Source organism: Nelumbo lutea, chromosome 3 (assembly GCF_056320005.1).
Source record: "Nelumbo lutea isolate HS-2025 chromosome 3, American lotus-T2T, whole genome shotgun sequence".
Taxonomy (NCBI): Eukaryota; Viridiplantae; Streptophyta; class Magnoliopsida; order Proteales; family Nelumbonaceae; genus Nelumbo; species Nelumbo lutea.
The window spans coordinates 13,058,276-13,346,633 of record NC_142686.1 but is presented as its reverse complement, the minus strand read 5'-3'; the positions used below and the strand labels follow the sequence as shown (position 1 = coordinate 13,346,633).

At 38.9% G+C, this 288,358-nt stretch overlaps 7 protein-coding genes, 3 long non-coding RNA genes and 1 other non-coding gene across 27 annotated transcripts; 5 read left to right on the top strand and 6 right to left on the bottom strand.

Moving 5' to 3' along the window:
* The first annotated feature begins 3,327 nt into the window (after positions 1 to 3,327).
* Positions 3,328 to 8,177, top strand: LOC148863041 (protein NRT1/ PTR FAMILY 2.9-like). The gene is made up of 4 exons (XM_088977088.1): positions 3,328 to 3,618; positions 3,746 to 3,963; positions 4,083 to 4,642; positions 7,150 to 8,177. Exons 1-4 carry the CDS (start codon positions 3,537 to 3,539, stop codon positions 8,063 to 8,065), a joined length of 1,776 nt encoding a protein of 591 aa, XP_088833214.1. The 5' UTR covers positions 3,328 to 3,536; the 3' UTR covers positions 8,066 to 8,177.
* A 6,925-nt stretch (positions 8,178 to 15,102) lies between these two features.
* On the top strand, positions 15,103 to 24,483 carry LOC148863040 (uncharacterized). Its single transcript, XM_088975902.1, has 4 exons — positions 15,103 to 16,009; positions 16,118 to 16,314; positions 23,707 to 23,784; positions 23,873 to 24,483. The coding sequence occupies exons 1-4, from the start codon at positions 15,322 to 15,324 to the stop codon at positions 24,245 to 24,247; spliced, it is 1,338 nt and encodes a 445-aa protein (XP_088832028.1). The 5' UTR covers positions 15,103 to 15,321; the 3' UTR covers positions 24,248 to 24,483.
* A 2,855-nt stretch (positions 24,484 to 27,338) lies between these two features.
* On the top strand, positions 27,339 to 28,807 carry LOC148863039 (thioredoxin H2-like). Its single transcript, XM_088975901.1, has 3 exons — positions 27,339 to 28,056; positions 28,186 to 28,311; positions 28,449 to 28,807. Exons 1-3 carry the CDS (start codon positions 27,904 to 27,906, stop codon positions 28,599 to 28,601), a joined length of 432 nt encoding a protein of 143 aa, XP_088832027.1. The 5' UTR covers positions 27,339 to 27,903; the 3' UTR covers positions 28,602 to 28,807.
* Positions 28,808 to 31,552: 2,745 nt separating this feature from the next.
* Positions 31,553 to 32,529, bottom strand: LOC148863038 (uncharacterized). Its single transcript, XR_016109452.1, has 2 exons — positions 32,416 to 32,529; positions 31,553 to 31,843 (listed from the first exon to the last, which is right to left on the bottom strand). It is a non-coding gene; the product is annotated as an uncharacterized LOC148863038 (long non-coding RNA).
* A 20,199-nt stretch (positions 32,530 to 52,728) lies between these two features.
* On the top strand, positions 52,729 to 54,167 carry LOC148863037 (thioredoxin H2-like). Its single transcript, XM_088975900.1, has 3 exons — positions 52,729 to 53,403; positions 53,538 to 53,663; positions 53,799 to 54,167. The coding sequence occupies exons 1-3, from the start codon at positions 53,266 to 53,268 to the stop codon at positions 53,940 to 53,942; spliced, it is 408 nt and encodes a 135-aa protein (XP_088832026.1). The 5' UTR covers positions 52,729 to 53,265; the 3' UTR covers positions 53,943 to 54,167.
* Positions 54,168 to 56,909: 2,742 nt separating this feature from the next.
* LOC148863036 (thioredoxin H2-like) lies at positions 56,910 to 58,149 on the top strand. Its single transcript, XM_088975899.1, has 3 exons — positions 56,910 to 57,468; positions 57,573 to 57,695; positions 57,791 to 58,149. The coding sequence occupies exons 1-3, from the start codon at positions 57,325 to 57,327 to the stop codon at positions 57,941 to 57,943; spliced, it is 420 nt and encodes a 139-aa protein (XP_088832025.1). The 5' UTR covers positions 56,910 to 57,324; the 3' UTR covers positions 57,944 to 58,149.
* Positions 58,150 to 64,072: 5,923 nt separating this feature from the next.
* LOC148863035 (uncharacterized) lies at positions 64,073 to 67,087 on the bottom strand. Its single transcript, XR_016109451.1, has 2 exons — positions 66,653 to 67,087; positions 64,073 to 64,460 (listed from the first exon to the last, which is right to left on the bottom strand). It is a non-coding gene; the product is annotated as an uncharacterized LOC148863035 (long non-coding RNA).
* Positions 67,088 to 68,005: 918 nt separating this feature from the next.
* Positions 68,006 to 75,606, bottom strand: LOC148863034 (ATPase 11, plasma membrane-type). Of its 2 annotated transcripts, XM_088975897.1 has the most exons (21): positions 75,371 to 75,606; positions 75,139 to 75,219; positions 74,921 to 75,040; positions 74,695 to 74,793; positions 74,462 to 74,599; positions 74,183 to 74,317; positions 73,914 to 74,093; positions 73,633 to 73,839; positions 73,416 to 73,535; positions 73,206 to 73,325; positions 72,978 to 73,100; positions 72,786 to 72,890; positions 72,536 to 72,680; positions 70,641 to 70,805; positions 70,309 to 70,547; positions 70,105 to 70,137; positions 69,811 to 69,993; positions 69,275 to 69,460; positions 69,010 to 69,192; positions 68,738 to 68,916; positions 68,006 to 68,552 (listed from the first exon to the last, which is right to left on the bottom strand). In XM_088975897.1, exons 2-21 carry the CDS (start codon positions 75,190 to 75,192, stop codon positions 68,456 to 68,458), a joined length of 2,811 nt encoding a protein of 936 aa, XP_088832023.1. In that variant the 5' UTR covers positions 75,193 to 75,219; positions 75,371 to 75,606; the 3' UTR covers positions 68,006 to 68,455. The 2 variants fall into 2 exon arrangements, with proteins under 2 accessions (XP_088832023.1, XP_088832024.1); XM_088975898.1 differs by lacking the exon at positions 75,371 to 75,606 and having other exon boundaries at positions 75,139 to 75,364.
* Positions 75,607 to 89,972: 14,366 nt separating this feature from the next.
* Positions 89,973 to 278,220, bottom strand: LOC148863031 (inositol hexakisphosphate and diphosphoinositol-pentakisphosphate kinase VIP2-like). Of its 16 annotated transcripts, none has more exons than XM_088975882.1 (31): positions 277,891 to 278,220; positions 277,608 to 277,797; positions 277,372 to 277,431; positions 276,996 to 277,042; positions 273,816 to 273,899; positions 259,338 to 259,401; positions 257,825 to 257,978; positions 251,519 to 251,589; positions 229,346 to 229,450; positions 217,109 to 217,201; positions 192,683 to 192,757; positions 185,933 to 186,018; positions 184,483 to 184,689; positions 184,299 to 184,398; positions 184,129 to 184,199; positions 177,850 to 177,931; positions 165,677 to 165,832; positions 151,888 to 151,930; positions 150,471 to 150,553; positions 149,458 to 149,520; positions 149,301 to 149,375; positions 143,920 to 144,045; positions 142,553 to 142,794; positions 142,353 to 142,397; positions 117,725 to 117,791; positions 117,391 to 117,462; positions 94,105 to 94,358; positions 93,969 to 94,026; positions 92,804 to 92,971; positions 91,222 to 91,296; positions 89,973 to 90,441 (listed from the first exon to the last, which is right to left on the bottom strand). In XM_088975882.1, exons 2-31 carry the CDS (start codon positions 277,674 to 277,676, stop codon positions 90,178 to 90,180), a joined length of 3,159 nt encoding a protein of 1,052 aa, XP_088832008.1. In that variant the 5' UTR covers positions 277,677 to 277,797; positions 277,891 to 278,220; the 3' UTR covers positions 89,973 to 90,177. The 16 variants fall into 16 exon arrangements, with proteins under 16 accessions (XP_088832008.1, XP_088832009.1, XP_088832007.1 ...); XM_088975883.1 differs by having other exon boundaries at positions 277,608 to 277,816; positions 277,891 to 278,197; XM_088975881.1 differs by having other exon boundaries at positions 277,590 to 277,797; positions 277,891 to 278,197.
* Positions 234,101 to 234,207, bottom strand: LOC148863033 (small nucleolar RNA R71). The gene has a single exon (XR_016112122.1). It is a non-coding gene; the product is annotated as a small nucleolar RNA R71 (small nucleolar RNA).
* On the bottom strand, positions 242,046 to 242,852 carry LOC148863032 (uncharacterized). Its single transcript, XR_016109450.1, has 3 exons — positions 242,721 to 242,852; positions 242,563 to 242,626; positions 242,046 to 242,181 (listed from the first exon to the last, which is right to left on the bottom strand). It is a non-coding gene; the product is annotated as an uncharacterized LOC148863032 (long non-coding RNA).
* Positions 278,221 to 288,358: the final 10,138 nt, after the last annotated feature.

Below are 288,358 nucleotides of genomic sequence, written 5' to 3'. Positions count from 1 at the left end.
AAGTTCGTTTAATAATCCAGCCAAGCTCGAGCCTAATATAGCTCGGCTCATGAGGCTCGCGAGATGAGCTCGAATATGCTATATATATACATACATATAATTATAATAACAACAACAACAATATAAAACTATTGAAAATAATATATATATAATAAAAATATTATATATATATATATATATAATATCTTTTATTTTTATATATAATAATAAATAGTTAGTATACTTCTTAAATTTTTTAAATATTAAATAAAAAAATATTATATATATGTAAAACATTTTTTCTCAAATCAAACTCGAACTGAGCCAAGCTCAGGTTTACGAGTTTTTGACTCGAGCTCAAGGTTTTAGTTCGAATTGAGCTCTAACTTCGTACTATTTGACTCAGATTGACTCGAATCCACTCCTAGATGTGAGCATATTTAAATAAAAGCAGAAATCAAGGGAACCAAAACCAGCTAAAGTGGCCTAACTAAGCAACCTGTTTTGTATCTAGATTTTTGGTAGTTAGTCGTTCCGTTACAAAGGTCTCGTTCATTTATTTGTATCCGGGTAATGTGCTTACCCGGGCAAAATTTGCCCGAATAACTTTTCAATATTAATGTTTGGTCTTCAACTTGAACTCGGATCTGCTACCCATGAACTATTGGATAGCAGATTCCAATTATTTCAACTTACCAAATAAAGACTGAGGCAGGAGAATAAATCAATAAGTGCGAGAACGGGGTAATTTACCAACTTACCCCCATAAGATCCTAGCAAATGAACAAGGCCCAAGGAACTTACAACTTAAATGACTTGAAAGAGATAAATCAATAAGTCATTTAATTCAGCTACCTCAGCCCTTATCGGATGACTCGTAAGTGGGATCTTTTGAATGAGTGTGACAGAAAGTGTAATCTTTTTCTTCTTCTCCTTTACGATTTGTCCCTTTTCTCAGGCTCATGTGCGGTGCAGTACGCCCATCCCCTTGTTCCACACCACAAGTCTTGTAAAAGCAGGGTGGATCCCACTCTTGAAGTCTTATCTGCATGCCCCTTTGGAAGGTAGTGCAATTTGCGTCTGGTCCGCAGAGTCCGGATCTGCGAAAAATAAGTTAGTAACAAGGGCAAGTAGCACCCATTTAGATTCAGAATTTCAAACACATAAGAGGTTCGTGTTTGGTTGGACATCTTCTAGCAGACCCGGATACAAAGTCTACAACCACACCAACTGGAGGACATCTCGAGATGCCCAAACAAGCGACCTCTGATACAATTCATTTATTACAATGTCTGTGCATATATGCGTGTGTGGACTTTGCTTCTAACAATAATTGATATCCACATGTATTTGCTCAGAAGGACACCATCTTAAATTCTTAATGACAAATGTGCAATGATATATGTCCCCATTTATGTATTACCAATGTTGCCCCTACTCTTTCATGTTTGCAAGATTTTAAAACTGTGTTGATTCGGACAATTGAACCGTTCAGCCTATAAACTGGTTAAGTACTGATTCTGTTTTAGTTTTGAACTGTTATTTTCTTAAAAAATGTTGCGTACAATTCAGAAATGCATATTCGAATGGCACTCATACATATATATATATATATATATATATATATATATATATATATATATATATATATATATATATATATATATGTGTGTGTGTTTCGGCTTATAACCTACAATCATGTATGAAATTTTGTTTTCAGGTTTTTTCAATTTAATTCGGAGGGATTCATAAAATGAATTGCAATAAAAAATTCAAGGCACAACTATAACAAAAACTATTGAATTAGTCAACTACCTATTGATTGGGTTGTTAAATTGTTGATTTGTTCGATCTGGACAATGGTTTTGGACCAGTTTTCATTTAAACTATTTTTTATTTTTTAAAATATCATAGGCTGATCCATTTGAACAGACGGTTGAATCATTGGTCCAAAAACCAGTGGCCCAATTGTTCCAATTCCAAGTCAGTTTTTAAAACATTGCAGGTATGCTATGATTTCATATTAATTTCATGTGATCACCAAAAAACAAAAGAATTATACCATTTTCATTCTACTCAGTTTTTTTTTTTGAAGGTCAATAGGTTATAAGGTAGAGTGCCTCATGACCATATTCATTAATTCAACAGCTCACAGTTACAATCTTGAAAGATAGCAGAATGCAAAAAGATGGGTACATACACCATATATGCATGTGGTTAACAATTAGGGCTAGGCCTGTTCATGGGCCGGGCCGGGTTAGGCTTTCACTCTGTATTAACAAATTTGTTTTAAGGCCTGAGCCCAAGCCCGGCCCGACCATCAGGCCTACAACTTGGGCCTGAGCTTGGCCTTCATAAAAAGCCCAAAGCTCGGGCCTAGGCCCGAGCTCGAAATTTAGCCCATGCATTATTATTGTTGAAGTGGCTGAATATATATATATATATATATATATATATATATATAGAGAGAGAGAGAGAGAGAGAGAGAGAGAGAGAGAGATTATAAAGAAAGAAATAAATAATGTATATATATATATATTAAATTATAAATATATATTTTAATAAATATTATATTATTTATATATTTTATATAATATATAAAATACATATTATGTATTTTATAAAATATATAATATTGAGTCGAGTCGGGCCGGGCTTTCTTGACAAATCCCAAGCCCGGCCAAAACACAGTCGGGCTTATTGTATTAGGCCTGAGGTCAGGCCCGCGGGCCTAATTATATGAACAAGCCCGATCGGGTGCGGGCCGGGCCGGGCTGGGCCATCAGGCTACCCGACCCATGAACAGGTATAGTTAGGGCATGTTTGGCCAACAAATGAGTGGCCACATTATTAATACGTGCAACCCAATTTACTAAGCAGTGAGAGAACTTTTTAATAAAAAATCTACAATCTGAGATCAATATGTGAATCCGCCAAAGAGCGCAAGAGCCAAACTCTAACAAACTTATAGTCACAATTGTAGAATCTCCCTCAAGAATGATCGAAGAGAGCCCTAATTCTAAAGCAAACAAAAGGGCCCCAATCTACTCAGTTTCAATGTTAACTAAATATGCAACTATCAATCCAAAGTCTCCAAACAATGTACGAGAAAAGGGTAGCTTGGTCCTTAAAAAAGGTTTTGAGGGCATTGTGTGATTAGCATGGTTAAAGGTCAAAGTTATCGAACGGTGCCCACTCGTTCAGTTAGTAGGGCCTCTCTCTCGCTGCTGCAGTGCAGACTTGGATCAAATCCCCCTCTTCATTAGGGTTGGGTCATTCATTGGGTGTCATTGGTAGGGGATGAATCCAAATTTGCTATAAAAAGAAAAACACTAATAGATTATAATTATTATCAAACAACTTAAGATGTGAGTGAGGAATAAATTTAAAATTCCTGAACGGTATTTTTTTATTGGAAATCCAGTAGGGTATTTATAATTTACCCACTAGTGAATCATTTAGCAGAAGTATCTCCATAAATTTAGTGAAGAGAGAGTAGAAGCAGCCAAAACCCAAGAGAAAGGGGAATAGGGAGTCCTCCCTCGCTCGGAACAGCCATGGAGGAGAGGGAGAATGTTGCTACCAGTGATGAGCCCAAGACCAAGTACAGAGGAATTAAAGCCATGCCCTTTATAATAGGTAAATGAAATAGATTGATAGATAGAATAATTTACAGGCTCATACTTTGACACTCCACCTTTCAATTTCATAGTTGATGCCATGGCAGAGCTAGCCATTGTGCTATTAATGGAAATATTTTATGCAGGGAACGAGACGTTTGAGAAGCTGGGAACCATCGGCACTTTATCCAACCTCATGGTCTATCTCACCACTGTTTTTCACCTCAAAAAAGTTTCAGCTGCAACGCTGATCAGTGTCTTCAATGGCACTACAAATTTGGCCACCTTAATTGGCGCTTTCCTCTCTGATTCCTACTTTGGTCGTTACAAGACCCTCGGATTTGCTTCCATTGCTTCCCTCCTGGTACTAATCTTCTTGCTCCATCAATCGAGTTGATCTCAGACTGGCTGAGCCAGCAGAACGCACACGATTCATAATTAATATAAATATATATCTATATATCCATTTATTTTCTTTTGTAGGGGTTGCTTGTTATAGTGCTAACAGCGGCAATTTCCAAACTGCACCCTCCACACTGCCGGGCAGAAGAGACCGGAAACTGCACCGGGCCGACGGGAGGGCAGATGGTGTTCCTGCTAAGTGGGTTTGGACTGCTAGTGATAGGGGCAGGAGGTATCCGGCCATGTAACCTAGCATTCGGAGCTGACCAGTTCAATCCGAATACTGAATCTGGGAAGAGGGGCATCAACAGCTTCTTCAATTGGTACTACTTCACCTTCACCTTCGCCGTGATGGTGTCGTTAACGTTCATTGTCTATGTGCAGTCCAACGTGAGCTGGAGTATTGGGTTTGGAATTCCTACAGTTCTAATGTTCTTGTCTTGCGCGCTCTTCTTCCTGGGTTCGAGAATCTACGTCAAGGTGAATCCCGACGGCAACCCCTTCTCCAGCGTAGTGCAGGTCATAGTGGCTGCAACCAAGAAGCGACGGTTAAAGCTACCGGAAAATCCATCTATGTCCCTCTTCAACCATCTTCCGGCCAATTCTCTCACCTCCAACCTTCCTTATACAAAGCAATTCAGGTATGGGACCCGAAGCTGACTCTACTTTCTATTTAAAAAGGGATTGATATTTCCATCATTTAAAAGGTGTTTGGCGCAGCAAAGGAAATGACTTAATTAAAAAATGGATGAACGCTATAAATAAACTTTAGATGATTTAGAGGTTGATTGTCTGGTGATGAGTCATTTGATCTGATGCGAGCGAAGTAGAGTGGTAGCTGAAAATGTGTCATTGAGGCTGGCCCAGATATCCACCATTACCGGATCCAGCAAAAGCACTTTTGTTGGTTTGTATAATTGAGTGTTTTCCGTCCGGGGATGCACAAGAATCTCTTTTCATATCCTCCTTTTCAGCGCTAAAGCTGGGCTGTGGGGTACGGGATACAGAACCGGCCCTCTTAGTGGGTCACGGGCCCCAGACCCAGAGCTTGCTGCCCGTTCCATGTTTGGAGCATCCTGATCCGGATACCTTGTAAATCAATGGAGCAAGGAACAACAATAGGGTACAACTGTTTGATTCAATGTTTTCAAACCGCCATTGACCGGATGGTTAGAGTATTTGGCTCAGAAATTATTCATGTCGGAGAAAATTGAGTCACTGTAATTTTGGAGGAGAAGTTCTGGGGCGTGTCTGAAGATACTGTCTTTAGAACGTTATTTGTCCCCACTTAGTTTTACTGAGCTTACTGTTGGGTTATAGGCAAATTCGTTTTCAGGATACAACAGAGCCTTGGGCGAGAATCTGCAACCAGTAAAGTTGAAGAGTCTCCAAAGAAACCTTCTGTGAGACTGTAATAGACCGGACTGTGAGAGAGAGAGATAGTGAATTTCAAAATTGTGTGTTTTGGAGTCTGATTCATACTCCTTAAATAATTTGTGAAGAGGTATGAAGAAAAGGTAGGTGCTGGTTTAGAGAAGGCACCTTGAATAGTGTGACCGTTTAAAAATTAGTTAACAGTTAGTGACTGTTAACTTTGAATTGTGCCTCTTGATCACACACGATCAAATCATGACCATTGATCTCATCAACGGTGATCAACAGTCAGCAATGCACCAAAACCAAAGCCGTCCATTGCGAGCCACGCGAGTGCGAGCAAAGTGCACCTCTAAAGTGCCTCATTGTGCCGCACACACGCATGCGTGCACGTTGCGTGGTATCGAATCCCCATACTCTCCTCTACTAATTCTAAGGAGTGTAAATCAGCTCCTATTGAAATACTGAAAACAAAACTTATAATTTTCCAATGTGAGACAAGTTCAAAATTGGGTTTTGTAAGAAAAAAACTGATTTTTCAATCAAGTGTGCAGGTGCAATTTCTCATGTAGTTGACCAATCAAACCCATTAGATTTAATCTCTTATGAGATTAAAATCCAACAGTTCAGACAACTGGTGTCGTTTTACCCTAAACTTAGTCTCGAACAAAAACCATTGAATTGGTCAATGACTTATTGACCCGGGTGATAGAACCATCGAATTGTTCAACTGCTTTTGACCATTTTTATTTTTTATCTTTTTGTTAGAACGGGCTATCTGTTTGAATTGGACAATCAAATTATGGACTCAAAAACTGGTGACCATAACGATTCCGATTCCAAGTCAATTTTTAAAACATTGGTTTGATTCTTTGTGCTGATTTTCAGGGGTATAAGTCGGGCCGGGTTAAGCCAAATTGAGGTAAGCTGTAGCCCAACATGAGCTGTTGAACGAACCCTCAACCATAAGTGTTAACCCTAATATTAACCGAACACAAAAACTTCAGGTTGGGGTCAAGTTGACCTAATTTCTCTACTTTCTTTTGCCAAATGTTTTTAAATCTCAGATTTTAATATGTGCAAAAGAACATATTTGTCATGTTTTAGAAAAATAAATACCTTTAAACTTATAATTTTAACAATATTACATTTTTTTTGGGTTTTCCCTTGCCTCCTTAGCTTAGGAATGATGTTTCTTCGAACCATTGTACGATGCACCCCTTTAGTTGCTTTTAAATTTTAATAAGTTTCCTCTTCTTCTACCAAAAGAAATTACATTATATATAAATATAGATGAATGGATATACACATACATACATACATAAATTTATATATAAATATCTACGGTAAAAAGTGCATAAATGTATACATATATATATTTATGAATGCATATATATTTGTATATACATAAATTCCTAAATACATATATATTTAAATACTTATATAAATATATATTTATATAATATTTACACATATAAATATGAAATTAAGTTATTGGATGGGTTTGCACTTTTCAACCCTAACCCTAGCCAAAACATCAACCCAACCCAACTTTTTTGGTCTGGGTTCAGGCTAATCGGCTCAAGTTACAGTCCTATAGCCAATTCTTTATTCTTGTGTGTGAGAGATTTGGGACTTATTCTGGTTCAGTGAAAACCGACCAGTTTTGGAGTCTTTTGGTTGAACTGTCCGGATGAACTGGGAAAAGGATCTCAATCCATAGTTGATTTTAAGTTACTAAGATTCTATTGTAACGAAATGATATGTTGACCAGGTTCCTGGACAAGGCTGCGATCAAAACCGTGGATGATGAGGACAACCCAGATGGTTCAGCTGTTGATCCTTGGAGGCTTTGCAGAATGCAGCAAGTGGAGGAGGTGAAATGCCTTGTGAGAGTAATTCCCATCTGGGTCTCAGGCATTCTCTATTATGCTGCCATTGTCCAACAGCACACTTACGTAATCTTCCAAGCCCTTCAGTCCGATAGACGTCTTCCGGGCAGCAACTTCAGAGTCCCGGCGGCATCCTACATCGTCTTCGCCATGCTCAGCCTCACTCTCTGGCTGCCAATCTACGACCGCATCATAGTCCCCGTTCTGCGAAGATTCACAGGCAAAGAAGGTGGCATTACACTCCTCCAAAGAATGGGTATCGGAATGGCTCTCTCAGTTCTCACCATGGTGGTGTCTGCCTTGGTAGAAGAGAGGAGAAGGAGCGCCGCTCTTACCCGACCAACGCTGGGCACTGCACCAGGAGGAGGCGCCATCTCGTCCATGTCGGGGCTGTGGTTGGTTCCTCAGCTAACTCTCGCAGGCCTATCGGAGGCTTTTGACTCGATCGGCCAAATCGAATTCTATTACAAGCAGTTCCCGGAGAACATGAGAAGCATTGCTGGCTCGATGTTCTTCTGCGTCGTGGCAATGTCAAGTTACTTGAACGGTTTCTTGGTGTCCGTAGTTCACAAGACTACCGCCGGTGCTGCAACTGGCAATTGGTTGCCGGAGGATCTTAACAAGGGGAGGCTGGACTACTTTTATTACATGATTGCCGCCTTGGGGACCCTGAATTTTGGGTATTTTCTTTTATGCGCTAGGTGGTACAGATACAAGGGTACTGGTGAAAAGCCCCTTGAAGTTGTAGAAGTCGCCATGGAAACCCAAAAACCTGAAAAACCTCCTGTTAGTGTTTGAATTAACAAAAAGCACCAAAAATTGCGACTGCACTCTACACATGAACCTGATCTGATCAGGTATTGTTTTTCCTTTTTGTTATTAAAAAAAAAAAACGCGATTTCGTCAGAAAGCGGATCACCTCCGGACAGTGTACAGTGGATGGGGAGAAAATTTGCTGCTACTATGGTCGCAGCATACATGTGATCCCCAAAATGGGGGCCCTGCCCGGCTGCCCCTACAGTCGTCCTTTGTATAGTGATCAGGGTGTAATTTTGCTCTGTATGAATGTTGGAAGAGGTACAGATCATCCTAAGGAAAATAAAAGGAACCCAGAAAGAGAGAAGAAAATGATCAAAAAGGGATTTTGCAGTTCTGAAATGTACCTCATAAAAAATGTTTACTGTCACACGTCTTGGCAATATATGGAAATAGACTTGCAGCATGTCCCCTAGATGGATGCTTTTGGTCTTTGATGAGGATGGCACTGTTTGGCATAATAAAAAGAAAAAAAAAGAGGGAAAATAAATGGAGAAAAACTAAAATGAGTCTATCTCAAATGTGTTCACCTTTCTTGAATCTTGTCTATGAGATAATGCTATATGGGAGAAGATCAAATTCAAAGTTCTGTTTGAAAAACTTAGGCCATCTAATAATAGATCATTTATTGAAAATAAATTTTGTAATCATATTTTATCTTCCAAATTTATTATTCATGCACAAATCAATCTTTTTGGGAGGCATTGCTGATCTACTTCAATGCAACAGATGGAAAACTAAACAAATGAAGTATTCTCGGCTGTAGAGATGGGGTATAGCCGTATAGCTTTAGATGTGGAAGAAGTAATTTGATTGAAAATAAACAAAAGCCTCATTCATGAGCTCATGGATCAGATTGAACCCAAACCATCTCATTATAAGCAAATCAAAATTAGACCCTCAATATCCTTTCATCCATGAAACTAAGGTCTTGTAACACAGATCAATGGTTTCCCTAGAATTACGTAGAGGAGGATTGGTAGAAGCGAAGTGGTGTTATAATTGAAGAGTAGGCATTTTGGTTAATCGTGTGTATGGGAGACGTTTTGAAACTCAATAAAAAGCTAAAAAATGTTTAAGGAAAGAGCTTATTATAATTGGCGACTTCTGTGTGATAATGATGAATTAAGAAAGGAATCTAAAATTTAATACTAACTAGCAGGGAGCCTTATGTAAAGATGAGGGCTAATTCCGGCACTAATTTAGGGACCCTTCTTTAACTGCAGTTATTTAAAAGACTGAAATAACCCAGAATTACTTCTTGCACAGTCTTTTTATGTAAGGATAATAGTGTATTTTCAATAGTATTAAAATAAAGAAGAGTGGATAAAACTTAAAATATAATCATAATGATATTTTACATTTTTTTCTATATTAAAAATAATATAAACCACACGTGTAAGAAGGGAGGAGAAGGAGAGCTATGTGTAAGCTCTGTGGTGACAGACCCCTCACCTCCTCTCTTTCCTCTTTTATTATTATATAGATATAGATATGTTCTCTTCTTCTCTCGACCATGTCTGCTGCAGCAGTCCTTTTCATTTTAATTAAGTCCGACCTCACTTCTACGCTCCAGAGTAATGAGAAATGGATTTTTGCTCAATGCCGTTTCAACTTGTAGGGGCTATCCAATACCTTTTCTCAGTGAATTTTTCTTCAAAAACTCATATGAGGTCAAGAGAAATTAGATCTTCACTAGTAAAATCCTGTATTTTGTATTATTTTGTATCTATTTGCAATGTATATATTGTATTTATACTCTTTTCAAACTGAGCCTAAATATAAAGTCATAAGAAAGAATCTCTTTTAGCCGTTTTTTTTTTCTTAATTTGTTTCTTTGTTACAACTTCTCGATGGAACCAGAAACCATTATATAATGTTCCTTACACAGGTTATATAGATTCCAGTCTGACAATATACAGTGTTTCTTTCCCATCAATCCTTTCTTGGCAATCAAACGGACCATAAAGAAAGTACTAGGTGGTAAAACAAAGAGCAGAATTTTTCTATGCATTCTCTCAAAATTGGTAAGTCCAAAAGAAAAAAAAATTGACATCTCTACTTCATCGAATTGTGAGGTCAAAAGAGGGAATGAAAAACATAAGGTTCTTAACTTATGACATGGGAGACCAAATTTACAAGCTTTTCATTTTTTTTCAATTTTGTATACTAACTCTTCCAAAATCCACCTTGATTGGTTTCAGAAAATGAATATAAGATCACCACATAGTTCTCTTTGAAAAAATTCACCATGTTGTTCCTAAAATGGTTTATCCGCATGCTGTTGAGATACAGTCTTTATCAAACACAAAGCATATAAAAAAAAATTCTAGAGCAAAAAAGAGCTTCATTCCAATGCTTAGCAGTAGATTTCATGTCTGAAGCAATCTAAGGGCCATTCTTGTTTTCCTCCTATTGATCATGGGCATGTTTTTCCAAGCTACTTCTTTTCTCTAACCAGACCCAACGCTAATAAGGGCCTGTCTGATTGACGGTAATAGAGGTCTGGAATCGGACCATTCCAATTCCAACTGTTTGGTGGAATGGCATTCCCCCATTTGAGGGAATGGCCATTCCCTCCCCCTCCCTTGAGATCTCATTCCAGCTGATTTCAATTCACACTCCAATTCCTATCTGAACCAAACAGCTTATGGGAATAGATTATTCCAATTCCAATTCTGATTCTGACTGTGAACCTATCAGACCCTAAATTGTGCATGAGTTGGGCTTGAGTTGAGGCTAGGGGTGTTAACGAACTGGTTTTGGATTGGACTTCATCCAAATCAAAATCCATTTGGATGGATTGGATGGACCAATAAGACATATTGAATTTGGATGGACTGGACAGACCAATATGACATATTGGATTGGTCCTGGTTCGTCCATAATGAATTTATATTGGGTTGAGCCAATATCTGATCCATTGATAGAAAATAAGAACATAGGTGTCAATGGACCAGGTTTGAGTTGAAACCAATCTAAATTAATAGGAATTTGAACAGATTGGACAATCTCTGGACTGATCCAAAATGGTCCAAAATATTCATTGGAATGCATTAGACCAGATCCATTTGTAATAGATTCACATTGGACTGGACCGAATTGAACCAAATCCAGTCCAATTGACACCCCTAGTTGAGGCCTTTAAGTAACCACCAGGTTCAAACCTAATGATTTGTGTATGTCTTACCTAATGAAATTTATACATTCATTTATCTTTTATTTTGTATTTTATTTCATTTCTAAGTTCTAAGTTGGGTTATGAAATCAAAATGAAAGGTGGAAAATGCAAAACATAAACAAGAAGACCTTAAAAACTCGGCCATCTTGTCCAAGCGTAAATCCCAGAGGCACAGTACTGACAGTAGTGCAGCACTGCTATACTGCTGGGTTTAGCTTGGATTGGGTACTTGGGTTAGGGTCAACTTGAGCTTTTACGGCAGATTCAACTGGGCCTTGGCCCAAGGTCTAAGTCTTATGATTGGCCTTAAACCTAATTCAACCCACCTGAGTTATACTCTTCTGTAAGAGGGTATAAGTCTAAAATTTAACCCAAGCCTCCATATTCAATCCAATTACAAAAATGGATCAAATTCAGATCAGCCCTTCCAATTGGTCAAAAAGAGATTGGTGGTGTTTTCAGCAAGTTTCCATTCCATTATGTGATTAGGGTGGATGTGGACCCATATCCAATCCAAGACTGATTAGAGGGGAGTTCACCTTTAACTAAGTAAGGCTCGTTCGTTTTTCAATAAGTTATTTATCCAGGTAAATGTAGTTATCTGGATAAGTTTTTCTTAGGAAATACTTGCCCGGGTAAGTACATTTACCCATATTCTTTTATTTTTCATGTAAATAAAGCAATGACTATTTTAGCCATAAAAATACATTATTAAAAATGACATTTTTGTCTCATTCAAGTGTTGTCAACTTTCCCCCTAGGTGGGAAACTTATTTACCCACCTAAGAGATGGGTATCACTTAAAGAAAATAAACTTTCTTTAATCCCCACATAAATCTAAAAAGAGAACATAGGATTCTTAGTCAATAAAAATGAAAATCCCATTGACCAATTTCCCCCCTCTCAAAGTCCCAAAAAAGAACATCCCCCAAGCCTTTGGATGCTTAACCGAAGGCCTCTAAAAGACAAGATTTTTATAACTAAAATGCCAATCCAATGTTACTACCTGAATTGGATCGGTTTTGGACTTTGATTAGTTGTGTGGCATCTACTAAAAGAGTTGTTTTGGTCTATCATATCATCATTCATTGATTGGGATCATGATTATTTGGGTACAAGACACAAAAGTTCCACAAATCGTCTGACCTCAAACACGTTTTTTAATTTTAGTTTACATTGTGTTTGTTTTCGGTGTAAACTTCATCAATGTAAAAGTAAATTCATGGAATTCAACGCCAATGAATCTAAAATTTTAGTGATCCATTAGAGATTTTTAAATGTGATAATCAATGTAAAAATACATCAATAAAGTTGATGTATTATTTACATCTCGATACAGACCAAAAATAAAATTTTATATCGGTTTGTATTTACATTGAAAAAAAAATGCAAACAAACATAAAAATTGAACAATGATAAAATTTTATGTCAATTCACATTTACACCGAAAAACAAATACAACTTAAAAAGACCCAGACCCGACAAAGAGGAACTTCAATCTGATAAATGGATTTCGGATGAGACCTGCTCCATTCTAGACTAGAATTTCTTCAATATGGGTCCCGCATGTGGAACATTTTTGGACTTTGTTCGATTGAAGAGAACTAGCAGTTACCCGCTATTACAAAAGCACTTAAAAAATGAATAAATAATAATTCACTGAAATAGTTTTCTTTTCTTTCTTAATTATTGAGATTTGAGCTTCAAAATTCATATATTATGAGAAGTATATAAGTGCTTGACATGAAATTAATAACCAGATTTAAAATGGAAAAAGGAACAGTTTCAAATATGAATGGATCACTAAGAACCAAAGTCTCATATGTTCTTCTAACATTTTATAATTTATTATTATTATTATTATTATTATTATTATTATTATTATTATTATTATTATTATTATTATTATTATTATTATATAAAATTAACATTGACAATATGACCATATATATATATATATATAAATTGACTCAAAACAATAACAATCTGGACCTTAATGTTGCAATTCAAGAGTAGGCATTACCTGAAATAAATGTTGACAAAGAAAGCTGTAAAGTTTGATGCAATGACAATAACCATTTGATTTATAATATAGTTTAGGATGGAAAATTTTTATAGTGGCATAGACTAATTAAGAAAAGGGTACATGCACTAACTGGTACTATCATCTGAACTCTATGATGGGAAAAGTAAGAGAAAAATTATTTGAATATGGAGTGTATTTTCCATTAACCACATCTCTTAACAAAATCGAAGTGTGAAATAGAAAAGGAAAATACGAAAAAAAAAACAGCTGCAAAGGTGAATTGATATAGCTAGACATCACGACCTCAAACATAACCAACACTATCCCAACATGCTTCCAATATGATCTAGGTCCACACATCTCATGCATCCCAACATGCTTCCGATGTGCGGACACTGATCATGTTAGAACAGTTTTTTGTTGTTAGAAAGTGGATTTATCACCTTTCTTAAAGCTTGTCCATGAGATAATGTTATATCGGAGAAGATCAAATTCGAAGTTTTGTTTGAAAAATTTAGGCCATCTAATAAATTAAGCTTGTAATCATATTTTATGTTGAAAATAAATTAAGCTTGTAATCATATTTTATGTTCCGAATTTATTATTCTGCACAAAATCAATCTTTTGAGAGGCAGTGCTGATCTACTTCAAAGCAAGGGATGGAAAACTAACCAAATGAAGTATCCTCTGCTGCAGAGATGGGGTATAGCCGTATAGCTTTAGATGTGGAAGAAGTAATTTGATTGAAAAACGAACAAAAGCATCGTTCATGAGCTCATGGATCAGATTGAACCCAACCCATCTCATTATAAGCAAAACAAAATTAGACCCTCAATATCCTTTCATCCATGGAACTAAGGTCCTATAATCCAGATCAATGGTTTCCCCAAAATAGAATTACGTAGAGGAGGATTGGAAGAAGTGAAGTGGTGTTATAATGGAAGAGTCGGCATTTTGGTTAATCATGTGTATGGGAAGGAAAGAATTTATGGTTGAGTGATATTAGGAAATTATTAATTAAAAAATTATAAGGTGGAGAGATTTAATTGGTGACTTTTGTGTGATAATGACGAATTAAGAAAGGAATCTAGAATTTAATACTAACTAGAAGGGAGCATGATGTAAAGATAGGGGCTAATTCCGGCACTAATTTAGAGACCCTTCATTAACTGTAGTTATTTAAAAGACTGAAATAACCCAGAATTACTTTATTTTTTTTGTTGCAAAAGGATAAGATATTCTTCAATTAACCCAGAATTACTTATTGCACAATCCTTTTATGTAAGGTTAATACTGTATTTTCAATAGTATTGAAGTAAAGAGGAGTGGCCAAAACCTAAAATAGAATTACAATGATACTTTACATTTTTGCTATATTAAAAATGACATAAATCACATGTATAAGAAGGAAAGAGAAGGAGAATTATGTGTTAGCTCTCACTGCAGTGAGAGGACGCTCACCTCCCCTCTTTTCTCGTTTAGGTGGATTTGGGCCTCTTGAACTTCTTACCTGTGCGTGCCACATTTCGAGCACCTGGACCCATGATCAGATGCATCCTACATTCCTACTAGTATGCCAATTGAATTATTACCAAATGGCCCGAAAATAATCTGATCCTGAAATGTGGGAACTGGGAATTGTAGCAAGTTATGGGCCCTCGACCCATTTACGTGTCATATTTCCCCTGCTCAAGAAGCCTCCTGAAAAAAGGACTCTTGATAAGCCCATATCCCAAAGAATAGTTAATCTTAATCAAACGAAGTAATTATATTTATGGGCCTTAGTTTTTGGGCTCAAAAATCCTACCCGACCCGCTGCTTTGTTTCTTCCCTCCTTACACCCTTGGTCAGCTTTGCATATTTAGACTTTAGAGAGACTCGGAGCTCAGAACCTCTTCAAAACCCTTGGCAAGTTTCACAGCTCCTCCTCCTCCCATCGGTCGCCGGCGCCACCAACTACTACCGCCACCACTAACAGAGATAAACCGCCAGAATAAGCGAAGGGAGTGAACCAGGACGTCACCAACAGCAATGGCGGCCTCGGCGGCCTCAGAAGTTACAGATGGTCCCGTCCTGAGTCTCATCAACAAGCGTCTCCGAGCCCTCCGGAAGAAATACAACCGAATCCTTCAGATGGAGGACGGTATTTCTCAGGGAAAGCCCATCAACAAGGAGCAAGAGGAGGTCCTCCGCTCCAAGCCCGCCGTTGCCGCCCTTATCGATGAGTTCGAAAAGCTTCGTCAACCCCTCACCGCTGCCCTCCAGGAGGAGCTCAACCTTGCCGTCCAACGTCATCAAGTCTCCGCTACTCCCCCTGTCGTAGACGACAATGTTAAGGACAGTGAAGAGGAGGGTGGAGAGCCAGAGGAAACCAGGCCGGACTGGGACCGTAACGAAGCCGTTCTCGAGGATCTTCTGAATCTCCTATACTTTGGATCTCTGTTCGATGTCAAGCCCCAGAGCGATTTCACCTCTACGATGCTCACCAGGACTCATGAGCGTGGTTGCTGCTTGACCTATGATTACGTGACCGATGATGCCACCGATCTACTTGGGGAGAAGGATTTGGATATGATTTCTATGTTGGGCAGTCTCGTGATTTCCCGCCCCGTTTATTCTATCTTCTCGCACAAGAATGCTTTGCGTAGCTGCGTCCAGCATGCGAAGCTCTGGCTTTCCAACTCGGAGCAGCCCATTGAACCTGGAGCCACTGTTACATGTATTACGCGCTTACGCTACTCTTTGGTTCCGTTTGATCCTTTAATTTCTGAAATTGTGTGATTACCCCGTATACGTGCTTTTGGCGAATCATGGTTTTGATTGACAGATGCGGGGTTGAGAGAGCGACTCAACAAAATACTGTCTTCTGATTACTTTACCACCACTCCCGAGATGAAAGCTCCGGTTGAAGTGGCTGCAGCTGCAGGCAAGTATGCTCCTTGCCAGGTACCAGTTCAGAACTCCACAGTGCCATCGCCGGTGCCCATCCAGGCAGACTGTCCACTTGGGCATTGCCTTGATAAGGTGAAACTTGTTTTGCCTGCAATAAGGGTTTTTAGAATCTGGAAACCTTTTTATTCCCTTTTTACGAAATAATTCTTTTTTGAACATTCACATAAATAGCCTTTTGAGGAATAATCACTAACATAATAATTGGTTAATCACCAAACTCATAAACTTAAGTCTTAATGCATTTGCATTTTTCATTTATTTTATATGTATATACATATTTTTTGGTGGTACTGTAATTCCAGCATAGTGCTCGCTGGTTTCTTTTGAGGTTGTACTTAAGCTGATGCATCTTTAATTAGTGAACAAAGGCAAGATTAGACATGTATTGCCAATCTCAGGAATTACATTCTATTTATGAAAATTGAGGGTAATTTTAGAGTGACGCACTGAGAGGCTAAGAAGTGTGCTTTGGTGTTTCAAAATAACTTCTCAGGTTGTGGATCAGGCATGACTATTGTTATCAATAACATCATCATCACCACCATCATAGTTGTTGTTTGTTAAGGCAATGCCTAAGCAACTGAGTCCCCATGGGGTCACCTGCCCAAGCACCTAGTTGTGAATTTATAATATTTCCATAGACATTGTTACATTAGTCATATAAAAATATAGACATTGTTACATTAGATCATTCATTCATTTTGTGAGTTTATAATAATTTCATATTACCAGTTTGGCAGTATCTTTTTAGCATTTTCTTATTTTTAGGATTAACCTAGAAACAAGTTGATGGATGCCACCTTCAGTTCTTGAGGACTTTAAAACCTCAATCAATAAGGAAGAACTCAAGAAAGAATTTGAAGACTTCAACCGCCCCTTTCTTTGCTTCTTATTTTGAGATAAAAATAGGGACCCTGTCCCTTCTCCTTCTTATTTTCTGCCCCGTAGAAGTGCCACTCCTTATCCATATATATATATATATTACTTTTTTCTCTGGGTCAATCTTCTTGATGAAGATTGTACTTCCTTCTCATGAATATGCTGATTTTCTATGTTTTGATATATTGCACTTGTACTTGATGATGATGATTGCTAATTGTCAGTAACTGATCGTTTCTGGTTACAATGAAAACTAGGGAATTAGCCTAAGATTCAGGTTTTTTGTTTTAAAAGAAATACTTGTCCTAGGTAACACCTAATACAATGACTATACACCCAACGGACATCCTTCCGAACCAGCTAACCACCAGCTGTGGACCTTCCCTGTATCTCCACCTAGAATAGCCAAGTCCAAACATCAGTTGGTGAATCCTCAATAATGACAAGAACTTTGCTCCAGTATTGCATGGATGCAGAATTGGAATCTGAAACATGTTTGGAAATCTAACTTGATGGACCTGTGGACATATCTACAAAAAAAAACACTATTAATATAGTCCATTCTCTTTGAATTCTAATGTTATATATATATACCTATGGAAATGGTCCAAAACTTTATAGAGCAGCCACTTTGTGCAAAAGGGAAGAAAAATGCCAAAGGTTAGGTCTTTATCATGTCCACCCTTCCTCAGACTGTAGGTAGCTGGGACTGACATTGGTTAATGGCCTTTTTACTTGGTAATGTTCTACTGGAAAAATGGAGTTCAGAATCTGGCACATGTGTACTATACACATTATCTATTTATGAGTCCGTGCATTAGTATTCTACTCAAATAGAGGCATGCCATTCCATAAGTCCAGAATACATCTGTAGAATCTCCCTCGTACAGCTTGGAAATACACCTTCAATTTCTGGAGGGCTTGGATTGCCCAAGGAACACCCACCAAAGTGAGTTTAATTTCTAGGACGTACTTTCTCTATAGAACTTGCTTACACACCAACTGTGATGTCCTGCATCAGGTAGCATTAGAATGAATTGTGATTCTTTATGAATTGCTTGTTGCATGATGTGTTTTGTGATTTGTGATTTGTGATGGACAAGCCTTCTTAGGCTGTCAATATCTATCATATAATGTAAGTGTAATTGTTGCTAGTGTTGCATGGACACTCCTAATTCTTAAGTGGTCAATGTGACCATTATCAGACATGGATCGGAGTGAGACACTCCATTGATTCTTGACTTGTGGACACTTCTACGTAACATTTCCTTTCAAACTCCTAGTTTATTTGACACAAATGAGCAGATAATGTACAAGATTAATGCCATTTTTAATGTCAAACGTTACTTGGTAACAAAGGCAACATTTTTTGCATGTATATTATATGATGTTAGAATTCAAAAAATATGATTTAATAATAATATGTACTTTTCCATAGACATGTCCACAAGTCCTTGTTTTTTCATCTTGTCAAGTCAGTCTCTTGGACAGGAATCAGGTTCCAAATCCCGTGTCTGTATCCATGCAAAACCGGCTCTTCTCTATGATGACAAAAGAGGATCTTCTTTATATGCTTAGGATCTCTTTGGTTGCAATGCAAATCATAGTTGTCAATGCAACATCTAGGCAGGTGCCTACACGATGCCTAGGTGCCTAGTTGCTTTTTGGGGCTCGTCTCACCCAAACATTAAGTGGTTTATATACCACTTATACAAAGTTTTATAATATTTTCATATGTTTTTATATTTTTAGTATATAATATTAATATAGGCATGATACGCTGTATCATTCTATTATTTCTTTAACAAAATAATATCTTTTATTGCTAGTTTCTCATTTTGTTAGGGTTTTGAGTGATATATATTTGGAAGCTAAGAACTGAGGAAGACTAATAGGGTGAGTGATACAGACTTACAGAGTTTGAAGTCTTAAGCAAGGAACACCAACCAATCATAGAAGGTATGTTCTTCATCTCCTCTTCTTCTTCTTCTTCTTGGAGCAAAAAATAGGGGCTCTGCACCTTCTTCTTCCTTTTTCTGGAACAAAAACAGGGGCTCTGCGCCTCCATCCTATTTCTAGAACTAAAATAGATGTCTGCTCCTTCTCCACCATTTTTGAGCCTTATTTTTTGTTCTTTCATTTTTTAAAGACAAGAATAGGGGCTCTACCCCATATTTTCCATGTTACTTTTTGTCTTTTTACTTCTTTTCCTACACCAGAAACAGGGGATCAGCCCCTTGTTTTTCTATCCTTTTTTAGACACTAGGCAGGCGTGTAGGAGAGTAGGCGACTAAGCGCTCCCCTTGTCACCTAGGTTTGCCTTGGCGCCTTGAAAACTATGGTGCAAATCTGAACCGGGTACAAATTTTGCACCTGGTTCAGTTCTGCATCCTTTTGTTCGTAACTATGATTTGCACTCCTACCTGATATAAAGTTTGCACTTTTTGTCTCATTTGCAGTGCAAATTTTGTAATCCCAAAAACTGATGCAAAATTTGCACTACCTTCCTCCCACCTTTAATTCTCTCTGATATAAAGTGGAGACCACATTTTTCTTTCTAGGTTATTCCTCCAAAACAAATGACCTTCCTCTTTTCATGGTTCCCTTTCATATAAAGTGGAGACCACATCATTGAAGGGAGACAGTTGACGGATGGGGTTCTGGTAGCAAATGAAATAATAGACTCCTGGATTAGAAATGGAAGAGCTGGTTTGTTGTGTAAAATGGACTTGGAAAAAGCTTATGATCATTTCAACTAGGAGTTCTTGGATTATATGTTGAGGAGACTAGAAAGGTGCTGAAATAAAAAATCTGTAAAAGAAAAGAATATTTCTTGAAGAAGAGAAGAAAGGAGAAAAGGAAGAGAAGAGATTTGAGAGAGAAAAGAGAGCAATAATGCTGGCCGCCCTCTTCACTATTATTTATAGTATGAAATAATAAAGAGTACAAAGACAAATATGCCCTTATAGGGCGGCTAACACATAAAACAGCATAGACCAATTAAAATAACTGCTCAAAAATGACTCAACAAGAGTGTTGTGGTCCCTATTTCCTATTTAAACAATAGATAATAAAAAACTATCACCATAGATTACAATCTAAAACCTCAACACTCACCCTCAAGTTGGGAGTAAATGTCACACATTCCCAACTTGCGTAGATTGTATTCAAGCTTATTCTTTGCAATCTCTTTGGTGAAGACATCAGCCAATTGTTGTTCAGAGGAGACATAAGGCAAGCAGATTTCTCCAGTTGTCACCCTTTCTCTTATGAAGTGCCTATCGACCGCAATGTGTTTAGTCCTGTCATGCTGAATTGGATTGTGGGCAATATTGATTGCAGCTTGGTTGTCACAATATAACATCATGGGCTCCTCAACTTTTATTCCAATCTCACTCAGTAGAGATCTCACCCAAAGTAGCTCTGAAACACCATTAGCCATAGATCTATATTCAGCCTCTGCACTTGTTCTAGCCACAACTGACTGTTTTTTACTTTTCCACGAGACCAAGTTTCCTCTCACAAAGGTGCATACCCCCAGCTGCAATGGCAGCCTTGATTGAAAAAGAAAATGAGAGACTTGTGGAAAGGTTGGAAGGACATTAATAGGATTCATCTGGTGAATTGGGGAAGGGTCTGCAAGCACAAGAAAAATGGAGTGGCTTGGGAATCAGAAAACTGAGTGATCTAAAGACTGCTCTTCTCGGCAAATGGTTTTGGAGATTTGGTCAGCAAGAGAATAGCCTATGGAGGAGAGTTATTAAAGCAAAAAATGGTCTAAGAAATGGGGGTTGGGACCCAGGTGAAGCAAGTCAGCCATAGTGTGCTCGGTTTGGAAAGGGATAGAGAAAAGCTACAGTCATTTCAGCACGGAAATCAGGTTTGAAGTGGGAAAAGGCACCAAGGTCAGGTTCTGAAAGGATCTTTGGTGTGGTGGCAGTCTTTTGAAAGACGATTTCCCTAAGTTATTTGCAGTTGCAGTGGATAAGGAAGCTAAGGTAGCAGATTACCTGCAGTTCTCCTATAGAATTTGTCTGGAATCCCCTGTTCAGAAGATGTCTAAATGACTGGGAAATTGAACTCTTTGCTCTTTTATTGCAAAAGCTTTATATTGACCCCATCAGAGACAATAGAAGAGTGTGGCTGAATGGAAAACGGAAAGGGTAAGCAGTTTTCTGTTAGCTCCTTTTATAACAAGCTGGCTAGGGAAGTTCAGGAGTTTCCCTTGAGCCTAATTTGGAGCAAACACATTCCCTCAAAAGTTGCTTTTTTCATCTGGTGTGCCTATTCAGATAAAATATTAACTAAGGACAATCTCTTAAAGATGGTTGTGGGAATTGATTCTTTGGAATGTGTTCTCTGTAACAGGATGGATGAGTTAGCCGATCACCTGTTTATGCATTGTAATTTTTCTTACAGCATATGGGTGAAAGTTTTTAGCTTGTTTGCCCTCAGGGGTTGTTGCCTGGCATCAGTGGACAGCTTCTTGAAAGGATGACACTTTCAAGGTCTAAACAAAAGAGCAAAGGCAATATGGCAGATGATTCCTGGAGAAGTGTGGTGGTCTATATGGAAAGAAAGAAACTCTAGAATCTTCCAGAACAAAAGCTGTCAATTGGAGATTGTGTGGCAAAAGATTGTGGGCAAGCTGTTTTCTTGGTCATTAGCTCAGTTTAATCTAAACAGTTACTCAATTTAATTCTCTCTTTGGTTTATGTAAATCTTTCTGTAAAGGCTGATGAGATATTGTTTTAGTTTTTTGTATGACTCTCCCTGGTACAACCTCTAGCTGTTCAGGGTTTTTCATAATGAAATTCATACTTTACCTCTTCTCAAAAAAAAAAAAAATCATTTTACTTCTCACAAACAAACAAGACAAAGTTGGATATAAAAGTAAGCTAGAATTTACACACAGCCCATTGTACTACCATACATTCATAAATGTTCAAATGATATTCAAACTGCAAACAAACAGCTTATTGGGTTCCATGCGAGTAGTGACAATTTTTGTCCATGACATAAATTGAGTGTTTCTAGGTCCTTCCTGTGGTAGTCTTTTTTTTTTTGGTGAAATCCTGTGGTAGCCTGTCTATCATAGATGGAGTAATTGGTCCCCTCTCTGACTTTCCCTATATAGTTTATCATGTAATGAATCCGGGATTCCTTTACCTCTGTTCCTCTCTTAGGTGGAGTGCATCAAAGATTCAAAATTGTGGTGCATTTAATGTTTCATTTGGAGGAGGCTTACCAATTATGGCTAAGAAAACAATGCATATGTATTGGGTGAGGGAAAGCCCCTCAAGGTACTAAAATCTCTATTTTTTTTGGTGAATTATTGAGAGATACAGCTAGAAACATTCACTGCATATGTATTTCCTTCAAAATTGCATGTTTCATTTATCACGTGTTTCAGTGTTTGCATGCTGCGATGCGATGAATTAGCTTACAATCAAATTCTTTATCTTGTTAGTGGATAGAGACAATGTATATATTATCGGTCTTTCGTATTGTTATTTTTTTAATGATCTATCAAAAGTGTATTGACATGTTCATCGTTTACATATTGTCATGAAGTATTTCTTTTATGATTTTGGCCCAGATGGTAATTGTGTTTAAAATTCTAGACTTTTTTCTTTACTTTAGTTTCTTATTGTGACAACAAAGGTAATATTATTATACTGTTTTATTCATAAATACGTAAATGTCTAAGTATGTCTATATGTGTTGGGAAAAAGTGATATTGCCCTAATATTATTGTAAGCATATTGGTACCTTGGATTTATCTGAGACAACTGCTATCTGAACAGTTTTAGTAGATTCCATGTCAGTTTTAGCTTTTTAACAATATGTTAATATGTTAATGAATATTTTAATTAAAGTGTCCCAATGAGAAGAACACAAGCTTCAAGTTGCAGAGTCAAGGAAAGGAACCATGTTTGAGACTGTGTTTCAAAAGGTGCTAGAGTGGAGTTTGGAGATGCATAGGCATACTCTATTGTTCTGTATACAAGAGGTGTACACCTTACATTTAAGCCAGTTTTTATGGTAAAAGTGTTATAGATAAGCAGGGAAACCATTTTATCACGTTCCCTATTCAGAGAATGAAAACTGTCCAAATTTGTTTATTGTAATATTATAATAAAAATTTATCATTATGAAATTAAAAGAAATTCTTCTTCTCTTTCTTCCTCCTCTTCAGGTCGCATACACCTCTTGCGTTCTGAGCTACATGTCACACCTCCAGTTTGTGGAGTGCATCATGTCATGCCTCCATACTTAAAACATTGATTTGGGATGTTTTCCAATGTTAAAGAGGCAAAGTTTAAGCTTAAAATGCTGATAAAAAAACAAGTTTAAGCTTAGAATTTCAGATGAGATGAAGGGTATTTAAATGCTTTTTTTATCTATATTTGCATTTTTAGTGGAAGAAAGTTTTTTTCTTTTCCAAAAAGGTGTCTTGTTATGATTAATTAAATTACTTCTATTCTTTATGTTATTATTTGCTCATCAAGATAATTATGGCATTAGTTCTTATACAATATCATATCTTTTCAATGTTTTCCTACTGTTTAAATTTTCTGGCAGGAGGAAGACGGTCTGCATTTTCAAGGACAAGACACTGGTGCTGATCAATCACTTCCTGTTGATGAACCACCCAAGCCGGTAGTCCAATAACCAAAAGGGTTCTATTATCACCCAACTTATGCCACCTTTTAGGTGTAAAATGGATTTTTACTTTTGGTTTTGGCAGGATGAGCCAGAGCTGCTGATTCCGGATGAGGTCACTTCAGTTGAACAGGAACAGCAGAAGCCACAGTTGGAGGTTGAGGATGATGATGAGAGAGAGGTGGAGTCAAGGGAGCAACAGTACATTCCACGGAAGACATACATGAACCAGAGAGGCCGTGGTGGTGGTAGCAGGAGGGGTTATCCCAATGGCCGTGGAGGTCGAGGTGGCAAGGGAGGTGGGAGCTACCAGAATGGTCGCAACCAATATTATGACCAGCCAGGAAATTATTACCCCAGGAATTACTATAGCAGTAGAGGAAGGGGTGGTAGGGGTGGTGGAAATGCTTATAACAATCATGCACCAGCAGCTCATGGTGGTCATGAACGTGCTGCTTGACTCATTGACTATGATGTTGGATTGTAGAAGACTTATTTTAGGGTTAGGGTGTCTGATTTATAGCTCCTTTTCCTTTTTGTTGTCCCCTTCGTTTTTCTTTTCCATTTTTTCTGGAGGGAGCGGGGAGAAAATTTTAAACTGGAAGAAATTATGGTTGGAACAGAGATGATAAATCTGATGTAGCCGTTAGCCCTGAACATCTTTTAACTGAGGATTATATGCTCTTCTGTGCTTAATATTGCTTCACCCCCTTGCCTGGAACGTGTAGATTCTAGGTGTAATTGTGTAATTGTAAATAAAAAGTAGAAGAGTTCTGCAGCCAGGCGTGAAGATATAAAGATTGCCGACCTGGTTGTTGATCCAGGATAAAGCTAATTGGAATAGATGCCTAAAAGTCGTATCTCTGATGGATTTGTTTGTTGAAAACTGTAAGTTATTCCCATGGCCAATTTGGTCATTACAACTTATGTACTTCCTATGCCATTTTGATCTCATGGCATTTGGCCTGTCGGCAATGAAGTCCAACTACTATTTTGCAACGTTGGGACAAAATCTGTGATTACCTTTATTTTTTAATAAGTCGAATCATTTGATTTGCAAGGAACAGTTGCACATGTCCAAGATTTTCTCAAGAAAAGAAAGGAGAATCCAATCAAGTAAATTAATTATGTTGATATTATCTTCACCCAAGAAACAAAGGTTATTTTTCTTTGGAGAAGTAAAAATATATTTTATTTAAGGGAAAAGATGTTAAATCTCCCCATGGTTTCTCGACGATGTCTTTGTTAGTGGTGTAGGTCGGGTTCAAGGCTTAAAATATCAAAATGTTAGATTACTTAAATGGAAAAACCCAACGATCTGGAAATGAAACTGTTCTAGCCATCGGTTTTTGGGTTGACAGTTCAGATGAATGGTTCGTTTTGACAATAAAAATAAAAAATTAAAAAATGGCCAAAACCGTTGAATGGGTCGATGGATCGACAATTTGACCACTCGGGTCAATGGATCATTGATTGATTAAACGATTTTTGGCTAGAGACCCGGTTTGTGGTAAAACAGAACTACTTGCTTGAATGGTTCCCGGGCTGAACGGTCCAACTGTTCGGGTCAACGGTGGTTCGAAAACTATGGGAAAATGTATTATGTGGAAAAGATATGTTAGATTACTTAAATGGGTTTTTACCAATCAAAACCCACCCATGAATTTTGATAAATAACACCTTATTCGCTATCACATTTATGATTCCAGTTTATTGGTTTGTTGTTTTTTGAATATCATATCTTTTTCCATATCATAGTTGAACACTATTTAAATACCCTAACATAGGCATCAGTCCATGTCAATATGGTTGGTATTGATGTTTTCTTTTTAAATTTTTCAAAATGTTTGTAAATCGCTGTATCCCAATATATCTAGCTACATCGATATTAATATGATACATCCCATACTAAGTGTATATTTGTATCGATATTTTAATCCTTAATTAGATCTACAGATCTACCAAATACTGGTTATATTAGTTTTGGGGTTGAGAAAAAGCATGGTGCACCGTGCATACCATGGTTTTTGAACTGTCATCAATTTGGACGGTTGGACTGTTCAGTTCAGAAATTATCTAGGCAATCGATTCTATTTCACCCTTGAACCGTTCTTTTGCCAAAAACCAAGAACTTGATCAGTGACCTTCTGACTTGGATGGTAAAACCATCGATTCATTAGACAATGGTTTTTGACCATTTTAATTTAAATTTTTCTTTAAATTGCAACAAGCCATCCATCAGACCAAATGATTCACAACTGATGCAGAAACCGGTGGCCAAATCGTTTCAGTTCCGGATTGGCTTTTAAAACGGTGCGCGCAATATGCATTGATCATGCCTCCAATTTCAAAGAGATGATAGAATAATCATCTCATCTACTGCCTACTGCGTCATGGGTTTATTTTTATTAAGGTTATATATCATCAAAAACGAAATTCCAAATTGTTACATCTATAGATAATTATAGATGTCTAATTAGGTCAAGTCAAACCAAATTATCCCAATTAATAATCGGTTCGTTTCTAAGCCTCTATTTAGATCCATTGATAGTTCAGTCTTGAGTCTTGACTTTTGGGGGGTGCTGGTGTTCTTACCAATAGAGTGTTAATGGATTGGTTTTGAGTTGGTCACTGTTCAAATTAAAATTAATTTGGATGGATTGAATGGAGCAACAAGATATAATGAATTGGACCTAGTCTATTCGTAAATGAATTTATATTGGATTGCATTGGGTTGGGCTAATATTTGATTCATTGATATAAGATAAGAATATAGGTGTCAATTGACAATGTTTGGGTTGGAATCAATCTAAATTAAAATGAATTTGAATATATTAAACATTTGGAACATTAAATTGGACCAGTCCAAAATGATTCAAAATATTTATTAAATTGGATTGAACCTGATTCATTTATAATGAATTCACATTAGACTGGACTGAATTGGACCAAAACCATCGACTCATTCGACCTTTCCCTCTATTTATCACCAAAAATGTTTATGCAACTAAACTAATGGCTATTGGCATTTTTGTTTTGAAAGAAAGGAAGAAAAACTTGTATCTCAGGAATGGTTCAAGGAACAGAGACGCATGAATAAAAGACTTCAATATGGATGGATGAAGCCGCCTCTCCAATCCTTTTCGTAAACAAATCTGTCTCCTTTTTCACAAAGAACAAGAGAAACAACTGGCTGGCTTCACCATCAGAAATTCTGGAACTCTTCTAACGTCAGAATTGAACCCATTGAAAATGCAAGAATATTATTTAGTGGATAAGAGATTCTTTTTTACTTTGACATGGTTAGTTGGTCAGCTGGCTTGCCTCTTTACGCTTCAAGCTGTACTGCAAATAACCCAGCTCTGAAAGGGGCTTTAATCCCTTTTGTGTATCAAAAGAAAACACGGCAAACGACGATCGTGGACGTCGTCGTTGTGAGTTGTGACGTTCGCAGCTTTAATGTGACGGGAAGAATCAAAACTCAACTAAGCGTGTGACTGTGCCTGTGTGGGCTAGATACAAATGGCCAAAGGGCTGAGCAAACACGATTCTTTTCCTCTCTCGTTCATGGAACCCGGTTAATAGATTTATTATATTATTTGAAATTTCTATTCTGATTCTAATTAATATTGTGTTTGGGGAACAGATAACAAGAATGAAGAATAATTCAGCACTAAGCTTTGAATTTAATCCCACAGAGGAAGCATTTATGCTACCATAATCTCTCTCTCCACTCTCCCTTCTTCTCAAATTTAAAAATAGTTCATGGGACGAAAGCAAAATCCACATCAATTAAAGAAAAAGGTCCCCGGCTTGATTCTTATCCTCCAAGTTTTTCGTTGTAACTTTCATCAATTAAAGAAAAGGACATCGCTACTGGGGCACTGACATTCGCGCCTATAAAGGGATCATCCTGCCCAGACGAACTCCAGCAAGCTTTTCTTCTATCTTACTTGCGATCGTCCCTTCGGCGCTGAGCGCCTGACGACTTTGGAGTTTGAATTTAGGAGTCAGAGAAGAATCAGGGAGAAGGAAGGGAAGTGGGTCGACATTTTGTATTTTGTTGAAGAAAGGAAGAAAGAGAGATCGATTCATCTTCAAAAAAAGAAAAAACAGATGGGTTCATCTTTCTCTGACATGCAAGATGTGTTCCCTGCCGGCAATGGTGGCAATAGTCCACTTTCATCGAAGGCGTCTCGCATCGTCGCATTCCATTCCACAACCCGATGGAAAGCTCACTTCGACTCCTGCAAAAATTCCACTAAGCTGGTAATTAAATCACCTAAACAAAAAAACAGTAAAACACGGTGTTCTCCCAGCTATTTATTTGTGTATGAATTAAATTTAAGCCTAATAGTTAGGGATCATCTCATGTTTTCTTTTTCCTCCCAACCGAAGATGGTGATCTATTTCACGGCGTCGTGGTGCGGGCCTTGTCGATCCATGGAGCCAGCACTCGACGGGTTCGCTGCCAAATACACAGACGACATGGAGTTCGTCAAGATCGATGTCGATGAATTAATGGTATTCTCTCTCACTCTTTCCCCTCTCCATTTCTGTTTTATTGAATGTTTCGATGGTGCATCTGAGCGTTGAATGGATAGATCATGGATGATCTGATTCTGGGTTTTTTCTTGATTGTTTTAAATTCTGATCATCAGGGGGTGTCGGATGAATTTCGGGTGCACGCCATGCCAACCTTCATACTGATTAAACAGGGGAAAGAAGTTGACAAGGTTGTAGGTGCCAAGAAAGATGAACTGGAGAAGAAGATCCTCAAACACAGGGCCCAAGCCCATGTTCAGTCCTATTAAAGCCCATCTTATCTCACATGACCCAGCCCGTCACTCAACAAAGGAAATCAGTAGGACTGTAGGAGAAGAAGAGTTGCTTGTGTTTCGGCGTGTTTTGTTTTATTAATTTTTGGTTATTGATATAGAAATGTTACACGTACCCAAATAATATATATATAGAGAGAGAGAGAGAGAAAGAGAGAGAGAAATGTTATTTTTTTTACTCATTTTCGTCCAAGAAATTGTGGTTATAGTTTTTCTGTTTCTGCCCTGCATCACCCGCTGGTGAGTGAGCAGGATTACGTGATTTTAAGGCTCAGTTTAGAAAGATTACAAATACAAATTTGTACAGTATAAAACCTTATATTGTACGTATTTGTGTTTGTAATCTTTTCAAACTGAGCCAATGAGCACAAATATAAATATGTAGAGTGTAAAACTATGAATTAATTTTGTATGTATTTATACTGTATATTGATGCATTTGTACTCCTTCCAAACTGAGTACAAATGCAATGGCTTTAATTCTGGACTAAAAAGTAAAATCAATGTTCAGGATCAAATCGGGCATTGATGCAGAAAAGGGAGAGGTTTATGCATCACAGAGTTTGAGAGTTTGATAGATATTAAGCCGGTCAAACCGTTATGATGTAATATATATACAAAATATATAATTATATTTTGCTATAACATTTATTATTTTATTTTAGTTTTAATTTTTTTAATATAAAAATTTTGATTTGAGGTCAAAAAAGGCATTTTTCTTTGGAAAAAAATAGTAGTATATCACCTTATCATCACATAAATGGTGAAAAGTTATCCAAAAAAAATTACCCCAATTAGATAGCCATGCACAAAATTATGGCCTCCAAAAATTTATATTTCTATTTTAAAAATTTGAAAAAAAACAGCCAATTTTCTGAAACCAGGTCTGGTTCACTGGCTTTCCAGTTAGACCAGGCGGTTGACAATTTTGGCCACTTTTTAACACATTCTAGTTTTTAGGATCAGCCAGGGGTGGTCAGAATTCAACAAGTCTGATGAGCTGATCTGGCCCTGTTTCTTGCCTCAAACCATATTGTAATAAGTGGTTACTTCAATGTATTGTTGACTAATGCTGTGATTTCACAAACCACAACGTAGCAAAAATAGATTGATGATCGGGCCATGTGGCATACCAATAAAATATTCTCTATTGTGTGAAAATGGGCATAATTTTATCATTTTTTTTAATATATAACATATTTGCCTGTTTTTTTTTTTTTGTAAAAATATACTTGCCAGATTAGGCTTTATATACTCGTATTTTAAATTAAATAAATTTAATGTTTCCTCAATTCATTGTGATTCTTTAAAGGCTTAATCATACTTTGAGTTTTCATAAATTGTCTTAAAACATATCCTGCATCAATGAAAAGTTACATTTGAAGTCATTTAAAATTTTAAAAATTATATTTTACCCTTGTGAATAAAAAAAATAAAAAAAGGGAAGGTAAGAAGCGAAAAAAAAAGATGGATAATAGAAGGGAGAGAGAGAGTATAGAAGACTAAAAATAGCTATTGGATTGGTTCAATGACTGTTCGGTGGGTGTGAAAGTCTTTTACCCTTTTTTTCCATATAGAGGAACTAAGGCGGTGTTTGGCATCGTGTTCATCTTGTAGACGGGACCAAAATCGGTCTATGTTATATCTTGGACCAGTCTCATCCACACCCCAATTTCTCATCCACGGAAAAATCTCATGATTAGGGACCATCCACACTTGATTTTTGATCCCCTACTTCACACATTCCCTCATAGGCCGAAACCCTATTGTCTGTTTCACATTTTAATATTTTTGTTAATAAAATATTAATTATTTTACTTAATTTTTTTATTTTTTTAAATTATAATGTTTTATCAATAAAATAATATTTAAAATATATTTTTTAAATTTTTAATTATTTTACTATTGTTTTTATAAAAATTAATATTTAATGGTTAATATTAATTCATTGATGAAATTTTCAATATATTTATCATATAAAATGCAAAAAATTAGATAATTATGATTCAATGTGTAGATCAAGGTTTTCAAACAATCATTGACCCAGGTGGTCGGACTGTTCAGCTTGGGAATCGTCCAGGCAAGCGATTCCATTTTACCCCAAACCTAGTTTTTGGCCAAAAATCATTGAAAAAGTCAACAACCTGTTGACCCGAGCAATTGAACTGTCAACCCGTCAACCTGTTCAACCTGTTTAATGGTTTTTTACTATTTTTATTTTTAATTAGATTTTAATTTGTTTGTTAGAACGGGCCATCCATTCGAACCAGACAATTAGACCATCGACTCAGAAACCAGTGGCCAGAAATGTTCCACTTCCAGGTCATTTTTTTTAAATGTTGGTGTAGATCATTCATAAATGTATATGAGATACATGGAATCAAAAAGTGTGGTGTGGACTGGTGTGGGTGTGGACTACCCTCATCAATGAGGAGTCTTTATTATAGGTGTTACGACCTCAGTCGAGCTCTCCCCAACTCATTTATGGCAAGATAACACTCGACCACATAAGTCACACCTTAATTGCCTTTTGCTTTATGGCTCCCGATATGCAGAGCTCTTATGCAATCCATTATTCTCAATTGCTCTTATTTTTGAGACCTTGGCTTACTTGAGCCCTCGACTAACTTGATCATCAGAGTCCTCACCTGTGGGACTACATCCTAGGGACTCTAATGTCTTTTAACTATTCGCAGGTGGGACTCTCGGTCTCATCACCTCAGAAGTGATGAAGCTGCCCTCGCTAGGGTGAGCGTTATTCGGTTAAAACAAAAAAAACTGAACCGAAAATTTTGGTTTCAGTTTTTTGGTTCGGTTAAATTGTTTTTGGAAACTTCGGTTTTTGGTTTAAGTTTACAGGTTGGTTAACCAAAAAACGAAATTAACCAAAATTCATTATATAATATGTAATATATAACATATAATATATAATAGGATAAATCTCTTAAACTTCCTTTACTGTTCACGAAATTGACAAACTGTATCCTTACTATTTATATATTGTGTTAAACTACCCTTAAGTTTAATGTCAAATTTACCCTTCACTATTCATTAATTTTATCCGATTGATGAAAAACCCCTGATTTCCAATTTTTTCAAAACGTTCATCCTACACCTCGCCCAAGTATGCAGCTGCCACCAAACCCTCAGTCGTAATAGCGTTGAGTTCCGATACCTCCACCAGCTCCTCCGCCACCAAGTTTCAATACCTCCTAAAGCCTGAAATTTGAAAAAAAAAAAAAAAAAAAAGAAAGAAAACAACATAAGAACAAACTGTCAATGGATTAAAAAAACAGAAGAACAACAAAAGCCCCAAATTTGAAGCTCGCGAAGAAAAGCTCATATTCAGATGAGTTTTCAGATTTCAAAGCTCATATTCAGGAGAAAAGCTCAAAAAAAAAAAAAAAAGAAAAAGAAAAAACAGAAGAACAACGGAAAACCCCATATTCAGATTTCAAAGCTTTATAATTTCTAAGTCATTACATCATCAATCAATGGATTAAAAAAAATGAAGAAAAGCACAAAAAAAAACAGAAGAACAACGGAAACCCCATATTCAGATTTCAAAGCTTTCTAATTTCTAAGTCATTGCACCAATCAATGGATTAAATAAATAAATAAACAGAATAACAACGGATGATTAAGAAAAAAACAAAAAAGCTTTCTAATTTCAAAGCTTTCACTATCTTGATGATTAAAATTATAAAGCAAATCATAAAAATAAAACAATTTCTATAAAAATGAGTAGGACCGACAAAGGAAGAGAAATAGAAATTACAAATAGTACTCACTTTTCTGTAATCAACGATGACATACAAGCTTGCTTTTCTTTTCTTCTCTGTTTCATGTTCTTCTTCTGAGCTTGAAGTGGAAACAGGTATGGGGGCAGCTTTCATCAGTTGGGCGCATATGTGAGAGTTTTAATTTCTTTATAAAGTATTTGATGGAGGATGAATTGGTCCGACCTACGAAACGATGACATGTGGATTTAACTCAGCACGAGCAACAGTTCAGCATCATAGCCTGGTAACGGCTAAGTAATAGGCCTATAAAGCAGCTCGCTATATCATAGCTCGCTACAACACGAGCTCCGGGTTCCCCGAGCTACCCCAAAGGGGATTTTTCAAGGTTATATTAGTTTGCGAGCTGGGGAAACCAGCTCGCTGAAGCCCTTAAGAAGAAAAGTCATTAGAAGTGTGTAACCCTAAAGTATTCCTAAGCTCACTACAAAATAGCTCGCAAGTGAGCAGCACGAGCGTTTCTCAGGAAACTTCTATCTGACAGACTGTACCGATCAGACTATGCCATGTCCCTTGACTGACGGCGCAGTCCCTGTCCTTTCGACAGTCTACACCCACGTCTCTCAGTAGGTGGAGGCATAACTGCCCTTTGGAGACGTGTCACCCATCCGAGCAAGGGGTACGTCGCAACGGCCACCTGTACAGCCCTGGCAGGTAACGATCGTGGTAGGAGCCCAGTGGCAGTTACACCTGATCTGACAAGAACGCCCCTATAAAAGCCCTTGAGGCAGAAGGGAAAAGGCTCTTTGAGACTTTTGAAGATTTCCGCACCCTCGTACTTGTAGGCAGAATCTATATTTGCTCGCGAGCTAATCTCTCGAGCACAGTGAAAAAGCATGACCTACACTCTTAGCTTTCGCACTCTTCTTTTTCCTTCCCCAACGTTCTGACTTAAGCATCGGAGTATTCCCACGGGGTATATCCCCAGGAATCCTTCTCTTCCATCTCCTCAGGTACCGTCCGTCGCCAACAAGGAGCCAGTCAGCTCGGAGAACGCTGAGGTCGATGCTCTGTCCCGGTTAGCCAGCACCAGCGACATCACCATGAGGACCGTGTACATAGAGGACCTACCTCGGCCTAGCATTCTCGGGGGGGCAGAGGAGGTCACTCCCGTCATTCAAGTAGAGCCGAGCTGGATTGACCCTCTCGCGAGCTTCCTGCTACACGGGACCCTCCCTGCGGACCGCAATGCCGCTAGAAGGGTAAAGCGTCAGGCAGCCAAATGCGTCATAATAGAAGGACGATTGTACCAAAGATCCTATACGCTCCCCTACTTGTGCTGCCTGCGACCTTCCCGAGCTCGTACTCCACGGCACTCATGAAGGCCTGTGCGGCGGACACTTGGTGGGCAACGGCCCTTGCCCAAAAAGCACTGCGACAGGGGTACTACTGGCCAACGATGAAAGCGGACGCTATTGAGTTTGTCAGAAAGTGTGACAAATGCCAGAAGCACGCCAACATCCATCATTAGCCCATTGTCGACCTCAAATACCTCACCAGCCCGTGGCCTTTCGCACAATGGGGTATTGACATACTTGCGTCGTTCCCTGTAATGACAAGCCAAAGGAAGTTCTTAGTGGTAGCAGTAGATTATTTCACCCAGTGGGTAGAAGCTGAACCCCTTGTAACGATTACAGCCCGAAACGTCCAGAACTTCTTTTGGAAGAACAAAGTGTGCCGCTTTGGTCTACCTTGAGTGTTAATCTCTGACAACGGCAAGCAGTTCGAAGACATAAAATCCAGAACTGGTGTTAAGATGTGGGAATATGACAAAATTTCGCTTCGGTTGCACACCCTCAAGCGAACGGACAAGTAGAGGTTACAAACAGAGCTATCCTTCGTGGATTGAAAGCACGCCTAGATCGAGCTAAAGGACTGTGGGCAGATGAACTACCCAGCGTTTTATGGGCCTACCGAACTACAAAAAAGACTGCCATAGGAGAAACTCCCTTCAACCTCACCTATGGCACCGAAGCAGTCATCCCAGTCAAGATTGAGATTCCCTCGTTACGATTGGAAACATACGACGACAAGGCAAATGAAGATGAACTACGTACCAACCTCGACCTACTCGATGAAGTAAGGGACCTTGCATATATCAGGACTGCAGCTTACCAACAAAGAGTAGCCTGATACTATAATGCCAGGGTCAAGAAGTGAAACTTTCACGTTGGCGACATGGTCCTTCGAAAAGTTACGGTACCCGAACCTAGCATTGGCAAACTCAGACTGAATTGGGAAGGGCCTTACTGAGTGAAACAAGTTCTCGGGGAAGGAACATACGAGATCGAGACCCTCGAAGGGAAACAAGTACCTCGGGGATGGAATATTGTCAACTTAAGACAATATTACCTATAACGACTGAGTAGATCACGAGTCACTCTCAAAGCCTAAGGGCCAAAATGCCGAGCTAACATGATCTCGGTGCAATAAACACATAGCTCGGGCATGCATGGCACCATAGGGATGCCTTAAAACGTCAAAAGACAGCTCGGAACAACAATTGTCGAAGGGTCCTACTTTGAGTAAGTAGCTTTAAGTTACTTGAAACCATGAGGACATTGTGGCAAAAAGGAAAATTCATCATTGCTTCAATATATATATATATATATATATATATATATATATACACGAAAGAAAAATAGCAAATGACAAAGCAATAATCGAGCTAAATAGCTGGGAAAGTCTAACTGAAGGTAAAAAGGCACAACCGTCCAGCAAAAGATCATTTCAAGACCGGGTTTATGGCACATGGGAACCACCAGAAGTCCAGAAAAACGCTGCTGAATCCTCAGGGACTCGCCTCCTCGTCCTCATCCTCCGGAGAGTCAGTTTCTTCTTCCTTCGCCTGGTTCGCCGTTTCGGGAGATAGACCCTTCATAGTGATGCCGTTGAGGTTGAGCCCGGAGAATTTCTTTCGGACCAACCACCGGTAGAGCTTGAACCTGGAGTGGTACGAAATTGAACCGTACTCTACTTGGAGGTCATGATATTCATGGGAATCTTTGAAGTCCCAGACTGCCTTCTCTCGCTCGGCCTCCACCATGTTGTCAAAATTCCGAGTTCGATCCAATAGAGAGGACTCCAAATCCTGAACCTATTGGCAAAGGAGCTCCATCTCCCTGCCACCCTTGACGACTCCTTGTAACGCGCGCTCTCTTCAGAAAGCCTGGCAATTTGCGCCTCCTGGTCTCGGACGAGCAGCTCTTGGGACTCGCTCCCCTTGCGAGTGTGAAGAAGCTCGCCCCGAGTCCGGTTGAGCTCGCCTTGAAGCTTCTGAATGTTGACCTTCTGGTTATGGGTGTCCCAGGAGTGGAAGTGCATTTGGAGGGCCATGGCATGTATGGCAGTGTTTACCTGCCAATAAGAGACAAGTGTCAAAAGACAACAAAAAAAAAAAAAGAAAGGACAAAGGAAGATAGAAGGACCACTTACCAACATACATTGAAAAGCAATGAGCGCGGAAAGATCCCCAGGCTCCATCGCTCCCCACTTAGCGACCTCCTTATTGCAGATCGCTCTCCAACTCATCCTACGAGCCACGACGAAGTCGTTTACGCCCTCCCAGTTCCTCACTAGGAGCCACGAATAGGGAAATGATCGAGAGGGACCCGGGGGGACTACCTCTTGCTACAGGAGCTCACCCTCCTCGAGGCTGACCCTGCCGGCACCCCCTTCGGGTGGAGGCGGCGGAGAGGTGAAGCCCAGCTCGACAAACCCAAACTCAATACCCCCGAAGGGGGGAGTCTGGTTGGGGCGCGACCTCTTTACTTTGCGCCTCTGGTTGCTTGACAAAAGGCGGCGCGAATCAATGCCAAACATGAGGGCTGCCAAGAAGAAACCATAAAGTATCAGTTCGATAAGAACAAAGTACATGTATATACACAACATTGTGACAAGATACTATGCGACCTAAAGAGGCAACCTACCCGGGCTCAGGCCGGCCTGCACGAGCTTCTTCTCGATCAAGTAATCTGAATAGAGGAAGCCAACTGATGCCCAGGACATCATTGTTTTTTGAGTGTCGGGGTCTAGCTCAACCCCGGAGTCATGGATGGCACCCCTCCAAGAAGTAGGGAAGGGCCACCCCTCAGGGTTGCGGACCAAAAATTAATCCCATTTCTAGGCAGGAATTTTATTTGGAAGCTCATATAAGAGCTTGTAGCCACGACCAGGAGAGAAGTAGTAGAAACACCTCTCCGGAGGAGCCCCAGGAGTGGCATTCTTTATACAAAGGATAGCGGAAAAAATGTCGAGGTTCAAGGAAATACAATATTCACAACACAAGGATATAGTCCCAACCATGTTCCGAATGGCGTTGGGATGAAGCTGATCGATGGTGACGTTAAAGTGGTTTAGCACCTCCACTATCAAGGGGCTCAGGGGGAGACGTAGGCCAGCCTCGAGTGCTCCTGGTAGATAACTATCTCATTGGGATCATGCTCCCACGGAAAGTTACCGGTGGGAAGGCAGTAGAGGAGGTCCCTGAGAAGCTGGAAATAGCTAATCAAAGACCTAAGTCTCCCCTCTGTAATGGAGGAAGGACCGAAAGTGTCGGGCTCCCTTCCTCGGGAAGTGGAGGCTCCATCATCGGAGGTCTCCTGGGCCCCCGGGGCCCGTTCCCAAGCTCCCCCCGAGTTTGAGGGAGCATCATCATCCTGGTCACCGCCCCGATGACGAGATGAAGTGAACTGAGGAACTTGAGTAGACTTGACAGATGTGCGACCTCAGAATCCAAAGGCAGCAAGATGGCGTGAGGGAAAATGAGACCTAGAGGGCCCTTCTATTTATAGCCTCCACACCTTCGAATCAACGGCCCAAATTAAGGCAGATCCGACAGTTCTCAGGTGTACTGACCGCACACCTTCTGAAAACCGAAAGGCAATTGGCTGCACATCTCCCATGATTGAGGTAATGATGGCTACACGACATTCGGAGTTAAGAGCCACTTTAGCACATTTTCGGAATTTGAAAAGTCAGAAAATCTCCTGATTCCCGCAAACGCATTTAATGTGAGTAGTCAATCAAGTTTGAATTTCGGTCAAATCAGTCCCTCATACTCCATGAACTCCTTGCGCTAAGGCAGCGCTCTCAGCTCGAGGAGTGGGGAGCAATCGATGGAGGATGATTTGGCCCGACCTACGAAATGATGACACGTGGACTTGACTCAGCACGAACAACAACTCAGCATCATAGCCTGGTAACGGCTAAGTAACAAGCCTATAAAGCAACTCGCTATATCATAGCTCGCTGAAGAAGGAGCTCGCTACAACACAAGCTCCGGGTTCCCCGAGCTACCCCGAAGGGAATTTTCCGAGGCTACCTTAGCTCACGAGCTGGGAAACCAGCTCGCTCAAGCCCCTAAGCAGAAAAGTCATTAGAAGGGTAACCCTGAAGTATTCCTAAGCTCGCTACAAAATTGCTCGCAAGTGAGCAGCACGATCGTTTCTCAGGAAGCTTCTACTTGACAGACCGTACCGATTAGACTGCGCCATGTCCCTTGACTAATGGTGCAATCCCTATCCTTTCGACAGTCTGCGCCCACGTCTCTCAGCAGGCGGAGGCATGTCTGCCCTTTGGAGATGTGTCACCCATCCGAGCAAGGGGTACGTCGCAACGGCCACCTGCACAGCCCTGGTAGGTAACGGCTGTGGAAGGGGCCCAATGGCAGTTACGCCCGATCTGACAAGAATGCCCCTATAAAATCCCTTGAGGCAGAAGGGAAAAGGCTCTCTGAAACTTTTGAAGATTTCCGTACCCTCGTACTTGAAGGCGGAATCTATATTTTCTTGCGAGCTAATCTCTCGAGCACAGTGAAAAAACACGACCTACACTCTTAGCTTATGCTCTCTTCTTTTTCCTTCCCTAGCGTTCTGACTTAAGCATTGGAGTATTCCCACTGGGTATATCCCTGGGAATCCTTCTCTTCCATCTCTTCAGGTACCGTTCGTCGCCAACAAGGAGCCAGTCAGCAACCAGCTATGAGTGTTTGGATTGCGCACCATCAGTATCTATTCAGTCATTTGATCCAATCTCTTTATTCTCTCTGAATCTTGAAATGGGTGTTTGAGAGTTGTGTTGTAGGGGTCTCTGGGGCTTTTAGCGATCCCACCGGCATTGCTGGTTCTTAATAATACCAAAATCACTGCCATCGCTGCAACTTCCAACAATGGTGGTGAACAATAAGGATGTTTTAGAAATTTTAAAAAAATTACCATCCACGTGATGTCACATGTGAACGGAGTGTGACAAAAAATTTATGGCAAGGGAGGTTTTAGACAATTGTCAAAAAACTTAAGGGTTGCTTTAGACAATATCTAAATAGTAAGGGTACAGTTTGTCAATTTCATGAACATTAAGATAGTTTAAGAGATTTACCCTATATAATATGCTATATATTTATATATTAATATATTATATAGTATATTATAATGAAATTCAGTTTCATAATATTATATATATATATATATATATAATATTATATATATATATATATATATATGTGTGTGTGTGTGTGTGTGTGTGTTATAATATAGAATATTTTATGTATGTTAATGAAATTTGGTTTTAATTGAAATAATTGAAATTTTCGATTTCGATTGTTTTGATTTTCTTGTAATTTGGTCTTGGTTTGGTTTTTATTTATTTTTTATTTTGGTTTTTAAAATTTCAGTTTATATGGACACCCCTTACCCTCGCCCCCATCTTTGGCAGCATCATTAGAAAACAAGTAGTGTGAGACTCAAGAAGATGAAACTTTCCAATTGTCCATTCTAGAACGTTTCAGAGAGGTAGAATGGAGAAAGCAAAACAGATTGAAGCAAGGAAAAGAAAGTACCTGCAACTACAAATGCTTCTCATCTTTGCACTCTGCAACTTTTTAGACATTTTTTCCATTGAGAGTAGCATGGAAGTTAGGATGCATAGATGGTTGAAGCTTGAAGTAACTCTTACTAATGCTCTACTCTAGCTTCTAGGAGAATCGAGTGTATACCAAGTTAATAATATAAAATTATAAATAGAAAAAAAAAAGAAACAAATGAGAAAGAGAGTACTATGCTCACCACCCATATGCATTTGAAAATTCTTAGATATATTTTGAAATTTTGAAAGCAAATGAGAGATAAAAGAGTCACAAGGTATATTAAGTCTTTTTGAAAAACTTAAGGTACATTTAAATCAATTTATGAAAACTCAAAATATCTTTGTATTTTACCCTAAATTTAAAGATGGAGGGATAAATTAACTAGTACTCATTGTCAGGATGCACCCTCATGAATTGGGTTCAAGTTAATTAGTTATCTAACCACACCCATTTCATCATCATCATCATCATTACCATCATCATCCAACCATAACTATACTTAGAGTTGTAGAATGCGCTAACCCAGTCAAGTGATGCATGAACAATGCGTGAGGCCACCAGTAACCAAGAGAAACCCTTTGTTCTATACCTCCAAATCCTAGAGAGAGATGTTCATAGTTCTATTAACCGAAGCATGGGTCTATTTTCCAAACCAAACATCAATCGGAATTGAACCAAAACCAATTGGTTAATTGGCAATTTTTATATTGGCTTTTAACCAAAACCAAATCAATGGTTCGGTTAACCACAAATTTTGATTCAATTTCACAGATTCAGTTCAATTTTTTGTTTTAATTTGATAATCACACGGGGAACGAGCGAGCAAGAGAGAGAGATGGCAATAAACAATGAGATCATTAAGCACTCCCATGGAGAGAGAAGAATTTAGGTAATGTTTGGTTTGAAGGAAAAAGTAAGAAAAGGAAAGAAAAACTGAAAAGATAGGAAAATCTTTATAAATCTTGTATTGATTTCTCTGTCTTTCTCTTTCTTTCCCAATCTTTTACTTCAAATCAAACATAGTTTAAGGTGAGAGAGGAATGACAATAAACAACAAGATCATTTAAGCACTGATCCCATGGGTCCCATGGGTGCATTTGTAGCCATTGATTTTCCATACCGTACATGTAGGCCATAAGACGCTTTAGTCAATTTACCTCAGATTCTTAGGTGTAGAGGGAGAATTGTTTTAACAGCAATCCAACTCTCTAGTGAATTCAGTAGCTGCAGCACACCAAAATCCTACGATTGACTTAGACAAAAGTGTTTGTTTACGGTAGTCCATGATTCCATGTTTTTTCACCGTGTCAAGCTCGGCCATTCCACACATCATATTCGGGGAAAAATATGCGGCTGTTTGGCATCGTTGCCATTTTCTGGAGCAATGGTGCCACATCAGTACATCGAAAAAAATGGTGCTTTAGGAAACGGGTATTTGTTTGAAACCGTTTTTTCATAAAAAAATGATGTTTCAAGCCTCACCTTGGAAATTGAAAATCATGGCTTGGAGCAACGCTAAATTTGACGTCCTAGAGTTGCAGCTCATTGTTGCCAAAAGGGTAGTGATGTGGCAATGGATAATGGGTACCAGTGCTGAAAACATTTCCTGGAGCAATGGTACCAAACAGAAAAAGTTGTTGTTGCTCCACGAAATGTCCTACCTGGCAGAAACGATTCCAAACGAAAAAAAAAAAGACAAATGGTGCCCCAAGCCATACATCAGCAACACTATTTTCTCAGAAAACGTGTTGCAACTGTAGCATCAATGTATGAATAATTGTCGTGCGTGTGGGGTAGAACACTAATTGCTCTCAATATTTAAAAGAAAAAAAAAATCACAAGAGGGATTAATGGATTGACATATTATACCCAGATTCCAACCATGGTTTAGCGGAACCCGTGTGATCTATTGAATTTGTTAAGTGAAAGCTAAATAATAAAAACATATAAGAATATATAGTTATTTTATATTTTATATTTTTAAAATAATTATTAATTTTATATTTTATATATTATTTTCACTAATTTTTTACAATACAAAAAGGACAATAATTAATTTCAGCTAGGGTTGTTCATCAAACTAATGAAATCAGCCAACTCTACCCAAGTTGGTCACTTTCCTATTACTTCTAGTCGGCTTTGATTCAATAATTTCCCAACCTGACCAGGTTGGATTAGTTTCGTTTTGACCATTTGTAAATCGATCAAAATCAAACAACCAAACAAAAGATCTTTATTAATATTTTATATTTTTAATAATTTTTTTTAATACGAGAAAGGGAAAATTCCCATATTTCTTAGTCTAAAATATTTTATACCATAAATTTAATTTTTAAATGCCATTATATTTTTTTAATCTAAACTTAACTTTTAAGTTTAAATCTTTTGAACCGACCAACCAAACAAAAAATCGATCCAAAATGCTACAACCCGAGTTAGTTTTCACTAATGGTCAATCGATTTCGAGTGACCAACTCCCCAACTTGACCGGGTCGATTTGGTTGGCCAAACAACCTACAATTATTGAAAATATATTGATAATGAAAATACAATAAATAACTAATAAAAATACAATAAATAGTTTAATGTCTAATAAATATTAATCAATAAATTAAAACAAAAATAGAATAAGTACAATAAATTAAACTTAAGAAGTTAAATAATAGTAGTTTAAACTCTAATAAGTATTAAAAAATTTCTATTAAATGACAAAGCAAAAATAAATTTATACATAATTATTGAAAATATTTTTATCACAAAAAAATAATAATTACTGTAGATACAATTAATATTAATTTTAGTATAAATAAATATATAATAAATATATATTAAGAAATTAAAATTATTCTTAAAATATTAATTTTATAAAACTTATTTTCTGGAATTATTAATTTATATATTACATAATATTAAACATTTTGTTATATAATTATGTAGTTATTTTAATAATTTTTTATTTAAGACATTTAATTATTGAAATATTTAAATAATGTTTTACTTTTTAGTGTTAAATTTTATTGTTTGAATAACATTTAAATTAAATTATGCAGAAAATTCTAATTTATATTGTTAGTACATTCTTTCTTTTTATATTTTGTCAAAATATTAAATTATTGATAATATGGATATTATTAAATTATTGATAATATGGATATTATTAAATCTATTGTGATATTTTTTTGTATTCTTAATAATGTAACCATTTCTGGTCACGTACCATTTTTTGTGATGTATAAATTTTTTTGGCTAAGTACCTTGTAATTTGACCCGGTGGTGACGTGCCTTGGTGATGAGCTACTTGGTGGTGAACTCCCTAGTAGAGAACTGCCTGGTGACGAGCTTCTTGGTGGCGAGCTTCCTGGCGATGAACTGCCCGGTGGCGAACTGCTTAGTGGCAAACTGCCTGGTGGCGAACTGCCTAGTGGACTCGTCATTTGACTTGCTCCTAGGCGCCCTGCAACTCGGAGGGTGGTGGAGCTCCCTGGTGCAGCGCAACCCGACTACCCTCTGTAGGAGGTGATTTCCTCTCCTTTGTAGGCGGCGGGAGCTGAGGGACCTGCGAGAACTGAATCAGAGGACCCAGGGGTATTTTCCTGGTGGGGAGTCTCCGATGCCTAAGTTAGCATTTTGATTACAAAGAGCTTGGAGAGAAATGAGAGAGCTAGAGAGCAAGGGTTACCATCCTTTTTTCCCCATCCCCCCCCCCCTTTGGGGAGTGAGGTCTTTATATACCGGAGTCCTCGCAGGTTAGGTGGGTGAAAATCCTCCAAACGGTAAGACTCGTCACATCCCGTCAGAACTGGGGTACGGTGGTGAACTCCTCGAGGTTGTCAGGCCGGCGCTTGTGTCAGGCGGCCAGGTCGGCGCTTGGGCCAGGTTGTCAAGTCGCCTCCTATGTTAGTCGGCGGGTCGGTGTCTGGGCTAGGTTGTCAAGTCGACACCTGTGTTAGTCGGCGGGTTAGTGTCTGGGCCAGGTTGTCAGGCAGGAGATCTTCCTGCGATATTCCAAACTACTCTTTTGTACTGAGCTACCCTACAAGTGGCAAGCTGCCCTGGGGAGCTATGCTGAGCTCCTTGTGGCGAGCTTTGCCGAGCTGCCTGGCTCCTTGGAGAGCTACCTAGCTCCTTGGTGAGCTCTTTGGAGAGCTACCGAGCTCCTTGGAGAGCTGCCTAGCTCCTTGGCAAGCTCTTTGGTGAGCTACCGAGCTCGCGGAGTATGCCGTTATGGTTCATCGGTGGGCGTCTTATGGGTTGCCAGGTTGGCCAAATCGGATCATATGCCAGGCTGATCCGTGTAGGCCGCGCGTAGGCCGTGCCAGGCAGCGCCAAGTCGCGTGCAGGCCGCACGCAGGCTGCTTCAGGTTGCGCACAGGCCGCGCCAGGCCGCGTGCAGGTTACACCAGGCTGTGCCAAGCTAGCTAGACTGGCACCCGGGTGGGACACCAACTTGGTAAGTTGTTGCCTGGGTGTTTGCCTAGTTGTCACGAGGTGCCACGTGTCACAATTTCACTGGAGGGCCAAATCTGCCCTCATCAATTGCCCCCCACTCCCGAGCTGAGAGTAACTCAGCGAAGGGAGTAGATTTCTTTTGGCCCGTAAGTTGACGAGCTAGTAAGTGCTAATCCAATTTCTTAGGCTTCGGGAGCTGCCTGTATGTGGCAAGCTGCCAGTAAGGCGAGGGGTCTCCACTAGTTCAGTAGTGTAGCCCTTAGGCTCTGGGGCAACTTATAGTTCACTTTTGCTGATTTTGCTCCTGCCGAGGAAGCGACTAGATATTTAGCAATAGTGTGGCCCATAGGCTTTGGGAGTGACTCATAATCTACTCTTCTTTGACTTTGCCCGTGTCGGAGAAGCAACCGGGTCTTAAGAAGTAATGTGGCCCGTAGGCTTTGGGAGTGACTCGTAGTGTACTCTTTTTTTACTTTGACCGTGCTAGAGAGGCAACCGGGTCTTAAGCAGTAATGTGGCCCATAGGCTTTGGGAGTGACTCATAGTCTACTCTTTTTTTACTTTGCCCGTGCCGGAGAGGCGACCGGGTATTAAGCAGTAATGTGGCCCGTAGGCTTTGGGAGTGACTCGTAGTCTACTCTTTTTTTACTTTGCTCGTGCAGGAGAGGCGACCGGGTCTTAAGCAGTAATGTGGCCCGTAGGCTTTGCCTATGAGGTGTCGAGCTATGATTGTGCTGCATCAGCTTCATAATGCCGGTCACCCACTCCTACAAGAAGCTACTAGGTGCTCGACCTTCGGGGGCAGCACTACTAACTTTAGGTCGCCATATCACACGGGAGCCTTGGAAGGCTCGACCGATAAGGGTGCCTATGTAGTCTGTTGGCTGCCAACTCCCGTGGAAGCCACGAAGAGCTCATCTTTGTAGGGGGGACCTTGCGGAGAGGACTGATGAGGCATTATTTGAATTGAAAGTAAGGTTGGTAGAGCTACTTAGTCTGTTAGCTCCCTGCATAGTCTTTGAGTTCATAAAAAATGTAAACTATAAAGCGATAGCTTCAATTTCTAAAAAGTAAGGACTTAGCTTTGGTAAGATAAGAACTTAGCTTTTTGTAGGATGATAACTTAGCTTTTTGTAGCGTGTTCCCACAAACGGTGACAACTGATGTAACCGTTTCTGGTCACGTACCATTTTTTGTGATGTATAAATTTTTTTGGCTAAGTACCTCATTATTTGACCCGGTGGTGAAGTGCCTTGGTGATGAGCTACTTGGTGGCGAACTGCCTGGTGGTGAACTGCCTAGTAGCGAACTGCCTGGCGGCGAACTGCTTGGTGGCGAACTGCCTGGTGGCGAACTGCCTAGTGACGAACTGCCTGGTGGCGAGCTCCCTGGTGGACTCGTCATTTGACCTGCTCCTAGGCGGCCTGCAACTCGGAGGGTGGTGGAGCTCCCTGGTGCAGCACAACCCGACTACCCTCTACAGGAGGTGATTTCCACTCCTTTGTAGGCGGTGGGAGCTGAGGGACCTACGAGAACTGAATCAGAGGACCCGGGGGTATTTTCCTGGCGGGGACTCTCCGATGGAGAGCTGCCTAGCACCTTGGCGAGCTCTTTGGTGAGCTACCGAGCTCCTTGGCGAGCTCCTTGGTGAGCTACCGAGCTCACGGGGTATGCCGTTATGGTTCATCGGTGGGCGTCTTATGGGTTGCCAGGTCGCCCAGGCCGCGCTAGGTCACGCTCAGGTTGTGTGCAGGCCGCTTCAAGTCACGCGCAGGCCGCATGCAGGTCGCGCCAGGCTGCGCCAGGCCAGCCAGACCGGCGCCCGGGTGGGACACCAACTTGGTAAGTTGTTGCCTGGGTGTTTGCCTAGTTGTCACGAGGTGCCACATGTCATTTCACTGGAGGACCAAATCTGCCCTCATCACATAATAAATATTTTAAAGTTATTATATAATTTTATTTTAATTTTTAAATTATTTTTAAAATTTTCAATTCAAACTTTCTTTAGATAGATATAGATAAAAAGTCAAGGAGAGGATAAATAGGAATTAGAGATAATTTAGGAGAAAATGGGTGAGGTAGTTTTGGAGAAATTTTAGGAGATGATAATATTTAGGTTATTGAGAATGTGTGTGTGTGGGGGGGGGGAGAGAGAGAGAGATTTTAGGTAATTGTTCATAGGAAAGGTGAGCATATCATTGGTTGTTTAAAAATGATTTGGAATGAAAAAATTCAAAATTCAAAAAAAAATGAGAAAATTTCTAGAATGTTGTGTTTTAGTGTATATATAGAGGGGGTCATGCGATGTATGGGATGGGGCTCCCCTCCTTGTCCCTCACCCCCGTAAGTCAAGGCACTCTACTCCATCCCCACCCCAACCCTAATGGCGAGGCAAGTTCAAGGCGAGGCCCCATTCCCCACCCTAAGGCAACCACCTAAAAAAAATTTATTTATGGATATTTTACAAACAGGATTATGGAAATTTTGGGGTATTTTAGGAATTGGATTATGACAATTTGGGGGTATTTTATAAGTAAAGTTACGAGTTCATAGGATTATAAGAATATGAGGATAACTTAAAGATATTTTAAAAATCAATATTAAATCTCTGGATATTTTACTAGTTTACCATTGGGTTCGGAGAATTATATGCAAACCCCATCCCTAATTTGGGGCAAAGATATTTTCCCTCTCTCCACCCCATTTCTACCCCGTTTCCTTTTACAATTTGAGAAAACTTGCCTCGTTCGGTGTGGGGCAGGGTATGGCCCAGTTTTAAAAGAAAAAATTGCCATCTCTACAATTATAATAATATTATAGAACTAATTAACTAATAGTAAATTAAATAACTATAAATTATAATGATTTATGATAAATTCTAAAAAAATATTGAAATTGTTATTGATTAGTAGTAATGTATAGTAATTAATTATTTACAATAACTATAAATTAATATAAATTATTTACTTTTTACGGAGAAGTACGAACAGACCCAATGCAGATTTCTTATCTCCACTACAAAGCTATAAACATTCAAAATGTCAAAAACCCCCACTCTACACACCAATGCCCACCCGTGAATTGGCATCATTTCCGAGTTGGCGCCCACCCCAACTGTACTTTGGGTCTAAAGATTTTGACCCTGGGCTGAACCGTCATTCTCCCTACTTTTAAGCCTATTTTTTTACTATTAATCAAAGTAAATGTAATTATAGTAAATTAATGTGATTATGGTAAATTACATTATTTTTAATTAAAAGTCAACCGAGTGGTCTACATTGGTGTGGATAGACTTAATAATTTTCCTAAATTATTTATGATTATTTATTGAAATAATAATAATGGATAGTTATTTAAATAGTTATGAAACAATGTCTGATAGATTAATTTCCTAATTTAAATTTTCTAAATTTTTAATAATTATTTAGTTGAATAATAATGGATTATTATTTAGATAGTTTTGGAGAATATTTTTTTCATATATTAATTTCTTATTTTTTTAATTAGTTATTTAAAAAATAATTATGGATTATTAGTTAAAGATTTTCCCTAAATTATTTGAAAATTTTTATCTATAATTATTGATTTTATATAAATTTGTAAATTACATTAATTAATAATATCTTTTATCAATAAATTATCATTGTAAAAATTTAATTAAAATTTTTTAAACTACAATGATTAATGTAAATTACACTAAATGTTGAAATTTTGAACATTTATTAATAACCAAAATTTATTAAATAATGGATTTTTTATTAATTTTTGTTAGATTATTAGATTGTTTAATATTTGTTAAATAATATATTAGTTTTGGTAGAATATTTTCCAAAAAATTTTAATAATTTCCATAACTAAGGGATTATTTAATAATAGAATGTTATTTAAGAATAAATTATTTAACAATAATGGAAAATGTCATGAATATATATAGGAAACATTGAATTCCTCTTATTCCCCTATCGAAATCACATCTATAGATATAAATATTGTTTGATTTGGAAAACCAAGTCTTAATGAATTATGAACCTATTTTTATGGGAAATTGGAGAGAATAGAGAATTAGAGATAAAAGTGAAGGAGAGGATAAAACATATATTGAGCTAATTAAGGAGAGAGAGAGATGTCGGATCGGATTCAAATTCAAATCAAATCCTATCTGATCAGATTGGATTCGAATATACCCTGATTCAAATCCGATCCGATCCATTTTCGTCTCTATTTGTGTCTACACAGCCACTATATATGAGATGTGCATAGAAATGGCAACATCGCAAGTTCGGGGCAAGGACCATACTCCTATCCTGACCCCAACTTTTAAGTTAGTCCCTAGTCCCAAAGGGGAGAAAAGTTATCTTCCATTTTCAATTCCTGATGAAGACAAGTTTCCCAAGGACCTAAATTCCTGAGTTTTTTTTATTAGAAGTTTTTATGGGAAAAGATTTATTTTAAATAAGGAAAAATTTTAAAATATAAAGAAAGGTAATTTATGAAATTTCTTACTATTGCTAAACCCCCCTATTTTGGCAAATGCATTCACCTCCCTTGAACTTTCTAACATAGTTGCAAGTAGATCCTCTTTGTTATAATCCACCACCATGAGACATGAAAATGTCCAAAACATTCATGCAATTATCAGGCTAGTTTCTACTGAAAAAAATACAAACTTTATAAACAATAAAAAAAGAGAATCAAGTTATAGCTCTACATGATATGAAGAGAATATTTGGAAAATAAATTAATTTCATAAAAGAGATTGAAAAGGTTTAGGTTATATATTCATATAAAGAGAAAAATTGGTCAAAGTAATTGCATGAGTATTTTTAACATTTTCATGTGTCTTTTTAGAGGATTAGTAAGCATGCACATGGAAATTCTAGATGATGATAATGATAGTAACAATGTATTCAAAATTTTCTATAAAATTTATGTGTTTTTTATTTTTTGTTTTTATATTTTTATGTTTTATATTTTTATTGTTAATCAAACCAAATCAAAATCTAATTACATAAACATCTCATCCAAATATGTGATAATTGGATTGATTTGTGAAGTTTCAAGTATCATTGACAGGCCTACATACTTTGCTAGACTTTTCTTTTTGCAATGTTTTTTCTTTTTGGTGTAAGATTTAAATAGAGGGAATTGAATGAGGTGAAAAGTAGTAGTTCAATTTACAATTTAAACATTACAGTTAAATAGGAACTAAATTTAAAAATGAGTATTTTAGTCAAAAGAAATTTCCACAATTTTATTCATATTTTTAATATTAGTGAAAATATAGAATTATAGATGTACTCAAAATTTTCTACATTTTTTTTATTATTCTGTGTAAAAATAATTCTAATATATCACACTCACTTTTTATTTAATATGATAAATATATGATATTATACATGTGCTTGAATGTTTTTTTTTTTTGGCAAAATTTATGTATTTTTATATTTTATTAATTTTTATTATTTATTTATGACATTAAAAGGTTCACACATTTAAACCAAAAGTTAAACTATTTATTATTAATTTTTATATTTCATTGTTGGTTAGTCCTAAATTATGTATTTCATTTTCAATATCAATAAGAATAATTCTTGTTTATTATACTTATTTTTACTTTAATTAATAAAAATATCATAAATGTGTCTATTTTTTTTTGTAATATTCTATATTCTTTATATTTAAAAAAAAAATTATTACCTAACTATGACTTCGTAAGTTGATCAATCCGATTCAGATTGTTGAATTGCTTAGCCACCACTTGGATAAGAAATGGTTTTGTTTTTGAGTCAATTTTAAAATATTTGAGTTTATATTGTTAAAAGCATTGACATAGATCTAATTAGTAGCATTTATTAGTGGAAAATAACTTAAAAATATATGATTTAATAAGAGAAAACGGGATTTAATACCTTAAGTAATAATATAAATTACATTTTCAACCCTTACAATTAGAAATGGATTAAATACAAAAGTATAGACATTTTAGTAGCCATTAAATCTGGCATTAGAGCTATAATAAAATGACTTTTATACCCTTTCTCAAACAAAGAAGTAACTGATTTGCACATGTCAATTCTAGATGATGAAAATCATAGTAATAATATATCCAAAATTTCAATAAACTTTATGTATTTTTTTATTTTTTATTGTTACTTTTTTGTTTTTTATTATTAATCAGATATGCATTGCAAAATTCAAATATGATAACATAATAAATATTAATTTGGCCCATTTTCACTAATGGTAAGTTAGTTTTGGGTGACCAACTCCCCAACTTGACCAAGTCGATTTGGTTTGCCACACAGCCTACAACCAAACTGAACCAACTTGTGAACACTCCCAATTTTAGCTAAATTAATAGTCTAATTTCTAATAAATTACAATAAAAAATTTTTAATAATTATTGAAAATATATTTATCACAAAAAATAATAATAATTACTAAAAATATAATAAATATTAATTTCTAATAAATTACAATAAAATAATTTTTAATAATTATTGAAAATATATTTATCACAAAAAATAATAATAATTACTAAAAATATAATAAATATTAATTTTATTATATATAAATATAGATAAAGATTTTAAAATTATTATTAATATATATATATTAACTTTTTGACAATTATTTTCTAAAATTATTAATCGATATAAGTGAAATTATTTATTTACAATATTATTTAGTTATTTAAATAATATTATTTAAATTTTAAATTATTAATTATTTATTGAATTTAATAACCCATAAAGTTATAATTTGTACTTTTATAAAATAATTTCGTTATTAAGTTTGTAAAATATTAAATTATTTTTAATTTGAATATTATGTTATAATTAATTTTCTACTTTTAAGAAATTTTTAAAATTTATTGAATAATTTTGTTATTTTAAATATTTAAAATTTAGTTATGTTAAATATTTCATTATTTGAAATATTTATGTATTTTAAAATTTAAACAATATGTAAAATATTTAAATTTTTTGTTATTTTAATATTTAAATTTTTATTATCTGAATACCATTTAAATTGAATAATCCAGAAAATCATAATTTATGTTGTTAGTACATAATTTTACTATTATTAACAATTTCTTGATGAATTTTGTAAAAATATAAAATTATTAATAACTTTAATTTTATTAAATCTATTATAATTATTTTTTGTGCTTTTAATAAATATTTTAAGGTTATTATATTATTTTGTTAGAATATTTAAATAACTTTTACATTTTTTAATTAAAACTTTCTTTAGATAGATATAGATAAAATGTAAAAATATAAGATTATTAGTAATATGATAATTATGAAATCTATTATAATTATTTTTTGTGTTTTTAGTAAATATTTTAATGTTATTATATAATTTTGGTAGAATATTTAAATAATTTTTAAGTTTTTTAATTTAAACTTTCTTTAGATAGATATAGATAAAAAGTGGAGGAGAGGTAAATAGGAATTAGAGATAATTTAAGAGAAAGTAGAGTGTAGTGAAAGAGATAGTTTAAGAGAAATTTTAGAAGTTGATATTAATTAGATTATTGGGAACGAGAGAGAGAGAGAGAGAGAGAATTTTTATGGGAAGAAAGAGCATCGCATTAGTTGTTTCAAAAATGATAGATTAAAAAATAAAAAATTAAAAAAAAAAGAAATTTTTTCTTCAATACAATGTTTTAGTATATATATATATATATCAAACTTCAAAAGAGTTTTCAGCAATTTAACCCAACAAATAATTAGGGTACCCCTTTCACTATCCCCATCCCAGTCAAGGCAGTCTCCATCCAAGCCGGGTATCTAGTGGGGACAGAAAAAATTGTCATCCCTGATTGTGCGCATACAAACCATACCGTAACATTTGAAAATGCAAGAATATGACGCTTTTAAAAAAAACAATTGACATGGGTTGGTCGGTTGGTTTGCTTCTTTACCTTTCAAGTTCAAATAACCCAGCTAGAAAGGGGCTTTGATTGTACACGGCAAACTCCGCATATAGACGTTTCTGGACGTACGCACTTCTAACGTGACGGGAAGAATAAAAACTCAACCCAAGTGCGACAGTGACTGTGTGGGCGAGAGACAAAGGGCCAAAGCCAAAGGTCTGAGTGAGCAACTAAGATTCTTTTCTTCTTTTATGCATGGGATTCAATTAATAGAATTATTTATATTAATTAAAACGGAAATTTTCACTTTAATACCTTAAATTTTGAGGTAGTATTCAGTTATTATTTGAACTTTCAAATGTGTTATTTTATCATTGAAAATAAAACTGTTCATTATCTTTTACTTAAAACTGAACCATAATAACACTGAACTACAATTGGATTGACTTGATGAGAGAATAACTTACGTGAATTGATAAATTCAAACTCATGAACACCGGTGCGCGAACAATCGGACCCATCAACACTTGACCCACGAACACGTTTTTGTTGAAGGGAACCAGAGCAGCCATATCATTGCATGTTCTGTTTCTGTCATTTTTTTACCTTCATAAAGAAATCTATATCCAAGTCTGGTTTAATTGATTGTTTTTGGGTGATGGGAAAATAGATAAACCTGATCGGAGCTCTCTGGTTATTTTGAGTTTTTTTTTTTTTTTTTTTTTGTCTCTATTATCAGAACAATCATCTATAAAATAAAGAAAAGTAACAAACAAATAACAAAAAACAAATAGAATAGCTTTATTCTCTGCTTCTCTACCATTCTGTTGCGCATGCCTTCTTGGCTTTGATTTTTGTTGCCTAATCTTTATTTATTTATTTTTGTTCTCCCTCTCCTCAAATACGGAGGTGCCATCCGCGATGACGACCCAGGACTCAATAATTGTAATTATAGAATCGCTGAAATGGAGAGGATGGTCAGATATTTGATACGAATTATAAGAAAATTAGATGATAAGTAAAGAGTGTTTTTGTCCTTTTATATAATATTTAACATCGGTCAACGTTTTTGACTAATTTCACACTACCCCCAAAGTTTAGAATACAAAATGGGATTTTCCCTCATTAAAATTTACATTTTACAATTCTAATTCAGTGTTAATGAAGAATCCATTAAGCACTAAGCTTTAAATTTAATCGAACAAAGCAAACATTTATGCTACCAATCCAAAATCAATCTCCCTCTCCGCTCTCCCTTCTTCTCAAATTTAAAAAGAACAAAAAAAAAGAAAAGAAAAGCAGAGTCCACATCAAATGCTTGTCAGTCGGCCGGGGCCTGGTCCCCGGTTTGATTCTTTGTTCTTCAAGTTTTCTTTGAATTTTCATCAATCAATTAAAGGACATCTCCACTGGAGCACTCACATTCGCGCCTATAAAAAGGGTTCATCCCTCCCAATGAACACCAGCAAGCGTTCTTCAGTCGATCTCGGTAGTATCTTACTTGCGATCGTCTGCTTGGCGCTGAGCCTCTGACGACTTTGGAATTTGAATTTAGAGAAGAATCAGGGAGAAGGAAGGGAGGTGGGTCGACATTTTGTATTTTGTTGAAGAAAGGAAGAAAGAGAGATCGATTAATCAAAAGATGGGTTTATCTCAATTTGACGTGCAAGATGTGTTCTCTGCCGCCAATGGTCCATCGAAGGCGTCTCGCATCGTTGCATTCCATTCCACAATCCGATGGAAAGCTCACTTCGACTCCTGCAAAATTTCCACTAAACTGGTAATTAAATTACCTAAACAGAAAACAGTAAAACACGGTTCTCTCCCAGCTTTTTTTTTTTTTATGTATATAAATTAAATTTAAGCCTGATAATTAGGGATCATCTCATATTTTCTTTTTCCTCCCAACCGAAGATGGTGATCTATTTTACGGCATCGTGGTGCGGACCTTGTCGATCCATGGAGCCAGCACTCGACAAGTTCGCTGCCAAATACACAGGCAACGTGGAGTTTGTCAAGATCGATGTCGATGAATTAATGGTATTCTCTCACTATTTCCCCTCTCCTTTTCTACTTTATTGAATTTTTCGGTGGTGAATCTGAGCGTTGAATGGATGGATCATGGATGATCTGATTCTGGAGTTTTTCTTAATTGTTTTGAATTCTGATCATCAGGAGGTATCGGATGAATTTGGGGTGCACGCCATGCCAACCTTCATACTGATTAAACAGGGGAAAGAAGTTGACAAGGTTGTAGGTGCCAAGAAAGATGAACTGGAGAAGAAGATCCTCAAACAGAGGGCCCAAGCCCATGTTTAGGCCTGTTGAAGCCCATCCTATCTCACATGACCCAACCCATCACTCAACGCTATCAACAATGTATTAGCTAAATAAAATAATAAATAACTAGGAACCTAACAAAAAAAATAAGTAGGAGAGTTATTTCGGTTTAGGCATGTTTTATTTTCTTGAAATATTGATTATTTTTAATCAAAATAAAATGAATTTATGGTTATTAATATCGAAAGGTTACTTTTTTATTCATTTTTGTACAAGAAATTGTGGTTATTGTCTCTCTGTTTCTGCCACGGTTTTAGGTTTCTAGCTCCACGCTAAAACCGTGAATCAGGGCCTCTTCTTATATTCAAAGGTCGGGCCACAACAATACATCAGATTACTTTGCTCTGGCCCCACCTTAACGTCTCCTCTTTTAATTCAAGATGGGAGTTCGAATCTGAGCGGTGATCTGCTCTTCAAATCTGCTTCCCACAAAATACGTTTCAACCTGCTTCCAATATGATCTGATACCGTACATCTTACAGTGAGAATCCAACTTGACATGTATAGGATGTATGTGCAATATAAGATCCGTTTGGAAGCTAGTTGGAACATATTTTGTGGGGAACAAATCCTTACTCTTTAAATGATTTTAGGGAGTTGACATCAGCGCCCCACAATATCGCACAATTCGACTTTGTAATGGGAATGTCTTCCATTGATAGGCACTTCATTGTGGGGCACTGAGAGATGGGATTCAGTCACTGCAAGGCTGATGTGAACTCGATTTTAAGAACCATATTTGAACGGGCCTTGCAGTGACTGAAGCAAGACTGAAAAAGCTGAAGCCGATCTCAGGCGCTGATGTGAACTCGATTTTAAGAACCTTATCATAGCAAAAGTGGATTAATGATCAAGGGTTTGATGTGGCCAAATCCATGGTCATGTGGCACACCACTAAAATATTCCTTATTGGGTGAAAGACCGAAAGTGCACACACCAATGCACCAAAGTTTTGAATTTAAAAAGAAAAATGCAATATTCGTGTATTTAGCCACGGGGAGATAAAAACATTAACCTTGTTTGGTATTCATTTGGTGAGATCACTTATACATAAATCTTAATTTATCATTTAACAATGGCAATAGGATAAATTAGGTTGAATACCAACTCAACCACCTTAACTCGATTAACGGTTAGATGAAGGTAACATGAGGGCATTGGCTCTCTACAAAGTATGCTCTACAGTATACTCCATCCTGAAGAAATTCACATTTGTGCCCCACAAGCACCCCATAGCAAATACATCCCAGTCATGTATTAGAAACATTTCTCAATGACAATATAAAAGATGTTTCTAATACATCCTGAAATGTGCATGTGGGGGCATGGATGTAAATTCATGCTGAGATGTGCTATGAGACGTGTGTGGGCGTGTGGTTTGTGGGGAGTCGATCCAAACTAGGTATAACATATGTCAATCAATTATGATGCTTCGAATGTATCACCCAAAACTTTCACCAAATCTGGATAGATCGAACAATAAATGGTTACTATATTAGGGCCTAGTGGTGGATATAAATGAAATTATTCATGAGCCGTTCAAGTTCAGCTTGTAGTATGCTCTATTTGGTTTAATAAAAATCGAGTTTCAAGTCAAGCTTGAACTCAACATATAGGGTAAATTGCTAATTGAAGCAAAGTTGAAATGGTATGAAACTCAGCTCGTGGACCACCATTGATAAAGGTTAATGCACATACCAGTCACATATCTCGGATATATATGTAAGAAATTCTACTAATCAATTGTAATCAGATTTAAATATGGAAACAACAGCATGAACCAACAGTAGTCTGACACTATCTGAACCCTAGTCATATAGACAACAGCTGACCAAAAGATTATCAATGTACACATTGCTACTCTTATCCGAAAATCATGAAAAAGTGAAGATGTCTAAGGAACATACCAGAAGAAAAAAAACAGTGAAAATCAAAATAAACTTCATCTATCAACAAAACAAGAACGAAGAAGACAAAAAAACCATGGGATTTTTGTATGTCTAACGAATGGACAAAAAAAGACAGTCTGATCTGAAAAACACAATTTGGTGTTATCTATCGAATGAAAAAACAAAAAAAAAAAACATAACAAGTCAATGGGGCAAAATTTTTTGGTTAAAAAAACGAGTTTTTTTACCTTCTTCTCCGGTGACAGCAAGGGCTTATTGTCTTCTTCGGCGATGACAATTGTTTAGTATCTTCTCCAACAACGGTAAAGGACTAATATTACTTTCTTCCCGTTAAACAACTGCACTAGAGAAAACCTTGTAACCACAGACCGGAGAGAATGCTCAATTAATCGTCAACGATGACTTCAAACTATCGGAAAGTGGTCTCCGATGGTGTTTACTTGAACAATTACACCGGCAGCGATCATTGCAACTTTGGCTCAGTTTGGAACCTTATGTTTTGTATTATTTTGTATATATTTGCACTGTACATATTTTCGTTTGTACTCCTTCCAAACTGAGGCTTCAGAACATAGCCGGCATTTTGAGTGAATGGTGCATATTTCTGATGCATAAACCCATTTTTAGATGAGAGCAATACTGTCGTTTTCTAAAACTCTCTCTCTTACACATTCTGTGAAGGGCAATTTGATCATTCCACTTGGCCATTAACAGTCAACTAATGGTAAAGACCTGCTAAATACATATTGAAAATTATGGTACCGACTACACACGTTGGGGACTGACTAGACACAACTCCAAAGTTTAAGATTAAGCCATAATGTTAAGGAATTATTTTCCCTAACTCAGCATATAGTAGTTTGTGGACGTCCTTGCGACGTACACTAGTGTCAGGGGAAGAATACAAATTACAAAGAGTTCAGCAAGTGAGCATGAACAAAGATTCTTTTCTACTTTTATTCGTGGACTCGATTAACACGTTAATTAAATACTGTATTAGAAGAAACAGATAACAAGAATCCATTGAGCACTTAGCTTCAAATTTAATTCAACAGAAGCGTCGTTTATGCTCTCTCTCTCTCTCTCTCTCTCTCTCATCAAATTTTAAAAAAGAAAGAATGAAAAGAAAAAGCCTCTCCAGTGATGGAAAGAAAGCAGAGTCCACTGTCCACATAAAATGCTGTCAACAACCGGAGTTTGATTCTCCTGTGGTTCATGCTTTTCTTTGAATTTCCATTGATCATTTAATGTAAAAAGGACATTTCCACTCACATCCGCGCCTATAAAAAGGGTTCCTCCCGCCCAACCAACACCATCAAGCTTTCTTCGGTGGCTCATTTCTTACTTGCGATCGTCCATTTGTCGCCGAGTCTTTGACGAACGACGAGAGCTTGAATTTTTCAAAGAAAGAAAAAGAGATCGATCAATCATCAAAAAAAAAAAAAAAAGAGATGGGCACAGCTCACTCTGGAATGTATGGTGTGGTCTCTGCCACTCCCAGCAATGGTCCGTCTGAGGCGTCTCGCATTGTCGCATTCCACTCCACCGCCCGATGGAGAGCTCACTTCGACTCCTGCAAAAATTCCACTAAGCTGGTAAATTAAATTACCCTAAACAAAAACACGGTTCTCTCCCAGCTATTTATGTATGAAGTCTGATAAAGGATCTTACGTTTTCTTTCTCCCTCCCAACTCTGAAGATGGTGATCTATTTCACGGCGTCGTGGTGCGGGCCTTGTCGATCCATGGAGCCAGCACTCAACAGTTTCGCTGCCAAATACACAGACATGGAGTTTGTCAAGATCGATGTGGATGAATTGATGGTATTCTCTCTCACTCTTTCACTTTCACCTCTCCATCGCATCTGAGTATTGAATAGGTGCTGATTCTAGGGTTTTTCTTCTTTTAATTTGATCAGGAGGTATCAGCAGAATTTGGGGTGCAGACGATGCCAACTTTCATACTGATAAAACAAGGGAAAGAAGTTGACAAGGTTGTGGGTGCCAAGAAAGATGAACTGGAGAAGAAGATCCTCAAACAAAGGGCCCAAGCCCATGTTCAAGCCTACTAAAACCCATCCTATCTCACGTGCCTAGCCCATCAATCAATACCGTATTACCCAAATAAATAAGAGGTCGGCTGACTCAAACAAAGGGCCCATGCCCATTTTACGTGATGAGCTGCCTAGAGGCTAGAGATTTGCTTGTGATTTGTTTCTTTGATGCTCGTCTAACGTGACCAGCCCATCAATACAGATGTTTAAGCCTAAATAATTAACTGTCTTCGGGTTCGGTGTGTTTCGTTTTCTTGAGTATATATATCCTTTCAACATGCAAGAGATTCAGTTTCTCAGAGACGAGTTAGCATCCTCCGCATTTAGGGACTTATTTGGTAACGTTTCGTGAGAATGTTTCTATCGTTTTCGATGTTTTTGCAGAGCAGGAACACATTTGACATAGTATCTGTTTGGTTCCATGGACATTTATGGATAGGGAATGCTTTGACTTTTGTGCATGGGGCATTTGGAGAAATGTCAAATTCCTTTTTCTCCTAAAGCCCCAGTATTTCTTGAAACCAAATGCTGATGTGTCATCTTTAATGGGTATTAATCTATGGTGGAGAATAAAAAACGTTTAAAGTGAAGCTCAACCAAATAACAAAAACAATAATTGTTTAAAGTAAAAAAGTATAAATAAACGTTTAAAGTGAAAAAGCATAAATAAACGGCCACTCATAAATGTAAACGGAACCAAACACCCTCATAAAAAATGAAAGAAACGAGTTATTCTCGCATGAGAACAACACCCAAAGAACATATTCTTTGGGAGTGATAAATCAACACTCTCAAAGAACGTGCAGTTCTCACAAAGTTAATGCTTATTAATGAATATGTGACATCCATTCCCACGTGAAAGAAGGGGTATGTTTAGTATTTCATGCGAAATGATAGAAACAAGCCCTAAACAACCACTTTTCATTCATTTGACACTACCTCATTGCCGCCACACATCTTAGAGGAGGGAATTGAGGAACTCCCTTGGTTCCTGTCGCATCAACAACCGGATGGCAAGCGAACAGTACAAAGCTCCGGCGACATTTTCGGCTAGATTCATGTAAACAAGTAGGTGTGTTCCTTCTCATTGTACCTAATTTACTCGTCATTGCTCTAGCTAGATTCACCCAAACTAATCTCTGACAACAATCATCTCTAACAGATGTCGAGTTTCCATCATCTGAATTTGTTTGTTCATATTATTTTTTTACTTTGTTGGATATCTTGAGATGTGGGGTTTCTATTATGTCGATTGAGTGGGTTTCTTTTCATTTAAATTTGTTATCCCAAAGCCATTTCTATTTCTGTAGAATAAAAATACATCTCGTAAAACATTTTACCTAACGCCTCTACTACTCTTGATGAACAAGAAATAAAATTCTTGTTCTAACACAGAAATTTCTAAAAAAAATAAGAACAGGTGGGAACATTGCCAAACAGGGCCTAAGATGCAGCTACAAATAACAAATGGCCACGTCAGCAACTGTGATGGAAGTCTGGACTCAAAAGAAATTGAATCTTATTAACCCACCTTTCTCCTATATGTCTTTCTTTTCTCTTGCGCTTCTCTCCCTCTCTCTTCCCCTTGCTTCGTTATTCTCCAACCGAACAATCACCACCCAAAAGCCCCGAACCACTGCAACCGTCAGCAGCTGTTTTTCCACACATGTTTCTCCCTGCTATTTCTTTCTCCAGCAGCTCTCTCACAGAAATTTTTTGCAGCCTGAACCACTGAAACCACCATTCCCTTCATCTCTTTATCTATTCTTTTCTGATGCTTCATCCCTTCTTTTTGAACTCTGGAGCTGCAACTGATCCCATGAAAATGGGTCAATGAAGAAGAGGAGAGGAGAGAATCGATTCAAAAGAAAAATAAAAAAATTAATAACTAATTAAACATAATAGCAGAAAGATCACTTCCTTGGGCAACAATAACCCTATGGGCCTCACCAAATGTGAATGCCTCAATTGCCCAAGAAAGGTTCTCAATGAAATAAAGCAAACCATATGAATCCATATTATTAACAGTAATATCTGAAGACAAAGAAAAACAATCTTTAAATAGATCAACAAATTCAGCTGAATCAAATATCATTCAAATCTTCCATTCTAAGGCCATTTGTCAAAGGGGGATTCTTTTCCACTTGTTAAAAGTTTGGAGGGATGAAGTGTGAAGACTGCACATGGATGTTGGTCCCCAAAGACAAATATTTCCTATCCTTTGCTGACAGTTTCCACTCTAAAAGTAGCTCTGAAAATGATAAATAATCCCGAGAATCCTAGTCTAGACATATCAAATTGTGTTGAGAAAGACTCTCCTTCAGCTCCAGCCAAAAGTTGTTGAGCCTTGTGGATTCCGAGGTATCTCTCCATTGAATAAGGGCAAGTTTTGTGGTGCTATAAAACCTATTGCTTAGTTTGATCATATATTGTCAATAAACTAAGTGCCTTCTAATCGATTCATTGTGGCGTGAAAAGAGAGGAAAAAAAGAGGAGAGAGAGAGAGAGAGTTAATGTTGTGCCTGATTCAATTCAATGGCAACAACCGGTGGAAGAAGAAATAGTGGAAGAGGGAGAGAGAAGAACCGGAGAGCCAGGGGAGAGAAAATGATGAGGGGAGTGTGAAGAGCGGGTAATAAAATTCAAATGTTTATAGAGTCCAGACTCCCTTTAAGTATGGACTCCGTTAAGTTAGAATTTCAAAAGTTAACATGGCAATTTTCTATTTGTTATGCAGAAAATTTTCTGCATCCTGATTGCAGAGGATGCGAACTCCTCAGAGACGATATCATGATCAGCTCCACACTAAGTACCTCTCTCTCTCTCTCACTCTACCCTAACACATGCATCAATAAATGCAAAATATCATATCATCTTATTTACAAGACATCCGTTAAAACAAAAGTAACGATAACTGCCTTCCAATAGAAGTAATGATAACATTCCTTGTCTTCTCACTCTTTCATATTTGTAGCTAAACATCTATGTATAATAATGTTATTAATAAATATTTGTTAAAATCATCTTTATTAACTTCAGAAATTTTATTAGCACTCTCTCTCTCCCTCCCCGAGCCTGATATTTAGGTTTGTCAACGTGTCGGATTTGGGTTCTAGATAGCAATAGACCAGTCCTGTCTTAATAATAAATGAAATTTATTTATTTATTTTGTTAAATTAAATTATTTATTTATTTATTTATTTATTTATTTTAATAAATTAAATAAATTTTATTTATTTAATTCAACCCAAGCCCACTATTTAGGGTTGTCAATGTGTCAGACTTGATTCTAGATAGCTTGGACTAGTATAAAGGAACATTTATTATATTATATTATTCATTTATTTATTTTACAAAGCTAAGCAAATTATAATTCATTGGTTTTTATTTATTTAATTTACTAAATTATTTAATTAATTAATATTTTATTTATTTAAGGTTGTCAACAAGTTAGGTCTGGATTGGGATTAGAGCTGTTCATAAGCAATTCGTGCCAAGCTTTGCCTTTATACCAATAGAACATATTTAGGCCCAAGCTCGAGCCTGATCCTCATATAAAGCATAAAGCCCAGCTAGGAAATTAAGAAAAAAAAAAGAATTTTATTCTTTATTTAATAACAAAATTGATTTATTTATATTAAATTGACTTAAAATATAGTTTTGTTATATCAAATATATTTTTATTAAATAAAAATATTTTCTTTTCAAGCTCAGGCTTGGGCCGAGTTCTTTTGAGAAAGCCCGAGCCTATCCCAAAAAAAGCCGAGCTTGTGTTTTTGGCTCGATTCGAGCTCGTGGACCTAAATTGTTGTCCAAGCCTAACCAAGAGCGGATCAGGCCAGGTTGGGTCAGGTCGTCGGGCTACTCGACCAATGAACATGTCTTGTTGGGATATGCTATACCTATCCCATCCCAATAATAAATGAGCTTCTCTCTCTCTCTCTCTCAGCCCAATATTTAGGATTGTCATGGATTGGGTTTGGTTTGAGATAGACAATAACAATCCCATCCCAATAATAAATAAACTTTTATTTATTTATTTACTTATTTTACTAAATTATTTAACCAATGATTACCCATAAAAAAAATTCATTGGCATGATTTTTTCTTTTTTGGTAGTGGTTAGTTGATTACCGTTAATATGATGGGCTTCAAATTGGTTTAGTTTGTTATTTTTATGTTTAGTTTTATTTGTTTGGTTAAGCACACTTTTAAGTAAAAAAAAAAATTAATTTACCTTTTTGCAAGCCCCTGCAACACAGGTCTCCTCCGCTAGTTACTTATAAAGACAGAAATATTATTTTCTCCTCATCTACGTGCAAAAAATGGTGGTTATTGTTTATTTGTTTATCTCCCGCCGATGAGGGATCAGGGTTTTGACTTGGCCATGAAGAGGCAATTACTTTATGAATTCGGATTCACTTCTAACACCAACCTCATAATATGTTACAGCCGTGCATTGATAACATCTCCCCGTGAATGAAAACATATATATACAGCTTCTAACTGTATGGGAGATGTTCCCAAAGTGCAGTTGCAAGTGCTATGAGTTGGTGTGATGAGTGCATTCTGAGGAATAAATCTGAATTCTTCCTTTACCATGTTTCTCTATACCAAATAAATGGGATATTTGCGATTGATTATGTACAGTATATAAAAATTAGTTCAAATACCTTAATATTTATTCACATAGCACACGATCTCACATTAGTATGTTGTAAAGAGAAAATAAATTAAAGAATGAAAGGCGCAATGGCGCATAGTTGCAATTTGTATAATACAATAGAAAAACCTAAAATTTTATATTAATCATATATATAATGTATTATTAATAAATAATAATAAATAAAAGAACCAAGGGCCAAACCACTTAAAAATTTTTTAATCAATCGATGACAAAATCCAATATCATCAGAACCAGACTGAAAGTAAAGTAATAAACTCATTACTCATTGAATTATAATTACAATGGTTTTAAATAACCGGGACTTGGAACGAAATTCAGGATCAGTTTTTTTTTTTTATGAACTAATTCAGGGATCAGTTTGATTATGTTTGGAAGGAGTACAAATACAAATATGTAGTGTAAGATCTTATATTTTGTATTACTTTATTTGTGTTTATATTATACACATTTACATTTGTACTCTTTTCAAACTGAGCCTTGTAATTAAATTTTTCAATTGTGTGCTCACTGGGTAGCGTGGCTCCTTTCTTGAATTCTTTGAGTACAGTGTACAGGTTGAGTACCAACTCAATTCAAACCAAACCATTTTATGCAAACATGTAACTCGTCAATCCAAATTGGCTAATGGTCATGTTTGGTTTTGGTCAATTCACATCTCCGCCCCACAGTACATTCCTGCTATGTATTGGAAACATCTTACTGGTACTATCATCAGGAAATGTTTTCAATACATTGTGGGGCTGCCCCTTGTGAGGCGGAGATGTGATCTCGTTTAGGTCAGTTGCTGCTGCAAAACTTTGGCTGATTGTAAGTTTGGAAGCTTCCACATGTCATGCGCAGGAAGCTCCCAATATACCATGGTTTTTCCCAGTAACTGCCACTCCTATTTTCATTCACCAACCTCAAATGGTTAAATGAAGTGTACCATAGGTCAATCACTTCACCAAAAGAAACCTTGAAATGAGTCACCCAAGATTTTTTTCACCAAACTTTATTGGATAGACCCCTTGCCAACGGAGAGCAAAATCACAAAATGATCTATATTTTTCCTAGTTTTGCATTCAGTATTTATTTCCCAAGAAACAGACCAAAATTCATTTTCGTCTGTTCGTTTTTTGAGAAACACTGGATAAGAACTTTGGACTCTTTTTGCTGTATTTTTTATACAAGTAATGAAAATTAAATTGCTAATAAATCCTTCCCAAATTATTGAGTTTGACTTTATCTGAGAGAACTATCCATCTATATGCCTATCTCAAAATACAGGCACATAGGTTTGCATGGTTATTTTAATTCTTATTATTTTTTTTTTCCTACAAATCATCTTAGTTCAATAAATTAACGTAAAAAATTTAATAAGTCCAAAAAAAATGGAAATGGAATTGTTACATTGTGGTTTTACATAGCATTGAACTCACAAGTCACACCATCAATCATCACTTGAAATGTACTCAATACAGTTAAGAAAGAAGAAAATGGAAATGAATTTATTTCTTGAAATCAAGAATGACATCATTCATATTTCATTTAACAAATGGGAATGGATCAATACATGGTGACAACGATATAATTCTAATACAGATGGACTTCAAGCAGGCCATTAATAAATTCGTATTCTCTATTTCTCTCATTTAGATAAAATTAAAAGCCAAACCTTGTGGGTATCCAACAACAGTCATAGCTTCCTGTAAAAATGGAATATCTCCAAGCTCAAAGCAATTCATTCCCTCCCAAAATTCTTCACTTTGAACAACAAGAATAGCCAAATCACAGTCACGTCTAACCGCTTAAACTTCTGCTCTACACTTGGTCGGGGAGCCATGCTTTCTCACAATGAAATAAGTAAGCCTACAAAAACCCGGCCTTTAAAAATGTCGTTGATGAAGTTATTAGTAATAGAAGTAGGATAGAATGAACAAGCAATGGTAGTTGGAGTAGGGAAGAAGCGTAGAGGAAGAACTCTAGACAGAAGAGACTACTCAAGAGGGTTTGGATTGAGAGAGGTAGGGTGGCAAATGGGTAGGTTGGGTTGGGTGTGGGTTGACTATCATCGACCCACCCATATTGATGTTAGTGGGTCACAACCCACCCTGACCCACCCCATATGACCCATCTTGACCAACCCATATGACCCATTCACCTACAATGTGGCATATTTTCTAATTTTTTATTATTTTAAATACATTAAAACATAGAAATATCAACTAAAAAAACATAGAAATGATAAAAAGTTCAAAAATAATTTTCAAATAAAAACATACTTGCACAAAAACAATGAAAAAGTTATAAGACATCAAAATTATAGAAAAAATTAAATGAAAGTATCATTTCACATAAACATGGAAAATTGTAAAAAAAACATAGAAAAGTGCAAAAAAAAATACAAAAATGCAGAAATTTAGAAAAATATAAAACAAGAAAAATAGAAGTTGCAAAAAAACTAAAAGAAATTATAAAACATTTTAGAAAACACACAAAAATTGCAAATAAATAACAAAAAAATACAAAAAATGTATAAAGTGCAAAAAAAACATAAATTATGAAACATATAGAATGATGATAAAATGCAAAGAAAATATAAATTTACAAAAAACACTAAAAATGGAAAAATAAAAAATTACGGAAAAAACAACAAAAATTATAGTAAATCAATAAAATGCAAATAAATAACAAAAGTACAAGAAAACCAAACATAAAAAATGTAAGAAACTTACAAAAATTGATAGATATTTTTGTATTTTTTAATACAAGAAAATAAAATGTAAAAATGTTAGTAATTTTTTTTATAAAAGTTTCCATCATTTTCTAAAATTAATAAAAAATTTCAAAAAATTGTAATTTCCATAATTTTCTTTACAGGTGGCTGATTCCATCTCCTTTACACGTGGCAAACCCAAATCTGTCCTCAAATAGGGAGACGATCAAAACAAACTTGGATTTAATTAGATATACTGCAATCTCTGCGGTGGATCCGTTTGGCGAACTTCTAGCACGACCTCTGCCATGGATCTATTTTGTGAACCCAGATCTATCTTCATAGAGGATTGTGAACCCAGATCTATCTTCATAGAGGAAGACGATAAAGATTTGAATCAGACCTAATGCAACCTTTGCCCTGGATTTATGCGAACTCAAATCTGCCTTCACAAGGTTTGAACCAGATCTTCAATAGATTTGCGTTTGGGAACTCAGATCTAGTGCAATCTCTTCAAACAATGAACACAGATCTGGGTTTGAACCAGATCTAGTGAATCTTTGTCACATTCTCTATCGTGGCAGAAAGAGCAGACATACGAGGAGGAGAAGAAGAAAAAGAATAAAGAAAGAAAAATAGATGTCAGCACTGAGAAGGGAGAGAGAGAGAGAAGGGAGAAGAGAAAATCACTGGTCGCCAGCATTGAGAACATTCACAGAATACTCCACCCTAAGTCTTGACCCTCTCGACCCAACTGACCCAAACCTTTTCCAACCCAATGGGTACCCTCGACCCACACCCTTTGTAACCCAATGGGTACTCAACCCAATCCCACCCTGACCCTCTTGATCCAAATGGGTGATTTGACCCATAATGACCCTCATCTTAATGGGTGGGTACAGATGAATTTTAGGCAGGTGGGTTGGGTGGATTAGATGGGTTGGGGTCAACATTGCCACCCCTAGAAAGAGGGAGACAACCGGAGTGAACGAGAAGAATGCAAAGAGAGAAAAGCCTGCAAACTGTACGAACATCCTCTCTGCGCTTGTTGGTTGATCTTCGCATCACAGACGGAGAGCAAGGGATGAGTGAAAATTGTCAGATCTGGAACAGACGTATGCCATAAGCTAGATCTGGAGCTCCAACGCTAAAATGAACCATCCCTTGAAGAATAGATCAAACATGTTCTATCAATGGAAATTGGTTAGGACGACCAATGATGGAGGAAGACAGCGGTAAGACTTGGAGGGGAACTCATTCAACGAAACAAGACAAAAATCATGAGAATGCTGGATCTAAGCTTACCTTTGAACAAAAATCATGAGAATGCTGGATCTAAGCTTACCTTTGAAAGAAAACGCTGGAGATGGTGCCGGAGATGTTAAAGCTGAACGGCAGGTAGGAAGATGATGTCTGATACAATCTCTCCACAATATTTTCTCACAACTTGACTTTGTTTCCTTTTCTCAAAGGGGTCTCACCATTCCAGTGTGGCCCCACATTGAATTTTAAGAACCCGCATTCCTCATCTTTCTCTTCCTTTCCCTGATTTTCCTTTGAAACAAACACCTGTGATATTGAATATTCCCGAAGATACTTTCCATCTATTTCTTGACAACCAAACGCACCTTAACAATATTGAATCCAGCAGCCGCAGCACAGAAATCCCACGATGGATGAGGACAAATGTTTCCGTTTACGGCAAGAATCGATTGGGATGGAATCAGGTGATTTACACCAGCTAAATTTATGGCCCATTTGGTTCACATTCAATCCAAATCTGAACTGGAATTAAAATCCCTCAATCAGAAACAAAATAGTCTACTCCCATGATCTGTTCACTGTTTGGTTCAAACAAAAATGGGAATGGCAATTGGAATAAACTGGAATGAAATTTCACTACCAAGGGCAGAGGGAATGATTCCACTAGGATTGGGAATGAAATTCCAATTCTGCCCAACCCAACAGTTGGAAACAAAATAACCCATTCCAATTCTGATTCCAGACCCCTATTCCCACAAATCAAACAGGCCTTTACAGTAAGAAATAATGTCATGCATCCAAATCCAGGTCGGTCCCAACAGTCTCACGCAGACCAACACCCATTGATCCTTGGTAACCATACATGTTCTTTTTTTTTTTTTTAAGTTTATGTTGGGACCAGAGAAAATTCATTTTCGTAATAACTTAGTAAATGATACCCATCTCCTACATGAATAAATTAACTTCTCATCAGGATGAAAGTTACCAACACTTGAATAGGACAAAAATGCGCATTTTGATAATGAAATTTTTATGGCTAAAATGGTCATTATATTATTTACCTAAGAAATAAAAGAGCATGGATAAATTTACTTACCCAGGTAAGTGACTTACCGAAAAATGAACAGGGCCTAAAAGGTAAGAACAAGGCCTGAACCAACCACATCAAATGCTGCCTAAAATTTGTGAAGCAAAGATCCTATAATATCATTGTAAATCTAAAAAATATCTTATTATATCTTATTTTTGGTTGAACCACTTTTGTTCCCAGCAGTGCAGTGCAGCCAATCTCGGTTGATCTCCAAAAATGATACATACTTTCGCTGATACAACAAATACGCATGGGTGCTCTAGCATAGAAGACTACATTCTAGATCAATGCAAAAGTAAAACTAAGATTATTGCCTAATTTAGAAGAATAGTTGCCCCCCGTGTCTGCTGTCAATGCCTCAATGGTCATCCATAAATAAGTAAATTACAATCAGTATGCCTTAGAAATGAATGACCGACTCGGGAGGGAGGTAGCACAAGAGTAACAGACAACTAGTAGAATGCCAAAAATAAAGAAGAGCTTGCTCATATTGACATAAAAATGCCAAGACATACCTATCCCCTTGAGCACTTTCTTTCTCCCATTATGGAGCAGGAAGGGCAGGGAAACGTGAAGAACAAGAAAATAAGAAAAAAAACGGGGACCAACTAACACATTCACACTTCCTAAATTAACGCATAATGCTCAGGCACAATAACAGAAAGTTCTCTCTAGGGTGATGATATTATGAGGATGCGGGGAATGGCGGAGGATTGATTACATCTTTTACTCTAGAAGCACTACTATAAGTATATATATAATTATATATAAAGTACGGGAGCCATGCAGTTGACCTCAAACAGTGTATGCTTGCTGGATTGTGTCTATGTCGAGGCCCTTTAATCTAACCACTGATTCCACGTGACCTTTCAATGTGTGGAGTTCTCTTAGTCTGCAATTGAGTCAAGATAAGTTAAACAAATCAGTGTGCTTCTGGTCCCATAAACCATCCCCATTATCCCAAGCCAACTGCCCCACCCCCGCACAGACAAATAGAAATGGAAAGGAAATGGGAAGGAAAAAGGAAAAAGATAAATCACTCCAACAAAAAACAGTGATTTTAAAAAGCATGCTTACCTTGCAATCTCAGCTCTCCTTTTAGCCTCTTCAGCCATCTGATTGAGTTCTGTAAAAGTGGTGCGTTCACTGAACATCTTTGTGTCAGGTGGCTGTAGCCCATGAAGAGTCCTCTGAGCATGTGCCCACTTAAGCTCACGTGCTTCCTTCCCAAAATCCTTCTGTCTCGTGAAGGCAATCTGCAATACAGATAAGTTCGACCAACAAAGTAAGGAGATCATATCATATGGTTAAATTACTCTCACCAGTAGAGTGTGCATCACTGTCCATACCCTCTGTTCAATAACGAGATCCCAAGCCCTCCCGCTCAGAGCATATCTGATGATGAACTTTATGACATCAAGTGGGATGTAGACAATGATATTGTAAAGCCAAACAATACCAGCCCAACCCCATCCAATCCCTTCAATTGCAGCAAACCCCCAATTGGCATAGACTGCAATCAGTGTTGCTATCTGCAATAACAAATTAAAAGTAAGGGAATTCCAACGTAGGAAATCATCAACAGCCTGCAAACAAAGGAATAAGTTCACCAACCAGTTGAGCAACCACGAAGGCCACAACAAGCAACAAACCAGGGCGTTCCACAAAAGACCAACTCCGAGATCGTGTCACAAATATGAGGGCCTGACTGATGGTGCTCACTTGTAGATATATGGCTGAGGCAAGCTTTCTGAAATCATCATGAGCTTCTTTTTGGAGGGTTGAAACCCCAAAATGTTTCTAGCAAATCAACCAAGGAGCATATTAACTCCAACAACAAAGGCAATTTAACAGCATAATATGTGTGTGTGTGCACAGGGCCAATACTAAATATTAATCATTTGTGTTACATTTATCTACAAAATGATAATAATATTATTATTGAATCTAGAATGTTGATTTAATGTCTCCTCTTGTGCAAAGCAAACTTTATTGAATGTGTCATGATATTTGAAGAGAAATACAATATATAAACAGCAACCAATGTCTAGAAAAATATGTTCATATAATATGCATGCCACTAAACAAAATTGACTTGGCTGCATTTCTTTCCTTTTCTATCGATCTATCCAAAGATCAGATCTGCATACCGGGAAGAAGTCTGTTTTGTATGCTGCCCAAAAGAAAATAACTGTCATCATCGCCAAGTAACTACCAAGAATTATGCCAGTTGCAAAAATCTCAGCCAGCTTCCAGCTATCTGGCAAAGGAGATGGTTTTACCCTATCCTTCGAGTCAAACCTCCAGATAAGGGCCAGTAACATGAAACCAAGCTGTCAAAAGGGAAAGTAAATGGAAATTGGGTCATTAAAAAAAGTGCAAGAATAGTCTGTAAAGGTCATTTACATGAAAGAAACCCCAAAATCAACTTTCTGATGACCTACCACAATACGAATAGTTATAGAAACTGCGTAAATCTGCAAAGAAGAAAAAAGAAAGCAAGGGCAACATCAAGAAGAGCTCATATACTAAACAAGAACTGATCTTTTATTGATAAAAATGGAAATGAAATTCTGCTACTTATCAAAAAAGGAAAATAATTAAACCTCTGTGGAAGTTGGTTTCATTGACGACTTAAATTGCATTACCGTATAGTTTTTCATCCTCTGGAAGATTGCTCGACTAGTCAATACTGCACTGATGATTACACTAAGTCCAGGTTCTGTCAGGACAATATCAGAAGCACTACGAGCCGCATCAGTGGCATCTGCTACAGCTATCCCGATGTCAGCCTTCTTAAGAGCAGGTGCATCATTTACTCCATCCCCAGTCATTCCACATATATGTTTCCTTGCTTGCAAACGTTTTACAATTTCATATTTGTGCTCTGAACCAAAGAAATAGCAAATCCATCAAGATAAATAACCACGGAGAGAATATATTAAGTACTCAACCATATCTAACAATCCTGTTTCTCTACCAGGAAAAACACCAGCAAAACCATCAGCTTTCTCTATCAATTCATCAACTGGCAAAGCAGCAATCGACTCATCCTTGTTCTGGCCCAACAAAGCAGATGATGGGTACATATTGGTGCCCATTCCCAGGCGTCGTCCTGTTTCCTTTCCTATTGCCAATTGATCACCTGATTAAAATAAAAGGAATAAGCAATAGAATCATGCTAACAGTTTAAAGCCAAACTTAATTAAATAAAAACAGTGTGTGCTTTCTTTTGAGGGATCCATTAGAAATTGAAATACAAGAAATGACAAAGAAGATCAATTTCAGATGGCACAAAGAAAAGGGAATGATATAAGATATTCAAAAAAAAAACAATCCACAACATTTGGGCTAGGGACAGGCATCAATCAAGTCATCAAAAATGGTTCAATTAAATTGCACTTGCCAAGGCAGGGAAAATTTACAGCTAGCAGAATTAACCAGCTCTGATTTTTTATTCACCTTGAGCTAGATAGATGCAACCATATTGGAATTAAAACTGTGCAATAACCATATTGGAATTAAAACTGTACAATAATTGATGTTTAATGAAAAAATGCATGATTTGTAATATAAAATTGCAACCAAATACGGTTTTCTTTTACATTTTTAATAGTAAATGATATAAATTCAATCAAGCAACCCCATGATTAGTGGCATACACAACCATTTTAAAGGCTAATGCAAATAATGAGCTAACTCATGATTACACTTTTTTCTTAAAAGTGAATATTAATTTATAGAGTTATAGTTAAAATAAAGCTATGTACCAAAGGGTGCACTTTCTTTTTGCAAATGTGTGATAAAAAATTAACAATCATGAAACTTTTTCTATTATCAGCCAGAAATCCTGTATATTATTGTCTATATAATGAAATATTTCCGTTACCTATCAAAAAAAAATCAGCCAGAGATCCAACCCTTTTATGCTTTCCAAGATGTCATGTTTCAATTACTAGAGATTTGTCTCCAGTATTCTGATCAAGAACAGAACAGCATGTATTAAAAGGAAAGACACAGGAAATAGAAATCAACATAACTTGAGAAATTTCGCATGGGGCCCACAAGGGACCACTAAATGTGCCACATGAAGAGGTGAGATTGAAGATCCAGACTCTCATCTCCAGCACCCAACTTTTCCCCTCCCAATTTCAGTGATCAGACAAATCTCCATTTCCTTATGTAAGAAAAGAAAGCATAAGACTTTCTTTTTTCCTAGTATAAATAGCATCTCAAACCCTTATTCAGCAAGATGTTCAAGTTTACACTTGCAGTGTCATTTCTTCCTTTGGATCAATTAAGACCAAACACCTAAGGTTTCCCTTATACCATTTTTGATGGTCTGCCCTTTGTAATATCAGCCTTAGTCAGTGTAAGAATTGATAGAGAATGTCAACAACAATAAAAGGTATTTAGTTGTCATTTACTTTCTGGTTTTCCTGTTTGTACCTTATTGGCAACAAGGGTATTTTGCAATTATTCTTTATTTTAATTCGGAGTCCTTCATGAGGTTTGGAGTCTTGAGACATCTTTCACTAGTTGAATTATTTACTCATTGGAGAAGTTTCTATAGCATTCAAACTCTTCATTTTCAGTCTTTAAAGGGTCTAAATTGGTTATGATTATGTTGGTTTGAGGGACAAAAGAATATCTAAATTTTGTCATTGAAACTCTTTTGGTCATCTGATGCTAGCAAAATCCTACAAGTGATTCCTAGTTGTAACTTGTAAGTTCGTAACATAAAAAACTTAGGGGGTGTTTGCCAATATTCTATTTACAAAATATGTACTTAACTAGCCAACTTAATTTTGGCAATCAAAAAGGCCTTCCCAAACATGAGACAGTAAATGCATGCATCAGAAGATAGAAACCCACCTGTAATCATTTTAACATTTACTCCTAGGTTAAGAGCCCTCCTTATTGTCTCTGCGCTGTCATGTCGGGGTGGGTCAAAAAGTGGCAAGAGACCAATGAACTGCCATGGACCCCCTGAGCTCTCTTTCCTGCCATCCGGGACTTCCTGTAGATCAGAAAATCATCCACCAAATAAACACAGGAAAAAAATGAGTTATAAACACCATAGGACAGTAGGATCAGCAAAGCAGGAAATAAATTAATCTATCACCTGGTATGCCACTGCAAGAGATCGTAATCCTCGTTCTGCAAATTTATCAATCACAGCATGGACCCTACGCTCTATTTCTGACTTATTGTGTACAAGATTCAGAATCTGAAAACCACATCACAGGTAGGAATGTGGATAAACAACCAATAAACTAATAACTATGAAAATACACACGAGTGAAGATGGACATACCTGCTCTGGTGCACCTTTGCTGACTCTATGCATTTTGCCTTCACTGTCAATATAAGTGAGAGCAGTTCGTTTATCAGTTGGGTTGAATGGCAGAAAGTGAACCTCTTGAATGCCAGCCCGTGCCTTTCAGTGGTAAACATGATAAAAATTAAAAATATATACACCAAATAGAAACAACAATATACTTTAATATCTAAAAGTAAACTCACTATGATAAATCAAACTTACTTCCTTGGGGTCAGCCAGCATCCCAACTATAGCAGTGTCTATTGCATCCTGGTTTTCAATTCGTGAAGCTCGGGCTGCCATCAGCACAACAGTATCAGCATGAACTCCTTTCGTGAAGACCTGAGTAAATAAGACAAAGGGAAGGATTAGAAAATGGATATGAAGTATGCTCTCAATTAGACATGCATCCTTAAATCAACCCCTTACTACCTCAATCAGATTCTTGTCAACTGTTAGCTTGTTCAAAGTAAGAGTTCCAGTCTTATCACTGCAAAGAACATCCATGCCTGCCATTTCTTCTATTGCTGTCATTCTCTTAGTGATAGCTCCCTGTAGATGATAACATAATTGTACATGTATTCAGCATTATCAACCAGAAATAACCAATTAAAATGGTTATATCACTAGTAAGTAGTCATTGATCAACCTGCTGGGATAAGCGGTGAGAACCGATTGCCATTGTTACTGATAGGACGGTGGGCATAGCAATAGGAATCCCTCCAATAAGAAGCACCAGAAGATTGTCGATTCCAGGACGATATTTCCTGTCTTGAATTGGATACATGACAATAATTTCTATTATCATTCCAACAGCAATGGAGCATATACAGAAGTTTCCAATTGCAGTCAAGACCTACAATGTACCCAACGAGAATTAAAATCAGCAACCAGGATGAAGCACAGATGAAGAAGGTTGCACTTTCTTACCTTTTGGAAGTGACCCACTTGGTTTGTGGTGTCCACAAGGTGAGCAGCCTTTCCAAAGAAGGTATGCACACCAGTGGCAATAACCACCGCTTCTATCTCTCCTTGTTTACATGTTGAACCAGAATAAACACCATCCCCTGGGCCTTTTGTCACAGGCAGAGACTCCCCTGTAAGTGCAGACTGAGGAAACAAAGGATGGCTCATGTAAGAGTTCCCAATACAATCAATTAAATATCACAAAGACAAACCAAAAATAATTACAGAAGCACCTGGTCGATTTTCAACGGATCCCCTTCAAGGAGACGAGCATCTGCAGGGATAATGTCCCCTAGCTTAATACTAATTATGTCACCTGGGACAAGAATAGAAGCATCTTCCTCACTCCACCTTCCATCCCGGAGGACCTGCAATATTGTTCATTGAACGCTACATAAATAAGGATTTCAGACATAAAGGGAAACCACCACCCACAGCCGAACATGAAAGAACAAAAATAATGACGTTATCCTGAAACAACGGAATAAACTGTTTCCGGCCACTAGTACGACCTTGGCTTTGGGGGCAAGACGAGCCATGAGAGCAGCAGCGGCATTACCCGCGTTGTTTTCTTCAATGAAACTGATGGTGGAGTTGATAACAAGTAGAGTAATGATACCCACGAAATCCTGCCAGTCAGGAGGCTTTCCCTGAAAAAGATAGGGGACAATATAGAATAATGAACAAATCCTTGATGATAAGAACTAAAATCCATGAAAAAGAAAGCAAGAAAATTAATGCTCACTCCTCCATTGGCAAGAGCAATAGCCATAATGGCAGCAGCTTCCATGACCCATGACAGGGGATTCCACATAAACCCTAAGAACTTCAAGACCTTACTCTCCTGAAGCAGAACAATAAAAAAAAAAAAAAAGAAGAAGATGAAACCGATAGCATCTTGAATTACGGTGAAAAACAAGTAGAACGTTGAGTAAGAAGAGGAGAAGGGGAGAATAGAGGTAGTAGATAACCTTTTTCTCCTCAAGCTTATTGTGTCCGAAAATAACCAATCTCTCCTGCGCAGCCTCGGTTGTGAGACCATCCTTGCTACATCTCAAGTTCTCAAAAACCTCTTCAATCGGTATGTTTTCCTGCAATCACAAGTTCAATCCAGGGCGAAAACACGAATCAACAACCCACACTTGCAATAATCAAAACAGTGAATAGGCACGCAGTCTAGATCTAGTACCAAATCTACAGCCTCCTTCAACACAGCCTCCAGAATTTCAGCTTTGTCTCCCATGTTTATCCCTTCTACTCCTTCCTGCTTCTATCAATGACACAACAACGAAAAATAACCACGAACAACAACGAAATTAATAAGCTACCACGAACCGAAAATAGAGACCACCAGAAAGTTTCTTTTTCTCTTTATCTGACTTGAAATTTAAAAAACGAAGAAGAAAAAGTGTAGTAACAACCTAACGGGGACGAAAACAGCAGAAAGCAGATACAGATACAGAGTTGAAACGGAAAAAAAAAAAAAAAAAAAAAAAAAAAGCTTTCTGTATCTCTTTTGCTTCTCAATTTTTTTTCTGGAAAAGCCAGAAAGGAAGTTGGATGTCTCTCTCCTCTCCTCTCAGCGGGTTAGGGCACGACGATCGTTCCTTCTCTGGATAAACTAACTGCACTAAATGGTGGAGCATGTACTTGGCGGGTACAACTCAATATTATATTTTATTTTATATTTATTAAAATTTAAAATAAATTTTAACCTTTTTTATTTACTCCATTAAAAAAATAAAATAAATACAAGGAAAGTCACGTATGGTTCAACCACTTTGACAGAAAACGAAAAAAAAAATGTACTCAGAGGTTAGTAAATGGACTCTTCCTTCTTTCTTTCTTTCTTTATTTCCGGGTCTTTTGTCTTCGGCCATTCGGATCTTCGCATCGGTCTATATTTACTCCTAATTCTTCGCTCTATGTTTGACACCTGTCGCGGTAGTTCACGCTGACTCGACCACTGGTCCGAGTCCAACAACCGTATTCGGTCTTCCCAAAATAGCCTTTATATTTATTTTTTATTTATTTATTCAATTAATCAAATAAATAGGTATGTATTCACCACTTAGGATCACCGTTCGGTGAATGTATGTTTGTCTTGTAGTAGTCCTTGTATTTCAAAACAGATGACTATGATAGTACCGTGGGCTGCGTTACATGTAATCGTTCCTAGTAAAAACAAATAACATATTACATATCCTCGTTGTTCTAATTATGGAACAAATGTATGGTGGGGGGCACATGGCCCATGTGGGAGAAAGAATTTTACCAAAAAGGACAAGATTTTGGTGGAATTAAATTAGATTTTTTTTTCCACAGTGAAAATATAAATTCTGCTTTTTGGGCATCCGTTTACGCTTTTCACGGTAAAGTAGGGAATATTTTTTTCCGACTTTTTTTGCTAGGATTTTGGGTTTCTCCTTCTACAAGAAGAAGGGAGACTTTACCTTAAGAAGGTAAAAGGCAAAATTAATTTAGGAAAGTGATTTGGGCACTTCCCAATTTTTTATATGAGTGCATTCCTAATGTTAAGTAAAGATTCGGATGACAACGGGTGGGTTCGGTATGGATGAGCTTTAAAGCAGACCCGATCCAACTTGATGCCCTGAACCTGCCCCGGCCATGAATGGACCGGATGCGATACAAAATATGTGAAGTATTAATTAAGAAATAATTAAATTAATATAAAATGAAGGATTAAAACGCTTAATATTTAAATATATAAAATTCATGGCATATACCAGATCTCCAACCCATGAGGTCATTACCAGTTGACATGACTAATACCAAATTTATGGCTGTTCATAAACACCGATTCTACCAACCCGATCTAATTAGACGTGAGTTGTTGGTTTTTAACTATTTTCTGTTAGTTTTTGTTCATGCATTATATTAACTTTCTTAAGGGATTTTTGGACTGCACTCCCTTTCATAAATCTTTTTTGCAGCCCCTTCCTAAGCCCCATATCAATCACACCCTGCACATGAATTTGGCATTAGGATTCAGTCCATCCTTAGGTGGAATTATGATTTTCTAAGGTGGATCGAATCATAAAAACCCCTTTTTAAAAACTTAAAGCATGTTTCATTCATTCAAGAAATTGATACAACTATAAAGAATTGCCAAATAAGACCAATGAAAACATAATGAACTTTTGCAATCAAACAAAGGTGAATTTAAAATCACCAACATAAGTAGATAAGCACAACTCCAATCCACCAAGTGAGAGAAGTGACAAAGAGAGGTTCCAAAAGAGACTTCAAAGAGACGGTAATAGTATAGTTGGGGTAGATCCGCAAAAGACGGCAGAGCCCTGAACATTACAACTGCTACCAAACATTGGAATTGCCTTCCATAATTGCATCCATTGGAGAATTGCAAACGAATCTGACATGAAGTGCATCTACCAGAGAACCATGAATGAATTGAATCATGGATGGTCAAACGTAAAACAACATCCACCAGTATCGAATGCTCAATACAAGATCAAAGAGAAAGTAACCCCCTTATCAAAACAAAAAGAAAAAAAAACACAAAAAGAGGCGAATAATGGAGAAAACCAAATGGAAAAGGCGACGGAAATAGATGGGAGGAAGAACAGAAAGGAGAGAACCAGATGGGAAGAAGAACAAAGAATGAAAGCACGGGAAGAGGGAAGGAAATAAACGACAAAAAGAGGAAAAAAAAAACAAGAAAAGAAAAGAGAGGATAATGGAAAGGGGACTCCTCGAAGGGAGCCACCCCAAAAGAAATTTCTAGGATGGAAAGCAGACGCCGAATAGAGATATTGAGAAAACCTCGAGAAACTCGAGAGGGAAGCTCTCTCTAAACAGAGAAAGAGGGAACGGTTTTAGAGAAACCACAACAGTTTCAGAAGTTACATGGCTTTATGTTAATTTGGGAAGTCGATTCGGTTTTGGTTTGATTATGTGTAAATCAACTAAAATCAATCAAGACTCGACTATAGATATGTATTAATATTTTATATTTAAAATTTAAATTTTTAATATAAAAAGTGAGAATAGTATCATCATATTTTATATTTAAATTTTAATTTTTTAATATAAAAAGTGAGAATAGTATCATCATATTTTATATTTTAAATTTAATTTTTTAAGATTAGTTTTTAATAATATCGCTGCAATTATTAATTAACTTTGTTGATTTTAATTTTTTATCCAATCAAACCATGTATTCTAGTTTAACAAATTAGTCTTGGGTTGTCTTTGAATTGACTAACCAAATTGATATAACCTGAGTTAACTGATTTTCACTAATGATTGGTTGATTTATGGAGAACTCTCCAACCCGACTATCAAATTGGTCCGATTGGCCAAACTTTTCTCAATAAAGGGTAAGACAGATTGATTGCTTAACCAGCTCCATTGACACACACAACATTTTTTTTCCTTTCCCTATTATATTCATCTCTGTCCTCTTATGTGTGCAGATACACCTGCCACACAATTAGTCATCATAATTCTTCTATTATATGTAACAATTACACATGGTTGAACATATGACAATGTTTTTGGGTTCAAATTTTTTACCCAAAAAAATGTTGGGAAAAAGGCAATTCCTGCCCAAATTTGGCGCAAATGAGCCAAAATCCGTTACCCACGAAACACTAGGACTGCACGTTGGAAACATTTTTATGAATGGCAATATACTGAATGTAACTGCAGTGTATTGTGGGTAAGATGTTGGTAGGAGATTGGGACTCAAATATGTTGGAAGGTGCACTAACTTTCAAGTAAAGTATCTAACTGATTGTAACAAGGACCTATGATCGAGTGGGTAGGTATTTGCTACCAACAAAATGCTCTCAACACTGTCCCTATAGGCCATTGCAGTGCGGCTGCAATGGCTTGTTGGGGCGTTGCTGAAATTGAGTTGGTAGCTAATCGCCTGATCCGAACTCGGATCGTGTTCCACCTTCCACCTTTCACAATTCACAATAGTTTGAGGGGAAAGTTATCCAGTGTTGTATAGTCCATTTTCCTACCAAGAAAATGTTGCCATGTTTAATATTCTTGTGCCATGTAATAAAGCTTGCTTAACAACCAGCTGACTAGTAAGCCCATTCCCTTTTTTTCCTTTTTTCTAGTTTAACCATCCCTACACTTAAAAATAAATAAAAAAACCTATTTAGACTTAGGTTATATTTGGCAAATAATTAGTTTGAGAAATAATTACTTATTTTAATAAGTATTTATTAATGTTCGGGAAGTCCTTTTCCAAACCACTTAGACTTATTTTAAGTACTCATTTAAGTTAAGGTGTTGGTGAGCTGCTTAACCAATAATTACTTATATTTGTGGAAATGAAAATTATAAGCATGAAGAGTTGCACAAAATGAAGCTTACAAAAAAATAATGGAGAAAAATATGGGAGATTCATGCATTTGCATGGAACGATTTCTGAGCCAAGTCGCTTGTTGTCAGCACTTGATTCGTACTCAAATGAAGTCTCTAAATCAGGGGCACTCGATGGGATTTTTGAAAAAAAAAATGATGGGGACAGTTTTGTCCCAAAATTTGGAATAAGTGCTTATTGAATAAGCTCTTAAAATAAGTAGTCCCTGGGTTGTTTTTTATTTTAAGTACATGTTTTGAAAATAAACACCATTCGTCATTCACTCATTTTCCACCCAACATGAATAAGTGTTTATGTACCACTTGATGTGTGGTTCCACCACTTATTTTAATTACTTATTTAAATAAAATAAGTGGTACAAAAGAAGGGCTTAGTTTGGAAAAAAGTATAAAAAAAATAGGAATGGCAATTTTCTCTCATTTCCTCAATCCCCAAGCAATTCATCCCAATTGGGGGTTGTAAGTACATGTGGTTCCCTATGTCTATGATTGCGATGAAGGCATCAAACCAAAATGACATAAATGCCTATGACGACACGAAAGCCACCAAGGGGCTGCAATGAGTCCATAATCCATCATAGGTTTGTGATGAAATCAAAACCATTGTGGACCTACGATAGACTAAAGAACCACCGCACGATTTAAGCAAGCCAAAGCCACTCATGATAAGACACCCAACAAATGAAGCGAAACACGTCAAATTAGCTTTGACATCATCTGTGTCATGTCAATACAAGAGACTCATAAGGGAAAGTATCGCACGTGCATCATGAGAATCATTGGACAAAAGAAAAGTTCATCCTAAGAAGATCTCTCGCAACATGTGGCGAACCCCCTGCAATATCCTCCTAACAACTGACACCGAATCAAATATCTTCTTTCCAAATAGAAATCAAACCCCTTTTGGCTCCTTCCCTTCAAGGCCTTAAGTCTCCCCTTATGAAAAAGATGAATAAACCGTGATCAATACACGATTCTACCTACTTTGAGACCCTTGTTTACCTTTACTACACAAACAACATTTCGACCTTTCTTTGTCCTTTGAGGAGACCACCACACTTAGCCTTACCATCCCACTTATAGGGGCAGGATGGGGATGATTTTTTCCCTATAGGAATGAGGAATAAGAAATTTTCATCTCTGCAAGCCCCCCGATCCCCACCCCTAGGCGCTTATATATGTCTGTGTATGTATCTATGCATATTAATATTTTTTAAATATGATTAAATATGCTTAAATATATTTGGATCTTTTTTTACTAGGATTGTAAAATTTAATTATTTTATTTTTAATCTTTTAAATAAAATAAAAATTTTAAAAATAGACATCATATAAAAAAATCATGGAGAGTAGAGATCCATATGGGGATAGGGATGGCGATAACCCTGTCCTTACCAATGGGGATGGGGATAGAAGTGGCTCCCTATCCTTGCCCTGCCCTGCCCTGCCCCATTGCCATTCCTAACAAATACAAATATGTACAGTGCAAATACATACAAAATAATACAAAATACAAGGTTTTACACTCTACACATTTGTATTTGGACTCATTCCAAGCTAAGCCTTAATTTCAAAAACTAGGTTAATCGAGTTCTACAAGGCATATATGTTAAAAGATGATTTTGTTCCTTAAAGAATTGATGCAACTCTTAAGAGATTACGATTAGCTCCATACTAAATATGGAATATATAATATTTTTTCTTAAAAAGCATATATTAAAGAATAACTCATTAAAAACAATATTATGTTACAATAAGGCATATAAGTATTGTTTCTAATATAAATATTGGTTTATTTTAAATCTTGAATACCCTAATATTTAAATATAGTGAGTTTAGATGGGTTGTCTTTTTCTCACTTTCCATTTATAAAAGGCATTTGAATATAAAGGTTATTAAAATATTTTAAGGGTAAATTGGAAATAGGTATCTTGTATTTTGGGGGTAGTGACACTTAAGGGCTTGGACTTTCTAGTGATACATTTTAGTACCCTGAACTTTTAGAAATATACACTCAATCCAACTTTATTAAAATATCGATGTTACAATGAGGGCAAAATTTCAAAAAAAAAAAAACATGTTTAGATTATCTTTTGCTCATTGAACTTTTATTTTACTCTTTTTTTTTTTATGTGAAACCATTTATATACTTCTTTTCAACAAATAATAAAAGCATTTGAATGGAACAATGAAACAGTAAAAATAAAAAAGAAAATCTGACTGTAGGAAATTTTATAATTTTAACCCTCAATGTAACATTGGTTTTAGTAGAATTGGACTTAAGTATATATTTTTTAAAATTTAAGCCCTTAAGTATCACTTCGTCCAATGTACATACATGGTACGTATCTATAATTTACCCTACTTTTTACTTAGATATGCAAATAGAGATATGACAGGGGACCTATACACATTTCTAGCTAAAAATTTTGTCACTCTACCATTTGGCCTTGTAAAAATATAATTAAAGTTATCCATAAGGTTCTTGAAGTTGAAACTAAAAACTAAATCACCATCTTTCATCATCATCCTCCAAACCTTATCCCAAGCATATGAGGTCAGCTACATTTAATCCTGTTTTCCTATTCTGTTATGTTTATTGCCATACCCATATTGTTAAGTTATAAATGCTTAAATCATTTCTTACTACTTCAGCCCACGCTTTTTATTTTTTATTTTTTTGTTTGTTTACTTCTAGCACTTCTGGTCTCTTCAATTTATTTGAAAATTACATTCACTTCGAAAGTTGAAGAACATTTAGGCTGGATTTATTTTTATTTGATTTGTGTGACTATATATTAGGGTTATTTTCAAATTAAACAATCCAATTGTCTAAATCTAAAAGAATGACACCCACACCAATTATGTTATGCACTTTACCTGACTTAGGAAACTAAATTAAATTTGATTTGTCTTTAAAGAATATGACTTAACTTTGTAATTTAAATCAGGAGAATACAATTTACCATGAAGCACACAATTTTATTATTTACACATCCATACTCACTATGGAAACTTATACCTAGGTATTTTATTCGAGAGTTGAGACTCGCTAAGTGACGTAGTGAAGCACTTAGGCTGTTTTTTTATTTTTTCAATTTGAGTTAGGAAACTAAATATTATATTTGATTTTTTATTGAATCACCGAGGTAACTTTGCAACTTGAATTAAGAAATTGAACAATTTGAGAGTTAGAGTGGGACCCACTCTATTCTAACTTATCCCTTCTTTTTCTAAGTGGGAATTCGATATGATCTATTTAAGTGGAACTCCTTATATTGTTCACAAATTCTACATATTTATGATTTGGATGCATTCATGTTGCCTTGATAATGCAAAGTTTTCTTTTTAAGTCCAATCTGATTGATAGTATGGTTTTAAAATATGGAGCAGAAATGAAACCACTTTGATCACTAGTGCCCGGGTCAAAAAAATCCGACCACCTGATCCAATCCTGACAGACATCTTTTTGGGGTTCAGGGTTCAAAACTAGACCCAGAACCATGAGCATTTCTGGGTCAATTGTCCGACCGTCAAGTGTGATCCAGTTTTCAAAACCATGATTAATAGATCAACACATCTATGATGAATAGTGAATACAGCACAATTATAGATTCAATCCTATTTGAAATCATATTCAAATTCTCATTACAAGAGGGAGCATTTTATTTGTTCCACTTTTGTTGCCAAATGGAGACGTGACTATACAAAGTGAGGAATCAGATTCCAACACATGACATCAAAGATTGCGGATAAGGGTAGAGTATGGTAACTAAGACAATGACAAACAAACAGGGCCTTAGTGAGTAATTTTCCTGTATAATGTTGAAGTATCATTATACACTCGGGTCGGGTCCTTTCTTTTTGGAAGATTTGATCCGACCAACAGACTAATCAATAATCAAAATTCAAACCCAACCTGGTAGGCTTTTTTTGACCCGTCCATAGTCCAATGGCCCAATGTCCCATTTGTTCATTCCCAATCGGCGATCGCCACTGAAAAAGATGGGGGAATCAAAAGGTAAAGCCATAAAGAGATGAGTGACGGGTCGGATCAAGAATCAAAGATGCCACCTAGTGGCTTTATCATCTTCTTTTTTTTTTTTCCTTAAATTTCTTTTGAAAAGTAGAGACCCGGACTGAGTACCGTACAATCAAAGTTTAATTTTTACGGGGCGTGGCAAAGAAAGACGAATCTATCGAGTTGGAAAGAATTTTCTTTTCTTTCTTACGGTTCCCAGAATTAGAAAGAAATCAGCTTACAAAAGTAACAATCAAAAGTCGAAAAGCCGAATATTCCTTGTCGCCCCGCTTTTTTTTTTCCTTTTTTTTTTTTGTTTTTTCTTTTTGCCGCAACACAAATCCCCTATCCCCCCTCTCTCTCATTCTTTGTCAAGAAAAGCAGAAAAACCTTTGCAATCAATGAAGAAAATAAATTGACAATAGAGTGGTAATTTGATCGGCACGGGTAGTCCCAAATGAGATGTGGTTTGGAATTCGGTTGGGTCTCACCATTTTTATTTTTTATAAGAGTTATTAATGTTGCTAGCAAAAGTGCTATATTATGTAAATAAACAGGATTTTCTACTCACTTTTCTTACTCACTCTGCCTCTTATGAATTGTAGTTACACATCTCTATTAGAGGTGTAAATGGAGCTATGCTGCCCGCACAGTCTAGCATGGCTTGGCTTGGTGGCACGTGGGCCAGGCTGGCATGATATGATCGAGCGGGCCGTATGGTTCATGGCCTGTAGCATGACCCATATATATTATTTATATATAATATGTTTATATTTTTTATATATATGATATAATATATTATATGAATAATAATTATATAATAATATAGTATATAATATATTAAAATAAATAATTATTTTCAATTTTATGATACTAATTTATTTAATTATTGTATAGACCAAAATTCATATAAAATTAAAATTTTAAAATTTTTTTAATTTTTTAAATAAATAATTTTGGCCCAATCCATGGCATGACATGGGCTCACACAGGCTTGGGCATGGGCCATGTCGGGCTGACCCCCAAGTTATCCTAGGGGAGGGTGGCACGACCTGAGATAGCCTGCGGGCTGGGCCATATCAGCCCGACATGGTCCGTTTTACACCTCTAATCTCTATTATGTATTGAGAGATGTGTGACTGCAATTCACGACAAGTAAAGGGTGAGTAGGAAGTCAAAGAAAATTGAATTAAAGTCCATATGAGGGTAAAAGCGAGTAATCAATATCAAAAAGAAAAAAAAAAGATACCTATTTAATCTAAAAGCAAAGAAAAATAAATAGTACAGTAATCAGTAGTAATAATAGAAGAAGATGAGATCATATGACAATAATAGGTTCCAATAAAACTGTTATGGATTGCTGAGGACAAACATTAGATTAGCTGTACTTGTAAAACGGTTTCCCCGCTTAAGTAGAAGTGTAGAACATTTCTTTAGACCAAACCCACTTAGATTTCAGTGATTAATCAACAATCATGATCTTTTTCTCATTTCATGAATATTATTATATTGTGTATAGATTATCAATACACCCTTAAAGTGGGCCTCATTACAGCAAGTAAACCCATCAAAAAAGGGTGGTTGGCGGGGCCCTGACCCCAAACTCTGCAATTGTGAATTTGTGATACAGGAATTAAAAGATATTTAATGACAGGTCACAACTCACAAGTGAAGATGGTGGTTGTGGGCCTGCGGCCCAATGGATTGGGTATTTGGTCTTATTGGACTGGATTCTTTTTTGGGGGAAATTCTTTTTGATAGATCTGTAGGGAGGATTTATGCTTACCTTTAAATTGTGATTCCCACTTTTGCTTTCTCGTCTTGTACATCATTTGGCAAACCTTTTCTCTTGCAGTGTCTCTTCCTTTGTCTTCCTTTTCTCCTTTTTATTTTTCGTTTAATACAACACCATTTGTTCGTTTTCTTGCGTGGGTAAATGAAATCCAATAAACGAATCTTCTCAGGTAGTTCTTTCTTGCAAGACTCCACGAGCTGCTTCCTTTCCTTCTTTCTAGTTTTCTGGGAATTCTATTCATAGAGAATGACACGCGACTTAGGAAATTGAAACTGGGAGTGGTTGGTTCCTATATTAGAGAACAGTCAGTGGAAAACAGCAAAAGTTTGAAAAATCCAAAGGAAATGGGCAGGTAGAAGTAGAACAGAGCACAAATTAATGAAAGGAGTCAAAGGACCCCACCTCCCCTCCCCCACAATTCCACAATTCCACAATTCCACAAAGCAAAGGTTCTTCCCGAGGGTCGAGGCCAGATGAGACGGAGTGACTAACAGACCATCTGATATATTGACCTTTTCCTCTGGACTAAACGTATCTGTGTTGACCCCTTCTGAAGATCAGACGGTTTAAGATTATGGGATCTGGTCGATCAGGCTCTGGGGAGGAATAATAGCTTGATAAGTTAATTACTGTATGGAGATGTTTCAACTTTCATGCTTTCATGGCGACGTGGTGGTTCTGATCTCCTCCTTTTCGTCTGGCACTGTCAAGTGGGTCTCTATTAAAATCTCTCAACACAGTAGTGTCTCACTGTGGATGCTCAACTCAAAACACTTGTTAATGGAGATGAGATAACAAAAGCATAGGGGCTACCTTTTTGTACATGACAATGATTGGACGAGTCCCAGTCTGACAGCTTTCGGATTGGAATAAGTGTACTGACGTGTACCACCACTTGTTCAAATCAGACGGTCGTCAGCAGAGGGGACCCCACTGAGCAGCATCAGGGATGTTCCACTTGCATATGCGGATCCAAGGAGATGAAAACAAATTAAATATAGGAATTGGATAGATTAGTAAAGCGTGTGCGTGGGTGTCCTCCATGAGTGTATGAGAGAGTCAAGTGGTGTGGGGTGGGGCCCTGTCCACGCAAGTGCAATTGCACCTCCACCCCATGACTCAGTCGTCCATTTGCTGGATTAATGTCGTTATGGTACTTAACTCTTTTAACGTACCCCGAAGAGATATCGAAAGATTTGTGTGAATGTGAGTGGTTCAGTGTGTTCACTGTGAAATTGGAGTTGTGTCCAAGTGAAAATTTGCTCGTTTCACTTTTCATGGTTTGCTGACTCTGACTCTGACCCCATCAGGTCGCATGGCCTAATAAAGACTGAACTGGTTCGCTTACCTAACATTAACAAAGCTGTAAAACAACCTGTTTCTCGTCAGAGCTTGGTGTAAAATAAGTTGGGATTCAAAATGACTGTTAATGCAGAAACTTCATACAGTGAAGATTGCAATTCTGACTACCTCCACCTCGTTTGACATGACATTTGATATCTGACGAGTGTGGAGTTACTTTTTGTAAAATTTGGATTTGTTTAGCGGGATCTGCTCGTCACGAATAGGCGCCTCACAGGCACATCCACTATGCATTGGGAATATTTCCCTTAAGATGTGCATTTGAGGCGCCAGGTGCGAGGAACAGATCCAGTATCATCCTAATTATATATCAGAAACATCTATTGTATTTGTTATTCTTGTGCGGTGGAGATGTGGTGTGAGTTTGATGTGAGATGCAAATCTGAATTCATTCTTAATATTGGGTTTGAGACTAGTATGTTGAAAATAGTAAAGAAGGTATGATGAAATTTATAGGTAATCACTTTTCAAATTGAGAACTTGTAGGAGTGGAGTGTAGCATTGCAGAATTGTAAAATTGAGAATTTGCAGAAAGGAGGGTTGACTCTTGCTTCTTAAAACTGCATTTGCCCCTATGGTGCAATCGGGTGATCACAAATTGTTCGTTAAGATAAAACAATCCATAGGCTACTAATAGGCGTGCACTCGATTACCAGACCTCTGCAAACCACAAAGAATAATGCTCAGATTGACAGAAAAAACAGAGAAAAGAAGACTGTTGAATGTGTTGAGTAATTTCAATCACTATAATGGACACAAAAGTGTCATTTCAGACAAATGTCTCTTCAGAACAGTGCACCTATTCAAAGAGACATAAAGGGGAAGAGACACAGACTAGAAAAGAAAATAATTTAAAAAATAAATTTGAATTTAAAAATCAAATGTTTAATCCGGTTAAAAGCAAAACCAATTCGATGTAGCGTGCATGCATGTGAAAAACACCCCCAACCCCCTTCACATGCATGGGATATCGATATTGCTTTTCTCCTATAGGTCCCTACCCATATATATATATATATATATATATATATATAGATATATAGATAGAGAGAGAGAGAGAGAGAGAGAGTAAAACAATAGATATACTCTACCTCTACTCCTATCCCAAGCAATGTGGGACAAAGAGTCTTCCCATACATTCAAGAAAGGGAAGAAAAAAAGACAAAACTCAAAATACAAGAGAGGGATGAGAGATTATTGAAATTTTGAATCTCCCTCCAATAGAGTAACATTATATTGCAATTATATCGGAAAAACCTGACCAAACTGGATCAGATGGTTGGATAAAAAAAACTTGGTTTAAGACTTTAACTTTGAGTCAACATGGTTTTCAAAATCAAACCGGACCAGATGGCAGATCAGAAATCCTGAGAATCGCTTAGGTAATCGATTCCATTTCATCCTAAAATCGTTTTTTGACAAAAAACCGTTGATTTAATCAATGACCCACTAGCCCGGGCAGTTAAACCCTCAAATCTTAAACCGTCAATCCAAACAACAGTTATCACCCATTCAAACTGGACTATCAAACCATTTGACCTAAGAACTGGTCCCCAAAAGGTTCCGTATCCATTCTGATTTTAAAATCCTTGTATTTCGACATACTTATAACATGATCACACTGCACATTTCATACATAATGGTCCCAACTCGAAAAATATATGTCGATCATGTTGATAGCCAGTTGGGACATCTTGTGGGTAGCAGATCCGGACTCAGCGCATCCTGATTCATCATGCTAGTTAGTTGGCTCATGGCTGAAAAATTGGAATGATGCCAAAGATATCGTGCAAGTGATCGTCACATTATGTCTATTTTTCCGTGTGGGCCGTCCAGCGGAAATAGAATCATCCCTCTTACCAACCTCGACAGCCAAAAAGTCTTACCTGCCCAGAACAAGATCACCTTTTTATTACCCAGGTAAGGTTAGTCTTCCAACCGTATCGTCAATCTGGACGGTTTCTCTTAAACCCCAAGTTCAATTACCAATCGGCTCGAATACGTATAGACAGGATAGAAACAAATAGACATAGACAGGCTAAAGTACGAGCATGAAATCAATATAACATAGTTTTAAGGACTTCACTTCCAATTATAAAATTTGATACCTTAATATATAGACAACGAAGGTCCGGGGACTCTTTCAGAGATTTGCCATGGGACAGTTTATATGCGTCCAAGTCCAATCCAACCCAAACAGCAAACGAAGCATGTAGCGAATACATAATAAGTAGGATAAGAATTCTTGGAAAATCCAGAAGCATTTTTTAAAAAGTAGGGCCTGTTTGGCATGTCTTTTTGGAAAGATCTTCTGATAGTTGTAATAGTCAAGACTCATTGAATTTTTGCATGAAGATCTGAACAGCTTAAAACTAGTTTGACAGATAAATGTCTTTCTGTGCATGCCAGAATAAAATAAAAAACACAAAAAGCTTCATTTAGAATTTCTCAAAATCAGCCCAAAATGGGCTTTTCGCATCTTTCCAATACTCTGACTTTTGGCAGCTAGATCTTTCATGAACCAAACAAAAATAGACTGAAAATCAGTCGGGCTGACTTGTAAACAACCGAAAAACTGCACCGAAAGACATGCCAAACAAACCCATAGTTCAATGTGATTGCTGGAATTGTGATTCTTGTCACGAGATTTGTTAAGGAGCCTTTCAACAGTCGACCTTTCAAAAGGTCGCTCCAGCAGCCTGTTCTTCAATATTAGAAAACCAACAAGTCAAACTCCTATGCCTTGGAAGCTTTATTACTTCAGGCGTAACTAATGCATCGTCTAATTCCGAAGACTCAAGTTTTGGGTAGTCAGTTTTTCAACACTTCCACTCTTTCATGGAACACAATTGGTTCAGGCGTTCAGCGGTGGCTTGCAACAGTGGATCGGAAGGAGGGGATGTATTGATGGAAAGACACAAGTGCTTGTTCGATGTGGTCGAAGCTGAAAATATGAAGAAACTAGGGCTTCAGGTTTTGTTTCCAATATATTGTAGTTTGATTAAAGAAAGAAATCCAGAAGCATTAATGGAAAACGAGGCAAATATATTACCTTCGTATCCAACTTCCAGTAAACATGACTTACCAACCACCATACCACACGTAATAGAATGTAAGGTAGAAAGTATCGATATACCCTGGCATAAAAAAAAGGTATCCATACACCCCCAATAAGGTGCTAAGGGTGTATCGGTACTTAGAACCTTGCGCCCATCTTTTTTTTTTTCAAAAATAGGTCAAAGGGGTAGGTATTAGGCCTGTCTACCCTTTGAAATGGATCAAATCCCCAAAGCCTTTTGATTAGTGGATCATCGTGACAAAATTTTGAACATTGATAGAATATTGATAGCAGTAACAGCATCGCAATTGGGAAAATGTAATTGAGCTTACTTATATCAGGACTCCAACGAGAGGTTGTTCACTTGTTCTTTAGATACATTCTAAATGATAAACAGTCAAAAACGAATGCCAAAAGAAAAAATATGGAAAGTATCACTAACGAATACGGTTCAACAACTACATTCTTTTTTTTGTTGAATCTTTTCAACGTTTTCCAAATTCTGACTAAAGAATATGACAAAATTGACAGGGTTAATCAACTATCGGCAATCTGTACACGATAATGCAAGATAAACAAAAAAGAAGAAAACAAAATTGGACAGTAATATTTATTTCCCATTACTGTTCACATGCTTGTGGAAAGGCCAAAGGTTCACCAGTCGCTCAAGCACTCCTGCACTTTTTGTGAAGTGGCCTGAGAAGCCATAGGGTGTTGTTGGAGGTGGGAAATCTTCTGCTGGCATCGCAAATGGGCGAATCATCTTCTCCAACCTCTCCAGAGTGAGATACGATCCAACTTCTTGCAGTCTTTCTGGACCCATTATTGGCAAGGTGTGTTCTTGATGCAAGGAAGCAGCCTCACCATCATTCTTCTGCAAAAATGTTAAAAAAAAAAGAAAAAAAAGCACTTGCATGAAACAACTTAGCACCATTCCATTCATCTATTCCAAACTTTGCTATAGTCTATCACATAATCATAGTCAATTAGCTTGTCAAATTAGCATCACTGACTTGCCTTATTCCATATTATATATCATAGTCGATTAGCTTGTCAAATCATACTTACTACTTCTACAGAAGACAAGAGACCTAGAATGCCATCCTCTTTGAGTACAAGTCATTAACCAACTCATCAACCACACCCTTTGATTGGTGGGTGAATCTTGGATAATGTTCCTCTGAAAATAAGTTTCACTTGTTGATCTAACCTTCCAATTTATAACCAAAACTTGGATGACCAAAGAATGCAGCATTAGTGGCAGGATGGAAGTTTCAATACTGGAACTCCTTGACATGGTCAGATATGCATGTATATATATGTTAGCACGTGTATAACATATCATGTCTGGATCATATTTGTGCAGGGCAAGGCTAGATGCAATCTTCAGCTTCAGAACAACTCCAATTATTATTATATAAATTGAATATAATTCCTTTTTTTTTTCACTCATGAAATTTGACCTCTCCATTTTTTTGGTTTTCTTTTTTTTTTTTCACATTTTTGGGACCTAGTTTGTATAGAATTTGAATGTCTCACAACCTGAAGGAATTTGTAGGAGGAAATATTAACATGTTTTCATAATCTATTTCCTCTCTTTCCTTCAAGCAGCACCTTTCATCCCTCATTTAATGAAAGAAATTAGAATTATTACCTCCAGAGGGCTTAAATCTGCACCACGGCTGAATGTCATCTCTATGCGAAATCTTCTTGGATCTTCTAGAGCCACCTGCAGTTAAAGTAACTCATTTTGCTTAAACGGATATATTTATGGCTTTCTAATATCTGTTTAGAAAACTAGAGAATTCATGTCAAGGAGATATACTTGTAGTACCACACTGATGTAGGACCAGCTCAGTTCTAGTCCTAAGATAATGTTGAATGGTTTTCTTGATCAGAGTCTTATGGCTGTTAATGGCTGTAATGGCTTCTTAAAGGAATAAGAGAGAAAATAGGGGGAGGAAGAAGAGAGAAAATACCTGGAATCACTCACAAGGTGCCTAGAATCACTCTAGGGCATGGGAATCACTCACCATAGCTAGCATAAGCTGAAGAAAACTCAATATGATTCATTCCCTTTGTGTAAAACGATCATACATATTTATAGACTCTAAACTCATAATAATCCTAGGAATCAAACTGTTAGACTCAGTAATCCTAGTAGGACTCAAACTAAGCTGTCATATCCTATTTCAATTCAAAGAAGACTCAATAACTCTAATCCTACTTATGCAATGACTCTGAAATACCAAGAAGAAAAACAACCTTGTGAAATAAACGGACTGTTTAAAGAGGTGCAGAAAAGTGATAGAGAACAGCAGAAACAGTGAATCAAGAAGAGAGAAGAGGAAGGTGGCGGCAATAAGGGCTCAGAGAGAGATTTTCGAATCTAATCTCCTCTTACACCCTGATTCCTTTTCATTAAACTTAATTTCAGTAATTTACAGAGAGGCCCTTAACTGGGAGAATAATTTAAAAAAAGACATAACATAAGAAAGTCCCATGTTGAGGCCCATTTTAGCAAACATAAAGAAAAGAAATAAGAAAACAGTCTATGGGCCATTCGGTCCATCTTCTCTACATTAAACATAAAAAACTATAACTAGACAAATTAAACCCTATCATTGGAGTCCACGGAGAATTGCAAAATGACAAAAATAACCTTGGTGTTCAATTCAGTCCAAATCCCAAGTACCATCACTATGCCATTTAAGGACCTGTTGTAAGGCTTTCTTCTTTCTAGAATAAGTCTTCAAGGGTGCTGATTGATTCCTATTGCATACCTAATGAAACAATAACCATGTAACATCAGCTTTGATTACAAGGTTGAAGCCAAACATGATTTGTGACTGTGACCACTACACTTCGCCTGCTTTATCTAGGGGAATGAATTAACTTATCATTTGCTTTTGTTATTGTATGTTCAAGACTGCCTCTAGGGCCAGAGCATGGAAAGAAGTTGATGCCTTTGATAGACATGATAAATAAAGAAGACTATATAAGGTTTCACAAGGTCCAATTTAAGGGTCTAGTATTCTTAGTAAGGTGCTTATCCTAGACTTTCAATATCTTTTGCATCATCCCATCATCTTATCTCATTGAGGCAATAGATTCTGGCCACAGAACAAAACACATACACACACACATTTAAACCATATAAACCAGTAAGATATTTATCAACTATGTATCAATTGAAAGAACTTTCTAAATTTTTAAGGAATAGTATAACCACCAACCTCGGTATTTTCGAACATCCTAAACACAATGTAACTCATATAGTCAAGTTCCTTTGTTTGGAATAAACGCTCCAAAGCAGAATGGCAGACAAGGCTATCCTCTCCTTGCAGAGATTCATCCAAATTACAGTAGCGGAGAACATTCATTAAAGAGTGTATATGTGATTCCTGTCAGTTACAATTATTATTAAAAGTCAATTCACGAGAAGTAATAGATGAACCAACAAAACAGAAGATAGTAACAAAAAGGATGGGAAAGGGAAATTTTAGGTGTATTTTCAAATAGAAGATGGCCCACCACCAGATCTGGAATTTATAGGACTCCTATCCCATCCTTCCAAACCATTGTTGCAAGCCACAGATGAGCTGGCTAAGCAGGGGGTTAACAGAAGCAATTTGTATTGGGTTTCCAGGAAACATAACACAAATGCGGATAGGCAAGGTCTGGTGCTTTTTGGGACTATCTTTATAGTGCTAACTCCCTGCCAGTGTAGTTTTTTGGCTGGTTCTTTGCCCTTCTTTGTACATCTCATGTACTTTTCTCTTTAATGAATTTCAGTTATCTTATTTTGAAAAATCATCTCCTATTTTGTAGCTGGTGCACACAAGTTATGATGAAATTAGAGGTTAAGTATCTAGGCTCATTTACTTGTCACTCCTTTTTCACACACACACACACACACACACACACACACACACATATATATATATATATATATATATATATATATATATATTTCTGGTTAACAATAAAACAAGGAGAAAAGACTAGTTCTTTTGACAACTAATTAAGGTCATGCACTAGAGTAATAGAGTTCTAGACACGGTTTAGAGGCAATTTGCTTATAGTTCCCCTCTTCTTCCCACTGGTCCTCTTTCTTTTGGACTTTCTTCTCTTTGAGCTAAATAGCATGCTCTTGACATAAACGCTTTCTTTAAAATGTAGGCAACTAGGCCCTGCCTTATGGTGGAAAGGATTTTTAAAATGTTTATGGTGTTTCCCAATGAGAAATAAAATTTTACTTGGAAAATATTTATAAAAAATATTTTACTCGTAATAAAAGCTAATTGGATATGATTGAAGAGCACCAGACTGAAATATGGTATCGGATATTAAAAAAGAAAGCAACAAGAAATAAAGAAATGTTGGACAGATTTTACTTACTGATGTGAAATAAAGGCGTGTCCGTACATGTCGTTCAGGTGTCTTGACATTGGCGTATCTAAAAGAAAATAGAAAGGCCTTTTAGTATCATACAGTAGTAAATAATGAAGTAAGAAGCAAAATGTTTGACAGAGACTTTGGATCCAAACGGTATTTGGTCTCCTTATCATCATCATCATCCGGGTCAAGTGACTTCTCACTTGTGAAACTTGATCTTCTTATGTCTTCATTTTTCGTGTGAAATTTCAATTGATAATCACTCTCTTCTTTTCTTGTCTTAGTGGATGTTGAATTCTGGTCTTGACTACTTTTCAGTTCAGCAACACTGATGGCTTCTTCACGGGTGTTCCTTAAGTCAATCAAAATTTTACCCAACAAACGACGGGCTATCTGAGTTGTAAAAATGTTCAAATGAGAGTATCAGAATTATATTAATAATAAAACATAGATTTGAATTTTATTGGAACTTTTCCATATAAAATTGTTATACTGGATATCCAATGCAATAATTTCATAAAGAAAAATGGTATAATGACAGTGAAGAAGACTGGATCAAGGTTGGTGGCCAAATTGCTTCTGAAAAAAATTCAGTCAGCCTGTTTTCCATATTCTATCAGGGGAGCTTTGTGAAGAGGAAAAGAAAGTAAAGCATAAAATACTCCAATATGCATCTGACTGCAAAGGACCTTGTCTGGTAATGGCTTGTAACTAATGGTGCACTGATTTTGAACTCATAGGAGCAGGGAATTTTATGATGGTACCTGGTGAAATAATTTCTAATGATATTCAATTAATTTTGCATCAGCGTATAAAGTAGGGAAAAACTATTATACATGGATTCTTTGAAGCCCCCAAAAGATCACAAGCCCATAAGCATAGACACAAATCCAATATGACCATAGAATCTTCTAAGTTTGTGATATGTGGTTAAAGTCTCAGATTCTTATCCCCTTAGAATAAATCAGTAATGAATAACATTTCTAAATTTAATATAATCAACTGTCAATTATTTAAAATTCCCAGTGTTTTCTTTCTTGGGTAAGCAAATAAAAATATTTTGTTAAATTGTCCACAAACATGGTAATGCCCAAGGAATGGGCTGCACCACCAAATACAGAAGCCTAAATGAAATTGGCTGATTTGATCATGAAAAACTTTCCATTCCAAAGCTCTGATCTATAAAAGAAATACGTGCATCTGCATGGATACAAACAAAAGGTCATAACTTCAAAAATTCTGTGCTTTCTCTCCTTTTTGTTTTTGATTGTTAACTGTGGAACTTATCTATTTCAGTAAAATAATACCTACAATATGCCTAGCATCCCTTAATAGGAGATCCACCTAACCTTTTCTAATTCATTACATTGATGCCAAAAAAAGTTTCCTATTGACCCTTGTCTGGCCAAAGTATCAGCAAAACTCTTTGCCATTCTCTCCACCCATTTGAAGGTAACTTCCGCCTCCATTGCTAACTGTTTTCTTGGTAGAAAGTTGCTGAATAGAAGAGAAAAGAAGGAAGAGAGAAGAGAGGATTTGGAGTCAAAAAGTCAGGGCTGGCGGCACCAACATTTCTATTTATGTTAGGCGACAAAATAAAAGAGGGAAAAATACAATAGTGCCCAAGTAGTCGACTACTAGGAACAATCTTCGTCTAGTAGTCGACTACTAGGAATAGTCTTCGTCCAGTAGTTGACTACTAGGAACAATATTCTGCTAGTAGTCAACTACTAGCAACAGGGTACATTATTTCAACACTCGCCCTCAAGTTGGGACATAGATGTCAATCATGCCCAACTTGTCATATAGGTCATTATGCCCTAAGTGATGTAAACCCTTAGTGAAGATGTCTGCAAGATGTTCTTCATGTTGGATTGGAGTCTTTGTATGTATGAGTATTTGGCTGATAAGAGTTCTTATTAGCCTATATTTAAGTTATAGTTGTCCTGTACTGGGCCTATGTTAATGGGTCTAATCTTGTTTAATGTTTTAAGTTGTCTGGGTGTCAGGGGCATTCCAGTAACTTCCTGTATCATTGTACTACATCATAATATAAATAATAGTACTGTCGACTGAGCAGTTCAGTTCGACATTCACTGCATTTCAGAGTTTCTCTTCTCTCCTTTACCACTTCGAGTACAGCTCCTAAGATTACATGGTATCAGAGCAAGTTCAAACCTAGGGTTTCAGCAGGCGCACTCTCTTCTCTTGCTGTCTTTTCATCTTCTCTCTTCCTTTTTTGGGTTGCTGCAGTAAAGACCTAGGGGTGTAAGAGAGTAAAGCAAGTTCGAACCTAGGGTTTCTCTTGGTTCCAGTAAGTAGTAGCTATTTGCCTACTAAGAGAGGTCTGTATAGGACAGACCTAGTTGAGGACTGATTTCAGCAGTCCTAGCACTAGCCGAAAGGGGGAGAGCCTCTTCTACAGTTGCAGCTTCGGTGCTCCAGCAAGACTCTTACAGAACAGTGGTAAATAACCCTATTTTCAGGTCGGTTACCAGCCTTACTTTAGCCCTGCACAGCACAGTGGTAAAGACTTACACTGCACAGTTGCAGCCTCGAACTTTTACTTGCTACTGTACCCGAACTGCTTCAGCTCAAGTGAAGATTACCTAGAGAGCTGCCAGCTCCAGATTGTCCAGCACTGTGAACCCTAGTTGGGGACTGATGTCAGCAGTCCTAGTATTGGCCGGAAGGAGGGACACTCTCCTTACAGTTGCAGTACTCGAAGTTCAAGTGGAGTCTGCATAGCACAATAGTTGAGAACCCTTAGTTTCAGGTCGGTTACCAGCCCAGAACTCCTTGCTTGCTGCTGTAACTGAACTGCTTCAGAACTGTGACAGTCTCGGCAAGTCTGAAACTGTGTCGAGTGTTGTCTGAACATGCTGTAATCACTTCGGCAAATCAGAACCTACTTCAGAACTGCTTCAGAACCTGCTGTGATCATTTCGGCTAATCAGAACCTGCTCCAGAACCGGTTCAGAACCTTCAGAACTGCTTCGGCTAGTCTTAATCAGTGTTACCTTCACAGCGGCTGCAGTCAAGATGTCTCCAATATCCAGAGAAGTTTCTTCTAGGTATAACAGGCCTGCAGCAAGTGGGAACTTTGTCACCAGCAACAATGGTGACAACTCACAGAATACTCCAATAGGGTCTTCTTCTCCTATGGAACAGGTTGCTGATTCCTCTGGAACTGGTGCTTTGGGCTTCATTGCTAGTGAGGTAGATGACCTTAGCAGGGCATTAGCCCGTCTAAGGAATAATTCATTTGCTTCTACATCTCTTGCCAGATCAGGTACAGCCTCTGCCTTCAGTGCCACTGATCTATTGACTCTACTTCTTGGGTTATTGATTCCGGTGCAACTGACCACATGACACATATGTCTTCCTTATTCTCTTCATATCATTTGTTGTCTGGTCAGGATAAGATGAGAGTTGCTGACGGGTCTTTCTTCACTATCTCTGGAAAGGGAATGGTTGACCTAAGCAAGGACCTCTCTCTTAAATCAGTTTTACATGTTCCCAGTCTCACCTCAAATCTTTTGTCCATTTCAAAACTTATCAAAAATTTGAATTGTAGTATAACATTTTTTCCTACTCATTGTTTCTTCCAGGACAGATTGACAGGGAGAACGATTGGGTGCGGTCATGAGTATGGAGGACTCTACTATCTTGATGCAGACATCGGTTCAGCCTTAAAAGCATCTGCTGGTAGTAGTCCAGAGAGTGTGGAGTCAAAAGCTAAGTTGCATCTTTGGCATGCTAGGCTAGGTCACGTGTCTTTCTCTTCATTAGAAATGTTGTTTCCCGAACTGTTTAAGGGCATTTCAAGTCAGAGTTTAACTTGTGAAGTATGTCAAGTGTCAAAACAATGTAGAACTGTGTATACAATTTCCAGTAATGAAATCTATGCTTCTTTTGATTTGATTCATTTTGATGTCTGGGGCCCTTCACCCATTGTTTCTTTTGAAAGCTTCCGGTACTTTATCGGTTTTATTGACAACTACTCTCGATGCACATGGATTTACCTGTTAAAAGGACGGGATGAAGTACCACGGATAATTATGGCATTTTGCAAGATGATTGAAACTCAGTTTAATAAGAAGACTAAGCAATTCAGGTCAAACAATGCTACTGAATACTTTGAAAAATCCTTGAACTTATTCATGGAAGATGCTGGCATACTACATCAGTCATCCTGTGCTTATACCCCTCAGTAGAATGGGGTTGTTGAGCGCAAGAATAGACATCTATTGGACACAACTCGAGCCTTACTATTCCAGCACAAAGTTCCCAAGCAATACTGGTCTCAAGCGGTTCTTACTGCATCATATTTGATAAATCAGATGCCATCTAAGGTGTTGGGTATTAAAACCCCTTTCTCTGTTTTGTGTCCCACTCTTCCAAAATTTTTCCTCCCTCCTCGGGTTTTTGGCTGTATATGTTTCATACATGTGAAGGATCCAAAGAAGACCAAGCTGGATCCTAAGGCTACAAAGGGAATATTCCTGGGGTACTCTCCTACACAAAAGGGTTACAAGTGTTATGACCCTGTCTCCAAGAGAAAGTATGTCACCAGAGATGTGGTCTTCTTTGAGTCTCAACCCTATTTTTAGTCTTCTCAGAATCCTCTTCAGGGGGAGACTAGTGGGATGGAAGAGGATTCTCATTCTCCCTCCTTTTTTGTTCCCCTATCTACCTCGGGTCTTCCATCCTCTCCTCCTAATCCTTGTTGTGGCATTCCAGGTCAACCCAATGAGGCTCCCACTGTGCCGGTTACCTCTCCTGATGCTGTAGATGTTCCTGAAGGCTCCAGTAGGCAACAGAAAGAGATACTTGTTAGACAGTTTTGTATGCCCTTAGCTTCAATCTGATTTGATGTACTTTTGTTATTTAGTGGAAATAAATAAAGTGCATGTTTGATTCATGTTGTTTGGTTTAATTCTGTGTAAAACCATAAAACTGGACATTTATAGAGACTCATGTTAGTTTTAAATGTTCACAGCCGTTGGATAAGTCTGGGGAGATTTATCCTGCCAAGGTTGATACTGGTGTGCCACCAAGTGTTGGGATGGCCTGTCTCAGCCATCAGGGTAAGACCCGAGGCACATGCAGTATGGGATTACTTGAATCCTTGAACCGGACCAGATTTCCAGTATTGCCCTGGACCTTGTAGATAGATGGGCAAAACTGGAAAGTTACACCTGACCCCTAGACTCGATTATGACATTTCACTAGGTGTTGGATCAGGCCGCCTTTGATATGCCATTCAGTGAGATCCTTAGCGGGGATCAAAACCTGGGTATGTTGGGGCAGTTTGAGAATTCATCTGAGTGGGTGATCATAGTGACAGAATCAGCCACTTTGTCGGACAAAGGGTAATGATCGGGAATGCACTCTCTCTGATGGAAACCAAACTGCCGGCAGTTGATTTCAATCGTTGGAATTTTGTTTTGCAAAATTAATATATTTATATATATATGTACGGTTTCAAATTGTTTGCAAATGGTTTTAATTCCCAGGATCCATGTGAGAGGAGAGTGCGGCACTGTTCCTTGCAGCCGAGGGAGAGGTCCTCTCTTGTCGGGCAGTGCTTGATCATTAAGGGCTGAGAGGTTAAGTGTAAGACCATTGAGGATAATACCTGATGGGCTAATCTTGCACCTGCCCACAGTCCCTAGGTTTTTTATAAGATGGCTTGGCCCAGGGACCACTTAATGTAAGTGTTGGGCCCATAGGGTCTATATGATGGACTCAAGGGGTTCATTGAGTTTTTCAGTGAATTCGGCTAGGCCTTGTATTAAAGGTTGGGCCGAACCCATGTGGCTGGTGTGTAGATCAATGCTTGGGTCCCACGCCATACAAAGAAGCCCAACTGGGCAGCAGATTGGAAAGTAATTAGACACTGAACACTTAATGGGCCAAAAGCCCATTTCGAGGTGGACTGATATGATCACCCATCCATGGGGCGAATTTGAGATTAAAGTTAGTAAAAGGATTGGGCCTTTTAGCCTTATCCACTCTTAGAGACCAAATTCAAATTAGATTTGAATCTGGTAACCTCCTGATAAGATCAGGAGTAAGCTAACTCTATCTGCAGAAAGGATTAAGATTATCCCCTATCCAAATACTGATTTGGATTGGAATAACTCCTAAAAAGGAGGTTTCTTAATCAAGAAGAAAGGAGGAGATTTCGAACCACCTTGAAGAGGTATAGGATATCTCCTGCGAATTCAGATCAGAATTCATTCATACTCTCCAGAAAAACAGAAAAAGCAGTTCAGCCTTTTTTTCGTTTTTGGAGATCTCCTCCTGCCGCCGCCATCTACCATTGCAAGATTAGATCTTTGCAGAGAAGAAAGTCAAGAAATCTGTTCTTGACATCAGTCTTGCAAGAAAGACTGAAAAAGATTCAGTGTTTAGTACTTCCAGAGGATTCTTGTGAAGGATCCAGTGTGTAGGACGCACCTTGCTGGTTCTGTTCCATTCACAGCTGTGTCATCTTCAGCAGGAACGGATCTTGGAGCATTCTTTGGGCGTGAACACCAACTTTGGGAGATACTGCTTCTCCGGATCAGGTATATTCCTCCCATTTATCTTTTGGTACAGATCTGGTTTGATTATGGTTCAAGTAGGATCCTTGAATATTGTATTCTAAACTTAGGGAATATGATTCCCAGTTGAGAGAAGGCAGGAAATTTTTGAAATTCGCCCACCCATTCCGCAACCTTTATGGCGTCCATTAGATGGATCCTACCATTCTTTCAGTGGTATCAGAGCCACAGGTTCGAATCTTGAACCAAAAGAAAATCAGATCTGACCCTGCGCAGATGGATAGAAGGTGTTCTTTCAGGATTTGCACAGATTGTTTTTTTTATTTCAAGAAATTGTTTCTTGTTAAGGGCGATTGATCTGAAATTAATTTTATTAAATCCAAAATTTATTTAGAATTGTTCTTTATTTATTTTGATTTAATGGACTGTTCGAACCTGGAGATCACAGTGCAGATTTGGATTCGGTTTGTAAATAATTTTTTTTTTTTTAGACTGAATGTATAGGATTTGATCAAGAATGTAATTAATAGAAATAGGATTTCTGTTATTTTTCTTGATTAAAGAAGAAGGAAGAAGAAGGCGGCGCTGGAGGTTTGCAGTTGGAGAAATCGTTTTCTGCGATTTGCAGTTTGTGAAACTGCAACCCTTGTGATTAACCTCTGTTTTGCAGGTGGTGCGAACAGTCCATAGTTTGATTTGTGATTGTTTGAAATCAAAATTATTAATTTCAGATCTTTCATGAATTAATTCTTGAATTGAAAATCAGTTTTGGATCCTCTCGGACTAGATTGGACCAAAACTGTTTGGACCGAATCTGGGGTTCGATAGGGACTGTTTTTCAGTCTGTATTTCTCACACTTGCTGTTCCAAATCTGATGTTCAATTACAAGGATTAATTCGGCCCACCTGTAAAGCCCTGTTTTAAAGGGTTAAAACTGCAAAAGGCCCATTACTGTGAGATGAGCTGTATGGGCCGAACTGCTATCTGCGATTCAGCCCATACACCTAGTAGTCATTAATTGTTAATGACTTAGATTTTAAATGGGCTATTCAATGGGATTTATAGCAGTTAATTGATTGGATCAATTCCTCCTTTACATGTGATGTTTGGATGTTTGATGTGCTGCGACCATGGGCCATAAGTACTTGGCCCATGAAGACTCGTTAGTGGCTCTTGCGCACACCATGGCTGAATGCACATCATTGCCATGGTGTCCTTCAAGGTCATTGGATGACCCCTCTTTGCTTGGTGGGCCCCCACAACCCTGAAAAGGGATGCGTACGGAACCCCTAGCCGATTAAGGCCCACCAGAAATCTGACTTTATGAAAGTCAGTGGGAGCCACTCTGGTTTGACCTAAATTAAAACTAGGGCGTTTTTGTTCCCTCCAGCAAATATGAATGCATGTGATAGGGAGACCCATATGATGGACTCTCTAAAGGCCTTCCGTCATTAGCACAATGATGGGTCCTTCAGTAATGAGGAAACGCACCATGAAATTGGGCTATCCATTTGCTGTTGGATCTATTAGAGTGTTTCATAAGATGATAGGGGCGTCATAGACCGATGTGGGAGGGGCTTCACCAGAAAATGGGAACTCTCTCACGGTACCTTGGCGTAACCTGAATATGATGGGTAAGCACTCACTGGACAGAAAGGTTTACCTGAAAACGGCTCTGAACCTTGTCTGACAGAGGCCAAAGGGAAACTCATTTGATGAGTGGATATGATCCGTCACAGAAAGGTAGTGAGATTATGCAGCTGAAACAGTTGGCTTCACGCACCCCATGTGATTTCCCACATTTCCAGAGACATTTCGTCGTCTCCGTCACTGAGAAAGGAGGGAAATCTCAGAGATGAACAAATGGGAATGGAACATAGATTAAAAGCCATATCTATGTAGGTAACATGAATCAAACTAAGGTTGTGGACTAATGATTTTGCTATTTTATCAGAAAATGGCAAACGGTCAATTTGCAAAGCTTCTAGACGATAACAAGCTAAAGGGCCCAAACTATGCCGACTGGTACAGAAATCTTATGCTGGTCCTAACTTCCGAAAATTTAGACAAGGTAGTGAAAAGTCCTGCACCGGAACGTCCGGGTGATAGGGCTTCTGAGGCCCGGAGGAGGGACTACCAAGAGTGGGAGGATAAGAACTCCCTAGCCCGCTGCTTTGTCGTTGCCTCATTAGACAACTCAATACAGAGGCAGTTCGATCAGATCGAACTAGCCAAGGACATATTGGACAGTCTAAGAACAATGTATGAAGAGCAGAACCGTTCTACTCGACAGAAGGTCCTGAAATTGTTCATGACCGCACAGATGACCAAAGGGCAGAAAGTTCATGACCATTGTCTTCGGATGATGGGTTACATTAACGAACTTGAAGCTCTTGGATCCGGGTTAGATCTTGGCACGCAAGTGGATGCCATCCTCAATTCTTTGCCCTCTTCCTTCAATGCGTTCACAATGAACTACAATATGAATAAGCTGAATGTCAGCGTCCAGGAACTCAGCAATATGTTGCAGAGAGCCGAGGATCTACTCAAGAAGGATGAGCCTGTGGTTATGCTTGCTGAAGCTAACAAATCAGGCAAGAAAAAGAGAAAGGCAAAGAAGCCTCAGAAGAAGGCTACCAATCCTAAGAAGCAGAAGAAGAACAAGGCATCTGATGTCTGTCACTTCTGCAAGCAGACCGGCCACTGGAAGAGGAATTGTCCTGCCTACCTGGAATCTAAGAAAGGTAACATCGAAACTTGTGTCATAGAAACTAACATGTTAGTTACTTCTGTGTCTTGGTGTGTTGACTCCGGGGCTTCAACTCATGCGTGTAACTCACTGCAGGGGTTCAAAGTTAGCAGAAGGTTGAGTGAAGGTGAAGTGACATTATTCTTGGGAACAACTGCAAGTGTTGCAGCAGCGGCAATAGGAACCATAGAATTAGTTTTTAAAGAAGGAATACTTGTACTTAAAGATTGTCTTTATGTACAGAACTTGAGAAGAAATTTAATTTCTCTTTCAAAACTGTGTGCTGATGGATATACTGTTTATTTTAGTAATGTGATTACTGTTAAACGGAATAATAAATTCATCGCATGCGGGGAACAAGAGAACGGTCTCTATGTTCTACATCCTTCTCTGGAAACTAACTTAACCGAAACTACGTCGGTCGAAAATCCCAAGAAAAGGAATCGTGATACAGTAAGTCCCACGTGCCTCTGGCATTACCGACTTGGCCATATCGGTATTGACCGAATCACAAGGCTGGTAAAGGATGGTCCTTTGGATTTTCTAACTGTAGAAAATCTTCCCACTTGTGAACCTTGCCTTCAAGGTAAGATGTCTAAGCGGCCATTTGACGGTAAGCCTGAAAGATCTGAAGGCACACTTGACCTAATACATACTGATGTATGTGGTCCCCTGAGTGTTAGGACACAGAATCAACACATGTACTTCATCACCTTTACAGATGATTTTTCACGATATGGTTACGTGTACCTAATGAGACATAAGTCTGAATCATTTGAAAAGTTCAAAGAGTTCAGACAGGAAGTCGAGAAACAGTTAGGGAGAGAAATTAAGGCCCTTCGATCAGATCGAGGTGGCGAGTATCTCTCTGACGAATTCAGGGACTACTTAAAGGCCAATGGGATAGTGTCACAATTAGCTCCTCCTGCTACACCTCAACTCAACGGTGTTTCAGAGATGAGGAATAGGACCTTGTTAGACATGGTCCGGTCACTTCTCGTACGCTCACAATCACCCACATCCTTTTGGGGATACGCATTAGAGACTGCTATCTACGTGCTGAATCGGGTTCCAACCAAATCAGTTCCGAAAACTCCATATGAACTTTGGACCGGAAGGAAGCCAAGTGTAAGACACTTGAAGATTTGGGGTTGTCCTGCACACGTTAAAAGAACAAGTGCGGACAAGTTGGAATCTAAAACCAGTCGTTGCCTGTTTATAGGCTACCCAAAGGATTCGGTGGGTTATCTATTCTATGACCCGAGTGAGCAGAAAGTGTTCTGCAGTCGAAACACCCAGTTCTTAGAATCCGATTACATCCTGGACACCCATCGTCAGGAAATAGTTCTTGATGAGGAGAGCTCAGGAGCAGTGGGAGATGTCCCACAAATTCCAGGTAATGACCAACCTAGAAGAACCACCCGGGTATCCAGACCACCAGTCCGATATGGTTATGACCAGGATAGTTACCTGGTGGAAATCTTGACTAGTGAAGAGGATCCCGTGACTTACGCGGAAGCTATGTTAGACATAGACTCCCAGAAGTGGGTGGAGGCCATGAGAGCTGAAATGGACTCAATGGAGACCAATGGAGTCTGGACTCTAGTGGATCCGCCCCCCGGGGTAAAAGCAATTGGTTGCAAATGGATCTACAAGAGGAAGAAGGGCCCCGATGGCAGGATTGAGACCTTTAAAGCTCGCTTGGTGGCGAAAGGGTATACTCAGAAAGAAGGCATCGACTATGAGGAAACCTTTTCGCCCGTGGCCATGCTTAAATCCATTAGGATCCTGCTAGCTGTAGCAGCGTACCATGACTATGAGATTTGGCAAATGGATGTCAAAACCGCGTTCCTGAATGGAGATCTTAGTGAAGATATCTACATGCGGCAGCCGCAAGGCTTCATTGCTGTTGGTCAGGAACACATGGTATGTAAACTTAATAGATCCATATATGGACTTAAGCAGGCTTCTAGGAGTTGGAACATCCGTTTTGATTCTGCAGTCAAAACGTTTGACTTTGAGCAGAATCCGGATGAGCCCTGTGTTTACAGGAAGTCCAGTGGGGATAAGATCACCTTTTTGGTGTTGTACGTGGACGATATCCTACTCATTGGGAATGATGTAGGAATGTTGACTTCGGTCAAGGTATGGCTATCACAGCAGTTCTCCATGAAAGATCTTGGAGAAGCTTCATACATACTGGGTCTTTGACTCTATAGAGATAGATCGAGGCGGATAATTGGATTATCCCAGGCTGCTTACATTGACAAAATTGTCAAGAGGTACAGCATGGAGAACTCCAAGAAAGGAAACGTTCCTTTCAGGTACGGAGTCACTCTCTCCAAGAAGATGTCTCCCAAGACTTCTGAGGAGATTGAGAGCATGAGAGACGTTCCCTATGCCTCAGCCGTAGGGAGCATCATGTATGCCATGCTGTGCACTCGCCCTGACATTGCTCAGGCGGTGAGTGTAGTAAGCAGATTCCAGGCAAACCCAGGGCAGGAGCATTGGACTGCTGTGAAGAACATACTCAAATACCTTCGAAGGACAAAAGAGTTTTGTCTGGTATTCGATGGTAGTTCACTGCAAGTTCTAGGGTATACCGATGCCAATTTCCAGTCGGATCCAGATGATAGAAAGTCTACATCTGGGTATGTTTTCACGATAGGATCGTGTGTTATTTGCTGGAAAAGTAGCAAACAGGGGTCCACTGCAGACTCCACAACCGAGGCCGAGTACATTGCCGCAAGTGAAGCTGCCAAGGAAGCCGTGTGGATGAAGAAGTTCATACACGAATTGTGAGCGATTCCATCCAGCACATCTCCCATCCCGTTGTTGTGTGACAACAATGGAGCGATCGCCCAGGCTAAAGAGCCTCGGGCTCACTCGAAGTCGAAGCACATCGAGAGAAAGTACCATGTACTGCGGGAGATCGTTGGTAGAGGGGACGTCCTGATTCAGAAGTTAGCATCAGCGGATAATGTGGCAGACCCATTGACTAAGCCACTGACACAGAAGGTATTTGAGAAACACGTGGAAAGTATGGGACTCCGGCTTGTACCAGATTGGACCTAAGTGCAAGTGGGAGCTGTTAGACAGTTTTGTATGCCCTTAGCTTCAATCTGATTTGATGTACTTTTGTTATTTAGTGGAAATAAATAAAGTGCATGTTTGATTCATGTTGTTTGGTTTAATTCTGTGTAAAACCATAAAACTGGACATTTATAGAGACTCATGTTAGTTTTAAATGTTCACAGCCGTTGGATAAGTCTGGGGAGATTTATCCTGCCAAGGTTGATACTGGTGTGCCACCAAGTGTTGGGATGGCCTGTCTCAGCCATCAGGGTAAGACCCGAGGCACATGCAGTATGGGATTACTTGAATCCTTGAACCGGACCAGATTTCCAGTATTGCCCTGGACCTTGTAGATAGATGGGCAAAACTGGAAAGTTACACCTGACCCCTAGACTCGATTATGACATTTCACTAGGTGTTGGATCAGGCCGCCTTTGATATGCCATTCAGTGAGATCCTTAGCGGGGATCAAAACCTGGGTATGTTGGGGCAGTTTGAGAATTCATCTGAGTGGGTGATCATAGTGACGGAATCAGCCACTTTGTCGGACAAAGGGTAATGATCGGGAATGCACTCTCTCTGATGGAAACCAAACTGCCGGCAGTTGATTTCAATCGTTGGAATTTTGTTTTGCAAAATTAATATATTTATATATATGTACGGTTTCGAATTGTTTGCAAATGGTTTTAATTCCCGAGATCCATGTGAGAGGAGAGTGCGGCACTGTTCCTTGTAGCCGAGGGAGAGGTCCTCTCTTGTCGGGCAGTGCTTGATCATTAAGGGCTGAGAGGTTAAGTGTAAGACCATTGAGGATAATACCTGATGGGCTAATCTTGCACCTGCCCACAGTCCCTAGGTTTTTTATAAGATGGCTTGGCCCAGGGACCACTTAATGTAAGTGTTGGGCCCATAGGGTCTATATGATGGACTCAAGGGGTTCATTGAGTTTTTCAGTGAATTCGGCTGGGCCTTGTATTAAAGGCTGGGCCGAACCCATGTGGCTGGTGTGTAGATCAATGCTTGGGTCCCATGCCATACAAAGAAGCCCAACTGGGCAGCAGATTGGAAAGTAATTAGACACTGAACACTTAATGGGCCAAAAGCCCATTTCGAGGTGGGCTGATATGATCACCCATCCATGGGGCGAATTTGAGATTAAAGTTAGTAAAAGGATTGGGCCTTTTAGCCTTATCCACTCTTAGAGACCAAATTCAAATTAGATTTGAATCTGGTAACCTCCTGATAAGATCAGGAGTAAGCTAACTCTATCTGCAGAAAGGATTAAGATTATCCCCTATCCAAATACTGATTTGGATTGGAATAACTCCTAAAAAGGAGGTTTCTTAATCAAGAAGAAAGGAGGAGATTTCGAACCACCTTGAAGAGGTATAGGATATCTCCTGCGAATTCAGATCAGAATTCATTCATACTCTCCAGAAAAACAGAAAAAGCAGTTCAGCCTTTTTTTCGTTTTTGGAGATCTCCTCCTGCCGCCGCCATCTACCATTGCAAGATTAGATCTTTGCAGAGAAGAAAGTCAAGAAATCTGTTCTTGACATCAGTCTTGCAAGAAAGACTGAAAAAGATTCAGTGTTTAGTACTTCCAGAGGATTCTTGTGAAGGATCCAGTGTGTAGGACGCACCCTGCTGGTTCTGTTCCATTCACAGCTGTGTCATCTTCAGCAGGAACGGATCTTGGAGCATTCTTTGGGTGTGAACACCAACTTTGGGAGATACTGCTTCTCCGGATCAGGTATATTCCTCCCATTTATCTTTTGGTACAGATCTGGTTTGATTATGGTTCAAGTAGGATCCTTGAATATTGTATTCTAAACTTAGGGAATATGATTCCCAGTTGAGAGAAGGCAGGAAATTTTTGAAATTCGCCCACCCATTCCGCAACCTTTATGGCGTCCATTAGATGGATCCTACCATTCTTTCAATACTTACATACAACAGAAGAAAAAAGGGCCCTCAATCTTATGACAGCAACCAGTTGGACTCGGATCAATCTATCTCTACAATCCAAGGTAATTCCAACTCACATACTCCTGATTTGAATCTTCCTATTGCTCTCCGTAAGCCTATTCGCTCTTGCACCACCCGGCACCCCATTGCTGATTTTGTTTCTTACTCACATTTATCTCCTGCCTATCACTCCTTTGTGTCTGCTCTTTCCTCTGTGCGTGTTCCTTCTAGGTACTCAGAGGCTGTGTCCGATCCAAGGTGGAAAGAAGCTATGAATGAAGAAATGAAAGCCCTAATGAAAGCAAGAACTTGGGAATTAGTGGATCTGCCAAAGGGGAAGAGCACTGTTGGGTGCAATTGGGTGTTTACTATAAAGCACAGGGAGGACGGGTCTATTGAAAGGTACAAGGCCAGCCTTGTGGCAAAGGGGTTTACTCAAAAAGAAGGGATTGACTACAAAGAAACCTTTGCCCCAGTAGCAAAGCTCAACACAATTTGGGTTCTTTTGTCACTAGCAGCAAATTTTTCATGGGAACTTTATCAGTTGGATGTGAAGAATGCCTTCTTAAATGGTGACCTTCACGAAGAGGTATTTTTGGAACCTCCACCAAGCTATGATTTTGGTAGAAATGTGTGCAAACTGAGGAAAGCATTATATGGGTTGAAGCAATCTCCCCGTGCATGGTTTGAGAGGCTTTGTGGGGCCATGAAGAAAGTGGGGTACACTCAGAGTGGTGCAGACCATACCTTGTTCATAAGGAGACAGGATAGCAAACTTACTGCACTCATTGTTTATGTGGATGATATGGTAATTACTGGGAATGACTTGGAAGAGATAAAAAGACTGAAGGAGTTTCTAGCTTCGGAATTTGGGATTAAAGACTTGGGTCATTTGAGATATTTTCTTGGGATTGAAGTTGCCAGGTCAAGAGAGGGAATCTACATATGTTAGCGGAAGTATGTTCTTGACCTCCTAGAGGAAACAGGCATGATGGGGTGCAGGCCAGCAGATACTCCAATAGAACAGAATCATGGCCTGCAGGAATCAATAGGGGAGGACTACTGTGATAGAGAGAGATACCAAAAATTGGTAGGGAAGCTGATATACTTATCCCTCACTCGGCCAGATATTGCTTATGCTGTGCATGATGTCAGTCAATTTATGCACTCTCCAAAGATCCCTCATATGAAAGCAGTTGAAAGGATTCTCAGGTACTTGAAGACTTGCCTAGGGAAGGGAATTCTCTTTAGGAAAAACAATAGAATTGAAATTGAAGCCTACATTGATGCAGATTGGGCTAGGTCTGTTGGAGACAGGAAGTCAACCTCGGGTTACTATACATTTGTGGGAGGAAACCTGGTTACATGGCGCAGTAAGAAGCAAAATGTAGTGGCTAGATCAAGTGTAGAAGTAGAATATCGAGCTATGGCTCACGGGGTTGCTGAACTCTTATGGCTCAGAACTCTTCTTAATGAACTTGGCATTAAGGCTGAAGGTCCTCTTAGGTTGTATTGTGACAATAAAGCTGCCATCAACATTGCCAACAATCCCGTGCAGCATGACAGGACAAAACATATTGAGATTGATCGGCAGTTTGTTAGAGAAAGAATTATCTCGGGTGAACTCTGTGTGCCTTATACACCATCTGAGATGCAAATTGCAGATGTACTGACTAAAGGGCTGGCAGCAGCAATGTTTAGGGACATGCTTGGCAAGCTAAACATGATTGATATCCATGCTTAGCTTAAGGGGGAGTGTTGGATTGAAGTCTTTGTATGTATGAGTATTCGGCTGATAAGAGTTCTTATTAGCCTATACTTAAGTTTTAGTTGTCCTGTACTGGGCCTATGTTAATGGGCCTAATCTTGTTTAATGTTTTAAGTTGTCTGGGTGTCCCATCACTAATCAGGGGCATTCCAGTAACTTCCTGTATCATTGTACTACATCATAATATAAATAATAGTACTGTCGACTGAGCAGTTCAGTTCGACATTCACTGCATTTCAGAGTTTCTCTTCTCTCCTTAAATACTTCGAGTACAGCTCTTAAGATCACACTTCAAAACTAACATAGGGTGTGCATACTTCTCCAATAACAAGTTTCTCCCTGATAAAGTGCTTATCCACCTCAATGTGTTTGGTCCTATCATGAAGAGCAGGATTAACAACGATGTTGATAGCTGTCTTGTTATGACAATATAAGGGCATGGGATTATCTACAGTAAATCCCAGTTCTCCCAACAAATTCTTAATCCACATGATCTTATCCACTCCATGAGACATAGCCCGGTATTCAACTTCAACAAAAGATCTACAGTTCATTTTCATATTGTTCACTTTGATGTGTGGGGGCCATATCATTTACATTGCATGGGTGATAATAGATATTTTATTCTACTTATTGATGATTTTTTCTTGTCACACCTGGCCTTATCTTATGCATTCCCATGCTTAAGTACCCAAATTTGTAAAACAGTTTCATGAATTTGTGCTTACCCAATTTGATACCCACATCAAGATATTCTGATCAGACAATGCTAAGGAATATTTTGAGAAGGATCTTGGTTCATACTTTGAGAAGTGTGGAGTTATACATCAAAGTTCTTGTCCTCGTACTCTAGAACAAAATGGTGTAGCAGAGAAAAAGAACCAACATGTTGTTGAAGTAGCAGGAGCATCCTTTTTGCCTCTACTGTTCTAGTGAGATTTTGGGGTGATGCAGTGATGACAACTACATAACTTATTAACCGCATGCCTTCTCGAGTGTTGGGGTTCAAATCTCCCTTTGTTGTCTTGTTTCTTAAGAGTGAATTTTTTCCTATTCCCTTGTGTGTCTTTGGGTGCACATGTTATGTTCATGTCCCTAGCTCTCAGAGACATAAGTTTGAACCCAAGGATTGGAAGTGCATTTTCTTAAGGTGTACCTCCACACAAAAGGAGTATAACTGTTTTGATACCACTAGTGGAACTCATTTTGTCTCCATGAATGTTACCTTTGTAGATTCACTTCCATTTTGTCATCGTTCATAGTTTTCAAGGCGCCAAGGCGAGGCTAGGTGTCTGGGGGGCACCTTGTCGCCTAGTCACCTAGGCGATGGATTTTTTTTATATAGAAAACATAGATCCTGGGGTAGTTCCCTAGGTACCATAGCCATATTTCCTTAATAATTATTCATAATTTTCATAAGAAAATTATAGAGTTCATGTTAAAGTATAGAAAATCAACATATTCATGAGACGAAAAAAAGAAGGAAAAGAAAATTCAAAAAATATAGGGGCTGAACCCTTATTTTTGTTATAGGAAAAGAATAAAAGAAAAAGTAGTAGTGGTAGTAGTAGTAGTAGTAGTAGTACTAGTAGAAAATGTGTTGATTAGACAAAATTTTAAGTTCTTCCTTATTTATTGGTTCAGGTTTTAAGGTCTTTGAGGGTTCAATACAACATTTAACAATGTTTGTATTGATTAAATCCTAACAAATAAGAAAATAATAAAAACAAATTAGTATATATAAACACAAAAGATGAATATTTTAGTTTAATAGTGCCTATTTTATAATTATAATGTCAAAAAATAAAGAATCAAAAAATATTTTACAATGCAAAGTACAAAACTGCTTGGCGATTAGGCGAGGCGAGCCTCAAAGATGCCTTGTCGCCTAGGCGTCGCCTTGACAACTATGTCGTCATTCTTCTAAGGGGGAGCATTTCGTTGAACAGTTTTCTTCACTTTCTCAACCAAGGAATTAAATATCGATACGATACATCCAATACGCAGCATATCGTATCGGTATCGGATTAGGGCGATACAAGATACATTACGAATGGAAACATATCTTGTAACCGCGCGTTTCAAACCGATACAAGTGCGTATCGTCCGGCATCTCATTGTATCGGTCGATACGCACCGATATCGACCGATTCGCAACACATTCAATTAAAAATTCATATTCTACACTAATAAAGTGATTTGAACCTCGGTGGCACGAGAGACTTAAGTTCTCCATCAAACCACTTGGCCATGCCATGCTTTGTGATATCTAACGAAATAACAAAGTTTTATTAATGCCTATCCAAATAAATACTCAAAATTTATGTTTAACAACCCCAATTAAAAATTAAAATAAATAATATTTAAAATTAGTATTTTATACAAATAAAATATTAATAGTAGAATAATTACCTTACTATTTAAAAATTTATAAATTTGCACATGATATATATCTTACAAATTTTATATATTTCTATAATTATTAATTAATATTTTAATTTACATTAAATGACAATATATTTATTATTTACAAAAAATAAAAATTTGTTTGCAAAATATTCAAAATTATAATATTAAATTGAATTTATCAAATCCATTAATCTACATTTATATGAAAAATTGATTTTAATTTCAAAAAAAAATTATACAAATAAAAATTTTAATAATGAAATAATTTTTTTAATAATTAAAAAATATGAATTTGCATATGATATATATCTTATAAATTTTAACCAATTTTATATATTTTAAGTTAAAAGTATATATTTTTATAAATTATTAAATGATAATTTAATTTATATTTGAGAATTTAATATTTGGTTAACTTTTTCGTTAATGTTAAAATGTAAAAAATAATAAAATAGAAAATAATTGATATAATAATTACTATAAATATAATAAGTCCATCTTGGACTCTTAATTAATGCATTGTATGATATGTTTTTATGTACATTTTCTTATATATTTATACATTATTTATGGCTGTTTGACCATAAATTTAGTGTTATTAATTTATTTATGAAATTTACATGTGTTTGCCTAGTGTATCCAAGTTTTTCATATGTTTCGTCTGTATCCTTACATTTCCAATGTGTATCCATATCCAAGTTGTCTAATACGATACTTGATACCGATACTTTAATCCTTGTTCTCAACCTTCTCTTGTTGATCTTGAGGTTGAGTCTCTTGTGGTTCCTTCTATTCCAGTGGCAGAGCCTTTGTCTCCCAGTTCTACCATTCCTGCTCTTGCTCCTCCTACTAGTCCTCCAGTTTTCATTACTCATCCTATTATTCAGAGGTGGTACTAGAGACAAAGGCTACGACATGATTAGGTTGTTCCCTCATCTACAGTTGACCCTTAGACAGTCTCAACCCCCAAAGAGGGGACAAGTCTTTCACCACTTGTTCTAGAACCTCCATTCCCAAACTTAGACCTACCTATTGTTGAGAGAAAAGGTAAGAGGAAATGTACAACCTGTCTTACAACTCCATATTACCTATTGTATTTCCAATGACCTGTCTTACAGTCTGTTATCCCCATCTTATTATTCTTTCTTAGCCTCAATTTTTTCTTAGCCTATACCCAAGCCAGTTACAAAGGCCTTGTCTAAGCTAGAATGGAGAGAAGCTATGAGTACTAAAATAGAAGCACTTCGTAAAAATCATACATGGGATATTGTGGATTTGCCTCATGGGAAGGAACTAGCGGGATGTGGTCAAGGGTCGGGCGAAGTCCCCGGCCCAGCCGTTAAACTCGAAAAAAAAAGCAAAAAGTGCAAAATTTTAAAAAGGCACACTAGGCATGCACCTTTTGAAAGGGGGGTGCACTAGGCATGCATCTTTTGAAAGGGGTGCGCCTAGGACCTGGGTGAGGCGCATACCCCAAAATGTGCCTCACCTGTGCACCTAGGCACGCCTTTTAAATCACTGATATGTTGATTATATGGAGACTTTCTCACCAGTTGTAAAAATGACCACAGTGAGAGCTTTGTTATCTTTGGTAATGACTTATGACTGGCCCTTATATCAATTTGATGTGAAGAATGCTTTTCTTAAATGGAGACTTGACTGAAGAGGTTTATATGTCACTTCCACTAGGTATGTATGGTAAGGAAGTACAGGGCAAGGTATGCAAGTTGAAGAAATCTCTTTATGGTCTTAAGCAATCCCTACGAGCTTGGCTTGATAGATTCAGAGCTGCACTTGTTGAGTTCGTCTATACACAAACACAGTCCGACCATACATTGTTTGTGAAGAGGAGAGGAACTGAGGTTACCTTCCTCATTGTTTATGTTGATGATATTATCGTTACAAGGAGTGATACATAGGAAGTTCAGGCACTCAAGACCAAGATTCAAAATATCGATACATATCGTATCAGGGGCTTCCCGATACGCCCCTATAGGGGGTATTTCAAGGTCTCGACCAGTTTAGAGGGTGGATGAACCTTAAACCGGCCCCTCTGAACCAGATTCAAAAAAAAAGAAAAAATATATGGATACTATCTGATATGCCTCTACCGGCGTATTAGGCGTATCGATATTTTGAACCTTGCTCAAGACATTCCTCAACTCATAATTTGAAATTAAGGATTTAGGGGAATAGAGATATTTCTTGGAAATTGAAGTTACTAGGTCTAAAGATGGCATCTTCATCTCCCAATGAAAGTATGTGTTAGATCTTCTCACGGAAAACTAGGAAATTGGTGCCAAACCTGTTTCTACACCTATTGATGCTGACCATAAAGTCTCAACTGTTGATGGTGAGCTTTTGGCAAACAAGGTAGTGTTCTAGAGACTTAGGGAAGTTGATATACCTTTGCATGACACGACCATATATCTCATATGTTGTTAGTGTGATCAGTCATTTTATGCATGCTCCTAGTGACATACATGGATGCTGCAAAACAAGTTCTGTGTTACTTGAAGGGAATTCCAAGAAAGGGCATCCTCTTCTCTAGGCATGGACACATGAAGCTAGAGGCTTACATAGATGTCGATTGGGCCAGTAGTTTTGATGATTGATCTACATTGGGTTATTGTGCCTTGGTTGCAGGGAACATTGTCTCCTGGAGGAGTAAGAAACAGTCAATAGTATCCAGGTCTTCAACTAAGACAGAGTACAAGCCAATGGCACATGGAGTTTCAAAGTTGTTATTGGCTTAGGTCACTTCTTGAGGAGATTGGTATTACACATGATAATCCCTTAATGCTTTACTATGATAATCAAGCTGCGATCAACATAGCTCACAACCCAGTTCAGCAATGATAGGGCAAAACATATTGAAGTTGATTGGCATTTTATAAGAGAAAGGGTAGCTTCAGGAGAAGATTGCCTTCCTTTTATTGCCTCAGAGCAACAGTGAGCAGATGTTTTGACCAAGGGTGTCCTTAAGGAAAAGTTGCAACATTGTGTAAGCAAGCTGCATGATTGATATCTATGCTCAGCTTGAGGGGGAATGTAGAGATAATCGGCCGAATGGGCCTTAGTTTCTTTGTTTTTCTTTAAGTTATGTTTATGACTTGTGCTAGTAGGTAGTGGGCCTTATTTATTGGCCTATTTTCTCTTTTTTATTGTTGTCTTTAGTGATGGACGCCCTACTAAGGGCACTCATGTAATTGTCCTTATTTTTTACAACAAAAGAATAAAAGAGATCATTGGGGGCTGAAGAGAGGTTTTGAACTACTCTCTTCTTCTTCTTCCTCCATCACTTCTCTCTCTCTCTTCAATCTCCTCCTTTTCTCCTGTTTCTTTTCTTTTAATTCAGATTATTGTAGGTGCGATTTACAACTTGGAGATTTCTCACATTTGATAACCACTACTCTCTTCAAAAGTGCCATATTCTCTTAGGAATCTCCAAATTACTTACCAATGACAGCTTTACTCATAGGCCCCCATATCTGACTCTGGTCTGGAAATTCATTTCTATGTAAGTTGCCTAACCACAAATACCGGCATTCTTGAGAAGGAATAATAGACTCGAATGCTGGCAAGTAGCCTACAAATTGACTTGCGATCTTATGTTTATTCATTCTCTCCAAACCTCCAAATTCTATTTTTTCAAGACTTCAAAAATTCCAGTTGTATCAGGTTTTATGTTATTTGTACCTGCATCATAAGGGAAAAAACTTTTATTGATCCGTAGTCTAAATTTGAGGCTATGTCAACCTTCCACTTTCATGCACATGAAGGATGATATAGCTAGTTCAGTCTGTCCATCAGATTAAGTGAAGGTAAAATATGGGTTCTGTTGATCAGCACTGAATATTCAGTGCTATTTGGTACCGGAGAGAACAGAATAACCAGTCTGTCCATATATATCCCAACATATGTGGTTGGCCACTGAACCTGCACAAACCACCATTTCTGTTGATCCCATATAAAATAAATGGTTCTTACTGGACATTTATGAATGTTCTAAACACATTCATGTCAATATATAAAAGGACGTGTAATTAATTATTTGCTCCCATTAAGATATTTATATGTATGCTGCCAGCCTAGTTGGTTATCTAGGCACACAAAAATGCTCAAGTGATTGTCTTATAGACACCTTGGCAAAACTTAAACTACATTGAATGAAAGTTGTTATGGGATAACTTTCTAATTATCATGAGCTTAACACCAATAATCCAGATATATAATATGGGCCTAGAGTCCAACAAATTATACATTAAATCCAACAGGCCACAAAAATATAGGAACAACAATCTCATTAACCTTAAAATAAGACAAAATAGTGGCTGACAAATAATTATTAAGAATAGACTGTTCATGGGCTGGGTAGCCCGACGGGCTGACCTGGCCCGACCCGATCTAAGTCGGGCTTGGACAGGATTTCAGGCCCGTGGGCTCGAGCTCGTGCTTAAAACATCAGGCCCGTCCTTTTTGGGCCTGCCTTGGGCTTTCTCAAAAAAGCCCAGCCCGAGCCTGAGCCCGACTTGATAATGTATTATATAATAAAACATATTTTATATAATAATATATATATATATATATATAATATTTTTTCTTTATTATTCTCTTTTTTCAAGTATTAGTGAGATCTTTCATTATTTTTTTAGGTTTTGAGGACTTTTAATATAAATAAACTAGTTTTTAATTGAATAAAAAAAGAAAATATTTTTTCCAAATTTCTAGTCGGGCTCAGGCTTCGGGCTTTATATGAGGGTCAGGCTCGGGCTCAAGACCTAGGCCCGATGGTCGGGCCGGACTTGGGCACAGGCCTGAGCATATTCTGTTAATGTAAAGGCAAAGCCAACAGGTCTATTAAGAAGGTAAAATGGATGGTAGAATAACAACTGATTGCTTACCTTTGAACCAATTTTGAGCTTTTGCTTTGGATCTATCCCATACTCATTTGGGATAACACCATCTGCAAGTAACTAAAACAATGAAATGCAAAGCTTCAGGCTACTTTTGGTGATTATACATGAGACTAATCACAAAAATTTATGAGCCAAGGACATATGATTTGTGATGTGTAAGAACAGGAAGACTTGAAATTTATTATCTACAAGGACTTCTAGTAGTAGAAATACCTCCTTGACATGATCAAAATGCAAGGAGCATTTTAAAGGCAAAGCCATACCATTCCTAAACATTTATCTCCATGAAAACTAGTACTAAAATAAAATCTATGCATACCTGAGCCACTTTAAATAGCTCGTCAAGTCCTTCCAGATTAAGATGTGCATTGTGCAAGAGATCATATCTATCAATCCATAGTGAAAATGTATAAATAAGCATGACATAAGTCAAAAAACACATAAAACAAGGATAGACATGCACTTAATAAAAAAAATTTCCTTGTTAATAGTTGGTAGAAAACAATGCATTCATATTAAGTTCAAATTGAAATTCATTGCATGCAACAGAGATGGTGAATCAATGAGAAATAAAAGATAATTGGAGGTTCCAGATAGGCTTAAGCCTGAAATTTCATATTAAATTAAATGTTGCTCCAGCAATATACAACCAATCAACTGCTAAATTTTAACTGAAGATTAACATGTGCATGATAACCCAAGGAGAAAAATAAAACCGTCAAGCTCAAGGAGTGCACACAAATGTAAAGATGTACATAAGGATATTAGAAATAATTATGCAATGCATGCATAAATGGGGTGGGTTAAAATCTGCCCCATTCCTACTATATGGGTTTGGTATATCCTAATCAGGTTGGGAATCAGGTTCAGGTTGTGAAATGCCAACCTACCCTTAGATTGCTATTCCATGAGCATTTCAAGTGTTATTATCTTTTTTCACCTATTATTTTCAAGTGTTATTATCTATTTTCACCTATTATTTTCAAGTGTTACATAGATTCTTTCATTGCTTCCATATCTGCATCAGCAGCCTTGTTCAAAATGGTAAATTTTGTGGAAACTTCTATGAAAATGATATGTCCCGAAAATTTCACACACAATTCTCAGACACAAGGCAAGAACTACACAACTCAAATAAAGAGAAATTGGTATTCATTCAGAGGAAAGCATTAACAATAGGTCGGTTCTTCGAGAGACCGCCGGCTCTCCCAAACACTCAAAATATTCTTCACTCCAAAAACATACCCTTCCCCATCCTTCAAAGACCCTTCTTATACTCTTTTGACAGCATAACTGACTCCCCCCCCCCCCCCCCTAAATGCCCAGCTGGCCTAATTATAAATGCCCAACACTCTTCTTATTCATAAATGACATAGCTATAAATGCCCCAAGACTCTTCTTATTCCCTTCTGACTTCCTCGATAAATGCCCAGCTGGTAAGCCCCATGTGTTCAATTATTTCCCCCTTAACCGATTGCTGCCCTTTCCTTTTCCTAGCATATGTAAGGTTAATTGGGAGCCTATCATTACCCGCCGCCCAAAGACTAACCTTGTCCTCAAGGTTAAAATGAGGGAATTGGTCTCGAAGCAAGTAAAAAGGCTCCCAAGAATCTTCAAAATCAGGCAGGTCCTGCCAATGAATAAGCACTTCCGAACCAGTAACTCCAGGCATAGTGGATGGGCGCACACCGCGCACGGCAGCAGGTTCCACAAGCATCTCCATATCAGCAGACAGAGTGGAAGGAATCACAGGTGAAGAGATATGGTTGCCAATCGCCTTCTTGAGTTGCGAGACAAGAAAAACTGGGTGAATTCGTGCATTTGGAGGAAGTTGAAGTTTATAAGCGACAACGCCAATTCTTTCCACAATAGCAAATGGTCCATAAAAATGAGGGGCAAGCTTTTCATTGACTTGGTGAGCTAGAGACTATTGGCGATAAGGTCGCACTCTCACATACACCCAATCCCCGACATCAAAATTCACATCACGTCGGTTCGCATCAGTCGAGTCTTTCATCTTTTGTTGTGCATGGTGTAGATGAGCACATAGCTCACCAAGTATAGCGTCACGCTGAAGGAGAGCAACTTCAACATCAGCGTTAGCCGTAGAGCCAAGTTCATAGCGGATTAATGAAGGAGGACCGCACCCATAAACCACCTTGAAAGGTGTCATGCCAGCAGCAGTGTGAAAAGAGTTATTATAGTTGTATTCTGCCCAAGATAACCAAGAAGACCAGCGGGAGGGAGAATCAGCCACGAAGCAGCGCAAATAAGTCTCTAAACAGCGATTAACCACTTCCGACTGACCATCCGTCTGGGGATGGTAAGCTGAACTATGACGCAATTCTGAACCTTGCAAAGTGAAAAGCTCACGCCAAAAGAAACTCATATAGACTTTATCACAACCAGACATAATTGATCGAGGAATGCCATGTAAATGTTGTGTAAGAAAGCATGAGCAACCGTAAGAGCTGAGAAAGGATGACTGAGAGGGATGAAATGGGCATACTTGGAGAGACGATCGACCACCACCATAATTGTATCAAATCCCTTCGACTTAGGAAGAGCCTCAATAAAGTCCATAGCAATATCCTCCTAGATCTGTTCAGGAACGAGTAAAGGTTGCAAAAGGCCAGCAGAAGACATGACTTCATATTTACTGCATTGACACACATCACAGGCTTGCACAAACTCCTGAACAGAACGTTTTATCCCCGGCCAATAAAATTCAGCTGCTATACGCCGATATGTCCGGCGGATTCCAGCGTGACCTCCCACAACACCAGAATGAAACTCTTTAAGTAAGAGGGGGATAAATGGAGAAGAAGCCGGCAGAACCAATTTACCATGATAACAAAGGTGATCCCCAACTAGAGACTAGGCAGGATAAGCAGCCGGATCATGCTGTATGACATTTTTAATGTTGGCCAGAAAAGAATCAGCATCAACTTGCTCCTTAAGGTCATCAAAATCAAGAAAAATAGGGACTGTAAGAGAATTTAAGTGCATTTCAGCAGGAACTCTGGAGAGAGCATCAGCCACGGCATTTTCAGTACCGGATTTGTACTGAATCTCAAAGTCATAATTCATAAGCTTAAGGAGCCACTTATGATGCTCACCTTCGACAATCCGCTGCTTCAATAGATACTTAAGACTACGCTGGTCGGTACGAACAATAAAGCGTCAACCAAGAAGATAGGAGCACCACTTTTTAATGGCAAAGACAATAGCCATTAATTCACGCTCGTAAACCAATTTAGACTGTGCAGACGGATTAAGCTTGTGGCTGTAAAAAGCTATGGGACGATTATTCTGCATTAATATCGCACCGAGACCCACACCGGATGCATCTGTCTCGATCAAGAAGGGCTGAGAGAAATCTGGAAGGGCCAATACAGGTACGGTCGTCATATAGCCCATTTCCACTCCTGAAAGGCATTCTCAGCTTTTGCATTCCATGAGAAGGCGTCCCTTTTAAGCTGTTGTGTCAATGGCCATGCTATTTTACTGTAGTTATGCACAAAAGGGCGATAATAGCCTGTAAGTCCCAGAAAACTGTGAAGAGCTTTAAGTGAAGATGGTTGGGGCCAATCAACCATGGCCTGGATCTTAGAAGGATCGGCAGAAACACAACCACACTGATAATATGACCCAAGTATTCATTGCTAGGCTGAGCAAAGATACATTTCTTTCAGTTAGCAAAGAGACGGTGGGCACGCAACACAGAAAAGACATGTTGAAGGTGATCCAAATGGGCAGCTTCGGAAGCACTATAAACCAGAATATCATAAAAAAACCGGCATAAAGCGACGGAGGAAACCCTGGAAGACAGTATTCATTAACGACTGAAAAGTCGATGGCGCATTGGTAAGACCAAAGGGCATGACAAGGAACTCATAATGGCCCTCGTGGGTGCGAAGTGCAGTCTTGAGAATATCCTCACTGCGGACATGAATCTTATGGTAGCCCGATTTAAGATCAGTTTTGCTGAAAATAGAAGCACCATGAAGCTCATCAAGAAGTTCTTTGATAACCGGAATGGGAAACTTATCCGGAACCGTAGCACGGTTAAGGGCCCGGTAATCAACACAGAAATGCCAGCTTCCGTCCTTTTTCTTGACTAAAAGGACCGGGCTCGAGTAGGGGCTTGTACTTGGCTGAATAATATCCGCGGCCAGCATCTCAGAGACAAGGCGTTCAATTTCATCTTTCTGGAACTGAGGGTATCTGTAAGGACGAACAGAGATCGGGGACGTGCCCTCATGCAAGACAATGGCATGCTCTGTAGCCCGAGTAGGGGGTAAACTCGTAGGCATATCAAAAACATCTTTGAACTCATCCAGTAGAATGGAAATTGGCAGGGGTATGGGCAAGGCAGAGTTCAACGAAGAATCCACCACCTGCAAATGTTTTAATTCCAACAAAACCCCTTGTCCCTCATGTTGTAAGTTATGCATCATAGCATGCAAAGACACCTAAGAAGAACAGAGAGAAGGGTCGCCCTGCAATTTCACACAGACATCCCCCAAATTGAGCTTCATAGACATGTTACCCCAATTCATCACTGAGTCCCCGAGGGATACTAACCAAGGAAAACCAAGAATGACATCCGTAGAGCCCAATTTTAAAGGGAAGAAATCAGCAATGACATCCAATTCAGGTAAGTTGAGGCAGACCTGACGACAGACTCCAAAAGTTCTCACCTCGTCGCCATTACCCATCTGAACTCCACTCGTGTGTAGGAGCGCAGGGTAATTTTAATTCCTCCACTAAAACTTCGGAGATAAAATTGTGGGATGCACCTGAGTCTATCAATACGACCACCTCACGCGACAAAATGCGTCCATCTACCTTAAGGGAATAGCCTCACGCAAGCTCACAAGAGACGAAACACAAAGCACAACTGAATCTGGAGCCAGAGCAATTCAGTGTCCGCTGAAGTGGTGTCCAAATTAGACACATCAAAAGTAACTTCCTCCACCTCATCTTGAACCCATAAAACCTGAAGTGATTTCTGAGCACAAAGATGACCAGGACTGTATTTCTCGTTGCAACGGAAACATAGACCCTTCGCACGGTTTTGTTGCATCTCTTTATCGGTCATTTTTTTGAAAGTAGGTGGAGGGGACTTAATAATTGGGACCGAGGAAGAAGAAGAAGGAATCGCGGCACGCGCAGATCAGGTGATAGCAGAAGTAGTCACCTGCGAAACCCGTGAATTAAAATGAGCTCTAGAGGGGGATGTTGTGGGCCAACGAGGAAATTAACCTGATTGATAAGCCCAAAGGGCCTGATTCTTATCCTCAATCTTCTGGGCCGCAACCATTTTCCTGATCAATCCAACGGGTTCCATCTGTCGTTGTTTGGCTTGGATATCTGGGTGCAACCCATTAACAAATGCTGCTTCAAGGACTGATTCCGGCAGGTCACGCAAGGGAGCGGAGAGCACCTCGAATTGGCGATGATATTCCTTAACAGTAGAAGACTGTTGTAATGAGAAGAGCTGCTCTTGTAAATTACGCTCCTGAGTCGATCGAAAACGTTCAAGGAGGAGCTCTTTGAATTCTGTCCAACCATGAAAAGGTCGCCGACCATCTTCCTAGTAATACCACGCCAACACATCGCCCTCTAAACAGACAATTGCAGCTCGCAGACGCTCCGCCGGAAGCAATCCATTAATCTCAAAATAGCACTCCGCACGAAAAAGCCAACCGTCTGGATTTTCCCCATAAAAAATAGGCAACTCCAACTTCCTGGGAAGTGAATCAGGAGTATGTTTCGGCACCGGCATCGAAGAAGACGTTGGGAATGCTGCACTCTTCCCTTTGTCAGCAGCATGACTCGATGCAATTAATGGAGGAGCAATGTCAGTAGAAGACAAAGGAGCAAAAGAGACCTGTTGATGAAGCAACAAATCAAAACGTCTTACCAGATCTTGAATGCCTCCCTCCAGAGATTGGACCGAGCTCTCTAGAGACGAGATCTTCGAAAGTCCAGCAACTACCTTATTCGGATCAAGACACTGAAAATCATTACGTAAGCCATCCATCTCTAGACGAAAAACAGAATGCAAAGAAGACAAGCATTCTTTGAATCCCTCCACTTGCGATGCCACTTCCTTAACTGTCACCATGGCCGAGGAAAGATGGGCTCTGATACCACTGATATGTCCCGAAAATTTCACACACAAGGCAAGAGCTACACAACTCAAATAAAGAGAAACTGGTATTCATTCAGAGGAAAGCATTAACAGTAGGTCGGTTCTTCGAGAGACCGCCGGCTCTCCCAAACACTCAAAATATACTTCACTCCAAAAACATACCCTTCCCCATCCTTCAAAGACCCTTCTTATACTCTTTTGACAGCATAACTGACTCCCCCCCCCCCCCCCCCCCCAAATGCCCAGCTGGCCTAATTATAAATGCCCAACACTCTTCTTATTCATAACTGACATAGCTATAAATGCCCCAAGACTCTTCTTATTCCCTTCTGACTTCCTCGATAAATGCCCAGTTGGTAAGCCCCATGTGTTCAATTATTTCCCCCCTTAACCGATTGCTGCCCTTTCCTTTTCCTAGCATATGTAAGGTTAATTGGGAGCCTATCAGAAAATTGCATTTCATGCCAAGGATAATCTTGGTCCATGATGTTAAGCATCAATTAATTATGAAATTGAGATGCAAGAAACAAAATGATCAAAAGCATTTGCATTAACATACAGAGACATACACAATGTGCATCAGAACCTCACATCAACTAAGCATAAGTATGAGTTTGAGAGTTGATCAATGAGAATGCAACAAAAATCACACACAAACATCAAAGGTATGGTTTTTGATGAACTTTTCCAACTCTGAAATGATGTACACAATTCAACTGTATCACAAGATAGATTGGTGATTGGTCCACTAACATTTTTTTTGCCAAAACATGAACTCAAAGAAATTCCAGCATAGGAATGATTCTACATGAAGTATTATTATTTCTAAACACAACATTTTTAAACATTAGATTTCCACTGGCCAGTAACAAGAGGAAAACTATACATGTCACAATTTATTGACATGCATAAATATTAGGGTGATGCTTGGTACCATTTCTGTTTCTAACTGAAATGTTTTGGGTTGATCAACAACTGCTATTTGAGGCTGGTGATGGCTCAATTGATAAGTTCTTTGGCTAGTTGTAGCAGAGACTTGGGATCAAACCCTGCTGTCACCAGGGTTGGATGATGGGCTACCCGCCGTTGCATAGCCCCATGAAACTACAAAAAGGAGATATGAGGTCTCACATTATGAACCAAAGAAAATATGGTGTTCTAGAACCCAAAAAAGAAAATCTATCAAAAAATGAAAACTGTAATTCATATAAACAACCCCTTGTAAGGCTTATTTAATTGTTACTTTATAGTTGTTGTTAGTAGGTTGTCCTCTTAAGATGCTGTCAATTAGTTATTTTTCCTTTTTTCTTATTAGTTGGTTTCTAGGGTGTGCCGCCAGGGGCATACTTGTAATTTCTATTATTTTTTTTATTAAGTTAATATAAATAGTGAACTGGCAGCAGCCAGTGTATGTTTTTCTTTTTCTCTCAATCGTATCTCCCTTTCCTTCTCTCTCTCTCTCTCTCTCTCTCTCGTCTCCCACTCTCCATGAATGATTACATGGTATCAGAGCAAGTTTTTGGGCTGTAAAAGAATTTCGGTCCCTCTTGTTTTGAACCTGCTTCGCCTTTTTTTTCCTTCTTTAAATTCTTGGACGTGGAAGACAAAGAAACCCTAGATTACTGGCGGCACCTCCTGTGGGTTCTTCCTTGGTCGTAATATCAAGGAAACCCTAGTCGAAGAAGGGCAATGCTGGTAGAGACTCCCTTTCTTCTCTGTTCGATGCTGTGAAGTCGATTTCTGGTTGGCACCTTCGTACAGGTGTTGGACAGGTGTGTTCTTGTTTTTGTCTTTTTTGGCCAGTGGTGTGAAGGCCTTATTCCTTGGTTCTATACATTCGTTTGGATGCTGGATTGTTAGACTGTATGGACTGTAGTTGGACTGATAGTAACGTCTGCCTTGGCTGTGTTGGACTGATTACCAGGCTGGTTTAATGATTGAACCATCACAGAGTTGATTTCAGCAGTTTCTTGTTTCCTTCCTCACATCCCGGAAGTAAATTTCTTGAGGGTTGGTATTCTGCTTGTGGCTGTTGTGTAGTTGTGTGGGATTTGGACTGTTTTCAGCAGTATTCTATGGCAAATTATGAATCAACTTCATCGGGGGTTACACTGACCCGCAACACAGCTGGTATGGGAGGTGAAAACATGATGTTTCCCATGCCAATTACCCCTTTAAATGGTTTGAACTACCTGGAGTGGGCTAAAAGTGTAAAACTCTATGTAACGGCAAGGGGAAAAGCTGGTTACATAAATGGAAGGGTGAAAGAACCCAAGGGTGAGACAGCTGAACATGATAGGTGGGACCAAAAAACAGTATGGTGATGTCTTGGCTCCTTGCAGCCATGGAACCTGATGTGAAGAACTTTATGTGGGCAGACACCGCTAGTGAGATCTGGGAATAGGCCAAAACTACTTATTCTGAGCAAAGGCATTATGCCAAGGTTTACCAATTACAAGCTGAATCTTCAACCTGTAAACAGGGAAACCGTAGTTTGTCTTCATATTATTCAGCCCTTACCTCCATATGGAAAGAATTGAATCATTATCAGGCTATAGAATGGAAACATGATGATGATGCTAAGGCCTACAGGAAGCTGGTCTCTCAGCAACGTGTGTTTGCCTTCTTGTTGGGACTGAACCTGCCTATGAACCTTTGAGGGTTCAGATCCTAGGAAGCAAAGAGTCGCCATCGGTTCACGAGGTATACTCCCTTGTTCAATTGGAAGAAAGTAGGCGAAGTGTGATGGTTACAACTGAGGGGGAGCAACAAGTTGCTTTGGCTGCAATGAATAATAACTCCACGGGGAAGAAAAGTGGCACTAAGAAGACTGATGATAAAGACAAGTTGTTTTGTACCCACTGTCGGCGTTCACGACATACACGTGACATCTTGGGACATCCATGGGAAACCCAAGTGGGCAGTGAAGAACCAAGAACAGGGTAAAGGTCAAGGTCAGAAGAAGATGAACACAAATGCAGCACATGTGGCAACCCAAGATACTCAGGTTGCCGGTACTACCCGGGACCACCTTAATAATTCTGGCCCCAAGGAAGATATAATGAAGTCCTTCAGAGAACACCTGGAGTCTTATGGTAGGTCTTTGCGACAAATGGATAGCTCAGTCATTGGTACTCCCTCTACTTCATTTGCATCTACATTAGGTAATACGACTTCTGCATTCCATGTCACTCCCACGGGTTCCCCTTGGATCATTGACTCAGGGGCCTCCAACCACATGACCGGTAAGCCGAACTTGTTTCAGACTTATAGCCTTTTGTCAGGAAGGGATAGAGTGAGACTTGCGGATGGCTCATTTTCCTCCATTGCAGGCCAAGGATCAATATCTCTTCTCCATGGCCTTAACCTGAATTGTGTATTGCATGTCCCTCAACTTCCTATAAATTTGCTTTCAATTAGTAGTATCACAAGCTCTTTAAACTGTAGTGTAACTTTTTTTCCTGGCTCATGTGTTTTTTAGGACCTAACTTCTGGGAGGACGATTGGTAGAGGGAGCCTAGTGGATGGTCTCTACATTCTCGACAACAAAGCTGGTCTCTCGGTGTCATCCTCAGAGTCGCATAGTCAGTCAAATAAGAATCAAATTTTCTTATGGCATAATCGTTTAGGTCATGGTTCTTTCGACATAATAAAAAGTTTGTTTCCAATTTTATTTAAGTCATGTTCAGTGTCAAACGTGTCAGTTGAGCAAACAATGTAGAACAAATTTTCACTCAAGTAATAAAAGATCAAGTGTTCCTTTTCATGTTGTGTATTTTGATGTATGGGGGCCTACTAATGTAATCTCTGAGGGCGGATATAAGTACTTTATCACATTGATCGATGATTACTCTCGCTATACATGGGTATTTCCTATGCGTACTAGAGACGAAGTTCCAAAGATTGTGAAAGACTTCAAGAGGATGATATTTACGCAGTTCCATGTTGAAATACAGATCTTCCAATCCGACAATGCAAAAGAATACTTCCATGGTGAGCTCAATGAGTTCTTTGTCTCCCATGGATCTATTCATAGTAGCTCATGCGCCAGAACACCACAACAAAATGGTGTTGTAGAAAGAAAAAACAAACACCTTCTTGAGGTAGCTCGCGGGATGATGTTACACATGAATGTTCCAAAAAGGTTTTGGGTGGATGCTATACTTGCAGCTGCTTATGTCATCAATCGCATGCCCTCCAAAGTGCTGAACTACATGGCCCCTCATCAGTTATTGTATCCTCAGTCCCCTTTATTTTCCATTCCCATGAGAGTCTTTGGTTGTCGTGCCTTTGTCCATGATTTGTCTCCATCTCGAGGTAGGTTAGACCCTCGGTCCATTCCTTGTATCTTTCTGGGGTATCCCTCCTCTCAAAAAGGGTATCGGTGCTTTGATCCCGTTGGTCATAAGTTTTTTGTGTCTATGGATGTGTCCTTTGAGTCTGAGCCATTCTTCCCTGCTTCTCCTCAGGGGGAGAGTAATAGTGTGGAAGAGGAGAAGCAGGTTCAGGTCCGCCAAGTATCTCTTCCTTCTATTCCGGACCTTGCTCCCTTTCGTGTCTTCCAACGTACATGCCGTAGAGATCAGCAATGTGATAGAGAAGTGGAGCAGCCAAACATTGAGCAACCGACACCGTTAGACTCCCAGGAGGTAAGTCCAATCCCTGTTGCACCTACTGATACCCCTACTCCTATTGTGGATGACCATGACATTCATATTACTCAACGAAAAGGAGTCGGGTCATGCACTACCAAACACCCCATTACCCATTTTGTCTCCTATGATCACATTTCCCCCTCACACTGAGCCTTCCTATCTGTAGTTGATTGCATCCCTGTTCCTAGAAATGTTGCAAAAGCCTTAAAATGCCCCAAATGGACAGATGCCATGAAGGAGGAGATTAATGCTCTTCACAAAAATCAAACTTGGGAATTGGTGGATCTTCCAAAGGGGAAAGATCCCGTGGGGTGTAAATGGGTGTTTACGGTTAAACAGAAGGCAGACGGAACAGTTGAAAGGTACAAAGCAAGATTAGTAGCCAAAGGGTACACACAAGTGTACGAGGTTGCCTATGATGAGACTTTTGCTCCAGTAGCTAAGATGAACTCAATTAGAGTTCTCTTGTCATTAGCTGCTAATCTTGACTAGGAACTGCATCAACTGGACATAAATAATGCTTTTCTGAATGGTGACTTAGAGGAGCAAGTATTCATGGTTCAACCCCCTGGATTCTATGCCAAGGGAAGTGAAAATAAGGTGTGCAAGCTGCGAAAGTCTCTTTATGGCTTAAAACAATCTCCCAGAGCTTGGTTCAGTAAGTTTCACATGGAAGTTTAGCAGATGGGCTTCAAGCAATGTCAATCTGATCATACACTCCTTGTGAAGAGATGTCAGGAACAAGTTGCTGTATTGGTAGTGTATGTGGATGATATCATCATTACAGGAAGTTGGAGTTCAGAAATACAAACACTGAAACAATTCCTTGCATCTAAATTTGAAGTGAAAGATCTAGGTCCCCTGAAGTATTTCCTTGGGATTAAAGTTGCCCGCTCAGAAAAGGGTATATTTATCTCTCAAAGGAAATACACCCTTGATCTATTACAGGACACAGGCAAATTAGGTGCAAGGCCAACAGATACTCCCATGGATGTTGACCACAAGTTGGGTGACTGTGATGGTGAACCTCTGAAAGAAGTGAAACAGTTCCAAAGGTTAGTGGTTGTAGGTGTTCAAGACTGCTATCAGTCTTGATCACTAAGAAGTTTCAGATTCGATGAGAAGAGAAAGTGAAGAAGAAGTAGAAGAAAGAGTGGTGAGAGAGCAGTAGAACACAGATTTTGAGGAGAAGAACAGAATGTCAATATTCTGCCGCCGCCACTTTAATTTAATATATATATGTTATGCTAGTTACATGAAAGGACATATCTGCCCTTGGTGTTTACATCATAACTGCTAACACATAACAAACAATATAAAACTGCAAAATAAATAGCAACTAGGAATAACAGAATAACAAATTGACCACAGTTGCGACTAGATACATTCTACCATACGGACAGGGGGCCCACATCAATGTTCTCTACACTCCCCCTCAAGTTGGGAGTATATGTTCATCATTCCCAACTTGGATAGATCCACTTCTAGCTTCTTTCTTGATATGACTTTGGTGAGGATGTCTGCTAGTTGCATACTGGATGTAGTGTAAGGGAGGCATACTTCTTGAGATGAGACCCTCTCTCGTACAAAGTGGCGGTCAACTTCAATGTGTTTGTTCTGTCATGCTGTACTGGGTTATGTGCTATATTAATGGCGACTTGATTATCACAGTACAACATCAGGGGCTTCTCATACTCAATACCCAACTCCTCAAATAGAGATCTTAGCCATAGGATTTCAGCCACTCCGTTTGCCATGGACCAGTATTATGCTTCAGCACTTGACCGGGAGACAACGCTTTGTTTCTTACTTCTCCAGGAGACAAAATTTCCTCCCACAAGGGCACAATATCCTAAGGTAGACCTTCTGTCATCAACACTCCCAGCCCAATCAGCATCCGTATAGACCTCCACCTTCATGTGATTGTTGTTCTTGAATAGTATACTCCTACCTAGGCATCTCTTTAAGTAGGCTAAGATTCTTTCTGCCGCAAGAAGATGTGTGGTTATAGGAGAATGCATGTACTGACTGACAACACTAACAGCATAAGTAATATCTGGCCGAGTGAGGCAGAGATATAGGAGCTTTCCTACCAATTGCTGGAACATAACTTTGTCTTCAAGAAGCTCCCCATTCTCGGCACTAATCCTGTGGTTCTGTTCAATTGGTGTATCTGCAGGCTTGACACCTAATTTTCCAGTTTCTGTCAACAGGTCTAGGACATATTTCCTCTGAGAAATAAATATCCCTTGTTTGGATCTAGCAACCTCAATACCCAAAAAATACCGTACACCAAGGTCCTTCACCTCAAATTCATGATGAAGAAGCTGTTTAAGAGATTCAATCTCATGGCTATCATTCCCTGTGACCACAATATCATCAACATATACTGCTAGTAGTGTCAAAGAGGACTCCACCCTCTTGATGTATAGGGTATGATCTGACTGGGCCTGTACATAACCAAACTTCACATGAGCTGGTCTGAATCTACTGAACCAAGCCCTAGGTGACTGTTTCAAACCATACAAAGCCTTGTTGAGCCGGCATACCTTCTTACCTATTTCTGCATCATAGAATCCAAGAGGCAAACACATGTAAACTTCTTCCTGCAGATTTCCATTCAGAAAGGCATTTTTCACGTCCATTTGGTATAAAGGCCAAGTGTGACTTGCTGTAAGGGACAATAGGACTCGAATAGTAGTCATCTTGGCCACCGGTGCAAAGGACTCCAAGTAATCTATGCCATAAGTCTATGTAAACCCTCTTGCAACTAACCAAGCTTTACCTCTCAATAGATCCATCTGCATTATGCTTCACCGTAAATACCCATCTGCATCCAACTGGTTTCTTTCCTTTGGGCAAATCAACTACCTCCCAGGTGTTGTTTTTCAATAGGGCATCCATCTCAACTTGCATTGCATCTTTCCATTCAGGGACGGATAGGGCTTCTTGCACTGTTCTTGGAATAGAGACATTGGAAATGGACCTAAGGTAGGACCTGTAGGTAGGAGATAGGCGATCATAGGATAAAAAATGGGAAATACAGTGGTCTGTGGATGTGATACAATGTCGTTTCTCTTTACGGACTGCAATCGGAAGGTCAAGATCATCTGTAGGGGAAGTCTCTGTGGGCTCTGGGACTGTAGTATCTGGACCTGGAGCTGCAGATGAGATTGGAGCTGGCCTGGACTGTTGATGATCACGATCAACTTGCCTGCACTACCTGTGATAAACCCGCAACTCTTGATCCCTCTGACCACCCTCACCATTGTAGCTCTCCCTCAACTCCTGATCCCTCTGACTACCCTCACCATTGCAACTCTCATCACCTAATGGAATAGGTAAAGGAACTGCCCCACTCTCACTGCTCTCCCCCTGAAGACAAGAACTCAAACCCCCACTCTCACTGCTCTCCCCCTGAGGGGAAACCTGAGGATAATAGGGTGTCCCCTCAAAGAAAGTGACATCCATGGAGACAAACTTCCTCCCGGAGACAGGATCATAGCAGCAATAACCCTTTTGAGTTTGTGCATAACCAAGGAAGATGCATTTGGAGGCTTTGGGTTCGAACTTGGAGTGATGGGGTCCGAGAAGCTGAACAAAGCAAGTACAACCAAATGTCTTAAGAGGAATAGAAAACAAGTCTTCACGTGGGTGTAGGAGGGAAAAAGGAGATCGCATATCAAGGACCCTAGACCGAACTCGATTAATAAGTGTTAGCGTAGGGGTATTTCTGTCTTTATACCTTGATTGATGTTGCTGATCTATAATGTTGTGTTGAAACATGTGCTCTTAACTTAAGTAAGGGCAGATAGGTCTTTTCAGTTATGTTTTAATAATAATATAAATACTTACTGGCCGACTGAGAGAAGTCATGTTGACTCTTTCAGTTCGAACAAGAATTCTCTCTTCTCTCTCTCTCTTTCTCTCTTTCTCTATCACTCTTTCTTCTTCTACATAACTGAACTCAGTCAGACCGAACTCTAAGGCAGACCTGAATTTTAACATGGTATCAGAGCAAGTTAAATCTGCCTAGATTTCTGCTTGCCTAGGGTTCATTCTCTGCGCACCCTATCTAGGGTTTTCCTCTTTTTTTTTCTGTGTTCGATTGGAGATAAGGGAAAGGGCTGAAAAGGAGTGATCGCCCTCTTCCCTTAGGGGTCTCTATGCCTCCAGTCAGGTCGTATGTGGTCGGTTGCTGTGATTTCTGAGATCGCCCTCTCCTAGTAGAGGAAGAATAGAGGGCCGAACTATGTGTGGCTGTTGTGTGTGAAGCGGCTGTTGTGTGTGGACTGCTCTCCTGCTCGCATGGGTGTTACTTCAGCGATAAGGTAAGAGATTTCAGTGCTTGATATCTGTTATGGATTAAATAGGAGGTGTGTTTCAGACCATTTGCTAGGGTTTCGGCCAGTAAGTGCTAGGGTTTAAGCTGGTTTCTTTGTGCATTTTGAAGGAAGAGATATGATCATATAGTGGTGAGATTTCAGGTAGTTGTAGGAGCAGGGTTTGTGGTGTGAGCACATTTTTCAGCAACAAGTGCTGAAATCAGTGTGACAGGTGTGATTTAGGGTTTGTGGTGTAAAGAGCACACATTCCAGCAACAATTAGTGCTGCAATCAGTGTGACAGGTGTGACCTAGTGGTGTGTAGTGTGCAGATCTCAGTGATAATAGAATTCAGCAAGTGTGCGGAATTGGTGATAACATAATGGGAGACAGTAATGATTATAAACCTAGTGTGATGGTGCCTACAGACTACCTGAATGTTCAGATGACCTCCATTAAGTTAAATGGAGAGAATTATGTGCCTTGGGCTAAATCCGTTGAAGTCTTTCTAAAGGCAAAGAAGAAGGTAAAACATATCAGAGAGGAGAAACCCTCCTCTGACTCTCACGAGTATGAAGATTGGGAGCAAGAGGACACTTAGATCATCACATGGTTGTGGAACAGTATGGAACCCAGGATTAGTGTGAACTTCATGTTCCTTGATACTGCCAAAGACGTGTGGGATCATGTGAAAAAATTGTATTCGGGGCAGGACAATACAACCAGAGTTTATCAGCTTTATCAAGAGTACTTTAATTTGCAACAGGGCAATCAGAGTCTTGAGGAGTACTATGCCAACATGAGGAACATACGTAATGAGTTGAATTGTATCATCCTCTCACTTCTGATGTCAAGATTCAGCAACAATAGAGAGAGCAGCTTGATGTGACTAGATTTTTGGTGGGACTAAAAGTCTGAATATGAACCAGTACGGGCTCAGATATTAGGGGGATCAGCTCTTCCGTCCCTAGAAGAGGTATTTGCTCGACTTTGGAGGATTTCTATCGGATCTACTGAGAACTCTAATATCTCAAATAGATCTGCCTTTGCTGCATCGAGAGGCCGTGGTGGTAGAGGTGGAGCTCGGGGAGCTCAGTCTGGCCATGGTGTTGGTAGCGGTTCTACATATGGCTGAAGTGGCAATGGTGGGTCTACCTATAATCGTGGTGGTGGTCGTACTGGGAGCAGAGATTTAGGGGGAGCCCGTGGTAAGAGGACGTAGCTCAGGCCCGAAGAAGTGCACTCATTGTGGTATGGATGGACATACCATCAACTATTGTTATGATTTACATGGTCCTCCCTCAACCTGGGCCAATCATGCCGCGACCGGTGACTCAAGTTCCAGCTTTAAACAGGAGAATCATTCATCTGACCAGTTGCCTCCTACATCCACAGATGGTCCCATGAAGGAGATGGTGAGTGTTCCCCGTGATGAATATGAGAGGTTTAACCAATCATAGCAGAGCACGACGGCTTTTGCTCACTCAGGTATGGCTTGTCTAGCATCTACACCCAATCCCTGGATCATTGACTCTGGAGCCTCCAATCACATGACTGGAACTCCAGGTGTGTTTTCCTCCTTATCTCATTGCTCAACATCACAATTTGTCACCCTTGCTAATGGTTCCACATCCTTAATTTGTGGTGTTGGTAATGTTGACCTAGATCCTGTATCCCTCTCATAAGTTCTGTATGTTCCTAAATTGCCTTTTAACCTTATGTCTGTTAGTAAGCTGACTAAATCACTTAACTGCTCCATTATCTTTTATCCTTCTATGTGTGTCTTTCAGGATCTCAAGATGGGGATGAAGATTGGTGGAGGGCATGAAGCAGGTGAACTGTATTATCTTGTCGGTGGTGGTGGTAGAACTTCAACAGCTCTCCAGTCATCTCTTTCTCCTCTCCAATGGCACTGCCGATTTGGTCATCCGTTGCTCAAAGTCTTTAAGTCCTTGGTTCCGTCCTTGAGTCAGCTTTTTGTTTTGGATTGTGAGTCGTGTCAGTTTGGGAAACACCATCGTGTTCCCTTTAGTTCTAGGGTTGATAACCGTGTGTCAAGTCCTTTTTCTTTAGTTCATTCAGATGTTTGGGGTCCTTATAAAGTAATGTCATATAATGGATACAGATATTTTGTCATTTTTGTGGATGATTTTTCAAAGATGACGTGGCTCTATTTAATAGAAGAAAGAAGTGAATTGTTTACCATTTTCCAAAAATTTTATGCTGAAATTCGTAACCAATTTGGTACCCACATCAAAGTTTTTCGTTCTGATAATGGCCGCGAATATTTATCCTCATCATTTCAGGAATACTTGGACCAACACGACATTATACATCAGACCTCGTGTTCCTACACCCCACAACAAAACGGGGTGGCTGAGAGAAAGAATCGTCATCTCCTTGAAACAGCAAGATCCCTAATGCATCACATGCATGTTCCCAAACCTTTTTGGAGACCTCTTGTTTTCTGATTAATCGGATGCCCACGTTCATCCTTGATAGTCAGTCTCCGTTTCAGGTCTTGCTTCCCTCTTTGTCTCCGTTCCCTCTTACGCCGAGAGTTTTTGGGTGTGTCTGTTTTGTCCATAATCTGGGTCCTGGGAACGACAAGTTTGATGCCCGTTCTCTCAAGTGCATCTTCCTTGGCTATTCTCGGACCCAAAAAGGGTATAGGTGTTACCGTCCTGGTTCTCGACGATCCTTTGTGTGTGCTGATGTCAGTTTCTTTGAGTCTACTCCGTTCTTTTTGGGGTTTGGTGATGCTTCTTCCTCCTCATCACCTCCGCCCCTTCTACTTCCCGTTGTCGATCCTTCTCCCTTTGTTCTAGTTGTGACCAAATCCTTGCCTCCGGTGCCACCACCTGTTGAACGCCCACCTATCTGTCATGTGTATACACATCGCCCATGTGCACCGGCTACTACTCCTCCGGCTACATCTCCATCGACGGATCCGGCACCAGAACCCCACTTAGCTTCTGAGATTGATCTACCCATTGCTTTGCGGAAAGGTAAACGTACTTGCACCCTTCATCCCATTTCTAATTATGTTTCTCTTACTCACCTTTCCGCTTCCCATCGCCAGTTTGTTACTTTGTTATCATCAGTTATTGTTCCTAAAGATGTCCAAGAAGCCCTTCCTCTCCAGGGTGGTGTCGTGCCATGGAAGAAGAACTCTTAGCCCTTCATCATAGTCATACTTGGGACCTCGCTGCTCTTCCTCCTGGGAAGCAAGCTGTTGGTTGTAAGTGGGTTTATACGGTTAAGTATCTGCCTGATGGTAGTGTTGAATGCCTGAAAGCGCGATTAGTTGCAAAAGGGTACTCCCAAACTTATGGCATTGACTACATAGAGACCTTCTCACCAGTTGCTAAGATAGGGTCAGTTCGTGTTGTGATCTCTCTTGCAGCCATGTATGAGTGGCCACTATATCAGCTTGATATCAAGAGTGCCTTTTTGCATGGTGACTTACTCGAGGAGGTCTACATGGAGCAACCTCCAGGGTTCGTTGCTCAGGGGGAGGATGGTAAGGTGTGCAGACTAAGGAAGGCTATATATGGGCTTAAACAGTCTCCTCGAGCATGGTTTGGTAAGTTCAGTGAGGTGGTAAAGAAGTTTGGCATGAAACATTGCAAAGTTGACCATTCTGTATTTAGTCATGACTCTCCGGGAGGAAAAATACTGTTGGTGGTGTATGTAGATGATATTGTAATTACTGGGAATGATAACATTGGTATTGATAGGCTGAAGACTTATCTGCAGGATCACTTTCAGACAAAGGATCTGGGTAAACTGAAATACTTCTTGGGGATAGAGGTAGTGAGATCCAAGTATGGGATTAACCTGTGCCAGAGGAAGTATGTGCTTGATTTGTTAGAAGAAACAAGCTTATTGGGTGCCAAACCAGCTGAAACACCCATGGACACAAATACCAAGCTAAGTAGTGATATGGGTGAAGTGTTTGAAGACCCTGGCAGATACTGACGACTTGTGGGCAAACTGAACTACCTAACCATTACCAGACCAGACATCTCATTTGCAGTTAGTGTGGTAAGCCAGTTCATGCAAAAACCTTTGATTCCTCATTGGAATGCAGTTCTGAGAATTGTGAAGTATCTAAAAGGGGCCCCGGGTCACGGTCTGATATACAAGAGTGGGGGAAAACTTGAAATATAAGGGTATTCTGATGCTGATTGGGCCGGTTCTATGTCTGATAGGCGGTCTACTACAGGCTATTGCACGTTTCTTGGAGGTAACCTGGTGACATGGAAAAGTAAGAAGCAGACGGTTGTGACAAGAAGCAGTGCAGAGGTAGAATATAGGGCTATGGCGTATACCACTTGTGAATTAGTGTGGCTAAGGAACCTTCTACAGGAAGTAGGGTACAACATTAACACTCCAATGAAGCTCTATTGTGATAATCAGGCTGCAGTTCATATCTCCTCTAATCCAATGTTTCATGAAAGAACCAAGCACATTGAGGTTGACTGTCACTTTGTGAGGGAGAAGGTGCTGAATGGAGAGCTAGACACTACACATGTTAATACAGGAAATCAGTGGGCTGACTTATTTACAAAAGGCTTGAGTTGGGGAAGAGTGGACTACATATGTAACAAGCTGGTGAGTATATATATACTCACCAGCTTGAGGGGGAGTGTTAGCGTAGGGGTATTTCTGTCTTTATACCTTGATTGATGTTGCTGATTTGTAATGTTGTGTTGAAACATGTGCTCTTAACTTAAGTAAGGGTACACAGGTCTTTTCAGTTATGTTTTAATAATAATTAAAATACTTACTGGCCGACTGAGAGAAGTCATGTTGACTCTTTCAGTTCGAACCAAAATTCTCTCTTCTCTCTTTCTCTATCACTCTTTCTTCTTCTACATAACTGAACTCAGTCAGGCCGAACTCTAAGGCAGACCTGAATTTTAACAATAAGGTACACCGCCATGAGGATAGCATCACCCCATAAGCAAATAGGAACATTGGAAGTAAACATGAGGCTTTTAGCCACTTCCAAAATGTGCCTATTCTTCCTTTCGGCAACTCCATTATGCTAAGGTGTATGACGGCAAGAGCTCTGGTGGATAACCCCATGATGAAGAAGATAAGATGTCAATGATTTAGCAAAGTATTCCTTTGCGTTATCAGATCTGAGAACTTTGATCTTGGCATCAAACTGGGTTAGGATCATTTGGTGAAAATTTTGGGTCAGGGAAGGTACCTCATCTCGTGAACACATGAGATAAACCCAAGAAAAACAGGTATGATCATCAACAAATAACAGAAAATATCTGTACCCACCCATGGAAGGGATATGATAAGGCCCCCAAACGTCAGTATGCACAATATCAAAAGAATTATCACTCCTTTTATTACTAAATAAATAAGGCTTTCTACAATGCTTAGCAAACTCACAACTTTCACACTGTAACTGAGACAACTCAATAGACTCAAATAAAGCAGGAAACAAACTCTGTAAAGATCGAAAAGACAAATGACCTAATTGGTTATGCCAAAGCATAACCGGACTCACACTCAGAGAAATAAAAGACATCTTCTCAACTGACTCTCCCTGACAGAACCGCTCCCCAAGCAGATAGATCCCATTCGCCTCACGACCAGTCCAAATCACCTTCTGCGTCTCCAAGTCCTGAAAAACACATCGGTAAGGGAAGAAGGTTACTGAGCAATTCATATGCTTGGTAATACTACTGACTGAAAGGAGGTTAGTATCAAGCTTAGGAACATGCAAGACAGATGACAGGGAGATAGTATCTGAAAGCTTGATGTCACCCTTCCCAGAAATAGGAACCAGGGAGCCATCAACAATAGATACCTTATCCCTACCAGAAGACAAATGGTAAGTAGTAAACAATGAAGGCAAGCTAGTCATGTGACAAATGCACCTGAGTCTATTACCCAACAAGGTTCAATAGTACCTGGAGCTGAGGCATGATAGGTTGAAGCTCGAGTACCTGAATGGGCGAAGGCAAATGTGGCAGGGGCTGATGGTGGTTGCGGTGGCTAAGCTGAATTTCCAACTTCCTTTTCTAGCTGTATTAGGGCAGCCTGAACTGCAGCTAAGGTCTCTAAAGATGTTCCTTTTGTGCTAGATGAGGATGTTGAATCAATGTTCACGGCCACATGAGCAGTGCCCTTCTTGTTTCTCAACTTCGCAGGAACCAAGTGAGGATGCAGTTTCCAACATGTCTCTTTTGTATGTTTGGGCTTCTTACAATGTTCACATACCACATCCTTCTTGTCTTCCTTCCTCCTGTCCTTCTCTGAATCACCCCCTGATTTGGGTGTAACCGCTACAAAGGCTGGTGTGGGTGGCTGAGGTTGCATGATAACCTTCCTTCTGGTCTCTTCACTGTATACAAATGAGTATGCTTGAGAGAGAGTCACACTATCTCTAGTCAAAATCTGTTGTTGGACAATATCATAATCTGAATTTAAGCCTGCCAGAAACTCAAATACCTGGTTTGTCTCAACCTGCTTTCTATATATCTGTGCATCTCTGGGACTCTCCCACTCAAGAGTCTCTAAGTGATCAATCTCACGCCACAGGGACTACAAGATAGAGAAATATACTGAAACCAGTCTCTGTCCTTGTCTAAGATTTTTCACTTCACATTTCAATTCATATGCTCTGACAACATTAAGGGGTTGGGAATAAGTTTCTTTCATAACATCCCATATCTCCTTAGCTATCTTTGCCCACAAATAATTCCGGCTAATATGAGACTGCATAGAATTACACAGCCATGTCATAACCAAGTAGTTTTCTTGCATCCACTTGGTATATGTCTCCCAAGAGGTGCCCTAATTTACCTCTTCCACCAATAGCCATCATGGCTGATTGGGCCCATTCCAAATAGTTTGATCCATCAAACTTTATGGTTGTAATCTGACCACCCATCTCAGAAACACTACCATAACTGATGTTCCCAAGGCTGCCTTCTGCCTGATTTTTAAACTCCATTTCTGTCAGGTCTCAAAACAACACTTGAATTACCAATCTCAATCAAAACAGTATAGGCCTGATCTGTATTCTCAGTGTATGTGCACAAAACTGAGATAATTCTGATCTTAAACCAACTAGCCAACACAGCAGTAGCTGTCCGTAGAGCTCTAACCCCTTAGGACTCTGAGAACAGCTTAAAAAATATGATATGCTTGCAGTAGGGTTTAATCAGTCCTTAAGTAAGCAATTCAGTTGCACAACCCAAACAGAACTGTATAGATAGGCTTGCAGTAGGGTTAATAAAAAACCCTAGAATTTGATCAGACCTACCAATAAACTTAAGGGTAGCTCTAGGTAGATCACAGGGTTCAGTCAAACACTAGGGCTTGCCGCAAGGTCACTTTCAAACCCTAGAGTAGAGAGAAACACAGTCGAGACAATTCGGTCCAAGGTTTGCTATAAAACCCTAGTGAATCGAAGAGAGAAAAACCTAGAATGGTTCGGCCTTCCCCTCCAGATAGGTCCAACCTATCTTCTCTGATAGAACTTCTCTTAGAAAGTAAACAACTTACAAGGAAAAATTGTTCACTGCCTTCTAGGGTTACCCGAACCCTAGTCTTCTCTGGTCCTTCCTGACCACCACCACTCTGCAACCCTACCAAGTTTCCAATAGCTGCTAGCACCTCTGGCAATCTCCAACAATCAGTCTGCGAACTCCTCCTTTTCAGCTTCCAGTCCTAGGAGATTCTCATGTGGTCGGATGGTATTAGGCTCACATGAGAAACCCTAACTTGGCTCTGATACCATGTAGGTGTTCAAGACTGCTATCAGTCTTGATCACTAAGAAGTTTCAGATTCGATGAGAAGAGAAAGTGAAGTAGAAGAAAGAGTGGTGAGAGAGCAGTAGAACGCAAATTTTGAGGAGAAGAACAGAATGTCAATATTCTGCCGCCGCCACTTTAATTTAATATATATATATATATGTTATGCTAGTTACATGAAAGGACATATCTATCCTTGGTGTTTACATCATAACTGCTAACACATAACAAACAATATAAAACTGCAAAATAAATAGCAACTAGGAATAACAGAATAACAAATTGACCATAGCTGTGACTAGATACATTTTACCCTACGGACAGAGTGGGACCACAGCTGTGGGGCCCACATCAATGTTCTCTACACTCCCCCTTATGTCAACTCCAAGGAACAACTTGCTGATGTCATCACAAAAGGGCTTCCATACTTGCAGCAAAATGAGTTATGTGACAAGTTGGGCATGATAGACATATTCAGCCCAACTTGAGGGAAAGTGTTGTAAGACTTATTTAATTGTTACTTTATAGTTGCAGTTAGTAGGTTGTCCTCTTAAGATACTGTCAGTTAGTTATTTTTCCTTTTTTCTTATTAGTTTGTTTCTAGGGTGTGCCACCAGGGGCATACTTGTAATTTCCATTCTTTTTTTTATTAAGTTAATATAAATAGTGAACTGGCGGCAGCCAGTGTATGCTTTTCTTTTTTTCTCAATTGTATCTCCCTTTCCTTCTCTTTCTCTCTCTCTCGTCTCCCACTCTCCATGAATGATTACACAGCCAAAATGTACAACCATCTATGTACATTGAGAAATTGTACTTCAGTCAATGCAAAACTAAGAAAACAGAGCCCTGAAAAACAAAAACACTGTAAAGGGACACTATAGAATTCCTTGTGGACTCTTAGCCAAGGATACATCATGCCTAGAACATTTCTTTTTACTACATCTATTTCATTGAATTTTCTGTCAAAACATTCTCAGACTTCTTTCTTTCCAAGTTGCCTAGATGATGGCAGCAGGGAAAATGCTCCAAATTAACTTTCTTTTCTGCTTAAACCATGCAGTCACCACCCTTGAAGACCCAACAATGATTCAGGCAAACATCCTTGAACACAAAAACTGGATAAGTGAAGCTGCAATGAATGAGGAGGTGACTGGAGGATTCAAAGCACCGCCCACACAAACTGCAATAGACATTTATCCAATTCATACCCCTCCTGATCAGTTTAACAGTAGTTAGGCATTTGCCTAGTGTAGCTGTGCAAACAAGGTTACTTTGGAGGGAATTAAGAAAACCATGTTTTTTCCCAAGGGAAAGAGGAGATTTGATGCTGAGTTAACCTGTTATAAAATGACTTAACTGGTAATCTTCCAGATCTCTCCCGAGCCCATCTTCTTTTATCATCTGCTGACATGTTTGGTGATAGAACATGGAGCATACCCAATAATTCTGTTACAGGATAGATTTCCCAGTCATTTAGGTTTCTTCTGAATGCCAGACCTCTAACAGCTCCATTTTCAGATTGTTCATAGAATTCCCTATCTGTGGCTTCCTTATTTGGAGCTATTTCATATTAGGGAAATAACTCTGCAAGTAATAAGTCTGAAACCTGTATGTCAGTCCAAAATAGCACTGTATCTCCTCTCCCAATCTTATATCTGATTCATTGTAGAAAATCTGAGTGGATTTTATGAATGCTATTCCCCACTGCACAGTCCATGAGAGGCTGTTTGTAGAAACATCAAATTGGCATTTCTTGCTCCAGGGAGTGAAGTCTAACCATTCTGGCTGAAGTGACTCTCATATGTGATGTGACAACACATCTCCCAGAAATTTGTATTGACCAACCCCAAAACAACAAATGTACGAAGCATCACCTAAAATTACATTTGGTTCACTTACTAAATTAGAACTGATAGTTGAATCACCTAATAAATTTGTCTTGAATTGCACAAAAAACACAATGGGAACAATGCCATCTTTAAATAAAAAATCATCCACAAAATATAAGGTCGTGTCTTACTTGCAAGAATCATAAACATCTGGAATTTGTGTTATATCAAAGCGGCTGTCAACAAAATCACAATAACAGTGGCATTATCAATCAATAATATCAGATAAACAGGAAAACAAAGAAAATACTTCGAGGCAGCCTGTACAAAATTTCTAAATGGATAAAACACAGATCCTTTTGGATCAAAGAATTGACAGGTAAAAACTTACTCCTTGCGTTCATTATACAAATCTCTTTCAAGCTTTTTCCAGCGAGCAAACATCAAGAGGAAACCTTCACTACCACAAGGTAACCCAGCAGCAATACGACCAACATCAATAGTTGTCTTTCCAAGGGCCTTTGCTTGGTCATATGGAGGAAGTACTGCATATGAGCTTGTCTTTGCAAGTTTCTCATCTTCATCTTGAGCTAGTAATTTCACTTGTTCTGTGACTTTCTTAGTCAATTTTACCTACAAATAATATGTATTCTCATAAACAAAAAATGGATCCAGTTCAAGTTCCCTATCTCTAGCCTAGAACTTATATTAACAATATCTGGGGAAAAACTGAAAGCAAATTAATTGTCGAAGGCACAACAGGAACTTAAAGAATACCATGCTTCTAACGTGGTTTCCTGTTTGTCTTCTAAACAAAATCAAAGTATGGTGGTATTTTCCTAGGTTAGTTCTAGCAAATATCGGGCCAACCAATATCATGCATACATCTTATTGATTGTGTATCCATTGCAGAGATGCATGTCATACCATCTTCTGGAACGTGAATGATATAACCAACATGTTCATTCATGTTATTTTGGCAAACATGTATTTTCTATCTATATGTGTTCAATATTTATGCATGCATTTTTATTTCTTTTCTTATGTACGTCCTAATACCTTAACCTAATAATCATTTTAATAAAAAATAAGAATGGTAAATCAGTAGATAAGGGAAAATTTTCAATTGTTAGAAAATTAACCTTAAATATTTAATTTCTTTCTTCTTTCTATATCAAGTCAAATATTTAAATATTCTTTTTTTTTTTTCAAAATGGTGTCTTGGTACAGGATATGCCATATTATTTTAAATATACAATATAACAGATAATTCACTCCTGGCCCTTATTCCCATACCAACAGAAGGTCATTAGTCAAGGACATCTATTTGCAGAAGAAGGTCCATAATCTGTGGATACCGCCAGTTGTAAGATTGTCTTACACTGCCGGTTCCCAGCCCAGATAAAGGAGAAGGGTTGTGTCAGGTTAGCAGCCAGCACTAAAACTTTTGCAAAAAACTCTTCATCATGGATCCTGAAACAATTTCAAATTAGTAACTGCAGATTATGTTGTCCAGGTTACGACTGGAAGAAAATGGCATGAATTAAGACTCAAGATGTAGAACAAGGAATTGAATGAAAATATGAACTTAGCTATTGATAACATCTTAATGATAATTGAAATAAATTCGATATAATGAATCATATTAAGAATAGAACTTAGGCTTCACATTGAAGTCTCGAACTTAGGCTTCACCATAGCATTTGCCACAGAAGAAATAGAATGAACCATTCTGGTCTTGCTGAACAATATCCTTACCAATTTTGGTAGAAGTTGAGAAGCATTAGAAGGCAGCCCAGCACCAGCAACCATCCAAGGATATTCAGCAGAACCATTGCTGTGCACTCTCTTTGCACCAGAAGTTATGATCTCATTTAGCCTAGCCTGTAAGAAAAGATAAAATTCATTTTTAATTTAAGGAAAGACCAGAAAGACATGCAGTTTTGAAACTTCAGAAATCAATGACTCTGAATCATCTATCCTAGAACTTCTGTTACCTGTCCTACTAGGGTCTTAAGGGTATGCTTGGTGAATAAATGGTTTGAGAAATAAGTACTTATTTGAATTTTATTAGTGTTTGGGGGCTCCCTTCCCAAACCACTTACAATTATTTGGGTTACAGTGTTTGGCGAGCCACTTAACCAATAAGTACTTATTTTTGTGGAAATGACAATTATAATCCTAACTTAACAAATGCATATATGTTATTTTATGAATATTATATTGAACCATTTCGATGAAAATGGAAATTCTAACCCTCACAACACATATGGTCCCACGTGTCAGTATGTCACACATGTTGGAAAATAACCAGAAACTTGTTCAGCTTATGCAACCTGACAGAGGTGAAAAAAAGATAGACTTGTGCATCTTACAGGTTTCATTGTCTTGGGTGCTTTGTGCATCTCAGGGGCCTAACTGTGTTGGATGAATGGCTACAAGAGGTGCACAAAGGAAAGATTGGGGACAGTACTAGCCCCAAGGAAAGTGATAAGACTGTTGAAGAATTTCTCCTGGTTTTGCTCTGCTCACTTGATAAGTTGCACTACAGGCATGTCAGATTGGCAAATCTGTGAATAATTTGTGCAGTCATCAAATTTTGGAAATTCAAAAGAAGGCTAGGAATATAGTTGACACATGGAAGAAACAAGTTGAAGCAGAAATGAATATAAATGATGCAAAATGTGGGTCTAGCCAGCTGTTTCATGGTCTAGCAAACCCAGTTTTTCTTAAGTTTCTCATGGAGAGCACAGGAAGGGTTCGCACACAAGGGAGAAGACGATAGGGTTCTGAAGTTTCTGAAGATAGAGCACACAATGAATAATTTGCCCTTTCTGAAGTTTCTTACTAACGCTGTTCCTGGGTTGCACATAAGGGAGAAGACAATAGGGTTCTCTAAAGAGAGGAGCACATGATAGAAATTTCAAAAAATTTTGGGGGCAGTCTTGTCCCGCAGAACTTATTCAGTACTTGAAATAATCTGGCCCAAGGTTACTCATTTTTGAAGCACTTATTTTCAAAAAAATTACTTATTTTAGGCTTTTTTTTTTCCAAACATGAATAACTACTTATTTTCCACTTATTGTGTGGTCCCACCACTTATTTTAAGTACTCAAATGAGTGCTTAAAATAAGTGATACCAAACAGGATCTATATTAAGTCTACAACTTATGCCCTGAACTTAATTGTTTGTGTGAGAGCCAACTGTTGGGGGAAACACCATTATTTGGTAAGACCATTTACTAAATAAGTGATACCATGTAGGTGTTGGGGGAAACACCATTATTTGGCAAGGCCTGTAAAGAGACTGGGCCGAATGGGCCCTAACAGCCTCTCTTGTAATATCTTTTATTTTATGTTGATTGGCCACACACTTAATGGGCCAGTTATTTATTCTTGTTTATTTCCTTTATGTAACTGCCAAGCTGGCTGCCCACTTAAGGGCATACTTGTCATCATTAATTTTTAGATCTTAATAAAATAGGGTTAGAGGAGAATGGAGAATTAATTCGACTCCTTCTCTTACCTCTTCTCTTCGCCATCTTCTTCTCTTATACAGTTATTCAGACCTGTTTTATTCTGCTAATCACTGAATTTAAACTTGATATTAGAGGACTGAAAGGGGAAGTAAGGAGAGTGAAGAGAAATCAACCATTGAACAGTTGGCTGCAATGAAGCTGGATTTTGAGAAGTATGGGAGACTCCTAAATCACCTGGAAGCTACAGTTTCTTCAGCTCACCCTTTCAACAGTACATCATCCTCATCCTCATCGGCTTTTGCTCACTTAGGTACTTGGTGTGTTGCTCATTGTGACACTAGCAAGTGCACTAGCCGTTCAAGTAATAAAGTAGAGAGTGAAGTATCGTTCCCACGAGGATTTAGGAAACAATTACCAATACTAAATTGAGCACTTCTTATCTGATCAACAAATAAATCAAAACTCTAATGAAAGCTAAGAAATCCTAAATTAACATCTATCTAAATCATTGGTCCAATTGCCTTCAATTCAGGTTAGAAGAGTAAACAGTAAATGTCAATCTCAGAATTCAGCAATCTATCAATTTGGATCATTCGAATGAATCATGATTGAGCCTTGGTTTGGTGAAACCCCAAGGTCATGAACAGCCTCTCTCAAGCGCATGTTCATCCTATGCATGAGTGACGATTCTTCTATCTCTAGCAAGAATCTAATCCCCATGCATGCATTTCTTCAAACACTTCTAAGGCATCAATTCAAATCTGAATTGATCACCAACTGAATTGTGCAAGTTATCTCTAACCTTGCACTCAATTCAGTTCTTGAATAGTAGATCTGAATTCATAGAGTCTCTCTCAAGCACTCTAGGAATTCCAAGCTGTAGATTAATTCGCCCAATCTGAAAATTGCAGATCTGAATTCTCTTTCAAGCAATTCAGATCTTGCAATCTCAGATCTGAGAATTCAGATCTGAGTTTTGAAGGTTAGTTGGCCGAATTAATCTACAATCAAACCCTTATTCAAGAAAATTCAAATACAATGCATGACCATTTGAATGAATAAAAAAGAATTAGATTGCTGAACTGAAATTTTACAAGCTGAAATACATCAAGGAAGAATGGAAACAAGGAGAAAGAAGAAAGAACATATAACTAAGAAACTGAATTCAAATCAAAAGAGAATGAAACTACAAATGATTTATTACAAAAGATCTTTGAATCACAAACCCTCAATTCGAACTCACCTTCTTCTTCTACCTTGCTTGTCTTGAACTTCCTTCAGCCCTTCTTCTTCTTCTTCCTTGTGCCTAGCCTTCTTCTCTTCTCTTCTCTCAAGGTGGCCGAACCTCTAAGAGTGGGAGAGCCTTCCTCTCAAGCAATTGAACAACTTTCTCCCCTCCTAGAGGCCTCCTTATATAGTTTTTCAAGGGGGCTCTTGCCCCTTCTTGAAGCCTCTAGAATGGGGTGTATTACACCCCTCATGAACCTTCTAGAGTGCTCCCTCCTTATCTTCAAGAAACATCTAGGAGTTGCCGCCCCTAGCTCCCTTTGGGCTGCTATTTGGGCTACAACTTAGCTTGCTTTTGAGCTCATGTGGGCTACACTCTAGGCTGTTATTTGGGCTAAAAATGGGCCTTCCTTGCTGGGCCGAATTCTCCTCATAGCTAGGCTTTATTTTCTTGGGTTTTCTCAAGGAATTCACTTGCTCTTTTTGGGCCGAAGTGCTCTCTCTTGCTTCCACGACCGGGCTAGACTGAAATTGGTCTTTTTGAACCTTCTTTTCTTGCCTTTTTCCTTCCTTTTCTTGGATTGATTATCCCTGAACTTATTCTTAGCATTAAGCTAAATTAAGGCAAAAATTAATAAAACCGGCATAAAAATCCATGCTAAAGTCCTCAAAAATTATAGATAAATTGTAAGTTCATCAGTACTCGTGCTTCTGCAAATCATGCTGCAGCTTCAGGTAATCATAAAATCCCTTGGATTATCGATTCCGGTGTGTAAACTTCACAAATCTATTTATGGTCTCGAACAATCTCCTCGGGCTTGGTTTGAGAGATTTCGGGCTGCTATTGTTTCATTTGGCTACATTCAAACACAATCTGATCATACACTATTCTTGAAGAGGCCAACAAACTAAAAGGATTTCTCAACTCTGACTTTGAAGTCAAAGACTTGGGAGATCTTTGGTATTTCTTGGGCATTGAAGTTGCTCGATCTAAGGATGGTATTTTCATATCTCAGCGCAAATATGTCATTGATCTTCTTGCTGAAACTAGTAAACTTGGTGCTAAACCGATCTCCACTCCCATTGATCCTAATCATAAGCATTTTGCCACATATGGTGAACATTTTCCTGATAAGCGAGTGTTTCAAAGACTGCTTGGGAAGTTGTTATACTCACCTATCTGCTGCAGAAAGGGTTCTATGCTACTTGAAAGGTACTCCAGGGAAAAGTATTCTGTTTGCTAAGCATGGTCACATGAAGTTGGAAGCCTTTACTAATGTAGATTGGGCAGGATGTATTGATGACAGAAGGTCCACCTTTGGTTATTGTGCTCTGGTTGCTAGGAATATTGTGTCTTGGAGGAGTAAGAAACAATCAGTAGTTGCTAGATCTTCAGTTGAAGCAGAATACAGGGCAATGGCTCATGGTGTGTCAGAATTACTATGGCTACGATCCCTTCTAGAGGAATTGGGGGTGTACGATGCTCTATTGTGACAACCAAGCTGCTATCAACATTGCACATAATCCTGTTCAACATGACAGAACTAAGCACATTGAGGTTGATAGGCATTTCATAAGAGAAAGAGTCTCTTCAGGAGAAGTTTGTTTACCATTCATCACATCAGAAGAACAACTGGCTGATATCTTGACCAAGGGAGTTCCAAGGGGGAAATTGACACACTATATAATCAAGTTGGGCATGATTGACATCTATGCTCAGCTTGAGGGGGAGTGTAAAGAGACTAGGCCAAATAGGCCCTAACAGCCTCTCTTGTAATATCTTTTATTTTATGTTGATGGGCCACACTTAATGGACCTGCTATTTATTCTTGTTTATTTCCTTTATGTAACTGCCAAGCTAGCCACCCACTTAAGGGCATACTTGTCATAATTAATTTTTAGATCTTAATAAAATAGGGTTAGAGGAGAATGGAGAATGAATTCGACTCCTTCTCTTACCTCTTCTCTTCGCCATCTTCTTCTCTTATACAGTTATTCAGACCTGTTTTATTCTGCTAATCACTGAATTTAAACTTGATATTAGAGGACTGATTTACATCTAGACCATTTACTAAATAAACGTTTTCTTGGTTTGTGTGAGAGCCAACTTTTGGGGGAAACACCATCTTTAGTGTTTCCCCCAACACCCAGCCATTTATTTACCGTTGAGCTTATGTGGCATCTAATGGCGCCTAGATGTCAAACAACACTAAATAAAGTAGAAAATGTTGATTACCTATTTTCTTGTTTTTCAAGCTAAAAAAGTACAAATTATTTATTCAAATAAACATCCATGGTACTAAACAGTGCTTAATCTTTATTTTAGATTTAGTCAACGAGTATACTCCATCTATTATCAAATCCCAATCTTTGATATGATCACATGAAAAATAAAAATCTCTAGCAACTTCCCTCCAAAGGAGAAGAACTAACCTTGGCTTCTTCCATCTCAATGCTAGCATTGTCAAGTCCATCCAACATAGATGAATCTTTGCTTACTAGTGAGACCTTAAAGCAGGACCAAGATAAGTTAGATAAATCTAAAATCAGTTAGCAATCAAAACACCATAGAAGAAAATTAATTACAAACCAGTATTGGAGTTAATTGGCCCTCCAAGTCAAGAAGACCTTTAGCAAATGCAGCTGCAGACATCTACAGCAAAGATGATGTATGTCAACATTAAGTGCTGCACAGGGACCAATAATTAAAAGGTTTTGGCAATCAGAAAATGCAGGAAAACACCCAGCTAAGAATGTGAAAAGACCAGGCTGAAGTGACTTCAGTGATAATAAGACTATATTTGTTGGTTATACAACCAAGTTGTCAACAAAGGAAATTCCAGATTTTTTTATGTACTATATTTTTAGACAGTATAGGCATTTGGCCATTTTTGCAATTTTTTTTGTAGGTTCCAACCTAGTATTTAGTATTGTCTATTCTAGTCATAGTTTTCTTATGCTTCAAGTTTCAGATTTAATGGTTAAGTAGTTTAGTATTCATTTAGTTTTATTAGTATTAAGTATGAGTACCAAAATCATAATTTGGGTTTTCTTTAGTATTTGACTGACCCATGTGACTATCATTGCAAAAACATGAATGATATTTGACGGCACTTTCTGAGTTTCATGCTTATGGTGAGTTATTCCCATAAACTCTACTACTCTAGAATGATTCTAGGTGTCTGTTGAGTCGTTTTAGGTTTTCTTTCTTTTCTTTCTTAATCTTCTATTCAATTCTTAAAGCAATCACAGTCAACCTCAGCCATCAACAATGAACAAATTCCTCATCTAACAAATTCAATCAACATCCCTAAAAGATTGAAATTGAGCCAGATATGTTTTCTTAAAGTTAATATCAAAAAATAAAATATGCTTATTTTAGCAGTTTTTTCCTATTTGGATACCCCATAGATATTTGTCACCTTTCATCAACATCAAGTTTCACCCCAATACTCCATCTAATATCACAAGAGGATTTTTTGTCCTTTTCAAAAAAACCTATTTAGCATGTTTTCAAATTAAATTATCCCATACAATCTCCTACATCAGCTAGTCCTTATCATAACTATGAACATTGCCCTTCTTTCAAGAACTGATGATTACCTGAACACGGCCTTCATCTGAGCTGTATATTTTCAAATCATGACGATAAGTACTGTGTAGGCGAAGTAAGCCTGTCCCTTCACCTAAACAAATTCAGCAAGTTACACTAAGACAATGCAACATTAGGGACAAGAAAATGATATAGATTTCTTGCAAATAATGTTAAGTGATTCATATTCCAGCCCCTTGATAGAAGCTACAGACAGTGAGACTAAGAAATGTATACTTTTTTTTTAATCAGAAACAATCAGGAAATTATTAATCAATTATAAAAGAAAGATATTCAACGAATCTATAAATGTGTCAAGCATCCCATATAGGCAGCAACTGTTACCCACCCTTCTACATTCATATTTCAATTTTCAGGTGATACTCCTTTTCCCTTGGAAAGTTATCCCCCCAAAACAGCTTGTTCCTGTTTATTTCTAGTCCTGCCAAAATATCATCTATACTATTGGCTGATCAGAGTGTATTTAAATATATACCTAGTTCCACAGTCACTTTTGTTATTTCCCCAATTGCATGCCCATGTACCCAAGGGTCTCTGCTGTTTTGAATGAACCAGCCCATCACAACCTTAGAATCCCCTACCGCAATATCCTAAAAATTAAAGATTTTTTCCAGTCTAAGATAAGTAGCATAGCCAACAAGTCCACCCTTCCAGAGTCTCCATAACCAATAGGATCCAAGAATAAGGATATTATATTCCTCCTGTTACAATCTATTAACACTCCTCCAACTCCTGAAGCTCCTGGGTTGCTCAAGCAGCATTAGTAAGTATTTAATTTGACGATATTGCCCTCTGGAGGCATCCAAACTAACGAAAGGTTTACTTGGATGCCAAAAGTCAAAACTTCTAGTCAAAAGGAATGGAGGCATATCATGGTTAAGTTCAATTTTGAAAACTAAACAATTTTGGTGATGTTAGGTTTCAGATCTGGTTGACTTGCAGGGTAATCAATATCACTGTTTCAGGGGGGTCCTTTTTGAAGGGGATCTTTTGAGTTGGTTTCAGTGTTAACAGATTTTTAATTATAAGACAAGGAGGAAATGCTGGTAGGAACTCGCCCATCCATTGGGGCTGTGACCTGCAACTCCCTCAGATCCTTGGTACAATCATTACACCCAAACAAAAGGTAAGAAGAAGCTCCAAACATCAAAAGCCACAGAAATTCTCTCTCTGCACCCTGACAGAGTATGCTTTGATGAACTAAATAATCAGCCCATTGAGTTTATTGAGCACGGTTGGTCTTTGTGCAACACCGACCAATGGTCTAAGATAGATCTAATTTAAACTGAGATAAGGGGAAAAAGAATACATGAATGAACAAACCATTCACAAGTACAATATATGTTAGAAGCTTATTACACAAACAGACTTTAAAAATAAGAATAAAGAAATCAGCTGAAATATAACCTGGATACATATTATTTCTGAAGTATCTTCCCAGTTCTTCTGCCTGCATAATGAAAGGAAAATGGGAAAACAGAAAAAAATTATATGATTATAACCAACACTTGGGGGGAGGGGGGATCTACAATTACAACATATTCTATGGCAAGACATGAAATAACCAGCAAGTCATCAATAAGCATTAAAGAATATTTCAAGCCTACTTATTTCACCTCTTATTATAAATGTACATTTGTGAATGGCTGAATGATAAGATGGATGGTTGGAAAAACTAGAAAGGATAGGGTTACGAATGAAGTTATCTATAGGAACCTAATAGTAGCTCCAATAGGTGATCAAATGAGAGAGTGTGGACTAACTAAGATGGTTTGGGCATGTGCATAGAAGACCACCAACCGAGCCAGTTAGAGAGAGTAAGCTAAGATGGTTTGGGCATGAGTAGTGTTGTAAGGCTTACTTAATAGCTGCTGTTACAGTTACAGTTAACTTGTTTTTTCTTTCTTTTTTCTTATTATTTTGATTCTAGGATATGCCGTCAGGAGCATACTTGTAATTTCATATTCTTTTATGAAGTTAATATAAATAGAAAACTGGCGGCTGCCAGTAGATGCTTTTTCTCTCTCAACCGTATCTCTCTCTTCCTCTCTCTCTCTTTCTCTCTCTCTCCCAATCCCCACGAATCACCACATGGTATCAGAGCAGGTTCTCTGGGTTGAAAAAGACCTACGATCCCTCCTGCCCAGTTCTTAAAAGTGTTTGGACGTGGCTGTTTCTTCAGAAACCCTAGCAGGTGTCTGGCGGCTGTTTCTGCAGAAACCCTAGCAGTTTCTGGCGGCTGTTTGGCGTTGGTTTTTTTTTTTGGGAAACCCTAGCAGTTTTTTGTGATCTCTTTTTCCTGGAAATAATAGCAAGAAAACCCTAGTCGGAGAAGGGTGATGCTGGTGCAGCCTCCTCTGTTTGATGCTGTGAAGTCAAGTTCAGATTAGCACCTTCGTACAAGTGCTGAACAGGTGTGTTTTTTGTTTTAGTTTGTCTCAGCCTTCTTTGGCCAATGGTGCGTAGGGCTCATGCCTTGATTATATAGTTATTTGTTTGGATGTTGGATGGTTAGAGTGTGTAAACTATAGTCAGACAGATTGTAATGACTGTATTGGTGGTGCTGAACCAATTACCGGACTGATTTTTTGTTCTGTTCAGACGTTGTGTTGACTGAACCCCTTGTTCTTAGCAGTATTCCCTGTGTTCTCAGCAATATTTAGTGTTCTTCTGCTCACATTCTAGGAGTAAACCCTGAGTTGTTCACGTTCTGATTGTGGCGGCTGGGTTGTTGGCTGATATTTGGACTGTTTTCAGTAGTATTCAATGGCAAGTCATGAATTACCTTCATCAGGGGCTACACCAACCCGCAGCACAGCGGGTATGGGAGGTGAAAACATGGTTTTTCCCATGCCAATTATCCCTTTAAACGGACTGAACTACCTGGAGTGGGCTAAGAGTGTAAAACTCTATGTAACGGCAAGGGATAAAGCTGGTTACATAAATGGAAGGGTGAAAGAACCCAAGGGTGAGACGGCTGAACATGGTAGGTGGGACCAAGAAAACAGTATCTTGGCTCCTCGCAGCCATGGAACCTGATGTGAAAAAGAATTTTATGTGGGCAGACATTGCCAGTGAGATCTGGGAACATGCCAGAACTACCTATTCTGAACGAAGGCACTATGCCAAGGTTTACCAGTTGCAAGCTGAATCCTCTACATGTAAACAGGGAAACCGTAGCTTGTCCTCATACTATTCAGCCCTTACCTCCACATGGAAGGAGTTGGACCATTATCAGGCCATAGAGTAGAAGCACGATGATGATGCTAAGGCCTACAGGAAGCTGGTCTCTCAGCAACGGGTATTTGCTTTTTTGTTAGGACTTAACCCTGCATATGAACCGTTGAGGGTGCAGATCCTAGGAAGCTGTAGAGAAGATGGGCCGAATGGCCCATAGACTGTAATTTCAGGTTATGTTATGTTTCTCTCTGTTGTGGGCCTTATTCTGGGCCCATACTCTGTAATATTCTGTTTTTTGTATTTTCCTGCTCACTCAAGGGCCTCTCTGTAATTTGTCAAAGATTAACTTATTAATAAGATGTTTAGAGTGTTAGAGAGAGGAAATATTCGAACCTCTTACTCTCTAACACTCATTGCCGCCAGCTCTCTCTTCTCTTCCTCTCTTGTTTGTTCATTTTCTGGTTTGCATCTAATCTCAAACAGTTCCATACATCAAGTGGGCTGTTTTTCAACTTGGTATCAGAGCGGGCCATTGCTTGGCGTGTCCCTCATGTGGTTTTAGTTCAGCCAACTACATGAGGAGGTTCTAGGGCTGAAAGTTTACAGTCATCCGCCTGGTTCTTGGAGGTCATTGGAGGGTGCCCAAGTTTCTATACACTTGGAGAAGGGTTCGGTGACCAGGAAGAATCAGAGAGCAAGTTGCTTGGCCTGATTTGAAATCAGAGAAAAGGACTTTCGAAGTTATCTCAGAGAACAAGTGTTCGGCCTGGTTTATAGTTCAAACCAGAGACTCTCTTGCTGTAAGTCTTTTCTCAGTCCTTTGCTGAGTTATTTTTGTTGTTTGGGAGGACTATTAAAGCATTCAAAGCCCCCATACATTCGGCCCACTGTTGCTGGACTGTTTTTCTGGGTTGTTTTGGAAGTGCTATTTGGCTGATTATTGGACTGCCGAGCTGCTGAAACCGATCTAAAACTAAGTGGCACTAGTCTCATCTTCATCCCAGCCTCTTCTTGGACCTATACTGAACACCTTGAAGTGATTTCTTCTAGTTAACAGTAGGCTGTTAACTATTGCACTCTGAGTGTTCGACGAAAGGTCTCTTAAGGACTGTGACCCTGTTTTCTTCTCTTTGGGACAACGGCTGTTGAGAACCTGAAATACCTTGTGATCGGAGGTTTGTTGGGTGTCCTTTAAAGGGTGAAACAGTAAAGAAAAAACTGCCACCGAACTGGACTGTCACAGTTATCAAGTCGGAACTGATACTGTGACCTAGTTGTTGTTGCCTATTCAGCTCAAACTAAACTCATCAAGACCCCAGTACCTTGAGAAACCTATTAAAATCCTAATCGGAGCCTTTACATGATGGATTTCTCAAGCCTTGAAAACAAGAATACTGCTGAATATGGACAGATTTTGGGAACCCCAACTGATTCTATGCTGGCTGTAACTACAGTTAAGCTTGATGGGACCAACTACTTGGCCTGGTCACAATCAGTGAAAATCCACATTTGTAGCAAAGGAAAATGGGGTTTTATTTCTGGGAGCAAGAAAGCTCCTCCAGAGGATGATCCATCTTATGAAAGATGGGTACAAGAAAACTACACAGTGATTGGGTGGCTTGTGAACTCAATGCAGCCACAGATTAGTCAGCATTATCTGTGGATGAACTCGGCTAAAGAAATCTAGGATAGTGTTGCAGAAACTTACTCCCAGAAGTTGAATGTTGCCAGAGCTTACAAACTGAGAAGAGATGTGAAGAATCTAAGACAGGGGGAGAAGTCACTTGCAGCATACTTCTCAACCCTAAAATCTATATGGCAAGAGATTGATTTGATAGAGGCCGTGACATGGGATACCCCTAAGGATGCTGAAACATATAGGAAATTGGTTGAAAGGAATAGGGTCTTTGAGTTCTTGACAGGGCTGAATTCTGAATATGACATTACAAAGCAAAACATCTTGTCCAAGGAAGATGTTTCATTATCTCAAGCATATGCTTTGGTCAGCAGTGAAGAAAGCAGGAGGCAAGTGCAGGTTCAAGGGGTCAGTATCAATGATCATTTTGCAAATATGGGAATCAAACCCAAAGGGGTTACAGAAGCCCCCAGTGGCACAGGAAAGAAGGAGGTGGTGTGTGAATATTGCAAGAAGCCGAAACACACTAAGGACAAGTGCTGGAAATTGCATCCCAGTCTTGTCCCTATCCGATTCCAGAAGAAGAATGACAGTAGAAAGACAGGAAGTGCACATACAGCCACAAGTACAAATACAGAGTTTGAGTCTGCAAGTGCACAATTGGCAGCCATGAAAGCTGATTATGAGAAGTTTGGAAGGATGATCAGCCAGCTTGAAGGTGTAACTTCATCATCCAACCCTTCTGGAAGTCCAGCCACCTCTGCATTTGCTCACTCAGGTATAAGGGCTTCGGCTAACCATGCATCTACCTCAGGTAATCCCAAGACCCCTTGGATCATTGACTCAGGTGCTTCTGATCACATGACCAACCTTTCCACTTTGTTTGTGTCATATGATTTGCTTCCTGGTCGTGACAAAATCACCTTAGCTGATGGTTCTCTTGCCCCCATTTCTGGCAAGGGAACTGTCAAGCCTACAGACTCTTTACTTTTATCTTCCACTCTTCATGTACCTAAGTTAAATACCAACTTGTTATCTGTAAGTAGCTTGACCAAGTCATTGAATTGTTGTGTAACCTTTTTCCCTTCTCACTGTGTGTTTCAGGACCTGAAGTCTCGGAAGGTGATTGGGAGTGGCCACGAAGCGAATGGAATATACTTGCTCGACACCCCTGGCCAATGCTTTGATCATCCCAAGAATGCTGCTTTTGGTTCTACTTCTTCAGAGTCAGTCAGTCAAATTATGTTGAGTCATTGTCGGTTGGGTCATTTACCTTTTTCTGCTTTAAGTCATTTGCTTCCCAAACTGTTTAAGGGAGTCAGTGTGTCCAGTCTCAATTGTGAGTCATGTCAATTGTCAAAGCATTGTAGAAAAAATTATCCTATGAGCAATAAAAGATCCTCTTTTCTTTTTCATATTGTACACTCTGATGTGTGGGGGCCTTACCACTTATCCTCTATGGGGGGCTACAAATACTTTATCCTATTCATTGATGACTTTTCTAGATTCACTTGGATATACTTAATGAAATTCCGAGACGAAGTCCCGAGACTTGTGAGGCAATTTCATGAGCTTGTTTTGACTCAATTTGGTACCAGATTTAAGGTTTTCAGATCTGACAATGCAAAAGAGTATTTTGAGAAGAGCTTATCCTTGTATCTCTCTGACATGGGGGTTATTCACCAAAGCTCCTGTGTTAGAACCCCTGAACAAAATGGAGTTGCTGAGAGAAAAAATAGACATATTGTTGAAGTTGCAAGGAGCCTTTTATTTGCCTCACATGTTCCCACAAGATTTTGGGGTGATGCTGTACTTACTGCTACCTATCTCATAAACCGTATGCCATCCAGGGTTTTAGGGTTTAAATCCCCCTTCAGTCTTCTTCATCCAGATAAGGATCTCTTCCCAATTCCTCTTCGTGTGTTTGGTTGTACCTGTTATGTTCACATTCCAAGTGTGCAGAGTCACAAGTTTGAACCAAAAGCCCACAAATGCATCTTCCTCGGTTACTCCCCCACACAAAAGGGTTATTGTTGTTTTGATCCAAAGACTGGCACCAGACATGTCTCTATGGATGTTACCTTTGATGAACTTTCTCCTTTTTATGGTTCCTCTTCGGAAGGACATTGTCAACAGGGGGAGAGTCTGTCACAAGTTTTTGCTCTTCCCCTTCCTGTCCCAGTTCAGTCTCTTGACAAATCTGTATCATCACAAAATGAATCAAAGGAGGATCAGCCACTTCATTCCTCTTGTCCTAGTGCTCCTCTTTCTTTACCTCCTCGTCCTACCCATAATCCCAAAGTGTATCAAAGGCAGAGATCCAGGAATGAGCAAGTGGTTTCCCTTACAACAGATGAGGCTCATACCCTCCCAATCACAGATGAGATAACAGGTATTGCTTCAGCTCCTTTGGAATCCCCCTTCCCAGATCTTGATATCCCCATTGCTGTTAGGAAAGGCAAGCAGAAGTGTACTGCACACTGCATTTCCAAACACCTTTCTTATGACCTACTTTCCCCTTCATATTGTGCCTACCTCTCTTCAGTTGCTTCTAACCCCATTCCTAGGTCTGTATCAGAAGCTCTTGGGATTCCAGAATGGAGAGATGCCATGCAGGCTGAAATGGATGCGCTACATGAAAATGGTACTTGGGAGGTGGTGGATTTGCCTAAAGGGAAGTATCCAGTTGGATGCAAGTGGGTTTTTACCATTAAATACAGGGCAGATGGGACTATTGAGAGGTACAAGGCCAGACTTGTTGCAAAGGGCTACACACAGACATATGGGATTGACTATCTGGAGACTTTTGCCCCTGTTGCTAAGATGACATCTGTGAGGGTTCTTTTATCTCTGGCAGCTCACTTTGATTGGCCTCTCTATCAGTTAGATGTAAAGAATGCATTTCTGAATGGTGACTTACATGAGGAGGTCTACATGTGTCTTCCTCCAAGAATGTATGGGAAAGATATGCAAGGAAAGGTATGTAAACTGAAGAAATCTCTTTATGGCCTCAAACAATCTCCTAGAGCCTGGTTTGAGAGATTTAGAGCTGCACTTGTTAAATTCGGCTATGTTCAGACACAGTCAGATCATACTCTTTTTGTGAAGAAAAGTGGGTCTCTAGCAGTGTATCTCATTGTGTATGTTGATGACATTATAGTGACTGGTGATGATGCCTCTGGCATTCTGGGCCTTAAGTCTTTCCTCCGTACAGAATTTGAGATTAAGGATCTTGGGGAGTTGAGATATTTCCTTGGCATAGAAGTTGCCAGATCCAGGGATGGGATTCTTATTTCCCAGAGGAAATATGTCCTTGATTTGTTGTCTGAAACTGGAAAATTGGGTGCAAGACCAGCTGCAACTCCTATTGATATGAGTCACAAACTTTCAGCTTCGGATGGAACTTTGTTGGAAGACAAAGGGGTCTTTCAGAGACTTCTTGGGAAGCTTTTGTACCTGTGCATGACTAGGCCAGATATTGCGTATGCTGTCAGTTGCATTAGCCAATTCATGCATGCTCCTAGAGATACCCATATGGCAGCAGCAGAACGGATTTTGTGCTATCTGAAAGGCTCTCCAGGAAAAGGAATTCTATTTGCCAAACATGGTCATTTAAAACTTGAAGCCTATACTGATGCTGATTGGGCTGGAAATATTGATGATAGAAGATCTACATCAGGGTATTGCAGTCTGGTGGGTGGTAATGTTGTCTCTTGGAGGAGTAAGAAACAAACAGTTGTGGTTCGATCCTCCGCAGAAGCAGAATATAGAGCCATGGCACATGGAGTCTCGGAATTATTGTGGCTAAGGTCCTTAATGGAAGAACTTGGGGTAGATCATGACAAACCCATGATGTTGTACTGTGATAATCAGGCTGCCATCAACATTGCTCACAACCCGGTACAACATGATAGAACCAAACATATTGAGGTTGATAGACACTTTATTCGTGAAAGAGTCTCCTCCGGTGAAGTGTGTCTTCCATTCATTACTTCTGAAGGACAACTGGCAGATTTTCTCACCAAGGGCATTTCCAAGGCAAGGCTTCAACATGACACTGGCAAGCTGGGCATGATTAACATCTATGCTCAGCTTGAGGGGGAGTGTAGAGAAGATGGGCCGAATGGCCCATAGACTGTAATTCCAGGTTATGTTATGTTTCTCTCTGTTGTGGGCCTTATTCTGGGCCCATACTCTGTAATATTCTGTTTTTTGTATTTTCCTGCTCACTCAAGGGCCTCTCTGTAATTTGTCAAAGATTAACTTATTAATAAGATGTTTAGAGTGTTAGAGAGAGGAAATGTTCGAACCTCTTACTCTCTAACACTCATTGCCGCCAGCTCTCTCTTCTCTTCCTCTCTTGTTTGTTCATTTTCTGGTTTGCATCTAATCTCAAACAGTTCCATACATCAAGTGGGCTGTTTTTCAACTGAAGCAAAGAGTTGCCTATGGTTCATGAGGTATACTCCCTTGTCCAATGTGAAGAAAGCAGGCGGAATGTGATGGTTACAGCTAAGGGGGAGCAACAAGTTTCCTTGGCTGCAATGAATAACAGCTCAACAGGAAAGAAAAGTGACCTTAAGAAGGCGGATGATAAAGATAAGCTATTCTGTACCCACTGCAGGCGTTCTCGACATACACGTGACACTTGTTGGGACATCCACGGGAAACCCAAGTGGGCAGCAAAGAATCAAGAACATGGTAAAGGTCATTTGAAGAAAATGAAGACAATACATGTGGCAACCCAAGACACTCAAGTTGCCGGTAGTACACGGTGCCACCCTAATAAGTCTGACCCCAAGGAGGATATAATGAATTCATTTAGAGAGCACTTGGAATCTTATGGTAGGGCCTTGCGGCAAATGGACAGCTTAGTCACTGGTACTCCCTCCACTTCATTTCCATCCACTTCAGGTAATTTGGCTTCTGCATTCCATGTTACTCCCACAAATTCCCCTTGGATCATTGACTCAGGGGCCTCCAACCACATGACCGATAAGCCTAACTTATTCCAGTCTTATAGCCTTTTGTCAGGAAGGGATACAATGAGACATGCAGATGGTTCTTTTTCTTCCATTGCAGGCCAAGGATCCATATCCCTTCCCCATGGCCTTAACCTGAATTGTGTATTGCATGTTCTTCAGCTTCTCATAAACTTGCTTTCAATTAGTAGCATTACAAGCTCCTTGAATTGTAGTGTGACTTTTTTTGCTGAGTCATGTGTTTTTTAGGATCTAACTTCTGGGAGGACGATTGGTAGAGGAAGCCTAGTGGATGGTCTCTACATTCTCGACAACAAAGCTGGTCTCTCGGTGTCATCCTCAGAGTCGCATAGTCAGTCAAATAAGAGTCAAATTTTCTTATGGCATAATCGTTTAGGTCATGGTTCTTTCGACATAATAAAATGTTTGTTTCCAATTTTATTTAAGTCATGTTCAATGTCAGAGTTCATGTGTGAAACGTGTCAGTTGAGCAAACAATGTAGAACAACTTTTCACTCAAGCAATAAAAGATCAATTATTCCTTTTCATGTTGTGTATTCTGATGTATGGGGGCCTACCAATGTACTCTCTGAGGGTGGATATAAGTACTTTATTACATTGATCGATGATTACTCTCGCTATACATGGGTAATTCCTATGCATAGCAGAGACGAGGTTCCGAAGATAGTGAAAGACTTCTAGAGGATGGTGTTTACGCAGTTCCATGTTGAAGTACAGATCTTCCAATCTGATAATGCGAAGGAATACTTCCATGGGGAGTTCAATGAGTTCTTTGCCTCCCACGGATCTATTCATAGGAGCTCATGCGCCAGAACACCACAACAAAATGGTGTTGCAGAAAGGAAAAACAGACACATTCTTGAGGTAGCTCGCGGGATGATGCTACACATGAATGTCCCAAAAAGGTTTTGGGTGGATGCTATACTTGCAACTGCGTATGTCATCAACCACATGCTCTCCAGAGTACTGAACTACATGGCCCCTCATCAGTTGTTGTACCCTCAGTCTCCTTTTTTTTCTATCCCCATGAGAGTCTTCGATTGTCGGGTCTTTGTCCATGATTTGTCTCCATCACGAGGTAAGTTAGACCCTCAGTCCATTCCTTGTGTCTTTCTGGGGTACCCCTCCTCTCAAAAAGGGTATCGGTGCTTTGACCTAGTTAGTCGTAAATTCTTTGTGTCTATGGACGTGTCCTTCTTTGAGTCTGAGCCATTCTTCCCTCCTCCTCAGGGGGAGAGTCGTAGTGTGGAAGAGGAGAAGCATGTTCAGGTATCTCTTCCTTCTATTCCGGACCTTACTCCCTTCCGTGTCTTCCAATGTACATGTTAGAGAGATCAGCGAGGTGATAGAAATGTGGAGCAGGCAAACACTGAGCAACCGACACCATCAGACTCCCAGGAGGCAAGTCCATCCCCTAACCCTACTGTGGATGGCCTTGACATCCCTATTGCCCAATGAAAGGGAGTTAGGTCCTGCACTACCAAACACCCCATTACCCACTTTGTCTCCTATGACCACATTTCTCCCTCGTACAGAGCCTTCCTATCAGTAGTTGATTGCATCCCTGTTCCCAAAAATGTTGCAGAAGACTTAAAATGCCCTGAATGGGTAGATGCCATGAAGGAGGAGATTAATGCCCTCCACAAAAATCAGACTTGGGAATTGGTGGATCCTCCAAAGGGGAAAGACCCCGTGGGGTGCAGATGGGTGTTCAAAGTTAAGAACAAGGTAGATGGAACAGTTGAAAGGTACAAAGCAAGACTACTAGCCAAAGGGTACACACAAGTACATGGGGTTGACTATGATGAGACTTTTGCCCCAGTGGCTAAGATGAACTCGATTAGGGTTCTCCTGTCCTTAGCTGCTAATTTTGACTGGGAATTGCATCAACTGGACATAAAGAATGCTTTCCTGAATGGTGGCTTAGAAGAAGAGGTATACATGGTTCAACCTCCTGGATTTTGTGCCAAGGGGAGTGAAAATAAGGTATGCAAGTTACGAAAGTCTCTCTATAGCTTAAAAGAGTCTCCCAGAGCCTGGTTCAGTAAGTTTCACATGGCAGTTCAAGAGATGGGATTCAAATAATGTCAGTCTGATCAAACGCTCTTTGTGAAGAGATGTCAGGAGCAGGTTGCTGTATTGATAGTGTATGTAGACGATATCATCATTACAGGAAGTTGAATCTCAGAAATACAGAACTTGAAACAATTCCTTGCCTTGAAATTTGAAGTGAAAGATCTAGGACTCCTGAAGTATTTGAAAGAATGGACGCCATGAGGGTTGCGGAATGGGTGGGCGAATTTCAAAAATTTTCCTACCTTCTTCCAACCGGGATCATATTCCCTAAATTTAGAATACAATATTCAAGGATCCTACTTGAACCATAATCGAACCAGATCTGAACCAAAAGGAAAGGGAGGAATTATACCTGATCTAGAGAAGCAGTATCTCTCAAAGTTGGTGTTCACGCCCAAAGAGGACACCAAGATCCACTCCTGCTGAAGATGACACAGTTGTATGTGGAACGGAACCAACAGAGTGTGTCCTACACATTGGATCCTTCGAAAGAATCCTCTGGAAACTCTGAGCACCAGATCTTTTCAGTCTTTTCTGCAAAGCTGATGTCAAGAAACAATTTCTTGATTTCTTTCTTCTTCAAAGATTGAATCTTGTAAGGAAGAATGGCGGCGGCTAGAGAAGAATTCCTGGGACGAAGATGGCTGAATAGCTTCTCTTCTTTCTAGAGTCTGTATGAGATTCAATCTCTATTCGCAGGATGCTTTCTTTCTTTTTTCAAAAACCCTTAGGTTCGAAATCTGATATTGATTTCTCTCTTAGAGTTTTCCTCCTTTCTTCTTGATTAAGAAACCTCCTAATAAGGTTAAAAGGCCCAATCCTTTTCTAACTTTAATCCCAGATATGCCCCCATAGATGGGTGATCATATCAGCCCAGCTCGAAATGGGCTTTTGGCCCATTTAAGTGTTCAGTGCTTAACTAGTTTCAAATTTGCTCCCCAGTTGGGCTTCTTTGTATGGCGTGGCACCCAAGCATTGATCTACACACCAACCACATGGGTTCGGCCCAGCCTTTATTACAAGGCCCAACCAAATTCACTGAAAAGCTCAGTAAACCCCTGAGCCCATCACATGGACCCTATGGGCCCAACACTTACATTAAGTGGTCCCTGGGCCAAGCCATCTTATAAAAACCCAGGGATTGTGGGCAGGTGCAAGATTAGCCCATCAGGTACTATCCTAAATGGTCTTACACTTAACCTCTCAGCCCTTAATGATCAAGCACTGCCCGACAAGAGAGGACCTCTCCCTCGACTGCAAGGAACAGTGCCGCACTCTCTACTCACATGGATCCCGGGAATTAAAACCATTTGCAAACATTTTGAAATCGTACATATACATATATATTATATATATATATATATATATATATATATATATATATATTAATTTTGCAAAACAAAATTCCAACGAGTGAAATCAACTGCCGGCAGTTTGGTTTCCATCAGAGAGAGTGCATTCCCGATCATTACCTTTGTCCGACAAAGGAGCTGATCTTGTCACTATGATCACCCACTCAAATGAATTCTCAGACTGTCCCAACATACCCAGGTTTTGATCCCCGCTAAGGATCTCACTGATTGGCATATCAAAGACAGCCCGATCCGACACCTAATGAAGTGTTATAATCGAGTCTAGGGGTCAGGTGTAACTTTCTAGTTTTGCCCATTTGTCTCCAAGGTCCAGGGCAACACTGGAAATCTGGTTCGGTTCAAGGATTCGAGTAATCCCATACTGCATGTGCCTTGGGTCTTACCCTGGTGGCCGAGACAGGCCATCCCAACACTTGGTGGCACACCAGTATCAGCCTTGGCAGGATAAATCTCCCCAGGCTTATCCAATGGTTGTGAACATTTAAAACTAACACGAGTCTCTATAAGTGTCCAGTTTTAGGGTCTTACACAGAATTATACCAAACAACATGAATCAAACATGCACTTTATTTATTTACACTAAATGTCAAAAGTACATCAAAACGGATTGAAGCTAAGGGCATACAAAACTGTCTAACAGTATTTCCTTGGGATTGAAGTTGCTCGCTCAGAAAAGGGTATCTTTGTCTCTCAAAGGAAATACACCCTTGATCTATTACGGGATACAGGTAAATTAGGTGTAAGGCCGACAGATACTCCTATGGATGTGGACCACAAGCTAGGTGACTGTGTTGGTGAACCTCTGAAAGATGTGAAGCAGTTCCAAAAGTTAGTGGGAAAGCTGATTTATTTGTCCATGACCCATCCAGACATTGCCTATTTTGTTGGGGTCCTGAGCCAGTTTATGCACTCTCCTAAGAAGCCACACATGGAGGCAGCAGAGAGAGTCCTTAGATACTTGAAGAAATATCCAGGAACAGGCCTACTATTCAGTAAACACAATCACCTAAAGGTGGAAGTCTTTGCATATGCTGATTGGGCAGGAGTTGTGGATGATAGAAAGTCCACTAGTGGGTATTGCACATTTGTGGGAGGAAATCTGGTGACCTGGAAGAGCAAGAAGCAAAGTGTGGTAACAAGGTCAAGTGCTGAAGCTGAATATAGAGCTATGGCACATGGGGTGGCTGAAGTCCTTTGGCTAAAGAACCTTCTAGGGGAGGTTGGAGTTGTTGTTCATAGTCCTATGTCCCTTTACTGTGACAACAGGCTGCAATAAACATCGCCAGCAATCCAGTCCTACATGAGAGGACCAAGCATATTGAGGTTGATAAACACTTCATAAGGGAGAAATTGAAAAAAAGGGAAATTTGCATCCCTTATGTCAACTCCAAGGAACAACTTGCTGATGTCCTTACAAAGGGGCTTCTATGCTCGCGGCAAAATGAGTTATGTGACAAGTTGGGCATGATAGACATCTTCAGCCCAACTTGAGGGGGAGTGTTGTAAGGCTTACTTAATATATGCTGTTACAGTTACAGTTACAATTACAATTACTTGTTTTCTCTTCTTTCTTTTTTCTTATTATTTTGATTCTAGGATATGCCGCCAGGGGCATACTTGTAATTTAAGATTCTTTTATGAAGTTAATATAAATAGAAAATTGGCGGCTGCCAGTAGATGCTTTTTCTCTCTCAACCGTACCTCTCTCTTCCTCTCTCTCTCTTTCTCTCTCTCTCTCCCAATCCCCACGAATCACCACAAGTAGTAAGAAATTATTTAAGCACCAATAATCTAACAGTGGATTGGCGAAACATGATTCATGTACCCAACGCCATATAGTTGGGGTAAGGCATGGGTGATGATGATGATGATAAAACGACATTTACAAAAAAAAAAAAAAAAGATTGCCTTAGTTAATCACTAATCACCTGTTTCCTTCCAGCATGAGTAAGAACACCACCATATTTAAGCACCATCAGAGCTTCAACAGGGCGTTCTTCGCCTTCACTGTTACTTTTTGGAACTCTAACCCACTTTAATGGCTTTAGTTGGACTTTCCTATAGATACCAGAAAAATGCCCACCCTGTATAACATTCCTAAAATTAGTACATTATTAATAGCAAATGATAATCATCCTAATTGGAATGAATCAATGGATGCTCAAACTGTCATAGACATTCATATCAATGAAGATGATCTGAACAATTTAGAAAACATATCCAACTTAAATGAAACTGAGCCATTTCATTTATGCAATGTGCTAATTCAAACTTTACTCAAAAGTGAAATATCATCAGAAATATGTATGCATGCATGTATGTATGGCACGCAGCAGCAGCTGTATCCAGTCGCTTAGAACCTATTTCAAATTACATTAGAATCTTTTATTTTTTTTGTCCTTCCCATTTATTGGTTGGTTTTACAAGTTACAATAGAACCTGTAACACATAATCATTTTTTATTTTCACTTGTGAGATGAGAATACTAAAATGTAACAAAATAGTTGATCATTGTCTTGTTGAGTTGTCTACTAGGGTTTTTAATAGCACAACAAAGAGGCAAGACTCCGAGAGCTTAGAGTTGGTTCAATTCACTTTCAGTCTCTCACACAGTCACACCTGCAGATGCAACTGCAAAACCAAACAGCTATCCTTCTTCCTTTCATCTTCATTTTATGCTTTGTTTTCTTTCTTTTTGTTGGTTTAAAACAGGGGCTATGCCCAATTTTTTCCTTTCCTTTTTTTTCTATCTTTTCCCCAAGCTTTAGAATCATATATTGAACTGAAACAAGGGCCCCACCTCCTTTTGTTCTTAACTTTCTTGCATATTTTTTTCAGCTTTTTTTCCCCTTATCATTGGTGATCTGAAACAGGGGCTCTGTACCTTTTTTATCCCTTTCTCTAAATAGGGGGTATGCCCTCTTCAGTTCTTCCTCTAAGTTCTAACACATAACACAGTTCAAACAAGGAAGAGAATGGTTTGAATAGGGTGTGAAACTGTAGAGAAGATGGGTCGAATGGCCCATAGGCTATTACTGTATATTATCTTTATGTTCTTCTCTGTAATGGGCCTTATTCTGGGCCCATACTCTTCTATGTTCCTTTTTTTGTAATTTCTTGTCCAACTAAGGACCTCTCTTGTAATTACTAAAAGATTAACTTAATAAAAGAGTATTAGAGTGTTAGAGGGAGATTTAGTTCGAACTCTTCATCCTCTAACCCTTCTCTAATCTTCTCTCTCTCTCTTCTTCTCTAATCTTCTCTAATATTCTCTTGTTAGTTTTTCTTTGTTTTCTAGCACAGTCCCTACTTCTAGGACTGTTTTTCAACTTGGTATCAGAGCAGGCCATTGCTTGGCGTGTCCCTCATGTGGTTCTAGTTCAGCCAACTACATGAGGAGATTCTAGGGCTGAAAGTTTACAGTCATCCGCCTGGTTCTTGGAGGTCATTGGAGGGTGCCCAAGTTTCTATACACTTGGAGAAGGGTTCGGTGACCAGGAAGAATCAGAGAACAAGTTGTTTAGCCTAATTTGAAATTAGAGAAAAAGGATTTCGAAGTTATCTCAGAGAACAAGTGTTCGGCCTGGTTTATAGTTCAAACCAGAGACTCTCTTTGCTGGGTTATTTTTTGTTGTTTGGGAGGACTGTTAAAGCATTTAAAGCCCACCTCCATTCGGCCCACTGTTGCTGGACTGATTCTACTCAGAAATTTCTGGGTTGTTTTGTAAATGCTATTCGGCTGATTATTGGATTGGGAAGCTGTTGAAACTGATCTAAAACTAAGTGATACTAGTCTCATCTTCATCCCAGCCTCTTCTTGGACCTATACTGAACACTTTGAAAACTGCACACTGAGTGTTCGACAAAAGGTCTCTTAAGGACTGTGGCCCTTTTTTTCTTCTCTTTGGGACAACGGCTGTTCGGAACCTGAAATACCTTGTGATTGGAGGTTTGTTGGGTGTCCTTTGAAGGCTGAAACAGTAATGAAAGAACTACCACCGAACTTTGCATGATGGATTTCTCAAACCTTGAAAACAAGAATGCTGCTGAATATGGACAGATTTTGGGAACCCCAACCGATTCTATGCTAGCTGTAACTACAGTCAAGCTTGATGGGACCAACTACTTGGTTTGGTCACAATCAATGAAAATCCATATTTGTAGCAAAGGAAAATGGGGTTTTATTTCTGGGAGCAAGAAAGCTCCTCCAGAGGATGATCCATCTTATGAGAGATGGGTGCAAGAAAACTACACAGTGATTGGGTGGCTTGTGAACTCAATGCAGCCACAGATTAGTCAACATTATCTATGGATGAACTCGGCTAAAGAAATCTGGAATAGTGTTGTAGAAACTTACTCCCAGAAGTTGAATGTTGCAAGAGCTTACAAACTGAGAAGTGATGTGAAGAATCTAAGACAGGGGGAGAAGTCACTTACAGCATACTTCTCAGCCCTAAAATCTATATGGAAAGAGATTGATTCGATAGAGGCTGTGACATGGGATACCCCTAAGGATGCTGAAACATACAGGAAATTGGTTAAAAGGAATAGGGTCTTTGAGTTCTTGACAGGGCTGAATTCTGAATATGACATTACAAAGCAAAACATCTTGTCCAAGGAAGATGTTTCATTGTCACAACCATATACTTTGGTCAGCAGTGAAGAAAGTAGGAGGCAAGTGCAGGTTCAAGGAGTCGGTATCAATGATCATTTTGCAAATGTGGGAATTAAACCCAAAGGGGTTACAGAAGCTCACAGTGGCACAGGAAGGAAGGAGGTGGTGTGTGAATATTGTAAGAAGCCGAAACACACAAAGGACAAGTGTTGGAAATTGCATCCCAATCTTGTACCTATCAGATTCCAGAAGAAGAATGATAGTAGAAAGACAGGAAGTGCACATGTAGCCACAAGCACAAATACAGAGGTTGAGTCTACCAGTGCACAGTTGGCAACCATGAAAGCTGAATATGAGATGTTTGGAAAGATGATCAGTCAACTTGAAGGTGTATCTTCATCATCCATCCCTTCTGGAAGTCCAGCCACCATTGAATTTGCTCACTCAGGTATAAGGGCTTCCGCTAACCATGCATCCACCTCAGGTAAACACAAAACCCCTTGGATCATAGACTCAAGTGCTTCTGATCACATGACCAACCTTTCCACTTTGTTTGTTTCATATGATTTACTTCCTGGCCGTGACAAAATCACCTTAGCTGATGGTTCTCTTGCCCCTATTTCCGGCAAGGGAACTGTCAAGGCTACAGACTCCTTACTCTTATCTTCCACTCTTCATGTGCCTAAATTAAATACCAACTTATTATCTGTAAGTAGCCTGACCAAGTCATTGAATTGTTGTGTACCTTTTTCCCTTCTCACCGTGTGTTTCAGGACCTGAAGTCTCAGAAGGTGATTAGGAGTGGCCATGAAGCGAATGGAATATACTTGCTCGACACCCCTGGCCAATGCTTTGATCATCCCAAGAATGTTGCTTTTGGTTCTACTTTTCCGGAGTCTGTTAGTCAACTTATGTTGAGTCATTGTCGGTTGGGTCATTTACCTTTTTCTGCTTTAAGCCATTTGTTTCCAAAACTGTTTAAGGGAGTCAGTGTGTCCAGTCTCAATTGTGAGTCCTGTCAGTTGTCAAAGCATTGTAGAAAAAATTACCCTGTTTAAGGAAAAGATCCTCTTTTCCTTTTCATATTGTGCACTCTGATGTGTGGGGGCCATACCACTTATCCTCTATGGGGGGTTACAGATATTTTATCTTGTTTATTGATGACTTCTTTAGATTCACTTGGATATACTTAATGAAATCCCAGGATGAAGTCCCAAGACTTGTGAGGCAATTTCATGAGCTTGTTTTAACTCAATTTGATACCAAAATTAAGGTTTTCAGATCTGACAATGCAAAAGAGTATTTTGAGAAGAGTTTATCCTTGTATCTCTCTGACATGGGGGTTATTCATCAAAGCTCCTGTGTTAGAACCCCTGAACAAAATGGAGTTGCTGAGAGAAAAAATAGACATATTGTTGAAGTTGCAAGGAGCCTTTTATTTGCCTCACATGTTCCCACAAGATTTTGGGGTGATGCTGTACTTACTGCTACCTATCTCATAAACCGTATGCCATCCAGGGTTTTAGGGTTTAAATCCCCCTTCTGTCTTCTTCATCCAGACAAGGATCTCTTCCCAATTCCTCTTCATGTGTTTGGTTGTACCTGCTATGTTCACATTCCAAGTGTGCAAAGACATAAGTTTGAACCAAAAGCCCACAAATGCATCTTCCTTGGTTACTCCCCCACACAAAAGAGTTACTGTTGTTTTGATCCAAAGACGGGCACCCGGCATGTCTCTATGGATGTTACCTTTGATGAACTTTCTCCTTTTTATGGTTCCTCTCAGGATGGACATTGTCCACAGGGGGAGAGTCTGTCACAAGTTTTTGCTCTTCCTCTTCCTGTCCCAGTTGAGTCTCTTGACAAACCTGTATCCTCACCAAATGAGTCAAAGGAGGATCAATCACTTCATACCTCTTGTCCTAGTGCCCCTATTTCTTTACCCCCTCGTCCTATCCATAATCCCAAAGTGTATCAAAGGCAGAGATCCAGGAATGAGCAAGTAGTTTCCTTTTCAACAGATGAAGCTCATACATTCCCAATCACAAATGAGATAACAGGTACTGCTTCAGCTCCTTTGGAATCATCCTTCCCAGACTTTGATGTCCCCATTGCTGTTAGGAAAGGCAAGCGGAAGTGTACTGCACACTGCATTTCCAAACACCTTTCTTATGACCTGCTTTCTCCTTCATACTTTGCCTATCTCTCTTCTGTTGCTTCTAACCCCATTCCTAGGTCTGTCTCAGAAGCTCTTGGGATTCCAGAATGGAGAGATGCCATGGAGACCAAAATGAATGCTCTACATGCAAATGGTACTTGGGAGGTGGTGGATTTGCCTGAAGGGAATGATCCAGTTGGGTGCAAGTGGGTTTTTACCATTAAATATAGGGTTGATGGAACTATTGAGAGGTACAAAGGCCAGACTTGTTGCAAAAGGCTACACATAGACATATGGGATCGACTACCTGGAGACTTTTGCCCCTGTTGCCAAGATGACATCTGTGAGGGTTCTTTTATCTTTGGCAGTTCACTTTGATTGGCCTCTCTATCAGTTAGATGTAAAGAATGCATTTCTGAATGGTGACTTACATGAGGAGGTCTACATGTATCTTCCTCCAGGGATGTATGGGAAAGATATGCAAGGAAAGGTATGTAAATTGAAGAAATCTCTTTATGGTCTTAAACAATCTCCTAGAGCCTGGTTTGAGAGATTTAGAGTTGCACTTGTTAAATTCGGCTATGTTCAGACACAGTCAGATCATACTTTGTTTGTGAAGAAAAGTAGATCTCTAGCAGTGTATCTCATTGTGTATGTTGATGACATTATAGTGACTGGTGATGATGCCTCAGGCATTCTGGCTCTTAAGTCTTTCCTCCGTACAGAATTTGAGATTAAGGATCTGGGGGAGTTGAGATACTTCCTTGGCATAGAAGTTGCCAGATCCAAGCATGGGATTCTTATTTCCCAAAGGAAATATGTTCTTGATTTGTTGTCTGAAACTGGAAAACTAGGTGCAAGACTAGCTGCAACTCCCATTGATATGAGTCACAAACTTTCAGCTACAGATGGAACTTTGTTGGAAGACAAAGGGGTTTTTCAGAGACTTCTTGGGAAGTTTTTGTACCTGTGCATGACTAGACCAGATATTGCGTATGCTGTCAGTTGCATTAGTCAGTTCATGCACGCTCCTAGAGATACTCATATGGCAGCAGCAGAACGGATTTTGTGCTATCTGAAAGGCTCTCCAAGGAAAGGAATCCTATTTACCAAGCATGGTCATCTGAAACTTGAAGCCTATACTGATGCTGATTGGGCTAGAAATATTGATGACAGAAGATCTACTTCAGGATATTGCAGTCTGGTGGCTGGTAATGTTGTCTCTTGGAGGAGTAAGAAACAATCTGTTGTGGCTAGATCCTCCGTAGAAGCAGAGTATAGAGCCATGGCACATGGAGTCTCAGAATTGTTGTGGCTAAGGTCCTTAATGGAAGAACTTGGGATTGATCATGACAAACCCATGATGTTGTACTGTGATACTCAGGCTGCCATCAACATTACTCACAAACCGGTACAACATGATCGAACCAAACATATTGAAGTTGATAGACACTTTATTCGAGAAAGAGTCTCCTCCGGAGAAGTATGTCTTCCATTCGTTACTTCTGAAGGACAATTGGCAGACTTTCTCACCAAGGGCATTTCCAAGACAAGGTTTCATCATGACACTGGCAAGCTGGGCATGATTGACATCTATGCTCAGCTTGAGGGGGAGTGTAGAGAAGATGGGCCGAATGGCCCATAGGCTGTTACTATATATTATCTTTATGTTTTCTCTGTAATGGGCCTTATTCTGGGCCCATACTCTTCTATGTTCCTTTTTTTGTAATTTCTTGTCCAACTAAGGACCTCTCTTGTAATTACTAAAAGATTAACTTAATAAAAGAGTATTAGAGTGTTAGAGGGAGGTTTAGTTTGAACTCCTCATCCTCTAACCCTTCTTGCTGCAGTTCTCTCTCTCTCTCTCTTCTTCTCTAATCTTCTCTTTTTAGTTTTTCTTTGTTTTCTAGCATAGTCCCTACTTCTAGGACTGTTTTTCAACTGAAACAATGTCACACATGCCCAAAAAAGAAATCTTATACACAAATGATATAAAAGGTGAGAAAGGACCATTGTGCCCTTCTCATACAAGAAAAATAAAGCTGTACAAAGATAGTTATATGTACATATCATATATGATATAAGTGTACTCCCAAGCTCATAATAAAGGAACAATAAGAAAAATAGGAATCAGCCCACAGAATCTCTACACCCCTCCCTTAAACTGATGTCGGGGAACAAGCATCAGTTTGTCCACTAGAAATTGATGATGAGCACGTGTCATAGTCTTGGTGAAGAGATCTACTAACTATAATACAAAAGATACACGGGGTAGAGTGATGTGTCGAACAACAAATTGAACATACAAAATGGCAATTGACCTCTATATGTTTTGTCCGCCCATGAAAAACTGGATTAAAGGCACTCTTGATTGTGCTGACATTATCTGCATAAACGAGGATTGAAGAAGACAATGAAAAGCTAAATCATGAAATAGAGACCAGAGCCACAATTTCATTGTAGATAGAAGATATAGCTCCATATTTGACTTTCTTGGAGGAATTTGAGACAGTTTGTTGTTTCTACCACTTCTAAGAGATAAGAGAATCCCCTAAGAAAACACACGAGTCTGTGGTAGAGCGTCTAGTATCTAGGAACCCTATCCAATCAACATCCGCATAAGTGACAGCCATATGTGACAGAATACCATGTATATAGTGGATAATTCGGAGAACTGCAGACATATGTGACAGCCAAGGAGAAGACACAAATTGACTAACCACTTGAACAATATAAGAGAGGTTTGATCGAGTCATAGTAAGATAAATGAGACTGTCAACAAGCTGCTGGTAAAGTGTAGCATCAGGAATGATCTCATCATCATCTTTAGAAAGTTTCAGATTAATCTCAAGAGCATCCACATGATTATCATTGGTCAGATTAGCAGTTTTCATAAAATCAAGAGCATATTTTCGTTGATTGATGAAGTACCCATGAGAGGAATGAGTAACCTCTAAGCCCAAGAAATAGGCTAGGTGTCCAAGATCTTCCATCTTGAAGGATTAACTAGATAGCTGTAACAAAGAGGTAATGCCAACACTGGATCCCTGGTGATAAGAATATCATCCACATACAAAAGCAACAAAGCGATTCCTTGAGGTTTCCTCAATATGAATAAGGAATAAAACATTGCATCAATGATGACAGTTTAAAATTTCTTGAACCATGCTCGGGGAGCTTGCTTAAGACCATACAAAGATTTCTAAGTCAACAAACCATAAAAGAACTGTCACATTATCTTAGAGGTGGCTTCATAAATACCATCTCCTTAAAGTCCCCGTGTAAAAAGGCATTCTTGGCATCCATTTGATGGACGTCCCATTGCTTGGATGCAAACATGCCCAAGATCATACGTATAGTGGTCATCTTGGTCTTAGGGGCAAATATCTCCTTGTAGTCGATTCCATATTCTTGTTTATACTCTTGTGCCACCAAACAAGCTTTATATCTATTAAAGCTCTCATCAGAATTAAGCTTCACAGAGTAGACCCATCTACTACCAATAATAGAAGTATCTAGTGGAGTAGAAACCAATAACCATGTGTCATTATCGATGAAGGCTTGGATTTTAGCATCCATAACTTCCTTCTAATACGGAATAGCCATAGCTTGTTGGGAAGACTTGGGAATATCTATGGAAGACAAGACAGCAGAAAAGGAGTAATGGTGTGAAGGAAAACCATAGTAATCAAGAGAATGAAATGTCCCTAATTTCCCTAAAGGATCAATGGTAATACTTACAGTGTCTAGAGGGGAGAGGAACTAATGGACAAGGTTGAGACAATCAAATTTCTAAAAACTTGAGGAAAAAGAGGTTGGGGCATGGTTTAAAATGTCCCTAATTTTGCTAATATTTCCATGACATATTTACACTTTCACGGGTAGTAACACAAAATTTTACCGGAATCGACATTTCCCCAACGAACACTACTTGCACTATGTGGAGTACAACAAATAGTTTCCATGACATATTTGTTAGACAGTTTTGTATGCCCTTAGCTTCAATCCGTTTTGATGTACTTTTGATATTTAGTGTAAATAAACAAAGTACATGTTTGATTCATGTTGTTTGGTATATTTCTGTGTAAGACCCTAAAACTGGACACTTATAGAGAATTGTGTTAGTTTTAAATGTTCACAGCCATTGGATAAGTCTGGGGAGATTTATCCTGCCAAGGCTGATACTGGTGTGCCACCAAGTGTTGGGATAGCTTGTCTCGGCCATCAGAGTAAGACCCAAGGCACATGCAGTATGGGATTGCTTGAACCCTTGAACCGGACCAGATTTCCAGTATTTCCCTAGACCTTGGAGACAGATGGGCAAAACTGGAAAGTTACACCTGACCCCTGGACTCGATTATGACACTTCACTAGGTGTTGGATCGGGCTGTCTTTGATATGTCGATCAGTGAGATCCTTAGTGAGGGTCAAAACCTGGACAAGTTGGGGCAACCTGAGAATTCATCTGAGTGAGTGATCATAGTGACAAGATCAGCCCCTTTGTCGGACAATGGTAATGATCAGGAATGCACTCTCTCTGATGGAAACCAAATTGCCGGCAGTTGATTTCAATCGTTGGAATTTTGTTTTGCAAAATTAATATATATATGTGTATATGTACGGTTTCAAAAAGATTTGCAAAAGGTTTTAATTCCTGGGATCCATGTGAGTAGAGAATGCGGCACTGTTCCTTGCAGCCGAGGGAGAGGTCTTCTCTTGTCGGGCAGTGCTTGATCATTATGGGCTGAGAGGTTAAGTGTAAGACCATTTAGGATAATACCTGATGGGCTAATCTTGCACCTGCTCACAGTCCCTGGGTTTTTATAAGATGGCTTGGCTCAGGGACCACTTAATATAAGTGTTGGGCCCATAGGGTCCATGTGATGGGCTCAAGGGGTCACTGAGTTTTTCAGTGAATTCGGCTAGGCCTTGTAATAAAGGCTGGGCCGAACCCATGTGGTTGGTGTGTAGATCAATGCTTGGGTCCCACGCCATACAAAGAAGCCCAACTTGGCAGCAGATTGGAAACTAGTTAAACACTGAACACTTAATGGGCCAAAAGCCCATTACGAGCTGGGCTGATATGATCACCCATCTAAGGGGCGAATCTGAGATTGCTGTTAGTAAAAGGATTGGGCTTTTGACCTTATTCACTATGGGAGACCAAATTCAAAATAGATTTGAATCTGGTAACCTCCTGATAAGATCAAGAGTAAATTAACTTAATCTGTAGATAGGATTAAGATTATCCCCTATCCAAATATTGATTTGGATTGGGATAACTCCTAATCAGGAGGATTTCTTAATCAAGAAGAAAGGAGGAGAAAGCCAATTTGAATATACCAGATTTCGAACCAAGTTTTTCCAAAAGAGAGAAGAAAGTCTTCTGCATACAGAGATTAGATCTCAAAAACTCTAGAGAGAAGAAAAGCTGTTCAACCATCTTCGTCCCAGGAGTTATCCTCCAGCCGCCGCCATCCCCTCTTGCAAGATTCGATCTTTGTAGGAGAAAGAAGTCAAGAAATCAGTTCTTGACATCAGTCTTGCAGAAAAGACTGAAAAGGATTCAGTGTTCAGAGTTTCCAGTGGGTTCTTGCGAAGGATCCAGTGTGTAGGACGCACCCTGCTGGTTCCGTTCCATCCACAGCTGTGTCATCTTCAGTAGGAGCAGATCTTGGTATCTTCTTTGGGCGTGAACACCAACTTTGGGAGATATTGTTTCTCCGGATCAGGTATAATCCTTCCTGTTCCCTTTTGATTCAGATCTGGTTTGACTATGGTTCAAGTAGAATCCTTGAATATTGTATTCTAAATTTAGGAAATATGATTCCCAGTTGGGAGAAGGTAGGAAAATTTTTGAAATTCGCCCACCCATTCCGCACCCTTCATGGTATCCATTAGATGGATCCTACCATTCTTTCAATATTTCCATTTCTAGTTCCATAGGTAGCGACATGAAATTTTACTAGAATCAACATATTCCCCACTGACACTACCAGTACTATGTAGAGTCCAAGAGATAATATTATAAGGTAAGGTGGTACACTATTGTAAATATGTTAAGTAACAATGCTATTGTCCACCTAACTTACATGACTACCACTTTGAGCAAGCTCAATATTCACTTCAAACATGAAGTTAAATATTAGTTTTTTTTGTTTGTATAATGCATTATTTTGTTGATCTATTACAATCATTTACATTTTTTATGAGTTAATCTTGAAGTTCACAGGGCAACTTTAGAACGTATTCTTAGCTTTGTTTAATGATTTGCAACAAGATAATAATTTAAAAAGGTGTGCCTATGCTTCTTTTATCATTTCATAATACATCTTTCTATATTTTGCATATTTCAAAATGTTTCCACCATGTTTATAATTTTTACAATATTTCTGACATTTCCAACATGTTTCTTATATTTGGATGGCTAACATTTCCACCGACATCAACATTTTAAACCTTGGGTTGGGGAAGATGGAAATGGTTGGACCCTAGAGGAGTTGCACTACGTACTCCCAAATGCCACTTCACCCTAAAAAGCTTTAAATTGAAATTCTAAAAAGGGTCCAATAGACGATACTCACATATAAATAAAAAATATTATGTAATTATAAATAATTGAATCAGATCCTAGCAGATAGGATCATGCAACACTCGAATTTGATCTGATCAAGCAATATCCCATAGGGACACTAAAATATGGACCTAACTCCTAAAACAACTAAAAGTAGCCACTAATAATCTTACTAGAAATAAACAAACCAAAACCAACTCTTGAATAAACCCAATGAATAACATCTTGGTAATTTTCAATTGAAAAAAAAGAGAAAAAAACTTATAATACCAAGATCAAGTCACTAGACAAGTTTTTAGTCTATTGACCTCTTAAAGATTGGACTGCAAGAAAAGTGATATGATTGCAACCTGAAAATTTTCCAAATTCAAAAACTTTGAGATAAGACTCTTTAAACTAGTTTGATCTTTCAAAATGGTTAAACATATTTGTATGACACAAAAACTATCAGATAACCTTTAGAAAAAGCTTGAATTGATCAAAATTATAAAATTCACACCGGTATAGGAATTTAAAGAAACTTGGTATCTTCTTCCAAGTTTCTTTTCTTTCTTCCACATCTAAATTACTAGCCTTCCTATAAGGTGCACTTTTATTATTATCTTTCTTTTCCAAAAGACTTGATGTTTGTATTTTCTTACATTTCTATTGCTAATAAAGTTTTATGTTATAAAAAACAATTAGAATATAAACAAAGAAAAAAATAATGGTCATACAAGATATGACAAAAGAAAATGAAAAATTATAAGAGAACCTCCTCAAGAACTGCTTTAACTTGTCGAAGTTTTTCAGCATGCTCAATGTCTTCTGCATCGCTATCACTTTCCCGACCAGACCTAAAATTTTATAGCATTCTATGAGACATGGTGAAACAAAGCATAGCATGGTGCACAAAGGAAGAAAAGAAACACATATAATATTCTGACAAAATGAAAATGGATGCCAAAGGATAAATCCTTTGGATCTACAAAACATGGAAACAAAAGAAGAAACAAGAGAAGGATGAAATACTAAAATATCAAAACCATAATCTCCTGTAAGAAACTGTTTCATAATTAACAAAATTATATTCTTCTGATAGACAGTGAGACAATTTCTTAGTGTTATACTTCATACATGCCAAAGGATAAATCCGTAAAGAGAACAGATCAAAACCAGTTTAAAATATAAAAAAATTAAACAGTGATTATAATGACCTGTTTCTCAAGACAAAATTCTAGTTTCCCCTAAAACCCACCATTTTGATATCCTTGAATTTTCAAAACCCAGATCCATCATCCATGTATTGATACTCATTGGTCCATATCAACTGTTATTATTATTTGCCAAGATGATAAGCATGGAATTTTGGGGAGATAAGGCTTTTCCTTGGTATCAACTCTTATCTCATGGTATTGTAATGCCCACTTGTGATGACAGATAAAACCAAATATTAACTCTACAGTAAGAAAGGATTTAAACCTTATTAAACAGAACTATGAAGAAAATCACAAGAAAAAAAAAATAACTTAGGAAGTGTCTGCATCCATGAGCAAAACTAGAGCTATAAAACCTCATAGGAGAGTATAAGGTTTGCTAGAGCTTTTGATGGTTTTGTTGAATGAGAGGAGGGGGGGATTGTTGACTCAATGAAACTCTCAATTACCATCAGACATTTAGAGTTCATTTTCCATCAGTGTACAAGTTGATGAACCAATATGCCTAAATCAACTAACCTTGAAAAGAAACTTGATTGCATTATTAACATTGCATAACAGAAAATTCCTATAAACTATCCTATTCCCTATTTCTAGGAAAGCCAATAGCCTCCTTTCCTGGTCAAACCAGTTTTGACTTCTATGGTTCTTAGAATCAGATAGGCTCTGAGATGCATAAAGTGAAGTACCAAATTACCAATGATGATTAAACTTTTTTAATGCTCAAGGATGATGAAGGTAATGGCAGTTATGATTGGGTATGGGAGAACAGTGGATTGGCCCTATTGATCCTTTCTAATGATATTAACCACATGAACCCAATCCATTCCAATTTCTGCACAACATCCCCACAGATATGCTGCAGATTGGACTGTGGGTTAATTTGATACAGAAATGATGAATCATTTGTGTATTCATTGTAGTTGTACATCTTCAGTTTGGAACCAATTTTTTCGCACATTTTGTCATTTGGTATTTACTTCCTTAGGATATACAGAAACTTTTATTGAGACTGCTAGTGTTCACTTCCTTGGTGTAATTATTGAGGTGATTACTGCTAGGGTGGTTCATCAGATAAAATCAGTGGACCTATTTGATGATATTCCTACGGTGGCTCTGCCGAATAGTTGGAAGGAAGTTGCAGTTTCAGCAGGCCCCAAGTAGAATTATCTCTCTTCCTTCATGGAATCCACCATGTTCATATGAAAGGTTTCATTAAGTTGAATTTTGATGGCAGCAGTGAGGGTAACCCTGGGCCTTTAGGGATTGGTGGAGTTTTCAGGACAGAGGAAGTTGTAGTCAGTATTAACAGATTGATCATCAAAGGAGACTCAGAAGTGGAGATTGGTTGGTTAGGGAAAGAGGATGAAGGCACGTGGCCTTACATTAATGAACGAAGCCCCCCCCCCCCAACCCTACTTGCATGTTCCTGTTATTGATAAAAAAAATAGAGTTTGAAAACCAACAAGGAATGTAAGGTTGAATGTGATACTTCCTCAGGGTTCCAAACCATGGAAGAGGAATTAATTCACAAGATTTAAGGAAGACAAGATCAAACAAGAGGTGGGGACACATCAAAAGGTAGAGATAGAGGCAGGCAAGGAGGCACAACTAAATGTTAGTTTTCATGACTTTAGTGTTCCACACTGAGTAGGTTTACAACCGTACTCTATCTCTATCTATATATCTATATATATGTACCTATATATAACATAGGCAAGGAGTCACCTTGTTGGTGGATTGGGTTGTCAGTCTAAGGGTGTAATGATTATTTCCTTGAGAAGAGGTAACTTTCATTTAGACAAAAAAGGGAAGGGTGTACATGCGAAAATGTGCACGCAAGGGCCTCAAACAAAAGGAACAGAAGCCCACTCAAGAATGAAAACACTTAACACTACACAAAATATCCCTTTCCAACCTAGCTTTAGCTAGAGCATCTGCTTGACAATTCAAAATTCTAGGGATCCATCTAAAGATGCAACGAAAAGAAGCTGCAATATCATAGATTTCATTTGGATTCTACCATATAATAGAATCCAAATGCAGAGATTTATCCACACGAAGAGCAACCAGCATCGCATTGACCTCAGCCTCCAATGCATCAGCAGCAGAAACAGGGCCACTATAAGCCCAAAGAAAGCTCCCATCTGGCCTCAAAATAAACCCACCTATACCTGCCACCAAAGGTAAATTGTTGGATCTTCTGAGGCTGCCATCAAATCTCAAAACATTGACAGTTTCTGGTCTCAGAGAAAGTGGAGGAAAAACTGTGGGTCCATCAGAGAGGAATGAAGATTATTTATTTATTTTTATCAATAACAACGGATTTCATTAAATAGTAATAAGGTTAGAAAAAAGGGGAGCTAAAGTATCTTAACTCCCCAGGGAAAGGATAAGTGCCAAGCTGAAAAAGAACAAAACAATTACAACTGAGCCCAGAACCCAGAAATCCTATTCACTCCTTGCCTAACCAGACCATCAGCAAATGAGTTTGCACTTCTCTTAACCCAGTTACACTGAACTACCATATTCTTGGACAACCATTTGAATTTTCTCTTCTCATTACTGTAATTCCAGAGCTTAGAATTGTCTTCTTTCAACCAGTTCACTACCACCACAGAATCTCCCTCTACAATCAGCTTCTTGACCTTTAGGTCTTTAGCCCATTGTACCCCTTCCAAGGCTGCTAACACCTCAGCCCTCAACGAATCCCCCACTCCAATTGAGCTAGAGAACATAGCTTATATTACCATTCTCATCTCGTAAAACCCCCCCAATACCCGAGGGCCCTGGATTCCCCATCCTACTACTGGAGAGGAATGAAGAATTTCAACCAAGTTTCTGTCAAGATTTCCATAGCTGATACCAGAAAAATCTTTATTGGACAACATCCAAGGCTTGAGAAGAACCAAAGTATTTCCCTCAAGAGTTTCAAGGGAGGAGAATTTATATTAAAAAATTCTTTTATTTCTCTCTTCCCGAAGACTCCGCATAGTGGCATGAACTGCAGCCTCCCTAAAAATCTTGCCTCTCTTTCCCCACTTATCCATCCTTCCATTGAAAAATAAAGTCACAAACTGAATTGGAAGGGGCCCAATGGAAGCTGCCATCATAAATCGAGAAGGGATTGCCAAACACTACGAGCAACCTTGCAATTAATTAGAAGGCAACCAATGGATTCACCATCTTCATAACACAAAGTGCATACATGGGGGGAATAAACAGAGATGGCCAATCTCTTTCTTTTGCAAGAATCACAAGATATCCAAGGTATTCAGCCTACCACAAGCTGCCTCCCAGAGAAAAAAAGGAGCTGAGGAGCTGTAGAAGACCATATCCTTCTGTCCGGGTAAGACCGAATGACTTTAAAAAATTGGCAGACAACAAGCAAGCAGGGAAGATAGATCTTCAGCTTTACAATCATTAAGACCTTATAAAGGCCAATCCAAGATTCTCCCTGATCAGGGTAGAAAACACCAACACATGTTTATCACAGGCAAGATTGAAGAGACTGGGAAAAGACACTCCAAGGAGGGAGGGGCCCCACCAAAGGTCGTCCAGAAACTTATTTGATTACCATTTCCTAAACTGAACCGAAGGCACGGAAAGAAAAGGGAAAGCAATTGAATTATACCTTTCCAGGGATTGGCAGTGGAGAACCTACTAACTGAAGTAAAGCTGCCCCTAGCAATATTACTCACATATTTGTTATGGATTATAGAGGCCCAAAGGGAGTCCGGGTCCTTCAGAAATCTCCAGATCAGTTACCTAAAAGAGCTGTATTCCTCTGAGCAATGCAACCCAATCCCAAACCTCCATTCCTTATCTTTCTCCAAAGAGAAAACCCCAATCAGATCTTGTTTTTTACAGAAAGGAGCCTACCTTACCAAGCTTCCAAAGGATCCACTCCCATTTGCATATTTGTGCAAGAACTGAGTATTTTTATCACCCTCCTTATTTCATTGAAATAATGATCTCTGTCTCCAGCAGATTTCCTCTCTGACCTTGCACCTCCTTAGTAACCAAGTCCCTCAAAGCTGGCATGATCCTTTTACAGGGTATTATAGCAAAGGAGCCTCCATTTGTTCTCAGTTGTGGGTCCTATAATAAAGGCCTCTATATATAGATGGCAGGAAGGGATTTCACCATTCAAAAATCAGTAAAAGACACCAGGTGATGAGAAATCAACTTACATATAAAAAAGACAATACATATTAATAAATCCCCTCATCCATTTCTAAAATTGGCCAAATTCTGGTAAAATGAAAATCCAATCCAACAGCCAATTCCCAATCTCCAAACAAAGCTTCTTCTTGCGTCTACTTTTGCCTTGGAAAACTCTTCCATTCCTCTCCTTCCACACTTCCCAACAAGCTGCAAAGGGAATACAGCTCCATTAAATTTTTGCCTTCTTACTGCCCTGAAAAAATGGCCAACAGGAAAAAAAAAATCATCGGGACTGCAAGGTTTCCAAGTATTTATTCTGAACAATCAAAAAAAGCAACTCCAAATAAATTTTGTAAAAGGACAGTGAACATAAAGATGCAAGACGTCTTCTTCAAAAGCTTCACACAAGTAGAACCAGTTGGCCATCTGCAAACATCTGCTCTTTTAAGTGATCCTACTAAGTATGCTATTCAATTCCACCAGCCAAGCAAAAGCTTCAACTCTTGGAGGTATTGGGTTACCCCAAACACCCTTAATAACAGTTTGTTTAACCAGGTTCCTTGCCAAAGGGCTTCATGTAAAGAGACCATTTCTGCATTCTTTCCACCATCTTGAATCTATCTGTCAGGAAAAATATCCACCAATTGATGCTTTGAAAGTAGGTGAAGACATTCCTCCACCTGCCTATCTGGCAAGAATCTTCTAAACGTAGGGCACCACAAAATCGGACTTGACTCACTTCATAGCAATGTTTTCAAACCGTTGTTGACCAGGACGGTCGGACCGTTCAGCCTGGGAACCATCCAGGCAACCAGTTCCATTTTACCCCAAACCCGGTCCTTGGCCAAAAACCGTTGAATTGGTCAGTGACCCGCTGACCCAGGCTGTCAGACCGTTGACCCGTTCAACGGTTTTGTCCTTTTTTATTTTAATTATTATTTTTTTTTCATTAGAACAGGCTGTCCATTTGGACTATAAGGTCAAACTGTCGACCCGGAAACTGGTGACAAGAACAGTTCCAGTTCCAGGTCAGTTTTTAAAACTTTGCTTCATAGCATTGGAAGATTGAAATAGTTTTCTCACTTCAACTGTAGAGTCTTGAGCATATTTCACATAGATTTCCTAATCCAGCCTAATCATTCTCCAAAATCTATTCCAAAATCTAATATAGATTTCCTAATCCTGCAGAATGAAAGTTCATAATGCCTTTCCAAATACCAACTCCATATGTAGATTTTACTTCTCCAGAATCCCAATCAAAGCTGACCACCCCATATTTTCAAGCAATTACTTTCTCCAAAGATGCTTATTTTCCAACCTGAACCCCCGCATTCACTTTCCCTATAAATGCTCTATTGAATAATCCCCGACCCTCCTTTCTTTGAGCTGCAAACCCAATCCCACTTCACCAAATGAAACTTTCTTTCTTCCACTTTAGTGTTCCAAAGGAATTCTCTTTGAATTCTTCCCCCAACCCTCTTTCCTTTTTTTTTTTCTTTTGCCTATCTAGAAAAAAACATCATTCCAGCCCAGCCAAAATGTACAGCAGATATATAATGCATATCTCATGCTAAGAGAAGAAGAAGAAGAAGAGGTGACCAACAACATTTATATGGTAAATGCATCTGCTACGCAGAAAAGAACAAACATATTGGTTTTAAAATGTATACCTTGTACGCGGTACTAGAATTCGTGTTGCATCCAACAAATCTTGCAATTGAATAGCACTTTTAAGTTTTGTCTGCAAAAAAGAAAGCAGACAGCATATTAACAAAGATTAGAAAGGAAATTTTAAGTCAAATGGGATAAAGCGAGATAAGGATTAAGAGAAAATAAGCACCTCAGACCTAGGCCTTCCACCATTGTATTTTAGCATCAAATTTAACAGCTTTTCCTCTGTAACCTTCAACTTGACCTTCTGTTTGGGGGTTCGATCACCACTGCCAAGGAAAAACGTGACTAAGAAGTGACAGAATAAGTGCTATTTAAATAAGTAAAAAAGCAGTAGGACATTTAAATCTTACTGGCGGATGACAGCAATTACACATCGTAGCTCCTCCGATTGTCCAAAGGTGCCAATAATTCCACTCCCCTGACGCGTTAATCCCTCAGAAGGTTGGATTGGTTCATTCAGCTTCCATGGCAGGGTTGGTGGAATTTTTGAAGAAAGATGAGGGGCCTTGGCATCCAGAAATATTTTCCTTAACACACATGCAGCATCATCATAATACCTATACTTAGAAAAAGAAGACAATCTATAGTTAATATATATAATAAATACTAATAACTTAAACTTCCACTTTATAGGAAAAGTAACAGGATTAAGACAATGACCTTGCAAATGCACCCCCCCCTACAGAAACAGCCAATAATATTAAGTTGCCAACCCAGCAAAGAAAATCCCCAGTACAACTTCCTCCAGCAAAGACTTTCTTTAGCTAAACTGCTAGCATTCAAATTAGCTAATCTAGTGGCTCAAGGGGTTCAATTCAATTTGGATATCAAAAAACACACCACTCTAAAATGATTACTTGAAAGCACTTCCTTGTAGAAATTTCAGAGCTGACTCCTCATCTTGGTTGCTATTTCAGATGGATCCCAGGAGAACTGATCAACTTAGCCACAAGGCTGATCACTTAGCTAAATCAGGATTCTATAGGAACTTTTTCTATAGTGTAAATGCAAATAGACAAATGGAGTATCTGATTGTTGATGGGGCTTTTGTGTTTTCTTTCTTTCTTTCTTTCTTTTTGATAGATGGGGGCTTTTGTGTTTTTTGTTGATTATCCCTACTTGCTATACATCCTCTCATGTACGTCTCCATTTTTTTTCTTGAATGAAATAGTTACCCTTTCTCAAAAAAGAAAAGTAATATTATAAAAAAGCAATAAAATACAACCCTATCTACAAAACCTTAGTCAATCTGGCTGAAATTTGATGCAAGTACGCTTACACTGTTTAAATATTGTAAGTTTTCAGCTCAAACGGATATATGAAAGTGCCCCAACTGAAGGCATCAAGATATGGATTCAGCATAGGCCTGTCAATGGTACGCAAAGTCTGTGACCTGACATAATTGTTTCAGATTTAGATGGTTCTGGTACCTTGCGAGCTTCTAGTTGGAGGTGGTGTGTTTAGTAATTCTTTGTAGAATCAGCTCTCCTACAGATATGGATACCTTCTTATACATCTATGCATACAAGCAGATTAAAGCAGGGATACTGTCACTTTTACCTACAGGCTGAGGGGTATAGATTAAGATGCCTATGAACATGAATGGATAAACAGAAAAGGAATTTAAGAGCCTTAGTCAACGATATTCAACATGTGGTGATGTCATTTCCACACTCCTAGATAACGACATGATATGTATTGTACCAACGTATATAGATGGAAATTTGAAAACATGTTGCAACAATGAAAGCATAATCCAAAATTATGGGTGAGTCAATAAAGAAGTTAGAAGATAATTACTTGTAAGAGTTTTTTACAAAGCTCCACCCATTAACATCGCAAACATATGATTGTCCCTCACAGCGCAAGAGATCAAATCCACAAACCTGCAAGTACATTTGAACACCACATCAGGTAACACAGAATCCAGACCATGCCCTTCTCAAGCACAACACATGCAGAGGTGGTTGTTATAATTCATCCACCTAATTTCCCATGATGAATGATAGGAAGACCTGGAAATTCCTTAGATATAAAATGACACATAATTAAAGAGGAAAACCATGCTTGACAATGTTATCTGCATGAATCCTAAAAGATAATTAAGTGGTTGATAACATTAACTAATTAGTTGTTGGATATTTTACATAACCATTTACAGATTGTAGAGAACACTTATGTGGGCCCCACTGCAGTGGTCCCCACTGTGTTCGTAGGACAGCAGTGTAGTTATTTGTTTCAGTTATAGTAGTGACAGTTTGAGTCAGTTTGTTAATTCAGTTGTTATTTATTTCAGCTTTTATTTACTTTATTTATTATGCAAGTACCAAGGGCAGATGTGTCCTTTCCATTATGTACTAAACATAACCTATAAATATTAAGAGAGTGGCGGCAGCAAATTAGTAAGAATCTGTCCCTCCTTTCAACAACTTGTGTTCTCTTGTTTCTCTTCTATTCTCTCTCCTTTCTCTCTCTTTTTCTTCTGTTTTGCAAACCTAAAACCTATTAGGATTCAAGACTGATTACAGTCTTGATCTTCTAATTGGTATCAGAGCCTATCAAGGGCTTCTCATGTGTGTCTAGTCCAACCGACCACAAGAGGACTAGCTACGGCTGGAAGCTTTGAAGAAGTTTTTCAGTGGCTGAATCTTGGAGATTACCAGGAGAGGTTCGCAGCAGTTGAAGACTTGCTGCGGCTTGCAGAGAGTTGGTAATCAGGAAGAGGCAGCGAAGGTTAGGGTTCAGGTAACCCTAGAAGACAGTAAACCGAAGTACATAAGTAAGTTTTTTTTTTTACTGAGTTTCAGAGACTGCAATCAGTCGAGATAGGTTGGACCTATCTAGAAAGAGGAGCCGAATTGTGTTCAAGTTTGTTCTAGGGTTTGGCTTGCTGAACTGTGTTTAAGTTTGTTTCTAGGGTTTGACTGTTGGGCCAAACCACCCTCTTTTCAAAGGTGATTAGTTTTTAGGGTTTCATATTGCCCTACGACAAGTCCCACTTGTGCAAACTGCTTGGAGAGTGCAGCTAAGCACTTACTTCAGACCTACAATTGAAACCCTAACTTTGCTCTTGCAGTAGTGGGCCCCACAGTAGTGATTTCAGAAAATAGTATCTCAGATTGATAGGCTGCCTGATACTGTGCATGCCGATTGATTTCAGATCAGATTTGAGTTGATTTCTTGCATATACTGTGATAGGCGATTGATTTCAGATCAGATTTGGGTTGGTTTCAGATCGGATCAGATCAGATTTCAGATCAGATCATATTTGTGTTGGTTTCGGATCAGATTTCAGACTTGTTTGTTTGACTCTGTTTTCTGGTATAGTTGCTCTAACAGTTTGTAGCCACTGAATCTTGATCAAAGATGGAGTTTAAGGGTCAGGGAGAAAGTAGTTTTGGAAACCACAATTATGGTAGTGTATCTGAAACCGGGTTTCAGATTACAACTATGAGATTTGATGGGTCAAATTATTTGAAGTGGGCGCAATCAGCCATGATGGCTATTGGAGGAAGGGGAAAACTGGGTTACCTCTTGGGAGATGTGAAAGAACCTTCCAGGGAGGACCCAACATACACCAAGTGGGTTCAAGAGAACTATTTGGTTATGGCATGACTGTGTAATTCTATGCAGCCACATATCAACCGAAATTACTTGTGGGCAAAGACAGCCAAAGAGATATGGGATGTTGTGAAAGAAACATATTTCCAACCCCTTAATGTTGCCAGAGCCTATGAACTGAAGTGTGAGGTGAACAGCCTTAAATAAGGAGAGAAGCCAGTTTCTGTCTACTTCTCTACCTTGAAATCCTTGTGGCATGAGATTGACCATCTAGAGACCCTTGAGTGGGAGAGTCCCAAAGATGCACAGACTCACAGAAAACAAGTCGAGACGAATAGAGTATTTGAGTTTCTGGCTGGTTTGAATTCAGAATATGACATTGTGCGACAACAGATATTGACAAGAGATAGTGTGACCCTCTCTCAAGCATACTCCCTGGTGCATAGTGAAGAGACCAGAAGGAAAGTCATGATGCAGCCTCAACCCTCTTTCCCGGCCTTGACAGCTATTAAACCCAAGCCAGGGGTGACTCAGAAAGGGATCGGAAGAATGAAGATAAACAGTATCTGGTATGCAAACATTGCAAGAAACCCAAGCACACAAAAGATACTTGTTGGAAGCTACATCCTCACTTGGTCCCAGCAAAACTAAGAAATAAGAAGGGTAATGCTCATATGGCAATGAACACTAATTCAACATCCTCATCAGGCACATCCCTAGAGACTTCAGCTGCTATTCGAGCTGCCCTCATACAGTTGGAAAAGGAAGTTGGGAGTTCAGCTCAGCCATCTCAGTCACCATCAGCTCCTGCCACATCTGCATTTGCACATTCAGGTACTCGAGCCTCAACTTACCATGCTTCGGCTCCAGGTAATACTGATCACTGCTGGGTAATAGATTCAGGTGCATCTGACCATATGACTAGCTTGCCATCTTTGTTCACTTCTTATCACTTGTCCTCTGGCCGAGATTGAGTATCCATTGCTGATGGCTCTCTTGTTCCCATTTCGGGCAAGGGGGACATCAAGCTATCGGATACTATCTCTTTATCTTCTGTCTTGCATGTTCCTAAGCTTGATACTAACCTGCTTTCAGTTAGTAGTATTACCAAACACATGAACCGTTCAGTAACCTTTTTCCCTGACCGATGTGTTTTTTAGGATTTGGAGACGAGGAAGGTGATTGGGACTGGCCGTGAGACGAACGGAATCTATCTGCTTCTAGAGAGTTCTCATCGGGAGGGGTCAGTGGATAAGAAATCTTTTGTTTCCCAGTCTATGAGTTCGGTTATGCTTTAGCATAACCGATTAGGTCATTTGTCTTTTAAGTCTTTGAAGAGTCTGTTTCCTACTTTATTTGAGTCTGTTGAGTTATCAAAGTTGAGGTGTGAGAGTTGTGAGTTTGCCAAACATTGTAGAACCTCTTATTCTTTAAGTAATAAAAGGAGTAATTCCGCTTTTGATATTGCGCATACTGATGTTTGGGGGCCATATCATATCTCTTCTATGGGTGGGTACAGATATTTTCTACTGTTTGTTGATGACCATACCCGGTTTTCTTGGATTTATCTTATGCGTTCTCGGGATGAGGTTCCTGCTCTGACCCAAAACTTCCATCAAATGGTTCTCACTCAGTTTGGGACCAAAATCAAAGTCCTTAGATCTGATAATGCAAAGGAATACTTTGTTCAGCCATTGACCTCCTACCTTCTTAGCCATGGAGTTATTCACTAGAGCACTTGCCCTTATACACCACAGCAGAACGACATTGCCGAAAGAAAGAATAGGCATATCTTGGAGGTGGCTAGAAGCATTATGTTTACCTCCAATGTACCTATTCGCTTCTAGGGTGATGCTATCCTCACGGCAGTTTATCTCATTAATCGAGTTCCTTCTCGGGTCCTTGATATGAGAACCCCCTTTTCCCTTCTATACCCAGATGAGGAGTTGTTCATTGTTCCCCTTAAAACCTTTGGTTGTACCTGTTTCGTTCAGCTTCTCGGGCCTCATCATTCCAAGTTTGAACCTAAGGCCTCCAAATGCATTTTCCTTGGTTATGCACAAACTCAAAAGGGTTATTGCTGCTATGATCCGGTTTCAGGGAAACGGTTTGTCTCTATGGATGTCACCTTCTTTGAGGAGACACCCTATTATCCTAGGGTTCCTCCTCAGGGGGAGAGCAGTGAAAGTGGGGCTGTTTTGAGTTTCTTTCCTCAGGGGGAGAGTAGTGAGAGTGGAAGTGGGACTGGTAGAAGTGGGGCTGTTCCTTTACCTATTCCACTGGTAATGAAGGTTGTAGTGGTGAGGGTGGTTAGAGGGAGTCGGAGTTGAGAGTCTATCATAGGTGATGCAGACAGGTTGATCCTAGTCTTCGGCAGTCCCGGCCAGCTCCAGTTCCTTCTGCGGCTCCAGATCCAGAGCCTATTGAGATACCTCTCACTGTTGCCACTTCCCCTCCTGTGGATGACCTTGATCTCCCTATTGCCATTCACAAAGGGAAACGACATTGCACCACTTCTACAGCTCACAGCATCTCACAGTTCTTATCCTATGATCGTCTATCACCATCTTACCGGTCCTATCTCACTTCCATTGCCGATGTCCCTATTCCAAGAACAGTGCAAGAAGCCTTATCAGTTCCAGAATGGAAAGATGCAATGCAAGTCGAAATGGATGCCTTGTTGAAGAATAATACTTGGGAACTGGTTGACTCACCAAAAGGAAAGAAACCGGTGGGATGCAGATGGGTGTTCACTGTGAAGCATAATGCTGATGGCTCTATTGAAAGGAACAAAGCCCGGCTGGTTGCAAAGGGGTTCACTCAGACTTATGGTATAGACTACTTGGAGATCTTTGCCCAGTAGCCAAGATGACCACCATTCGAGTTTTGTTATCCCTTGCAGCAAATTATTCTTGGCCCCTATTTCAGATGGATGTTAAAAACGCCTTTCTGAATGGAGACTTACAAGAAGAGGTTTACATGCAATTGCCTCCTAGATTCTATGATACAGAGACAGGTAAGAAGGTTTGCCGACTGAACAAGGCATTGTATGGTTTGAAGCAGTCACCTAGAGCCTGGTTTGATAGGTTCAGATTAGCTCTTGGAAGGTTTGGTTATGAACAGGCCCAGTCAGATCATACGCTATTCATCAAGAAGGTTGAGTCCTCTCTGACACTACTAGCAGTATATGTTGATGATATTGTGGTGACAGGAAATGACAGTCATGAGATTGAGTCCCTCAAACAGCCCCCTCATCAAGAGTTTGAGGTGAAAGATCTTGGTGCACTAAGGTACTTTTTGGGTATTGAGGTTGCTAGATCTAAGCAGGGGATTTTTATCTCTCAGAGAAAATATGTTCTAGATCTGTTGGCGGAAACTGGAAAGTTGGGTGTTAAGCCGGCTGATGCACCCATTGAACAGAATCACAAGATTAGTGCAGAGGGTGGGGAGCCTCTTGAAGACAAAGTTATGTTCTAACGGTTGGTTGGAAAGCTTTTATATCTCTGCCTCACTCGGCCGGATATCAGCTATGCAGTTAGTGTTGTTAGCCAGTACATGCACTCCCCTAGAACTTCTCATCTTCTTGCGGTAGAGAGAATATTAGCATACTTGAAGAGATGTCCGGGTAGAGTTATATTGCTCAAGAACAATAATCACATGAGGGTGGAAGTCTATACAGATGCCGATTGGGCTGGAAGTGTTGATGACAGAAGGTCTACCTCTGGATATTGTGCCCTGGTGGGAGGTAACCTTGTCTCTTGGAGGAGTAAGAACCAGAGTGTTGTTTCCCGCTCCAGTGCTGAAGCGGAATACAGGTCAATGGATAATGGAGTGGCTGAAATCTTATGGCTGAAGTCACTACTTGAAGAGTCGGGTATTGACTATGAAAAGCCCTTAATGTTGTATTGTGATAATCAGTCAGCTATTAATATATCCCACAACCCAGTGCAGCATGACAGAACTAAACCTATCGAAGTTGATCGACGTTTTGTGCGAGAAAGGGTCACATCACAAGAAGTGTGTCTCCCGTACATCACATCTAATATGCAGCTCGCGGATATCCTCACCAAGGCTGTACCAAGGAAGAAGTTAGAGACAGACCTATCCAAGTTGGGCATGATAGATATCTACTCCCAACTTGAGGGCGAGTGTAGAGAACACTGATGTGGGCCCCACTGCAGTGGTCCCCACTGTGTTCGTAGGACAGCAGTGTAGTTATTTGTTTCAGTTATAGTAGTGACAGTTTGAGTCAGTTTGTTAATTCAGTTGTTATTTATTTCAGCTTTTATTTACTTTATTTATTATGTAAGCACCAAGGGCAGATGTGTCCTTTCCATTATGTACTAAACATAACCTATAAATATTAAGAGAGTGGCGGCGGCAGATTAGTAAGAATCTGTCCCTCCTTTCAACTTGTGTTCTCTTGTTTCTCTTCTATTCTCTCTCCTTTCTCTCTCCTTTTCTTCTGTTTTGCAAACCTAAAACCTATTAGGATTCAAGACTGATTACAGACTTGATCTTCTACTCAGATGAACAACAATCATGCATAACAACTTGCGACAAACATTTTTCACAATTCTGAAGCATAATAGCAAGTAAAAAGAGTAACATGACCACATCACTTACAAATTAGGTGTGACTACAAACTGTAGTTAATCCACTAGTGGGGAAAATAACTTAAGAACATTATACAAACACATGAAATTGCTCAATGAACACAACACATAATTTTTATGAAATATGAAAAGAATGGTGGTAAGTCATGGCCAAGGAGTAACTTCACAGTCACAAAACCTAGGATTGAAAGTGTTACCAATGCAGCACTGCATACCATGACAAGAATAAACAGAGAAATCTAGTGGCACCATTATGAATGAAAATAGATGGACCCCTACCAAGTTTGAGTTGAGAAAATGCTAAGAACAATAACAGCTTGAACCAATATAAAAAATCAGAAGAAAATGTTGATTTTATAATGGAAAACTCTACCGCTTGCCTAAATGCGATGCAAACATCTCTTGCCATTTGCTTTTCAGCTGGAGTCAGTAATACAGGATATCTCACCTACAAAAGGAAATAAACTTTTATATAATAAAGAAATGATATGGTCACGGAATCACACTCCATGTTACATGCATGACCATCAAATTTTGAGATTGACAAATGAAATTCCAAACTAGGTGAAAGCATTAGTAAATAGAGATGTTAACTGAATGACTAAAAACATATGGAGTTTCATCATTAAGCTTTACAAAAGCTACAAATCATTTATATATATATATATATATATATATATATATGATGAATAACAAAATAATTTCATTAATGATAAGAGAACCTTTATAGTGCCCATCCTTTATAACCAGAACAGCATGCTAATTAAAAAGGAAATCCCTCAATTTGTTGAACTGCTTCAAAACTAAAGGCCAATCCATCAAGAAGTTGCAGACATCACCAAAAAGTGCACACAAAAAGGTCTTTCTGTGCCATCAAAAGCAGCATATCTTTTTTATTATAAATTTTTTTGATATCTTTTTTCGATAGGAAACGGTAACTTTCATTAGATAAAACCAGAACAACTGTCGCCTTCTAAAGTATAAGGTGACCCCTGAATAACGAATAACTTACAACACTGCACAAAACAAAGCCTCCCAATTCACCCCCTGTTTTGCTAGGTTGTCAGCTAAAGCATTTGCTGACCTCCTAGATCAATACACTTGTGCACCCAGCTCCCTTGTGAGGCTCAATAATTCCCTTACATGTTGTCTAAGGGACCATGTTCCCAAACTATTTGATTGCAGCCAACCTACTAATAATTTTGAATCCCCCTCCACTTCTAACTGTTGAAAACCCAATTGCTTGGCCCATCTGAACCCCTGGAGGAGAGCCAATACTCCATCTCTAAGTGAGTCCCCCAAACCTATTGGACCAGAATACATAGCTAGGATTTTTCCTTCCGCATCTCTAAACACACCCACTATTCCAGAAGGTCCTGGGTTCCCAAGAGAGCTGCCATCAAAGTTCAGTTTGACATTACACTGCAAAGGAGGGGACCAAACTGCTTGTATGGTAAGTGATGAAGTAGAAGACCTTGTTAAAATACTCCAGCCTCTAGTCAAATCATCTATAGAGACATCCTTGAACAAGTCAAGAGTTTTCAGCCAATGTACTGCCTTGATGGTGATCCCGTCAATAACTTCAGGAGCTGATTTTTCTTTCCCTTGGAAAATCCTATTATTTCTCTCTTCCCACACTGCCCACAAAGATAGCTGCCCTTGTTGTTCTCCACATCACCCTTCCTTTCTTCTTTGGTTGTCGGAAAAAGCTAGGGTCAAATAAATCCGCTACACTTGTGGGAGGAGTCCACCTACAATCAAAGAGAGAGGAAACCAATCCCAAAATAGAGCACTAAAAGGACAAGAAATTAATAGGTGATTCACCGTCTCACCATTCCTCAAGCAAAGGCTACAGACATGAGGTGACAAGCACCAATTTGGTCTCTTTCTTTAAAGCACTTCCAAGGTATTGATTTTTTGGAGAACCACTTCCCAACAAAAAGCCCTTACTTTTGGGGGTACCGGAGCGCTCCATACTTCTTTAACAGGAAAGGAGGAAACCGGTTTAAAGTCTAGCTATTCCCAACAACAAACATTACATCCCAGAAAGTCTAGCTATTCCCAGAAATCCTAAATTGAAACAAAATAGTACATGATAATTACAAGGAAAATGGAATGCATCAAAGAATTCCACATTGAATAAACAGATTTAATGTGCAGAGAGAGGGAGAGAGAGAGAGAGAGAGAGAATGAACCATGCAAAAATATATTAAGGCTAAGGTAGAAACTCCCAAGATATAGAACAGATGAGTAGACAAGTTATCAACTTGGATTTTATTTTTTATTATTTACCATACAGTCCCTATACTTTTGCATTTAACATTTTTATCGTTGTTGACTATTGAGAGACTTCTTTGTAATTGTAGATATTAGGCCTTAATATATTATTTGACATTTTGGGGTAGGGTCATTCATTTTTTTATGATTGGTAACAATCAATATTTTATTAGGATATAAACAAAATGTTGTACAAGAGAAGGCTTGTAGACCAGCACTTGCTCTCTATCACAATGTCCTATATGGCTCCCCTTGGAACCTCGCCCCAATACATTTCAGTTCAATTCTAGGAACCCACTGAAATATGGCATTCAATTCTTCTACCAATGACCTGATTTCCCTTAACGTGTCTCTGAATTTCCAATTAGACTGTGCTTTATTTCTTAGCCATCCCACCACTACCTTTGAATCTCCTTCCACAATGATCCCTTTGTGATTTAATTCTTTCCCTAAATTCAGTCCTTGTAAAACTATCAATAAATAAGAGCTCATTGAGTCTCCATACCCTATAGGCCCTGAGAATAGAGCCATGACAAACCCATCAGCCCAGTACTACACCCATCAAAGTTCATCTTAATGTTAGGTAATTACGGATGTCAATGATTCAGGTTCGGTGGGTTTGCTTCCACCCAAACCCAAGCCAACTTGATAATATGTAACTTCCGAACCTGCCCCCGACCCTATAGGGTTTAACCCGATACTGACCTGACCCAACCTACAGCCTTTCAATTATATTTTTTTATACCATGTTTTCAAAATCCAAGAGCTGCAAATTTAATGAAATTTGGTTTATGGGTTCTGTTTCTACTGTTGCTACAGTTGTCCGAACCAGTAAGGAGAAGAAGAAAGAGAAGGAGAAGAAGAAAAAGAAGAGAAGAAGAAAGAGAAGGAGAAGAAGAAGAAGAAGATGAAAGAACTGTCGAACCTGATAGCTAAACCCTATCAGTCGACCTCTTAATAGTGATTAGGCTTCTAATTAAATGTACAAGGACTAAACTCCCCCTACTTAATTATGGGACAGAGAACCTCTAATAAGACTGCCACATAAGCTCATAACTTAACCAAGGTGAGTTGACTAATCTACCCTTATTCGGCTAACTCTAACACTCCCCCTCAAGCTGGAGAATATATGTCATATAATCCCAGCTTGTTACATATATAGTTCACTCTCCTTGAGCTTAAGGCTTTTGTAAACAAATCTGCCCACTGATCACCTGAGCTTACATGTTCTGTGCTTATCTCTCCAGTAAGAACCTTCTCCCTCACAAAGTGGCAATCAATCTCTATGTGCTTTGTTCTCTCATGAAAAACAGGGTTGGATGAGATATGGAGCACAGCTTGATTGTCACAGTACAACTTCATAGGTTTATCCATGTGGTACCCGATTTCTTGTAGGAGATTCCTCAACCACACTAATTCACATGTAGTGTGTGCCATGGCTCTGTACTCGGCTTCAGCACTGCTTCTAGCCACAACCGTTTGCTGTCAAGAGTTTGATGTTCCAGAACCTACAGCAGCCCCTAAACACAATGATAGATACAAACGCCTTTGTTCTTATCCACACCACTACTGATTTCACAAAAAAAAACACAAACTACACCGACATTGATTCAGCACTTACTAACCACATGCAAGCTCTTTTACAACTACTCAACAGAGTTTGTGCATCACAAGCACCACCACACAGCCATAGCTGTCACACACAATACAGACCTGCTTTAACGCTTTTAAGAGGGCACCGCAAGACCAACAAAAACTCAACTAGTACCATTGCATTACACCTTGCACCATTCGGCCACCTACAGTAGCAGCCCTTACACCATTTGGTCACTGTAAACACAGCTTGTTCTTGGAATTTTTCCAAGAACCAGAGCAACAACCAACCTAGTTCTCTAGGTTCTGATCAGTCCTCTCAAGTTCTTGAAGATTTTCAACCCAGAAATACCAACAACACACAGAGGAGAGATAACCAACCTTCGTTTGAGAGCTTCAGCCAACCATTCACTGCTGAAGTTGTTTTCTTAGGAAAGGAGGTTCTGTGCACCAGAAAAAAGAAGAGCTGTGATGTTTCAGGCCTGCGACGAACCACTTTTCTCCATTGACAGCCCAGAGAAGAAAAAGGAGAGAACTGAAGCACGAACTGAAGTTGTCACGAACTGAAACAGGTCACGAACTGAAGTTGTCACGCTCTGATACCATGTTTCTATTGTTGCTATAGTAGTCCGAACCAGTAAGGAGAAGAAGAAAGAGAAGGAGAAGAAGAAGAAGTGAAGAAGAAGAAGAAGATGAAAGAACTGTCGAACCTGATAGCTAAACCCTATCAGTCGACCTCTTAATAGTGATTAGGCTTCTAATTAAATGTACAAGGACTAAACTGCCCCCACTTAAGTATGGGACAGAGAACCTCTAATAAGACTGCCACATAAGCTCATAACTTAACCAAGGTGAGTTGACTAATCTACCCTTATTTGGCTAACTCTAACAGGTTCCAAGGAGTCACTTCCTTAAAAGTGAAAAAAGAGAACAAAACATTTAAGAAAAGAAATCCTAAACTTTAAGGTTATGAGGTTACAAACCATACTAAATAGAAGAATGCCCTCCATGTAAGGGTATCATGACCTAGCAGGTTTGGCTTGTAGCAATTTTGGTCCCCACCCTCTAGAGGTTTTGTTAAGCTCAACTTTGATGGTAGTAGTGAATGCAACCTAGGCCTGTCTGGCATTGGAGGAGTGTTTGGGAATGAGGAAGAAATGCCATTGCATTCTACTCAAGTCCAATTGCAAGTGGGGACTCTTTAAGGGCTGAAATTATGGTGGTTATGGAAGGGACTCAAAAGGCTAAGGATCTGAGCATCAGGACAAGAAGTTGTTAATTGAAGGTGATTCAAAGCCTGTAATAATCTGGTTCCAAAAAGAAGAGGAGGTTGGATGGTGGTGCTATATATATGAGAAGAGGAAAGCCATTAAATTTCTATAAGGGATGGAGCTGACTTGTAATTGGATCAGAAGAGATACAAATGGTTGGGTAGTGTGCCATGGGAAGGTTAATACCATGGATAACCTACAAAAGAGAAGACCATTTCTTTGTATCTCTCCTAACTAGTGTACTCTTTGCAGATCTCATGGTGAGGACTGTTATCATTTATTTCTATCTCGTGATGTCACTGCAGAGCTTTGGGCTTGGCTTTTCTCCTTATTTAGGTACTGGTGGGACATACTGTTTTGGAATGATAGAATACTGATGTATTTCATTCTATTACCAATCGACATATTTATACAGTAAGCTGCTACAATAAATAGAAAGAAAAGAAAATAGAAAGTAGAAAAATAGAAAGTACAAGAATAGAAAGAAAGAAATAGAAAGAAAAAATTTTCTAAATCAATCCTTCCACAATCCTAGGAATATATACAATTCTATTTTTACACAACTACCAAATATAGATCTGCACTAGTAACCCCACATTTTCCAACACTCCCCCTCAAACTGGTGAATAGAGATCCTCCATTCCCAGCTTGGCTATAATTCTTCGAAAGTCTGTACTATTGAGCCCTTTAGTAGGTACATCAGCCAGTTGTCCTTTTGTAGACACATAGGGAGTGCAAATCAACTTGTTGTCCAGTTTCTCTTTTATAAAGTGTCGGTCAATTTCGATGTGCTTCGTCCTATCATGTTGAATAGGATTGTGAGCAATATTGATGGCTGACTTGTTATCACAATATAGTTTCATAGGCTCTTCTCGTGGAATCTTCAGGTCTTCTAAAATTATCTTCAACCAGAGTAATTCACACACTCCTTGTGCCATAGCCCTAAATTCTGCCTCTGCACTTGACCGAGCCACTACATTTTGCTTCTTACTCCTCTAAGTGACTAAGTTTCCACCCAAGAAGGTACAATAACCGGAAGTGGACCGTCTATCTACTAGAGATCCTGCATAATCAGCATTTGTATATGCTTCAAGAGCCAGTCCCCCATTTCTTTTGAATAAAATTCCTTTTCTCGGATTGGCTTTCAAATAGTGCAAAATTCGATGAGCAGCCTGCAGATGAACTTCTTTAGGATTATGCATAAATTGACTTATTACACGTACAGCGTATGCAATATCCGGTCGTGTATGTGCAAAATAAATGAGTTTTCCAACCAGTCATTGGAACATCTCCTTGTCTACACTTGCATTCTTGCTGGCTTCTATAAGTTTACGATTGGGATCTATAGGCGTAGAAGCTTACATGCCATATTTCCTATTTCTCTCAAAAGATCAACAACATACTTTTGTTGAGAGATAAAGATGCCTTTTTTAGAATATGCAACTTCAATTCCGAGAAAATACTTTAGTCTCCCCAAGTCTTTTATCTCAAATTCTCTAGAAAGGCAAATTTTCAATACTTCCTTCTCCTTTTTATCATTCCTAGTAACAATTATACCGTCCACATAGACTAATAGTGCATTAACTCCCCCTGAGGCTGTGTGTTCAATAAACAATGTGTGGTCACCTTGACTTTGCTTGTAACCTGTACTAAGCATCACCTTTGTAAACCTTCCAAACCATGCTGTCGTATAGTGCTTTCTTCAACCTACAAACTTTGTTCCCCTTAATGCCTTCTCCAAAACTCGGTGGAATGTCCATGTATATCTCTTCTAGATCACCATGGAGAAATGCATTCTTTACATCAAACTGTTGCAAATCCCAATTATATTTAGCAGCCAAAGACAACACCCTTATTGTATTCATTTTAGCTACTGGGGAAAAAGTTTCCTGATAATCTACCCCATAAGTCTGTATATATCCCTTGGCTACCAGTCGTGCTTTGTACCTTTCTAACGACCCATCTAATTTGTACTTAATTGTGAACACCCATTTACAACTTCCAGTCTTCTTGTTTCTTAGTAGATCCACACTTCCAATGTGTTGTTCTTTTCTAGTGCCTCCATTTCCACTCTCATGGCTTTTCTCCACTCCTTATTCGAAAGTGCCTCAGCTAGAGTATTAGGAATTGGAATGGTGTTAAGGCTAGCTAGAAAACTTTCGTGGGATTTAGAGAATCTTTGGAACGACACAGATTTGGCTAAAGGGTATAATGGGCGTTTGGTACACACTGGTTCCTTTTCTTAGTGCAATAGGTAGGTCATACTCAGACTGTGAAGGTGCAGGTTCAGGTTCTACATATCCCTCGGTTCCAGGATTAGGAGTTGAATCTTGGACTTGCACAAGTTGAGGATCTGGATTTCTTCTCCAAGAGTAAACCTGCATATATCTCACATCATCATGCACATCATTGGTGGGGTTAACAGTGTCTGAATTTGGTTCAATGGTCGGGTTGTTTGACTCTTGTTGAGACTCGGGAATGTGGGGATCAGAGGATTGTGACTCAGAGGGATGTGATTCTAGACGGTTGGATGACTGTAAGGAGGGTAATACATCTAAGGAGAGTAGATCGGAGGCCTTATCTTCCATTAATGAGGGCTCCCGTGAAGATAAGGTTGAGTGAAAAAGGATTGTCCCTCCTCAAATGTGACATCGAGGGAGGTGTAGAATTTTCTGGTGGTTGGATGATAACATTTATAACCTTTTTGAGTTGGGGAATATCCCAAGAAGACACACTTGATTGCTCGTGGATCCAATTTTCCCTTATTATGGACATGAACAAAGGCAGTGCAGCCAAAAATTCTTGGTGTGAGATTATTTGAGGTTCGAATATCAGGGTAGAATTGAGAAAGGACTTGTGTTGGGCTTCGGTTGTCAAGAACTTTAGATGGTAGTCTATTTATGGTGTATGCATCAATAAGGACAGCTTTCCCCCAATATTGTTTTGGCACCCAGTTTTGAAAGAGAAAGGCTCGGGTGGTTTGCAAAAGATGGCCATTTTTCCTCTCAGCTATCCCATTCTGTTGGGGAGTGTTAACACAGGAGGATTCATGCCCAATGCATTCTTTCTGAAATAATGGGGACAAACTCTTATTAAAATAATTTGTAGCATTATCAGATCGAAACCTTTTAATTCTCATAGCATACTCTATAATATTTCTGCTCCCTTGGTTGGCCGCCACTGTCTTCACTTTGACCTCATAGACACGAGCAGCGTCATGGGCTTTGGAATAGGTTTGTCAGACAGCATCCCAAATAGCCTTTGCAGAGGGAAGAAACATACAAGTATCACTGATCTCGGGTGTCATTGAACTCCACAACCATGACATAATCATGGAGTCCTCTTCGTCCCAAGCATCAAAATTTGGCTCACCCAACTTTGGCCTTGTTCCAAGAAGGTGACTAATTTTTCCTTTTCCCTTCAAATAGGTACGCACTAGTTGTGACCACTTCAAGTAGTTCTGGCCATTCAGTCTATATGTTGTCTGAATATTCTGCAAATCACCAGTGTGAGGATGAGAATTTGTTGCTCCTTCATCAATTTGGACGGGAGCACTTGTTGCAGTCATGTCGGACAATGTTAATGGAGGAAAAATAAGGCCAGCAGGAAAGGAGAATAAAGGAGGGAAGAACTGGTCGGAATAAAGGAGAATAAAGGAACACTTCTGGTTACAGATCAACACCGAAGGCCAGAAGAGGAAAACACGAAAAACTGGCAATGAAGGCCGAAAAAAATCTCAAGGTTGACAAACCTAGAGCTCTGATACCATGTTTAGGAATGGTAGAATACTGGTGTATTTCATTCTATTGCCAATCGGCATATTTATACAGTAAGCTGATGCAATAAATAGAAAGAAGAAAAAAATAGAAAGAAAAGAAAATAGAGAGTAGAAAAATAGAAAGAAAAGAAAATAGAAAGAAAGAAATAGAAAGAAAAAACTTTCTAAATCAATCCTTCCACAATCCTAGGAATATATACAATTCTATTTTTACACAACTACCAAATATAGATCTGCACCAGTAACCCCACGTTTTCCAACACATACCAACAGAAATAAGCATGTTCTTCAACTCATCTACCTTGTCATGGCCCCATAAAAGAGTAAGAAGCATGTGGAGGTGTGCAAGAGCAGCTTTGATCTGGACAGTTTGGGATGAAAGGCATACTAGAATATTCCAAGAGAAGGAAAGGAGCAGCCAGGCCTTGATGGATTGCATCATGAATAGGGCAATATACTGGTTAAAGTCTATGGCACTGTTTCATCCTTTCTCTTTTAATGATTTATGGAGTAATTGGACAGCAGTAGCAAGCTGCTTATCTTTAAAGGACAGGGTTTCTGCAAACTGCCCCCCCCCCCAAGGTTTCTTGAAACTGAATTTTGATGGGAGCAGCCAGGGCCCTCTGGATTGGGAGGAGTACTGAGAAATGAGGCTGGAGAGGTTATCGTTCTCTATTCTCCCAAAAGAATTGGGTGTGGAGCAATTACTGATGGAAGGGGACTTTAAAAAAGTAGTGGGGTGGCTAAATAATTCAAAGGAGGTCGCATGGATTTACAAGAATGAGCTAAAGAAATATAAGTGGCTGATAAGAAATATGTCTGTTACAGTACAGTGGGTGGGGAGATCAGCGAATGCCCTCGCTGGTATCTTGGCAAAACAAGGGACAAATAGGGAAACACTGTTTTGGGCTAAACTGTAATCTTGTAATAGCACCCATGTACTCCTTGCTATAGTTCTAATGGTTTTTATGTTTTTTGGGCTCCCTGTTTTGGAGAGGCGGCCGCAGCATCTCGCATCTTCCCAAGGGTCTGTAATTTCCTCTTGGTTTAATAAATGTGATATACTATCTATCAAAAAAAGAGATACAGATGCCTTTTTTATGAACGAAGAGAATTTTATTAAAACCAGAAAATTAAAACATTACAGGATACTCATGGAGAGGCACAATTGTTACCTCTCCTATCAAAGTATTACATCAAGCTAAAACAGAAATAAAACAGAAATAAAATTACAGTGCAGCCCAAAATAAATGTTCCCTTGAAGTCCCTTGCTTAGCTAACCCATCTGCTAAGGTGTTCACTGTTCTTCCCACCCAAAGAGAGGTATGAACCATTAACATACCTCAATAAGTCTCTGTATTGCCATATAGTTGAGCCAGGATCTGTCAACCATCCTACAACTTTGGATCTCCTTCAATTACCAAATTCTAAACTCCTAATTGGTTTGCAATCTGAATACCATGTAATGTAATCTTGGTTATGTGCCACAAGGGCACTTTTGTCTTTTCCTTCTTTCTTATTATTGTGATGGTCGCCCTAACATATAAATAGAAGGACTGGCACTGCCAGCCCAGTTTTTTGGACTTCAATTCTCTCTTCTTTCTTCTTCTCGTCCCTTCTTCTCCTCTCTTCTCTGTTCCGTTTCTGATCGATATCATGGTATTAGAGCAGGACAGGGCTCTGTAAAAGTTTCCTTGACTGATCGAAGCTATCCCATCGCATGTTTGGACTGAGAATGAGGAAGATACCTTCGACCTTTGCCCTGAGAACTGTTCAGCTGATCCTGTTCCATTAATTCTTGAACGGAAACTTGTACAAACACTTCTATAGAGCAACTGATGATTGTCTGAGGTCTTCTTAGAGGTCGGTGGTTGTCCTTTCTTCGTCTCTTCCATTCTTCTCTGGACTACAACTTCCAGAAGTCAGTCGAACTGATCAGAAATATAGACTGAAGTCTTTTTTTATTGGTTCTTGGTACTGTTACCAAGAACATACTAAAGTTTGCCTCAGCCGAATGGTGTAGACCTGTTAAATTGGTCTATGTGGGTCAGTGATCCAAATCTGTGTGGGTGAAGAACCTGTGTAGGCCATGTATGACCTGGTTCAGATAAAAAGATACAACAGGAGATCTGTAGATGTTATGTGTGACTCAAACTAGCCTTTGTGAAGTCAGTTAGACCTGTGAATCTGTGACGGCAGGTGCTGTAGATGCCATATGTGGCCTAAACTAGATTGTGTGAGGTCAGTTAGACCTGTGAACCTATGACAGAAAACACAGTGCTGTGCTACAATTTTTTTTACACACGTGATGTGAGGGCTGTGTGTTTTTTGCTGTGTGGACTACGGGAGGAGGTTTGTAGGTTTGAACCTTCTGATAACCACTCTTTGCTATGGCCTCTGAGGACTCTGCAACTTATGGGACCTCCTTCAATCAAGGAGGAATGAATATTAGTCAGGACTCCATGAGTTTTCCAACAAATATCACCCCCTTAGATGGCAGAAATTATTTGACATGGTCTAAGGAGATGCGACTGTGCATCACTGCCCAAGGAAAGGCAGGGTACATCAATGGGAAAGTAAAGGAGCCTAGGGCTGGTACTGCTGAATATGATAAGTGGGATCAGGAGAACTGCATGATTATGTCATGGCTTCTGACTACTATGCTACCATCAGTAAAGCAGAATTTTATGTGGGCTGAGACAACTAAGGAAATATGGGAACAAGCAAAGTCAACTTACTCCGAGCAGAGACACTATGCTAGAATTTATCAATTGCAAGCCGAGTCTACAACTTGTAAACAAGGGGAAAGAAGCTCATCCACTTACTATTCTGCCCTCACATCTATCTGGAAAGAGTTAGATTACAATCTTTTTTTTTTTTATCAGTAACGGTGAATTTTATTAATAAGAAGGAAAAGCTAAATTACAAGGTAAGGAGCTAAAAAATCTTAACCCCCAGATACCCTATAAACCCAAATTCATGAAACAATTACAAAACAGCCCAAAACATTGAGTTTCTGTTCACTCCTTGCCTAGCTAGACCATCTGCCAGTGCATTAGCACTTCTCACTATCCATGTACAATGGATTTCATTATCCTTGGTGAGCCACTTGAATTTCCTCTTTTCGTTGCTGTATTTCCAGAGTGTAGAACTGTCCTCTTTTAGCCAATTTACTACAATTTCAGAATCACCTTCTATGATCAGTTTTTTACAGTTTATTTCCTTGGCCTTTTGAATCCCTTCAAAAGCGCCTAGGATCTCAGCCCTCAGAGAATCACCCACCCCATATGGACCAGAATACATAGCTAGTAGGTTCCCATTTTCATCCCTTATTACTCCCCCAACTCCGGAGGGCCCTGGTTTACCCATGCTGCTGCCATCAAAATTCAGTTTGGTAAATCCCTGAGGTGGAGGTGTCCAGCAGGAATTTGAGGTCTTCCTGATTGAGCCTAACTCCGCAATCTCCTTCCACTTTCTGCCATCTCATAAACTGAGAACACTGCAAACAGCTCCAAAGTTTTTAACCAATGAATCACCCTAATGTGGATAGTTTCCAGAATTACTTCCAGGCTTCTCTCCTCATCAGAAAATACCCTTAAATTTCTCTCCTCCCAAACAGTCCAACACACTGCAGCCCTACCACATCTCCACATGATCATGGCCCTTTTGGTTAACCCGTTAGGCATAGAAAAAAAATAAGCTTTGCACATCTGAACGGGGAGTCCACCTGCAACCAAACAGAGAAGTAAACCATTCCCAAATGACTTTAACAAACCGGCAAGAAATTAATAAGTGATATCCAGACTCACCATCAGATTTAAAAAGAACAAACCAGTGAGGAAACAAGCAACTATTGGGTCTTTTTCTTTGAAGTAGATCCCCTTTATTAGCTCTTTCCAGAAAGGCTTCCAAACAGAAGCACCCAACCTTTGGAGGAATAGGTCAACACCATACTTCTTTAATAGGAAAAGACATTCCAACAGGAGAAGGGGATAGAAGGGCCTTGAAGAAAGAGGCACAGGAATAGGAGCCCGAGGGAGTGAGAGTCCATATTCTTCTATCTGACTTCGATGGCTCAATGAAGATCCCTTCCAGAATGAATAATAAGGCTGAAATGTAGGCTAACTCTGTGTCCCTAACATCTCTTCTCAAGTTCAAATTCCAACCGAACCCAGAAGGAGAATTAGAAGGAACAAGAAAGGAGGAAATTGGTTCATTTTTAAGGGTAGAGATAGCAAAGAGGCTTGGAAATTGATCTTTCAAAGAGGAGTTCCCAACTCATACATATTCCCAGAATTTAATGAGGTTACCTGAGTGTAATTCATACCTGACCCAAGGATAGAACAAGGGCAAGATGGCTTGAATAGCTTTCCAAGGAGAAGCTCTTGTAGCCCTTGCTAAGATCCCAGAGTCCCATCCATTGCCTGCCAGCCCATGTATACTTTCCACTATCTTAACCCACAGTCTTTCTTTCTCCAATGAGAATCTCCACAGCCATTTCCCCAACAGTGTTAAGTTCCTAACCCTTATATTCCAAATTCCCAAATCCCCATCCTTCTTGCATCTACATACCGCAACCATCTGACCCTATGGTCCTTCTTCTCCGCTCCCGAATCCCAAAGAAAGTCTCATTAGTTTTTCTAGCCTACTAGCCACCTTATACGGAATCTTAAAAACTGAAAGGAAATAGACAGAAATGTTGGCAAGAGTAGACCTTATCAAAGTGATCCTCCCACCGAGAGATAAATAATTCTTCTTCCAGTTGGCAAGTCTTTTTTCGAACCTCTCCACAATAGGGGCCCGAAATTCACCTTTTTGAGGATTATCTCCCAATGGTAAACCAAGGTAGTTTAAGGGCCAATTGGAAACTACACACCCCAGAATGTCTACACATTCACAAACCTCCCCCTCGCCCATATTGACTCCAATTATACAACTCTTCTCAAAAATTACTCTAAGGTTTGACATTTGCTCGAAGAGTTGTATAGTGAGCTTTAGGTTTCTAATCCTATTGATGTCCCCTCCTTCACAAAATAGAATTGTGTCATCTGCAAATTGAAGGTGTGTAAGTGGTATATTGTCTCTTCCAACTCTCCATCCTCTTATTAGCTCCCTAGAATCTGCTTTGGAGATCAATCTCCCCAATACTTTTGCAACCAAAGTAAACAAAAAAGGGGAGAGAGGGTCCCCTTGCCTAATCCCTCTTAGAGCTGGGAAACAGTCCACCACTGCCCCATTTACCAAAATAGAGTAATGACAATCCCTTATGAAACCCATCACCCATTTGCACCAAGTTTCTTAAAACCCAAAATTCAACATCTCCTCTAATAGGAAAGACCAATCAACCATGTCAAAAGCCTTTTCCAAGTATAATTTGCATACCACCCCACTTCTCCTGGATCTCTTGAAATCCTCTAGGCTCTCATTCACTACAAGAATTTGGTCTGTTATCTGCCTTCCCTTGACAAAGGCTCCTTTGTTATTTGCTATAATTGATGGGAGCACCTTCCTAATTCTAAAGGACAAGACCTTGGTAATGATCTTATAGAGGCTATTGACAAGATTAATTGGCCTGTAGTCCTTTGGGTGACTTGCATCACTTTTCTTGGGAATCATAGCAATGAAGATAGAGTTTAGCCCAGGGTTGATTACTCCTCTGGTATGGAATTCATCGAACACCGACATGAGGTCTTCTTTTCTTTTAGTATCACCCAAAAATCCTGATAAAAAGTCATCATGAAAGCATCTGGGCCTGGTGCCTTTGATCTATCCATTGAAAAGACTGCCTCTTTAATTTCTTCCAACTCAAATTTCTTTTCCAACCACTCCCTATTCCTGAAATGATCTGCACATGCTCCTGCAATTTCTCTTTGACCTGTAATTGTTACCCCTCCAATCTCCAAACTGGAAATAGAATTTCTTCTCCTTCTACCATTTGCCAAAGCATGGAAAAACTTAGTATTCTTGTCCCCTTTCAACCATTTGCATCTTGACTTCTGCCTCCAACTTATTTCCTCTTGGAAAATATGGTTCTCTAGTTGTTTACGCAAATTCCATCTTTGCTCCTTTTCCTCTCCTGTTAAGCTGCCATTCCCTTCTTTGCTATCCAGATCATCAATTTGCGTGATCACTCTTTGCTTCCTTTCCTCTAGACTCCCAAACTCTAATAAGTTCCATTCCTTGATCTTTGCTTTCAGATATTGAAGTTTTTGTGAAACCTCATTCCATTCCACTCCACTGTTGGATTGCTCTCTGCCCACCAATCTTCTACTTTCTTGATGAACCCCAGGTGCTCTAACCACATGTTTTCAAATCTAAAAGGAACGGGGCTCGCATTTCTCACCTCCTTCTTACAAAGTACAATAGGCCAATGATCAGAGGTTACCCTCGGGAGTGCTCTAGAATTCAAATTTCCCAATGTTCTTCCCAATCAATTGAGAACAGGAATCTGTCTAGCTTAGAGCAAATTGGGTTGACTTGGAGATTGGAATATGTATAACATCTTTGAGGCAATGGGATTTCCTTTAATTCAAAAGCATCAATAAACTGGTTAAATCTCCACATACTTGTATTGGGCCTCTGCCTAGGACTATTAGTTTCTTCCAGAAATCTGATTACATTGAAATCTCCTCCTAGACACCAAGGCCCATCCCACAGACCCCTAATGCCAGCTAGTTCTTCCCAAAATTTCATTCTTTCTCTAAAATCATTTGGCCCATACATATTGGTGAGCACCCACTCAAAGCCATCTTCCACTTGCCTAAATTTCAAGGAAATTGAAAATTGTCCTATCAATTCCTCCAACCCAACAACTACCTCATTCTTCCACATTGTCACAACAACCCCTACGGATCCCCATGAAGGTAAAGCCACCCAACTGATCCCCCCACCTCTCCACACACTCCTTGCCTATTTAATGTCAAAATCTTCTCTTTTGGTTACCTATAGCAGCACCACATCTGGATCTATTTTCTTGATGGCCACTTTTATCACTGCTCACTTTCTTGCACTCCCCAATCCCCTCGCATTCCAGCTAATAATTCGCATAATTATTTGTTGACCACCCCTTGCACCTATTACCCTCACTTCTTCTCTTTCCTTCTTTCCCCTACAACACCGAAGCTTTTGTCTCCTTCCACATCCTTCACTAGTCTTTCAGCCTCACTTCTTTTTCTCCTTTTACTCTTGATTTCTTCTCTCTTTTCTTGTATGAATCCTTTCAAATCGTTTGGATCTTTCGGTTTACATCCCAACTTTTGTACAAATACTGCCACAGAGTCTTCACTTGTCAGCTCTCTTTTGTTTGTCCTTCCCATTCTCTCCTCTTGACCTAAGTCCCCATATCTACTCTCTTCCTCCAGACTTTTTCCTACCTGAACCTCTTCCACCTGTTCCTTCTTAGAATCCATCTCCTCCTCTTTATCAATCATGATCTCACTAGTAATACTATTTACTTCCTCTTCTCTTCTATCTTCCCTCTCTTTACCCTCTCTGTCTCTACTTCTATTATTTTCCCCTCCCCCTCCTTCATAGGCTGTAGGCTCTGAACTGAGACTGGTATCTGGAACACAGGACATAGAGCAAGCATTAGTAGCAAAACCTGAAAGGACACAAATACCTGGGTTATGCTGGGAGGGAGACGAGAAACTGGAAATGGAGGCAAGGGAGTCCAAGTCTTGAAAAGGGATGACAGTGCCGATTAGCTCCTTGGCTCAGGCCTGCGGAGAAAGCCTTCCTGTCTCCTTTGTTATACAATGGACTCTTCCTATACCTGGTTGTTTGTCCCTCCACAGTTAGATTACTATCAAAACAATGATTGGGAGAGTGAGAAGGATGCCAAAGCTTACAAACAGTTAGTTTCACACTAGCGGGTCTTTGCGTTTTTGCTAGGGCTTAATCCCATGTATAAACCCATTTGAGTTTAGATTTTGGCCAGCAAGGATCTTCCATCTGTTCAAGAGGTGTATGCATTGGTTCAATCTGAGAAAAGTAGAAAATCCACCATGAATCCTCCTGAGGGGGAGACCATTGCTTTAGTCATAAGATGTAAAACTAATTTAGCAAGAAAAGAAGATGGTTAGAAAATGGTTGATGATAAAGATAAATTATGGTGCACTCATTGTCAGAAATTCCGACACACACAGGAGACATGTTGGGAATAGCATGAAAAGCCCAAGTGGGCACAAGACCTAAGAAAGAGATCAGCACAAAAGCAAAATAAGAAACCAACTCAGAAGAAGTTCACCTCGGCTAACTTGGCCTCTCATGAGCCACAGAGTGGATATACTACTGTGAGTCCCCATGATTGCCCACTAGTTCTGATATCAAGGAAAATATTATCAATGCCTTCCGTGACCAGTTGAAGCAATATGGTAGGGCTCTAACACAAGCAGATTTTGGACCCACTCCTTCCACCTCTTTTGCTTCTTCCTCAGGTAACTTAGCTTCTACATTCCATGTGTCTACTAATACCTCCGAATCTCCATCTTATTGATTCAGGTGCTTCCAATCACATGACTGGTAAGTCAACCTTTTTCCAATCATACACCCTTCTTTCTAGCAGAGATAAAGTGAGGTTAGCTGATGGATCCTTCTCCTCCATTGCCAGTTGAGGATCTATATCTTTGCCATTTGGCCTACCTCTGTCAAATGTTTTACATGTTCCAAAGTTGTCTATTAATTTGTTATCTATTAGTAGCATTACACAATCTTTATACTGTTCAGTAACCTTTTTTCCTCAATCTTGTCTCTTTCAGGATTTGGCTTCCGAGAGGACAATTGGTAGCGGGAACATGGTGAATGATCTGTATGTACTAGAGAATAAAGTTGGTCTTGCGGCCTCAGAGTTTTTGAGTCAATCCAATAAAAGTCAGATTACTTTGTGGCACAATCATATGAGTCATATGTCCTCTTTTCAGTGTCAAGTGTGTAAACAAAGCAAGCATTGTAGAACTTCATCTCCTTTATGTAATAAAAGATTAGAAGTTCCTTTTTTCATTGTGTATTCTAATGTTTGGGGACCTGTAAATATTCCAATGGAGAATGGCTACAAATATTTCATATATCTTTCATTGATGACTTCTCTCAATATACTTGGGTTTACCCTATGCACTCTCGAGAGGAAGTCCCTAAACTTGTGAAAGCTTTTCAACGTATGGTATACACACAATTTCAAACAGAGAAACAAATTTTCCAATCAGACAATGCCAAAGAGTATTTCCATGGTGACCTCTCAAAATTTTTTGAAACTTGTGGCTTGCTTGGTCGTAGCTCTTCTGCCAGAACCCCTCAACAAAAAGGGGTTGCAGAGAGGAAAAATCTTAATCTCCTAGAGGTTGCACGGAGATTGTTGATACACATGAATGTTCCAAAATGGTTCTGGGTGGATGTTGTTATGACTGTGGCTTATGCCATCAATTGGATGTCATCTCGTCTCTTGGAGTACATGTCCTCATCAGCTCCTCTTCCCTAAGGTTCCATTGTTTCCTATCCCTATGCGTGTCTTTGGGTGTAAGTGGTTTGTCCATGATTTATCTCCTACCCATGGTAAGCTAGATCCCAAAGCTATTCTTTGTGTCTTCCTTGGTTACCCTCTCCCAAAAGGGTTATCGTTACTTTGACCCCATTTCCAAAAAGTACTTTGTATCCATGGATGTCTCCTTTGAGGATGTTCCTTTCTTTTCTGTGTCTCCTTAGGGGGAGAGTTCAAGTGAGGAGAAACAGAAACAAGTGTTATTGCCTTTTCCTCGTGACCCTCCATTTCGAGTCTTTTGTAGATAGCGGTACAAAAGTCAAGGCCGGGATCAACAGAGTTCAATAGACACAAAGCATCATGAAGTTGTGCAACCTATGCCATCATATTCTCAGGGGTTGAATCCCTCACCGCATCCAGGTACTATTATTCCAATTGATATTCGTAAACCCATTGATATCAACACTTCCAATTGTGATATGGATCTTTCTATTGCTAAAAGAAAGGGTGTCAAATCATGCACCACACACCACTCAATGTCTCATTTCTTGTCCTATGAGAAAGTTTCACCCTCTTTCCGTGCTTTCTTCTCTGCTATTGATAGTGCTCCCCTTCCTAAGAGTGTCGTAGAAGCTTTACTTATTCCTGAATGGACAGATGCAATGAAGGAGGAAATCAAGGCCCTTTACAAAAATGGCATGTGGGAATTGGTTGATCTTCCCGAGGGAAAGGAACCTGTGGGGTGCAAATAGGTATTCTTTGTGAAACATAAGGCAGATGGCACAGTGGATAGATACAAGGCCCGGCTTGTTGCAAAAGGCTTTTCACAAGCGTATGGAGTTAATTATGCTGAAATCTTTGCCCTTGTAGCCAAAATGAACTCTATTCAGGTGCTTCTCTCTTTAGCAACAAATATAGATTGGGAGCTCCATCAACTAGATATTAAAAATGCTTTCCTGAATGGCGACTTAGAAGAAGTGTACATGACCCAACCTCCAGGTTTTTGTGCTAAGGGAAATGAGTAGAGAGTCTATTGATTGAAGAAGTCTCTATATGGTCTAAAACGGTCTCAAAGGGCATGGTTCAATAGGTTCCACAAGGCAACTCAATAGATGGGATTTAAACAGTGCCAATTTGATCGCACATTCTTTGTGAAGAGAGAACAAGGAAGAATGGCAGCCTTGATTGTTTATGTCGATGACACTATTATCACCAGTGATTGGGACTTGGAGATACAGAGATTGAAGAGATTCTTGGCCACTCAATTTGAAGTGAAGGATCTGGGTCCTTTACATTATTTCCTTGGGATTGAAGTTGCCCATTCTAATCAAGGTATCTTCATCTCCTAGAGAAAATAAATCCTAGATCTCTTGAAAGATATAAGGAAACTTGGAGCAAAACCTACTAACACTCCTATAGATGGAAACCACAGGCTTAGGGACTACAATGATGAGCACGTTGTAGACACAAAGCAGTATCAAAGGTTGATGGGCAGACTTCTCTATCAATCTATGACAAGACCTGACATTGCATATGCAATGGGAGTCCTAAGCCAGTTCATGCATGCTCCCAAGGCCACACACTTAGAGACAGCAAACAGAGTTCTTAGATACCTAAAAAAAGTCCTTGGGACAGGGCTCCTATTTGAAAAACATGGGCATATTAAAGTTGAGGTTACAGTGATGCAGATTGAGTTGGATCTGTGGATGACAGAAAATCCACTAGTGGCTATTGTGCCTTTGTTGGGGGGAAATCTTGTGACTTGGAGGAGTAAGAAACAAAGTGTGGTGGCCAGATCTAGTGCAGAAGCTGAATAGGGCCATGTCTCATGGTGTGGCAAAACTACTATAGATAAAGAATCTCTTGGGTGAATTGGGCTTCCCTTTGAGTGATCCTATGTCACTCTATTGTGACAATAAAACTGCTATCAACATTGCAGCCAATCTTGTTCTCCATGATAGAACTAAACACATAGAGGTTGACAAGCATTTCATCAGGGAAAATTGGAAAAAGGAGAATTCTACACTCCCTACATCAGCTCTGAGGAACAACTTGTAGACATCCTTACTAAAGGATTGAAGTCCATGCGACACTATAATCTTTGTGACAAGTTGGGGATGATTGATATCTATGCCCCAACTTGAGAGGGAATGATGTAATCTTGGTTATGTGCCGCAAGGGCACTTTTGTCTTTTCTTTCTTTCTTATTATTGTAATGGTCGCCCTAACATATAAATAGGACTGGCACCGCTAGCACAGTTTTTTGGACTTCAATTCTCTCTTCTTTCTTCTTCTCTTTTCCCTTCTCCTTCTCCTCTCTTCTCTGTTTTGTTTCTGATCGATATCACCTTGTACAGCCGCTAAACAAGGGGTGGGAAGGAATAGTTTATTTTGGGTTGTGTTGTGTTTCACTTCCCCCTTCCCCCTTCCCCCTTCTTTCTCTTTTATTGTACTAATTTTTTTTCTTAATTAGTGAAACCTGAACCCAACTAGGGTTGAGGCATCAAAACCCTAACTCGACCCTAAACCCCAATAAACCTAACCCTAACCCAACCTTATAGGATTGGGTCATGTTGGGTTTACCATATAACCCGACCTATTGACATCCCTATAAGTAATATAGGGGGCACCCACAATGCCTTTACTCTAGCTCTTGCAGTTCAGGTCATTCATTCTTGATACCCTATATAGAACTTCTCTTGTTTTCTCTCTTCATTTGAACCTTATTTGTCTCTCTCCTTGGCTTGGAGGTGCATTACCGATCTTCTTGAGGATACATAGTCAACTGATGCCAACATACTACTGATTTGATTAAGTTAGCCAATTTTGTTGATGAGAAGTCTTTAGACATGCCTATGCAGCTAAATATCAAATACAAAAAAAAAAAAAAAAAAAAGATGATGGTACTCCACCGACTGATCTGATTATCTACCAACAACTGGTAGGTAGTCCCATTTATATCACTAAGACTAACCCATAGTCCATGCTGTTCAGGTTGTTATCCAGTCTTCCACATCTTGATTAAATTTGGCTGCAGTACATATCATAAAAAATCTCAGGGGTATATCATCATCATCATCATCATCATCACCTTGACCCAACTATATGGGGTCGGCTACATGAATCCTGTTTTACCATTGTCTGAACTATATGTGCATATCATCACCTAAGCCTTGCCCCAACTATATGTGCCAAGGCACCCCATATAGGCCAGCATTACTACCGATCCCTAACACCCAGAACATACTAACCCTTTGTTCCCCTAACCCCTACTTCCTCCTGTTCTCAGAAGCATATCATCTTCAGGACTTTTTCCTCATCTTCTTCACCTAGCAAACTACAAGCCAATGAAGATGCTGACTAGGCTGGTTGCCCCTGTACTCATGGTACACTATCGGTTGATGTGTCTTCCTGTGTGGTTCTCTTATCCCTTGGAAATATAACAAGCAATAGACAGTCCACAAATCATTTGCAAAGGCAGAATATAAGGCCATGTGGTTGTGATGCTGTCTAGTAAGACTGCAATCAGTCTTAGTTTAGATGCAAATTAAACAAGAAATAATGCGGAGAACAAAAGAAGGAGAGAAGAAGAGGAGAAGAAGAGAGAACACGAAGAGGAGAAAAGATTCAGAGAAGAGTGTGGGTCATAACTGAGATTGTCACCCCACGCAACTATTTATATTAATGATTTAAAACAAGGTAAAAAAACCAGTATTACCCCTACTGCTTAGGTAAGCTATAAATAACAGAAAATAACTACTAACTAATCCAGCTAACATACTAACAGCAACACAGACATGCAGCAGTGGGGACCACATTATTGTTCTACATCTCTACAGGATATACCAAACTTATTTGAGTACAGGGACTCCTTGGAATCTGTATTGTGTGGATTTATCTTTACTTGCACCATTGGATGCTGACAACTCAAATGCTCTAAACTGCTTCCAATCCTTTTTTTCATGTGTGGACCAAGCACATTGAATTTGATAATCATTCCATTCAAGATCAGTTCTTGGTTAGCCATGCAACACTTCTCACGCAACTTCTAAAGGTTCAGCTTGTAGTATATTTACAAAGGCCATGACACAAGCTTGACATAGTTTCTAGTTGACAAACTGATGTGGTCCCAGCAGCCTTAATTTCATTGTACAATCCCTGTACTTCTGTATTTTATGCTTCTTCCCTTATTGAGGACCTTCATTTTTGACACCCAATATAGCAACTTCTCTCTTGTTCTCTCATTTCATTTAAACCTTGTCACAATTCTTGAATCTCATGATCGAACCTAGGATTATGTGGAAAAGTGCTAGCACAGTGATAATTTGGACTCTGTTGGAAGAAAGAAACAATAGAATTCTTTCAGGCAAGGAGAGGAGTAAAGAAGAGGTAAGAGATTGCATAATTGTGAGGGCGATACATTGGCTCAGGACCTTAGATTCTTTTTCAAATTGGTCCTTTGATGATATATGCAGAAATTGGGAAATAGTGGCCAGAAGCTCCTCGTAAAAAGAAAAAGAAAAAACCCTATGGAAACAACCAGCTGAAGACTTCGTGAAACTAAATTTTGATGGGAGCAGCCAAGGCAACCAAGGCCCCTCAAGCATAGGAGGGGTTCTGAGAAACAAAGGAAACATTATGACTTTATTCTCCGGTCCTATGGGAGAGGGGGATTCCATTAGGGCAGAATTGGTTGTTGGTTGCTGCTATGAAAGGTTTACAGATTGCTAGTGAACTGGGCTTGATAAATGTGGACATTGAAGGGGATTCAAACTGAAGGATCCACAGTCAAAACTTGGTGCTTTAGGGATGAGATGAAGAAGTTTCAAGGGCTAACTAGGAACATGAACCTGATAATACTTTGGGTTAGGAGAGCAGCTAATGCTATAGCATATGGGTTAACTAAACAAGGAGTAAATAGGAACAGCTTGTATTGGGCTCAGTTGTAATTGACATTTGTATTGTGAATTTGTGATGTTGTGCCTTTCTATGGGATGCTTATACTGCTTATTTTCTTTGATCTTTAATAATAATAATTGTATTTATCACAAAAAAACTAGGAAAGAACCTTCTACCAAGGTTTATATGGGAAATTTTCAAAAGGGTCAATTCAACAAAGCTGAACAACTAAAGATTACATATAGTTCTTATATTGATAATAATAAAAATTGTATCAACTATCAAGTACATCATGAAATCTATATATCATAGTTGTCAAGGCAACACCTAGGCATCGCCTAGGCGACAAGGCGCCCTTGGAGGCTCGCCTCACCCAGTCGCCAAGCAGTTTTTCATACTGTGTAACAAAATACTTTTATATTGTTATTTTTTTGAGATTATAATTATAAAATAGACATTATTAAAGAAAAATATTTTGTACTTATAAACTAATTTCTTTTTATTAACTTCTCATTTGTTAGGGTTTAATCAACACAAACATTGCTAACTGCTGAATTGAACCCTCAATGACTTCAAAATCTGAACCAATAAGGGAAGAACTTAAAATTTTGTCTAATCAGAATTCCTATAACAAAAATAGGGGTTCAGCCCCTATATTTTTTGAATTTTCTTTCCTTTCTTCTTTTTCTTCTTGTAAATATGTTGATTTTCTATACTTAAATATGAAGTATATAATTTTCTTATGAAAATTATGGATAGTTATTAAAGAAAGTTGGTTATGGAACCTAGGGAACTACCCTAGGATATGTGACTTTTACTTAAAAATCCATCGCCTAGGCGACAAGGCGCCCCCCTGTCACTTGCCTTGGTGCCTTGAAAATTATGCTATATATTAAATTAAATTACTACTGGAACAGGTGTATTCTAGTATTGTGGGTTAAGCATTCGATTAGGAGTTTAATAACAACTTAGGAATCTTCCATGTGGCAACTGAGCTTCGGAATCAAAATAATTCCCCATGTTCCTTTCGGCACCCCACATTCATGGAAAAATTTTTGCCCCAGCAAACTATGCAACGTGTTCTAGATAAGTCCTATCCCAACAGAAAATTTCAAAATTAGAAAAAAAAAAGGCTATTATTGATCAAACAGAACTTTAACAATAGGTTGGAATAGAGCTGACGTGGACTGCAGGATTTAACATGTAGCCAACCCATAAGACCCACCATCAAATGAATGATCTGGATTGACCACATGGTTCTTCTATGTAGCTAAAATAAAGAAGGCAACATAGGGAAACTCCCTGCTTGACCTGATTAGGGAACACTCTCCCTGTATGTAGATTTTGACTATGGAACCCAATCAAAAGCAAACTACAACTTTTGATCCTTTAATACCATTGGATGGGTAACTTTATAGAAAACAACAGCAACCTACATACATAAAGCAAAATAACCAGATTAACATTAAAAAAGAAATAACACTTTTTGATGCTATACATATTGCTTACTTCTTTTCCATCAGGGTTCCTCATAACAACACCATCAACAACAGGAGACTTCCTTGCCTCAGCATGTGCATATTCTGGGCCAACTGTGTACACCTATAATAGCATGAATATAAGTCTAAGCCCCTTATAGTTCAAATGAAGGTAAAAACATGTCTAATGGGACAATGCCAAAGTAACACAATGGCTGAAGATAAAGCAATGGCAGTCTCATGGTTGAAACAAAAAAAAAAAAAAAAGAGTTCAGAAGCACAGAATGGATAAAAGTACACACAACAATTCATACAAATATATTACCCAAAATTATAATCAATACAAAATTTTTTTAATGTGCAAATGCACTTTAATCTGCATACCAGAAGGCAACCACAAACACAAATGATGCCTATCATTGACATGAAATTGCAATTCAATGAAGACATAGGGCTTTAAAGATCTCTCCACATTGGTGTCCTTTGTCTGACAGAGGGTCCTTTGTCTGACAGAGGGTCAATTCATCACCCCTTCAACTATTGTCATTTGTCTTCCAAGATTAGGAATCCAACTTCCCTTTCTTCTCCCTGTCCCTAAACTTAACACAAACCTTTTATCTATTAGCAGCTTAACTAAATCCATGAATTGCAACATAACCTTTTTTCCCACTCATTGTGTTTTTCAGGACCTGCAATCTCAATGGATGATTGGGAGTGGCCATGAGGCGAACAGAATATACTTGCTAAACACACTGGATCGAGCTTTGGGACCACCTCATGGAGTTGCCTTAGAGTCAGTTTTGTCAGAGTCTGTTAACAAAGTCTTGTTATGTCACTTTCGGTTTGGTCATTTGTCATTTTCTGCTTTGAGTCATTTGTTTCCCGATATGTTTAAGGGAGTGTCTTTATCGAGTCTTCATTGTGAGTCGTGTGAACTGGCATAGCATTGTAGACATTCTTATTCAGTAAGCAATAAAAGATCTCTTTCTCCTTTTCATATTGTTCGCTCTGACGTGTGGGGGCCATATCATTTGCCAACTATGGGGGTTATAAGTACTTTATCCTTTTAATTGATGACTACCCTCGTTACACTTGGATTTATCTCATGAAATCCAGGGATGAAGTACCAGCTATTGTGCAAAAATTCCATGTACTCATCCTCACCCAGTTTAACACTCGTATCAAAATATTCCGTTTTGATAATGCTAAGGAATATTTTGAAAGAACCATCTCCGCCTATCTTGAAATTTTTGGGGTTATTCATCAAAGTTCTTGTTCCTACACTCCACAACAAAACGGGGTGACGGAAAGGAAGAACAAACATGTGGTTGAAGTTGCCAGATCCCTCTTGTTTGCATCCCATGTTCCTATAAAATTTTGGGGAGATGTTGTTCTTACTGCTAATTTTTTGATCAACCGTATGCCCTCCCGGGTCATCAAAGTTCTCTTCCCGGATGAGGATATTTTTTTCTCTTCCTCTCTATGTTCTTTGGTGCACTTGCTATGCGCATATTCACAGTCATCAATGGCGCAAGTTTGAACCTAAGGCTCGTAAATGTGTTTTTCTAGGATATGCTTCCACACAGAAGGGATATTGTTGTTTTGATCCAGTTAGTGGCACCCGCTTTGTATCTCGGGATGTCACCTTTGCTGAGTTGATTCCTTTCTTTAGCATTTCTCCTGAGGGGGAGAAATCTAAAGGGCCATTTGCTATGTCTCCAGTTGTTCCTCTTCCCATTCCTCTTGAGTCCTATCATGAGGTGTCTACTTCTCCCACTGGACCTACCTCCGATATTCCTATTCCTCCTCCTCCTACACCTCATTCTCCTATAATTCCTCCTCCTCCTGTTCTCCAAAGGTGGTACCAAAGGCAGAGATTCAGACATGGGTAGGTTGTTTCCACTCCTACAGAAGAGCCTCTTGCTCCTCCCATCATTACTGAGGTTATAGGTCAGCCTTCTTCTGACCCATCTACAGCTTTCCTAGACCTTGACCTTCCTATTGCTCTCCACAAGGGCAAGCAGAAGTGTACAGCCCATTGTATCTCCAAACACCTGTCTTACAGCCTTCTCTCTCCTTCCTACTACTCTTTTCTTGCTTTTGTTTCTTCCCATGTGATACCCAGGTCCGTACCGGAAGCCTTATCTCAACCTGAATGGAGGGATACTATGATGGCTGAACTGGATGCTTTGCATAAGAACCATACCTGGGATATTGTTGACTTGCCTGAAGGGAAGGAACCAGTGGGTTGTAAATGGGTCTTTACCATTAAATATCACTCTGATGGCTCTATTGAGAGGTTTAAGGCTAGGCTGGTTGCTAAGGGCTACACTCAAATGTATGGTATTGACTATCTTGAAACACTTCCTCCTGTAGCTAAGATGACCTTAGTCAGGGTTTGTTATCTCTAGCTGCTACTTTTGACTGGCCCCTACACCAGTTTGATGTTAAAAACGCCTTCTTGAATGGAGACCTACATGAAGAGGTCTATATGTCTTTGCCTCCAAGGGTGTAAGGGAAGAAAATGCAAGGCAAGGTGTGTAAACTATAGAAATCTATTTATGGTCTCAAATAGTCTCCTCGGGCTTGGTTTGAGAGGTTTAGGGCTGCTCTTGTCTCCTTTGGCTACACACAAAATCAATCTGATCATATCCTGTTCTTAAAGAGAAATGGCTCTCTGGTGACCTTCTTGATAGTTTATGTTGATGATATTGTGGTCATGGATAATGACACTCAAGAGGTCAGTAAACTAAAAAGATATCTCAACTCTGAATTTGAGATCAAGGATTTTGGAGATCTTCGGTATTTTTTGGGCATTGAAGTTGCTAGATCTAAGGATGGTATTTTCATTTCTCAGCGTAAATATGTCCTTGACCTCCTTGTTGAGATTGGTAAACTTGGAGCTAAACCAATCTCCACTCCTATTGATCCTAATCATAAGCTTTCTACTACAGATGATGAGCTTTTATATGATAAGGGGGTGTTTCAGAGGCTGCTTGGGAAGTTGTTATATCTTTGCATGACTCGGCCAGATATTTCCTATGTAGTAAGTGTTATTAGTCAATTTATGCATTCTCCTAGAGATACTCATTTAGCTGCTGCAGAAAGGGTTCAATGTTACTTGAAAGGTACTCTAGGGAAAGGTATTCTATTTTCCAAAACATGGACACATGAAGCTGGAAGCTTTCACTGGTGCTGATTGGGCAGGATGTATTGATGATAGGAAATCCACCTCAAGTTATTGTGCTCTGGTCACTAGGAACATTGTGTCATGGAGGAGTAAGATACAGTCTATATTAGCTAGATCCCCAGCTGAAGCAGAATACAGGGCAATGGCACATGGTGTGTCAGAATTACTGTGGCTACGATCCCTTTTAGAAGAATTGGGGGTTGACTACGAGAAGCCGATGATGTTCTACTGTGACAACCAAGCAGCTATCAACATTGCACATAATCCTGTTCAACATGACAGAACTAAGCACATTGAGGTTGATAGACATTTTATAAGGGAAAGAGTTTCCTTAGGAGAAGTTTGTTTGTCATTCATCACATCAAACGAATAAATTGGTTGATATCTTAACCAAGGGGGTTCCAAGAGGGAAAATGGCACACTATATAAGCAAGTTGGGCATGATAGGCATCTATGATCAGCTTGAGGGGGAGTGTAAAGAGACTGGGCCGAATGGGTCCTAGTATCTTCTCTTGTAATATCTTTTCTTTTCCTGTTGGCTAATGGGCCTCTCGTAATGGGCCTGTTATTTCTTTTTGTTTAATCTCTTTATGTTACTGCCTAGCTGGCCGCCCACTTAAGGGCATAAGTGTCATTACTCTAACATTAATTCTTAATAAAAAAGGATTAGAGGAGAAGGGGAAGATAATTCAATTCTCCATCTTCCTTCTCTTTTCGCCATCTTCTCTTGTGCTGCTGCTCTTCTCTTCCTTTTTTTCTTCTAATCTTCAAATTTACACCTAATATTTGAGGACTGATTTACATCTATTTCTATATATCCGAAAAAATGATTTTTCGGATACAGCAGTCATTTTTGTTTCAAAAAATAAAATCATGCATATTGACAAGCATACCCCACATAGTTCTAGGTGCCTTGGGAACCAACTTATGTCACAATATAAATGATAGAAAGTGAACTTGCTGATTACTTTGTTGGGAAGACCAAGTGATTCAAAATTCCAAGTGAGGAATGGGATTCAAGCTATGGAAAGCAAGCAAAAATGGTGTTTTTCCCATTAAAATCCTTTTTTTATGAGCATATGTTTGGTCCATCTCAAGAATCATTTTCATGGAAATAGATATGGGAATCCCATCTTCCCTCAAAAGTCTCCTTTATTATGCAGACAGCAGCCTGGGACAAAATCCTAACTGTCAGTCAGTCAATAACTTAATTTCCAGAAATAAAATCTTTGATAACATTTGCAGCCCGTTACTTACATCTAAGCATTGCCCAAACTATATGGGGCCAGATACATTGTTTATGCATTAGAAACTTACTTAGTATGGGCTCACTTTCTATAGCTTTTCAAACAAAACTGGGTGATTTCTCCGGAACTCCCATTCTGGTTTTATCATGGCTGGAGAAGGTTTCTGTGGCAAGGTAAAAATCCTTGGAATTTTCTACTATTTTCTCTATGTTGGTGTGCATGGAAAAAAAGAAACAAGTTTTTCTATAAAGAACTCTCCGGTGGATGGTTTGATTGGAAGATCGAAAGATTTACAGTATGCTGAGCATTGATCCAAAAGGATTTCAAAGGATTCTGTTGTAAGGCTTAATTGTTCTTTATAACTGTTGTTAGTAGGAAAGTTTCAGTGACTAGCCCCTTTTTTCTTTCTTTTCTTATTGTTCTTATCCTAGGATATGCCGCCAGGGGCATACTTGTAATTTCATCTCTTTTAGAAAGATTAATATAAATAGAAAACTGGCGGCAGCCAGTACTGATTTTTTATCCTCTCATCCATACATCTCTCTCTCTCTCTCTCTCTCTCAATCACCACGAGCGACCACATGGTATCAGAGCAGGCTTTCTGGGTTGGAGGAGACCTATGATCCTAGCTTCAGCCTTTCTAAAAGTGATTGGACCTGGCTACCTTTACAGAAACCCTAGCGGTGGCTTGTTTTCAGTCCTCTCTGGCGGCTGTATCTGCAGAAACCCTAGTAAGTTCTGGCGGCTACTTTTGCTGAAACCCTAGTGGTCCCTAGCGGCGGTTTTCTAAGAAACCCTAGCAGTTTCTTGCCGTAGGGTGGTGCTGGTGCAATGAAACCCTAACCGAAGAAGGGTGTTGATGGTGCAAACTCCTCGGTTATCAGTGCTGAACAGGTGTGTTTTTGTTTCAGTTTATCTCAGTACTCTTTATCCAAAGGTGCGTAGGCCTCATGCCTTGATTATATGATTACTAGTTTGGACATTGGATGGTTAGAGTGGGGGAACCACATTCAGACTGACAGTAATGTCTGTATTGGTGGTACTAAACCGATGACCGGGCTGTTTAATGTTCTATTTTGGACGTTGTATTGACTGAATCCTTATTCTCAGCAGTAGTCCCCGTGTTCTCAGCAATTTTCAATAATTTGTTGCTCACATTCTAGGAGCAAACCCTGAGTTGCCACATTCTAGTTGTGGCCTCTGTGCTGTTGGGTGGCATTTGGACTGGTTTTTGTAGTATTCAATGGCAAGTCATGAATAAACCTCACCAGGGAATACACCAACCCGCAACACAGCAGGTATGGGAGGTAAAAACATGGTTTTTCCCATGCCAATTACCCCCTTGAACGGTCTGAACTACCTAGAGTGGGCTAAGAGTGTAAAACTCTATGTAACGGCAAGGGGTAAGGCTGGTTACATCAATGGAAGGGTGAAAGAACCCAAGGGTGAGACGGCCGAACATGATAGGTGGGACCAAGAAAATAGTATGGTGATGTCTTGGCACCTCGCAGCCATGGAACCTGATGAGAAAAAGAATTTTATGTGGGCAGACACCGCCAGTGAGATCTGGGAACAGGCCAAATGTACCTATTCTGAGCAAAGGCATTACGCCAAGGTGTACCAATTGCAAGCTGAGTCCTCAGCATGTAAACAGGGAAACCGTAGCTTGTCCTCATATTATTCAGCCCTTACCTCCATATGGAAGGAGTTGGACCATTATCAGGCCATAGAGTGGAAATACGATGATGATGCTAAGGCCTACAGGAAGCTGGTCTCTCAGCAACGAGTGTTTGCTTTCTTGTTAGCGCTGAACCCTGTATATGAACCATTGAGGGTGCAGATCCTAGGAATCAAAGAATTGCCTACGGTACACAAAGTATACTCCCTTGTCCAATCTGAAGAAAGCAGGCGGAGTGTGATGATTACAGCTGAGGGGGAGCAACAAGTTGCCTTGGCTGCGATGAATAACAGCTCAACGAGAAAGAAAGGTGATCCCTAAGAAGGCAGATGATAAAGATAAACTATTTTGTACCCACTATAGACGATCAAGACATACACGTGATACTTGTTGGGACATCCATGGGAAACCGAAGTGGGCAGCAAAGAATCAAGAACAGGGTAAAGGTCATGTGAAAAGAACAAGCACAGCACATGTGGCAACTCAAGACACTCAAGTTGCCGGTAGTACACAGGACCCCCCTAATAAGCCTGACCCCAAGGAGGATATAATGAATTCATTCAGAGAGCACCTGGAATCTTATGGCAGGGCATTGCGGCAAATGGACAGCTCAATCACTGGTACTCCCTCTACTTCTTTTGCATCTACTTCAAGTAATGTGGCTTCTGCATTCCATGTCACTCCCACAGATTCCCCTTGGATCATTGACTCAGGGGCCTCAAATCACATGACCGGTAAGCCTAACTTATTCCAGTTTTATAGCCTTTTGTCAGGAAGGGATAGAGTGAGACTTGCAGATGGTTCTTTTTATTCCATTGCAGGTCAAGGATCAGTATCCCTTCCCCATGGCCTCAACCTGAATTGTGTATTGCATTCCCTCAACTTCTCATAAACTTGCTTTCAATTAGTAGCATTACAAACTCCTTGAATTGTAGTGTGACTTTTTTTACTAACTCATGTGTATTTTAGGACCTAACTTTTGGGAGGACGATTGGTAGAGGAAGCCTACTGGACGGTCTCTACATTCTCGACAACAAAGCTGGTCTCTCGATGTCATCCTCAAAGTCGCATAGTCAATCAAATAAGAGTCAAATTTTGCTGTGGCACAACCGTTTAGGTCATGTTTCTTTCGAAATAATAAAATGTTTGTTTCCACTTTTATTTAAGTTGTGTTCAGTGTCAGAGTTCATGTGTCAAACGTGTTAGTTGAGTAAACAATGTAGAACAACCTTTCATTCAAGCAATAAAAAATCAAATGTTCCCTTTCATGTTGTGTATTCTGATGTATGGGGGCCTACAAATGTAATCTTTGAGGACGGATATAAGTACTTCATTACATTGATTGATGATTACTCTCGCTATACATGGGTAATCCCTATGCATAGCAGAGACGAGGTTCCAAAGATAGTGAAAGACTTCTAGAGGATGGTGTTTACGATGTTCCATGTTGAAATACAGATCTTCCAATCCAATAATGTGAAGGAATACTTCCATGGGGAGCTCAATGAGTTCTTCGCCTCCCATGGGTCTATTCATAGAAGCTCATGCGCCAGAATACCACAACAAAATGGTGTTGCAAAAAGGAAAAACAAACACCTCCTTAAGGTAGCCCGTGGGATGGTGTTACACATGAATGTCCCAAAAAGGTTTTGGGTGGATGCTATATTTGCAGCTGCGTAAGTCATCAACCGCATGCCCTCCAGAGTAAGGAATTACATGGCCCCTCATCAGTTATTGTACCCTCAGTCTCCTTTATTTTCCATCCCCATGAGAGTCTTTGGTTGTCGGTCCTTTGTCCATGATTTGTCTCCCTCCAGAGGTAAGTTAGACCCTCAGTCCATTCCTTGTGTCTTTCTGGGATACCCATCCTCTCAAAAAGGGTATCGGTGTTTTGACCCGATTAGTCGTAAATTTTTTGTGTCTATGGATGTGTCCTTCTTTGAGTCCGAGCCATTCTTCCCTCCTCGTAAAGGGGAGAGCCGTAGTATGGAAGAGGAGAAGCAGGTTCAGGTACCTCTTCCTTCTATTCCAGACCTCACTCCCTTCCGTGTCTTCCAGCATACTCGTCGGAGAGATCAATAGTGTGATAGAAATGTAGAGCAGCCAAATACTGAGCAACTGATATCATCAGAATCCCAGAAGATAAGTCCAACCCCTAACCCTACTCCCACTGTGGGCGACCTAGACATCCCTATTGCCCAACGAAAGGGAGTCAGGTCCTACACTACCAAACACCCCATTACCCACTTTGTTTCCTATGACCACATTTCTCCCTCGTACTGAGCCTTCCTATCGGCAATTGAGTGCATCCCTGATCCCAAGAATGTTACAGAAGCCTTAAAATACCCTGAATGGATAGATGCCATGAAGGAGGAGATTGATGCCCTCCACAAAAATCAGACTTGGGAATTGGTGGATCCTCCAGAGGGGAAAAACCCGTGGGGTACAAATGGGTGTTCACAGTTAAGCACAAGGCAGATGGAACAGTTGAAAGGTACAAAGCAAGACTAGTAGCCAAAGGGTACACACAGGTATATGGAGTTGACTATGATGAGACTTTTGCTCTGGTGGCTAAGATGAACTCGATTAGGGTTCTCCTGTCCTTAGCTGCTAACTTTGACTGGGATTTGCATCAACTGGACATAAAGAATGCATTTTTGAATGGTGACTTAGAAGAAGAGGTATACATGGTTCAACCTCCTAGATTCTGTGCCAAGGGGAGTGAAAACAATGTGTGCAAGCTAGGGAAGTCTCTCTACGGCTTAAAACAATCTCCCAGAGCCTGGTTCAGTAAGTTTCACATGGTAGTTCAAGAGATGGGGTTCCAACAGTGCCAGTCTGATCATACACTCTTTGTGAAGAGATGTCAGGAGCAAGTTGTCGTATTGATAGTGTATGTAGACGATATCATCATTACAGGGAGTTGGAGCTCAGAGATACAGAAATTGAAATAATTTCTTGCATCCAAATTTGAAGTGAAAGATCTAGGACTCCTAGTATTTCCTTGGGATCGAAGTTGCCCGTTGAAAAAGGGGTATCTTTGTCTCTCAAAGGAAATACACCCTTGATCTATTACGGGATACAGGTAAATTAGGTGCAAGGCCGGCAAATACTCCTATGGATGTAGACCACAAGCTAGTGAATGTATTGGTGAACCTCTGAAAGATGTAAAGCAGTTCCAAAAGTTAGTGGGAAAGTTGATTTATCTATCCATGACTCGTCCAGATATTGCCTATTCAGTTGGGGTTCTAAGCCAGTCTATGCACTCTTCTAAGAAGCCACGCATGGTGGCAGCAGAGAGAGTCCTTTGATACTTGAAAAAACATCCAAGAACAGGCCTATTATTCAGTAAGCACAATCACCTAAAGGTGGAAGTCTTTACAGATGCTGATTGGGCAGGAGCTGTGGATGATAGAAAGTCCACTAGTGGGTATTGCACATATGTGGGAGGGAATCTGGTGACCTAGAAGAGTAAGAAGCAAAGTGTGGTAGCAAGATCAAGTGCAAAAGCTGAGTATAGAGCTATGGCACATGGGGTGGCTGAAGTCCTTTGGCTAAAGTCCTTTGGCTAAAGAACCTTCTAGGTGAGCTAGGAGTTGTTGTTCATAGTCCTATGTCTCTTTACTATGACAACAAGGCTGCAATAAACAGCGCCAACAACTTAGTCCTACATGAGAGGACCAAGCATATTGAGGTGGATAAGCACTTCACAAGGGAGAAATTGAAAAAAAGGGAAATTTGCATCCCTTATATCAACTCCAAGGAACAACTTGCTGATGTCCTTACAAAAGGACTTCCGTGTTCGCGGCACAATGAGTTTGTGACAAGCTGGGCATGATAAACATCTTCAGCCCAACTTGAGGGGGAGTGTTGTAAGGCTTAATTGTTCTTTATAACTACTGTTAGTAGGACAGTTTCAGCGATGAGCCCTTTTTTTCTTTCTTTTCTAAAAATCCTAGGATATGCCGCCAGGGGCATACTTGTAATTTCGTCTCTTTTATAAAGATTAATATAAATAGAAAACTGGTGGCAGCCAGTACAGATTTTTTCTCCCTCTCAATCACTACGAGCGACCACAGATTCTCTTATGACCATTTCAAGTGGAATTAGGAAGCCATCATCTTCAATTCTTCTTTTTATGTATAAAAGGTATAAACTTGTGCTTGTTGTACAAGATTTTGAACTCATTAATCATGTAAAGTTTTTATTATCTTGTTGGGGCTTCCCCTATTATAGTAGTATAATACAATGTTATCAACTCGTTGTTGACCCTGTCGGTTGAACCATTCAAACCATCACCCAGTCAAGATTCCAGGTCCAGTTCAGTCAAAACCCATCAGGTGATCAAAAACCGTTGACTTGGTCAAGAACCGTTCCATCTGACCGGTTCAACCATTGACATGTTCGACCCAGTCACCGAGTCGCGGGTTGCACACTCAATACATGCAAACTTTTGGAGGCCATAACTTTGCACTCTGATGTCCGATTGGGTGATTCTTATTTTTTATTTTGGGTAACTTTTCGAGACATATGTTCCTTGCCTTGCTATTTTTGTGAAAAAAAACTTTTGGCCTCAAATTGAAATTTTTAATATTTTTATAAATAAAAAATTAAAAACTGAATTAAAAAAACATAAATTAAATAGAAAAATACATATAACATATGTAAAACATAATTATACATTATTTACTGATAAAATATATATTTATGCACAGATATATATATACATAAATACATATATATGTATATAAATGTATACATACATATACCTTAAAAAACATGTGGGGTGGTCTGACCCATTCAACCCGGACAATCGAACCGATGACCTGTGACCTGGAGGCAAAAACAATCCAGCCTCCGAGTTGGTTTTTAAAACATTGGTATAATATATACCCACACCTAGACCTATTCATGGGCTGGGTCGAGCTAGGCTTTGCCTTTGTATTAAGAAAATATACCCAAGCCTAAGCCCAAGCCCGAGCCCGGCCAAAAAGTTGGAAAAGGATTTTTTCTTTTTTATTCAATAAAAAACTGTTTTAGTTATATTAAAAGACCTTGAAACCTAAAAAATAATGAAAGATCACACTATTACTTGAAAAAAGATAAGAATAATAAAGAAAAAATATATATTATATAAAATATATTTCTATTATATAAATACATTAACAAGTCGGGATTGGGCTCGGGCTCGGGCCAGGATTTTTTGAGAAAGCTCAAGCCTAAGCCCACGAGCTTGATATGTCCAAGGCCAACTTAGATCGGGTTGGACCAGGCCGGCCCATGAACAGGCTACACCCTTTATAAGAAAAAGAAAAATAAAGAATGAAAACCTGAACAACTAAGAAAAGGATGGAAGAATTGCATTATTAGATTTCTAGGGCAGATAGAGGTGGCCCCCATGGCATGTCTGGCATCTCATCCATTTATATTGATTCCATACTTGCTTCTTGATTCCATACTTGCTTCTTGTAACTGATAAATTACACACAATCCATGGGGCCTTGGATCTATCAGGTATGCCACCAACTCCTTACCAAGGGTGTACGTATTTCCAAAAAAACATATTTAGGTTCTTTGCTATTAACAAAGCACACCTAGGGCATTTCGCCATAGAAATCATGATAACGGAACCATTTCCATATGCATAAAATCACCATAGTTCCTTTAACAATGAAATTTATTCGATTAAATCTGGGGTCATAAAAGATTAAAAAAAATAATCCTAGAAGACCTAATTTATACAGGTGGGCACCTGATAGGGTCTCAAAGCAGAGTCAAGAAGAGGTCGAGTACCAATTTAAGGCAAGCAACTACCATAAGTACCATAAAGAGAAGTGCCAACTCCTTTGCGGGTACTCTCGCTAAGCAAGGGGTGGGAAGGGAACAAATGTTTTGGGCAATATTGTAATGTGTTTCTTGTTTTCCCCAGGGGAGGGTTAAGAAGGTTTTCCTCTCCCCTTCTACTGTGTACTATTTTCTCTAATCTTTAATGAAAATTCTCTGTTATTCATCAAAAAAAAACTACCATAAGCACTATAAAAAAGTTTTGGATGAAAAAGATGTTCACTCAGTTGAATGCTAGACCAACAAATCTCACTTAAACACCAGTTTTAGAAGTCAATGAATTGAATAGAACTGCATAGATAAGAGAACCTTGACATCAGTTCCTCCTGTATGCATGAACTCTTCATATATATAAGAGCCTTCACGTCTCACTCGTCTAACCTCAGGATGAAATTCACTAGATCGGTTACCAACCTGCAACCATAAAGTCCCTAATCTCAAGTCTTTCCTCATAAACATGACATTAAATACTAACATAAACAATTATGAATAGAAAATTGAAAGGAGAATTATCTATGGACAGGAAAATATTGTACATCATAATATGTGCCAAGTCTAGCACAAGATTATGAGGACTTCATTAAAGAAAGTTACTCATACAGAATAAACTAGATCACAGAATATGGTATAACTGTGTAAGAAAGAAAACCATTACCGTGTTCTCTACAATTTAGACCATGTATTGTCCAAGAACTACCCATGGATGTGCAGCATAGAAAAAAGACATAAATAACCTAGGTGATGTTTGGTTGGGTTTCCAAAAAGACCTTTCAAAGGTCAAAAATTCAAAAAATCCTTCAGGCTTCAAAAGACAAAGGTGTCGTTTGCCAAGTCTTTTTAGAAAGATCTTCTAGCAGCCTAGATGGCCAAAAGACATATTGAGCTTTTGGGGTCTTGTCTTTAAAGACAAAGACCATTTGGTAAGTGGCTTGGTCTACCGGGCTTTTAAAAACACATTTAGAGGCTATCTATCACACAGAAAGACCAAGAAGCTTCATTTGAAGCTTCCCAAAATTTGGCATTTTCATTTGAAGCTTCCAGATTTTAGTTACCAAACAGAAAAGACTAGTTTTCGGTCTTTTGAGCTTGCCAAAGCCCAAAAGACCATGTAGAAAGACTTGCCAAACACCACCAAAGATAAAGCTGGAAAGCTCATTTGGTGACATTGCTCTCCATATGCTTTATCTTCACCTCAGAACAATGGTAAATGACCGCAAGGTGTTCTGGTTTCCATAAAAATAGCTTGCCTGATCAATGTCCTCAAACTTGGACCAGACCCATCAGTTGGACCATAAAAATGGAATCAGTAGCCAAAATAGTTTTGAGGATGCTTGGTTGTTAAAAATGTTGACTTGATCAAACCTACCTTAGATACATGGGTAAGCCTATGCTATAACCTATAATATTTATTGTTTTAAGCTTACTTCAATAGAAACAAGCTTTAAAAGATAGTCAAAAGTTATTTGTTATTTTTATTTACCAAAAAATAAGTTATTTTTGCATTTTTTTTTCTTTTTTCTTAGGCTTCTATTTAAGTGATCTGAACAATTCAACTATATGGCTGGACCACTTGATCAAGGTTCAAAATATCAAAACATATCGTATCGGTGACCTCTCGATACGCCCCTATAGTGGGTGTTTCAGGGTTGACCTGGTTCAGGGGGTAGACGGGCCTTAAACCGACCCCTCTAAACCAGTTTGAAAAAAAAATAAAACTAAAAAAGTAAAACAAAGGCTTGATACAGGCCGATACGCCCCATTCAAAATAGAAGCAGTGGTGGAAAGATGTATTAGTAGAGGGGGATTGTCAAACAGAAGAACATCTGCCGTGGAAGTTTGGTGAGGAAGGCAGTGGCTATTGGGACTTCGTTAAATGCCTCATTCAAGTGGGTTTCCAGAAGAGCAAATATGTTGGCAGATGCTTTAACAAGACCAGGGGTGGAGAAAGGGGTACTAGACAGGGGTTGCCCATGTCCGGCTGTAATTTGTAAAGCTTCTGGTGTGTTGTTTCTTGATTTTCTTTGTTTCCTTCTCCTTTGTACTATTAGGCCTGCTGCATTTCGAGCAGTTAGGTTTTTTTTCTCTAATGAAAGTTTCCTGTTAATTATCAAAAAAAAGAAATTCCAAAGCAATAGTGAAAAATTGACAGGAGATTAACTAGTAAGCAGGTTCATCACTTGCTTTGCAAAAGAAGCATATGTGAGATAAAAAGTACCAAAGTACCAATCTTCTCCTTTGGAGGAACTGACAAGTGTTGATATTCATGTGAACCACTCCCAGAGAAAAATATTATTTTGGGGGGAACTAAACAGTGCAAAATTACTTCAAAAGGGAACACCATTAAGGGATACTAGACTGATGCCATGACTTCAAAGAACAAGGCACACAAAAATACTTATCAGCAACCAAGGTCCTACAGTCAGACCTGAACAGGAAAAGAAAACACTATCCAGAAAATTTACCAGAGCCAAAATAGCAATTCTTACCCTAAGGGTCGCTTTTCTTGTGCCTCCTTTTTAAAGTTTTTTTGTTTGTCTTCCACACCCCCCCCAGCCTTTCCCTGCTAAGGAAGTTTGGTATCGGCCAGTTCCACCCAAAATAGAAGCTTTTTGTTGGGAAGTGTTTCATGGTGTAGAGAACACTGATGCGGTTCCCACTGTGTTCGTATGGCAGCATATTTTTGTTAGTTATGTCGGTGTTAGTTATGTCAGTGTTAGTTGGTAGTTATTTCAGTTTGTTATTTTAGCTTTATTATTAGTTTATTTGACATGTAAGCAATAAGGGCACTTCAGCCCTTTTACAATTAGTCAACATATATAAATATTAAAAGTGGATCAGCAGATGTCAACATCAACCCTCTCTTTTCAAAATCTCTTTGTGTGCTTCTTCTCTTCTCTCCTCTTCTTCTTCTCTTCTGAAATTATCCCCAATTATTCTGTCTTTTACACTAAATTAGCATCTAATTGGGCTCATATCTCTTGTATTTTGGTCCAGGGTACGAAAGAAGGCATCAAGAGCAAAGAAAGACAAATCGGATGATTTTTCACAGTTTCGACATCATTCAGTGATTTGGGCCTAACTCAAGTCTTCGAACTCCGAATGGCCTGATTCAAGATCCACTGGAAAGCTGAGAGAAAAAGCCACAACTTAAATGTTTTGGGCTTTCGCAGATTCGGCCTGCATCGAAGTCATATCCGGGCCAGAAGTCAAGGCAATTTCGTAAGAAGGCCCAATCCGTAGCTAAAGCCCAACTCGCAGAAAAGCCTGGCCGAAGCCCAATTCGCAGAGGAGGTCTATTACGAATCCAAGAACAAGAAACTAAGAAGAATCCTTCTCTTGATGTAATCTTAGAGTGAAAAAGGGATTGAGTTCAAGAGATAAAGAGATAAGGTTAGAATTAGGATAGGACTTTCTATTCTTGTAAGATAAACTTCAAGAGGAAGTAGGATACCACCCCCCTCCCCTTAAATCTATATAAAGGAGGGGGCAGACCAGCTTTAGGGGGCATTCAATCACTTGATCACAGAATTATTCAACTTCCGATCTGAATCAAGAAACAAGGAGCAATCAGTCAAGAAGGGTTCAAGAAAGGTTCAAGAATTCAAGAAACTTCAAGAAGAGGAAATCTCGGCACCATGAGCGAATTCAAGAGTTCTTTCTTCCCCTTTGTTTCTTTTAATTCTTTCATCATGAACTGATTTGTTTCTTGCTAGGGCTATGGAAATCCTAACCATGTTAATGAATATATTTTTATTTTCTTGATTTATCCAAGATTGTGATTTCCATATAGTCTATGAATTATTGTGCTTAATGCAATTAAGAGCTTTGCCACCTCTTAATTGATTTGGATTATGTGAATGAATTGAGAGAGGAATTCACATAATTGACAGAATAATTCACAGTGTGAATTGAATGGTACATAGAGATATATATACATGATTCATCTGAATTTAATGGTTTTCTTGGACTAAGCTCTGCTCGAGAGATCGAAGGGTTACCTGATGGGCGTAGGTTTAGTATATCTTGAGAGAGAATATTAAATAAATTTGTGAAAATCTCTGCTTGTGGGAATAACAATTAGTCTTGGATAATTGGCACCATCAATATTCATTACATTGGTTAAGTGGACCAAAAGTCCTAGCGATTTCATCATTGCATATTCGGTTATTGATCACCTTTGTTTCCATTTTCTCTTTGTTCCAGTTTTTATTTTCAGTAGTTCTTGTTTCCTTAAATCTAAATCTCGACTGTCCAAATAATTAGGGAAGACTGTGATTCTAATACTTATTTTGTTAAATCCCCGTGGGAACGATATTATTATACTACTTGATAACTAGTGCACTTGCTAGAGTTATATATTTATAGCTATCAAGTTTTTGGCGCCGTTGCCGGGGATTTAATCCTAAAATAATATTAGAATTTGTTAACCTTGATTAATTTGGACATTTTTCTATTTTTTTATTATTATTCTATTTTCCTTTTATTTCTGTTATTATTTTTATTTGTTTTTTCGAATTCTTGTTAGTTCAGTATTACTAGTGCATGACACGTACTAGACAGGAAGGATTAGCTGAATCCGATCCTGAGATTGAAAGGACCCTTCGTTTGTTGCAAAGGGCCAACAAAGGAAAAGAAAGAGAAGAGGTTGTTATTTGCAAACCAGCCATAGAGATTGAAGGAGAGATGGCAGAAGGAAATCACACCCTCTTGGATTATGCTTGTCCAAACATTGATGGGGCGACATCCAGCATTTGCAAGCCTACCATCCATGCCAATAATTTTGAAATAAAACCTGCAATAATTCAAATGATCCAAACTAGTATTCAGTTTAGTGGGTTACCAAGTGATGACCCTAATGCACACATCGTTAACTTCCTTGAAATATGTGATACATTTAAACACAATGGAGTTAGTGATGATGCAATTAGGCTAAGATTATTTCCTTTTTCATTGCGTGATAGAGCTAAAGATTGGCTCAACTCACTCCCTGCAGGAAGCATCGCCACTTGGAATGATTTAACCCATAAACTTTTGGCTAAATATTTTCCACCCTCCAAAACAGCAAAATTAATTAATGATATTACCACTTTTGCTCAATTTGAGAGGGAGCCCCTGTATGAAGCATGGGAAAGATTCAAGGAGATGCTTAGGAGGTGTCCTCACCATGGGATACCAATTTGGCGACAAATACAGACTTTTTATAATGGTATCACCCCCTCTAATCGATCCATTATTGATGCAGCTGCAGGTGGTACAATCATGAGAAAAACTCCAGAGGAAGCATATGACTTAGTGGAGGAGATGGCATCAAACAGCTACCAGTGGAGCAATGATCGAACCAATCAGAGGGGAGTACACCACATTGATTCCTTTGCATCCTTATCTGTGCAAATAGCCAATTTAAATAAAAGACTTGATAATTTTAGTATTGCAGCCATTAATACAACACCTAGCATCTCAAGCGATTTATGTGGACAATTAGGACATGCCAATTCTGATTGCCAATTAAATAGTCCTTTTATTTCCCATGAGAATGCTAATTTTATCTCTCATGCTGACTGGACAAATTACAACCCATATTCAAATACATACAACCCACGGTGGAGGAGTCATCCCAACTTCTCTTGGAGCAACAATCATCAAAAGGCACCCATGGGATTCCAACCACAACTACCCCCACAAGAGAAAAATAGCAATCTGGAGGAGATGATTTCTAAGTTCATCAAAATTCCAAAGCCATGAAACAACAATTAAGAACTTAGAAGCTCAAATGGGGCAGGTTGTGAGCATGTTATCTGAGAGGAAAGAAATAAGGCAGCCCAGCAACACAGAAAAAATCCCAAAGAACATGTGAATGCCATAGCCTTAAGAAGCGGGAAGACAATCGGCGAAGCCCCAGAAAATGACAAGAAAGCTGAAATGGCCGATTTACAAAAGGAAAATGAGGGAAGCACCCCTAAACTGAATTTACATGAAATTAAACTTCCTACCCCCTACCCTGGAAGAGTCTTGAAGGCTAAATTAGATAGACAATTTGAGAAATTTTTGGAAGTATTTAAAAAGATCCATATTAACCTTCCTCTTCTTGAAGTATTGTCACAGATGCCGAAGTATGCCAAATTCCTGAAGGAGGTGATGTCTAATAAAAGAAAGTGGGAGGATGGTGAGATGGTAAAACTAAACAAAGAATGCTCAACCATTCTTCAAAAGAAATTGGCTCCAAAGCTTAAGGATCCAGGGAGTTTTTCGATACCTTGCACCATAGGGAATACTGAATTTGAAAAATCTTTATGTGATTTAGTTGCTAGTATAAATTTAATGCCTTATTCTATTTTTGAAAAACTTGGATTGCATGAACTAACATCTACAACTATTATCCTGCAATTAGCTGATAGAAGCATCGAATATCCTAGGGGAATAGTAGAAGATGTTTTGGTCAAAGTGGGCAATTTTATTATTCCTGTCGATTTCATTGTGTTGGATATGGAGGAAGATAGGACGATGCCTCTGATTTTAGGGAGACATTTTCTTGCTACTGGTGATGCTTTAATTGAAGTGCGAAAAGGTCAACTTACCCTTAAAATCAATGGTGAAGAAGTGGTGTTCAATGTATTTAAAACTATGGAACATCCCAACACAATTGAACATGAAATTTATGCAATCGATAGCATTGATGTTGGTGCAACTAAAGTAGATACATCTAAATCAGAAGACATGCTGAAAGTTGCACTTAACAATAGTCCTAATCAATTGCAACAAGCAGAGCAGAAGTTTGTACTGAAATCAGAATTGCAAAATTTGACTTCTGAGCCACATTCTTTTGAAATTACAATTCATAATGCATCTTTACCTCCATCTCACACAAAACCCCTCCCATCTATTGTGCAGGTCCCTATTCCAAGTTTAAACCCACCTATGAATGATGAAAGGGGGAAACATCGGAAGTTAAAAACCAAGTGGGATGGACCCTTTAAAGGGGCTAAAGTATTCCCTCATGGAGCGATTGAAATACATAATGATGATGGGAGTACATTCAAGGTAAATGGACACCGGTTGAAACATTATATTGAAGGAGAACAACCCACCCACCATGGGTCCGTTCTCTCCTTGAAACCGCCATGAAGGAAAGGTGAAAGTCAAGCTCACGACTTAAAACAAGCGTTTGTGGGAGGCAACCCATTTAGTTTAGTTGTTTGTTTTGTTCAGTTTTTTTATCTCTTATGAGTTTTTTTTTCTCATATCTCACATTTGCAGGATCTCAACGAGGCATTCAGGGAAGTCCCCTTAAATCTCTCTCCTTGTTCTTGTTATGCATATTCCATACATTGAGGACAATGTATATCTTAAGTGTGGGGGAGGAGTAAGGGGTTGATAAATTTTTTTTCGAACTCTAGCATGCTTTGATCATCATTTTTTACCTTTCCTTTTGAAATTTCTGCTCCTTAGAGACTTGTTTTTGAATTATTGCAAACCACCTTGAATCATGTGCTTAGGGAGGATAGACAAGAAAGGATGCAGGCAAATCTAGCTGAAATTTCTGGCTAGGGAAGGCATCTTTGTAGTTTGAATGATCAATGGGCAAGATGCAATACAGAGTTAACCCTTGTGAGCATTTTGTTTCTAACAGACAAACAGGGGCTAATTATTCTAGAACTTGTCTTGTTAGGCATGTTGAGACCATGATAATGAGTTCATGTATTGGAACGTGTTATCCAAAAAAAAAAACTCGTGTGAGATGGAGCATAAAATGCACTCACACCGAGAGAAAAAAGAGTTAGTATGAGATGGAGCACAAAATACACTCACTAAAAGAATAAAAGGGTGAGATGGAGTATAAAATGCACTCATCCCTAGATCCCAAACCCTAATTCACCTTTTGATGCATTGCACTCATGATAAGTGGTGGAGATGTGATACATAAGCGAGCTTAGGATAATAACATTCCTTCTTTCGTTCTGAAGAATCATGAGAGGATATTTTTTGAATCTTGCCACGTGATTATGAAAACAAAGAGGGCTTACTCTAGCCCAAAATTATTCATGCAAAGAGATGCCTGCTTCCCTTGATTGTCGATCTCACTTGGAGACATGAGGATTGGTGATTTAAGATTATTCTTGGACAAGTTAAAAAGGAAAAGAAGTGGACGAAGGAAAGAAGCATGGATACTGATAAAGGCTTGCGGGAGAACAAATACCCTGTTGAGAGAAATCCAAAACAAATCTTTTAGTTAGTTTGTTTTTGTTTTAATTTTGTTTTGAGTTTTGTCAGTTTAAGCGTAGGGGATTTGATGAGAGTAGAATTTATCATATTTTTATCCCCAATTATTCTGTCTTTTACACTAAATTAACATCTAATTGGGCTCATATCTCTTGTATTTTGGTCCAGGGTACGAAAGAAGGCATCAAGAGCAAAGAAAGACAAATCGGATGATTTTTCACAGTTTCGACATCGTTCAGTGATTTGGGCCTAACTCGTGTCTCCGAACTCCGAATGGGCTGATTCAAGATTCACTCGAAAGCTAAGAGAAAAAGCCACAACTTTCATGTTTTGGGCTTTCGCAGATTCGACCTGCATCGAAGTCTAATCTGGGCCCGAAGTCGGGGCAATTTCTTAGGAAGACCCAATCCGCAGCTGAAGCCCAACTCGCAGAAAAGCCTGGCCAAAGCCCAATTCGCAGAGGAGGTCTATTACGAATCCAAGAACAAGAAACTAAGAAGAATCCTTCTAGATCTAAATTCTTGATGTAATCTTAGAGTGAAAAAGGGATTGAGTTCAAGAGATAAAGAGATAAGGTTAGAATTAGGATAGGACTTTCTATTCTTGTAAGATAAACTTCAAGAGGAAGTAGGATACCACCCCCCTCCCCTTAAATCTATATAAAGGAGGGGGCAGACCAGCTTTAGGGAGCATTCAATCACTTGATCACAGAATTATTCAACTTCCGATCTGAATCAAGAAACAAGGAGCAATCAGTCAAGAAGGGTTCAAGAAAGGTTCAAGAATTCAAGAAACTTCAAGAAGAGGAGATCTCAGCACCATGAGTGAATTCAAGAGTTCTTTCTTCCCCTTTGTTTGTTTTAATTCTTCCATCATGAACTGATTTGTTTCTTGCTAGGGCTATGGAAAGCCTAACCATGTTAATGAATATATTTTTATTTTCTTGATTTATCCAAGATTGTGATTTCCATATAGTCTATGAATTATTGTGCTTAATGCAATTAAGAGCTTTGCCACCTCTTAATTGATTTGGATTATGTGAATGAATTGAGAAAGGAATTCACATAATTGACAGAATAATTCATAGTGTGAATTGAATGGTACATAGAGATATATATACATGATTCATCTGAATTTAATGGTTTTCTTGGACTTAATGCACTTCCATTTTGAGAGCTCTGCTCGAGAGATCGAAGGGTTACCTAATGGGCGTAGGTTTAGTATATCTTGAGAGAGAATATTAAATAAATTTGTGAAAATCTCAGCTTGTGGGAATAACAATTAGTCTTTGATAATTGGACCCATCAATATTCATTACAATGGTTAGGTGGACCAAAAGTCCTAACGATTTCATCATTGCATATTCTGTTAGTGATCACCTTTGTTTCCATTTTCTCTTTGTTCCAGTTTTTATTTTCAATAGTTCTTGTTTCCTTAAATCTAAATCTTGACTGTCCAAATAATTAGGGAAGACTATGATTCTAATACTTATTTTGTTAAATCCCCGTGGGAACGATATTATTATACTACTTGATAACTAGTGCACTTGCTAGAGTTATATATTTATAGTTATCAATAACAGTAAAATTGAGTCTCTTAAACAACTCCTTCATCTAGAGTTTGAGGTGAAAGATCTGGGAGAGCTATGATACTTCTTGGGCATTGAGGTAACTAGATCTAAACATGGGATTTTTGTTTCTCAAATAAAGTATGTTCTAGATCTATTGGAAAAAACTGGAAAGTTGGGTGTTAAGCCTGCTATTATATTTGACCTACCTTTGAGTTCTGATAGTCTGATAACAGCCAAGAAGAGAGAAGAAGAAAGAAGAAAGAGAGAGAGAAAGGACGAGAATAGGAGAGAAGAAAAGTCAGGTTCAAATAAGGAAAAAAATATCACTTCTCCCATTTGGCCAAACATGTTTTATATTACTAACATAATGGAAAAGACACATGTGCCCTTACTTAAGTGAGGGATACTAGTCCTAGTATAATATTACAGATCAACAACCTCAACATAAGTATAAAGACAGAAATACCCCTACACTAACACTCTCCCTCAAGCTTGTGAGTATATATCATATAATCCCAGCTTATTACATATGTAGTCCACTCTTCCCCGACTCAACCCTTTTGTGAATAAGTCTGCCCACTGGTTCCCTGCGTTAACATATACAGTGTCTATCACTCCATTCAGCACCTTCTCTCTCACAAAGTGGCAGTCAACCTCTATGTGTTTGGTTTTTTTATGAAACACCGGATTAGAAGAAATATGAAATGCAGCCCGATTGTCACAATAGAGCTTCATTGGAGTGTTAATATTGTATCCTATCTCCTGTAAAAGGTTCCTTAGCCACACTACTTCACAAGCAGTATGTGCCATAGCTCTATATTTTGCCTCTGCACTTCTTCTCGTCACAACTGTCTGCTTCTTACTTTTCCATGTCACCAGATTACCCCCAAGAAAAGTGCAATAGCCTGTGGTAGACCTCCTATCAGACATAGAGTCGGCCCAGTCAGCATCAGTATACCCTTCTATTTCAAGTTTTCCACCACTTTTGTATATCAAACCACGACCAGGGGCCCCTTTTAAATACCTCACAATTCTTAGAACCACATCCCAATGAGGAACCAGAGGTTTCTGCATGAATTGACTTACCACACTAACCGCAAATGAAATATATGGTCGAGTAATGGTTAGGTAGTTCAGTTTACCTACAAGTCGCCGGTATCTGCCAGGGTCTTCAAATGCTTCACCCATATCACTGCTCAGCCTAGTATTTGTTTTCATAGGTGTTTCAATTGGTTTAGCACCTAACAAACATGTTTCCTCCAGCAAATCAAGCACAATTTTCCTCTGAACAAATTAATACCATGCTTAGATCTTGCTATTTCTATCCCCAAGAAATATTTCAATTTACCAAGGTCCTTTGTTTGAAAATGTTCCTGTAGAAAAGTCTTCAACCTGTCAATGCCCATTTTATCATTCCCGATAATAACAATATCATCTACATACACCACCAATAGGATTTTTCCTGCCTGAGAGTCATGACTGAAGATAGAATGATCAACTTGGCACTGTTTCATACTTAACTTCTTTACCACCTCACTGAACCTACCAAACCACGTTCGACGAGACTGTTTAGGCCCATATATAGCCTTCTTTACTCTGCATACCTTACCATCCTCCCCCTGAGCAACAAACCCCGGTGGTTGCTCCATGAAGACCTCCTCGAGCAAATCACCATGCAAAAAAGCATTCTTGATATCAAGCTGATAGAGGGGTCAATCATACATAGCAGCAAGAGAGATCACAACACGAACTGAACCTATCTTAGCAACTGGGGAGAAGGTCTCTATGTAGTCAATACCATAGGTTTGGGAGTACCCTTTTGCAACCAATCGAGCTTTCAAGTGCTCAACACTACCATCAGGTAAATACTTAACAGTATAAACCCACTTACAACCGACAGCCTGCTTCCCAGGAGGAAGAGTGGTGAGGTCCCAAGTATGATTATGAATTAGAGCTGAGAGTTCTTCTTCCATTGCACGGCACCACCCTAGAGAGGCAATGGCTTCCTGGACATCCTTAGGGACAACTAAGGATAATAAAGAGATAAACTGGCAATGGGAAGCGGAAAGGTGAGTAAGTGAAACATAATTAGAGATAGGATGAAGGGTGCAAGTGCGTTTACCTTTCCGCAAGACAATGGGAAGATCAAGATCAGATACTGGGTTTGGGGTTGGTGCGGAGACAACTGTCGGATCTGTCAACGATGATGGAGCCGGAGGAGTAGCAGCCGGTACATGTGGGCGATGTGTATATACTTGGCGGATAGGAGGGCGCTCAACATGTGGTGGCACAGGATGCAAGGACTTGGTCACGGTTGGAACAAGGGGAACAGAATCAGCAACTGGAAGTAGAAGAGGACGAGGTGATGAAGAGGAAGAAGCATCACCGGACCCCGAGAAAAACGGAAGAGACTCAAAGAAGGTAACATCAGCACACACAAAGGAGCGTCGAGAACTAGGATGGTAACACTTATACCATTTATGTGTCCAGGAATAGCCAAGAAAAATGCACTTAATAGATCGTGCATCTAACTAGTCCTTCCCAGGGCCCAGATTATGGGCGAAGCAGACACACCCAAAAACCCGAGGAGAAAGTGGAAATGGAGACAAGGTGGGAAACAAGGTAGTGAATGGGGAATGACCATCAAGGATAGACGTGGGCATCCGATTAATCAAGAAGCAAGAAGCAGCGCATCACTCCAAAAGGGTTTGGGAACATTCATGTGATCCATGAGGGATCGTGTTGTTTCCAAAAGATGACTATTCTTTTTCTTAGCCACCCCATTTTGTTGTGGGGTGTAGGTACATGAGGTCTGATGTATAATGCCATGTTGGTCCAAGTATTCTTGAAATGATGAAAATAAATATTCACGACCATTATCAGAACGAAAAATTTTAATGTGAACACCAAATTGATTGCAAATCTCAGCATAAAAAATTTGGAAGATGGTAAACAATTCACTTCTTTCTTTCATTAAATAAAGCCACGTCATCCTTGAAAAATCATCAACAAAAATGACAAAATATCTATATCCATTGTATGACATCACTTTATAAGGACCCCAAATATTTGAATGAACCAAAGAAAAAGGACTCAACACACGGTTATCAACCTTAGGACTAAAGGGAACACGATGATGTTTCTCCAATTGACACGACTCACAATCTAAAACAAAAAGTTGACTCAACGAAGGAACCAAAGATTTCAAAACTTTCAGTGAAGGATGACCAAATCGACAGTGCCACTGGAGAGTTGAGAGAGATGACTGGAGAGTTATTGATGTTCTTCCACCACCGTCAAGATAATACAATCCACTGGCTTCATGCCCTCCACCAATCTTCATCCCAGTCTTGAGATCCTGAAAAACACACATAAAAGGGTAAAAAGTAATAAAGCAATTGAATGACTTGGTCAACTTACTAACAGACATAAAGTTAAACGGAAATTTAGGGACATACAAAACTGAGGATAAGGATAAGGGGGTCAAGTTAACATTGCCAACACCACAAATCGAGGATATGGAACCATTAGCAAGGGTAACAGATTGTGATGTTGAGCAATGAGAGAGGGAAGAAAACACACATGGAGTTCCAGTCATGTGATCGGAGGCTCCAGAGTCAATAATCCAGGGATTGGGTGTGGATGCCAAACAAGCCATACCTAAGTGTGCAAAGGTAGTCGTGTTCTGTTGAGATGTGGATTGGACAAACCTCTCATACTCATCACGGGGAACACTCACCATCTCCTTCCCGGGAACACCTGTGGATGTAGGCGGCATCTGACCAGCTGAATGATTCTCCTGTCTGAAACGGGTGTCACTAGTCAGGGCATGATTGGCCCAAGTTGAGGGTGGGCCATGCAAGTCATAGCAATAATTAATGATATGTCCATCCATACCAAAATAAGTACATCTCCTCGGACCCGAGCCACGTCCTCTGCCACGAGCTCCCCCTGAATCTCTACCTCCAGTATGACCACCACCACTCCAGCCATATACCGTACCACTGCTACCACCACGGTCAGACTGAGCTCCACCTCTAACACCACGGCCCCTTGACACTGCAAAGGCTAATCTATCAGAAACATTAGAGTTCTCAGTAGATCCAATGGAAGTTCTTCGAAGTCAAGCAAACACCTCTTCTAAGGAAGGGAGAGCTGACCCTCCTAGTATATGAGCCCGCACGGGTTCATACTCAGATTTCAGCCCCACCAAAAATCAAGTCACATCAAGTTGTTCTCTCTGTTGTTGCTGAATTTTGACATCAGAAGTGAGGGGTGATAAACATTCAAATCATTACGAATGTTTCTCATACTAGCATAGTACTCCTCAAGACTCTGATTGCCCTGTTGCATATTAAGGTATTCCTAATACAGCTGATATACTCTGGTTGTATTGTCTTTACTTTACCAGAATACAACTTCTTAGCATGGTTCCAAACATCTTTGGCAGTGTCAAGAAACATGAAATTTACACTAATTTTGAGTTCCATACTGTTCCATAACCGCGTGATAATCTGTGCATCCTCTTGTTCTCAGTCTTCATACTCATGAGAATCAGTGGAGGGTTTTTCTTCCCTTATGTGTTTCACCTTCTTCCTTGCCTTCAGAAAAAACTTCTACAGATTTAGCCCAAGGTACATAGTTCTCTCCATTCAGTTTAATGGAGGCCATTTGAACATTCAGGTGGTCAGTAGGTATCATCACATTAGATTTGCTATAACTGTTATCTCCCATTGTTGAATTCTGTTATTACTGAATTCGGCACACTGCACACTACTTGATCACACTGGTTTCAGCACTTGTTATTGCTGAAGGTTGCACTCTTTACACCACAAACCCTACCCTACAACTACCTGAAATCTCACCACTATATGAGAACCACTCCCCCTTCGAATCACACAAAAAGCAGCATAAACACAAGCACACTACAGTCTAAAATCCCATCATATGATCTGATACATACTTCCTATTTGATTCATAACAAAAATATGCATAGAAATCTCTTACCTCATCACCCGAAAAACAAACCACACAAGAAGAAAATTAGTCCACACAAAGCACCCACTACACCACACAAATTAGCCCTCTTCTCTTCATCGATTAGGGGAGGGCTTCTTAGAAATCACAACAACCGCCCATGAATAGCACAACTGGAGGCATAGACACCTCCAAAGAAAGAGGGCGACCACTCCTTTTCAGCCATTTCCCTTATCTTCAATCGATGGCAAAGAAATCAAGAGAAAACCCTAGATTGAGTGCACAGAAAACAGAAATCTGGGCAGATCCGAGTTGCTTAGTTGAGCTCTGATACCATATTATAATTAGGCCTGCCTTTGAGTTCTGTTAGTCTAATAACAGCCAAGAAGAGAGAAGAAAGAAGAAAGAAGAAAGAAAGAGAGAGAGAGAAAGGAGGAGAAAAGGAGAAAAGAAAAATCTGGTTCGAATAAGGAAAAAAAATCACTTCTCCCATTAGGCCAAACATGTTTTATATTACTAACATAATGGAAAAGACACATGTGCCCTTACTTAGGTGAGGGACACTAGTTCTAATATAATATTACAGATCAGCGACCTCAACATAAGTATAAAGATAGAAATACCCCTACACTAACACCTGCAGATACACCTATTGAACAGAATCACAAGATCAGTGTTGAGGGTGGAGAGCCACTTGAAGACAAAGCTATCTTCCAATGGTTAGTTGGAAAACTCCTCTATCTTTGTCTCACACGACCGGACATCAGTTATGCAGTCAGCGTTGTCAGTCAATATATGCACTCTCCTAGAACTACTCACCTCCTTGCAGTTGAGAGGATATTAGCATACTTGAAGAGGTGTCCAGGTAGAGGTATATTATTCAAGAATAATGATCACATGAAGATAGAGGTTTATATAGATGTTGATTGGGCTGGGAATGTTGATGATAGAAGGTCTACCTCTAGATATTGTGCCTTTGTAGGAGGTAACCTTCTCTCCTAGAGGAGTAAGAAACAAAGTGTTGTTTCTTGTTCTAGTGTTGAAGTTGAATATAGATCTATGGCTAATGGTGTGGCTAAAATTCTATGGCTGAAGTCATTATTTGAGGAGTTGGGTATTGCTTATGAGAAGCCCTTAATGTTGTATTGTGATAATCAGGCTGCTAACAATATAGCTCATAATCCGGTACAGCATGACAGAACTAAGCATATTGAAGTAGACCGACATTTTGTCAAAGAAAGGGTTTCGTCTCAAGAAGAGTCTCCTGTATATCACCTCCAACATGCAGCTCGCAGATCTTCTCACCAAGGCTGTTCCAAGGAAGAAGTTAAAGGCAAACCTATGCAAATTGGGAATGACAAATATCTATTCCCAACTTGAGGGGGAGTGTAGAGAACACTGATGTGGACCCCACTGATGTAGTTTCCACTGTGTTCGTATGGCAGCATATTTTTGTTAGTTATGTCAATGTTAGTTGGTAGTTATTTCAATTTGTTATTTCAGCTTGTCATTTCAGCTTTATTATTAGTTTATTTTCCATGTAAGCAATAAGGGCAATTCAGCCCTTTTACAATTAGTCAACATATATAAATATTAAGAATGGGTCGGCAGATGTCAAGATCAACCCTCTCTCTTTTCAAAATCTCTTCATGTGCTTCTTCTCTTCTCTCCTCTTCTTCTTCTCTTTCGAAAATTTCTTCATTCTTTTTCTTTTGAATTCAAGACTGATTGTAGTCTTGATCAACTACTCATGGGAAGGTTAACACTTTGGCCATGTTACAAAAAAGAAGACCCTTTTTGTGCTTATCCCCAAATTGGTGCACTCTTTGTAAATCCAATGAAGAGAACTGCTACCACTTACTAATATCCTATTCTTTTGCTGCAGATATTTGGAAATGGTTTTTCTATTTGTTTGGGCATAGACGGACCTTGCCAATGAAGGTGGATAAACTTTTTGACTCTTCTACCTTTGTTTGGCCTAAAAGAAGGGGAAGGATTATGTGGAGAAGTATAAGAGCAGCTGTAATTTGGACTCTTTGGGAAAAAAGGAAAGCTAGAATCTTTTCAGGGAAGGAGAGAAGTAAGGAAGCAATAAGAGATTGTGTAACGGTGAGGGTAATACATTGGATTAGAACATGGGACTCTTTCTCGCAATTGTCCTTTGATGATATATGGAGAAATTGGGAGGTGGTGACCAGAAGTTCATCCAGAAAGGAAAAGCCAAATATAATGTGGAAGCTTCCTGCTGAAGATTTCACAAAACTAAACTTTGATAGGAGCAGCCATAGTTGTCAAGGCGACAAGGCTCCCTTGGAGGCTCACCTCGCCTAATCGCCAAGTAGTTTTCTATAGCATGTTATAAAAAACTTTTATATTCTTAATTTTTTGAGGTTTTAATTATAAATAGACATTTTTAAACTAAAATGTTAATTTTGTGTGTTTATATACTAATTTCTTTTTATTATTTTCTTATTTGCTAGGGTTTAATCAACACAAACATTGCTAAATGCTGTAGTGAACCCTCAAAGACTTCAAAACCTGAACCAATAGGGAAGAACATAAAATGTTGTCCAATCAACACATTTTCTTCTTTTTCCTTACTAATTTGTGTGTTTATATACTAATTTCTTCTTCTTCTTCTTCCTCTAACAGAAATAGGGGTTCATCCCCTATATTTTTTGAATTTTCTTTTCTTTCTTCTTTTTCTTCTCATGAATATGTAGAAATATGTTGATTTTCTATACTTTAACATGAAATTTATACTTTTCTTATGCAAATTATTAAGGAAATATGATTATGGAACCTAGGGAACAACCCTAGGATACATGTTTTTACTTGTAAAAATCCATCACCTAGGTGCCTGCCTAGGCGACAAGGTGCCCCCTGTTGCCTAGCCTCGCCTTGGCACCTTGAAAACTATGGGAGTAGCCAAAGGCAACCTAGGCCCCTCAGGAATAAGAGGGATATTGAGAGATAAAGAAGGAAATGTCATTGCTTTATCCTTGGGTCTAGTGGGAGTGGGGGATTCCATTAGGGCGGAAATGCTTGCTGCATTGAAAGGGGTACAGATTACAAATGAGTTGGATTTGACAATGTGGAGATTGAAGGGAACTCAAAATTGGTGGTAGGCTGGCTGAAGGAACTAGAGTCTATAATTTGGTGCTTTAGGGGTGAGAGGAAAAAATTTAAATGGCTTACTAGAAGTATGAATTTGGGGATACTTTGGGTTAGGAGATCGACTAATGTGATGGCAGATGTGTTAGCTAAGCAATGGGTAAATAGGGATAACTTGTATTGGGCTCAGCGGCAATTGTCAATTGTAATATTTTTTTTAATTTGTTCAGAGGTAGTACCTCGTGCCTCTGTGGGGATGCTTGTACTGCCTATATTACTGTTCTTTAATAAAATTTCACTTATCAAAACAAAAAAAAAAAAAAAAACAAAACCAAAGCATCAGGGAATCCTAAACACAACAATAGACAAGATGATGTTTGTGTACAGAAAGAGAGCAAAGGAAATCTAACCATCAATAGGAGCATGACCCCACCACAAATCCTATCTCGCTTCATTACCAAAGAATGCATAGTACCTAGGGTAGGAACAAAAATAAATAAATAAACTAAAGAATTGCCAAAATAGACTTTTAAAGAAGAGGATGGAATTGTCGTTATGGCCAGGTCTACATCCTATCCATTAGGAAACAAACCACAAATGTCCTTGATTACGTAAAGCCACAGCTTTTCACTATCAATGGGGAACATCCACAAATATTTTCCCAATAAAGATGTTTCTATAGGAGTGTTTCTAAGAGCTAGTCTATCTATACCCACACCACCTTACTCTTTTAGACACAAGCTCCTAATTAATCAAATGACCATTTTTAGAATCCCCCATTCCCCACAAAAAGTTCATCATTATTCTTTCAAACCTTTTAACCACTTTCATTGGAGCTCTAAACACAAACAAAAAATATATAGACATTAGAGAAAGTGAAATTTAACCACTTTCATTGGAGCTCCAAATGACATATAATTCCTTTTCCAAGTGGAAAGTTTTTATCCTCCCGAAGAATCTATGCAACACAAGACTCCAAGAACTGCAAGCTCTAGGGTGGCCACCTAAGGGCCTCAAAAGTCAACTTAAAACCAAGCAACCCAAGATATTAGCATGCAATTCCATCTTACCCTCAATAAGTTAGTCCCAGTAGTGCTGGTTTTTTCTTAAACTGACCTTTAAACAAGAAATCCTTTCAAAATAATTAATTAAGGAATGGGTAGGGTGGACCATGGTTGAAGGCACAATGGTTGGGTTGCTCCATTGCAACCTAGGTGACTGTTGAAGGCATTTTTTTAATCCAAATAGTATTTAATAATTTAATAACCCAAATAAGTGGGTTGGCTAGTTTGCTAGCCAAATCATCAAAACTATAGAAAGTATCTCGTATGGGAGTTCCCTCTCTTTAAGTGGGAGGGACAGGTATCCTTCACCTAGGAGGAGGAGGTAGTTACATAACTACCCCACTCCCTATTTAAGCTGACACAATCTTCGGAGAAAATTGTCTCAAGAGATTCTGAAGAAAAGCTAAGATAAAGAGAGAAGAAAAGAAAAGTGCTCAAGGGAACGCAATGAAGGAAAAGTCTCAACAGATAGAAAAAGGAAAGTCCTCTCCGTGAATACTTCCTATATATGTCATCTGCTATGTATCCTTCTTTCTCTCTCTTTTATTTTCACTTTTGAGAAAAGAAATAGAGGGAAATAAACCATTACAACCAGGTGCCCCTACTTGGTTGATTATGGTCCCTCTTTCAAGACAAAGTTAGGGATTAAACCATCTATAGTCTAATTCTCAAGAGCTAATTATGGTTCCCTTCAAATGAAAATGAAGAACAAAGGGATAAAAACCATCTACAATCAAATATTCAGTTTGATTGACTATGGTTCCCTTTTTGTATGCAAAAATCCAAGGATTAAGGCTGTCTACAGTCAGAATTATATCTGATTGACTACAACTTATTATGAAGAAAGGAGTGAGAAGGAAATTTTCTTTGTATCAAAAAGAAAAGAGAAAAAGGTATTGTTGTATAGTTTCTCAATTGTATTTTCTTTTCCTTTCTTCCCATTCTTGTACACTTGATGTAAAAGAAACGCATATGAGAAGTTCTTTTTAAGTACCCTATTGTTCTTTTGTTTTGTTCTATGCATTCATTGCTCCAAGTCAGAATCAAATGGTGTTCTCTATTTTCTTGTGGAGATGTAATTAAGGGGAACAATCAGTATGATTCCCTGAATGGGCCTTACCCAAAATAATAAAAACCCAATCACTTGATTGAGTGAATTATGTTGCAAGAGAATTTATTAAAATTTTTACACCAACAGTGACCAGGGCTCAAATCTTAGAAACAACCTCTTTATATGTGCAAGGGTAAGGCTGCATACATCTGTCCCTCTCCAGCCCCGCATTGGTGGAGCCTCGTGCACTGGGCTGCCCCTTTTTTAGGTTTTAACCCCCTTCTCACTACAATTCTCACAAAAGATGATAATTTCAATCCCTATCAACTATAGAAATTAAGTGGCTTAGGATATCACAATTTAAGTAAAGGGAGGAGAGAGGACCTCCTTATTAAAAATCTTTAGAGAACTCATTAATAAAACCAAATAGTTGGAATTTTGATGGCATTGTGAAGAGGTGGATTCCATCGGAAGGAGGGATTTGTGAAGCTGAATTTTGATGGCAGCAGTAGAGGTAACCTGGGCCACTCAGGAGTGGATGAAGTTTTCAGAAATGATAACTGATAAAGGCCAGGTGATTGAATTGTTCCCAGGACCAATTGGCATAGAAGACTCTTAATGGCAGAGATAAATGGAAGAGATTCAGAGGGCAATAAAAATGGATGCACATAGTTACTGAAGAAATTCAAGTGTAGTAGATGGGTGGTTGCAGGAGAAGAAAGCTATCAAATGGGTTTACAGGAACGAAATTAAGAAACTTAGATGGTTAACTAGGAGAATGGAAATAAGAGTACAATGCAAAGGGAAGCAAATTGCAGGGCTAACAGTTTCACCAAACAAGGAGCACGGTGAGAGCAAATGTATTGGGCACAGTTGTAAAATGTAATGTAAAGAGGAGGGTTAGTTGTTAAATATAATGTAAAAAGGAGGAGTATTGAATCTCTTTAGGTGGATGTACACTTGTACCTATCATCTAGTTTCTTAATAAAATTTAAGTTATTGATAAAAAAAAAATAGTTAGAAGAAATAATCCATCCCTTGACCAAGCCCCTTCACTTGGCACCAAATCTTGTTTTTTCCATCATTATGCCTTATCCAACTCCAGAAATTTCCAATCCATACAATCTTATGCCTTATCCAAAACCAATGTCCACAGAAATCCTACCCCCAGCCCTCTTCAAATCTTGATTACTTTCATTAACAAGTATGTGTTTCACTATTTGCCTTCCTTGCACAAAGACTCCTTTGGAGGTGGAGCTGATAGACGGGACAGGGAAGGGAAGAGCTTCTTTAGTGTCAAAGAAAGAACTTCTGATATGACCTTGTAGAAACTTCCCAATAAACTAATAGGTCTAAAATATTTTGTGCAAGAAGTCTCGGGCCTTTTAGGAATTAAGGCAATGAATATGGCATCAGACCCAATATCCAAAATTTCTCTTTACCCTACTTCAATCCTCATTTTTCTATTTTATTTGATTTAGTTTCTTATTTTATCTATAATGCCCATAATCACCTTTACATATATAGCATACATGTTTGGTAGATTGGTTCTTTCTCTAACATTTCTGTTTTAACCTCTTCTTTGAATTTCCTTTTTAGTTTGGTTGAAGATAAAATGTGAATTACTATTGTAATATACATTAACACATGAAACTTTAGGTTTTTAATGTTATACATGTCTATAAAGGAAAAGATGGGTCTCAATGAGATCCCAGCATCCCACATGGAAGCCATCATCATTATCTAAGCATTGTTCCAACTTCCAACTATATAGGGTTGGCTACATGAATCCTGCTCTACCATTCTGTTCTATTCAGTGCCATATTCATTGTTAAAACTATGGGCCCTTAAATCCTTTGTCACTGCTTCAATCCATGTCCTTTTTTTGTCAGATCCCACATGAAAGTATAGGAAAAAATTAAAGGGCCTCCAAACTGGGAGGCCTTATATTAGCATATTACATTAGTTTTTTTTTTATCAGCAACATGTATACATTAGTTTAATATCAGGTTTTTATGTTACCATACATTAGAAATTTAATATTAGGTTTTTATGTTATTTTATGCTTTGTGAATTTTATCTACAACTTCTAAAATTTTCTGAGGCTCACACCAAACCTCCACCTTTTCCTTCTAAAACCTAAGAATACCAATCATGAAAAAGACCACAAATTGTTGGGATAAGGTCTTTTTTTTGACAATGATGATGACTTGCTTGGATGGTGTCAATGGGAAAGGGATTAATTGGGTAACCTTCCCAGCCCCACCTTTAAATCTACAACCAGCCAACCACTAGTAAGATTATTAAATTTCAACAAGTGGTAATAGAAAACAAGTCAATGTGCACATTAGCCAATAAAGTTCCAACATAAATGATTTTCTATCCCTCATGAATGTCCAAAAATACCACTAAACTAAAATCAAGCAATGAATTTCATCTACCATTTTAATAAGAAACCATAAATTCCAAATAGACAAAGGAAAACTCACCTTACGAAACAATTCCTTCATACCTCCACCTGCAGAATTGGGATAGTATATCATTATACTATGATCATCCCCTTCAAAAAAGCAAGAAGTTCAGTCACCATTGCATATACAAAAAGATCATTAAGCACACAAATATATCAAAGATTTTTTGTCATTAGGTATAGGAAATATATCACCATTGCATCTCCATCAAAACAGCAAGAACTAAGAATTTCACAATCAGAAATAAAATGGTTGACAATAATATATTCAGGGAATGAGACTTGCTGGTACGTATAGGAAACCCTGAAAGTAAAACGTGCAAAAATATTGTAGCAATGGAAGCTTGATGGCTTTTTTCATACAATAATGAAACTTCAATTAAAACCTCCACCCTTGTCACAAGATAATCACAGGTTAGACTCAATAAACAATAGAGTTCATAATGTAATCCTATGAAGCATAATGTCAATGTAATAATGGTTTGCACCAAGATATATGAAGTTCTGGGATAAATGGCATAGAATTTACAGCCAATCTCCTTGAGTTAGCCAAGTTTGATGGATCTTAAACACAATAATGAAACTCCAATCAAAAACTCCAATGATAAAACATAACATAATGTCAAATAAACAACAAAACATAAAACACAAAACATAGTATCGACTGGTTAGACTCAAATAAACAACAAAACATAAAACATAATGTCAAAGACCAATGATAAAACATAGTATCAATGTAATAATAGTTTGCACCAAGCAACATTAAACTCAAGGAAAATTGACATAGAACATACAGCCTATTAATATCTGTATTATACTTGGGCTAACCAAGCTTCAAAACTTCAACAATAATGGATTCGTTAGTCCTTAAAATGGAGAAATATTGAAAAAATATGCCAAATGAAATAATATATATTTGGGATAGAAAATACTATAAAATTCAGCAATAAAATGAAATCATTGATCAATCATGTTAAAAGAAAAATTATTATATATCTGGGATAGCAAATACTATAAAATTCAACAATGAAAAGTTTAAGGGGCAAAACTGCATAATTTTGTACTATTAATAGATCCACAAAAGATTTTATTAACATCAGAAATAATACAGCAAAGTTACATCATAAACAGAAAAATAGAAACACCAAAACCTGTTAGACAGTGTATGCCCTTAACTCCAATCAAATTGATGTACACAAACATTTAACAGTAAATGAATAAAGTACATTATTGTTTTATATTTAAATTGGTGTGTTTCTGTGAATTACTCCTTAAACCGGACACTTATGAGATTCTTGTTAGGGCTTGTTCGTTTCCTCTTAACTCCTATCTCTTAAGAGGAATCCTTTAACTTTAAGAGAAAAATTGTTGTTTGTTTCCTCTTATATCTTATCTCTTAAAGTGCAATCATACAACTTTTTGTTTTCCAATTATGCCCCCAAAAAGACAAACAAAAACTCTCATATATGGGGTCAAAATGGATATTTGATCATTTTCAGAATTCAGAATTTAGAACAACATTCTCTACATTCAGAGTTCAGAGGAAAGAAAAGTTCACCAATACCAATATACCTCTTAATGTAATTCTTGCACTTTCAGATGTCAGACTTCAGAGCAAACAAACAACCCCTTAGTTTAGAATGTTTTCAGCCATTTGATAGACTTGTGGAATTTATCCTAACAAGGCTAACATTGGTATATTGCCGAATTGTGGAGCATCTTGCCTCAACTATTGGGGTTAGACTCCAAGCACAATCAGTGGGTGTTTGGAAAAAACACTGAACCCGAACCAATTTTCAATTATGCCCTAGACCTTGGAGATAGATGGGCAAAATTAAAAAGTTGCACTAAACCTCAAACTTGATTATGATACTACATTAGGTTTTGGACTGAGTTGTCGTTCATATGCCAACCAGTGAGATCCATCAAGGGTCAAATATCTAGGCATGTTGGGGAAGTTTGGGAAATTACCTAAGTGGGTGATCATAGTGATAGGATTTAGCCCCTTTGTCGAACAAAGTGAATATCAAGGTTCACACTCTCTTTAATGGAAACCTAAACTGTCGGAAATGGATTTCAATGGTATTTGAAATTTGATATGCAAAATGTATTTATATATTATATTATTATTTTATAAAAAAGATTTGCAAAAGGTTTTAATCTCGGGATCCATCTGAGCAAAGAGTGTGACACTGCATTTCGCAAATAGGGAAGAGAGCATTCCATGTGGGCAGTTTTTTATGATTATAGGCAAAGAGGTTAGGTATAAGAAACCATTACAGGGTTGATTACCTGATGGGCTTTATCTTATATAAGTCCATTATCCTTGAGTCTTCATAGGGTGGCTGAATCCAATGATCATTTATGGTACATTTGGTTGCTGCGATGGGGAAGGGAAAATGGGAATATTCCCATTAGATTCTCGTATTCTAGCGTTTGTTCAAAGGAATGGGAAGGGAAACAAGGGGACGCGAGTTCCCAAAAGCAATGAAACAGGGTCACATTGATTTGATGTGACCCCAATGCAAAAAGAAAGTTGTGAGAAAAAAATTATCGAGTTATTCCTCCTATTCTCTCTCAGCCGACCCTAACCGCATCAACAACGATTTGTAGTCGTCGAGCTCCTCTTGCCAATGGGAAGAAATGGCCACTCTCCAACTAGAAGCCATTCTTTCCAGCATGTTAGCTTGATTTTTTCTATAGATCTATACTTGTATCTTGTAGATCTAACATTTTTTTGCATTTTTTAACTTGTAGGGTCTAAATATCCTTTCTCAATCGCGCGAAGGTAAGATATCCTAAACTATTTTCAGATCCAAAAACAATGAACGTCTGTTAAGATATAGATCTACCATAAGTTTTGTATCTTTTTTCAGTTTTGTGGTCATTTTTTTCAAATGCATGCAATTTGGGTTGAGATCTGTATCAGTTTTAGGATTTTTGGGTTGAGATCTATATCATTTGGTTTGAGAAGATGGATCGGTTTTTGGTGAGAAATGAATAACATCGTGTGATTGATAACAATGTTCACACGGTCATTGCTTTGTGTTCATTTTTTTCATTTTTTTATGAATACCAGGGTGTCTTTGATACATTATTGGGATGAATACCATCATGTGATGGATGCTTTGCTCTGAATATTTGGATGAATACAAACCAATTTTTTTGCTGATTTTTGGGATGAATACAAACCAATTTTTGTGCTGTTTTTTTGGATGGACACAAACCAACTTTTTGTGCTGATTTTTGGGATGAATACAAACCAATTTTCTGTGCTGATTTTTGGGATGAATACAAACCAATAAGTTTATGGACAAATTTTTGTGCTGATTTTGGTGATAATAGAAACCCATTTTGGGATGAATGTTGTTGATAAGTAACAAGGTATACACATGGGAGTTTATAGGATTAGTAGTGGTAAGCTCTTTTAAGAGTGGACAAATGAAATTGATGAGCACCATGGTGTTGTACTATTAATCTATTGTTATCACCACAAAATAAGAAAGGTTGTTAGAATGGGTTAAAAGGATTTAACTATTATTATGTATAATTGCCATGTTTCATTTTGTCTCTCCCTCTCTCCAATTAGGGGATAAGCACCACTTTGGTTTCTTCTTAATATGCCCCACGCCGCTAGGTAGTGGAACGCCTCGAGTCACGCCTCCATGTTTTAAAACATTGTTTCAAAATTACTTGGAAATCGATTCTCGGGTGGGGTTAGAAAATTCTTAAAAAAATTCAACCAGCCACTAAACCCGGTTTGGCCATGTCTAATCTGATTTCTAACCCTTCCAACAAAACAACCTCCCAACACCCAATTTTTCTCAAGCTATTTGTCTTGTCTAACTAGATTGCTAAAACTGCCTATAAGTCCAATTTGGGCCCACAAAAGGAATCTAGGTTATGGTAAATATAGAACCTCCACTGAAACCACCCCTAAAGATCACCTGAACCCCTAGAACCCTTCTACCAATTCTCACCCAAAAGTAAACCAATGAACCCCATTTTGAAGAACAAAAAACTATTTTTAGTTGTTTCTCTGATGAGATGATCTCTCCACAAGTCCACACATAATGTGTTTTATCTCAATTTCGGAGTAACTACATCATTGGTTGTTATCTTACAATGATCTTTCTAGTGAAGTTGCTCAGAGGGCTCAGACAACTATCTACCTAAAAGGTGATCATTCTGTGCATGATTACAGGCTTCCTGAGAGAATTTTTGGCAATCTATGAACTTGCACTAGTTCTTGCATTCATTATCAGTCAGCATTGCATGAGCCTTCAAATATATATTAATTACTCTGTAAAGTCCATCATCGATAATACAGGTATAATCATGCAAGATCTCTATTATTGCAATAAATTTTTGTAGATTCAGATACGGTTTGGGGGCAATTTCTACAAGATATGCATCAATAGACCATCCAACCTTCAATATGGCAGCATAACTTGAGAACCAAGAGCTTCAAGTCCTTCCTTTTCAACCGTTGCAAGAAATTTGCCAATATGCAGTGCACAATATCAACATCAATTCAATGTTTAAAACGTGGAGGTGTGATGCAAGGCATTCCACCATCTAGAGGCGTGAGGTGTAGTTTAGAACATAAGAGGTGTAAGCCTCACAAACACAAGGAGGTGTAAGCCTCCTTAAGAGGAGGGAGATAAGGAGGAAGAGAAAGGACGGGGAGGGGGAAGAAGCAGAAGAATGAAGATGCATAGTACTAGCTGAAATAGGGGGGGGTGGGGGGGGGGGGTGGTCATGTCAAAGCAAATAAGACCCTCCTAGCACAAAAATATCAACTCGGATTGCATTGGAAAGAGGTTGGGGGTCTGGGGGCTTTGCCCCTGGCCCAAACTTCCTTTCCCCTTCGCTCTCCTTCCCTTTTGTTCCCTTTTCTTTTCTTTCTTTGTTTCATTTTCTTTCCCTTCCCTTTTTTCCTTTCCTTTCCTTTCTTTTTTCTTTCTTTTTTTTCTATCTTTTTGTATGAGTTGCGTATGAAGCGCATGAGGTGTACGGCTGAACGCCTCTAAGCATGCCTCATGAAAAAGGCATATGAGGAGGTGTATGCCTCTTGCACCTGAGGCATACACCTCAAAGGTATCAACACCTCTGGCAAACTCCTCAAGGCATTTTGGGGGTGCCTCACCTAGAGACGTGCCTCTAGGCGTACGCCTCCCATGCCTATTAAAACACTGCATAAAATAGAAAATCATGAGTCTGCACAGATGGGATAAACAGGTGATAAAGCGAAACAATATCCAGCTAGGAGTCAACCCTCCTTTCAGGTTCAAGTCTGCAGGCACAAGATTCTCCTTGCAGAGCAACACATACCCCATTCACTTTCTCCATCCTCTGTGAACTTCTCCTCCTTAACCTAGCGAGGTATGGTTCTGTATTCTTGAGTTACACAGAATGTGCTTCCTTTTAAGATTTAATAGGTTCTTCTTCATCTTCCTTTGGTAATATAAGAAGAACAAGAACAAGAAGAAGAAGAAAACCCGTTCTATCAACAGGAAAGTAGATGATATTAATAACAACTAAAACATTGATCCTTTTTCCCTTATATTTTTTCATAACATAGATATGCTCCTTGCAATTGCATTATGCAGATGCTTCAATAAGAAGGAATCCAAAGCAACTCTCCAACTCTTAAATCATCAACAGACAACATTCTTCAATTTTTATCTTATCTTTGCTATAATATTCAAGTCCTGGTCTCACCAGGGGATGACCGACACACTCTAGAAATCTGCAACAAAGGTGCCTGCAACAGATGGGTGGATTTTGACAACTACCATCTTGCAGGGTGGGGTGGTCTTAGGGCTTAGGTGGATGGAAAAGTTTCACATATGACATACCCTCCCTGAACAGCGGGGGTAATACAGTAATTTTATTCTTGTCGTTAACATTGCTTAACATGTAAAAGTTTAGGGGGTATTTGAAACTTTTAATAGTTTAGGTAGTAAACAAACAAACCTCCCTTAATTCAGGAGGGTTTTGGAGTTTAAGCAAAGATTCTGTTTTGTACATTATTCAGCATATTGCCTCACCATCAACAGTATTATGCAGTCAGAATTCACAATATCCCATCAATATTTTGGATATACATTGTACTGAATACTTCCAAGTTCTGACATCCCCTAGGGGATGTGTTGAGGTGGAGTGGGCTATTGAGGATATATTAGGAAAATTTTGAATGTATTTAAACTACAAAGATAACATAGAAGGGTCTCCTATCAAGGGACAATCTAAATTCATTGCCCATAAACAGTCAAGACTCTAATAAACAAGAACTTACTAGCAAAAGGGATGATGAACTCACCATCAATGGGCTTCTCCACAAATGGCTTCCAAAAGCGATTCCCATGGACCTCAACAAAATCTTCTTGTTCAACAAAATAATCCAGCTCTTCATAAGGAAAATTCCTATTTACAAGAGCATATCTTGGAACAGGAATTCCATACATTTCAAGACACTATATTCAAAAAACAAAACATTTATCAGTCTCTGGTATTGAACTCCCACAAACAAAAGCATTAACTTCTTACAATTACAATCTAACAACTAAGAACCTAAACATTATCAATTACAAGATCAGATGTAGACCAGAAGTCAGCACCAAATGGTGAACTTTCCACATCTTCAGATTTGGTGTAAATGATGTTATCTTTCTTGATAAGCAACAAATAATGTTATTAATTTGGGGAAAAAAAAGTACAAGAGCTTTACAAGGCAATTAACCTGACAAAAGAAAGAAAAGATAAATCAAAGAGAGAAAAAATAATTAATACACACCCTGCCAATCAACACCACATCATACACAAGAACCAATAAGAGGGTAGCAACCATAATTACCAGCTGTAGTGGTTCATCTTATTCGAATTCAGGTTCATAACTAGCAATCTGCAGTTATTAAAAGAAACCATTTTGCTAGGGGTAAGTTTCTAACAAATTGAACAAATAGGACTTGGTTGTTCACCTACAAGTTCAACAAATTGGGAAGATCTGACAGACATGTATCTCCATTCATCTACACTAATAAACCTGCCTAAAGCATCACCAATGGCTACCAAGGTGGTAAAATGGGACAGCAAAAAGTATAATCCATCAACTAGCTGATTTATATGGGGATAACAGAAGGCAAAAATGGAAAGATATTTTCCCCTTTCAAGGCAAACAAGAACCTCAACTTCTGAATGAAAGGCAAAAAAAATAAGCCTCCTTCAAGCTCCCTCACCACCTGAATGGAGAGACCCTTCAGCCAGCCAAAAACCCAACTAATCACCATCCAAGATCAGGCTTTTGCAGGAAAAAAAATGACCCACAAAGGACACTCTATCCGCCACTTCAGTTGATTCAACAACAGTTCTCTTTGAACTCCCCTATACCGTTATGAACACAGTAGCCTCTTCCTCAATCCTCAGAGCAACAAAAACATTCCATGGTTTGCAATCATGCTACTCTCTTGTAATTGATAGAGCAAAGATCAAGGATGACTGATAAGTTGTGATAGGATATAACAATTAAAAACTAATTGTTCGGGGATATCCCCTTGCTCTTATTTGGGTTCCCCCTTGGCATGAAACAGTTCTCTAGTCAGGCTTGGACCCAATTATCGAAACGGTGTATAGGAGGTTTGCAGGATGGGAACATCACATTCTCAATGCATTCACAACTCACAAGTCAAGGCTTATGCCAAAAGTTTTTTGGACCATAGGTTTTGCTGTTGAATTTTTATCAGTGGCCAAACAATACCATGCAAATAATATAAAAAATGAGTACAACAAACTATAGAAGCATATGAACAATTATTGCACCAGTATAGAAGAAATACCTCATAAACCTTCCTTCTATCATGCAGAAGGTGTTGTTGTTCCAATTCATTTACCAAAAAAGGCCTGAAAGCAACAAGGAAACATGTACCTGAACATAATTGATATTGATTATCCTACATTAAAAAATGATACCGATTACCCTACCAATCCAGAAAATAAGAAAGTAGATGGAAATACAATATCTTTTTTGCACATTTTTTTGAAGGATAAAAGATAAAGATTTCATTAAACAAAAAAAAAAAGTACGAAGGAAGGTGATAAGGAATCACTCGAGAGAAGAACAAAAGACCAAGAATCTACCAAACTAACTGCAAAAACCACACACCCCTAAAACAAGGAACCAAATACACTCATAGAAAAACACCCACTACCATCCCGAACAAAGCACCACCCTTATAAACCATCAAACCTAAAGAAAACAAAAAAGCAAAACCTTCAACTGAAAAATCTCCAAAGACCCCCTAAAAAGCACACCCTAATCTAGGGATGCAAATGGATCAGACCGGATCGGATTTGGATCGGGGCATATCCGAATCCAATCCAACACTGTTAAGAGCTTATCCGATCGGATCTCATAAGTATGGATTCGAATTCGAATCTGATGAAGTTGGATTTTCGGATCTGATCTGATCCAATTTAAATTTCTTAAAAAATAATAAAGTGTTAAAAGAGTATTAAAATATAATAATTTAAAAAAGAAAAACAAAAAATGTAAGTATCTGTTCAACTATTTTCATCATGAATATACATGATTTTTATTTAAAAAACAATTAATATAACAAATTTACAAAAATGCAATATAAATAATATATTTATAAATAAATAAATAACATATATGCGTTACATATATTTATATAAATAACTAACAAGATGAGGAATGTTTGGACTAGTAACTCTTTTAGGGTACAAATTGTGGCTCACTCCTCATCTTCTAGGCCAAACATTCTAAAAGAATTTACTCTACCACTACCAGCAATGAATCCAGTAAAGCTCAACTTTGATGGATGCAACATGGGGAATCCAAGCAATCTAGGCATTGTTGTATTTAGAAAATGGATATGAAACTGTTATAGGCCTCTATTAAGGCCCTATAGACATCGGTGATTCTACAGGGTTGAACTGCTTGCTTTCTTAAAAGGGTTAAAGCTAAGGTAAGATGTTGAATATTAGAAAAATCAGACATCTAGCAAGGGAACTTGTTGATTCACTTCTTTGGGTTTATACCAGCAAACAACATGGATTATTCATTTGCAAAGAAAGGGATAAACAAGGAATGTTAACAAGTATGGAATTAGTTAGAAGTGACTAGCCCAACAACAGGGACCAACTTTCATTGCACATAAAATTCTTTTATTATAACCAATAAAGTTTTCAATGTTAACAATCAAAGAAAAGATTCAACTTGACCAAAACTAGAAACACTCAAAAAAATATGAAATCACCACTCAATAAGAAATCAGGAGAACACTGATTTCTTTCTCCATGGATTCCTTCCTCACTTCCATTCATGCATTACTCCATGACCAATAGGACCCAAATGCACCTATGAAATCTCTCTGTGCTTCCAGAAAACAACCACCAACTTCAAAGAGACCCAAACTGTCCAATGAACGGGACCTAGGTTGAGCTTGGTCCTTCCTTGGGGAGAGAGTACATGATAATACTGATGGAACCTCTTCTAGTGCAATTACTTGCCTCCTATTCCCTGGTAAAGTTAGTCTTTGACCAAATATCGGGATCACTTAACCAGCCAAGTGAACCACAGCAATCAAGAAGTGGCAACCAACTTGGACAAAAGCAAATTAAAAGCAAAACTATAGACAAAACAAAATTAACCACCCTCCCCTCTCAATTTGTAGAATGTAAATCCAAAAAAAAAGTATCAACAAGAATGATATAAGCTTTAGTGAATTATGAGCATATAATTGTACAATCATAATAATATGAGAACTTAAGCCACTCTTCAATCCTAAAAGAAGAAAACAAGACTTACAAAATATTTCTAAACATATTAAGTTATAAAATGAACCCACTGACAATTGTCACCCAAGAACCTGCCTTGCTAAGTCTGAGCATTAGAGATAACATTGCTTATGGACGATCAAGTGCAACCACTGATCAAATTGAAGAAGCTGCTAAAATAGCACATGCACATGCATTTATCAGTTCACTTGAGAAAGGAGCTATCAACGAACATCTCAAACTGTTAGATTAAGGAGATCCATGAAAAGTGATCAACCCATGACAACAGTAGCGATAGGCGCAAAGACTTTCAAATTGGAATCTCAAACAGAGGGACATGGCTGGATAGAGGTGACGGAAAGAAGCAGAGGAGCTTGGACAAGATTGACTCTAACTCTCGACGAGGTGAAGTGGTGGAGAAACTTCACTCAAAAGGCAAACAGGGACCCGAATTGACACCTCAAAGACAAATACCGAACTGAACAGGGTAGAACCCTCATTCAGACCCAAGAAAATAAGTGGGGAAGGTTCATACGCTTGAGCAGTTTGGAAAAAACTATAAATGGAAAAACATTTGTTTACCTGAAGAGCCTTCTAGCGGAGGTTGGATGAGATTCGAAAGTATACTGAACTCCCTATCCCCTCCAAAGGAAAATCCTGCCCCTCCCAACCTCTCCGTAAATTTTTTTCCCTCAGCTCGAGAAAAAAAGCAAAGTTGTAAAGGCAGGAGGGTCTGCTTTTATTTCAGTGATCTACCAAGATAAACCCTTCGGTCTGTGGAAGCAAGTGTTTGTCTGCACCAAGCATGAAGCTCTTTCCTGGAGAGAAGGCTAGGACTCTCAGCAAACCTCCACTTTCATGAGCTAGTAAGTCTCCAGCCAATCGGTGCTGATAGAGCGGCGGGTTTTGCTCCATCTGAGGAGCTAGTGCTAAGGTGGGTTAGCCTAAAGAAATTCCAGCTGTATGGAAAACCGGTTTCTCTAGATCAATGGGTTCCTATGAGCAACACCTCCCTAGACTCCCTAGTCTTTAATGGATGGTTAAAAATCCATGGTCTACCCTACCGCCTCTGGACTAAGGAGCTCTTCACCCTGATCGGAAGATTGTGTGGCGGCTTAGAGGAAATCAACAAGAAAACTAAAGACCTTTCTTCCTTGAATTTCGCTCGTACAAAGGTTAGAAGCCATGGTGTTCATGCGATTCCTCGATCCATTCCTCTGTTAGAGCGCGGAGTCTGGTTCTACCTCTCAGTCGAAGTGGAGAAGACGACCGAGTCTCCTCCCCAACCCGCCGAGTCAACTCACCTCCCCCTTCCCAAAATAGGATCTGAAGCCCCTGCGGGAACAAAAACTATTTCTGGGCTCTTTTGTAAGCTTGAAGGAAGGAAACCAGCAGAAAAAGCCTTTTTGGAGAAACCTAAAGAGTTACCCAAAAGAGCTTTTTCTAGGCCTCTTAAAAAGAGGAGCCGAAAAAGCAGGGCGGGCCAACCCCCTCTCGAAATGCATTTTCAAAATTCAAATTTGAGTCAGAACTTGGGCCAGCCCCCAAACAGTCCTCACAACTTACTGGACCCACTGCAGATGCAAGTTCTGGGCCGTATCTCCCCCAAAGCCCAGCTACAAACTTGGAAGAAGTTCTGCCAGGCCCAAGCCCACCCAAGACCCCATCTTCTTTAACCAAACCGACACCTGAAACTCCCCCAAGCTCAGGAAAACACAACAGGGTGGTTTTCAGGCCTCCGTCATCTCTAGAAGAAGAGCCAAGCTCATCCTCTCCCTTTGAGGCAGACGAGTCCGAATCAGAAGAAGAGGCAAGTTCCTATGAAACAGAGATCGAACCAGACCCCAGGGAGGTGGCGTTCTCAAGAGCTAAAGACATGATCTCTAGAAAGGAAGCATGGGGCAGTGTGGAAATATTTGAGCAGACACTCCTTGTACACCCTCAGTATGGAACAGATTGTGAACCAGCAAGTCTAGAGAGAGATGGAAGACGACAATCTAGCCTTTGAAACAGAGATTCCCTTACTCCCTCCTATACTTCTCCTGTCTTTCATTCTTTGCCTTCTCCAAATCCTGGTTCTCACCTCACTTCTTCCCTTTGTATTTCAGGTTTGAACGGAGCCCTCTCTCAACCGTGCATTAACCCAAGTATCCACAAAGAATCAGAAGAAAGGCAGCTCAGTTATGATAGACACAGAAGGGAAAATAATCTGGGAAGAGAAGTTACTGAAATGGCCAGGAAATTGGGGATAAGCAAAGAAAAGGGACCTACCCTCAATCAGGATTCAAAAAAGGGGGAAGAAGCAGTCCAGAAGGCTGAATTTGTGACCATTGGCAAGAGGATCTCTAAAAGGGAGCTAAGGAGACTTCAATGGGAATGTCAGATCGAAAAACAACAAGGTCTAGGGCAGTCAAGGGAAAATCAGCAAGAAGAGCTCAATGAAATTATTAAGTTGGAATGTTAGAGGGTTGGGAGGCCAACTAAAAAGAAGTCTGGTAAAGGAAACTCTGAGAAGAGAAAAACCAGATATAGTCATCCATCAAGAAACAAAAAAATAAGTGGATAGGAAGCTGCTGAGAGCAATTTGGGAAATTCGTGGCAAGAAATGGATTTTTCTTCCTGCTTTAGGTGCCTCCGGGGGAATTATCCTAGCTTGGAGTGAAGAGGAGGTTTCAGGTACTGAAATAGACAGAGGAGAGCACTCAATCTCTGTCCTTTTCACTAATAAATCTGATGGTTTTAGTTGGATTTTGACTGGAGAATACGGACCTAATGCACCTTCAGTCAGACAAAGCTTTGGGGAAGAATTGGATGCTCTTCATGAGTGACAAAATCCCTTGGGTTCTAGGAGGTGATTTTAACGTATCAAGGTTTCCTCAAGAAAATTCCAACAGAAGATCAACAACCAGAAACATGAGAGGACTCTCCAGTTTTATCTTGAGGCACAACCTTTGCGACCTTCCTCTCCATAATGGTCAGTTCACTTGGTCAAGCCTTCAAGAGAATCCAATAAGCTGCAGATTAGATAGGTTTCTGGTTTCTGCAGACTGGGCAGAAAATTTTCCAAATCTCCTCCAAGAAATTAGACCTCGCTGCACTTCAGACCACTGGCCTCTAGTTTTGAGAACAGACCTGGTTTTGAAAGGTAAACATCCATTCAGACTGGAGAAGATGTGGACCCATCATAAAGATTTCCTGAAAAATGTAGCTTTATGGTGGAAGGAATGCAAAGTTAAAGGCTGGGCAGGGTACAGATTGCTGCAAAAGCTGAAATTCCTGAAAAGAAAACTGAAATCCTGGGAGAGAGAAGAGTTCAAATCATTCACAGAAGAAAAAAATGCCATCCTCATGGAGCTGGAAGAGTTGGATAAAAAAAGAGCAATTAGGAGATCTGGACGGAGAAGGAAGAAGCAGGAGAGATACTCTAAGGAGTTCGTGGGAAATGGTAATCCAAAAAGAAGAAGAAGAAGAAGAAGAAGAAGAAGGGGAGGAAGTTGGATTGAACTTTTTCAGCAATGGATAGAGGCTTAGTGGAAGGAGGTTTTGTGGAGAAAGCAAAATGGAGGTCAGCTTTGAGGGTAGAGGCCAAAGATTTTCTCTTTGAAGAAATACGAATCAAAGGAAGAATGGGACTGAAAATAAGAGAACAGAAGAGGACTACGGTTCTTGTGGAAGGCTCAGACATGATTGTCTGGGTGAAGGAATATGTCTTTGATGCAGCAACTAAAGGGAAACAGACAAAATGGAAAGAAAAGTCCTCAGAGTCAGGTAGGAGGTATGTGATGAAGGTTGGCTATGCTTAAAAGAGCCAAGAGTGAGAGGGGCGCGTGACAACTTAAAGGAGCACGTGACAAGGTTGGCTCCTCAGGTAGACAGTAAAATCCATATACCATCGTCTTCCTCAAGCCCTTTCTCTCGTTCGAACAATTCAGCGAAGGTCTCCAGCTCGTTACAGTGGAGACCCTCGAAGAAGATGCTGCATAAGAAACAGAAACGCCGTAACCCCAGGAGTGTGAAGAGCAATGAGGTTTTCAACTCTGATTCGGAAAGTTTGACAGACGATGAAGAACTTTCTGATTCCGATTCAGATTTGGAAGAAACCATTAGCTTGGGAAGTATCGACCTCCAAAAGCCAAGAGATATACTGGAAGAGGGTAGCCTAAACACTGAACTATTACTCCTAGAGGATGAGACAGATTCGCAAGATTATGGTAATATCAAAACGCAAAGAAAAGTGAGCCTTAGCAGCAGAGAACAGATCTTTCCCAAACTGAGTATGCTATACAAAAGACAGGTGGAGGTGGGAACACTGAAAGAGGTAAGGCAGAGTGCATCCCGACCAATAAATAAGTCCATTCCATATGTGCAGCCTAGTCAAGACATCAGGCCAGAGAGACAGGACTCAAACTTGGAGCCTTACCTAAGGATTCACGCAGAGGGAAAGAGAAGTGAAGTTTCTATGACTGTAGAGGGTGAGGAAGTATTGGTTGTACCTAGTCCGCTTCCACTGCTGAGTCCGGAAAAGGGGAAGGGTCTAGTCCTAACTCCAAGAATTGATACCCAACAGTCGGTCCACATGCAACCATCTATGCTAATTCCAGGTAAGCATGTCCATTTGGTTTTAGATACTAACTTGGGTTCTCTGCCTGTAACAGATGTCCTGGAATCCCAACCAACTGGTAGCAAGGAAGTGGCGAGTGATAATGATGGAGTCCGATCAGAGAAGGGAGTTGGGTTGTTAGAAAGGAAACAAGAGGAGTTAGAATGGATTTGGGAGCAGATTTGTGCCCTACTGGAGGAATATAAACAAAAGGAGGAAATAATAGAGGTGGCTCCAAAAAACCCTGAATCAGAGGCAAGAACCAATAGATTGGGGCAGGAATTAGGAAATAAAGGGCAGAATAGGAAGTCAATGGGAAATAAGGGTAGGAAAAAGAAGAAAAAGTCTGAAGTAGAGAGACTAATAATAGACAAAAGGGGATATCGAGTTCAGTGGCAGAGGGGAAAGAAAGAAGGGTTCTAAATGAAGGAACACTATATTGGAGGGCTAAATTCTTAAGAGGTAATGAAGATAATAAGCTGGAATGTAAGGGGTTTGGGTAGTGCCAGAAAAAGGAGATTGATTAAGGAGCTACTTAGGAGAGAACCTGATGTTGTGATGTTGCAGGAGACAAAATTAGTTGAACTGGATAGAAGGTGGGTCAGGGAGATCTGGAAAATAAGAGGGGTAAGATGATGCTTAGCTCCATCGTGGGGAGCCTCGGGGGGGAATAGTAACTTTGTGGAGGGAGGACTTCGAAGAACCAGTAGAGGAGCTAATAGGAAACTTCACTGTATCCCTAAAATTCAGAATGGCGGAAGATGGATTTACTTGGGTGCTAACAAATGTGTATGGTCCAAATAATCACAGAGAGAGGAATGAGTTATGGGAGGAGCTTCATGGAATTCAAGGTTTGTGGGAAGGTCCTTGGTGTTTGGGGGGTGATTTTAATGCAATAAGATTCGCAAATGAGTCAAATAATCCTAGGCAGGCCATTACAACTAGTATGAGGAAGATCAATGACTTCATAAATTCCTGTGAGTTACGGGAGCTTCCTTTACTACAAGCTACTTACACTTGGTCCAACTTCCAAGAAAACCCAACCTGCTCAAAGCTTGACAGATTCCTATTTAATGAGGGTTGGGAGAGCCACTGGAGAGGTTTGGTGGCTAAGACCCTACCTAGGATAACCTATGATCACTACCCTAAGAAGTAGGACAAGAACCTCTTGGCAATGGACCTAGACCATTCAGGTTTGAAAATATGTGGCTGACACACCCGGACTTCTTGCCTAAGGTTAAGGAATGGTGGAGTGAAGAGATGAGAGAAGTGAAATGGGATGGAGTTAAATTCCACAAAAAATTTAAAAGGTTGAGTGCAAAATAAAAGAATGGAATAAGGTTCAATTTGGAAGAGTGGAGGAGGTAAAATTTAGAATATTGGTTCAGATTGAGGAGTTAGATGCAAAAGAATCCCAAGGGATGATGGATGAGCAAGACAGAGAAATGAAGAGGAAACTAAAAAAGGAGTTAGAGGAGACTTTGTTGAAGGAGGAGATCTCTTGGAGACAAAAATCCAGACATAAGTGGATCAAGGAAAGGGATGGGAATACCAAATTCTTTCATGCTTTGGCTAATGGGAGAAGGAGGAAAACTTTGATACTAAAGCTTGAGGTTGATGGTGTGGAGATAACCTCTCAAGAGGAGATTGCCAGTAGGATTGTGGATCACTTCAAATCCATCTTTCAAAGACCCTTAGAGAACCGGTTAATAGTAGGGGAGGAGAATTGGCCAACTTTGAACCAAACAGATAAGGGATGGCTGGAAATAATGATTGAGGAAGAGGAAATTAAACAAGTTGTTTTTTCTATGGATAGGGCTAAGGCACCGGGCCCTAACGGATTTACAATGGTATTTTATCAGGACTGTTGGGACATAGTCAAAGAAGACTTAATTGGAGTATTTAGAGAATTTGAGGATAAACATTTTGTGAGTCCTGGAATCAATGCCACCTTTATAGCCTTAATTCCAAAAAAGAATGATGCTAGACACCCCAAAGATTTTCGACCAATTAGCCTGACAAGCATCTATAAGATTCTGGCAAAAGTGCTCTCTAGGAGGATCAAAGTAGTTCTCCCCTCTCTCGTTAGCCAAGCACAAGGAGCCTTTATACAGGATAGACAAATTACAAATCAGATCCTTATTGCAAACGAGAGTGTGGAAGAGATAAGAAGATCGGGCAAGAAAGGATTTGTTTGCAAACTAGACTTGGAGAAAGCCTATGACTTAGTGGATTGGAATTTCCTGTTGGAAATTGGATAAGAGGATAAGAGGATGCTTAAACTCTTGTCGTTATTCAGTGTTGGTGAATGGGGTGGTTAAGGACTTTTTTCCAGCCAATAGAGGCCTAAGACAAGGGGATCCACTCTCCCCTTTCCTCTTTACACTTGTTGTTGATGTCTTTAGTAGGATGATCTCCAAAGCATATGAGGAGGGCCAAATAAAGGGATGGAGAATAGGGAGCTAAGGCATTCCAGTAACTCACCTTCAGTTTGCTGATGATATTGTTATTTTCTGTGAAGGGAATGAGTTGAGCAAAGTGGAGAACCTTAAGGTTTTAATAAGTACCTTTGAGAGGGTCTCCAACTTGAAGGTAAATTTTGATCAAAGTTGTGTGGCTGGAGTAAACTTGGAGAATAGGGAGATCGAATCCATTGCAGAATGCTTAGGTTGCAATATTTCTTCTTGGCCTTTGACATACTTAGGGCTACCCTTAGGAGCCAACCTTAAAGAAAGTAGTTTCAGGGCCCCTATTGTGGAGAAATTTGATAAGTGCTTGGCGGCTTGGAAAAAGAATTACATTTCAATAGGGGGTAGGCTGACTTTAATTAAGGCTACACTTGCCAACCTTCCAACCTACTTCCTTCCAGTGTTCAAAATTCCTCCAAGGGAGGCTAAGAAACTGGAGAAGAGAATGAGGGACTTTCTATGGGAACCAGGAGAGGTGAAAAAGGATCACTTGATCAGATGGGAGATAGTTAACAAACCAAAGGAAGAAGGGGGTTTAGGGATAGGGAACATAGTGCTGAAGAATGTAGCCCTTCTAGGGAAGTGGCTATGGAGATGACCCCGAGAAAGAGAGAGAGAGAGAGAGAGAGAGAGAGAGAGATTATGGCATGAGGTGGTGGCAAGCATTCATGGTTGTGCAGGAAATGGTTGGGATTCCGGGATATCTCGCCGAGCTACCCTTACTACACCTTGGAAGGCTATACATGGTATTCTCCCTCGCTTCCTCAAATTCATCAGGTATGATGCCTATTCTGGTAATGCTATTCTGTTATGGGAGGATATTTGGGTGGATATTCAACCCCTCAAAGATTGTTTTCCCTCGCTCTATTCCATTTCCCTTCACAAACATGAGCTAATTGCAACTTTTCTCCCGAGCCCGTTAAACCCCTTATCTTTAAATTAGGACTTTGGGTTTCGTGGAGGGTTAAGGGATGGTGAGTCGAGTTGTGTTATTGAGCTAATTCGTTTACTAGAATCCGTTTGCTTGGACCCCACTTCTTCTTATCAAAGGGTTTGGGCTCCTCTTCCAAAAGGTACTTTTACTTGCTCTTCTTTTCTAAAATCCCTCAGTTCTAACCCCATTTCCCAAGGATTCCCTATCAAAGAAGTCTGGGCACGACTTATTCCCCCAAAAATTGTTGTATTCTGCTGGGAAGTCTTCTATGGGAAAATCAATACTTTGGAAAACTTACAGAAAAAGAGACCCTCGCTTTGTCTTTCCCCAAATTGGTGTTCCTTGTGTAAGGCCGAGAATGAGGACTGTTTCCATTTGTTGATCTTCTGTTCCTTTGCTACAGCTATATGGAGGTGGAGCCTTTGTTTATTTGGAGGTAGGTGGTCTATGCCTTCCGATTTAAGCTTGTTATTCAACCCATTTGTCTTTGTTTGGCACACTAGAAGAGGTAAGGTCATGTGGAAATGTGTCAGGGCAGCCACTCTGTGGACTCTTTGGGAGGAAAGGAATGCAAGAATTTTCTTAGAGAAGGAAAAAGGGTTAGATGAAATGAAGGATTGTATCCTAACAAGAGCAATCCATTGGCTGAAAACTGTGGATATCTTTGATGACTTGTGGAGGAATTGGCTAGCAATAGCTAACACTTCAACAAAGAATGATAGAATTCTATCAGAATGGATTCCTCCCTTGGAAGGTGTCATCAAGCTGAACATTGATGGAAGTAGCCAAGGCAACCCCGGGCCTTCAAGTATAGGGGGTATCCTGAGAAATAAGGACAGCAACATAATTTCCCTATTCTCAGGACCGATGGGAGTGGGGGATTCCACAAGGGCAGAAATCCTTGCTGTAGTACAAGGAATTCATATCGCCAACCTCAAGTGGTAACAAGGTGGCTCCTAAACTTGGATACCACCATTTGAGGTTACAAAGATCTCATCAAAAAAGTAAAGTGGTTAACCAGCAATATGAGAGTTGAGGTAAAATAGGTTAGTAGGTCTGCTAATTCTTTGGCTGATGCTTTAGCCAAACAGGGGGTTTCTAGGGAAGATCTTTTTTGTGCTTTTATGTAAGTTGTTATTAATTTGGAAATATGTACTTAACTAGTCCGGAGAGGTTGCAACTTTTGCCTTTCCTTGGGGTCTTTGTACTATTGTCTATTGCTGATTAATAAAATTATTTCAATTATCAAAAAAAAAAAGAAGAAATCTTTTGGAGGAAAAGGTCAAGGGTCAGATGGTTAAAGGAAGGAGACAACAATACAAAATTCTTCCACAACTATGCATCGAGTAGGCACAAAAAGAATCTCATCTCAAAAATTAAGGTGGACTAGAGGGAAGTGGAAGAAGCAGAAGAGATCACTAAGACTTCTAAACCATTTCAAATCTCTTTACTCCAAGGAAAGGGCTAGGAATTTTAATTTAAGAAACTGGGAAGGGCCGACTATAGCAAAAGACAAGAGAATTTGGCTTGAAAGGGAATTTGAAGAGCAAGAAATAAGAGAAGCGGTCTTTGATATGGATGGAGATAGAGCACCTGGGCCTGATGGTTTCCCGATCTTCTTCTTCCAGATCTGTTGGGAAGTAGTAAGAGAGGATATTCTGGAGGTCTTTAAAGAATTCCACTCCACGGGGGTGGTCAATAAAGGAGTTAATTCCACTTTTATATGCCTCATTCCAAAGAAAAATGGTGTCCTGGAAGTAAAAGACTACAGGCCAATAAGTCTTGTAGGGAGTGTACAAAATAATGGCAAAGGTGTTGGCAAAAAGACTCAAAGAGGTTCTAAAAGAGTTGGTTTCTCAAAATCAGTTTGCTTTTGTGAGAGGAAGACAAATTGTAGACAGCATCCTAATTGCAAATGAAGTTGTAGAAGACAGAACGAAGAGTGGAAGGAAGGGCCTTCTAGTGAAACTAGACATTGAAAAAGCTTATGATAAAGTTGATTGGGATTGCCTGCTCCAAATTCTAAATTTGAAGGGCTTCGGTACAAAATGGTTGCAATGGATGAAAGGCTGTATTAGTTCTGCCTAGTTCTCGATCATGATCAATGGAGAGCCTAAAGGTTATTTTAAAGCCAGCAGGGGTCTACGACAGGGATGCCCCCTCTCTCCGTTCCTCTTTACAATGGTAATGGATGTTTTCAGCCAGCTTTTGGAGAAAGCTAAAAACCTTAATTTGAACAAAGGTTTTGAGGTAGGAAGAGATGCCATAAATGTCTCCCACCTCCTCTTTGCCGATGATGTCATCTTATTCCTGGAAGCCAATCAGGAGAACATCTCAAATGTGAAAAGAATGCGTCAGTGTTTTGAAGTAGTATCAGGGCTGAAGGCAAATTACACAAAGAGTAGCCTAGCAGCAATAAACCAGATTGAAGGGTCCCTGATGGAAAATTTCAAGGAAATTCTGAATTGGAGAGTGGAAAATCTCCCCCCTTTCCTATTTGGGTATGCCACTAGGAGGGAATCCAAAAAATTCAAGCTTTTGGGAGCTTGTGGTGGAAAAGTGTGAAAAGAAGTTAGCTACTTGGAAAAGCTGCTACCTATCAAAAGGGGGTAGAATTACACTTATTAAGGCCTCCCATGCAAACATGCCTGTCTATTTTCTATCAGTATTTCAGATCCCTGTAAGAGTCAGAGCACAGATTGAAAAAATCCAAAGAGATTTCCTTTGGGAAGGCGGAGGTGTAAAAAAAGGGCACCTAGTAAATTGGAATCAGGTTTGTAAACCAAAAGAGGCTGGAGGATTAGGAATCAGGCATCTAAAAGAGAAAAGCATTGCCCTTCTTGGAAAATGGCTGTGGAGATTCCCCACGAAATCAAATTCTCTTTGAGCAACTATCATCACCAGCAAGTACAGGTTAAATGTAAACGGTTGGGATTGCAGTCTCCGCTCAAACCGATCAGCTTTCTCAAATCCCTAGAAAGGTATTTCTGCTATTCACAACCTCTTTATTTCTTTCATTAGATACAAGGTGGGTAGTGGTACTAGAATAAAATTCTGGACAGATTTGTGGTGGAGCAACTTCACATTAGCAGATCAGTATCCCAGGCTCTATAACCTTACTCTAAATAAGGGCGCGACCATCTCCCAGTGCCTTCCCCTTTCCAGTAATGAAAGAAACCTAAACTTGAACCTCAGAAGACCCTTAAGGGATCCAGAGATCAGTGAGCTAACTGAACTCCTTCTTTCTCTCAGTGAAGCCTACATCTCCCCAAATTCCCAAGATTCCCGAGTCTGGAAACCCCACCCTGTAGGTGAGTTCTCGTCCAAGTCTTTCTTCGAAGCTCTGGTTGCAGGTACCCGAGATAGTGACTTTCCTTACAAGAAGATCTGGTGCAAGTTTATACCCTCAAGAGTGAGTTTCCTTGTTTGGGAGGCTTGCCTGCAGCGAGTGAACACTAGTGAGTTACTGCAGAAGAAAAATCTTGGAAGGCTTTATATCTCCCCTCACGCCTGTACCCTTTGCCTACGTGAAGGAGAGACAACAAACCATCTCTTCATACATTGCCAGGTAGCAAGCAACATCTGGAACTTCTTTCTTCATTTAGTTGGCTTCAGTTGGGCGGCTCCTAATCATCTTCAGGACCAGAGTTCTCAGTGGCAAGGAAGAGGTCTGAGCAAGAGAGGTAAGACCAATTTGGCTGATAATACTGCATGCTGTTCTTTGGGGAATTTGGGAGGAAAGAAACAATCGACTGTTTGAAAATAGGTCAAAATCTAAGGATGAGCTGATCAACCACATCACTCACAACTGCAACTTGTGGGCCTCTGGTTCAGAGGAGTTCACAGGAGTTATTTTCAATGATCTCATCAGAAACGTATACAACTTCCTGGTTTCCTCCCCTCCTACCCCACCCCCTCCCAGAGCTCCCTCAGTTAGAAGGGTAGGATTCTGGACTCTTAGCTTTGATGGAAGTGCTTATGGTAACCCTGGAGCCACTGGCATAGGAGGAATTCTAAGAGATGAGAATGGCCATACCTTCTGGGCTTATAGTGGTCCGATTGGGATAGCCGACTCCACAAAGGCAGAAGTGTTAGCAGCTCTAACAGGGATTCGCCTAGTCAGCAAACTGGGCATTCAAAGCTTCTCAAATGAAGGTGACTCAGCCAACATTATAAGATGGTTGGATCAACAGGAAGCTGGACCTTGGAGACTTAGTCACTTCCTATCAGAGGCAAGGGACCTCCTGGCTCATACAAATGTTTCTCTAACCTGGATCCCAAGGGAGCTAAATGCAATTGCCGTTGGTCTAGCAAAATTAGGAGTTATTCTAGAGTCATTGTACTGTGATTCCTGTCCTCCTGTGTAGTTCTCAGGGGTTCAGCCCCTCTTTTGTACTTGTACACCCTCTTGTGTACCTCTCCTTTCATTAATAAAATTAGTTAACTTTATTCAAAAAAAAAATCTCTAAGCAAACATAACTGGCAACTAGATAAATCAAACAAGAAAACTCACTTCCGCAAAGCAGCATATGCCTCAGCCTTTTCAAGGGGATATCCAGACGAGTAGAAAGCAATCAAGCAATTACATATTGGCCAACTGAAAGGAACAAGATGCAGTTAATAATCTATTCATATATTAAAATACAACCTGTGAAGTAAGCCAGCACTCCTTGCTAAACACTCAAACTAACAACATGAATTAATATTTAGCAAGAGGAGGATATATGACAATGGACTGCACAGTTATCATCAATAGGCTCCATCCCTGCAAGTATAGGAAATACATATGTATATACATACACAGTCATATGCATAAACAGGATTGACCCATGCAGAGGAAAAATTGAACAGGAAATATTCCAGCGAGAACTTGTGAACAAAACACAAAGGTTGATTTAAATGACAATGGTAGCCATACCATATGCTCTGCAACCAAGAAAATCAAAGTTTGTTCTAGAAAAGTAAAATAAATAAAGAAAGAAAGAAAAAAGTTGCCTAAAAGGTATTAAGTCTAAAACACCAACAATTGATATGTTTAACGTTAGACAGAACTGCTCCTCAGGATGTGGCAGGGCTCTTTGATCCAGCCTTCTTGCAACAATCAAAGGCTAGAGGAAGGCTAATGTGGAAAGCTGTGAGAGCTGCATTGATTTGGACTGTTTCAGAAGAAAGAAATGGAAGGATTTTCAATGAAAAGAGTAGGACTGATATGGAAGTCCTGGAAACAGTTAAATTAAAAGTTGCTCATTGGGTAAGTCAATGGAGGATTTCAAATCTTGCTCTCTAAATGATATCCTGAGAAAGTGGAAGGAGGTGGCTATGTCAGCTCAAAACAAGGAAAGAAAAGTGATGGAATGGAGACAATCAGCAGCCAACTGTGTAAAACTCAACTTTGATGGTAGCTACATATGCAATCAAGCTATAGCTGGGATGGGAGGGGTCTTTCGAGACTCAGAAGGGAAGGTGCTTGCTTTATATTCAGGACCTGTACCCAATGGTGATGCAGTGACAGCAGAGCTGTATAGTTTTCTTCAGGGCCTTAAATTTGCTAAGCGGTTTGGGTTTCTTAACTTGGAAGTGGAAGGGGATTCTCAAGTGGTTATCTCATGGACAAGGAATAGTACCCAAATCCCATGGGTTTACAAGCATATGGTCCGTGAAATTGATGAATGTCACATTTAGATGGGTTAGAAGAACAGCAAATGGGATGGCAGACACATTGGCTAAACAAGGGACTACAAGATAACAAGACAACAATTTTTTTGGGCAAAAATCTATAGTTTCTTGTGGTGGTGAACTTTCCACGTTGATGTAATTCTTTCTTTTTGATGCTTAATAAAATTTATCTTCATTGATAAAAAATTGCAAATGATGCTCAAAAAAAATCCCTCTTGTATGTATGTAATATGTTCTTTGGATAGGCAAGCTACAACCAAAATGGTGATTAGGAAGGGCAGGTTAATAATAGAATGGACAATGTTGAAGTAGAAACAGTGAAGGAACTCTGGAGCAATATCAGAACAAATGGGCACTGGCAGGATTATATGAACCAAATGAGCAGAGTGAAAAGAATGTGCTTTGAGGAGCAATTGGAACATACTCAAGGAAAACAGTGCCACCCTGAAGTATAGAAGGGAATTCAATAGAGTGAGATCCCTTAAATTTCTATAATCAATTGTTGAATCACAGTTGACATTATGGTAATGCATATCTCAAATTCACATAAAAATTGCACAACCTAGATTTTTCAAGATTATCCAGATGCAAGAGAGAGACCTCCATTTAAATCACCAAGCAAAATGTTATCAGCATGAAACTAACTGATAATAGAAAAAAGGGAAATCACTAAAAAGGATATAATTATATTAAATATTAAAGTTGTCTATCTCGAGAAGTAATGAGATGAACAATTATTTTATGAGTGTTAACCCTTAAAAGCAACTAGTTATTGGTGGCCCTATAACAATAATTAATGTGATGATGCCCTTTTTGACAAACACCCCCCCCCACACACACACACACTAAAAATAAAAATAAAATAAAAACTAGTTTGGATTTTGGAATCCTTTATTTGTTTCCTATACCGCATAAACTTCTTCATATAAGATATAACATCCACAACCACAATGTTCTAACACACCAGAACAGAATAACTAACATAAAGAGGCAAAGAAAGGTGCATAACAGTTTTATCTACAAAAAACAACGAAGAAATATGGTGAAGAAGCAAACATTGACGTTAGTAAATCTGTTACAGCAGATTTGTGGGATTGGCTCTTCTTGATTTTTTTATTCAGGTGGAATAGGCCAGCAGATGTAAGCTTACTTTTTTACCCTTCTACCTTTGCTTTGCACCATCGAAGAGGAAGAATAATGTGGAGGTTTGCAAGAGCAGCACTGCTTTGGACAGTGTGGGAAGAAAGGAATGCCCGAATATTCCAAGAGGTGTGAAGTCAACAAGATTTGAAGGACTGTATCCTGTATAGGGCTATAGTGTGGCTAAAATCTTCAGAGTTATTTCAGCAGTTTTCTTTTAATGACCTGTGGAGGCATTGGGCAGAAGTGGCAATCAGTTCTTCTTCATTGAAGACAAAGTTTCACATGAACTGGTTACCTCCACCTGAAGGCTTCCTGAAATTAAATTTTGATGGGAGTAGCTTGGGCAACCCAGGCCCTTCTGGGATGGGACGGGTTATAAGGAACGGAAGTGGTTTTGTGGTTCTTCTTTTTTCGGGTCCTCTAGGTGAGGGGGACTCCATGAGGGCAGAACTTTTAGCTGCACTACAAGGGGTACAGTTTGCTGTACAGATAGGAGTGGAGCAGTTACTAATAGAAGGTGATTCTAAGGTGGTCGTGGGGTGGTTACAGAATCCAGAGACTGTAGCTTGGTGCTTCAGAAATGAACTTAAAAGATTCAAATGTTTGACGAGAAACTTGTATGTTGGAATACAATGAGTAGGGAGATCTGCTAATGCTATGGCTGACTGTTTAGCCAAGCAAGGGGCAATGAGGGAACATTTGTATTGGGCTCAGTTGTAATCTTTTTAAGTTTTTGTAGGGTTGGAGAGGTCGCATCTCGTGCCTCTCCAAGCGTCTCCTGTAAAAGTTGCTTCTATTTTCTTTCTCTAATAAATTCTTCATTTATCAAAAAAAAAAAGAAAAAAACATTGACGTTAGTAAATTACAGGCATACCTCTCTACCGGATCCTCAAGGATAGTCCGGTCACCAAAAATTATTATCTGCATTACATACAAAAGTAAATAAATAAAGATGAAGGGATATATGATTACACAAAAGAAACAGTTCCGATCATTTCATCATGAAAAGATAAAAACATGAGAGCAGTAACAAAAGAAATGAAGCCTCTGATCATTAGCAGGATGAAAAATCCAAGATTCTAGAATGCAACATAAACGAATCAATCTCATCTGGATTTTCATGATTTAATCATCCAGAATTCCACTAATGCCATTGACTAGAGTTCAAAGGAAATATCACATACATTGTACTAAGCGCAAAAAAACAAGCAACGAAGTTCAATTCAATATTCGAAGTTTCAAACCGATACCTCAAATTCACCAAACGCCTCTAGCCTCTCCAGAATCTGCCCCATGGGAGCCGAATACACCTGAAACCACAAGGCAGAAAACAATGAGAAAATCAATGTGCAGCAAGTAAAAGATATAAACGAAGCACGACAGTAAATGCATTCAGATACATCCTTGCTAACAGAGAGACAGAGAAAGGAAAGCATATATCTAGGTTCAGCGGAAAAAGGAAGAGAACCTCCGAGCCGCATTTCACCTTCTTTTCCATGACGCAGACGCCAATCTTTATTTTTGTACCAACGGTTCCCTCTTCCTCCTCTCCCATCTCCTCTATTGCCACCCCTGTTCCTTCTCTTCTTTGTTTATTGCTGTCTCCGGTAGCTCGGAATCAGAATACGAATCGAATCAAAACTTTCTTTATCAAGAGTTGCCTCCTCTGCCCAGGTCTAAGTCAAAATAATGACTCTACATTAAAATAATAAAGAGTAGCAGCAATGTAGGAAAGAGTGGCCACCATTAACGCTAACGAAGACGCTCACCTTTTCTTAGTCTCCGAAAACTACAGCACCTGAGAAAAACACACGAGGCGTGAACACAATCAGACCAGAGCGAGAAGAATGAGTTAGCGGAGCCAGCAGGTCGTTATACAATAAACAGGAGAGCCGAGCGGTTCATACGAAATAGTTGAACAACAGACGGAGTCACAGACCGACTCTATCCTCTAGCCTGTCTTTTAAGACCTCTTTTTTGGTTTTTATATATATTTTTCATGGCTTTCGTGGTGCGAGAGGCCGAGAGCTGCCTCTCACGGCAAAAGTAAATACAGTAAGAGCCAATGGATTAATCAGGAACCGAATTGGCTTTTGGACATATAAAAATGAAATGAGATTCTGTTTTAAGTTTTTATTCGAAAGAGCAAGATGAGATGAGATTCTAGAATATACATTCATTTCTTTCTAGAATATACATTCTGTTTTAACTCAACCCTTATTGTTTATATTTTCTTTAACGGTAAATTTTTTAAATTACCTTATCGTTTTGAAAATTGACTAATGCTATCTTTATTATTTTTGAGAATTGATTAATATTTTTTTAAAATTAATGAAAAGATAAAATTACCGTTTTACCCTTTATTTTCCTTCAATTTTTCACAAAAAATTCTTCAAATCTATTTACAAAAATTTACAATAATGGCTGGAAAAACAAATACGGTCTAAAGATGAATTCAGAGCGCGCTCTCTCTCGTACATTAAATTTTGAGTTAATCAAAATAATGGTATAAAGATATTGTAAAATGAGAGCGCTCTCTCAGAACCTGTAAACCTTATGGTTTAGCTTTGGTTTTCCCCGCATCCGCTTTCAGGTGCTAAATCCAAATCACTATTGGTTCATTTGAATTTCAGAACAGATGAGACCTCACCTATATTCTCTTCGACATCATTGTCATTACAGCAGCAACTAACGTTGGTCGGACCTCACAGTAGCCTTTTCTTTACAGGGTTTGCGACCTAACCTACTAACAACTTTCCGACTAATCTCATGAAGTAAGAGGGTTCGAAGTTGGGTTTTATTTTGAAAATTATTTTTCAAACCAAGATGGTGCCGGTGCTAGAGACGTTCTGAACCAGCAAACCATCCTTTATGTGGATGCTTGTTTCAAGCCTCCAGATATACTAGCTGTCCATTTTCCAACTACGAGTAACAAATGTCGATGCCGGGGCTAAAGAGGACAATGAGATATTTCGTCAAAACCGGTGTTGGTGTTAGTGTTGAAAGTTATAATAAGGGTAAATTGGGTATATTTGAAAGTTATAACAGTTACGTGATACACATTTGAATGATTTATGACAGAACATTAACGATAAGGGAAGTATTAGTCAATTGTCAGAAATAATAGGGGTAGTGTTAGTCAATTTTCAAACAATAATGATACACTTAGTCAATTAACTAAACCATAAAGGTAGTTTAAGAAATTTACCTTTTTTTTTAAAGTACCCTTTACTATTTTTACCGTTTATGTTTATGATATTGTTGTTAAGTGTTAATGGAAAGAAATGAAATGTCAAATTTATTCACCATTATTCTTATAAAACCCAACTGATAAGAAAATTCGAAATGAAAAGGAAATTAATCACAGCTCCAATGATGATGATACTCTAAACACAAGTGGAAATATGGTCCAACAAACTATCTCTCTTCATCTGAAGCAAATGATGAGATTCACTCCCTTGGGTTATTTCTTTCTCAGTTGATGAATGATGTGGATAGATTTGCTATAATGGGTGTCTTTGGCGTGCCTAAGGCTCTATTTGAAAGGAGTACAAATGTAAATATATAGAGTACAAAGCCTTGTATTTTATATGTATTTGTAGTGTACATATTTATATTTGTATTTATTCCAAACTGAACCTAAAGAATTTCTGAAAGGTGGAAACTTTATTGTTTATGAGTCTAAAGATTGAAAACTTGGTATGGAGAAGGGTGAAGACTCCATGTTTGACCTATGATGATTCAGATGTGAGCTTTTGATTTTCAAATCTTCCTTGATTTAAACATTTCTCCCATTGAATTTGATCGAGAGTTATTGGTGATAGTACTTTGATATTGGATTACGGAATTTTTAAAATGTTTGAAACACGGAGATCATAATTAATGGGGATCTTTTAATAAAGATGAGAGTTTTGAGAGTCTATTTTCTAAATATATATGGAACTTTAAGAATCAATTGTAAATGGTGAGGCAGAGGAAAGCGAGAATCGGAACAACTGGGACAGTCAAGAGAACTCTACTAAAACCTCTATCAAGGAAACCCATCTGATACCGTTTGCCTCCCCAAACCAGGTATGATAATTCCTAATTAATAAAAAACCAAAGAGAGAAACATAAGGATCAGCAGAGAAGAGGGTTTTGGATTCCTACGAAGCCAAGTGCCAAGTGACCATTGCCCAAATCCAAAGGAGTAGTAGGGCTTCTTACTATCATTGGTCTCAAGGTTGAGGAAGGGTATTTTAGAAATTAAAAAAATTATTAATCATGTAACGTTACATATGAATGGAGTGTAACAGAAAATTAATAGCAAAGAAAGTTTTAAACAATTATAAAAAATAATAAAAGTGTTTTTAGACAATATATAAATAATAAGGATAAAGTTAATTAATTAATTAAACTATAAGGATATTTTAAGAAATTTGTCCTTAAAATTGATTTGACCAAGACGATGAGGAAGTCAGAAATCGTGGGTGGCTGGGGGTGGGTGGGGTTTGTTTGACTTGATCCCCTATTTAAAAGTTCAATCCAAAGCAGTCATGCTAATTCTTTAAGCATATTGTATTGTATCATAATAAAAAATTGGATTTAGTAGTTGTAGATTTATCTTTCTCTTGTTATAGAATCAAAGATTCCAAATCGATGGAAATTAGATGGTTCTAATTCTATTAAGACCTCTTTAAATTTTACAATACATGATATCGGTATCATACCCTTCCGGTATCATAGCAATTTACCATAGGAATGGCTTTGGCCGTTTGAAAGATGAGAGGTAGATGGAATGGCGCCCATGTGATCGTTCCAATAACCACTGTGATTTGAATCGCTTTTTAAGCAAGGATTTGATGCCTCTTGTCTGCATTTTTTTAGTGTCTGCTGCTCAAGAATATTTCTGAAGTACGCAAATCGTGGATGTGGTAGCTTTATGTTTACATATGTGGTGGGGGTTTTCAGACAAGGTAGTGAGGGTCGTCAATTGCCATCTTAGAGATGCAGAATCCATCGTAGTATAAAAGGGAAGAACTCTTGTAGAATAATGTACATCGACATTTCTCATGTATGGATGAGAAATGAGAAATGACGTATTGATCAAGGCTTTTAAAAATTCGATTTTAAGAAAAAACTAAATCAATTACCAGACCAACTCATTTTTTTGGTGATCGATCCAATTTTAAAAACCATGTATTGATCAAAAACAGATGAAGAAGTTGAGAAGTATCAAAAATGGCGAACTCTCATCATCATTACTATCATCATCCAAGCACTATTTCAATTATATGGGGTTCGTTATATAAATTTAATTTTACTATTGATATTAAGCTCAGTTTGATAAAATTATTAATACAAAATAAGGTTTAGATTCAAAACCCATCCAACCACACATTTAAGACATATAGAGACAGACACCCATCTCTTCGACCTTTGCCTAGCTGGTTTAAAATATTTGAGTAAAAGAGAGAGAAGTAGAAAAGTTGGGAAGGAAAATGAACGGGTGGTTCTAATTTCCCTTACATGTGTTCGGTTTCCAAAAAATATGTCCAAAAAAATAATTGTCGGAGGCCCCACGTAGTGGATAAGTCATAAGAAATCAAACTTTTATTTATAATGCAGATTTTCGTCCACACAATTGCAACTTGTCCAAACGTACTCGTATTTACAAGAAAAAGAATAAATTTTATGTAAGATGGAAAAGTAGTGGGCAATAGGAAATCTGATTATCCGAGACCAGGATATTCTAACGTGAAAAGTTTGTAACAAAAGAAAACTTTTCCGTATAATTTCCTTTATAAGGCTGCTTTTAGGACCACCAACCCATTAAAACACACGGGCCAGAATAAGTGCTTTATTTATTTATTTATTTATTTCCCCTCTTTCTTTCATTTGGGTTGAATGAATGTGGATCGAAAGCCAATAAGTACACCCATTTAATGACCCAGTTTGTTTATCATAGGGAGAAAAAGAGGATCCGGGTTTTGGCTGAGACCCAAACCCAATGCGTAAACCATCAACAACCCACCAACTTTAATTTGGCCCAAATGGATTATCAAGCCATGCAATACTCACTAGATGGGAGGGATGGGCGAAAAAAGCTACTTGTTTCATACCAAAAAGGGTATTGAATATCCCAGTTGGCGTGGATTGGACGATTCTTCTCATAGTCTTCACTCTTCAACCAGTGTAGGTTTATGTTGATGGTTCGTGTGATCGATACACAGCTCAAGCTACTATTAGAATGCCAGTTCTAATGCTCACGGAATCCAGATAATCACGTTCCAACCCTCTATCAGCATAATCTCACACTGTACATCTCATACATGATGGGTTGGAACATGGGTGTTATATCAAGTTGGTAGAGGGCTGGAATATGTTTTGTTGGCAGAAGATATCAACTCATGCTCACCAACAGGTGCTCTCGTGCAACAAGCCAAGGGGGCCATCCCCATGTCTTGAAAATTCTCATTAATACTCATTTAATTTTTACTTATATTTTGGTTTCTTTAACCATGTTTTATTAGCTTTTGGTCCCTTTGTCCATGTTTATTCGTTTTAGCAGCAGGGTTTAAGATCTATACTGATGCAGAATATATGGTAAAAAAGTTAAATAGTTCAATAGCTCAGGAGGGTGGGTTGATAGGCTGCATATGGCCTATGTTACTCAAGGTTCTCTTAGGATAATTTGATGATCAATATGGTATATTTCATGTAAATAGAAGCCAAAATGTAATTGCACATAATTAATCTAGATTATATAGCATGTCAAAAGGGGAATAATATATAATTTGATCTTAGAGGTCAAGGCCATGTTTGGTTCAATTATCATTTTTCTCATTCTATCCGAGATGAAATTCTAAAATGGACAAAAAATGGGTAGAATAGAAATTAATATTCATATATTGCTCATTTTCATTCTTCAAAAAAAAAAATTTGTCGATATTCATAAACCACTAGCCTAGGTCCCCAACATTCCAATGGTCAATTTTACTAGTTAGTATAGATGTTTTGTAAAAGTACTTTCATAAAAATGCTTTATAAAAGTACTTTCATAAATGTGCTTTTATAAAAATAATTTCATAAAAAAAACTTTTATAAAAGTAATTTCATATAAATGCTTTTATAAAAGTACTTTATTAAAAATGTTTTTATAAAAATACTTCCGTAAAATATGCTAGCATCATCTTTTAACCAAAAAAAAAAAGGATGGATGACAGAGATTGCCTATATCCCAAATTCAACATGATATAGATGGCATATTAATTTGCAGTATTGACATTAACCATCTTCCGTGCATATATTGAGCTCCCAGGGTCTGTTTGATAGTGGCCGAAGGATTGTTTTATCTTTTAATGAATGAGATATTTATGAGGCTGCAGCCTCCTGATGGATGAAGCTCTGAAGTTGAGTTAATTCATTTAGCGTTACATATATCATGTAAAAGACAAAGCAATAAGTCATACACTTCAGTCATTTGGCACTATTTTATGGCGTGGTATACACAGATGTAACAGAACTTTCCACCTAGACTGCAGCAAGAAAGAGACCCAAACACATGCTTATAAAAAAGGTCGTTTATCTCACACTAATTTAGTCCTTGTTAATTAAAAAAATGATAATGATATCGACACCTAGTTATGTTGAAATTAAGAACCATTAAATGGTCTAAACCATGCATCTGCATCTCCCTTTCTTGGTATAGTTCAAACTAATTCATTATTTGATGGCAGGTGGAGACTGGATACTACTCCAGCAAGACACAAGCCAGTCTGTGAGTCAACTGGTGAAATTTTATTTTGATACTAATAGATTTCATATATATAGGAGAAATATCAGGCAAAATCAACTTTATTGGATGCTTGTGACCACCAGATAAATATATTCTTTTTATAATGAAAGGTTAATCTATTTACTGAATATTGAAATAGTGATTCAGTATAGCATTTAGTCTAACTGATTTTTGCATATAAAAATCCCAAGATGGGATATGCAGGTTAAGCACTTGGAATTGACAAAATTATCCAGAGCCTACTTAGCACAGGACCTAATTATATTATTATTTTTATATTCCGACTCTTTTTAGGTTCTGAGCATAGAAAAAAAAAGATATAGGTTGAATAGATTGTAATGATTTAGACGTGCTTCAAAGGCCCAAATGTGTATCAATCTCATTGATGGATGTGAACAACTAAAAAAAACAATGGTCTCCACCACCACGCAAAGGAAAAACAATGGTCTAGATTGGATTGGAATGGTAAGTGCTGTTCATGAGAGAGCCACATGGGCCTGCCTGTTTGGACCGCTTATGTTACTTTAGATGGACAGAGACCGAAAGTCTGAAACCTAAAATTGAATAGGTCGCCATCTTTGTGTAGTGTTACTTCCCATAGGGAAGTTGGTTAAGTGATAAGTCATTACGAGTTAAATATTGTTTAAAATCATTTTAAATCACACAAATATCTGTTGGATTTTAATCTTATAAGAGATTAAATCTAATGGGTTTGATTGGTCAATTATATGAGAAATTGCACATGTACATTTGATTGAAAAATTAGCTTTTCTCTTACAAAACCCAATTTTGAATTTGTTCCACGTTGGAAAATTTTAAGTTTTGTTTTCAGTATTTTAATAGGAACAAATTTAAACTCCTTAGAAATAGTAAAGGAGAGTATGGGGGTTTGATGCCGCACAACATGCATGTGTGCGTGTACGCGGTGCAATGAGGCACTTTAGAGGCGCACTTTGCTCGCACCCGTGTGGCTCACAAAATGCGGCTTTGGTTTTGGTGCGATGCTGACCGTTGATCACCATTGATTAGATCAACGGTCATGATTCGATTAGGTGTGACCAAGAAGCACAATTTAAAGTTAACAGTCATTAACTGTTAACTACTTTTTAAGTACTCACAATATTTGAAATTATGACTGTTCAATGTGCTTTCTCTAAACCATAACCTACATTTTCTTCATACTTCTTCATAAACTATTTAAGGAGCATGAATCAAACTCCAAAAACACACATTTTTGAAATCCACTTTTTATCTCTCTCTCTCTCTCTGTCTGGTCTGTTATAGTCTCACATAAGGTTTCTCCGAAGATTTTTCAACTTTTCTAGTTGCAGATTCTCGCCCAAGACTCTGTTGTATCCTGAGAACGGATTTGCCTGTAACCCAACAGCAAACTCAGTGAAACTGAGTGAGGGGCAAATAACGTTCTAAAGATAGTGTCTTCAGACGTGCCTCATAACTTCTCCTCCAAAATTACAGTGATCTCATTTTTCCAACAATTTTAGAATGTTATTATGCAATGGAGGCGGAAGCAAGCATGACTTCGATCAAGATGATGAATCAAGATCTTGTTCGACTAGACTAGTTCGATGGAGCAAACTTCAGTTGATGGCAAGACAAGATGATCTTCTTTCTGACCACACTAAAACTATACTATCTGCTAGACCCGAATCTGCAAACACTTCTTGACCCCACTGACAAAGACTTAGAAAAACTAAAGAATGAAAGAACAAAACGAGAAGATGACTCACTTTTGTGCCGATGACACATACTAAATGCCTTATTAGACCAACTCTACAACTTCTACAAGGAACTTACATCTCCAAAAGAAATCTGAAAGGCCCTAGAATTCAAATACAAGGTGCAAGAAGCAGGTAGGAATAAGTATCTTATTGCATAATACTTTGACTTCACCATGAACGAACATAAACCTATACTGGAGCAAATTCATGAACTACATGTGAAAATCAACAAAATTCGATCCATTGACATCATCATTCCTGAATCTTTCCAAATGGGAGCAATCATTGCAAAACTTCCACCCTTTTGAAAGGATTACAAGAAAAAGCTTATGCATAAGGCTGAAGAACTTACATTGGAGCAAATTCAGCAACACCTTCATATTGAAGAAGAGTCTTGGATTAGAGACGATAGGGATAAGTCCCTGGCCGGTATGTTGAACTCTAAGGTCAATTTTGTGGAAAATAGATCAAAGAAGACTACCCCTGCATTACAAGTAAAGAAAATGATGGGAACTTCAAGAAGAGCAACAATAAGAAAGGATCATGCTATGTTTGTGGAAAGAAGGGGCATTATGCCCAAGTCTGCCGACATCGAAAAGGCAGAACCAAATCTGCAAACATGGTAGAAGACAATTTAGTGGCCATGTTTACTGAAGTTAAAATGGCAGAATTGTCTTCTGCATGGTGGTTTGATTCAGTCGCCACAGTCCATGTTTGCAAGGACAAGTCATTGTTCAAGACATATGAAGAAGTGACTGAAACTAAACATGTGCCAAAGTTGCTGGAAAAGGCAGCGTAGAGTTGAACTTCACCTCTGGAAAGTTAAAAATCAATTAGAAAAGAAAATTAAAATCCTTAGAAGTAATAGGGGTGTTGAATACTTTAAAAATGAGTTTAATTCTTTCTGTGAAGAATTTGGAATATTACATCAGTGTTCTGCTCCCTATACCCTTCAACAGAATGGCCTGGCTGAAAGGAAAAATAGAACACTTATAGAAATGATAAACTGTATGTTATTAAAAGCTAATACACCATTAAATCTGTGGGGGGAAACACTTCTAACAGCCTGTCATTTACATAACAGAATTATTTATAGAGTTAATAATAAATGCCCATATGAATTATGAAAAGGAAAAAAGCCTAATTTAGCATATCTAAAAGTGTGGGGGTGGTTAGCATATTATAGAGTTCTAGATCCTAAAAGAACCAAGTTAGGACTCAGAGCTAAAAGAAGTATATTTGTTGGTTATGCAGAACATAGCAAAGCTTATAGGCTTGTAGACTTAGAGTCCAACATAATAATTAAAACTAGAGATGTTGAATTCTTTGAAAATAAGCTGCGTTTTGAATCTACAGAAAATGACAGAGAACCTGAAGGAGAAACTCAAATCTCAATACCTATTGATAATAGTGAGACTGAAAGAAAAATGACACAACTGTAACACCTACAATAAAACTTAGAAGAAGTCAAAGACAAAGAACAGAGAAACACTTGGGTTCAAATTTTATCTCTACTCAGTCAATTATATTTTTTGTTGAAGCTGATAGAGAGAAGATTTTAAATAAGATACCTATTGTCCGAAATATTGAAAATGATCAAAAAACCTACAGTGAGGCCATGACTTCTAGAGATGCTGCCTTTTGGAAGGAAGTTATAAATGATGGAATTGATTCAATAATGTCAAATAACACATGGGTACTAATAGACATGTCTCTATGATCAAAATCAATAAAATGTAAATGGGTGTTTAGAAGAAAATACAACACTGATGGAACTGTACAAACTTTTAATGTTAGATTGGTAGCTAAGGAATTTAGTCAAAATGAAGGGATTGATTACTTTGACACCTATGCACTAGTGGCTAGAACAACTTCTATTAGAACACTCATAGCATTAGCATCCATTTATCACTTATATGTTCATCAAATGGATGTTAAAACCGCTTTCTTAAATGGTGATTTAAATGAAGAGGTTTATATGAAACAACCAGAAGGATTTATTCTTCCTAGAAATGAAAAGAAAGTCTGTAAACTGGTTAAATCACTATATGAATCAAAACAAGCACCTAAACAGTGGCATGAGAAATTTGATTCTTACATTATAGCTTTTGGTTTTAAACAGAATAGTGTTGATAGATGCATATACTCTAAATTCACTGAAAATTATGGAGTAATTGTATGTATTTATGTTGATGATATGCTTATTGTGGGTACAAATATGGTTGACATAAATGAAACTAAAAACTACTTATCATCTATCTTCAAGATGAAAGATTTAGGAGAAGTAGATACCATATTGGGAATAAAAGTTAAAAAGCATAGTAGGGGTTTTGCATTAAGACAATCACATTATATTGAGAAAGTACTTGAGAAATTTAAGCATTTAGGGTTTCAAAAATATAGCACGCTATATGATTCTAGTATAAAGCTAGTAGAAAGTACTGATAGAACAATTGCACAATTTGAGTATGCTAGTGTAGTAGAAAGTTTGATGTATGCTATGCTTTGTAGCAAACCTGATATTGCATTTCCAGTAAGTAAACTCAGTCGGTTTACAAGTAATCTTAGTGCAGAGCACTAAAAGGCAATTGGGAGAGTTCTTGGGTATCTCAAGAGAACTTTGGAACTTGGCTTGTTTTACTGTGATTATCCAACTATACTAGAAGGGTACACTTATGCAAGTTGGATTACCAATAATGGAGATAACAAGTCCACTTCTGG

What these genes read in the sequence shown, in the direction of transcription:
- LOC148863041 (XM_088977088.1), top strand. Translation starts at nt 3,537, where the DNA reads ATGGAGGAGAGGGAGAATGTTGCTACCAGTGATGAGCCCAAGACCAAG. An exon ending in AGCCATGCCCTTTATAATAG is followed by an intron (nt 3,619 to 3,745) that starts GTAAATGAAATA and finishes TATTTTATGCAG; the next exon opens with GGAACGAGACGTTTGAGAAG. An exon ending in CCTTATACAAAGCAATTCAG is followed by an intron (nt 4,643 to 7,149) that starts GTATGGGACCCG and finishes TATGTTGACCAG; the next exon opens with GTTCCTGGACAAGGCTGCGA.
- LOC148863031 (XM_088975881.1), bottom strand. Translation starts at nt 277,676, where the DNA reads ATGGGAGAGGAGGAAGAGGGAACCGTTGGTACAAAAATAAAGATTGGC. An exon ending in GTAATTGCTGTCATCCGCCA is followed by an intron (nt 184,399 to 184,482) that starts GTAAGATTTAAA and finishes TTTCCTTGGCAG; the next exon opens with TGGTGATCGAACCCCCAAAC. An exon ending in TTGAGATGGAAGAAGCCAAG is followed by an intron (nt 144,046 to 149,300) that starts GTTAGTTCTTCT and finishes CTTTTCTTACAG; the next exon opens with GCTAGGCTAAATGAGATCAT.
- LOC148863037 (XM_088975900.1), top strand. Translation starts at nt 53,266, where the DNA reads ATGGGTTTATCTCAATTTGACGTGCAAGATGTGTTCTCTGCCGCCAAT. An exon ending in GCAAAATTTCCACTAAACTG is followed by an intron (nt 53,404 to 53,537) that starts GTAATTAAATTA and finishes TCCCAACCGAAG; the next exon opens with ATGGTGATCTATTTTACGGC. An exon ending in TCGATGTCGATGAATTAATG is followed by an intron (nt 53,664 to 53,798) that starts GTATTCTCTCAC and finishes TCTGATCATCAG; the next exon opens with GAGGTATCGGATGAATTTGG.
- LOC148863034 (XM_088975897.1), bottom strand. Translation starts at nt 75,192, where the DNA reads ATGGGAGACAAAGCTGAAATTCTGGAGGCTGTGTTGAAGGAGGCTGTA. An exon ending in TGCTGGCTGACCCCAAGGAA is followed by an intron (nt 73,101 to 73,205) that starts GTAAGTTTGATT and finishes TACCACTGAAAG; the next exon opens with GCACGGGCTGGCATTCAAGA. An exon ending in ATCTCGTTATTGAACAGAGG is followed by an intron (nt 68,917 to 69,009) that starts GTATGGACAGTG and finishes TCTGTATTGCAG; the next exon opens with ATTGCCTTCACGAGACAGAA.
- LOC148863036 (XM_088975899.1), top strand. Translation starts at nt 57,325, where the DNA reads ATGGGCACAGCTCACTCTGGAATGTATGGTGTGGTCTCTGCCACTCCC. An exon ending in GCAAAAATTCCACTAAGCTG is followed by an intron (nt 57,469 to 57,572) that starts GTAAATTAAATT and finishes CCAACTCTGAAG; the next exon opens with ATGGTGATCTATTTCACGGC. An exon ending in TCGATGTGGATGAATTGATG is followed by an intron (nt 57,696 to 57,790) that starts GTATTCTCTCTC and finishes TAATTTGATCAG; the next exon opens with GAGGTATCAGCAGAATTTGG.
- LOC148863039 (XM_088975901.1), top strand. Translation starts at nt 27,904, where the DNA reads ATGGGTTCATCTTTCTCTGACATGCAAGATGTGTTCCCTGCCGGCAAT. An exon ending in GCAAAAATTCCACTAAGCTG is followed by an intron (nt 28,057 to 28,185) that starts GTAATTAAATCA and finishes TCCCAACCGAAG; the next exon opens with ATGGTGATCTATTTCACGGC. An exon ending in TCGATGTCGATGAATTAATG is followed by an intron (nt 28,312 to 28,448) that starts GTATTCTCTCTC and finishes TCTGATCATCAG; the next exon opens with GGGGTGTCGGATGAATTTCG.
- LOC148863040 (XM_088975902.1), top strand. Translation starts at nt 15,322, where the DNA reads ATGGCGGCCTCGGCGGCCTCAGAAGTTACAGATGGTCCCGTCCTGAGT. An exon ending in TTGGGCATTGCCTTGATAAG is followed by an intron (nt 16,315 to 23,706) that starts GTGAAACTTGTT and finishes ATTTTCTGGCAG; the next exon opens with GAGGAAGACGGTCTGCATTT. An exon ending in TTGATGAACCACCCAAGCCG is followed by an intron (nt 23,785 to 23,872) that starts GTAGTCCAATAA and finishes TGGTTTTGGCAG; the next exon opens with GATGAGCCAGAGCTGCTGAT.